This window comes from Anabrus simplex, chromosome 2, assembly GCF_040414725.1.
Source record: "Anabrus simplex isolate iqAnaSimp1 chromosome 2, ASM4041472v1, whole genome shotgun sequence".
Classification (NCBI taxonomy): Eukaryota; Metazoa; Arthropoda; class Insecta; order Orthoptera; family Tettigoniidae; genus Anabrus; species Anabrus simplex.
The window spans coordinates 263,665,377-263,953,734 of NC_090266.1; positions in this window are offsets into that span (position 1 = coordinate 263,665,377).

Here is a 288,358-nt window from a genome sequence, read left to right on the forward strand (position 1 = left end):
CGGGCTGGGCCGATGATCGATTTCATCATTTTCTCGAATTTGTCTTGCCTTGGAGGCCGCTTTCATTATATACTTTAAATACCATGAGGCATCTCCGAAGAAAAATGAATCAGTTACGCAATACCTACCAGTAGGTCTCTAAAAATATATCTGCGATTTTATTCTCATCGAACCGACTCCCAGCACATCTTCGATATATTGAGCTTCTCATCATCATCATCTGTTTACCCTCCAGGTTCGGTTTTTCCCTCGGACACAGCGAGGGATCCCACCTCTACCACCTCAAGCGCAGTGTCCTGGAGCTTCAGATTCTTGGTCGGAGGATACAACTGGGGAGTATGACCAGTACCTCGCCCAGGCGGCCTCACCTGCTATGCTGAACAGGGGCCTTGTGGAGGGATGGGAAGATTGGAAGGGATAGGCAAGGAAGAGGGAAGGAAGCGGCCGTGGCCTTAAGTTAGGTACCATCCCGGCATTCGCCTGGAGGAGAAGTGGGAAACCACGGAAAACCACTTCCAGGATGGCTGAGGTGGGAATAGAACCCACCTCTACTCAGTTGACCTCCCGAGGCTGAGTGGACCCCGTTCCAGCCCTCGTACCACTTTTCAAATTTCGTGGCAGAGCCGGAAATCGAACCCGGGCCTCCGGGGTGGCAGCTAATCACGCTAACCACTACACCACAGAGGCGGACTATTGAGCTTCTGAGTGGTTTATTTGATGGAAATGTTGCAAATTCAATATGTATAAGCCTACTGGAGTTTCCGAAATCCATAAAAGTTGTAAGTGGGACGTAAAACAAATGACATTGTTATTATTCTTTTTTTTTTATTAAAAAAGCTATTTCGACCCATGTGGATCTTTTGCCACACTGCTGCCAACCATATAGTATGAACTTGCGTGTAGTTGGAATGGCGGTAGTGTGGAATGTTGTGTGTGTGAGGAAAGGCAGATTAAGGACGTCACGATCACCCAGCCCCCAGGCCAGGGATATTAATCATTACAATTAACAACCCCTGACCCGGCCGGGAATCGAACCCGGGGCCGCTGGGTGAAAGGCGGACGCGTTGCCCCGTACACCGCGGGGCTGTACTGCCATTAGTATTAGTCTACTATCAATATGTTTTCAAACAAACAATATTACCAAATTACCTCCTGCTCTCCATAATTTAAGTCGATGTTTCTGTCAGTTTTAAAATTCCATTCGCATGAAATCAGCCCATCCAAATGATTTATGATATTATTATTATTATTATTATTATTATTATTATTATTATTATTATTATTATTATTATTATTATTATTATTATTATTATTATTATACATCTTCATTGTAGATTGGTATGACTTTCAGCATTCAGTCTGCAGACTCCTGTGAATTTACTAACCGCCACCACAATCCTCTATTTGTAACTAGTCCTGTGACCTCGTTTACTTCTATACCTCTTTTCCTAAATCGTTAGAAACTGAGTCTAGCCATCGTCATCTGAGTCTCCCTCTCCTTCTCTTACCCTCTATAACAGAGTCCATTATTCTCCTAGTTAACCTGTCCTCCTCCATTCGACTCCCATGACCCCACCACCGAAGCCGGTTTGTGTGTGCAGCTTCATTCATTGAGTTCATTCGTAACTTATTCCTCATTTCCTCATGGCGAGTACCCTCCTGCCATTGTTCCCACCTGTTTGTACACGCAATCACTATTGCTACTGGCATGTTTGTTACTTCTAACTTATGATTAAGATAAACTGAGTCCACCCAGCTTTCATTCCCGTAAAGCAAATTTGGTCTGAAAACAGACCTGTGTCAAGATAATTTTGTCAGGGAGCTTACTTCCTTCTTACAGAATAATGTTTATTATTATTATTATTATTATTATTATTATTATTATTATTATTATTATTATTATTAGTGTGGTCCATTTAATTTTACTCTGCTATTGGATAATTCCTCTATACACCACCTAGAATCCAGAAATGAGAAATAGTATCTCACCTTTTGGATGCTCTACTGAGAATTGAACGAAGGAAGAAAGGAGGGAAGAAAACAGATGGGCTGTGAATGAAAGGCTAGTCTACTGGAAGCTGCAGTCCAAGTTCAAGGGCAGCCGACTCTGCAGCCGGCCTGGCCACTTTCCAAAAACCGTGAAGCTGAGCCATTATCAACCATGTAATGGCGAGTCTCTCTGCGCTGATTCTTTCTTGATACATCACATTACATCACATGTCTCCGTTACCCGGACCAACCAAAGTGAAATGGCTGACTGATATATCACGAGGAAACTTACACTAGAATATTGTATGATATGTCAATTTCAAATAGATAATTAGGATGTAATTTGATTTTGAACTGTAAGATATAATTTTAAAAGAAACGTTGTATGTGTACCCTCTGTTTAGTTACGGTAGTGTTTAAGTAAACTCAACTTTTAACTTAGATTTACCGAGCAAGTGGTTGTGATGTTTGGGTCACTATCATCTTGCATTCGGGAGATAGTGGGTTCGAATCCCACTGTCGGCAGGCCTGAAGATGGTTTTTCGTGGTTTCCCATTTTCACACCAGTCAAATGCTGGGACTGTACCTTAATTAAGGCCACGGTCGCTTCCTTCCCACTCCTAGCCCTTTCCTACTCCATCGTCGACATAAGACCTATCTGTGTCGGTGCGACTTAAAACAAATTGTAAAAAAATCCTTGAAACAGGAGGTCTCGCTTATTTGTTCACAGTAGAGGATATTTATTAGATCTATTCCATTTCTTGACCTAATGAGTTAATGTTGACAAATAGGAATGGTGCAGGCACGGACGCGCGGAACAGGGAAAGGAAAGGAATGTAGCGCGGAGACTAGCCGAGTGCTCCATGTCATTTGCTCTTGGCGTGAAACCATGAACACTGTCAGTATGAACATTTTCTGTTGGTAGCGAGTTCAGTCCCGGCTGTCATCAGCACTTATGGGTATCAAACGTGACAACTCGTGTGGGAGAGAATTTCTACACCTTGGCGACTGTTAAAACGATTAGCAGTCAGAATGTACTTTAAACAGTTTTTGCTGTTATTGTTGATTTAGGTACACTTCATCTGCGCTCAAGGTGCAATGAATCAATGAATCAATGAATCAATCAATCAATCAATCAATCAATCAATCAATCAATCAATCAATCAATCAATCAATCAATCAATCAATCAATCCATCATTCAATGTCTGTCAGTCAGTCAGTCAGTGAGTCAGTAAGTGATCACTGGTCTGCATTTAGAGCTGTCATCCAGGAGACAGATTCCCCATCATTAATTCTCTAGCTTTCTCTTAAGTATTTTCGACCAACTTCGAAATTTATCCAACATTTTCCGTGATAATTTGTTCCAATCCCTTACTCCTCGTCCTATAAATGAATATTTGCCGAAATTTGTCCTCTTGAATTCCAATTTTATCTTCTTATTATGATCTTTCCTAGTCCGACTCGTTGGCTGAACGGTCAGCGTACTGGCCTTCGGTTCAGAGGGTCCCGGGTTCGATTCCCGGCCGGGTCGGGGATTTTAATCGTCTCTGATTAATTCTTCTAGCCCGGGGACTGGGTGTTTGTCCCAACACTTTCCTCTTCATATTCACACAACACACTACACTACCAACCACCACAGAAACACGCAATAGTGATTACATCCCTTCATATAGGGTTGGCGTCAGGAAGGGCATCCGGCCGTAAAACAGGGCCAAAACCACATGTGCGACACAGTTCGCACCCGCGACCCCACAGGTGTGGGATAAGCGGTAGAAAAATTATGATCTTTCCTACTTTTATAAACTCCACCCAAGCTTATTCTTCTACTTATGTCATTCCACGGATCAACAGAGAAGCTATGTGGAAGGAAGTGAAGCGGTATGGAGTGCCATCACAAATTACCAACCTTATTCAGAAAACATACCGTGATTATACATGCAGAGTCATACATGAGGGCCGTGTATCTGAGCCTATATCTGTACGTTCAGGAGTACGTCAAGGTTGTATCCTCTCGCCAACCATGTTCCTGTTGGTGATTGATGCGGTAATGCGGAATGTAACGCGAAATGTGAAACGTGGTATCCAGTGGAGATTGGCTAATAGGTTAGAAGACCTAGACTTCGCTGACGATGTGTGTCTCCTGTCTGAGGCACATGGCGAAATGCAATCAAAGATTGAAGACTCGATAAAAGAAGGAAAAAAGGTGGGACTAACGATCAACTCAAAGAAGACCAAAGCCCTAAGGATGAACACCAACAGACTAGACTCATTTGTCTTCAGTGATGAACCTATAGAGGATGTGGATAATTTCACCTACTTGGGCAGTGTAGTTACCAAAGATGGAGAAGCAGTACAGGATGTTTCTCAACGTATACAAGAAGCAAATGGTGCCTTTGTTCGGCTCTATCCGATATGGAAGAATAACAAAATATCTATCAGGACCAAACTTCGCATTTTCCGAAGTAATTTCAAGGCTATTCTACTATATGGGTCCGAGACCTGGAAAGTGACCAAAGTGATTACCTCCAAGTTGCAGACCTTTGTCAACCGATGTTTAAGGAAGATTCTAAACATCTACTCGCCGGAAGTAATCTCCAATTATGAACTATATAGAAGGACGGATGAAACCGAGATGTCCATACAGACAAAAGCGGCGGAAATGGAAATGGATAGGGCATACGTTGAGGAAAGGGAATGAAGCCATTGAGAGAGAGGCACTGGATTGGAACCCGCAGGGTAAAAGGAGGAGAGGAAGGCCCAAACAAACGTGGCGAAGATCAGTACACATGGAGGGAATGGAAGAAGGCAAGATCTGGAGGGAGGTGAAGAGGTTGGTTGGCAACAGGATCAGATGAAGATGCTTTGTTGATGCCCTATGTTCCACAAGGAACAACAGGAATTAAGTCAAGTAAGTCATGTCATTCCACGCCAATTCACCACTGACAGCTCGACATTTACTACATAGTCGAGCATCTCATCTCCTCACCTCATGCCCGACCTCGTATCAAACAACTAAACTAATGTGTAGGTATACACATACAGTAAGGGCATCCGGCCTTAGACTGTACCCTTTACTCAAACCAAAAATGAGCCAGAGAGGGCCCAATAACCCCAGATAAATTAATTATTAGATTATTATTATTATTATTATTATTATTATTATTATTATTATTATTATTATTATTATTATTATTATTATTTAGGATGCATACAGTAAAAGGAAAGTCACTATCGTATACGCCATTTATTTCACCCTTTGCCTCAACTGTGCTCAACGTTTTCGTGTATTTTCATTCGAAGGGGAGGGACACAGTAGACGCAACAGCAGCGAATCCCTTTGCAGGTAAACGTGGAGGAGAACTCGAGTGCTGCTTAAAGCAGTTTGGCACTGGTTCAAATTGTAGACCCAGTCTGCCCTCCGGCCAAGTACTTGTTGCTATCACTCTCACTGGACGATGTTGTGTCAAGAAACAATATTTTTTTAAAGCCGGTCCTGTTCTGCGGAGAACAGGTGGCTCATGCTAATCTGTGCTGCGCTGTGGATCCGGGTGGAGCCGCCATGTCCGCAAGTGAATACATCATGTCTTGACTCGTGGAATATGTTAGACGCTTGAAATTAACTCAAGATACGAAATTCATTACACCAGTGCGGCCGAGTGCCTTGACTGGCGTTTCCGGGTTTGTAGTTTTAACTCCTGCAAGAACAAACGTTTGGACTCTTGATATCGTGATGATAGCCATGGGCTCTAAATCAGAGAGCTAAACTTTTAATGCATTGGTCTCACTGTTCAAATAAACACGAGAGAAGTTTTATTTTCCGTGGTCGTCAGAGACCTGAAATGTTTGGATAACTATATAATTTCACACAGTTCCGTCTGTGGATCAGTGGTAGAGTGTCGGCCTCCGGACCCAGAGACCGTAGATTCAAACCCGCCAGAGTTATTGAATTGCAGAAAAAATCCATTCGACACTGCGTGCGGCAAGATGACGGCATGTGCATCATCTCTCGTGGCACATTTGCTCTTTACTCGACAAAATTAGGTCAAACTCAGCCATAGACTGCCCAAAAGAAATCCAATTTACTGTGCCGTCAGGTAGAGTGAAACGGAACGTCGAAATGACACGCCGGCTGCATACATGGCTTCAGTCAAGATCCCTGCACACGGTAGCTGAGGCCATACGATTATTATTATTATTATTATTATTATTATTATTATTATTATTATTATTATTATTATTATTATTATTATCTCACACGGCTTTGAAATGCCGGGAAGTTAACATCCTGATTTCATGGAGTGGAATCATGGAAATATCGATCTAAACTTTGTTATATAAAGGCATTTCAAAAGAGAACCGTGGGCCTGTTGATTAAAATTAAATTTACCAATTATGTCCGATGAATCATTACTAGTTAGAAACAGAGGACAATATGCCAAGTACTGCTTTGAGGGAATGGAATAGGACATGCCTAGCCTCAGAAAAGTGAGTTAGTATCCTGCTCTCGACTAACCTAACTCACGTTGTCCATTTCTTTCTCTGTTCTGTCCCCAGCAAATACCATATCTTCACAAGTTATCAGAGAGACGCCACACGCAGAAGTCCACACGGTCTATGATATTCCAGGCCCTCAGCTAAAGCAATATGAACAACAGCACGCGAATTCGGGCTGCTGGTTAAAACACTTCCGAGCACTTTGAAAATATCGGTTTTGATTTGAGTCATTACTAAATTTCCTTTTAAAAATAATAATGTAATAATAGTTCGTTGTATCGGTTACTGTCGTCACTTCCTAGTTCGTGAACGGCAGAGTGGCCTAGAAAGTGCTCCTGAGATTCGGGCTACAAGTTGCTATGGAATAGGTGTAGGCATCTCAGACATATTCTGACACATGGCCCTCCTTGTGTTCAGGCGGCCAAGATTATACAATACACCGGTGGTCCCTAACTCGTTAGAGGAGAGATTCTCACTCGGATTATGTGTAAATAGGGTAGCATCCTGCCACACATAATTTTTACCGAGCATTTTAAGCACGCCTTGGACCTACGGGAGAAACATAATCCCACTTCCATTTGACAGGCGAGGGACTCCTGGGAAACAACTTGGCGTACGAAATGGAATACGTTGTGGAGCTATCAATTAATGGAGCTTATGAGAGAAATAAAATAGAAAAACTGAGTCAGCAAAGGGGATGCGTCTGGATGTGTTAGGAGTTACATGTACAGGGTGAAGCGGAATTCGCGCGCTCGGGCGTCGCAGTGCGACTCCTCACATGCCAACAATAAAAAAAATGTCGCTCACAAAAGTTGGTCCTGCCAGTATATCAGGCAGAAAAAGGACGTTGAAGAGTGGCAATTTGGCAACACTGTAACCACATGTACCGTAAGTATCTCTGTCAGCATATATTATCCGTGCTGTACAGTTGGTGCAGTGGATAGTGTTTTCGGTTAGCATGCAGGAGGTCGCCGCCTCTGTGGTGTAGTGGTTAGCGTGATTAGCTGCCACCCCCGGAGGTCCGGGTTCGATTCCCGGCTCTGCCACGAAATTTGAAAAGTGGTACGAGGGCTGGAACGGGGTCCACTCAGCCTCGGGAGGTCAACTGAGTAGAGGTGGGTTCGATTCCCACCTCAGCCATCCTGGAAGTGGTTTTCCGTGGTTTCCCACTTCTCCTCCAGGCGAATGCCGGGATGGTACCTAACTTAAGGCCACGGCCGCTTCCTTCCCTCTTCCTTGCCTATCCCTTCCAATCTTCCCATCCCTCCACAAGGCCCCTGTTCAGCATAGCAGGTGAGGCCGCCTGGGCGACGTACTGGTCATACTCCCCAGTTGTATCCCCCGACCAAGAGTCTGAAGCTCCAGGCCACTGCCCTTGAGGCGGTAGAGGTGGGATCCCTCGCTAAGTCCGAGGGAAAAGCCGAACCTGGAGGGTAAACAGATGATGATGATGATGATGATGATGCAGGAGGTCAAGGGTTCGATCCTGGGTTGAGGCGCATTTTATTTGCTAATTTCCATCGGACATTACATACTGTAATACAGTAAGACACCGTACCTTAGGTCACATGTATCCTACATTTACAGCATTTTGTAACGCTGAAAACAACAAATACTTTGCTAGGCCTACTGGTAACGTAAGGCCCTAACGAAATGTAATGGACCTCAACGAAGCAAGAATAATATTTGGTACAAATCTATGAGGTCCTCCTCTGTGGTGTAGTGGTTAGCGTGATTAGCTGCCACCCCCGGAGGCCCGGGTTCGATTCCCGGCTCTGCCACGAAATTTGAAAAGTGGTACGAGGGCTGGAACGGGGTCCACTCAGCCTCGGGAGGTCAACTGAGTAGAGGTGGGTTCGAGTCCCACCTCAGCCATCCTCGAAGTGGTTTTCCGTGGTTTCCCACTTCTCCTCCAGGCGAATGCCGGGATGGTACCTAACGTAAGGCCACGGCCGCTTCCTTCCCTCTTCCTTGCCTATCCCTTCCAATCTTCCCATCCCTCCACAAGGCCCCTGTTCAGCATAGCAGGTGAGGCCGCCTGGGCCAGGTACTGGTCATACTCCCCAGTTGTATCCCCGACCAAGAGTCTGAAGCTCCAGGACACTGCCCTTGAGGCGGTAGAGGTGGGATCCCTCGCTGCGTCCGAGGGAAAAACCGAACCTGGAGGGTAAACAGATGATGATGATGATGACTAATCTATGAGTCCGCCTCTGTGGTGTAGCGGTTAGCGTGATTAGCTGCCACCCCCGGAGGCCCGGGTTCGATTCCCGGCTCTGCCACGAAATTTGAAAAGTGGTACGAGGGCTGGAACGGGGTCCACTCAGCCTCGGGAGGTCAACTGAGTAGAGGTGGGTTCGATTCCCACCTCAGCCATCCTGGAAGTGGTTTTCCGTGGTTTCCCACTTCTCCTCCAGGCGAATGCCGGGATGGTACCTAACTTAAGGCCACTGCCGCTTCCTTCCCTCTTCCTTGCCTATCCCTTCCAATCTTCCCATCCTTCCACAAGGCCCCTGTTCAGCATAGCAGGTGAGGCCGCCTGGGCGAGGTACAGCTCATACTCCCCAGTTGTATCCCCGACCAAGAGTCTGAAGCTCCAGGACACTGCCTTTGAGGTGGTAGAGGTGGGATCCCCAGCTATGTCCGAGGGAAAAACCGAACCTGGAGGGTAAACAGATGATGATGATGATGACTAATCTATGAGACCCATGGAGGAGGGCAAAGAAAACAGGTTTTGCATCTAGCATATGAAGTGGTGCGAATGAATTCACGCCCACGACGTGGAAAGGGCGTCTTTCAAAGCTAACCAATGAAAACGATTGTTCGTCAATTTCTAGGATCGTAGTATGCGAGTGCAAATGGTGTCTAGAGGACCCGCTGCAATCGCTGTTGACGATTAAGATGCCAGATACCATACCACCTGGACTACATTTACGAAATAATAAATATACGCTTCAACCCGGGATCGAACCCTCGACCTCCTGCATGCTAACCCAAAACTCTATCCACTGCACCAACTGTACAGCACAAGTAATATGTTCTGACAGAGGTAGTTACCCTACATATGGTTACAGTATTGCCAAATTGCCACTCTTCAACGTCCTTTTTCTGCCTAATATACTCGCAGTAACAACTTTTGTGAGAGACATTTTTTATTGCTGGCATGTGAGGAATCGCACTGCGACGCCCGAGTGCGCGAATTTCGCTTCATCCTGTAGTCGATCAATGGGAGATAACAGAGATTATTAAGTATCTTTAACATGTGTTAAAATGGGAAGGGCAGAGTGTGGGGTAGGAATGTTCATCAGGAATACTATTTCATCATCATTATCATCATCATCATCATCATCATCATCATTATCTGTTTACCCTCCAGGTTCGGTTTTTCCCTCGGACTTAGCGAGGGATCCTACCTCTACCGCCTCAAGGGCAGTGTCCTGGAGCTTCAGACTCTTGGTCGGGGTATACAACTGGGGAGTATGGCCAGTACCTCGCCCAGGCGGCCTCACCTGCTATGCTGAACAGGGGCCTTGTGGAGGGATGGGAAGATTGGAAGGGATAGGCAAGGAAGAGGGAAGGAAGCGGCCGTGGCCTTAAGTTAGGTACCATCCCGGCATTCGCCCGGAGGAGAAGTGGGAAACCACGGAAAACCACTTCCAGGATGGCTGAGGTGGGAATCAAACCCACCTCTACTCAGTTGACCTCCCGAGGCTGAGTGGACCCCGTTCCAGCCCTCGCACCACTTTTCAAATTTCGTGGCAGAGTCGGGAATCGAACCCGGGCCTCCGGGGGTGGCAGCAAATCACGCTAACCACTATACCACAGAGGCGGACAGGAATACTATTTCACGCAACATAATTTGTTAGGCACGTAAATGAACGAATGATATGAGTAGATTTAACAGTTGGTTGAATTAGGCTGACAACTGTCTCAGTGTATTCACCATGTGAGGGTGCAGATGGGGATGAAGTTAACAAGTTGTATGAAACACTGAGTGACATCATAGTCAGTGCCAACAGTAAGAGTAGGATAGTGCTAATGTGCGATTTCAATGCAAGAATTGGAAATATCACTGAGGGATATAGCAATGTAAATATGGGAACGATGTGGAAGCTAATAGGAATAGGAAGCGTCTACTGGCCTTCTGTTCTATGGGATTGACACTTACGAATACATTCTTAAAGCATAAGGCTATTCACCACTACACACCGTAGGGTAGGGACACCAGATCTGCAATAGACTATATTTTAAACGACTTTGAATTCAGAAACTCTGTTAGGGAATTGCGGGGAATCAGGGGATTTGTCGATGATACAGACCGCTATCTGATCTGTATTCAGCTGTATATCCATAGGCCTAGGATAGAGAAAGTGAAATCTGTCTGCAGACGAATGTGTAGGAAATCTGCAGGACGAGTTAAATAGACAGAAGTACGTGGATGGATATGATGAGTGAAAAGTTCCAAATAATAGACATAAAGCAGGTAAACAGGAAAGCTGTAGTAGAAACAGCAAGGGAATACGTAGGAGAAACTGTGTGTAAAGATGGGAAAAAGCGAATATTTTGGTGGAATGATGAAGTGAGTGCAACTTGTAAAAGTAAAAGGAAGGCGTATCAGAAATGGCTCTAAATAAGGACTGATAAAGACATGGAATTGTACGTAGATAAAAGAAACAGAGCGGAACCAATTTGTTGAATCCAAGAACTCATGGAAAGAATTCGGTTAGAACTGGAAAGGCCTGGTTATGCGGCAAGAAAACCTTTCTTGACAGTAGTAAAGAAATCTTAGAAAGGAAGGGGAAAAAGAAAATATATAGTGTTTTGGGTAAATAAGGTAAACTCATAGTAGATAGATCTCAGGGAACATCTGGACAGGTGGAAGAAACATTTTGAAAATCTTCTCAATGTAAACAAACTCTTTCTGCTGACGTCGCGACCAACCGAGCTCATGGGGAGGGGGACAATGATATCGGTGATATTATGATCGAGGAAGGTGGAAGGGTGGTAAGTAAACTCTTTTGTCATAAAACGGCAAGATTAGATGAAATTAGACCTGAAATTGTGAAATTTAGTGGTAAGACAGGGATGAAATAGCTTCACAGAGTAATATTAACATGGAATATTACTAAGGTACCTCATGATTGCACGGAAGCAGTAATTGCACCTACCTGTAAGCAAGGGAAGAGGAAGGATTGCAACAACTATCGATGCATTTCACTGATCAGTATGCCAGACAAGCTGTTCACTGGCCTTTTGAAAGGGAGGCTGCGATCATTGGTTGGGAGTCAGTTGGTTGAAAGCCAGTGTGGGTTCAGATCACAGAGAAGCTGTCAGGATCAGATTTTCATTAAGCGCCAGGTAATTGAAAAATGCAAAATTGCTACGAGAGGAATATACATATGTATTTATGTTTTGTAGATTTAGAGATGGCATATGACAGAGTGCCGAGGAAAAAGGTGTTAGCCGGACTGAGGGATTGTGGGATTAAGGGTAAGTTATTAAAAGCAATCAAATGCATTTATCTTGACAACTAGGCTGAAGTGAGGATGGACGGTAGAATGGGTTCTTAGTTCAAGGTACTTACAGGGGTTAGACAAGGCTGTAGTATTTCATCTACACATGGGGCATCTGCTGAAATGTATAAAGTTGCAGGTAGCGATTCAGTTAGGTGGAAATATTGGCCTATGCCGTGACTTGTTCTTTATGGCAGACTGTGCTGAAAGCCTGCAGTCTAATATCTTGGGCTAGTTGCTTTACGTCGCACCGACACAGAGAAGTCTTATGGCGACGATGGGACAGGAAAGGGATAGGAGTGGGAAGGAAGCGGCCGTGGCCTTAATTAAGGTACAGCTCCAGCATTTGCCTAGTGTGAAAATGGGAAACCACGGAAAACCATTTTCAGGGCTGCCGACAGTGGGGTTAGAACCTACTATCTCCAGAATACTGGATACTGGCCGCACTTAAGCGACTGCAGCTATCGAGCTCGGTCTAATATCTTGGAACCGGAAAATATGCGCCATGAGTATTGTATGAAAATTAACCTCTTCAAGACTAAAATATTGTCGGTAGGAAAGAAATCTAAGGGAATTGAATGTCAAGTTGGGAATACAAAGCTGGAACAGGTAGATCATTTCAAGTATTTAGGACATGAATTCTCCCAGGATGGGAGTATTGTAAATAGATTGAATCAAGGTGCAGCAAGGCTAATTTAATGAGCTCGCGGTTGTGATCAGCAGTATTCGGTAAGAAATATGTCACCTTCCGGACGAAACTGTTTTTACACCGGCCTATTCTCAGACCAAATTTGCTGTACGGGAGTAGTTACTGGGTGGATTCAGAATATATTGTTCATAATTTAAAAGTAATTGACATGGAAGTAGCGAGAATGATCGCTGGTATACTCGAGAACTTTTGTATCTCGTGGCCAGAAATATTCATTTCAGGCAAAAAATCAGTACAGCCCTCAGAACCACCCAGTACCTGCTTACACACTCTCACTCATTGGTCACATTCATTAGACGCGTAACACATGCACACATCTGAAGAGTGAGGGGAGGTGGAGGAGCGATGTACGGTACATCTAACATGAACGAAACATACGCGGAGGGGAAGGTACTTGCTTCCCCGCCTGCCCGTACGTCCCCACTGACTCGACAATGCAGAGAGATGGGAACGAGGGGAGGAAAGACTCGGCTCGTTGAAGGGTCGAGGAGCTGTGTGCTATTCTATATTGCTGAAAATACATTACAGGTTCAGAAGTTATTCACAGGGGAGAACGTCCTAAGTCTTTTATTTTATTTTATCTGCACGAACTGCCATGTGGTATAAAAATATTCCTTCTTATTATGACAGTTCTTTCCACCGTAATACTGCTGTTGAATTTTAAATAACTGTTGAATTTATTTCTCACAGGGTGTATTATTATTATTATTATCAACCGAAGTAAGAATAGCCTGCCATTAAATAATTGTGATCATCAGAGACGCAAGGGTGTTTAAAAAACTGTTCTTATGAAGTTATTATCAGCGCTGATCAAACACCTAAATGATGTATTAGGGCGGAATTACATCGTGCACACTTTTTTCACAATTCAGTTACAGTTGATCAATTATTTTCCTTGATTAGGAAAAACCAGTATAGCCAGGTAGTTTAACCATAGAAACATTTTTACAAGTTCCCGAGAAAATGGCGTTAGGAGTGACGTCGGAGTGCGTAACGTCGCAAGCCACACCTCCTGGAAGACGAACACATGTGACATTGTCTTACTGACGAACACATGTGACATTGTCTTACTTGTTTCTGTTTCATCCTCAGGGTTGGCCATATTCTACGCTCAAACGTTACCTGTTTCCCTTTCCACCCGGAACTCTTGTGATCACGAGTGTACAAATAAGCGGGAACAATGGCAGGAGGGTGCTCGGAGTGAGGAGATAAAAGCTAAGTTGGGAATTAACTCGATTGATGAAGCTGTACACATAAACAGCTTCGGTGGTGGAGTCATGTGTGGCGAATGGTGGAGAATAGTCTACCTAGAAAAAATAATGGACTCGATCATGAAGGGTAAGAGAAATTGAGGGAGAACAAGATGACGATTTTATAGAACTAAACGAGACCATATAGCTAGTTACAAATAGAGGATTGTGCAAGCTTTAAGGAAATTCACAGAGGCTTGCAGACTGAACGCTGAAAATCATGACACTTTGTAATGAAAGTGTATAATAATAATAATAATAATAATAATAATAATAATAATAATAATACTGAGCTCGATAGCTGCAGTCGCTTAAGTGCGGCCAGTATCCAGTATTCGGGAGATAGTAGGTTCGAACCCCACTGTCGGCAGCCCTGAAAATGGTTTTCCGTGGTTTCCCATTTTCACACCAGAAAAATGCTGGGGCTGTACCTTAATTAAGGACACGGCCGCTTCCTTCCCTGTACCATCGTCGCCGTAAGACCTATCTGTGTCGGTGCGACGTAAAGCAACTATCAATAATAATAATAATAATAATAATAATAATAATAATAATAATAATAATAATAATAATAATAATAATAATAATACTGTGCATCAGGTGTCACAAATCTCATGTTTCTTAGGACATAGATCCTTGAAATAATTGAAGACTGTGATATGTAATCTAAACTACTTTCTACAGACTTTTCCTGACATAAGAGTATACATCTCTCTTGGAAATGGTATGAGTCTACGTATACTACTTAATAATATCATTTGATTCCCGTAGAGCGCCCATTGCTCATGTGGTAAAAACAAGAAAGCTAAATAGTGAATTAGAGTATAAAATTTACTGATTATTTTTTACTGTTTGCTTTACGTCGCACCGACACAGATAGGTCTTATGTCGACAATGGGATAAGAAAAGGCTAGGAGTGGGAAGGAAGGTGCCGCGGATTTAATAAAGATACAGCCCCAGCATTTTCCTGGTGTGAAAATGGGAAACCTCGGAAAATCATCTTCAGGCCTGTCGACAGTGGAGTTATAATATAACCCACTATCTCCCGAATGCAGGCTCAAACGCACGGCACCTCGCTCGGTACTGAAATAATGATCACGAACAATTTGCTTTACGTCCCACTAACTACTCTTTGGTGGTTTACGGAGACGCCAAGGTGCCGGAATTTACTCCAGCAGGAGTTCTTATACGTGCCCGTAAATCTACCGATACGAGGCTGACGTATTTGAGCACCTTCAAATACCACCGGACTGAGCCAGAATCGAATCTGCCAAATCGGGGTCAGAGGGCCAGCGCCTCTACTATTTGAGCCACTCAGCCGGGCCACGAATAATGGCCTACGAACATGATTGTGATAATCTAGCATTCTTACGACATAAGTTTAATTTGCAATTTTACATTTCTGTTTGTGAATATATGAAGTTAATTAGACTGGTCGTAATACAGGGTGCGTATGATATTTGAGAACGCACTAGCTCAGTCCGGACCGAGCTCGAGAGCTACAGTCGCTTAAGTGTGACCAGTATCCAGTAATCGGGAGATAGTGGGTTCGAGCCCCACTGTCGGCAGCCTGAAGATGGTTTTCCGTGGTTTCCCATTTTCACACCAGGCAAATGCCGGGGCTGTACCTTAATTAAGGCCATGGCCACTTCCTTCCACTTCCTAGGCCTTTCCTATCCCATCGTCGCCATAAGACCTATCTATGTCGGTGCGACGCAAAAAAAAAAGCTCAGTCCAGCGGTTTTTTTAGGTACTCAAACACGCCAGCGTCATGTGAGTAATTTTTCTGGCAGGTAAATGATTTTCTGCGTGACAACATTCCTGTACCTCGGCGGCTCTGAAAACTGCAAACGTCGCCAGTGGAACGTAAAACCTACAGCATTATAACATACGTAATGGCCCATGTAAATGTAGTGCCACTTGGAAATTAACCGCGAAGTCTCTGCTGAGGAACAGCGCTGTCATGGCCCACTAAAATGTCATGGGTTACAATTTCATCATCAATGACAGGTTGAGGAAAAGAGTATTGGCTTTTTGAGCCGAAGGTAGTGGACTCGATCCTGGTTCACTCCGGTGGGTTTTGAAGGTCTTCACATACTGTGCGTCAGCTTTGTGTCGGTATTTTACCAGCTTGTAAGGAAACTCCTGTGGGGAAAATTTTGCAGCGCCTTGGCTTCTCCGAAAATCGCAACGGTAATTTGTGGAATGTGAAACCAACATTATTATTATTATTATTATTATTATTATTATTATTATTATTATTATTATTATTATTATTATTATTATTATTTAATCAGTCGATCCCGCGGTGTAGGGATAGCGTTTCTCCCTCTTACCCGGAGGCCCCGGGTTCGATTCCCGGCCAGGTCAGGTTTTTTTACCTGGATCTGAGGGCTGGTTCGAGGTCCACTCAGCCTACGTGATTACAATTGAGGAGGTATCTGACGGAGAGATAGCGGCCCCGGTCAAGAAAGCCAAGAATAATGGCTGAGAGGATTCGTCGTGCTGACCACACGACACTTTGTAATCCGCAAGCCTTTGGGCTGAGCAGCGGTCGCTTGTTAGGCCAAGGCCCTTCGGTGCTCTAGCGCCATGGGGTTTGTTTTTATTTTATTATTTCATCGCAAATATTTTTCCAGAGATCACATTTATGTTATGAACCATTTGCGTGAACGTTCGGGCATATCAATTGCAACTTTCATTGCGGACATGAATTGATATCGCAATTACATTATTTCACTTCGTATCAAAACTGTTATTGATAGGCTGGAGAACGATCTATTTTAATCTCGTCGAGGCAATCGCACCTAACCTTGCTACTCATAAAGAGTTGCCGCTTATGTTACTGCAATTTTACTGCCAGGTTGAGTTTACAGCTTTCTTAACGTTCCAATGGTATTCAGACTGTTTCCCTCTGTTCCTTATATTAGAATGTTGTTAAGAAGCCGCTTCTTAAAATAGCCTGTCACCTGGTAAAGACTCGCTCCACTTGAGCATATGAAACCTAGACAATGCAGTCAAGCAGTTGTATGGTGCATGCAGAGTACCAGTCAGTCCCACCTACTCACTGACAGATGAAATGGCGTATGGCTCTTATTATTAGTGCCGGGAGTGTCCAAGGACAAGTTCGGTTCCCCAGATGCAGGTCTTTTGATTTGACTCCCGTAGGTGACCTGCGAGTCGCGATGAGGATGAAATGATGATGAAGACGACACATACACCCAGCCCCCGTGCCAGCCAAATTAACCAATTAACCAATTTCCGACCCTGCCAGGAATCGAACCCGTGACCCCTGTGACCAAAGGCCAGCACGTTAACCATTTAGCCATGGAACTGGACACCTACTCACTTATTTACATTGTACACAATTCTCTTTGTGAATATATGGAGGTACTTAGACAGGTCGTGTTACAGGGTGCGTAAGGTATTTTAGAACACGCTAGAAGCAGTATGAAACACTTCTAAACTTGCCGAATAACGAAATGTATTGATGCATAACTTGGTACGCGGATGCAGTAATGGTTGAAGTAAATGAAATGGCGTATGGCTTTTAGTGCCGGGAGTGTCTGAAGACATGTTCGGCTCGCCAGGTACAGGTCTTTTTATTTGACGCCCGTAGGCGAGCTGCGCGGCGTGATGAGGATGAAATGATGATGAGGACAACACATACACCCAGCCTCAGTGCCAGCGAAATTAACCATTGATGGTTAAAATTCCCGACCCTGTCGGGAATCGAACCCGGGACCCCTGTGACCAAAGGCCAACACGCTAACCATTTAGCCATGGAGCCGGATATGGTTGAAGTATACAGTAGGTTTACGAACTGCCTGTAGTCTCAATGACAGAAGCGTTGACATGCACGAATGTTGTGGGCCTTCTTGATGTTGCATATTACCTTGGCAATGGTGGGTTTTAGGGAATCATTTGTAGTGTGCGAATGTTGTTTATTCACCCGTTCAAGAATGCCCCACACGTAATAATCTAGAAGATTACGGTGTGCCGTTTTAGGTGGCCACGTGTTTGGTGTGATGGGGTCGTGATGATTGACCGTTGTCCAATCTTGTGTCGTCACAGTTTTATGTGCAGATACAAAGTCATGCTTTAACTCATATGGCGTAGGCGATCCATCGAGGGATTCACACCTGTCTCCAGTACCTCATTGTAGACAGCACTATTTGCCGCCTGAAGTCCCTGTCGAAAAATGTGGAATGACGTGAGTGTCCTTCGTCACTCATCACTGCTAAAACCATCATGTTGCGAGAAGTTTGGTGTACATAACACGGGGAACATCAGGATTTCTTTAATCGGAAAGGGAATCGCAGCAGGACACGTCCTTCCTGACGATTCAACTTGTAAGGTAATAGCTTTGCTCGGTGCAGCCGTTATCCTTCTCCCTGTGTAAATATGAAACTCCATTATCTTATAACACACTACTTATACCGTCCGGCTCCATGGCTAAATGATTAGCGTGCTGGCCATTTGTCCAGAGGGTCCCGGGTTCGATTCCCGGCCGGGTCGGGATTTTAACCTTGATTGGTTAATTCCAATGGCTCTGGGGCTGGGTGTGTGTGACGTATTCGGCATTAGGAATCATCCTAGGTAGGGCCTTCATCTTCACAGACATACAGGTCGCCTAATAGGCCGTCTACGAGAAAAAGACCTGCACCAGGCCTCTCCGGAGGCCATACGCCATTATTATTATTATTTTTATTATTATTATTATTATTATTATTATTATTATTATACTACTTATACCGCAGTCCGTATTATGCCCTCGGACACATCTACACGATGTATCTGTCAATATACTGTGCCCTATAATAATGTAATTCCCATCAGCGAACGCCGAAATCGAACCAAGTGCATCATAGTGACCAATACGTCCACCAGAGTGAGTATTCATGGCACATAGCTTACCTTGCGATGTGTATCCACTCTCAGCAGCTCTGGAGAAACACGAATCAGGGGTAATGGGTAAAGGCTCCACGCCGGGTGCTGTACGATCACAGCTCAGCGAGAATGTCTAAGCTTTTAGCCAGAAACCGGGAACTCTGCCTTTTGCGCATGCGTGCCGAACTTTTCCGATACAAAGAGAATGTGTTCCGATAGGCTGTGGAAACAACAGCCAAGACATCACTTCACAGCGATTATTCGTTCGACCACAGAGAGGCAGCACTAGAACTAGTCACACTTGCATTACGACCGATATGAGAACGTGGCAGCTGGCACCCTATTGACTCAGCGGTAGTATTTAAGCGGGGATCGCTCAAAGCAAACGGGAAAACAAAACACTGTAGAACTGTTCCCGCCAGGTCTTTTAATACCAAGGAGGATAGAATACTACCAACTTGCCTATTCCACAGCCACATTTGTAAATCGATGAACTATAAAAATTGTACTTTTTATGTTGTCAAAATAAGGACATGATATTGAGATTTTCTTTAATTAAAAATGTCTAGTTTATAAATGTCAGAATAAAAACATAACATGTAATTTTGCATTACGACGTTGCTTTTTTTCCAATGATGTTAGTAACATTGGGAAGTCCTGTTTTTGCGCGCTCACACCAAGTGTTTTGTGTACGTGAATATTTTGGCATTGCAGGTGTTACAGCACACAACTGATTTTTTGCCCCAGCCGCCACTGAAAGCAAGTATAGATGTAGATTTCAGTGGCAATTCGTATCACAGGAACGTGACATTTCATTTCTAAAGTCAAACTTGCATTGGTTGGTGGAGATCGACAAGGATGTTTTAAAGTATGGATTCACAGAAAAAGACATTCAACTCCGAGCACCACTCACACACAACTTACACAGGTTCATCAACAAGAAGTCCCAACTCGACCGAAGCATGTCCATTCTGATGTATGGAAGAAAGCACACTCCGAAAGGATGAAAACCTGGTAGGCCCGCAAGAAGACAAGCAGATGAGATCTTGCGGTCCTTAGTGGCCTTAACGATGAAGAAAAAGTTAAAAAATAATCGTAAAAATAATCGTTGAGTGTCTGAATGGCTCAGACGGTTGAGGCGCTGGCCTCCTGACCCCAACTTGGCAGGTTCGATCGTGGCTCAGTCCGGTGACATTTGAAGGTGTTCAAATATGTCAGCCTCGTGTCGGTAGAGTTACTGGCATTAAAATAACTCCTGTTGGACAAAATTCCGGCACCTCGGCGTCTCCGAAAACCGTCAAAAGTAGTTAGCGGGACGTAAAAACAATAACATTATCATTATTAATAGTAATAATACTGCGTTATTGCGTAACGTCCGTTGTAACAATTACTGCTCTTAACAAACGCCAGGATATCGGACTTTTATCCCGCAGATTTATTTACGGACTGAGGATGTCAGCGATACATTTAACCACCATGAAATGTCAACTAATTTAGCCGGAATCGAACTCACTAACTTGAGAACAGGAGACCAATGACTAACGGACTTGCCCACTGAATATAGAACCTTGAATTCGTTGCCCTGTTGTTGTTGTTGTTGTTTAATATAAGACAGTGTTGTGGGAGGACGTAATAGGTGCAGTGACCATGCGTAGTTCCGAAGGGGGCGCTATAATAAGAAGCTGATTTACTGGCCGGGTTCACGTGAGTCTGGAATGTGATTGTAGTGTATTTCATTAGCAGAGGTATGACGTAAGTTGTTTGTTTAACCTGCGGGGCTACCATAAACATGTTATAAGATCAATAACCCATTCGATGCGTCAGTCTCCACACATTTGAGTACGTCCTGTATTTATGGAGATTGGATCTTGCAGACATAGATCACGTCTCCTAGCCAGGTGCCGGCAATGCTCACCATGCAATTTTTCCATGACCGACAAATTGATACGATGCTATCTTTGAGAAATAACGCCCGGTCACGAAATTCGAACTAAGGACTTTTATAGGCCTTGGGTGTGAATAATCGTTGTTCACATTTGATATATGAAGAGGTGAGAAGTAGGAGGGTTTTATATTCTATTTTTAGGTTTCACAACGCGTGCTTATGTGGTGATCTGGTCGCTAACTTCGTTAGCCGGGCTATGTAGTAGTAGAGCGCTGGGTTTCTGAGCTCAAGATGGTGGATTCAGTCATGGCTCAGTCCGATAGCCTAGTACTTGACGGTATATTTATCAACATGCAAAAGAAATCCTCCGGGAGAGTATTCCGGCACCTCGCCGTATTTGTGTTCTTCTTCTTATTATTATTCACTGAGCAAGTAGCCGCGTGGTTTTGGGTCACGTAGCCATCAGCTTGAATTCGGGAGACAGTAGGTTCGAAACCCATTGTCGGCAGCCCTGTAGATGGTTTCCAGTGGTTTCCCATTTTCACACATGGCAAATGCTGGGGCTGTACTTTAATTAAGACCACGGACGATTCCTTCCCACTCCTACCCCTTTCCTATCCCATCGTCGTCCTATGACAAATCTGTGTCGGTGCGACATAAAGCAATTGTGTAATATATTATTATTATTATTATTATTATTATTATTATTATTATTATTATTATTATTATTATTATTATTATTATTATTATTATTATTATTAAACCAGTTTTGAGGGTGGATGCCCTTCTGAAGCCAGCCGTATGTGGAAGGATGTATTCACTTCTACATGTTTTTTTTTGGGGGGGGGGTGATTGGTAATGTCATATGTTCTATGTAAATGAAGATTTGTACTAAGAAGATGACAAAAACCCGGCTGCCGAGCTATAAAAAGTAACCAAACTCTATTAAAATCCTCGGCCCAGCCGGGAATCGGTCCCAGGGCCCTCTGAACCAAAGACCATTCTACTGAACATTCAGTGAAGGAACTGGAAAATAATAATAATAACTAATACATAATAATAATAATAATAATAATAATAATAATAATAATAATAATAATATATGGACGTCCTGCTCATAATCATAGTCAGCCAGCGTTCCAGTAAACAGACTAAGTTGACAGATTAGAACGCGGACAGAATTTCCGGAAGGAGGTAAATGGAATTCTTTCACACGTCGACTTTAAGGACTTAGCAAGACATGGACTCTTCTGCCTTCAAATCTCCTCAACCTTGACTGGAATCGAATGCACGATCTTTGCTACAAGTATTAAACGTGTTAACATCCCCTCGACTGATGACTGTTTTGAGAGACGTCAGAAGGTCGGAACTTTGACCTGAAAAGGGCATGCTGTGGCTGGTAAATAGACTCAAGAGCAAATCTAATGTAATATAAAAACTAAGATAAAACAACAAAACTTTCCTTCCTGATTTAAACAGACTTAAGACTGATACAATATGCAACGTGTCTCTCGGGTGTGTTTCATTCAATCTTAGCTTAAATATTTTATTTATAGAAACGAAATCATCAGTTTAAATTAAACACGTAAATTTTTTAGTCGTCCACAGATTCAAAAATTAGTCCACTTAAAAATATATTTTGGCTATATGAAACCAGTATTACGAGTTCATACTCGGTGATCTTGTTGGCTTAGCTCAGCTGCCATTTCTTACATATACATTTTATTATCCTGTCAGGTTTCATATTACTGAGTGAGTCGGATCATGTAGATATTAATCTTGCATTCAGGAGAGGACGGGTTCGATCCCCGTGGTTGGCAGCCCTGGGAATGGTAAAACCCCATTTAAATACACTAGGATCAAGATTCGCTGGCCCTGGTCCAAAAACCAAGAATAACCTCCGAGAGGATTCGTCGAGCTGACCACGCATTCCCTTGCTATCTGCAGTCTTTTGGATTGAGCAACGCTCCCTTGATAGGCCAAGTCCCATCAGAGTTGTAACACCATGGGGAGATCAAGATTGAAAGTCTGATAACTCAGAAAGTGTGCCGGTGACCTTAGATGTTAGGCCCGTTTAAACAAGCACCGGGCGAGTTGGCCGTGCGGTTAGAAGCGCGCGGCTGTGAGCTCGCATCCGGGAGATAGTAGGTTCGAACCCCACTGTCGGCAGCCCTGAAGATGGTTTTCCGTGGTTTCCCATTTTCACACCAGGCAAATGCTGGGGCTGTACCTTAAGGCCACGGTCGCTTACTTCCCATTCCTAGGCCTCTCCTGTCCCATCGTCGTCATAAGACCTATCTGTGTCGGTGCGACGTAAAAATAAATAGCAAAAAACCTTAGAAATTTAGCAGTTCCGAACTCATGCTGGTAATTATTTTTCTTTACAGGTAGGGAATTCATTCTTCAAATTTTGCTTTGTGTTTTTGTTCAGTGTACGAAGAAAACCATCTGTATGTCGTTGGCCTGTTACTGTGTGAAGTATGGTTCACGAACTGAGCCTCCACAGCTCTTACAAACGAGTTAGTCCGTTATATGTTCGAAACATAAAATTCATGTTCGTAGATTTTGTGTTCCAAGCTTTTGTTATTACTCCAAGTTAAGGCTTTTTATGACAATTTATCATTGGAGGCAGCTATCGTTAAATGCATGTGTTGATTTTATAGTGAAGGCTGCATTGTTTGACCTAATGAAGAACTACACGAGACGCGCATCCAAGATGCATGCATGAGCTTTACGAGCGTCTGTAGCCCAATTTATTACCTGCTCTGCTCGGTTGTGTCCGCACTTGTGAAAGGATCATGGAGGTTCGACTTGTCTGGGAACACCCACATCGCTATCATGTGTGTATAATAACAATGATATTGGTTTTACGTTCAGCCAACTACATTTGTGACTTCCCCTCTCGGAGAACAATCATCAAACGAGAAATGCAACCAAGCAAGCAAAGGGCGCCAATCTTTAAGTTGAGGACTTAAAGATAAAAATTTATAATCAAGCTTGGACAGACTCTTATCACAGGGGTGGGGTGATAGTGCACTAATCATTAAGCAGGAGAATTAAAAATCAAAAGGCTAATTAAGGCAGATTGATTAAAATGAACTTAAAAAAATACTATTTATTATATTTAATATAAATGACGACGGTTTAACGAGAACTGAATTTAAAATAGAAAATGAATTTAATAAAAAATTGAATGACTCTACTTCGCGAAAACTTGCAATATCTTTAACTCGCTTGCTCACCATGTAGTCTTGTTCTGCTGGTCCTGGGAAAGCTTCCATCCTTGTAGCGGGAACATCATCGGTCGTCTTTGAGATCTCTTCATCTGCAGCTAAGTACCATTCCTACCTTGCCAATTGCACCTCCCACTAATTGGAAAATGACTTCAAAACTAACACTCCCTATTATGCTTTATCCCATATATTGGAGATAAGCCCTAAGTCATAGTTAGAAGAACCACCTTGGGTTATATGGAGAGGATACTCAATTAAGAATCCTTCCAACTTTACTGAAAATGTTCTCAGAAGTTTCATTTCTATCTAGATTAAAACTATCTATTGACTTAGACTGGTTCAAACCGGTCTTGTAGCCGTGCTGTACGTAATTCCTGATGAGAGTGGCTATACACCCCTCATTCAGAATTTCTAAGTACCGAGACGAAGAATCAAGTAGATTATCACGTAGAAGATCAAGTAGCGAATGAATACGTAGAAGATCAGAAGATCATAAGAAGATGAAGCCACGAGCTCCAACACGCCCTTTTATAACCTTCTCTCGCGCTAATTACAGGTCGCTACACGTGGTCCAATCAGATGACACGTCTCTCCCCACTCCAGATATTAGAGTTGACGGGTCTTAACTATGATATCAACTGTTCTTCTATTCGTCCTTTCACTCAGTATCCATGGCAACATGACGCTCCTTTGAAAATATAGGCGTTGATCAGTTCGAATAATTCTGGTCGAAATACGGTAGCTTACGTTAGGACGCGTGAACACGTGCTCGCTTTTCTCAGAACTTGATGTCTAAATTTGTCCTTCCTTCCTCCTCGGTGATGTGGCAAGATAGAGGAAATCTACTGCAAGTTAATTTTAACCGACTGTCGCAAGAATCTAAGTGAATATTAGGATATTCAGCCCTCGTTTATAAGTCGTAGTTACAAAGTAATGAAATGATAGTGAGCAAATGAGTAAACATGAATTATAATACAATTACATACCAAGATAAATATCATGACGTTAAATTCCTGAATTAATTACACATAATAAAATTAATATAATTACACTGTAACGTCTGGATCGTTACACATTTACGGTTTTCAAAGACGCTGAGGTGCCAGAATGTTGTTCCACAGGAGTAATTTTAAGTGCTGGTAAATTTACCGAAACGCGGCTGACGTATTTGAGCACCTTCAAACACTGCGAGACTGAGCGGGGATCGAACCCTCCACCCGGGATTCAGAAAGCCAGCGCTCTACTGTCTGACCCATTCCTAATGTATGTATGTATGTATGTATGTATGTATGTATGTATGTATGTATGTATGTATGTATGTACGTATGTATGTATGTATGTATGTATGTATGTATGTATGTATGTATGTATGTATGTATGTATGTAGACGAGAAGCTCCTTACTAACTGTACCGGGCGGTACACCTCCATGCCGCTCATTCAAATATTGCGCCAATTTAAACTCCTCTACAGGAGAAGTTTGGAACCTTGAAAACTGAAGTAATTCTACACTTTCTTAAAAGATGTCACTACTGTAAATTTGGTAATCTTGTAGTGTTCTGAACTGTGTCTATTTTGATTTGTGTTTGTTTATTCCGTATCAAGAAGTGTGGACATTCTCTTCTAGATGTCTCTACAGAGAAAAACTAGGATTACGCACTCTGTTGCAAAGGAATGAACCTTCTTGAAGAAGTTTTGTGTTCATAAGTTTTTGACCTTACTAAATTTTGGTTCTGTGGTTTGTGGGTTGGCAACATTAATCATTTCTACCCGCTTGTTTTGAATTTAGCCAATCCCGAATTTCTCTAATTAATTTTTGACCAATAACGTATGTCTTCTCCGATATGGAGATGTTGCTTTAAGCTATCCAATAAAGTTGAGGGGGGTGTGTGTACTCATTCTTGAAAGGTCTCGAATGTTCCACGAGGGTATATAAACTGCTGATTTTCTTGTCTCGGGGCCACTTCATCGACATCTTGCTTAGTGTGTGATTATGTAGCAGGGGGCGGGAAGCGCCTCTTTCTTCGGGCAGCAGTTCATCCACAAGGTAATGGCCGCTTAATATCTTTATTTCTTGCTAGCTCAGCAGTTTAACCCTCGGGGCAGGTTCGAAACTTTTCTCATGTTACCTATCTTTAAAATGTAATAGACATTTGGTAAAATTTCGTCTCTTTAACTACAAATTGGGATAGAGAGTGCCTAACCCTCTCGAGCTCCCACTCATATTGTTTTGAGGTGACTACGTTTTCATAACCGATTTTCTTCTCTTCGTAATGTAATAAAGTTTTCTTATCATGTCACCTCCTTAGTATGGAATTAGCCCTTGCGTAAGCGGCCTAGTGCCAAGTAGGTTTTAAAAGTGTATTAGGAGTGCAAGCTTTGCCTCCATTCTATTTGGTATTATGGGCCAGTAACTTAACTTGATGTTTTATTTTCCTCATGTAAAGGCCCTGTAGGTTGGGTATCAAGTACCCCTGTCTCTTGGTGTGCCTTAAGGGCAGATAGAAATGAAGTTTGTTGTAGCCTTTGATAGGCTTGTCAAATTGAGAGCGGGTCTGCTCTTTTTCTTAACACGGTAATTAGGAGCAAGTGCTCCTTGTACTTAGGGGTTTTTATGCCCTTCAGCAATGGTAGTTGTGAGCTGAGAGCTCAGGAATAATACTTGGGGCTTGAAGCCCAGATTTTGGTAATAACCCCCGAAATCTTGTAATTTCTTTGTACCTGATTTTGGCTTGTTGCTGACTTGTTATTTGTTGAGTTTTGAAAGTCTATATGAAAATTGTTAAACCTTGTTGTCTGTTGAAAATATAACCTTTGTCAAAGTTTTAAATTAACTTTAATTCTGTAGTTGAGACCTATTCCAGCCAGCACCTTCTTTCGCCTCTGCAAATCCACAAAACATCGTAACACTAACATTCGATTGCTGAGTCTCTACTTAATTATCTAGTTATAAGGAATTTGGTGGTGTTCTTTTAATTTATGCTAGATTTACACGTCATAAAACTTCTTTTTTTAATTTTATACATATTTGTTGATGCCCCAAGCATGCAGCTTGGGACTTTGTAGCGACCAATCAAGAGTATTTAGCAAAAAATGTGTGCAGTATGTGTTCTAACTGTTATTTATACGCTGCCTGTACTAGAGCGTGGAATTGTAATTAAGTGAGTTTAGGATTGGAACAGAAGCGACCATGGACTATGTATTAGATTCTGTCCTGCATATGTGGTGGGAATCCACTTCTGATGCGAGTGAGAGTGAAATTTTAATTACTCCCCTATTCAAATATCTTTTCTTAAATCAATTTTCATGACAGACCCAGGCATCGAACTCGGATAAAACGTGCTTAAAACCTTCGTTCTAACTCCTTGACCACAGTCTGTACATTCTGCTTCGTGATCCGCGTTAAGGCAGTTTGTAGTGATATGTATAAAATAGCACTATTAGTTGCCGTGCTCGGGGGGCCCGGGTTCGATTACCGGTACAGCCAGAAATTGAAGAATGGCAGGAGGACTCGTATGTGGTTTAAATGGTACATGCAGCTCACCTCCATCGGGGCTCTTCCTGAAAAGAGCTGCACCACATCGCAATGAGGACACGAGTTCACTTTACTTTTTCCAGTTTCCAATCACAAAGAGAAATAGGACTCTTGACACAGACAAAGATTGCCAGGTTCTCGAACCGAATAAACTAAGTGTTTATTTTATATATATGCATTGAATAAATGGGCAGGACCATAAAGAGCAGGCTGAGGAAAGGAGTAAGATACGAGTACATACTCAATTAGAATACTGTACCTAATTATCAGAGTATCCCGGCTCCACTAGATGTAAACCAGGTAGTATTTTACCTCTCCCAGTCGCCAAAGAACTCGTTGAAAGTGTCATGATGATCTTGTTTGTTAAGGATCAAAACACAAAATATGAGTATGAATGAATGATGATTGAATATGACCTGCTTGTTAAATGAACATCGTAAAAAATCAGAGATACTAGTCCAAGTTTTAGGTTGATTTGCTACACCACGACTATATCTTGACCTCCACGAAAACCGGATGTGTAGATCAGCACTTGATCTTAAGTAGACATATGAATTTCGAGAGAAGTTATGTGACGTGCATCGTATCAAACACAATGTTATAAAAACAGTCGAATATGAACAACAATGTCAGTTGAGGAACTCGTACCTGCTGGACTATGGAATTTTCTCATCGTAGTTTTCTTTAGTGAGCCGGCCCTGTGGTGTAGGGGTAGCGTGCCTACCTTTTACCCGGAGGTCCCAGGTTCGATTCCCGTCCAGGTCAAGTTTTTTACCTGGATCTGAGGACTGGTTCGAAGTCCACTCAGCCTACGCGATTAGAATTGAGGAGCTATCTGACGGTGAGATAGCGGCCCCGGTCAAGTAAGCCAAGAATAACGGCCGAGAGGATTCGTCGTGCTGACCACACGACACCTCGTAATCTGCAGCCCTTAGAGCGGAGCAGCGGTCGATTGGTAGGCCAAGGCCCTTCAAGGGCTGTAGTGCCATGGGGTTTGTTTGTTTGTTTGTTTAGTTTTCTTTAGTTTGAAATTAAACATCATTGAGTTGTAACAGGAAAGAATTCACTATTAAGAAAATCTCCATTTATACTGAATATTTTCGGAGCGAGTGGATGCGCGGCTTGGGTCACATACCTGTCAGCTTGCATCGGGAGGTAGTGGGGTCGAACCCCTTTGTCGGCAGCCCCGAAGATGCTCTTCGCTCGGTTTCCATTCTCACTTCTTCTTCTTCTTCTTCTACTTATTATTATTATTATTATTATTATTATTATTATTATTTTATTATTCTTAATCTGCTTACCCTCCAGGGTTGGCTTTTCCCTCGGACTCAGCGAGGAATCCCACCTCTACCGCCTCAAGGGCAGTGTCCTGAAGCGTGAGACATTGGGTCGGGGGTTACAACTGGAGAGAATGACCAGTACCTCGCCCAGGGGGCCTCATGTGCTATGCTGAACAGGGGCCTTGCAGGGGATAGGAAGATTGGAAAGGATAGACAAGGAAGAGGGAAGGAAGCGGTCGTGGCCATAAGTTAGGTACCATCCCGGCATTTGCCTGGAGGAGAATTGGGAAACCACGGAAAACCACTTCCAGGATCGCTGAGGTGGGAATTGAACCCATCTCTACTCAGTTGACCTCCCGAGGCTGAGTGGACCTCGTTTCAGCCCTCGTACAACTTTTCAAATTTCGTGGCAGAGCAGGGAATCGAACCCGAGCCTCCGGGGTTGGCAGCTAATCGCACTAACCATTACACCACAGAGGCGGACTTCCATTATCACACCAGGAAAATGCTAGGGTTGTACCTTAATCAAGGCCACGGTCAATTCCTTCTCATTTCTAAAAAATAAAATACTGAATATTTACAGAAGGAACGGTATTTGTCACTTATTGAACTTTGCTGGTATTTGAGGAACACTGTCATTATACTCCCTTCCAAACTTAGCACCAAATAATTACAAATACTGTTTACAAATACCGGTGGTTCACCAGCCCCTTGCGATTTAGTTTTATACATCCTGCCGCTTTTATTACAATTCTGAAATACATCAGTCCCTCTCCCTACACCGGGGTAGTATTACGAGATGTGTGTTTACGGGCTAGAAGAGACCGGGAATCGTGAGCGCCACTATTAATTCATTATGGGTACCTCGAATGAACCCGTATAACGACCACAGATACGAAGAACACGTACTTCATAACAGGAGGTGCACACTAAGACCAGGACCAGGTATTGTATAGGCTGTAAACTGCGCTGCATGTCAAGCCTCGCAGTAGCTCACATGGCAAGTGTGTGGTGCGATATGTGATAGTGGACAGTTTTCTTCGATGCACTTGTATTATCATGGGTGAAGTCACACTCCCTCCTTTCCAGTGACCCATTCGCAGAAAGATTCGCCGAACTGTTGCAGTAGAAACGTGTCCAGGTGTCCCCTGGTTCATTTCGACGGTGAACTGTTCCACTTTAGCCCATTTGGCATTCCAGGTAGGTTGATTACTATCATCCGAGCTCAGTCGCTCAGACGATAGAAGACTGGTGGTCTTTGGAGGCTTTTCCCGGTTGATTTACAGGCATGCCTCACATCGTTTCCTGCAGTGATAATGGGACGTAAAACGAATAACATTATTGTTAGATTATTACGCGCCCCATGTCTGGCCCGGAGGCCTCGAATTTCATTCCTCGCTCTTTCAAGGACCATTTTTCCCGGGCTGAGGACTGGGGTTCACTCAGTCTCGGGAGACGAACTGAGAAGCTGGCTCATGCGAGAGGCAGTCGACAGTTTCAAAAAAGCCAAACAATACGGCTGAGGATGTCATCAAAATGACCACAGTACATCTTGCCATCTGGCTGGACAGCAGTCGCTTTGATAGATGAAAGTTCTTACGGGCTGCATGTATTACAAGTTGAGGAGAATATCTCGATTGCACGATCTGACAATGTGTGTAAGCACTTGGTTTGGAGACACAGTCTGAGTGAATCACATGGTAGAGTGCTGAGCTAGTTGGTAAGCAAGACCACGGATCAGATACTCAAATACGGAGCAAGTTGGCCGTGCGTTTAGAGTCGCTCAGCTGTGAGCTTGCATTCGGAAGATAGTGCGTTTGAGTCCCACTGTCAGCATTCCTGAAGATGGTTTCCCATTGTTTCCCATTTTCACAACAGGCAAATGCTGGGGATGTACATTAATTAAACCCACGGCTGCTTCCTTCCCACTCCTAGCCGTTTCCTATCCCATCGTCGCCATAAGACCTATCTTCTGTGTCGGTGCGACGTAAAACAAATTATTTTTTAAAAAGATGCTAAAAAACGACAATTTTGTGTGGGTAGTTTTACCAGCAATCAAAAGAACTACAGAGCGGAAAAAATATCCGACACCCCTCGAAAAAGTAGCTATTGGGGCCTGAAACCAATAACATTGTTACCGTCGTGGATTATAGAAGTACAAATTACCGGGCGAGTTGGCCGTGCGCGTAGAGACACGCGGCTGTGAGCTTGCATCTGGGAGATAGTAGGTTCGAATCCCACTATCGGCAGCCCTGAAAATGGTTTTCCGTGGTTTCCCATTTTCACACCAGGCAAATGCTGGGGCTGTTCATTAATTAAGGCCACGGCCGCTTCCTTCCAACGCCTAGGCCTTTCCTATCCCATCGTCGCCAAAAGACCTATCTGTGTCGGTGCAACGTAAATCCCCTAGCAAAAAAGAAAAGAAAAAAAGAAGTACAAATTTATTTCTTCTCTTACAGATTGTAAGAGCCGAAAATTATTCTCCGACGTCACGAAGCCAAATAGACGTCGAAATATCGCTCACTCAATGACATATGAAGCAGTTGTCACACAGCAGCATTCACCTAGCGGATGGTTGGAAGAAATAGAGGAAATGACCCTGTTGTTTTACCTGGGCTTCAGATACGTATTTCGCAGTAGAATGTGTGCTGTAGGAGATTTCGTTATAATACGCAACCACGTAAAGTCACAGACGCTGCCGGTTGTTGCAGGGGATGCAGGTGCAAACAAGAATGGCAATGATGTTGCAACGGTCTTCTTCTTGCATAGGTCATAAATTTCCATTTCTTATGTGATATATTCTTGGTGTACATTACATTACCTTTCTAGTACATTCATTTGTTTATTTATTTTATTATCTTGTTTACTTATTTATTTATTAACCAAAAATGCGGTATACCCGTGATTTATGATTGGAATATGAAAAACGGGCGAGCCGCACTTACACATTTATGACTCCATCGCCCTGGATAAACTAGGTATTATGTACAGTACATTATTTGCATGTATGTCAATACTTATATGTGCACAATAAATTTATCACAGTCACGCATTTTCGCCCTCTCTCTTTTCTCTCTCTCTCTCTCTCTCTCTCTCTCTCTCTCTCTCTCTCTCTCACACACACACACACACACACGCGCGCGCGCGCGCGCGCGCTCACTCATAAACACCAGACTCCTCTTCCTCCCCCTCTTTCTGTCACTTTTACGCGCTCCATTTCCAAGACATCGTCAATATCGTTCATGAATTCCTACAGAATATTTGGTTGTTCAGAAAAATGATATTGTCTTTGATAAATTCCTCCCTTTATTAATCATAATAATAATTTCGTGTGGCTATTTCTAGCCGGGTGCAGCCCTTGTAAGGCAGACCCTCCGATGAGGGTGGGCGGCATCTGCCATGTGTAGGTAACTGCGTGTTATTGTGGTGGAGGATAGTGTTATGTGTGGTGTGTGAGTTACAGGGATGTTGGGGACAGCACATACACCCAGAAATGACGGGCCAACTGACGATACTGAAATATTTCCAAAATTCAACGGTATTACTGCAATTCAATGTTACTTTGCATAACTATACAGACGTAATCTATAGAAAAGTTTGGGCTATTATTTGACCATCAGAATACTTTCTTCCTCCCCTGTGAACCATGTGACCTTGCTGCGATGGGGAGGCTTGTGTACCCCCAATGAAGCAGATAGCCGAGCCGCAGGTGCAACCATATCGGATGGGTATCTGTCGAGATACTAGACTAACGAATGGTTCATCGAAACAGGGGCAGCAGCCTTTCGGAAGTTACAACGGCGGCAGTCTAGGTGATTGACTGATATGGCCTTTTACCGGGCGAGTTGGCCGTGCGCGTAGAGGCGCGCGGCTGTGAGCTTGCATCCGGGAGATAGTAGGTTCGAATCCCACTATCGGCAGCCCTGAAGATGGTTTTCCGTGGTTTCCCATTTTTACACCAGGCAAATGCTGGGGCTGTACCTTAATTAAGGCCACGGCCGCTTCCTTCCAACTCCTAGGCCTTTCCTATCCCATCGTCGCCATAAGACCTATCTGTGTCGGTGCGACGTAAAGCCCCTAGCAAAAAAAAAAGATATGGCCTTGCAATAATACTCAACATGGCTTGGCTGTGTTGATACTGCTACACGGCTGAATGTAGTGAGAAACTACAGCCGTAACTAACTCTCGAGGACATACAGCTCTCTCTGTATGACTGGCTTCCTTTCGGTTAAAATATTCCGGAGGTAAAATAGTCCACCATTCGGATCTCCGGGTGGGGACTACACGAGAGGGAGCAATCATCATGAAGGTGGATACTGACATTCTACGAGTCGGAGCGTGGAACGTTAGAAGTTTGAATCGTTGTGGTAGGATAGAGAATCTGAAATGGGAGATGGATAGACTAAAGTTAGATGTAGTTGGTATAAGTGAAGTACGTTGGCAGGAAGAACAGGATTTTTGGTCAGGCGACTAAAAAAGCAAACAGGAGAAATGCAGGAGTTGGTTTAATAATGAATAAGAAAATAGGGCAGCGGGTAAGCTACTACGACCAGCATATTGAAAGGATTATTGTTGTCAAGACAGACACCACTCCAATGCCCACCACAATAGTGCAGGATATATGCTTACTACTTCAGCAGATAATGAAATCAGAAGAATAAATGAAGAGATAGAAGATTTAGCACAATATGTAAACGGTAACGAGAATGTAATTGTGATGGGAGACTGGAATGCAGTGGTAGGCCAAGGAAGAGAAGATAATACAGTAGGAGAATTTGGATTGAGGCAAAGAAATAAAAGAGGAAGTCGGCTGGTTGAATTCTGCACCGATCATAATTTATTCCTTGCTGATACTTGGTTCAAACATCACAAAATACGGTTGTAACGTGGACGAGACCTGGAGACACTGGAAGTTATCAAATAGACTCCATTATGATTAGGCAGACATTCAAAAACTAGGTGTTGGATTGCAAAACTTTCCCAGAGCAGACGTGGACTCTGACCACAACTTGTTGGTCATGAAATGACTCATGAAGCTGAAGAAATTGAAGAAAGGAAGGAATGCAAGGAGATGGGATCTAGACAAGTTGATGGAAAAGAGTGTGAGGGATTGTTTCAAGGAACATGTCGCACAAGGACTAAATTAAAAGCCTGAAGGAAACGCAGTAGAGAAGGAATGGACAGTAGTGAAGAATGAGGTATCTAAGGCTGCTGAGGAAATGATACTAAGAAATGAAAGATCACCTAAGAAACAATGGATAACTCAGGAGATAATCGACCTGATTGAGAAACGACGAAAGTACAAGAATGCAAACTATGAAGAGGGCAAGAATGAATAAAGCGATTGAAGAATGAAGTGGATAGAAAGTGTAGGACAGTTAAGGAAGAATGGCTGAAGGAGAAGTGTATAAATGTTGACGGTTGTGTGGTCCTAGGTAAGGTAGAGGCTGCATACAGTAAAATCAACGAAACCTTTGGAGAAAGGAAAACTAGGTGTATGAATATTAAGAGCTCTGATGGAAAACCACTTCTAGGGAAAGAAGATGAGGCAGGAAGATGGCAGGAACATATCCAACAGTTGTATCAGGGTAAAGACGTAGATGATATGGTTCTGGAGCAAGAAGAGGCTGTTGATGCTGATGAAATGGGGGGCCCAATTTTGAGGTCAGAATTTGACAGAGCTTTGAGAGACTAAATAGGAACAAGGCACCTGGAATTGATGACTTTCCCTCTGAATTACCGACTGCCTTAGGAGAAACCAGCATGGCGAGGTTATCCTATTTATTGTGTAAGATGTATTAGACAGGAGAAGTGCCATGCGATTTTCGGCAGAATGTTGTTATACCTATTGCCAAAAAAGCTGGTACTGACACGCCTTCAAAATTTTAACACGTATTATTTACAGAAAAATGATAAGACAAGTTGCAACTGAGTTGGGAGAAGATCAATTTGGCTTCAGAAGAAATGTAGGAACACGTGAATCAATCCTGACTTTACGTCTGTTCTTAAAGGATCGAATTATGAAGGACAAGCCCACATACATGGCGTTCGTGATCTTGAAAAGACATTCGATACTGTTGACTGGACCAAACTATTTCAGATTCTGAAGGTGATTGGGATCAGATACCAAGAACGAAGAATTATCCACAATCTGTATATAAATCAATGTGCAGTGATAAGAGTCGAAGGCTTTGAAAAAGAAGCAGCAATCCAGAAAGTAGTGAGGCAAGTCTGCAGTTTTCCCCCCTAATTTTGAATATTTATGTAGATCAGGCGGTAATGGAAATCAAAGAGGAATTTGGGAAGGGAATCACAATCCAAGGAGAGGAAATCAAAACCCCGAGATTTGCTGATGATATTGCTATTTTATCTCTGGCTGCAGAAGATCTGGAGAAATTGTTGAAAGGTATGGACAGAGTCTTGGGTAAGGAGTACAAGATGAAAATGAATAAGTCCAAAACAAAAGTAACGGAGTACAGTCGAACAAAGGCAGGTGATGCAGGGATATTAAATTAGGAAATGAAGTCTTAAAGAAAGTAGATGAATATTGTTACTTCGGTAGTAAAATAACTAACGATGGCGGGAGAAAGGAGGACATAAAATGTAGACTAGCACAAGCAAAGAAGGCCTTTCGTAAGAAAATAAATTTGCTCACTTCGAACATTGATACAGGAATTAGAAAGACGTTTTTTAAGACTTTCGTCTGGAGTGTGGCATTGAATGGAAGTGAAACATGGACGATAACTAGCTTAGAAAGAAAGAGAATAGAAGGTTTCGAAATGTGGTGCAACAGAAGAATGCTGAAGGTGAAATGAATAGATCGAATCGCGAATGAAGAGATACTGAATCGAATTGTTGAGGGGAGATCGATTTGGCTAAATGTCACGAGAAGAAGGAATAGAATGATATGACGCATCTTGAGACACCCAGGGCTTGTTCATTTGGTTTTTGAAGGAAGTGTAGGCGGTTATAACAGTAGGAATAGACCAAGGTAAACAGATTAGAGCAGATGTAGGATGCAGCAGTTATGCAGAAATGAAAAGGTTAGCACAGGATACGGTGGTTTTGGAGAGCTGCATCAAACCATTCTATGAACTGATGACTTAAACAACAACACAACAATACTTTCTCTGAGGAAACATATTCTTAGATGAACTAAATGTGGTTGGAATTTCTAAACATATGTCAAGATAGTTCAGCAGTGACTAAAAGTGTATTTGTGCGTACATTGAAAATAGGTGGGTACGACCCTTCATAGATGGGCGTTTCATGATTTCTGATTTCATCTGCAGAGTCGTGACGCGACGCTGCATTTCTTAGGGTGATGCATGTTCTAGATCCAGATACGTAAATCAGTACGCTATAAACAGTGCTGTGAAAGAAATCTATTTTATGCACTCAATAATAGTACGAGGCTGGTGATCACAGTGATTCAAGCCTTAGAACACAAAACCAGTAGAAAATGACTTTCAATATTGCAGATTAGCACACTTTTACACTACTATAGCTCAAGTGTGTTATATGTCCACACTTCCTACCAGAGACTGGTATTAAAAAGCCACATTTTTCTTGCATCGTTAACAGTTCTGAACATAAGGATATTTATGAGATTTCATGCGATGTCTACGTTCCTCTGCTATCCAGTAAATTTGACTTCTAGACACTTTCCCTGAATCTTAATATACTGTATATCATTATGCACATTAATCTTGATCCTGCGGAAGATGAATGTTGTCTTTTAGTCATTTACTATTCACTGTTCCTTCTCCTTACTATTTAATGATACATATATGATTTCTGGAACAGATTGGGCTATTCTTTGGCCATCATAATGCTTTCTTTGAGGTGACATCTTCAGTGACAATTCGCATGTGTTAAGAAAATAAATATTGAACATAAGCACTTCATTACCACATTTACTCTGTTACAACTTATATTTGAACTATCCTGTGGGCATATGATGTGTCAGAAAACTCCAGTTACCTTTATTTGCTCGCCGTGTTGACACTATATATAACCACACAGTCCTTTAATACATACTAACACAGTTCATTTGTATTCTATGTGTGTGACGATCGAGGATGGAGTACATATTGACATTCAGCGATATTTTTGATCGTGTTTACCGTGTTGTGAATTATCATCTGAATCGAGATTACATAAGAATCAAATACTAATCATGAGATGCAGTGGAATCATACATTATAATCGTGATTTGTATAAGTTTCATCACTTTCTGGTCCTTTATACGTCACACGTCAGACATTGAGCTTTATGAACACGTTACAAATCTCATCGATAGGATCTCGCATTGTTTCAGACGTCCTAATAATTTTCATTAGACGCCGGATTGTTATGCAGAAATACTCTTAGGTCAGAATTCAAACTAATTTGGTTGTTACGAAGTGTCGCCTAGCCCGTTCTTAGGTTACGTAGCGAGAGTAACATAAATGTTAGGGGTTCTGATGGGCCGAACCCCTAATGGTTATGCAAAACTCATAACATAACCCTTATGCAGATAGTATAAACTTGTTGATCGTTTCAATTAGTTTGCATTCTAACTTATTGCTGCATAAGAATCTGGGCTCTACTTATCATTCATTGTCAACCACTGAAGCATAAAAATTGAGTCTCTGATATAGCGGACATAGATTTTTTTGAGCTTTCGCGAGATTAATTCACAAGAGCACAATATCACTACCTACTTGGAAAATTTCTTCAATGGGCTGCTCACTGTTTTTGAGATTTTACTTGCAACGATGGTTATGACAGCGAGTGTCAACACATAGCATTGAATACCCCCCCCCCCCCCCTTCCACAATCTCCCTTAATTCTGTACATTGTCAATAATTTAGTGACTGTGTGGGCACTGATAAGTCAGAAACATGTGGCTACATTCCCTGAGCAACATTCAGTATCACACAAATCGTCGATGGAAGCTTCCTTAAACGGCGAGAGACCATATTAACTTGCTTTGACCCCTACGTTTTCGGAGTATAGTGCGGTTTAGGTAGAAAGTTGTGTAAGACCCATATGTTATCAATCACGCGAGACTTGCCTCGCAAGCAATCTTATTAGACTAAATAAACCAAAGGCAAAGCAAGTCCATCTCCCTGCAGGCTGTGAAGGCCCTGGGAGGGGTGAAAGGTAAATGCTTCCACTATCCGTAATCTCGGTACTTGGTGGGGTACAGAGGTTAGCTCAACCGCCGGCCGCCTTTGCCCCGAGAAATTAACTGATACTCATTTTTTATGTAGGCTGAGTGAACCTCAGGGCCATATGCACCTCCGGAAGTGGAAATCTCGTTTATTAAAATTTTCGACTTCATGACGAGGAATCGAACCCACGTCCTTTCGGGTGAACCGAGCACATCTTACCGCCTCGACCAGACACCCCCTAAGTAAACCAAGCGAAACATATTTTCTTAGTATTGAATTTTCAAATCGAACACTGCATCGCCTCTCCCTACTATCAATTGAAAGTTGTGCGAGGCTCATATGTTACCACTCACGTGACACTTGTTTAGCAAGCAAACGTATTATACTAAAAAAAAAACGAAACATATTCTCATAGTATTTGAATTTTCAGTTTTCATTTGAATTTGAATTTTGAATACTGCATTTCCTCTTCCATCCTATGAGTGGCTAACAATCCATTAATAATCGTTGGTGCCAAGAAAACAAAACAAACTTGTGTCTCATACAGCGATTGCTGACCAGACAGATGACCTGCAGTCTCGTCATCCTCAGCCGTATGGTTTAGCCTTCTTCACTAATTCCTCCAAACTTCATATCAGATAGCTCGTCGATTAATCTCGAGAGGCTGACTTTGCCCCGCTCCAGCCTTCAGCCATGGATTAAAACCCTTGGACAATCCAGAAGTTGAACCAGGAACCTTCGGGTAGAAGGTAGGCGCGCTATTCGTACGAAATAGAGCTGGCTGGAAGTTGATAGCTCAGGTATTTTTGACAGTATTGTATTTGAATTTTGGAATCACGTTGTAACAAAGCTGCAGACCAGCTTGAGAACCTCACATGTTGTTCGTGTTACATGCGTTGTTGTTAGCAGAATCTCAAACATTAAAAGGTTCAATGGTTCCCTGTTACAGTTCACTGCAACATAACATAGACTGATCCACGCTACAGGGGGATGTTTACCCCTAATTTGAACATTTCTATGCACTTTGTTACATGTGACATGCATATTTTCTTATCCACTTTGTTATATGTGACATGTATATTTTCTTATCCACTTTGTTAATTGTGACATGCATATTTTTTCTTATCCACTTTGTTATATGTGACATGCATATTTTCTTATCCACTTTGTTATATGTGACATGTATATTTTCTTATCCACTTTGTTACATGTGACATGCATATTTTCTTATCCACTTTGTTATATGTGACATGTATATTTTCTTATCCACTTTGTTACATGTGACATGCATATTTTCTTATCCACTTTGTTGTATGTGACATGTATATTTTCTTAGTATTTAAATTTTCAAATCGAACACTGCATCGCCCCTTCCCTATTAGACTAAATAAACCAAACGAAACATATTCTCATAGTATTCTCGTAGTATTCTACCACATACCAACGTGAAACTAAATCATAAATAGTCAGTATGATTCTTTAAATGATGTAGGCAATTACAATAGCCGACAATGTTAACTTTTTTCAGTAACATGCATAAACTCTATACAAGGTTGTCCAACAAATTTTGGTTCCAACGTTATTGCAGATTACAGTACGTACCTATGTGAAAAATTCAAGACCTTGTGTATCAACATATCAACAATTTTAAGACTTCCACGTGATTAGCTTGCCACGCAATATGTGTGATGTTTTACGAGTTGATAGATGAACTTTCTATTCATATATTTTAATTTGATGTTTCGTTCCACATGGGCCATGCATTAGTTTCCCTATGGATTTTAAGTCCATTGTTCTATTTTAATAATTTAAATGTAATAATGGTTTAATATTTATGGCATGTAGCTGAAGATATCCACTAAGTGGACGGAACATGTACTGATATTTGCCATCAGGTGATATCGTTTATCTGATTAAATAGTGTATTGAACTGCTGGACCTTTTACATTTGTATAAGTTTACTAATGTATTCAGTAAGTCAGTGATTAACTTTACTAGATATTTATTTTTAATTCCTTTCTAAGTGTCCTGCATGAGAGAGAGGGAGAAATTGCACGATTTGCTCACCGCGTTTAACGTTGCTCGTAGACGATTCTTATGGACACTACCAAGAACGTATTACTTCATCTCTTTACCTTGCTGTTGTGCTCTGTTGATGAGGCGCCAGCGGAGAGTTTGAGAAAAAATAAATGCTCTTCTCTTTCGCTACAACACTCTGCAACGAATGTGAAATTAGACTTAATGTTCACCATGTGTAAACAACATTGGCGAACCCATTCTACCACATACCAACGTGAAACTAAATCATAAATAGTCGGTATGATTCTTTAAATGATGTCGGCATTTACACTAGCCGACAATGTTAACTTTTTTCAATAACATGCATAAACTCTATACAGGTTGTCCAACAAATGTTGGTTCCAACGTTACTGCAGATTACAGTACGTTCTCATGTAAGAATGTCTTATGAAATTACCGTGGAAAATGTAAAACGTATTGACGTTTAATTTTGTTGACCTCAGGCGCAGAAGAACAGAGAACTCGCTCTGCGGTACCTACTCGGCACTAGACTGAGCGAACCTGAATTTACACAAGTGAAATGAAACTGCGAGAACTGATGAGAAATGTTTTAGAATCCAGATTTTATTTCATGTATTGTGCAACGTTTTTGGAAAAGAGTTTTAGGATACACTTAATACGTCGTAATGTATTAGTTGACTTCTAAATCCAAAATATTGCTTTTAGTTTTATCGCAGCATTAGGACCAAAGTAATGTTTTAGACCTAATAATAGCGTTAATTAAAATATTAGTGATATGTAATGAACATTTTGACAAAAATTAGTAACGCAAAGCAGGATACGTCGATTTAAGCTGACCTTTTCTAGAATTCGTCCATTATTTTCCTTCACGGAATCTTAATGTGCCAAATTTCATGTTACATATACTGGGAATCTGCAAATACTTTTTGTATTCGATGCAGTTTTCCTTACAGTAAATTGTACACCATCTAAAGCTATCAGCAAGGGATAAATATCAATGGCGATATTTTATTCTAGAAAATGATAATGTTTTTTAATGCTGAGAAAAATTATGGTGGTAATCATTTTGAAATTGTAATAGCTTCGTTATACGTACATTCCAATATTGAAACTGTTTACATGTCATGTAGCTTTACGTCGCAATAACTACTTTTACGGTTTTCGGAGTATACGTCGTCAATTTCACCTTGTTTTCTGACACGGCAAAAGCCCAAAAGCTTATTATCATGTTTCCCATTCTTATTAGCTTCTGTGTCTTCTCCACATTCACCCATCACCCTCTCATTCCTTCAGTTCTGTTTCTAACTCTCGCATTGAAATCGTCCATTAGCATTATCCTGTCTTTGCCATTGATCCACGCAACGATGACACTTGGTGCTTCATAAAGGTTATCAAGTTCATCCTCATCTGCACCCTCACATGGTAATTACACTGAGATAATTCTCGTCCTAATTCCTCCAACTGTTAAATATACCCACATCATTCGCTCATTTACGTGTGCTGCAGAAACTGTGTTGCGTGTAAAATAGTATTCCTGATGAGCAGTCCTTCCTCTCACTCTGCCCTTCCCTTTTTAGCACCTGTTGAGAACACTTCGAAAACTTCCATGCCCTCCTCGTTATCACCCCTTACCCGAAAGTCGACACATTTAGAAAGAAAAAACTTGTGGAGAGGCACGAGGCTCTAAGGTTCAATTAGCCTACACCAAAAATGAGTTACAGATCAATTCCTGGGACAAAGGAGGCCAGATATGGGGCAAATCTCTCGTTCTCTCTATCTCGCTCCTTCTCTCACTTCGAGTCTAGGTACGAATTGTTGAAGCCTTTACTTTCCACCTTTCCACGTGTCTTAAAGGCCTGTACAGAGATGGCTTTGGCTGTCTTACCTAAAAATAGTATTAATTAATCACGAAATATTTAATCAGCTATACGTTGCAAATTAGGCAAATGGCAAGTACAAATTTCTACAGCTCCTAACTATAGCTTACTGGTAGTGCTGGGAACAGAGAAAACGATACGATTATATCTCAACATGCATCGTGAAGTTCATATGACGTAGAAGGCTATGCGTTTCAGTATCTTGCTTGTACGTAAATTTATCTGCTTCTATCCACTTCATTATACTACAGGGAACTTTATGTTATCCCAAGGCTACGAAGACAACTCTGCACACTTTTCTTGTTGTAGGTGGATCAGATTAACAACAGCTGATGCACAGACGTAAAGGACGTTAGATGAACAAGTATCAACAGAGGACTGTAATTCTTTTGATTTCTCTATAGTGTTGAATCTTCCCATCTGTCTAAGTAGATCACATTGTGTCCTTCAGACATAAGAAATGTTCAAAGAGACCCTCAAAATATATTTTTTTTTTTTTGCTAGGGGCTTTACGTCGCACCGACACAGATAGGTCTTATGGCGACGATGGGATAGGAAAGGCCTAGGAGTTGGAAGGAAGCGGCCGTGGCCTTAATTAAGGTACAGCCTCAGCATTTGCCTGGTGTGAAAATGGGAAACCACGGAAAACCATCTTCAGGGCTGCCGATAGTGGGATTCGAACCTACTATCTCCCGGATGTCAAAATATTTTGAATAACAGTTTCTCTCTCCTTTTTATCTCCTCAATCTTATTGTTGAACCAGAAAGTCTCAATCTTAAACAAGATTGCCATGAACGGATGTATTTATTTCTCCAAAGTCGTGGAGTTGTATCTTGCTCCGAAAAGGGAAAAATAATATATTTTAGCATATATGGACACGAGAATACTTAACAATTACGATTAACTGTCACAGTCAAAATGAAAACCAGCCAGTCTCCATTCATGATAATGATAACGAAACGATAGTTACAAGAGTACCAGAAGGAAAAATAATTCTGTCCTAGGTAGTTGTTGATCTGAAATTTTATAATTTAATAATAATTGTACATAAAGTATATATCGCATTGGAAGTTATAGGGAAGAAACAGATCCGGATGAGCGAGCCCAACAGGGATAAACGTTCGTTTTTTATTTCTAGAAATTTTACAACTATGTTTCGACTAGACAGGGAAAAAGTTAAATCTAATGTATTTTGAATATGTGTTTCTAACGTCATGTTTCTAAACATCGTCGTGTATGAGTTGTTAAAACCTCCGTGTACCAATAACTATGCTGTAAAGCTGTTTTTTTTTTGTTTTTTTTTTGCTAGTTGCTTTACGTCGCAGCGACTCAGATAGGTCTTATGGCGACGATGCGACAGGAAAATGGTTAGGCGTGGGAAGGAATCGGCCGTGGCCTTAATTAAAGTACAGCCCCAGCATTTTCCTGGTGTGAAAATGGGAAACCACGGAAAAACATTTTCAGGGCTGCCGATAGTGGGGTTCGAACCTATTATCTCCCGAATACTGGACACTGGCCGCAATTAAGCGACTGCAGCTATCGAGCTCGGTGTAAAGCTGTTTAAGAAAGTGTGTAGTAGTTTAATTGTTTTAGGAAGTCTTAGGTAATGTATTCCTTTTACCGCTTAGACGGGTCCACTGTAAGTGTATCATAAGCGAAGTCATCACACTGTCAAAATGCCCCTGTAGAGGTTACACGTCCTACATATTGTCTTCATAATACGTAGATGGGAGATAAATTATTCTTCTGCACTGGTGGTTGAAATCTTTATTTACTGGTTAGCCAGGCACAGGTTAAGTCATAGAGAACCATGGATAAAGAAGCTTTGTTCTAAAGTAATATATAATAATTTCGTGTGGCTATTTCTAGCCTGGTGCAGCCCTTGTACGGCAGACCCTCCAATGAGGGTGGGCGGCATCTGCCATTTCTAGGTAACTGCGTGTTATTGTGGTGGAGGATAGTGTTATGTGTGGTGTGTGAGTTGCAGGGATGTTGAGGACAGCACATACACCCAGCCCCCGAGCCATTGGAATTAACCAATGAAGGTTAAATTCCCCGACCCGGCCGGGAATCGAACCCGGGACCCTCTGAACCGAAGGCCAGTACGCTGACCATTCAGCCAACGAGTCGGACTGTTCTAAAGTGAAGAATAATAATTACCAGTATGGCAAGTGTGTGGTGGAAACAGTTAAAGGCGCCTTTCTAGAAATAAACATTGATTTTAAAAAAATATGATTTTGGGAGCATGAAGCGTGATTATTTACGTATATTTTAAACGTGTTGTACATACTGCAAAAGTCATACGGAGGATAATTTTTATTAGGTTTATGTAAATTTTTCGTAAGGTATTTTTCACCAGGATTTATGATAGTCATAGCTCCTTTTGCCGGCCCCGTGGTGTAGGGGTAGCGTGCCTGCCTCTTACCCGGAGGCCCCGGGTTCGATTCCCGGCCAGGCCAGGGATTTTTACCTGGACCTGAGGGCTGGTTCGAGGTCCACTCAGCCTACGTGATTAGAATTGAGGAGCTATGTGACGGTGAGATAGCGGCCCCGGTCTAGAAAGCCAAGAATAACGACCAAGAGGGTTCGTCGTACTGACCACACGACATCTCGTAATCTGCAGGCCTTCGGGCTGAGCAGCGGTCGCTTGGTAGGCCAAGGCCCTACAAGGGCTGTAGTGCCATAGGATTTGGTTTGGTTATAGCTCCTTTTACTGTTTTGAGGATGAAGTCATGACACTTCCCGTTTGATGGATGTACTTTTATCGTCCCCGTATAATTTTCATTCCTCACGTCTTAATTAGATGTTTTCTTGTTACTGAGAAATCTTTATCCTCTTGATACATGTCTCCGAGTGTGCTACTGCAGCCCCACTCCATCTGAACATAATTAGGAAGAAGCTCGTCACTGTAGTTTACGTTGCCCAAGTCATTCGAATCCAGTTATCCTTCAAGGTTTCGATGTACACGCTATTGATTAGTTCAGCTCTTTGCTAGTCAGGAATAAAACTTTTAAAAATACGATTATATTATACAGAAAGGGGTATTTCTGTTCGGCGAGAAACCGTTGTTATTAGCGTTGAACTGCTGGGGAAAATATTGCCTGCATTAAGTAGACATATATCATTTCCATTGCCAACAGTATTCGGTGGATTTACTCGTATCTAACAGTGATTTAAAGTTGTGTTTGTTTTGCTGTCAAGTATGTAAATAGGATTTGTTGATGAGAAAGAGGGATGGCTCATGAAATTCAATCGTTCTTTCCAAATAAACGCCGACTGGTTGTCTGGCAGCAACAGTCTCTCTCGTGTGTATGATGTTACAGCAGGTGCGTCTGTCATCCTAAGCAATAATAATAATAATGTTATTTGTTTTACGTCCCACTAACTACTCTTTTACGGTTTTCGGAGACGCCGAGGTGCCGGAATTTAGTCCCGCAGGAGTTCTTTTACGTGCCAGTAAATCTACCGACACGAGGCTGACGTATTTGAGCACCTTCAAATACCACCGGACTGAGCCAGGATCGAACCTGCCAAGTTGGGGCCAGAAGGCCAGCGCCTTAACCGTCTGAGCCACTCAGCCCGGCTCATCCTAAGCAATAGTGCACCCAACACTGTTTCACGGTATCATTAAACTTGCTGATTGCAATGAAGAATCCATTTAGCTGGCATCTGCAGTACATTATTAGTGAGCTTGCATCCGGGAGATAGTAGGTTCGAATCCCACTATCGGCAGCCCTGAAGATGGTTTTCCGTGGTTTCCCATTTTCACACCAGGCAAATGCTGGGGCTGTACCTTAATTAAGGCCACGGCCGCTTCCTTCCAACTCCTAGGCCTTTCCTATCCCATCGTCGCCATAAGACCTATCTGTGTCGGTGCGACGTAAAGCCCCTAGCAAAAAAAAAAAAAAAAAAAAACATTATTAGTATAGTTTTCTCATAAGTTGGAAGGGCTGGATCCTTATTGAATGAAAATTACATCCACGTTTGTATACTAGCCATTAGAATCGGAAACGTCCTTAATACGCATCTATACTTACTCACTTTTTACCTGTAGTACTTACGTATTGGATGCACGATGGAAATTGACAATTTGTCACATTAAGGAGAGTTTGAATGGTGGTGGAATGATAATGTATATTATAATATGTTTAACTTAGTATCGAGTTCGTTCGTGATATCTAGCAGTTTAAAGGCAAAGTAACTCTTGAGGGGACATGTTCTCCACATGCAGCTGGTTTTTATTAAGTTTAAATATGGTAATTGAGGTAACCAGCAATGTTTAAAAAAAATATTTGTGATACATGCATGTATTAGTCTCTTTTAACTGATATTTCATTAATTTGATGCTCACCGATCAACCCTGCTTGATTTTCCGAAGACCTTTCCCGCCTAGTAATGCCTCGATCTTGTGTTACGGTTTAAATGGCTCCTCGTTCTTTCCTCACTGGGCTTATCCACATTGTGCTGAGTCTGTTCTACCGTATAATTCATATTACATTATTTACAAATTACAAAATGTTAAATTTGGTTGGCTAAACATGTTCCTCCCTTTCTCTTTTGATCACGCTCACATTTTAAAAATCTAAAATAATGTAACATTTCCAGCATCGTCTCCAAAAACCGTAAAATTTGTTAGTGGGATGTGAAACCAATAACACAAATACATTATGAATATATTGTTCAACTTTCTAACAAACTGTGTACCGTACAATAAAGCGAAGACTTGTGTGGATATGTAAGCTTATTATTTTCAATTACCTCAGTACAGATAATTCTAAGTATTACAGCACCGTCATACAAAAGTCTGACCAATAACTATGCTGTAATATTAATTCGGCTTCTCCCAAACACACAAACAAAAGCAGGTTCTGTTTACGGACTGTCGAAATTTTCAAATGACAATATAATTTCGATTCCAATCTTCCATAACTATTGAACACTGGCTAACCGCTGAGTGGTCAAAAATCGTGCTTAGAGACGTACAATGTCCGACCTATTTGGATTAATTGACGTTAATCCCGTATTTTACATGAATCTCCCAGAATGTTATTATTGCACAGCGAAAATAATTTCAATCAAACCCTTCGTGATGACAGTACTCTAAGTGATAAATTCACCTCGACCGAGAGAGTGCCACTTAGCTGTCAGCTTGCATTCGGGAGGCAATGGGTTTGAAACCCCAGTGTCGGCAGTCATGAAGATGATTTTCCGTGTTTCCCCCTTTCCCATGTGCATACCATTCAAATGACATAAATCTCTTCATCTACTCGTTGTGGATTTTCTTGCGATCTTCTAACTAGGTTTTGTTGGTGGTAGTGCTTGGATGGTATAGTTATCGATATAATATAGTCTTGCCCTGTATTTATCATGAATTTCATTCTGTTACGACCCATTCTTGAAGCGTAAGACAGAATTTGTTCATTCTTTAATTAATTCTAGTGATCCAACATGTGACACGTGCATCATATTCACAGGACAATGACCACAATTTAAATTAAGCAACAGCAAGTTGAATGTGGTAATGTACTGCATACTGATAGCAGGTCAGAGTTGACTGTCTCCCTGTGTTTCACCTGCAATGGCTGTACAAGAGGAACGTGATCGGATCAGTACCTTACATCACGCGCACTCTTCGCCATGTGTCATAAATAACAGAAGCCCTTTGTGCCGATGGTTACCTCTGGCAGGTCGTTAACTCTTCTTACGTATAACCTTCCAATCGCCATATTGTTACTCTGCTATACATGACTTCTACCAGTTAAATAATGCAAACCCCATTCGATGCACCGCAGTTATCATGATACCATTAGACTGCCACCTTCCCACTCTCATAATGTTTTAGCTTCTTTCTCCTTAATCATTTTACCCTCCAATGTTGGTTTTTCCTCGGAATCAGCGAGGGATCCCACATCTACCACCTCAAGGGCAATGTCCTGGAGCATGAGACTTGGGTCGGGGGATACAACTGGGTAGGAGGCGGCCTCACCTTCTATGCTGAACATAGGCCTTGTGGGGGGAAGGCATGATCGGAAAGGGTAGACAAGGAAGAGGGAAGGAAGCGGCCGTGACCTTAAGTTAGATACCATCCCGGTATTTGTCTGGAGGAGAAGTGGGAAATCACGGAAAACAACTTCGAGGATGGCTGAGGTGGGAATCGAAACCCCCTCTACACATTTGACCTCCCGAGGCCGAGTGGACCCCGTTCCAGCCCTCGTAACACTTTTGAAATTTCGTGGCAAAGCCGGGAATCGAACCGGGGCCTCCAGGGGGAGGGGCATATAGTCACACTAACCACTACACCACAGATGCGGACTATTTTAGCATCTACGCTGTCAAATTTTCGGTATGTATAATAGGTGACTGATTATTATTTCGGTTTCTTTAAACCAGTTAAATAACGTTAGTACACCTATGGCTTCATAAAACTGAGCAGCACCCCAGCCAAACACGAAAAATCCTACTATACCTTCTATTTCTTTTTCTTCTTTTTCTTCTTCATCTTCTTCTATTGTCATTAAAGCTATTGCTCGTTTGGAATTTGATTGGGGTTTCAGACCTGGATTTTTCTGGTAAAAATTCCACTTGACAGTATCTAGAATTCTAACATCGGCCGTCGGAATGGAGAGCCAACAATTTAACATCTGGGCTGTTATTCCTTTCTTAGGAGCAATCTCTTCTGTGTCTTTCTGTAGTCACCTGGGGTTGAAATCAGATGCTCTTCTCGACACTGTGATTTTCAGGTGAAAATTCTACTCTTCAGTCAATGGGATTTGAAATTCTCTCGTCACGACGGAACGGCACCTTAGCCACTGAGGTTTTTTTACAATTTGTTTTACGTCGCACCGACACAGATAGGTCTTACGGCGACGATGGGATAGGAAAGGGCTAGGAGTGGGAAGGAAGCGGCCGTGGCCTTAATTAAGGTACAGCCCCAGCATTTGCTTGGTGTGAAAATGGGAAACTACGGAAAATCATCTTCAGGACTGCCGACAGTGGGGTTCGAACCCACTGTCTCCCGGATGCAAGCTCACAGCTGCGCGGCCCTAATAGCACGGCCAACTTGCCCGGTGGCCACTGAGTTAGCACGTGCTCTATGTACAGTATTTTCTCATTACATACAATAATATATTGATTTTTTCTAACGTGGAACGTTGTCGGAGTGAGGTATATAAGTTATAAGAATATCAACCCCATAATGTAGGGGTAGGGTGCCTTCCCCGGAGCTGTGTGATATTAGAGTAGAACGCAGCCCGGAAAGCGGTTTCGTTGCGCAGAGAGAGACAGAAGTATGAGGTGCGGTGATGCCAATTTGGCTACCCATAACAGTATGTATGTGTAAACATTTTTTCATCCAGTTATATCTTGAATTCCAAAGCGATGACCTATATTTTTGTGGGCTTAAAAGTTTCCTGAAAGTCCAAATTAATTTTTAACATCAAACCCCGAGAAAGTATTGAGGGAAATTTTCGAGATATTAAAGAAGTTAAATGGAAGTTGAGAGAAATGAAGGCGAAGTGCAGAGAGCAAAACAGCATGAATGTGTAAACATTTTTTCATTGAGTTATATCTTGAATTCCAAAGCGATGACCTATATATTTCCTAAAAGTCCAAATTAATTTTTATCATCAAACCCCGCGAAAGTGTTGAGGAAAATTTTCGAGATATTAAGGAAGGTAAATGTAAGGTGAGAGAAATGAAAGGCGAAGGGCAGAGAGCATAACAGCATGAATGTGTAAACATTTTTTCATCCAGTTATATCTTGAATTCCAAAGCGATGACCTATATTTTTGTGGGCTTAAAAGTTTCCTGAAAGTCCAAATTAATTTTTAACATCAAACCCCGAGAAAGTGTTGAGGGAAATTTTCGAGATATTAAGGAAGGTAAATGGACGGTCCAGTTTCAATGCCATAGAATATTCGCCGTTTTTATACATATCAAATATTGTTGTACGCAGAACATTTTTATTGAAATCATCGAGGTCACTGGCTTCTTCTTCTAAGGGTTCTTCTCTGGCGACCTAAATACCGCATTATTTTTATTTCCGAAGCTTCTTTTATCCTCTGTACTGTTCGCAGGCCGATACCACACGCGAGTGTTGTCTTCTTTTGAAGCGTGGCAACATGGCGTTTCTCACCTTCTCCACCTATGAACGCCTGCTGCTGCATGCTTACAAAATACAAATACACTTTAAATACTATTGCCCTCGCCTGTCGACGGAATACTTGTCTCTTTGCTCTTCCTGGATCTACCGTACACATGCAAATAGTTCCCTAAATTCGTTGATTATGATATTTACAAATAAAACTCAAAACATTCACTCGTGACCCGCACAAACAGGCACCTCTTACTGAAATGATTCTATTGTCTCAGCAGAAAATACGTCATACTACAAAGCGCGCGAATGTTACTGCGCAACCCTCTTCAAACCGCCTTCCGGGCTGCGTTCTACTCTAGTAGCAGTGAACCGGAAAGTGGAGATAAGCAATACGGCTTAGGTAGTCTTCTCGCAGATCATTTTCCGCTCCAATATCTGTGAAAAATATAGATGGGCAGCAGCAATCTTGGCAGGCCTAAAGGTTGTTCAGGTGATACGTTGAAAAGAGTTTAGTTTGCAGTCGTATGTACCAAGGTTGATATGAAAAGTAGCTACTCTATAATGACTCTGCAATCTGCATTCACTCCTAGATAGGTACATTCAGCTCACCTCAACCGTGGGTGTGCCTTAAAAGAGCTCCACTACCTCGGGACGAGAACATGAATTTATGTAAGCAAAGCAAAGTCATCTCCGGACAGGGCATGAAGGCCCTTGGATGAGTGAAAGGTAAAGGCTTCCACTATCCGTAACCTCAGCATTAAGTGGGATAGAGTGGTCAACTCAACGCCCGGCCGCCTTTGCTCCCAGGTATTAACCTGGTACTTTGGTGTAGAATGAGTGAACCAGTGTAGGCTAAGTGAACCGGGCCAGTGCATCTCTGGAGGTGGAAACCTCATTCTTATATTTTTCGACTTCCTGGCGGGGAATCGAACCTATGTCCTTCCGGGCGAACCGAGCATGCCTTTACCGCCTCGGCCAGGCAGCCCCTATGAATTTACATTAAGGAAAATATATAATAAAATCCCAAAGTTATCGATATTTGCCGTTTCTATGAAATTGTGCTGTATTATCACTCGCTGCCCTTCACACTGATACAATATAATGTACCGAGCTCGATAGCTGCAGTCGCTTATGTGCGGCCAGTATCCAGTATTCGGGAGATAGAGGGTTCGAACCACACTGTCGGCAGCCCTGAAGATGGTTTTCCGTGGTTTCCCATTTTCACACCAAGCAAATGCTGAGGCTGTACCTTAATTAACGCCACGGCTGCTTCCTTCCCACTCAGTGCCCATTCCTGTCCCATCGTCACCATAAGACCTATCTGTGTCGGTGCGACTTAAAGCAACTTGTAAAAAAACAATATAGGCTAATCAAATTATTGTAAGATTATACTTCAAAATACACGACAGTTAAATGAAATGCGTTGTCCACGGGATGTCGTACCACATATTGTGACGTTAATATTTGTGCATTAAGTAAAATCACTGCTAAGATTTTTAGACTGTCTACGTTGTTCATAGGTTATTTGACTTTTTCTCTGTCGTTATAAAAAATCCTAAATTAATTTAATAAATCGTTTATAATTGTTGTTAACTCACTTCAAAAATGAATAGTTCTTGTAACTTACTTTGTGTCTCTGCGCCTCAGAAACATTGCAGCTTCTTATTGAAGGGCAAGAGTTATGATCTTTCGTAGCATCAAGCTTTTTGCACGTGCCCTTCTGTCATTCGAGTGGCTTCAAGTCCATCACAGTAACGGAAACTGGTGGTACTTTCCTTAAACGTAAACGTTCCGTGTGGTAATAAGGGATTTCTGGGAAATGATGCTATATAGGAATCTAAAGAAAGTGTGGAGCCTTAACCTTTACACACTCTTTCTCTCATCCTTGTGGAATCTCGACACGTCAGCTATGTTGTTACTGTTACCCTTGCTTAGTAAGTGCAACACCTTCCCAGTGCTAAATACAAGGAAGCAGTTCATGTTTTGAAGGGAGAACACCACTTAGAAAGTACTTTTAAACTTGTTACGCTAGCTGGAATTGTGAACAACTAAAGTACGTAAATCGCATTATTTTCCAACGTCCCCTATTCTCCCTCACGATACGTATCTTTTTCTCTCTTCGTATATTGACATACCAGTAATATGTGTTATGTTTCTAAGAGTCTTCATTCTAGCTCAGGGGCCGATGACCTTCGATGTTAGGCCCCTGAAAACAAAACCATCATCATCATCATCATCATCATCATTCTAGCTCATTGTTTTCTAACATCTTTCTATTCTCTTTCCTTTCAGGTAAGACAGAACTACAGAAACACTGAGCCTTGTGTGAACAGCTATCATCGTCATGGTAAGATAAGTTTATGTGAGTTGTGTCCTTAATTCCAATGTCCTCCAGCGTTTTACTTAATTCAACCTACTGCCTAGGCAGAACATACGAGTGTTGTTCTGAGATCGCAAACTCTTTATGTAAATTTCTCAAAGGAGATTGTTTGTTAAGGAACATTACCCCTTAATTGATCATATCTGCGTGATCGATCTCTAAGTTTGTTTGTAATTGTACCTACCCGGCTCTATCTAGGGAACTCTCGGACTTTAAAGAATGTCATGGTAGTTCCCTGGAGTGAGTGTGGAAGTCACCCTTACGGTAGCTTTCGACGGTAGTTGCTGGAATTCAGAATTCATATCTCAAAAGGGTGCAGGTTCCCAGTTCTATCATAAAGTGAACTGAACTGTTAAGCTACGAAGAGGGGTTTGTTTTGTAGAGAGAACAGGTCTTTTATGAATAACCGTGATTCAGGCACATGCTATTTCCTTTCTAAAAGCTTACTTTTATCGCGTTATGCCTGCGTAAGGTCGTATGGAATTTGGCAGTTTGAATTCTTGCCCCGATAAATGTTATCCAAACTATACATCTTTGTCGTATCGTAGATATAAGCATTGTTAATTCTTTGGTTGTTCCTACTTCAGACACACGTCTACACATGAACCTCTGAAAGCAAACCCACAAAGCGAATGAGAGATACAAAAAAAGGCAATGAATTCAATTTTGGTCTGCTGTCTGCTTTCCAATCTACATATTTCGCATTGGAGAGCATTTTAATGGTTGTACAGTGCACACTGAATTGTATTTAAATTTGTTAAATCAAACACGAATTATTTAGAATGTATCACACTACTCCAACACTTGACATTCATATCGCCACTGTATTTAATAATATTGGCTTAACTTTAATTCATTTTGTATATTTTGGCCTTTGAGGTGTGAATTTTATTTTTGCTGTCCTTGAAGTAGGCCTAAATATGTAGAAGTTACGAACAAATTCAGAATAAAACTCAGAATTTGTTCAGGAAACAGACACTGTCCAGCAATAAGGACTATAGGATTCTCGGGAGTACTGGAATCGTTATTCTTTTTTGTGGAAGTGTTAAATAATGTTGAGCAAATCAAAATTATTGAATAACGACTATATTCGTCATCTACTTCTTCTTCTTCTGCTTTATTATTATTATTATTATTATTATTATTATTATTATTATTATTTAACCACTTTCACCAAACCGTGGTGGCGCAACGGGTACCAAATGTGCCACACATGTGAATTTGGCCCTGTTTTACGGCAGGATGCGCCAATAAGGAGTATGTTCTATAATATTTGAGCTTTACCCCTATGCATTCTACTCACAACAACATCCGGTCTGTATTTAAATTTGTTCAAGATGACAGTCGGCGCTCGTAGTACAAAACTCGAGAACTTTCTGCAGGCAGAACATAATGCAAAGAGAATTTTATGAAATGACCACTTAATGATTGTTTATACACGACACGAGTGCTACTGATTTCCCGTCTTAGAAAAGGCAACAACTCGGTGAAATTTGAACTTACGATCTTACTTAAATGATTGTTTTTGCTAGTGAATTGATATATGTCTTTTGGGGACGATTGGATAGGAAAGGGCTAGGACCGCGAAGGAATCGTCCGTGGCATGAATCGAGGTGGAAATGGGAAACCACGAAGAAACAACTTCAGGGCTTCGACAATGGAGTTTGAACCCATCATCTCCTGAGTGCAATCTCACAGCTACGTGACTCGAACCGCGTAGCTAACCCGCTCGGTTTTGGAGAAATGAAATTATTCTGCTACCCACTTCATCACTGTCTATTCCTCCAGTAAAGGTGATTAAACCTTACTATTAACTGTCAGTTACAAACTCACCACCTTCTATTCCCTGTATGGTAATGCTGGGCCTCAGTAACAGGGAATTAGTGCTGTGAGATACCATCATGAAGTTTTTATGACTTGTTACCAATTGTTGCTATCGCCCTCCGTGACGTATAATTTAGATAAAATTGTCGCCCTGAACGTATCGTTAACGATCTTACAGCGTCAATAAATTGGCCTATCACGTCGCTGGTCGTGTGCCTTATCCTCGGTAACGTGTTCCTTATTGACCGGATCCATACGGTTTATGATTCCTGCAGAAAACCTATTTATGTCCTCGAAAACATCATTGCCATCACTCCATCTCCTAATAAAGCTGTGTCTATATTTTAAAAGGTGTTGCTGGCTGCGGCAAATGATTCTGTGACTGATCTCTTCTATTTTAAGTTGAACTTCACAACATGTAACTCATCTTCATTAAATGCAAGTTCAGATCATTGCCACGAAAGTTTAGTTTTGGTATTTCTTAGGACTGGAAAGATGATCAATATGACGTTGTTCCCGTGGTTTATTGTAAACGACACTTAAGGTTTCTCTGATAAACCGTATGGCTAGTGTTACCTAGTTTGAGCTCTGGGCTTTTCAGCTTGACAACACAAGATAAATTTTCTAATTAATTAATCCTCCTTTTCGTCCCTTTAACACTCTTCTGTACGCAGTTTCACTTCGAAGTAAAAAATGTATCTCAGTTTTGTATTAATTGATAGCTTACAAAATATATCCACATTTTTTAAAATAACATACGGGTCCATTTCCTTTCAAAAGTGCATGGGTCTCTCGTTATTGCATGCACGATAAAATAGCACACATTTCTCCTATACAAAACCCTTCTCTGTTGTACCTGTTCCATGTGATTCTATAGGATTTTGTAATTTAGAAATTCTCTCTCTGTTTGCTTCACGATTTTTTATTATTATTATTATTATTATTATTCCCGCCTCTGCGGTTTAGTGGTTAGTGTGATTAGCTGCCACCCCTGGAGGCCCGGGTTCGATTCCCGGCTCTGCCACGAAATTTGAAAAGTGTTCCGAGGGCTGGAACGGGGTTAACTCAGCTTCGGGAGGCCAGCGAGTAGAGGAGTGTTCGATTCCCAACTCAGCCATCCCCGAAGTGGTATTCCGTGCTTACCCATTTCTCATCCAGGCGAATACCAGGATTGTACCTAACTTAAGGCCACAGCCGCTTCCTTTCCCGTGCCTTGCCCATTCCTTCCAATCTTCCCGTCACCCTACAAGGCCCCTGTTCAGCATAGCAGGTGAGGCTGCCTTGGCGAGGTACTGGTCCTCCTTCCCAGTTGTATCCCAGACCCAGTCCGATGGAGAAACCAACTCTGGAGAGTAAACGGATTACTAAAAAAGAAAGAAAGAAAGAAAGAAAGAAAGAAAGAAAGAATTGTTATTATTATTATTATTATTATTATTATTAATTTGTTGAATACTAATTAAATACACTTCTAGAAAGGTCAATACTTATATATTAACACACTCCCTTCAGTTTTCGAGGCTGAGTGCGCCCTTCGGATTCTGTCTTTTCAATCTCTGAGTTGAGAATCGAATCCCTCCCAACTGGGTGGGAAGTTTCTATGTTAATCCCACCCAGTTGGCAGGGATTCTTTATTACTACTGGACTAACGAACTCTGTAATTACGTCGTTCATGGAACGGTGTTGTGAAATACACGTTATCGTCGTTTGAGCGGAGTGATATCAGAATTTTTTTTTAAGACTTACAATCAGTGAATCCGCATAGATTGTTCCCGAATCAACTGAAGCCTGGGTACGAACTGCAACATTTCTCTGTAACCTAGTCGTAGTAATCTGCAGCCGATACTTATGTGAGAATTTCGGTAAGTCTGAACCCGTCCTTCACGGAGTAATAACTCATTTTTGCATAACTTTCAGCTCTGTACTATGCTCCATTTCGTCCTACTAGGGATACTATAGTTGCGGAATCTTATGTTGGAAGAAACACTAGTGAATCTTACCGTCATATTTTAAATTTACAGCAGTTCCGATCATTCTAATTTCAGTATTATTTGAAATGTAGCACAATAATTAACATGAATGTAACACAAGTATGATGCCTATTATAGTCTACCGGCCAACAAACAACTTTCCTCATTACATCTTATATTACACTCAAACTGAAGAAGTATCGTATAAACGTCTGCATTTTAAAGACTAAGAAAATTAAAAGACATTTAATGATTAATTTGTGATCTTCGTTCACTTTGGTTGATGTGGAGTTAGTTGAAGTGGAAGTATTTATATATTCATTTCTTTAGATGTCTGCTCATTCGAGTCTATAAATGTGGGCTTATTTCACCCGGAAACACGTGGTCTCAGTTTCTCGTCAGGAATACAAGGAATTTAGAAATGAGACTTCAATTCCTGTTGAAACACAGAACACTAGGATTCGTCGAGTCTCCAAGAGAAATAAGGAGGTACCAAGTTAATTTCGATGTTACCGAGCGACCACACTCACTAACTGCTGCCTATTTGGAAGTCTCTGTCCTCTTCACACAGAAGGTAGTCCGGCTCGTTGGTATTACTTTATCTGAAACGGCTATAATCCTTATTGACAGGCTCGCCTTACTTCCACTTTTGCTTGCAAGTCCAGTCATCCCGCACACTAGCTTACAGGTAGACAGATACGAACCCCACAACACACAATGACAGTACGCATTGTTTCCGACCACCATGTAAAATTAATATGATGAGGGGAGGCCTGGCCATTTTACTTAGGATTTCTTAGGATTTCTATATTTCTATATTGCTGCGGCCAATCAAATTGTATTAAATCTGGTCATGTTCCCACGAGTCACCGGAAATTGTACTCTTTATTCACCTCACTAATCTGGTAACCCTACTTTGTGAACCGACGGAAAGTCACACATTGTCACACATTTGCTTATGCAGAGTATCTGGGCAAAACTGCGCTGAGAAAAACCGACGCTTCCAGATATCTGAAGAAAGATGCTAATCTCGGTTGGCCCATTGAACTCGACACTTCTCAGACACCCGCGGAGTTACATGACCGCTTAGTGCTCAGCTTTATCTCTGGAGATGACTTCTCACGAAGCCTCTCCGCGATGCAGAAACAAAAGTAAAGAAACAAGGTTAACAGTTCCTTTGACTTGTTTGGAGCCGGAAGTAAGCGACTGGAAAGAGGAAGGTAAAGGTACTTTTAAATAACGAACTCATTAAGAGCTCACTTCAGATTATCTGAATCATGATCACTGAGTACTTAGTCTTCCCTTCTCGACTGACAAGGCTAGTGAGTAAAAAGGATGATTCCTCTTCTATAGCAACCAATGAATATTTTGAAGTAATTTACAGTTCATATTAATAGAAATCGTAGGTACACATGGCTCTGAAGTTCACTCAGCCCACACTAAAAGTGAGTACCAGGTTAATTCCTGAGGGCAAAGGCGGCCGGTTGTAGCGCTAACCACTCTATGGATGCTGGCAGCCTTTATCTCCCACCCCCCACCCCCACCACCACCAAAGAACCCCATGGCCGGTACTGAGATGACTGCTTTGCTTTCGTTGTTAATGTAAATCTTCACATTATAGTGACTAAATTGGACAGTTTAGTGTGACAGAAGATGAAATAGTACCTCACGTGAAATATGACTCTCTTCGCTGGTAGCTATTGAACTAAGTACCCTTCGTGTAAAAGAAACAATATGTAATTTGTTGAAAATCAGTTCAATTGCTGTATATTTTAGGAAACATCAGGATGTCGGAATTTTGTGCTGCAGGATTACTCTGTCGTGTTGGTTGTTAACAACACGGACATGTCGCATTTAAACACGCTCAACTGCCATCAACCTCAGCCGGGAATGAACCCATTATAATGGGAACAGAACGACGACTAACCGATTGCGCCATTGGGGTCGGTTACCGTTAATATATGTATGTATGTATGTATGTATGTATGTATGTATGTATGTATGTATGTATGTATGTATGTATGTATTATGTATGTAAAACAAGCAAGTTAACTTGTGTTGTACATTACTGTTAATATTCTGATTATGACCACGGGACCTCCAGTTTTACATGGAATACGAACCACAGAAACGCCATGTTTCATTTCAAGATTCCTTCATACATTGGCAGGGATTCGATCCACTGTCGCCATAGCCGGTGGTTAAGCCACTCGGCTATCGCTCCCTCTGTATGTATGTCCATATGTATCTTCTTCTTTTTCAATTTAGACTTTCGTACTTACTTGGGATCAGCACTTTGGATCGATTAAGCCCAGTTTTACGTCCAATGCCCATCCTGACGTCCACCCTATGTGGAGGGATGTATTCACTGTTGCGTGTGTTGTTTTTAAATGAAGAGGCGTGATTTAAGACTAATTAAACCTCCCAGTCCACGAGCCAGAGGAATTAACCAGGTGAGGTTGAATTCCCCAGCTCGCCAGGAATCGAAACTGTGGCCCTTTGAACTGAAACCCGCTTCGCTGCCTTGGCAGCCAAGGAATCTCACTATGTATATACATAACATATATATGCAATACACACTCCACGATAGAGATGAAAAGAATATCGGACCACATTCGTTATTTAGTAAATATATTGATTAGTGATGGGATAATCGAATATTTTTAATCATAATCGAATAACCTCCATACATAATCGAATAAATAATCGAATAAAATAATCGAATGAGTTTCAACTATCATTCAGTTGTGGTCATGGCATAATGGAGTATTTTTAATATTCGAATAACCTCAATTCAATTATTTAGATAATCGAATAAAATCATCAAATGAGTTTCGAATATCGTCATGAATCAATTTTTCGATTTAAGTGTGTCGGATGGATAATCGATTGAAATAAGCGAATAGTTGAACTCTTATGAAAAATAGAAATACGGTACGCTTCTTTTTTCAAACGTATCTCCAAATATTGAAATTAGTGAGTGAATTAACTGTCTTAATAACATCACTTTTCATTCGATTATTTCGCAAGCATTCACTATTCAGTTGTCTCATTCATTCGAATGGAGTTCCGAATGAATAATCGAAAAAATAATCGGATGGAAAAATACTCACTGTTCGATTGCCTCATTCATTCGAGTGAATAATCGAAAAATAATCGAATGAAAAATATATTCGAATAATCGAGTAAAATGAAATAATCGAATAAGCGATAATTTTGTATTCGACTATCCCATCACTAATATTGATCACCCACCTTGTGAATGTATCTCTACAGAATGCATAAAACTCAACGTCTGTGTGTCTGTATGCGTATATTTGTATTCGGTTATTGCTCGTTAAGCACTGGACAGGTTTTCATTGTTTTCACTGTTGCCCAGATGATCTCCCGAGAAAGGCTTCTTTGTGTTCAATATTGAACTGTGATGAAATAAAGCCGAGCAGAACGGTTTTTGCGGAACAACTCGAAGAAAATGAAGCCACGCGAGCACTTTCTCGGCTCATTCTGCCTAAACAATTGAAGATATCCACAAATTATTTGCGTAAAAATTGTAGAGCATAAAAAGTTCTACAGGGAATTGCTCAGGATCACATAGTTAACTTTAAGAGGTCACCCACAATAAAATAACAGTCTTGCTATATTCACTCAGAAGGACGAAAGTTCGATTCCTTGTCAGGAAGACGAAAAATTTACGTCCTTCTGGGAAGGGAGGTGGCCCTGAGATCCACTCAACCTACTCCAAAAATAAGTATCTGGTTAATTCCTGGTGGGGAAAAGTCACCCGGGCATATTAACCACAACATACCACTTAGCGCCGAGATTTTGAATAGTGGAAGGCTTTCAACATCCACTCCCCAAGGGCCTTCTTGGCATGTACAGAGGTGTTGTCTCTCTCCCTCTTCTTTTTGTTGCTATGGAAATGTCACACTCAACGCTCGACAATAGAGGTAGAGACATAATATGTTGATACAAATGTGTTTGCAATCTGTATATCGCATTTGTTTCTTTTCTTCCCCCGCCGCAAAATAGTCTTTGATTAAATGCAATGCTGTATACACAAACAGCCATGTATCGTTATTTTAACTATAGTAACTGGATTTATTTATTTATTTATTTATTTATTTATTTATTTATTTATTTATTTATTTATTTATTTATTTATTTATTTATTTATTTATTTATTGTTTAGTTCGGTTTTACAAGTTTCTTTACGTCGCACCGAAACAGACAGATCTTATGGCGACGATGCAGTAGGAAAGGGCTAGGAGTGGGAAGGAAACAGCCGTGGCCTCATATTAATTACTAGCAAGATACCCGTGCTTCGCTACGGTATTATACTGAAATTTAGAATTGAATGCTTATTGTTTTATATATAATCCGCCGAAATTCGCGAGCTGACTCGTTTTCTGAGAGAATCCGCCAAAATTCGTGATCTGACCCGTTTTCTAATAGATTATGGAGAGTTTCCTCCCATTTTTCAATCTTTCTTTCCAGCAATCGATTTCTTACTTCCTGAGCTAAGTCCAGGCATTCCGCTCGGTCATTTCGGTCCCTAAATCGTTGCCATCTTTTCCTATAAGCATTTTAATATGGATCAAATCCTTCAGGAAATCCAGCGTGGTGTCGTCTTGGGTGCCTTGGCGATACTGAACCCGCGGCCGGACTGCATTCTTAGTCATTACCCGTCCAGGACCCGTTTCCAGCGCGGTCCACACATTTGACGACGGTCCAGAACATTATTATTATTATTATTATTATTATTATTATTATTATTATTATTATTATTATTATTATTATTATTATTATAGATGTTCTGGACCCCACAGCAAGATGCAAGACCGCTACATGGCGGTAAATTACATCCTCTGCCATTGTCATTGTTGAGAATGTGACCAGCACCATTGTCGCGCGTAGGCAAGTGTGCGGGATTTCTGGCCATACGAATGACATACTTCCGTGCATTATTGACCTTATTATGGAGGTGAAAAATTGGACGGTCAATCTCATTCCTATCGTTTATTTCAAATGTGTTTAAATTGTTATTTATATGCCAGGAGAATCTACTGTAATCTAAGAACGTTCTCCGAAGTAAAAGCTGGCTGTTGAAAACGAACCCAGGAAAGATTAAAAATGATCGGTTTGTGATCAGAATAAGTACATCGAAAATCTACAGCCTGTTTCCAGTCATTCGACAGGGTCAGGAATGGAATGAATAAAGCCCCCATATAGCGGCGACAATAGGAATTGTGCCGGCAGCCGAAACCGTTCGCACTCCTCTGGGGCAATGATTAATGGAAGACAAATGAAATGAAATTATATTGGACAGTGTTGCTGGAATGAATGATGACAAGGAAAACCGGAGTATCTGGAGAAAAACCTGTCCCGCCTCCGTTTTGTCCAGCACGAATGTCACATTGAGAGACCAGGAATTGAACCACGGAACCCAGCTGTGAGAGGCCGGCGCGCTGACGCCTGAGCAACGGAGGCTCCTCATAAATACATTATGAACAGTAAAATCAATTGGTCTCACCTCCTTTTACGACCCACCGCCGTTAAGTTTATTTACCTAACCCCCCACCCCCCCAAAAAGAAAACCTAAAAGAAGGCGTGTTTCCTTATGTTAAAGGAGATTCCAGACATTAATGTTCACGTCTATTACCTTCAGTTTTGAGATTAAATAATTCACGTTTTTTCACTTTCACCCTCCCCCCCCCCCCCCCGAGTGAATTTTCTGGCAAAAAATACTTCTTTCTTTAATAGTAAGGGATCTTCTAAATACCAATTATCACGACTGTAACTCTGTAACTTCTTCAGTTTTTGATTTATGTGTCCTCATGAAAGGAATTCAACTCCTTTTCACTCCCGCCCCCGCCCAAGATGATTTGCCCCCCAAAACGCGTTTTTCATTGTTTTTAAAGGAGATCCAAATACCAATTCTCACGTCTGTAGGCCCTAACAACTTTAGATTTTAATAGATGTAAGTATTCTCATACAATTAAATCAATTCATTTTTCAATTCTTTCACCCCCCCCCCCCTTTTCATTGGATTTTCCGAGAATACGTGTTTCTTTACTTTTAGAGCAGATCCCAAATATCAAATTTCACGTCTGTAACATCTTCATTTTTGAGATAACAGTAGCCTAATTAAAAGAATTCAACACCATTTTCAGTCACTTCTCCCCTCCCCCCAATCCACCCAAGTGGTATTTCCAAAAACTAAAAATACACGTTTCTTTATTTTTAATACAGATAAAAAATACCATTTTTCACTTCTGTAACATGTTCAGTTTTTTGAGATATACTGTATAAATTCTCATTTTAAAATTTCACCCCCTTTTTAGTTCCCCTTAAGAGGAGTTTCCAAAAACAAATCACTTATGTTTCTTTACATTTACAGGAGATTCCAAATACCACTTTTGACGTCTGTATCATTCTACTTTTCTCAGATATTCTGTAGATATAGTCTTTCAAAAAATTCACCCCAATATGTCACTCCTGTTTAACCGTCATTAATTGGAATTTCCAAAAACAAAAAAATACGTGTTTCTTTATTATTATAGGAGATCCCACATAAAAATTTTCAGTTCTGTAATATCATCAATTTCTGAGATATATGTATCCTCATTAAAGGCATTCAACCCATTATTCACCCTTTTACACCCCTCCTATTCGGATTTACAGAAAACAAAAAAATACGTGTTCCTTTATTTTTAAAGGAGATTCTAAATATCAATTTTTACATGTGCAAACTTTTAAAGTTTTGAGATAAATATACACTCATTTTAAAATTTCACCCCCCTTTTCCCCATCCCCTTAATTGGATTTTCCAAAAAAAATACGTATTTCTTTATTTTTAAAAGAGATCAAAAGTACCAATTTTCAGGTCTGTAATATCTACAGTTTCTGAGATATAAGTACCGGTATCCTGATTAAAGGCAATCAACCCCTTTTTCACCCGTCCTATTGGGATTTTCTGAAAACAAAAAAATACGTATTTTTTTATTTTTAAAGGATATTCTAAATACCAATTTTTACATCTGTAAACTTTCAAAGTTTTGAGATATAGATACTCTCATTTGAATAATTCACCCCCCTTTCACCCGCCGATTAATTGGATTTTCCAAAAACAAAAAAGTACTTGTTTCTTTATTTTTAAAGGAGATCCAAAACACAAATTTTCAGGTCTGTAATATCTTCAGTTTCTGATATATAAGTATCCTCATTAAATGCATTCAAACGATTTTTCACCCCTTTCCACCCCTCCTATTGGGATTTTCCGAAAACAAAAAATACGTGTTTCTTTATTTTTAATGAAGATTCTAAATACCAATTTTTACATCTGTAAACTTTCGAAGTTTTGAGATATAGATACACTCATTTTAAAAATTCAGCCCCCTTTTCACCCTCCCATTAACTGAATTTTCCAAAAACAAAAAAAGTACGTGTTTCTTTATTTTTATATGAGATCAAAAGTGCCAATTTTCAGGTCTGTAATATCTTCAGTTTCTGAGATATAAGTACCGGTATCCTGATTAAAGGCATTCAACCCCTTTTTCACCGTTTTTCACCCGTCCTATTGGGATTTTCTGAAAACAAAGAAAATACGTGTTTCCTTATTTTCAAAGAAGATTCTAAATACCAATTTTTACATTTGTAAACTTTTAAAGTTTTCTGATATAGATACACTCATTTTAAATTTTCACCCCCCTTTTCACCCCCTTAGCGACGGAATATTCAAGAATCCTGTCTTAGCGAGCACCTACATCTTAATATGAATGTATCCCCAAAATTTCATTTCATTATGTCCAGTAGTTTTGGCTCGGCGATGATGAGTCAGTCAGTCAGTCAGTCAGGACAATTTATTTTATATATATAGATAACTAGCAAGATACCCGTGCTTCGCTACGGTATTATACTGAAATTTATAATTGAATGCTTATTGTTTTAGATATATAATCCGCCGAAATTCGCGATCTGATTCCTTTTCTGCGAGAATCCGCCAAAATTCGCGATCTGACTCGTTTTCTAATAGATTACGGCAAGTTTCCTCCCATTTTTCAATCTTTCTTTCCAGCAAACGATTTCGTACTTCCCGGGCCAGGTCCAGGTATTCCACCCAGTTAGTTGGGTCCCTAAATCTTTGCCATCTTTTCCTATAAGCATTTTTAATATGGATCAAATCCTTCAGGGGATCTGTCGTGGTGTCGTCTTGGGTGCCTTGGCGGTAGCCTACTGAACCCGCGGCCGGACTGCATTCTTAGTCATTAGCCGTCCAGGACCCGTTTCCAGCGTGGTCCGCACATGTGACGACGGTCCAGAACATTATTATTATTATTATTATTATTATTATTATTATTATTATTATTATTATTATTATTATTATTATTATTATTATTATTATTATTATTATTATTATTATTATTATCATTATTATTATCATTATTATTATATGTTCGGGACCCCACAGCAATATGCAAGACCGCTACTTGGCGGTAAATTACATCTGCTGCCATTGTCATTGTTGACAATGTGGCCAGCACCATTGTCGCGCGTAGGCAAGTGTGCGGGATTTCTGGCGATACGAATGACATACCTCCGTGTATTAGTGACCTTATTATAGAGGTGAACATTTTGACGGTCAATATCATTCCTATCGTTTATTTCAAATGTGTTTAAATTTTTATTTATATGCCAGGAGAATCTACTCTAATCTAAGAACGTTCTCCGAAGGAAAAGATGGCTGTTGAAAAAGAACCCAGGAAAGATTAAAAATGATCGGTTTATGATCAGAATAAGTACATCGAAAGTCAACAGCCTGTTTCCTATCATTCGACAGGATCAGGGATGGAATGAATAAAGCCCCATCTAGCGGCGACAATATGAATTGTGCCGGCTGCCGAAGCTCCCCTCTGGGGCAATGATCGATGAGTGACAAATGAAATGAAATATTGGACAGTGTTGCTGGAATGAATGATGACAGAGAAAGCCGGAGTATCCGGAGAAAAACCTGTCCCGCCGCCATTTTGTCCAGCACGAATGTCACATGGAGTGACCGGGATTTGAAACACGGAACCCAGCTGTGAGAGGCCGGCGCTCTGCCGCCTGAGCAACGGAGGCTCCTTATAAGTACATTATGAACAGTAAAATCAATTGGTCTCACCGCCTTTTACACCCCACCGCCGTTAAGTTTATTTACCCCCACCCCCCCAAAAATAAAAAGAAGGTGTGTTTCTTTATGTTTAAAGGAGATTCCAAATACCAATGTTCACGTTTATTACCTTCAGTTTTGAGATATAAGTATCCCCTTAAAAATAATTCACTTTTTTTAACTTCCTTCCACACTCCCCCTCCCCCTCCCTCACAAAGTGATATTAAAGCAAAAAATACTTGTTCCTTTAATAGTAAAGGATCTTCTAAATACCAATTATCACCATTCTAACCTCTTTAATTTTTGATTTATGTGTCCTCATGAAAGGAATTCAGCTCCTTTTCACTCCCGCCCCCCCCCCCCCAAGATTGCTTCCCCCCAAAAAACGCGCTTTTCTTTGTTTTTAAAAGAGATCAAAATACCAATTTTCACGTCTGTAACAACTTTAGTTTTTATTAGATGTATGTATTCTCATACAATTAAGTCAATTAATTTTTTCAATCCTTTAACCCCCCAAACCCCCTTCATTGGATTTTCCGAGAATACGTGTTTGTTTACGTTTAAAGCAGATTCCAAAAATCAAATTTAACGTTGTAACATCTTCATTTTTGAGATATCAGTAGCCTAATTAAAAGAATTCAACACCATTTTCAGTCACCTTTACCCCCTCCTCCACGTGGTATTTCCGAAAACTAAAAATACACGTTTCTTTATTTTTAATAGAGATAAAAATGCCTTTTTTCACTTCTATAACATGTTAAGTTTTGAGATATACTGTAGAAATTCTCATTTTAAAATTTCACCCCTTTTTAGTTCCCCTTAAGTGGAGTTTCCAAAGACAAATCACCTAGGTTTCTTTACACTTAGAGGAGATTCCAAATACCCACTTTTTACGTCTGTAACATTTTACGCTTCTCAGATATTCTGTAGATATAGTCTTTCAAAAAATTCACCCCAATTTGCCACTCCTGTTTAACCGCCATGAATTGAATTTTCCAAAAGCAAAAGTATACGTGTTTCTTTATTTTTAAAGGAGATCCCATTTACAAATTTTCAGTTCTGTAATATCTTCAGTTTCTGAGATATACGTATCCTCATTAAAGGCATTCAACCCATTATTCACCCTTTTACACCCCTCCTATTGGGATTTGGAGAAAACAAAGAAATACGTGTTTCTTTATTTTTAAAGGAGATTCTAAATACCAAATTTTACATCTATAAACTTTAAAAATTTTGAGATATAGATACACTCATTTTAAAAATTTCATCCCCCTTTTCACCCCCCATTATTTGGATTTTCCCAAAACGAAAAAATACCTGTTTCTTTATTTTTAAAGTAGATCCCAAATACCAATTTTCAGGTCTGTAATATCTTCTGGTTCTGAAATATAAGTAGCCTCATTAAAGGCATTCAACCTCTTTTTCACCCTTTTCCACCCTTCCTATTAGGATTTTCCGAAAACAAAAAATACGTGTTTCTTTATTTTTAAAGGAGATTCTATATACCAAATTTGACATCTATAAACTTTAAAAGTTTTGAGATATAGATACACTCATTTTAAAAATTTCATCCCCTTTTTCACCCCCCATTATTTGGATTTTCCCAAAACGAAAAAATACCTGTTTCTTTATTTTTAAAGTAGATCCCAAATACCAATTTTCAGGTCTGTAATATATTAAGTTTCTAAGATATAAGTATTCTCTTTAAAGGCATTCAACCCAATTTTCACCCCCTTTTCACCCCTCCTATTGGGATTTTCTGAAAACAAAAAAATAAGTGTTTCCTTATTTTCAAAGAAGACTCTAAATACCAATTTTCACATTTGTAAACTTTTAAAGTTTTGAGATATAGATGCACTCATTCTAAAAATTCACCCCCCTTTTCACACTCGCATTAATTGGATTTTCCAAAAACGAAAAAATATGTGTTACTTTATTTTTGACAGCGATCAAAAGTACCAATTTTGAGATCTGTAATATATTCAGTTTCTGAGATATAAGTATTCTCTTTAAAGGCATTCAACCCATTTTCACCCCTTTTTACCCCTTCTATTGGGATTTTCCGAAAACAAAAAAATACGTGTTCCTTTAATTTTAATGAAGATTCCAAATACCAATTTTTACATCTCTAAACTTTAATACTTTTCAGATATAGATGCACTCATTTTAAAAATTCACCCCCCCCCTTTTACCCTCGCATTAATTGGATTTTCCAAAAACAAAAAAATATGTGTTTCTTTATTTTTGATAGCGATCGAAAGTACCAATTTTGAGGTCTGTAATATCTTCAGTTTCTGAGATATAAGTAGCGGTATCCTGATTAAAGGCATTCAACCCATTTTCCACCCTTTTTCACCCCTCCTATTGGGATTGTCTGAAAACAAAAAAAATACGTGTTTCCTTATTTTTAAAGAAGATTCTAAATACCAATTTTCACATCTGTAAACTTTTAAAGTTTTGAGATATAGACACACTCATTTTAAAATTTCACCCCCCTTTTCACCCCCTTAGCGACGGAATATCCAAAAATCCTCTCTTAGCGAGCACCTACATTATAATATGAATATATCCTCAAAATTTCATTTCTTTATGTCCAGTAGTTTTGGCTCGGCGATGATGAATCAGTCAGTCAGTCAGTCAGGACAAGCTACTTTATATATATAGATTAATTTGCCTGGTGTGAAAATGGGAAACCACGGAAAAGCACCTTCAGAGCTGCGGATAGTATGGTTCGAACCCACTATCTCCCGAATGCAATCTCACAGCTGCGCGCAGTTAGTTAGTTAGTTAGTTAGTTAGTTAGTTAGTTAGTTAGTTAGTTAGTTAGTTAGTTAGTTAGTTAGTTAGCTAGCTAGCTAGTTAGTTACTTAGTTAGTTATGTAGGTAGATAATAACAGTAAGTACGTGTTCTCTCATTCTCCGAGATGGTACAAATACGTTGATACAAATGTGTCTACATATTGTACTACTCCAATGTAGAGCTGTATGTACGTTTCCAACCACCTAGATTCGATTCTCACTTCTGTCAGAGATTTAAAATTGACAGGGTCTACGAAGTACATGCTGAGGTTTCCGTACATAATATGTGCTTATACAGTATATTGCAGTTAGATGTGAGGAAAACTGTGAAGATCCGAGGGCTATGTGTTCACGCCAACTTTGTGTCACGGCATGACGTTGTACATGCCGTAACGGTGAAGGTGTCATGTACCTTAAGACTTCCTTACTGCGACATTTTAGAAGCAGGGTTTTCCTCGACTGCTCTACGCTCTCTGTGCTTCAAGTTATAGAGCCAGAAATTACATGATCTTTAACGTTATCGTAATATTGAACGAATGCTTGTTCTTAAAATGGTTGCAAATTGCATTTTCTATTCTTAAGTATGATGGAGAGAACTCTGACATGTGAGTCACAGACACTTCTGAAAGGACAGCTATCACGAGGTGAGGAAATGAGTCTAACATAACTTCTTCCAGTCTTCTAACTGTACTTTGGCTGCTCTGCTGAAGGTCGTTGCATTATCCCTTCATTAAAGTAAACGAAGTCACCAGCATTGAATACCGTGTTGGTTTTATTACCGGTACTTAGAAAGTAACACAGATATTATAACAGTGTTCTGTTTGGCTGCTGAGATGCTCGACAGTGACACAATGTAGTTGCTCAGGAGAAAAGTAAGCTCAGCCTTTGTGTGTTTTTAGAACCTGGCAATTATTACATAGTAGTGAATAGAGAAGGTTAATATTTGTAACTCTCCCCCACTGTAATAAATCTAAATATGAACACTTGAGATGTTTCCGGCTGAGTGAATATGAGCCTTCTCCCATCAAATGTGAATCCTGTTTCTCACAACCCATTTGTTCTTACCGCACGAGTGCTTTATGGTTATCCTATATTTCGATGGCGTCACGAAACGTCAGTCACAAGGTGACTTAGAGGTGAAGCAGACCACAGCTCGCGTTATGTCTGCCGTCATTGAAAACATCACGCCTCCGCCCTGGTCTAGGGGTTATCATCATACCTTCCCGACTGGACTGATCTGAATTTGAAGGCTGATTTGAGGCCCCGAACAGGGTTTACTCAGACTCAAGAACTGATCTAATATGAGTTCAAAACACTTTCTTGGCCATCCCAGATGTCCCACTTTAATTCCGGATGTATGCGGAGATGGTAATTAATACAAAGGCCACGGCTACATTTTACCCAATGCCTCAGAAAAGAAAAGGAAATAAAAGAAAGAAAGAAAGAAAGAAAGAAAGAAAGAAAGAAAGAAAGAAAGAAAGAAAGAAAGAAAGAAAGAAATCAACAAACCCGTGGTTCATACATCCTCCTGAGGACCAGTATGACTGTTGCTCAGCCAAGTGGCCAACTGATATTGGAGTGTCATGTGGTTAGCATGATGACATCCTCAGCCGTATTGCTTGGCTATTATGGCGGGATTTACCTCGGGATTACCTATGCTAATTACACATACATATCCACACTCTTCACACGAACTTAACGCACATGGTAGGCCGACTCCCCTTACTACAGTAATAACAATAGACTAAACAAGTCATAACGGAGATCTCATCAATTTCATATTCCGATACATTTCTTTCTTTCTTTCTTTCTTCCTTAATCCGTTTACCCTCCAGGGTTGGCTTCTCCCTCGGACTCAGCGAGGGATCCGACCTCTACCGCCTCAAGTGCAGTCTCCTGGAGCGTGAGACTTTGAGTCGGAGGATAAACTGGGCAGGAGGACCAGTACCTCGCCTAGACGGCCTCACCTGCTATGCTGAACAGGGGCCTTGTGGGATGTTAGGAAAATTGGAAGGGTTAGACAACGAAGACGGAAGAAAGCGGCCGTGGCCTTAAGTTAGGCACCAACCCGGCATTTGCCTGGAGAAGTAGGAAACCACGGAAAACCACTTCGAGGACGACAACCAGTTCATCAATCGTTCACGATTTAAATCCAATGACTCGGTCGGGAATAGAACATGGCGGGAAATGATTTCATGTTTCCGGCAGAGAAATGTAGAGCAGCTGCCTGTTTTTTTAGATTTATATAATTTCGTGCGGCTATCATCTCGAAGTGTGATGAGTAATCCGGTCTCTCTGCGAGCCTTTTCTATACCATATTGACATTTGAAAGGACATGCTCTCATGAATTAGTCATAATCCTGTAAGTCGAGTGGAGTGACATACACTTCATCGACCTACGCGCAGATCTTTTAACTTTATGATATGGGCAGCAACTTCTAAACGATAAAACGGCGACAATTATAATTCCTGCTGTGGGTTGTTTTGCTTTAATTTTCGCCTAAGGAGGATTGTTGTACTAACCTCTCTCCCCTTTTCTCACGAAAGACTACTGCATTACCTGATCTTGCTAGGGGATTAGGACGTGATCGTAGACTGTGTGCTAGATACCGTCTCGAATTTTATCTGGAGTTGAAGTAGGATACTAAGAAAAAGCACTTCTAGCGTGGCCGAAATTGGAATTAAATTCACTTATTTTCCCGATTGAGTTCTTGATTGCCCGGCAGAGTAGGTCCTCCACCTTGTCTTAAACTCGTAACAGAGGCGAAAATCGAGTCCGGATCAACCAAACGGTAGTAACTTACTATTAGGGCCTACTTGGAAGTAGTTGGTTTAACTACTGTGCTTGCTATACGCACAAGTTTTTTTTTTGCTTTACGTCGCACCGACACAGATAGGTCTTATGGCGACGATGGGACAGGGAAGGGCTAGGAGTGGGAAGGAAGCGGCCGTGGCCTTAATTAAGGTACAGCCCCAGTATTTGCCTGGTGTGAAAATGGGAAACCACGGAAAACCATCTTCAGGGCTGCTGACAGTGGGGTTCGAACCTACTATCTCCCGAATACTGGACACTGGCCGCACTTAAGCGACTGCAGCTATCGAGCTCGGTACAAGTTATTTTGGGTGTTCGGCTCCTAGTCCTGCTAGTGCGTTGTGTCCTGGTGATAACAACTTATTTTCAGAAGTGCATTTGAAGTGATTAAGACTGAGCAATAATATCGTGTTTTTATTACTTTCCATTACTGATGATGAAATTTGTTTCAACATATTAGACATTTAGTAAGAGGTATAACCAGCATGCTTGTTTCATTCATAACTGCGGCCAGTATTCAGGAGATAGTAGGTTCGAACCCAACTGGCAACAGCCCTGAAAATGGTTTTCCGTGGTTTCCCATTTTCACACCAGGCTTTACCTTAATTAAGGCCACGGCCGCTTCCTTCCCACTCCTAGCCTTTTCCTGTCCCATCGTCGCCATAAGACCTATCTGTGTCGGTGCGACGTAAAGCAACTAGCAAAAAAAGAAAATGTTTCATTCAAAGAGGTTTATAGTTGAATGAAGTATGGGATTGCCGTGTTGGTACAAACGCTTCATTTTCGTAAACATGTGATCCGATATAGCATCATATAGCAGAAATTTCGCCTGGTATATGTCTAATATCTCGATTTGTGTTTTAAAGTTTCATACTTTATATGAGAAATAAAATAATATAGTGCAAAATTATGATTTTCTCCATACTTTATTTTACAATTTGCTTAACGTCGCACCGACACAGATAGGTCTTATGGCAACGATGGAATAGGAAAGGCCTAGGAATGAGAACGAAGCGGCCGTGGACTTAATTAAGGTACAGCCCCAGCATTTGCCTTGTGTGAAAATGGGAAACAACGGAAAACCATCTTCAGGGCTGCCGACAGTAGGATTCGAACCCACTATCTCCCGAATGCAAGCTGTTAGCTACGTGACCCAAACCGCGCGGCTACTTTCTTCGTACATCTGCATTATTATTATTATTATTATTATTATTATTATTATTATTATTATTATTATTATTTTGTGTGAAATTGAAACCTGAACGATAACTGGTCCAGGTAAAGAGAGAATAGAAGTCTTTGAGATGTTGAAAGTTTAGAGTGGCTCACTAACGAGTAGGGATGGGACAAACGGTTACTTTCCTGTATCATGTTCCACTGTATCCGTTACAGTGTAGTATTAGGTTGCAGTATTAGGATATAAATGTAACCTAATACAAGGTACAGGGCAGCTTTTGGGATGAATAGTCGTTAACCCCCTGCTGCCTCTTGCAGCTCCTAACCAGTACGTAAATAGCGGTACTCTATCTCCCTCTCGCTTTCTCCACTACCTCCATCCCTTTCACTTGGTCGTCACTTACTATTCCAAGAAATGTTTGCAGTGACCCATTTACATTCCTAGAAATACTACTACGTAGTCAAAACAGGGACCAGTTAAATGACTTTTTAACATCATACACATTATTACATTTATACAGCATAGTGATAGACAAGCAAAGAATACCCGAGCAATTGATATTAATTCATGATTATTATTTCATTTATAAAACTATACAAAATAAAACCCAACATGAGCTGCAATACTTTAGGAGAAGATTAGTCTATACTCTACGCAATAGGTACGAATTCATGTTTAAAAACAAAATCCTGCCCAAGTTCTTTGAGCTTAAGCGTGTTCGGCGATCGTTTATCACTTGCCCTGCTTTAGAGAATAATCTTTCGCAGGGCACAGAGGTAGCAAGAATGTTGAAGTTCAGCCTGACCAAGTTCGATAAAGTTGGATAGATGTAACAGTTCTCCTTCCACCATTGTAGTGGGTCCCGACTTCGGTGCAGCAATTCGTCATCCAAGTAACGGTTAATTTCAATGGCAGCAGCTGACAATGGTGTACCTAATAAAGAAAAGAACAATTATAATACTATGTCTCATAGGTGTTCATTATTATTATTATTATTATTATTATTATTATTATTATTATTATTATTATTATTATTTATCACCATCATATCAACCTACCTGTGGGTTTTCTCGAAGATGTCACCTTATCAAAATCAGTCCAAATAGAGAATTCACTCCTGTTGTCATCTCTTTCCAGAACTTGTTTACCATCATCTGCGTTAGCTATAACCTGCTCTTGTTTGTTTAATTTTGATAGCAGTTCGATTGTACGCTTCTTTGCTAGTTCTCCTGCAGTCTTGTCTGTGAATGCCAGTAACTTGAATCTTGGATCCAGAAACGTACATAAGGCAATCGCTTCGTTGTACTCTAGATTTTTGAATCTTGTAGTGAGTCCCTCATATAATTTGTTTACAACGCCGATTACTGTTTCACTGAAGGGCTCAATTAACAGTTTTCGGCAAACATTTGTGAGGCCATTTGTCAAAATAAGTACTTGGCTGCCTGTTACATACTTATGGCCACTCATTATGAGTGTAACCTCTTCAAATGGCTTGAGAACAGTACAAAGTTCCTTACAAAATGTCCATTCCTCTTGCGAAAGGACCGGGATACCTCTATTTATGAGAGCTATTGAAGTTTTTATTGCGTCCTCTAGTTCACAAAACCTTTGTAACATATGGTAGGTGGAATTCCACCTCGTGGGGACTTCCTGAATGAGTTTCTTGGGATGAAAAGAACCCATGTTCTTTTGCGCTGTCAGTAGCTTCTCCATGCCCGTCGTGCTTCTTTTAAAATACGCCACTACATGTTTTACTTTCTCCAGTAATAACTGTATCTGTTTCAATGCATCCTGGACGATTAAATTTAAAGTGTGCGCATAACAGGGAAAGTGCTTCCATTGAAGTTCATTTACAACAGCATTTTTCATATTAGATGCGTTGTCCGTTACAACGGCTACAATTTTTTCGGACAAATGAAATTTGTCTGAAATACACCTAATTTCAGCAGCTAAATTAACACTTGTGTGGCTATGAGGCAAAATTGAACATTCCAGCAAAACTGACTCTAGTTCGAAATTTTCATTTATGAAGTGTGCAGTGACAGCTAGGTAGCTCTCTGAATTCCTAGACGTCCAGGAGTCTGTAGTTAAACAGACGCTGGAAGCCGACATTAAATGTTCACGAACAACTGTCATACACTGTTCATATGCTGCTGGAACAAGTGATGATGAAATAGTCTTCCTATCAGGCAAAACGTAGGCAGGGTTTAATCCAGTACAAAAAGCTGCAAAACCTTCATCTTCCACTATAGAAAAAGGCTGAAAATCCACGGTAAACAACCGTAATAGTAGCCTGTCCAGCTTCTTTTTCTGCACATCACTCATTTTCCTTTGCACTGGCAAAAATGATGACAGCGACTGTTGCTTCACTGCCCCACGGGCTGCAGGTGATGATGAAGATTCAGGAGGAGGGATAGGTACACGAGGTGGCACTTGCGATGGCTGTCCAGGACCTGATATTTGAGTACTATGAACATTATCAGACCCACATGCACTGGTAGAGTTTTGAGAGTTTAACACGGAAATATTTATTGTTGGGTGCCTTCTTTCAATATGTTTCTTCAAGTTAGAAACCGTTCCCCTGTAACTAAATTTTTGCCCACATAAATCACATCGGGCAGATTTATTTACATCGTCTGTGACAGTGAAATAAGACCACAGAGGACTCGTCTTCTGTCGTTTACTCATCTCGTACAGCACAATGTAAAACACGAAATATTAACTGGAAAGACCACGCGGAACTGTTTCGAGAAACTACACAACTGTATGTATTCCCTCTTGTAAACCTAATACAACGCTCTTGAGACAACTAATGAATATCTGTAATTCTGTAACCGGCTGACAAGTAACAGTGTAGGAATGTCAGTACTGCCTCTAAGCGGTTACAAATGTATCGCTCACGCATGCGCAGGAGTGCGCGCTTAAGTCTAGCTGCCATGCTTGCTTGCAGTCTAACATCCGTTAACCAATCAGGAGCTCCCTTGGTTTCGCTGAGACAGTTACTTTTGTATTAGGGTCTCGGATGGAACATAATATTTATGGAACAGCTTACTGCGATGGAACAGAATACAGTATCATAATACGATATGTAACTCCCATCTCTACTAACGAGTAGGTTCATAGTGAAGGTATAAGTGAGACAGTTTGGTGGAATTTAACCAGATAAAGAAATGTGTCGGTAGGACACATCCTGAGAACATCTGAGACTTCTTCTCGCAGTTTCAGAGGATTAGAGAGATTAGAGTAAATACAGGCTGCAGTAGCTCCGTAGAGAAACAAAGGCTTGCACGAGATAGTGTGTCGTAGAAGTTTGTACCAAAAAGTCAATTCATTAATGACCCCGACAGCACTGTATAAAATTGTGTACCAGTTCGTACCAGTCATTATCGTTACTGTATAGCACCACACTGTGTACAAGTAGCTCACAGTGTGTACCAGTGCGTACCAGTCATCATCGTTGTTACTGTATAGCACCACACTGTGTACAAGTAGCTCACAGTGTGTACCAGTGCGTACCAGTCATCATCGTTGTTACTGTATAGCACCACACTGTGTACAAGTAGCTCACAGTGTGTACAAGTAGCTCACAGTGTGTACCAGTTCGTACCAGTCATCATCGTTGCTACTGTATATCACCCACCCACCATCATGTACAAGTGTGTACCAATTCGCACCAGTCATCATCTTAGCCACTGTACACCTCCAGCGAGGCTGAGCCCGCCGTCTTTTCTCACTCTATTCCTTTCTTCATTTTGTACGTGTGGATATTCTTTCCTTTCCGTTTTTTGTGGTACCCATTGCGTCAACCGCCCCCTCCCCCTCCCTCTTCCACTCTCCAGCCTATTATCCTCGCAAGGTCGTTCCTTCTAGAAGGCAAGGTCGTGTGCTTGCCGCAGCTAGCAGGAGGGTGGGCAGGTGATGCCGCTGCAGTAACACATATGTCAGCCAGCGGTGCACATAGGCAACACATTCTCCAAAGCTGGTTAAAAGACGATAAGTTAATAAATATATATTTTAACATTTGGGGATTTAAGAAAAGAATAAATTCTGTGTCGAATTCATATACGAAATCATCCTTTCAGAAGTCAGGCTCCTTGGATGAATGGTCAGAGTTGTTTTTTATAGGGTGACGAACTGTTCGGAAGGCCAACCCAGGACAAAAATCTGTCATCACTTTTCAGATAAGCAATCCAGGGTATTATTATTATTATTATTATTATTATTATTATTATTATTATTATTATTATTATTATTATTATTATTATTATTATTATTATTATTATTATTTCCGACTCCATGGCTAAATGGTTAGCGTGCTGGCTGTTGGTTCATGGGGTACTGGGTTCGATTCCCGGCCGGTACAGGGATTTAACCTTCATTCTTTAATTACGATGGCTCGGGGGCTGGGTATGTGTGCTGTCTTCGTAATTAGAATTCGGCATTGGTAGGACCTCATCCTCGTAGACGCGCAGGTCGCCTCTACGGTGTCAACTCGAATGACCTGCAGCAGGAACCTTCGGAGGCCACAGGCCATTACATTTATTATTATTATTATTATTATTTTTATTAAAGCAAAGACATTGCATTGTAAGCTATTCTTAAATGGCATTGCGTTATATACGTTTAGCTGGTGTTTTTCTTAGAACATATTTATTTATTTATTTATTTATTTATTTATTTATTTATTTATTTATTTATTTATTTATTTATTTATTTATTTATTTATAAACTGATGAAGTTAGGGCCTTTGGCCTTCCCTTACACTTAACCACACCGAGGTCGATAGCTGCAGTCGCTTAAGTGAGGCCAGTGTCCAGTTATCGGGAGATAGTGGGTTCGAACCCCACTGTCGGCAGCCCTGAAGATGGTTTTCCGTGGTTTCCCATTTTCATACCAGCCAAATGCTAGGGATGTACCTTAATTAAGGCCACGGCTGCTACCTCCCCATTCCTAGGCGTTTCCTATCCCATCGTCGCTATAAGACATATCTGTGTCGGTGCGACGTACTGTAAAGCAAAATAGCAAAAAAATAGCACTTAACCACATACAATTTTTAGACTTTTACAACAGCATTAATAAATATCATGGTAATCAATTGCAGTTTATAAGACAAGACGAGTAAGTTAGATAAGGAGTAACAATCATCATCATCATCATCATCATCTGTTTACCCTCCAGGTTCGGCTTTTCCCTCGGACTCAGCGAGGGATCCCACCTCTACCGCCTCAAGGGCAGTGTCCTGGAGTTTCAGACTTTTGGTCTCGCCCAGGCGGCCTCACCTGCTATGGTGAACAGGGGCCTTGTGGAGGGATGGGAAGGTTGGAAGGGATAGACAAGGAAGAGGGAAGGAAGCGGCCGTGGCCTTAAGTTAGGTACCATCCCGGCATTCGCCTGGAGGTGAAGTGGGAAACCACGGAAAACCACTTCGAGGATGGCTGAGGTGGGAATCGAACCCACCTCTACTCAGTTGACCTCCCGAGGCTGAGTGGACCCCGGTCCAGCCCTCGTACCACTTTTCAAATTTCGTGGCAGAGCCGGGAATCGAACCCGGACCTCCGGGGGTGGCAGCTAATCACGCTAACCACTACACCACAGAGGCGGCCAGGAGTAACAATAATATAATTAATTTAGTACTGTTAATGTAAAAATCATGGGATAAGTAGAGAGCGGACAATAACAGAAATATATCAAATGAATAACTAAAGAATATATCATCTAACTAGCTTAAAGGAAAAATTATACGATGCAAAAATAAATTAACTGAATATTACTATTATGTTACAATCTGAGTTCACTCAAAACCGTGTTGCATAGTTAGCATATAAGGACACATAAGGTAGTATTCCTCATGGCACACACACAAGACTAATTCAAACAAATAACAGCGGTAACAGTAACTAAAAGGTCGTCATGTTTGTTAACCTCATCATCTCATAGTAACCTGACTATGAGAGGGTGATAACTATGGTGTTAATAATTTATTCCATCTGAAAGCCAATTTCCGGGCTTTTGGTGTGCTGGGGAGGGTTATCCAGGAACGGAATTTTACTAACCAAATCTGGACTATCTTGGGTAAGTTGCGGTGGTTGTTCAGCCCAGTCAGCGTATTGGCCTTCGGTTCGATTCCAAGCCGCTCCAGGAATTTTAACTGCGAACGGTTAATTCCTCTGCCTCGGAGACTGGGTGTTTGTGTTCCTAATTCACAATCCTTCACCTACACACAGCACATCACACTACCAACCACCACGGAAACACGCAGTACTGAACAGAGCCCTCCACGTAGCGTTGGTGGCAGAAATAACACCCGACCATAAAACTGGACCAATTCCGCATGAAGAGCCGTTCCCAATAAATTGGGACCGAGCTTGGTAGCTGCAGTCGCTTAAGTGCGGCCAGTGTCCAGTATTCGGTAGATAGTGGGTTCACACCTCACTGTCGGCAGCCCTGAAGATGGTTTTCCGTTGTTTCCCATTTTCACACCAGGCAAATGCTGGGGCTGTGCCTCATTTAAGGCCACGGCCACTTCCTTCCCAGTCCTAGCCCTTTCCTGTCCCAACGTCGCCATAAGACCTATCTGTGTCGGTGCGACGTAAAGCCAATAGCAAAAATAAATTGGGGGAAGATGCCAGGAAGATGAAGAAGAGGAGGAGGATCGCTCTCTTTCCAGATCGACTTTTGTGTACCGGAATGAAAGCCAGGTCGGTTCAAGATATCATACGCTGGATGTACAGTAACAAACATGAAAGTAGTGAGAATGATTGTTGGTATGAGCAGGTACGAACAATGGCAGGGGAGCACTCGCAGTTGGCGTACACTTCTTAAGTTCGTACGTTCAGATACAATACGTAGCTGTGAACTTGCAATCGGGAGCTCGTACGTCCGTTCCCCACTGTCTGCCAGTGGCGTAGACTGGGATCAAGACGTGGGCTACCACTAGACTTAGGTTACCCCTTTTCGATGGTCGGTTTAGTGAACGTCAAGCCTTCAGCGTTTTGAGCTACAGCCAATAGCCAACGGAGTAGCCTGCTATGTTGTCAAGGCTGCTTCACAAGCTACTGCCCTGGCCTCTGCTACTGTCAATGCTCAACCCCTGATCAGCGGAGATGATAGCCTAAGGTTTAGCAAATCATAGTCCGGCTTTGTGGCTAAATGGATAGAATGCTTGCCTTTGGTCCGATGGCCCCGGCTCAATTCTCACAATCAATCCCCTCATACTGTTAATTCCCCTGCCTTGGGGACTGGGTGTTTATAACGTTTTTGCCATTCATTTTATCCTTAATAGGGCACCACCAAGCCTACAGAGATGCCATGCACCATTAGTATTATTACTATTATTATTATTATTATTAGTATTGTTAAATTAAAATGTTGAATTTACAGCGATCGTACCCATCGTTCACTGGTTAATTTGCTTCCTCCGGAGATCAATGGTGGTGTCCAGCCCATGATCACGGGTTCGATCCCAAACAACAGAAGGGAACACTAAACCTGAAAGATTCCATTCCATTTTAGCAGATCTACCTATAAAAAGAAAACTATATTACTCCTATGACAGCAGCCTTGTAGTGTCTTCGTACAAGGCTGTAGAAGTAAACGGAAGTGAAATACCGCACTCTGTGGTCTATAATTAAGTCAGAAGTATGATGTGATGAAGTATATACGATGAGTAACGCATGGTTGATGGTCAGCAGTGGCGATGGAATTGAATTGAATTGAATATATTGATCATGATTTACATGCCACTGAGGCTGAAAAGCCCCTTTATGTAGCGTCTTCTTATAATACAATATACCGGGCGAGTTGGCCGTGCGCGTAGAGGCGCGCGGCTGTGAGCTTGCATCCGGGAGATAGTAGGTTCGAATCCCACTATCGGCAGCCCTGAAAATGGTTTTCCGTGGTTTCCCATTTTCACACCAGGCAAATGCTGGGGCTGTACCTTAATTAAGGCCACGGCCGCTTCCTTCCAACTCCTAGGCCTTTCCTATCCCATCGTCGCCATAAGACCTATCTGTGTCGGTGCGACGTAAAGCCCATAGCAAAAAAAAAAAATACAATACAGATTTATGAACTGACAGAACGAAACCTAGCCAAATACTTTAATATGACAATACCGGACAGCTTGCTGTTTTCAGCGAGAAAGTCGATAGTGCTGCTACCTACATGGCTTGGTGTGACCAACTCTTCAATAACATATTGCCGTCTGTATGATTCTTGGCAAACTACCGTGTTGTTTAGTATGCATCACTGTTTGTCACTGGTGGCCATGATCGTTAAAGCGCTGCAGTCTAAACGGTCTGACGCCGAGCTTAGCCGGTTCGAGACCCGGTGGCCGAAAAAATTTTCATCATCAGAATGTTGGCCGGCAGGATAGTGGAGGTAGTGGTATACAATTTCTAATCACTAGATTGCGTGCCAAAAGACTGGATTAAATTCCAAACCTCTCCGCAGTTCTCATATGGAGTGAGGGTATATGACGCTGTTGATGGTGAATCGTCCGTCGGATGGATGGGGACGTTAAAGCCTTGAGCAGACCCCTTGGTGCTATTCGACAGGAGTAGGCTATGTGCCGGCACCGGTTTTTCACCCTCTCCCTACTATCATATATCACGTCATTCATTTCATCTCATTAACTCATCTGATGAGGTTGACGTCAGGAAGGGCATCCGGTCACAAAACCCGCAACGACAGATTCATCTCACCTCATACCCGACCCCATAGGGGTTTGTCACGAAATAATCTTACATTGCAGTTATATTCCAAGAAAAGTGTCATGCGCTGAACAAATTACCCAGCAAGATAATGGGCATGGGGACTGATAAGGGCCGCAAGTATTAAAAAAAGGTAATGACCTCGCATCTGTGTCGAGGTTACATTCTATGTCCCTTATACATATTAAGAAAATCAATCAAATATTCTACTGAAATATTAGTGGGGCGTTAAACCAATAATATTAACAAATATGGAACCCTAGTATACTCAAACTTGAGTGTATAAATTGGTGCAACAGTACCATAAATTTCACAATCGAAAACTTGTGGGCCTGTAGTGTAATGGTTATCGCGGTAGTCTTGGAATTGAAAATTGAAGGCCATGAGTTTCGAATCCAGTCACTTTTTCTTTACTGTAAGAAAATAATCATATTTTTTTCTATTTGTTTTACGTCGCTACGACACAGATGGCTCTTACGGCGACGATAAGATAGGAAAGGCCTAGGAATGGGAAGGAAGCGGCCGTGGCCTTAATTAAGTTACAGCCTCAGCATTTGCCTGGTGTGACGGAAAACCATCTTCAGGGCTGCCGGCAGTGCCGTTCGAACCCACTATCTCCCGGATGCAAGCTCACAGCTGCGCGCCCCTAACCGCATGGCCAACTCGCCCGGTAATAATAATAATAATAATAATAATAATAATAATAATAATAATAATAATAATTTGTTTTTTGCTAGGGGCTTTACGTCGCACCGACACAGATAGGTCTTATGGCGACGAGGGGATAGGAAAGGCCTAGGAGTTGGAAGGAAGCGGCCGCGGCCTTAATTAAGGTACAGCCCCAGCATTTGCCTGGTGTGAAAATGGGAAAACACGGAAAACCATCTTCAGGGCTGCCGATAGAGGGATTCGAACCTACTATCTCCCGGATGCAAGCTCACAGCCGCGCGCCTCTACGCGCACGGCCAACTCGCCTGGTAATAATAATAATAATAATAATAATAATAATAATAATAATAATAATAATAATAATTTTCTTTACGTCCCACTATGTACTTTACGATTTTCGGAGACGCCGAGGTGCCGGAATACAGTCCCGCAGGAATTCTTTTACGTACCAGTAAATCTACCTAAACGAGGCTGACTTATTTGAGCACCGTCAAATACCACCGGACTGAGCCAGGATCGAACCTGCCAAACTTGGATCAGAAGGGCATCGCATCAACCGTCTGAACCACTCAGCCTGGCGTAAGAAAATTATTTCAGTTTATTATTGGCATAGGTCCGCCTCTGTGGTGTAGTGGTTAGCGTGATTAGCTGCCACCCCCGGAGGCCCGGGTTCGATTCCCGGCTCTGCCACGAAATTTGAAAAGTGGTACGAGGGCTGGAACGGGGTCCACTCAGCCTCGGGAGGTCAACTGAGTAGAGGTGGGTTCGATTCCCACCTCAGCCATCCTGGAAGAGGTTTTCCGTGGTTTCCCACTTCTCCTCCAGGCGAATGCCGGGATGGTACCTAACTTAAGACCACGGCCGCTTCCTTCCCTCTTCATTGCCTATCCCTTCCAATCTTCCCATCCCTCCACAAGGCCCCTGTTCAGCATAGCAGGTGAGGCCGCCTGGGCGAGGTACTGGTCATACTCCCCAGTTGTATCCCCCGACCAAGAGTCTGAAGCTCCAGGACACTGCCCTTGAGGCGGTAGAGGTGGGATCCCACGCTAAGCCCGAGGGAAAAACCTAACCTGGAGGGTAAACAGATGATGATGATGATGATGATGATGATTGGCATAGGCTTGAGCACCAGTCCAACTAATTTAATACGTGTGTATGGTAAATCTTCATGCATAAATTTGTGAAAGAGATTTTAAATAATTCTAAACACTTCCTCCTTGTCAGGAACATCGTAGCTCACTCACGTAACCCCAATATGTGTTATATATATATATTATGTATTTCTTTCTGTCTTCAGAGGTAAAACAGAAAATTCAGAGTACAGCAAAAGCGAGATAGCAGCGTAGGGTGAGTCCCCCTGTAGAGTTCAGCTTAATCGGCCATACCGAAGAAGAAGAAGAAGAAGAAGAAGAAGAAGAAGAATTCAAAATAATGGACCAAAACTCTTATTCCTTAATTACAGCTTATCTTTCCCAAAATCTTAATAAATCATTGATGTTGTTAGGTTATTTGCCTCCTCTGGCGCTTTGGTTGAATGGTTAGCGCTTCGTGCCCCGCCCCCATTCCTAACCTTAATTCTTCGGAGTGTTGCACCTCTTCCATTTCCCTTCTGATTAGTGTTAATAGAGGATGGCTGGTCACTTGTACTTCCTCTTAAAATAATCACCACCACGGTATGGCCAACGTACTGGCCTTCGGTTCATAGGGCCCTGTACGATTCCCGGCTGAGTCGGAGACTGTTAATTCCTGTAGATCGAGGGCTACGGATTTGTGTTCGTATTCATACGCGTCTTCAAAGTATATGCAACACATCATACCGGTACGAAAAACATCAGCAGAAGCACGCAATAGTGAGTACGGTATATATTCCTCCACATATAATTGCTGTTAGGGAAGCCATCCGGCCGGAAAACTAGGCTAAGTCAATACAAAATCCTGCGCCAGGTAATTGAGAAAAGGGTAGAAAGAAGAGGAGAGAATAGTTGTTAAATATTTCCCCCAGAGGCTGGGTGGCTCCTCAAATTCTGCTTTATCATTTTTAAGACATAGCGAAAGACATGGCTAACATAATGTTTGGAGGTTTATGAAGTAGGCATTTCATATTTTAAATTTTCATTCTTAATTATTATGATTATTCAATTATTTTAACAAAACTATTTCCAGTGAGTGCAGTGCATTCCTCTCAACTGTAGCATAGATAAGTATGCAGTTCACACCAACACGCTAGATGTCACCATAGTCACTGTTCGCACTCCATTCAATGCTGTTGATATAGAGCTGTCCGGTATTGGTGTATTAAAGTATTTGGCCTAGCACACCTCTCCCTCTGGTACCCGCTCCTATCCGATATACAACAGCAAACCGCGTGGGGTGAGTAGGGGGAGAGGGACGAGAATCTGGGCTGCAATATCAGTCTACGATGCCTTGCTCTCAGAAATACGTGCGACGGTTTTTCTCACTGCTTTCAAGTTTTGTAAATGGAAAATGTGTCAGATGCTTACATTATAATGTGCTTTAGACTTCCATCATTTTCAGCTGAGGTTAGACCGGGCGAGTTGGCTGTGCGCTTAGAGGCGTGCGGCTGTGAGTTTGCATCCGGGAGATCGTGGGTTCGAATCCCACTATCGGCAGCCCTGAAGATGGTTTGCGTGGTTTCCTAATTTCACACCAGGCAAATGCTGGGGCTGTACCTTAATTAAGGCCACGGCCGCTTCCTTCCAACTCCTAGGCCCTTCCTATCCCATCGTCGCCGTAAGACCTATCTGTGACGGTGCGACGTAAAGCCCGTAGCAAAAAAAAAAGTTGAGGTTAGGGATTCACCGATAGCCTTGGTAGTCCTCAGTATACGCCACTGCTGTCTGCAGTCCTGAAGATCTTATTCCGTGTTTTCCCATTTTCACACAAGGTATATGGTCGCTTCCTCCCCTGTCCAATCCCACCGTCGTCATAAGAACCGTGTTTGTTGATGCGACGTAAAACAAAAGTTGAATACATCTGACGCAGCCATGTTCGAAGACAGAAGACAGCTATTGAAGCTAAACATGAGGAACAGAATTATTGTAAAATACGGTACACCGCTATATCTCATCGACTGTCGGCCTCATATAGCATTGTCAGAGTGATATCTCCTGTTAAACAACGGATTTGCAGTCTCTGACTAAATAGATAAATAGATAGATAGATAGATAGATAGATAGATAGATAGATTTATCACCAACAGGTTATTTACCCAAATATAGATGATTCAATAAAACATTGTATACGACAAATACACCTTAAATAAATAAAACTGAAATTGAAAATCGACAGCCGGTTTCCAGTCATTCGACCGGGTCAGGAATGGAATGAATAAAGCCCACATCTAGCGGCGAAGATAGGAACTGTGCCGGCTGCCGAAGCCTGTCGCACTCCTCTGGGGCAATGATTAATGAATGGCAGATGAAACGAAATTATATTGGAGAGTGTTGCTGGAATGAATTATGACAGGGAAAATCGGAGTACCCGGAGAAAAACCTGTCCCGCCACCGCTTTGTCCAGCACAAATCTCACATGGAGTGACCGGGATTTGAACCACGGAACCCAGCGGCGAGAGGTCGGCGCGCTGCCGTCTGAGCTACGGAGGCTCTAAATAAATAAACTAATTTCCTAAAATAATTACCAAGTTTAAAATATATTTAGAGACGCTTATATACACATATTTATATGTACTGCATATGCAGAGAGCACCTACATTCCTGAGGTCGTTGCGGCACGTCTAATTTTAGAGGGGGTGAGTGAAAATGTTCCACTGATTTACCCACCTCATTCAGTGAACAAGAATAGAGCACGGCATTTGAAATCTAATAATGATGTTATTGTCTATACGTCTCACTAACTACTTTTTTCGGTTTTCAGAGACGCCAAGGTGTCAGAATTTAGTCACGCAGGAGTTCTTTTACGTGCCAGTAAATCTACCGACACGAGGTTGACGTATTTGAGCACCTTCAAGTAAGACCGGACTGAGCCTGGATCGAACCTGCGAAGTTAGGGTCAGAAGGCCAATGCCTTAACCGTCTGAGCCACTCAGCCCGGCTATTTCACATCTGAATTAACTCCGGAGTCGGATGAAAAATGTTAATAAAACTATATATTTTATGTACACCAGCAGCTTGATACCGTAAAGGCAATGTTCCAGCCATTAGAAAACCTGATTTTTAAAATGTATTGTCATGTTCCTGTGGTTCAGATTCTTTGATTATGGAAACAATATCAAGATCCAAGTAAAACTCAAAAATTACTTCCTTTCTTTAACTGCGAAATATAAAGTATCTATAATTTTGTTCACACCGGCATAAAACCGAATTTACTATCGTAGGACAGAATGTGGAAATGGTAAATTTTCACGAACAAGTTCCTTTGAAAATCTGCAGTAACAGGTGCCATAAAGTCACTTAAACGTCAAAGCATAAAAACGAATTCTTGACTACTGAAGTGTACAACTTTGCTCGGGTCTTAACCCTTTCCCGCTCCGTTCCACGCGCCTGGGAGTCACTCACGGGAACAGAGCAGCACACCAAAGACCACTGGAGATCACGCAGTGCATTATTTCCGGTCACACCGTGCTGTCCTAATGGACACACTTAACACTAACGACGGCCACAGTGTCACACAAGTAAAATAAGAAAGGTAATTCGCGCACTCGTAGCAGAGCGCGTTCGTTAACTGGACTTGGAACTAGAACAGTTCGGTAAACAAGGTTGTAGTTTTTGTGACTCGTGATATTATGATCATAGTCTCTGAACCTCACGTTTTACGTGAAATCCAGATCACAGGGAGATAATTGTTATTTTCAGGAATCCCACATGCATTGGCCAAGGTTCAAACTGTGGCCGTCATGGTGTGAATTCACTCGGCTATCTTGCCCCTTAGAACATTTCGGATTGTTGACTGCCATAGTCTAGGTCATAAAGTAGCACTGACCTCTATCAGCGCGTATTAGATTCCCGTGTTTTATAAAACTTTAAAAGAAACAGCCATGTATGTTTATGTTTACGTGGGAGATTAATATGATGTAAAATTTTGCCTTCTCGTTCACATTTGGTGATTCACTTGTCCACCTAATAAGATTAATAATAATACTGTAATAGCAAGGTTGGTGGCTCAGATGGTAGAGCGCTGGCCTTCTGATCCCAAGATGGCGGGTTCGATCCCAGCTCGGTTCGATGGTATTTCAATGTGTTCAAATGCACTTCACTTGTCGACAGGTTTACCGGCCCGTAAAGAGAATTCTTTCGGGACTAAATTCCGGGACGTCGACATTTGTGAAAAGCTTTAAAGTAGTTAATGGGACTTAAAAACAAATAATAATATAAAATATAAAATATATTATTATTATTATTATTATTATTATTATTATGATTATTATTATTTAGTGCTGGGCTGAGTGGCTCAGACGATTGAGGTGCTGGCCTTCTGACCCCAACTTGGCAGGTTCGATCCTGGCTGAGCCCGGTGGTATTTGAAGGTTCTCAAATAAGTCAGCCTAGTGTCGGTAGATTTACTGGCACGTAAAAGAACTCTGCGGGACTAAATTCGTGCACCTCCGCGTCTCTGCAAACCGCAAAAGTAGTCAGTGGGACGTAAAGCCAATAACATTAATATTATATTGTTTCTCGCACTTCTAAAATTGGACTATTGCTGCTTAAATACATTCCGCGATCTTGGTGATATGATTCTGGCTTGATACTACTGATCCATCGAGGTGATCTTTAACTAATAACATGAAGAGCAACAGTCAAGTCATTTCAAGTTAAAGCCGTCGCTATTAGTGATGAAATGAAATGGAAATGGCGTATGGCTTTTAGTGCCGGGAGTGTCCGAGGACATGTTCGGCTCACCAGGTGCAGGTCTTTCGATTTGACAGCCGTAGGCGACCTGCGCGCCGTGGCTATTAGTGATGATCGGATGAGTTCTTCTTCTGAGGACACGGTGCAAATTCTTCGCGAAACGTAAAATATTTCCCCAGGCACTTCTTTCACAGGGCAAAAACGTAAATGATTTACACGTCTATTAACATGAACTCTCCCCTTTGTTTATCTAAGCCATATACTGTACACTGCCTGAAATTGGAAGACATCACTTCGTACAATCGATCAGCCTGCCTCTTACTCGGAGGGCCCGAGTTCGATCTCGGCCTGTTTCGAGATTTATAATCCTGGACTTGAGTGAATCCACGCAGCCTCGCCAGGTGAACTGAGGAACTCTGATATAAGAAGCAGTGGACTCAGTCACGAAAGTCCAGCATTATGTCTGAGGATGACGCAACGCTGACCTTATGGTACTCTAATACAGGGCGCCTCAAACACCCAAAATATCATGCGTGCAAACCGAGGCGCAGAGGTTCTGTGTACCGTGCATCGGTCCCACTCGGCTCTGTTCGGACCAGCGTTTTTTTCTCGGGCGACTCGGCTAAGCTCGGCTCAACTCTGCTGGGGTGATGGAGCGCTGCAGAGCAAGTGAGGAAGGGGGAGACATGTGGAGCGAGCGAGACAGGCATAGGTAAATGGAGAGAGAATGCTATTGCTCAAAATCGAGGAGTGGGGGTTCTGCACTCTGGTCAACCTAGCGAAGTCGTCTTTTGCACCTTGCGCCGTGCAATGCACCGGTGCATGCACTCTGAGAGGCGCTGGTGTGTCAGAATTTTGGGTCGCAGGCAGCAATTCTCAACCTTCGAAAGACTGCGGCCAGGTAAATTCTCTCAATAAGACGTGGGCCCGGTCCCATTGAACATACTCGTAAGTAATTTTCCATTTTCTTTAAGTTCATACGTTTAACTAACGTAAATAAGTAAGTATGGCGCAATTTTTTGTATGTTGGTAGTTTTCTCCTCCTTTGCTTATCCTGGAGATCGCATTGTGGACTCGGGGCGGAAGCATAACTAGTTGTTGAGTCACAAACGCCTTCAATAAGATATTTCTTAATGTCAAAATCAATCAAATTTCCCTTGTCTTTTAGTCATGTTAATATGTAAAGCTGTGCGCCAATTACTTTTAAAAATCACGACACTCCAGTTTTGAAATAAGAACACTGCTGTGAGAACTTGACACAAGAGACAGTATTCATTATGACTATTCAATATCGAGAACCGGGTACAGACTGCCTTTATCTTCATTAAAAGCGAAAAAGTCTGTATACTTCTCACTTAACAGCTTATTTACATCTACACCACAGATGTTATTTCGTTCAGCTTTGACAACAGATGATTCGCCTTCTATTGTTGTAATCGACTTGGAAGCAATTTTTATGACCGGTCAAAAACTTTATTACTTCTTTTTCCGAATATTGAAAAAAAATTACTGAAATTTCCCGATCGTTGGAAAATTAGTGGGTTTGTCACTGGCATTTGCTATATAGACAATGTTTAGATATATTTTAGAATTGAGAGTTTAGAGACTGTGGCTGTGCGTTTCTCGACAAATTCCCGAAAATAGTACTCCTATGAATATTTCAACTATAAAATATGTATTTGTGAAAAATGATTACGTCGGCCTCTGTGGTGTGGTGGTTAGTGTGATTAGCTGCCACCCCAAGAGGCCCGGGTTCGATTCCCGGCTCTGCCACGAAATTTGAAAAGTGATACGAGGGCTGGAACTGGGTCCACTATACCTCGGGAGGTCAACTGAGTAGAGGTGGGTTCTATTCCCATCTCAGCCATCCTGTAAGTGGTTTTCCGTGGTTTCCCACTTCTCCTCCAGGTAAATGGGATGGTACCTAACTTAAGGTCACGGCCGCTTCCATCCCTCTTTCTTGTCTATTCCTTCCAATCTTCCAACCAGCCCGCAAGGCCCCTGTTCAGCATAGCAGGTGAGGCCGCCTGGGCGAGGCACTGGTCATCCTCCTCAGTTGTATCCCCCGACCCAGAGTCTGAACGTCCAGGACACTGCCCTTTAGGCGGTAGAGGTGGGATCCCTCGCTGAGTCCGAGGGAAAAACCGACCCTGGAGGGTAAACAGATAAAGTAGAAGAAGAAAAGTGATACAAAAGCAGTATGACAAATTCCTTTGAATAACTCGCTGCCCGATATGGTACTGATGCCAGGACCTGACGTTTAATAAACACCGTCAGCGGAATTCCCTCTAATCCCGCAGTTTGCCATCCACGCAGTTAGTGTCGTGTAGCTGTGAGCTTCCATGAGGAAGATATTGTGTTCGAATCCCACCGACTTCAGTTAGAATCTGAGAAATCTCAAATATTCTCAACACATTTCTTTTGGAGAAAGCGAAGTATCATTTAAAAGCGGAAACACCTTAATAATCTAATTTCATTACAACGTGAATATTATCTATAAATGGTGCCGTAGATGACGTATTTAATCGCCTTTCATAAGACGGTACAAGTAGATGCAAACTCGTTTCGGAAATGACTTATCATTAGGCCTTAACTGAATACTCTCTACGAACTAGATTTACTTTACCGGCCTTTGCGTCATGAATATTTACATCGTGACATCTTAACCATACGCGTGAAGTGCAAGATCGTTAGTTTATTCTTATCGTATTAACGGAAGCCGTAGAGTTGATGAGTATGATGTCAGGATATGAATACAAGTAGCGAAAGCAATGCAGCTACAGAAGACAGATGGGTGGAGGATGTCCACCAATATTAAGTTCTTCTCTGGTGTTCCAGCTGTTCTCCCACTCCAAGCACTTGAATGACTGGATTGCGTGATTACTTGGGTGAATTGTGTTGTGGTGGTATGTTTATCTACTTCTAGCGACCCACCCCTCAATTTACCCGGGGGAACAGCGGTTTTGAATATATGGTGATAAAATATTTCCTGGTAGATGACATTCATGTTCTCCTCCTGATGTATGTATAGAACGTAGCTCAGTGAGGCCCTTCCGGCCATCTGACCCCCCAACTTGGCAGGTTCGATCCTGGCTCAGTCCGGTGGTATTTGAAGTTGCTCAAATACGTCAGCCTCGTGTCGGTAGATTTACTGGCACGTAAAAGTATTCCCGCGGGATTACATTCCGACACCTCGGTGCCTCCGAAAACCGTTAAAGTAATTAGTGGGACTTAAAGCCAATAACATTATTATTATTATTAGTAGTAGTAGTAGTAGTAGTAGTAGTAGTAGTAGTAGTAGTAATTATATAACTGTAGTTTTATTTTGTTGGGTGATTTCCGACAAGAGAGTAGCGTTAGAAAAATGTTGCAGAGTTTGGACTGGGAAGACTTGGGCGAAAGGAGACGAGCTGCTCGACTAAGTGGTATGTTCCGAGCTGTCAGTGGAGATATGGCGTGGAATGACATTAGTAGACGAATATGTTTGTGTGGTGACCTTAAAAGTAGGAAAGATCGCAATATGAAGATAAAGTTTGAATTCAAGAGAAAAAATGCTGTCAAATATTTATTTGTAGGAGGGGTAAGTTAGGGATTGGAATAACTTAACAAGTGAGATGTTAAATAAATTTCCTATTTCTTGGCAATCATTTAAGAAACGGCTAGGAAAGCAACAGATAGAGAATCTGCCACCTGGGTGACTGTCCTAAATGCAGATCAGTAGTGATTGATTGATTTGAAAACTTCATATACGAGGAAAGAAGGCATAATTTAAAACAAGTACTGTAATCACATAGAAAGGAAATCTTGAATTAATATTGTCGTTTCCGTTGCTTAGAAACCTAGATTGGAAATAACGATGTTCTAGTGATTTGCGATGGTAATAATCTTTCTCAGATCCTCATGAAGGTATTACATGGTCTAACACCGAAATCATGTATGTATAAATATTTTATATATAATGTTTATAATATTTTAAAATTGTATAATGGTGGAATACGATATGGCATAATGGAGGCTTCGGAGCGTGGTGATTGTTCTTCTTATTGTAATAGCACGTTGCACATTAGACCAATTAGCACATATAATGTACGATATTTGTATAATTTTAGTATCACTCATTTTAAACCATAGTTCCATTTTCTTCTTTAACACAGAAGAAAGGCGAAATGATTTTTGCCGAGGCGAGATATCCAAGTGTTCCGGCTGTAAACAACAAAGATTTCCTTATTCCTAACCACCTCTGATCGTCACTCCAGTACTCAGTGCCTCCCTAAAATTACAAGATCGAACAGGACTGCTGATCTGCAGTATAAATTAAATAAATCACCCGAAAGACAGGTGTTTTATGGAACTTGTTTCAACGAGCTGAAGTTGGACTTGGTTGATCTAAACAGGTTACACACATTTTTGTTCCCTAATGCTCAGGAAGGTGAACGAATTAATTCCCGGAACAAACTTACTAAAACCAAGACACAGTCGAGAAGAATAAAATTCATTTTAAATGTAGCGTGCAGATGGCCTTATTTTCACAGATAACGCTTCTCGGAATACGACTATTTTGTGCTTTTTTGTTTGCTTTTTTTCGTTCTTTATTACCCACTGAATATCACAGCATTCGAAGAAATATGGACTTCGAAATGAAACTAAACCACTGTTTGTTACATTCGATGCACAGGTATGTTCTTCATTGCAATTCCTAACGGCTTTTATTTCCTTTCCTCATTAACGTGAGGCATCTTGTTAATTACTCCTGTATTATTACTGAACAATGTCGTCTAACCGCATTTTTATTCCGTCACAAAATACCAATTCTCTGAAATCGTAACGAAAACCTGAGACTGTGAAGCCTGTTCTGGTATGTGCAATTAATCGTTCCAGAATCGGGGAGGAAGTGACGGTTAACTGTATCCTGTAGTTATCTCGCCATGGGACTTTACTTCTAAAGCGGCCTAAAATGGGATTCAGTTCCACACTTTTCACACTAGTTTTCGCGAACTTGAGACCCCATGTATGAAACCTCAACAACGGGATTTTAATTGTTCGTCCATAATCTTTATGGACGCCTCCTATGACTTCCCCTGTGTACCAAAAAGGTTACGAAGTAAGAAAACTTGTAGTTTCACGTGACTGTGCGTCATGAACAAAGCTACGGGGTTTCTAGTTTTACGTGGAATCCGAAACAAAGGAAAGGTACTACATTTCAAAATCTCATGTTCATTGACCACTATTTGGATCTCAGCCGCCTTAGGAGAAACCAGTGATGGCGTCTCTCAGCTCTCCACGTAAGGGGTTTGGGACATGGTGGTCAGGAGACTCGTGTCCTTAATGTATGTGAAATTGTGTCGATACTGAGTGTACACTTCTCTTCATCTACATACAACACACCACACTACTAACCAACACAGATACATGCAATAGTGAGTACAACCCTCCGTACAGGGGTGGTATCAGGAAGTACATCCGGCCGAAAAAGTAAGCTAAACAGTATCAAGTGCCGATCCCAATGAATTCGGAAAAAGCCCAAGAAGAAGAAGAAGAAGAAGAAGAAGAAGAAGAAGAAGAAGAAGAAGAAGGTGTTGATATTGAATTGTTCTTGCAAGTAACTGGGGCTAGGATTGGGAAGGATGGGAGCATGACCCCAATTTCACGTACCATCCTGGAATTCGTTTGGGAGTTGAAGTGAGAAACTACGAAGAGTTACTTACTGGTTCATCGAGACTGGGATTTGAACTCAATTTTGAATTGAATTGATCTCACTCCAGTCACTTAAATCAATCTTAAATTTAGGGATAGAGTTAAGAGTCGAGTTCAAGCGACCGCGAAGAACGCTACTATGCTATCCCATAGACCACGGTGAACTTGCTGCATGCCTTCTCCTGTCTAATATATTCCATAATTTTTGCTTTTCCTTCGACCGACCCGTAAATCTGTCTAAAACTCTACCTTGGTATCACTGGAAAATATAGGTAGTGCTCATAATATATTATCTAGCCACATATTTCCGCTCGATATTTCCTTCGCTTGGGACTCCTGATTTAACGATTTATTTACTTTTTCACGTCGCATTACCTCATTTCTTCCTTGGAATGTCCCATAAACGACTAATGGTTTAAACTGATGGAAGTGATCTAATACTGTAAGCTGTCATGAACTTTATATTGATGAATGGTAGAGCTGACCTTACTTGATATACCTTAATTATTAGAAAAACAAAACAAATCAGCTTTATTTCGCGTGCGCACACAATGGCATCTTAAAAATTAATTTAACATGATTCTTTTTTTTTTAATCCCAAACATTTGCTTAGTTAGCGGGTTTCTTTGATTTCACTCTGCAGTGGATGTGCAACTGGTTTCCATTTCCATCCTCGAGGAAGATTATTGCGCACTATTAACATGTTTTGTCTCTACCTTTTGGTAGTGAAATGGCTCCTCTTCAGATATACTCATAAAAACTCAACGTCTTTGGCACACTGTTTGCACTATCCAGAATGCCGGTCAGAACGAATGAAAGCATTTTCCAATTGTCGTGAAGTTATTGGTAATTTTTCACACATAAAATAACACTAGTCAACAGCCATTTTGCATCTGGAATGTGATACATCAACTAGTATGTATTTTGGTGTGTAGAATCCGAATATACCTTTCAAAATGTTCTAGCACGTACCGTTTTTGAGTTTTTAAAGGTTTTTTATTTATTTTTGTATTCAGTATTTCCCTTTTTGCTGTTCTGTTTTGATGTCTAATTGTTTCTTATTGATTTGCAGAGGAGATCTAGAAGATCTACAAATCGTCAGTAAATGGTTGGTGTGGTAATCCAGTGGTGTGAAAGAGATCCTCAGTGAGTGTTTCCTGTAAAAGATAGTGCAAACTTTTTGTGTTTAAAACTTACACTAAGAAAAATGGCAACTAGTAAATCTCGTTGCTGTCTAAACCACCCCGACAACTTTTGTTATGTGTGTGGGAAATTCACTCCAAAAGCCCAAAGAAAACCAATCACTGATTTGGTTAAGAAGGCATATAAATTGTATTTTGATTGTCCTGTTGGTGATCAAGATAAAAATTTTGCACCTCATATTGCCTGCATAACCTGTACTACAACCTTAACCGAGTGGTTGAAAGGAAAACGCCGAGCCATGCCATTCGCTGTTCCGATGGTGTGGTGTGAGCCTAAAGACCATTATTCAGACTGTTACTTCTGTCTTACAAATATTTCGGGACATTCAAGCAAAACTAGACATAAAATAAAGTATCCAAATGTATCTTCAGTGCATTTGCCTGTGCCCCATGATGAGGGGTTGCCTGTTCCTGTCTGTAACTTGAAAGCCACGGAACCAGACACCATGTCAAGTGAATCAGAAAGTACTGAACATATAGAAGAGTACTGCCCTAAATATCATGACACTTCACCTCAGCTCTTTAATCAAGAGGAATTGAACGATTTAGTTCGCGATCTAAAACTTTCGAAACAGCAAGCTGAACTCTTGGGGTCGAGACTGCAGCAACGGAACCTTCTAGCTTCAGGGACAAAAATTTCCTGTTTCAGATCAAGAGGTGCTTCCTTCGCTCAATATTTCGATATGCAGAATTCAATGTGTGTATGTAGAGATGTCAATGGTCTGATGATGCAGCTAGGTGTACAACATAATCCACAGGAGTGGCGACTATTTATTGACTCCAGTAAAACCAGCTTGAAAGCAGTACTACTGCATAATGGCAATGCATTTCCATCGGTACCTTTGGCTTATGCAGTAGACATGAAAGAAACTTATGAAGCCATGGCTTTGCTGCTAGAGGCAATCAAATATAAGGATCATGAATGGCAGCTTTGCTGTGATTTAAAAGTTGTTGCACTTCTTACAGGTTTACAGGCTGGATTCACGAAATACTGCTGCTTTTTGTGCCTTTGGGACAGCCGTGACACCAAGAACCACTATACAGTCAAGGAGTGGCCTATAAGGAAGTCATATGTTCCTGGAAACGTAAATGTGAACAATACCCCATTGGTTGAGCCCGATAAAATCATTTTGCCTCCCCTTCATATCAAGTTGGGCCTTATTAAGAACTTTGTAAAAGCTCTGGATAAAGAAGGTGAGGCCTTCAAACACTTAAAAGAAAAGTTTCCCAAATTAAGTGAGGCAAAGCTGAAAGAGGGTATATTTGTTGGACCACAAATAAGAAAATTGCTGAAAGACCCAACCTTTGATACCAAACTCACAGATATCCAATTAGCTGCTTGGTCTTCTTTTAAAGCAATTGTGAAGGGCTTTTTGGGTAACAGGAAAGACAAAAACTATGTAATCATTGTGAATGATCTGTTGGACAACTATAAGAACATGGGGTGTAGAATGTCGCTTAAAATTCACTTTTTACATTCTCACCTTGATTTCTTCCCGGAAAATTTGGGAGCCGTAAGCGATGAGCATGGTGAACGCTTTCACCAAGACATTCTTACCATGGAACACCGTTACCAAGGCCATTGGAACCCTTCGATGATGGGTGACTACTGCTGGGGTCTTGTTAGGGAGAGTGATGAAACGGCAAACAAAAGAAGAGCTCCGTCGTCGCATTTTTCAAAAACCAAAGACGATTAAAGGTGAAAATATCTTCTGAACTAATTTGGACCTTTTATTGGCATCATGCCCATATATACATACAAAACAGTATTGATTTCAAACGTTCTGAATGTGTATTTTTGTTTGACTTAATTGTGTCAATTTTCGCTATTGCCGTTTTTTATTCTGCTGCATATCTAGGAAATGTGACGTCATAGAGAAAAACTGATTTTACCAGTGTATTCAGCACCCCAAAATTAGGTAAATCCACCCATTTACAAACCAGATGCAGAAAAAAAGTTTAAATTTGTTAACTAGTGTAATTATACCGGGTGGTTCACCAGCCCCTTGCGATTTGGTTTTATGCAACCCGCCGCAGTTACTACAATTCTGAAACACTTTCCTAAACCATGGTACTGTAATATAACGAGGTGTGTGGTTACAGGCTAAAAATAAACAAATCAGTCTGTAGAAGCTAATGAGTATGCAACCTTACCACATCCCAGGCAACTGGCGGCAATATTTGAATATATATATATATATTTGCGAGGAATTCGAACCTTCGAGCACTGTCCACTGTCACAGCTCCCAACGCGCCCCTGCCAAGCGAGCTGTTGTGAGGTTCGGCATGCAACGCGCAGTTTCCAGCCTATACAATACCTGCTCCCGGTCTTTGGGTGCAGCTCCTGTTGTAAGGTACGTTTTCTTCGCGTCTTTGCTCGTTTTACAGGTTCTGCCATGTTTCTGCTGTCTTCTAGCCCGTAAAAACACATCCCGTTATACTATCCTAGTTGGTACAGGGACCGGTGTATTTTAGAACTAAATCGCAAGGGACTAACGAGTCACCCGGTATGCTAAGAATTCAACCGAACAAAGAGAATTGTACTGAGATTTTAGTCCATTGCTAAAAATGTAAAAAAATATTGAATTGCTAGCGACGGCGCTAAACATTTACAACATGAGTGGGATTCCTCATATGCCTCCCAAAGTTTGATAGTCTGTCCAGTCTCCCAAACACTTCTTGTTCACAGTTAGTACTTGGGCAGTACAGACAGCTGATCTCAGCTCCACAGTATTTTAGTAACTTTCCCTCAGTTCCCAGGATAGCGAATTCTGCCCTAGCTGAGGTCTGTGCCACTTTAGAGTATTTAAAACAGACAACTCCGTGCTGTTAGCCTCCCACGCATTCTTCCGGGAGGTACAATTTCTGACATCCCGGCGTCTCTTAAAATGTATAGTACTTGAAAGGACATTAAACAAATAACTTCATTCAATAACAGTGAGAATACAGGAAGTCAGCGAAAGCTGAGTAATGCACTCCCGTCCCTTATGTTTCATTAAAATACGAAACACATGAACACGATTCCAGCAGATGTCTGTGCCATTTTAGTGTGTTTAAATGAGAAACACGTGTGTAGTTCGCTTCGGACGCAAAATTTCAGTAGAACCGTTATGAAAAGTGGCATTGAAAGGTTGGCTTCTTTATTTTAAGACAGTCATGAAAGATGTGAGTTTCGGCGCCTTGGCTGAATGGTCAGCGTATTGGGCTTCGGTTCAGAGGGCCCTGGGTTCGATTCCCCGGGGCCTATGACTTTGTTACTTAATTCCTCTTCCTCGGGTGAGACTGTTGGTGTTGTTCTTAAACCACATCTTCATTTACATACACCGAGCTCTATAGCTGCAGTTGCTTAAGTGCGGCCAGTATCCAGTATTCGGGAGATAGTAGGTTCGAACCCCACTGTCGGCAGCCCTGAAAATGGTTTTCCGTGGTTTCCCATTTTCATACCAGGCAAATGCTGGGGCTGTATCTTAATTAAGGCCACAGCCGCTTCCTTCCCACTCCTAGCCCTTTCCTGTCCCATCGTCGCCGTAAGACCTATCTGTGTCGGTGCGACGTAAAGCAACTTGTAATAAAAACATGCAATAGTGAATACATCCCTCCACATAGGGTTGGCGTCAGGAAAGGCATCCGGCCATAAAAGTGGGCTAAATCCGTACAAAGTGCCGACCTCAAGTAATAGGGAAAAGCCATTCAAGTAGAAGAGTTGTGAAGGTCGTATTACTCGTGACCTTTAACACGGTGCTCCAGAATATATTATTTAACTTCTTAACATTATAATAGTAGGACCATTAAGATTAAATTCAAATATGTATAATTACTAGCGGTTGTGTGGCGCGGTTAGATTTCTTAATTGCAGTAGTAATAATGTCAAGCGGAAATGCATGATAGCAGAAGAGACACACCACAGCACAACTAACAGCAATAATCAGGCAGTGTAATGTTATTGTTGATAAGTTCTAGGAACTTCGGACATTGTAGGCCGTCGTGTTTAGTTTTCTTCGCGGTGAGAGTAGGCCATTCGAGGTCTAGGTTTTCAACCTCTTTCCCCTCCTTTATGGTTCCTTTGTCCTTGTTCTTCGAGCGATCGTTCTTTCACGTCTTTCTTTTTATTACGAGTCATCTTCATTATCTCCCGGATCAATAGAGACTAATGACCAAGAGGTTTTGAACCTGCTGAGATTTGCTCAGTAGCTGGGACAGTAGACGCTAGCCTTAGGTTCGATCCTGGCGCAGTCCGGTGGTATTTGAAGGTGCTCGGAAACGTCAGCCTCGTGTCGGTAGATTTACTGGCACGTAAAAGAACTCCTACGGGACAAACTTCCTGTGCATCGGGATCTTCGAAAACCGTAAAAGTAGTCTGTAGGACGTTCTTTTTCTGCCGGATATACTCGCAGGACGAACTTTTGTGAGATACTTTTTTTATTGCTGGCAAGTGAGAAGTCGCGCTGCGACGCCCGAGTGCGCGAATTTCGCTTCATCCTGTATAGTAGAGAAGTTAAAATATGTAGAGTGTTTTGGTAGGTAAGTGCTAATAACCTTACGTAAGGCAGGGATGAATGTCGACAGTTCGTAAAGGATGATTTCTTTAAAACTTTTTATTTAGGGAATGATTTGCCCGAGTGAGGAGCTTGAGGTAGAGTGCGATGTATGCGAGGTAGGTAGTCACTTTCGTTCGCCCCTCGGCTTATACCACCCGCCGTACCTTGCAGTATTTGTAAGAAGCAATTCTAAGTACTGTACTGTACATCACTGCACTGCAGCTGCACACATAATTTCACTGCGGCTTCAGGACGTCTGCATGCCTAATGTGCAATAAACAATTCTAAGTGCATCACTGCGCTGCAGCTTCAGGCAATGGGCAAGCGGAAGTTGTATGAAAACGTTCTGCGTTCAAGAAGCGAACGTGTTGCTACTGGAACATAGTGCAAAATACGTCAGCAAAGCCCTAAGCTGTTCTTCAATAAATATTTAACTGAGCCACAAACATCACATTATAAACTTCATTTTTTAAATTTTTGATATACACTATTCTGTATTTATTCTTGGCTCTGCCAACAACCAGCAGAAGAAAATAGTTGTACGTATCCCCCAAACATCGTGCTTATGTAGCCTGTATATTTGTCTAGAATAACTCATGGTCGGTACTTTGAAAAACTTGGTGGTAGGCTGTCACTATTGTAACGGCCGTAAGATTCTCAGGGTTTCGTAGTCTTACTGGAAATAAAATCCAAATATTATGTGGATGATAAATGTTATTCAATTGAACGTGGTACACGCATGCACAGAAATGGTGTCCCGACATAAACAATCAACACTGTCCCACTCCAGTGCTGAAAAGGAGGGGAGGGAATGAAGGGGTAATGTTGAAGACCACTCCAGTACCGAAGAGGGGGTGGGGAAGGGAGTGAACGGGTAGTGCTGAAGGCACAGTGTGTTTACTGTTATACATCCACCACTGTGCCCATTTCAATCACAGCAGTCATGTAGCGGGCTGTCTACCTGCAGCAATGCCTTAAGCGAGGAGGTGGGGGTTCGTCATGCTTTGTTTATATCGGGCCAATATTTATGTGCATGCGTGTACACTTGGAATGTGGGTACTTGCCGTAAATTGTTTTCGCTGTTTCTCGTAGTAACGCCTGTTACGCTATTTTAATTTCATTTGTTTTATTCCTTCACCTTTCACTGTTCTCGTTTCAACTCTTTCTTTTGCACGTGTTTACCGAATCCCAAAGGAATCCTTTTTTTTTTCAATTATTAACTTTGTTATTCTATTCAGCTGACTACGACGAATTCACAACGACAGCTAACCTCCTTCTGAGCGCGCGAGTCAATACAGCGCCATCTTATAACAGAGTATGCGTGTTACGTCACATAATTAGAACAAATTTTGCCTTATTTTGAAGAAGTGTTTCACAAAACTACGTTTCAGATTTTCAATTTTTCTTTTGCAACAAGTAGCCTCCTCTTGTATCTGTCAGTTGATACATTAAACATAATCGTAAGTTAAATACTCTCTAGCCAACCACTAAAAGCGTCTTAAAAGTAGTCACGTCCTAGTTCGTGAAACATGCGCAACGGCTGAGTGGCCTAGTAAGTGGTCCTGAGAGTCGGAATACCAGTTGCTACGGAATGGAAATGGGCATTTCGGACATTATCAGAGTCACGGCCTTCCTTGTGCTCAGGTGGCTAGAGTTATACAATACACGTCTGGTCCCTAACCCGTTAGAGGAGTGATCCTCACTTGGACTATGTGTAAGTAGGGTAGCAACCTGCTTCATGAATTTACCGAGCTCAGAACATTTTAAGCAAGCCTAGGACGTATGGGAGTAACGGAGTCCCACTCCCATTTGACAGGGGAGGGACTCCTTGGAAACAACTTGGCGAACGAAATGGAATTCGATGGGGAGCTATGAATATTAATGGGGCTTACGGAAGGAAGAAAGTAGAAGTGGCTGAGTCAGCAAAGAGGATGCATCTGGATGTGCTGGGAGTAAGTGATATTCAGGTAAGGGGAGGTAAAGAGGAAGAACTAGGAGATTATAAAGTGAACTTGACGGGTGTTAAAAAGGGAAGGGCAGAGTATGGGGTAGGGCTGTTCATCAGGAATACTGTTGCGCGCAACATAGTTTCTGTTAGGCACGTAAACGAGCGAATGATGTGGGTAGATTTTGCAGTTGGAGGAATTAGGACGAGAGTTGTCTCAGTGTATTCACCATGTGAGGGTGCAGATGAGAATGAAATTGGCAAGTTTTATGAAGCATTGAGTGACATCGTAGTCAGGGTGAACAGCAAGGATAGGATAGTGCTAATGGGCGATTTCAATGCGAGAGATGGAAATAGAACTGAAAGATACGAAAGGGTGATTGGTAAATGTGGAGATGATATGGAAGCGAATGGGAAGCGCTTGTTGGAATTTCGTGCTAGTATGGATTTAGCAGTTACGAATACATTCTTCAAGCATAAGGCTATTCACCGCTACACATGGGAGGCTAGGGGTACCAGATCCATAATAGACTATATCTTAACCGACTTGGAATTCAGGAAATCTGTAGGAATGTACGGGTTGTTCGAGGATTTTTCGATGATACAGACCACTGTCTGATCTGTAGTGAACTAAGTATCTCTAGGCCTTAGAAAGAGAAAGTGAAATCTATCTGTAAACGAATAAGGATAGAAAATCTGCAGGACGAGAAAATTAGGCAGAAGTACATGGATATAATTAGTAGGAAGTTCCGAACAGTGGATAGTCAGCAGGTTCAGGATATAGAAAGAGAATGGGTAGCATACAGGGATTCTGTAGTAGCAACAGCAAGGGAATGCCTAGAAAAAACTGTGTGTATAGATGGGAAAAAAGCGAACATCTTCGTAAAATGATGAAGTAAGAGCATCTTGTAAACGTAAAAAGAAGGCGTATCAGAAATGGCTCCAAACAAGGCCTGATGCAGACAGGAAATTTTACATAGATGAAATAAACAGAGCGAAACAAATAGTTGTTGAATCCAAAAAGAAGTCGTGGGAGGATTTTGGTAATAACCTGGAAAGGCTAGGTCAAGCAGCAGGGAAACCTTTCTGGACAGTAATAAAGAATCTTAGGAAGGGAGGGAAAAAGGAAATGAACAGTGTTTTGAGTAATTCAGGTGAACTCATAATAGATCCCAGGTAATCACTGGAGAGGTGGAGGGAATATTTTGAACATCTTCTCAATGCAAAAGGAAATCATCCTGGAGGAAAATGATGTTGGTTAAATTATGCTTGAGGAAGTGGAAAGGATGGTAAATAAACTCCATTGTCATAAAGCAGCAGGAATAGATGAAATTAGACCTGAAATGGTGAAGAATAGTGGGAAGGCAGGAATGAAATGGCTTTGTAGAATAATAAGATTAGCATGGAGTGTTGGTAAGGTACCCTTAGATTGGACAAAGCAGTAATTGCACCTATCTGTAAGCAAGGGAACAGGAAGGATTGCAACAACGATCGAGGTATCTCATTGATTAGTGTACCAGGTAAATTATTCACTGGCATCTTGGAAGGGAGGGTGCTATCAGTGGTTGAGAGGAAGTTGGATGACAACCAGTGTGTTCTCAGACCACAGAGAGGCTGTCAGGATCAGATTTTCAGTATGCGTCGGGTAATTGAAAAATACTACGAGAGGAATAGACAGTTGTGTTTATGTTTCGTAGATCTAGAGAAAGCATATGACAGGGTACCGAGAGAAAAGATGTTCACCATACTGGGGGACTACGGGATTAAGGGTAGATTATTAAAATTAATCAAAGGAATTTATTTTGACAATTGGGCTGCAGTGAGAATTGATGGTAGAATGAGTTCTTGGTTCAGGGTACTTAAAGGGGTTAGACAAGGCTGTAATCTTTCACCTTTGTTGTTCGTAGTTTACATGGATCATCTGCTGAAAGTTATAAAGTAGCAGGGAGGGATTGAGTTAGGTGGAAATGTAGTAAGCAGTCTGGCCTATGCTGACGACTTGGTCTTAATGGCAGATTATGCCGAAATCCTGCAGTCTAATATCTTGCAAGTTGAAAATAGGTGCAATGAGTATGGTCTGAAAATTAGCCTTTCGAAGACTAAATTGATGTCAGTAGGTAAGAAATTCAACAGAAATGAATGTCATATTGGTGATACAATACTGGAACAGGTAGATCATTTCAAGTATATAGGATACTAGCTGATGTACCGTGCTTCGGTACGGGGTTCTACATTGTATACAGAATTCTAGGTTAGGTAGTGTACACGTTGTGAGCAAGATTGTATGAAATTGCTTAGCTCTTAACGCTACTCTACAAACGCGACGGAGAAGTCACCAAACGTCTTTTCTCATTTGAAGACTGAGTTAGGGAATTTTCACTGTAATGGTAGACCCGCTTGCAAACCATCAGTCACAATAAGGTTGGGGAGCTTTCATTGTAATGGTAGACGCTCACTCTCCACCTGCCTTTTTATATCCTCAGAAAGATTGTCTTAGTGGTTTTCCCAACTGGAATGAACATACATTACAATGACGTCAGTAGGAATGGCACGATTGAAAGCAATGCTTTCATATGAAATACTCGATCAGATAAAAAACTACACATTTTTTCACTTTTAACGAACAGGACTAAGCTACCGATCTAACAGTCCAAAGTTCCAGAGCTGGAATGATCAAGCACTCTCCGTCCATTTTCGGCGGGGAGGGGTTCGAATAGTGGCGACTCCCAGGGCAAAAACTATGCGTTTTTACTAATCTGTTTCCTAGGAGTACCCGATGAGTCGGAAAGTATCAATTCACTATACTGGTGTCGAAAAAATCTATCTGACTTGGATGCAAATTTTTCCTCCAAGCCAGAGGAGAAACCCCCTCTTCACTGCTAATTTGGAATAAAATGAATGTAGAATTTAATAAAAATGAAGAGGAAGAAGCTTTTCTTAAGAAACGGCTCTTTTTTCAGGGTTGAATGTTGAGCTATTTAGAGAATTGTGGTGCTGTTATTTGGAATAGCCCTAATTGTTATTCTAGACCAGGCCATACTACTACTACTACTACTACTACTACTACTACTACTCTACTAAGCGAGCCTCTGCCTTAAGTATGCCCACTGTTCATTCAATACGGCGCGTCAGTGTAGGGATCGAATAGCTGGAATACTATAATGAACCACTGTGTTACGTACCAGCTGTATCAGAAAATGTATGAACCAGAGGAATGGCATGCCAAAGAAGAAAAATTCCTAACTCCCCGGCTATTTCCCGCCAATATTCAGTCAGGCTGTTATAGTCGGTACGCAGCACTAATCCCATCTATCGGAGTTGAGAGGCAGCATGACAGACAAAGAACATCACAACAAACAATGGTCGATGTAATGTTATTCTTGATCAATGTTATGAGCTTTCGATATTGTAGGCCTTCACATTTAGTTTTCTTCCGACTCCGACATACCACTCTTATCATAGTCGGTACGTTACAACTGAATAAAACATAAATGACCGGAAACTGTATTCTCTATAACTTTTGTTATGTAGTACTTTTCGATAGGACCAATAACATAGGTATCTAAAAATTACATTTTAGGCGCCTTCCCTTAAACTACAATTTTATCCAGGGTGAATAAAATTGTTTATAGCTTACACTGTAATTTCTTATTCCCCGACTCTGTATACCGATTTTCATCAAATTCTGTTAACCCATTTTCTCGTGGCTGGGCGTTGATATGGACTTAGGAACAAAAATACAAATTCATGAATATCTGTGTTATCATAGCCGGTACGGTAAAGTGTATAAGACATAAATGGACGGAAATTTAATTCTAAATTACTTTGGTTATGTAGTATTTATCGATACGACCACTAATAATATACAAATTTGAGAATTACATTTTAGGCCTTCCACTAAACTACCATTTAACTCAGAGTGAATTAAATTGTTTATAACCTAGATTATAGTGACTCATTCTCCGGCTTCGCATACCAATTTTTAAATGATAGGACCGCTAATAATGTAAATATTTAAGAATTAAATTTTAGGCCTTCCCCTAAACTACAATTTCACTCAGCGTGAATAAAATTCTTTATAGCCTAAAGTGTAGCAACTTATTTTTCGACTTTGCATACCAAATTTTATTAAGATAGGACCACTAATAACATAAATATTTTGAAAATTAAATTTTAGGCCTTCCCCTAAACTACCATTTTAATCAGCGTGAATAAAATTATTTATGACCTAGATTGTAGCGACTTATTCCCCGACTTTGCATACCGATTTTAATTAAATTATCTTTAGCCGTTTTCTAGTGATGCGTGTACATAGGCCTACATACATACATACAGGCAGACAGAAATTACGGAAAAGTAAAAAGTGCATTTCTTTGTTACAGTGGATATGACCGATACGGATATACCATTCTTTTCAAATTCTAAGCAATGTACAGACAAAACTCTTATTTTATACATATAGATGTGTTCTTCCAGGATGGTTATATAGTAGTGTTATTGAATCAAGGTGTAGTAAAGCTAATGCAGTGAGCTCGCAGTTCGATTAACAGTATTCTGTAAGAAGGAAGTCAGCTCCCGGACCAAATTATCTTTACAGCGGTCTGTTTTCAGACCAACTTTGCTTTACGGAAGCGAAAACTGGGTGGTCTCACGATATCTTATTCATAAGTTAGAAGTAAGACATAAAAGTAGCGAGAATGATTGCTGGTACAAACTGGTGGGAACAATGGCAGGAGGGTACTCGGAATGAGGAGATGAAGGCTAAGTTAGTAACGAACTCGATGGATGAAGCTGTACGCATGAACCGGTTTCGATGGTGGGGTCATGTGAGGTGAATGGAGGAATATGGGTCATCTGGAATAATAACGGACTCAGTTATGGAGGGTAAGGGAAGTAGAGGGAGACCAAGACGACGATGGTTAGACTCTATCTAACGGTTTAAAGACAGAAGTAAATGAGGCCACAGCACTAGTTGCAAATCGAGGATTGTGGCGACTTTTAGTGAATTCACAGAGGCTTGCAGACTGAACGCTGAAAGGCATAACGGTCTATAATGGTGTATATTTGTACCCGTTGTCGAGGAACTTACGTCTACTCTTTCGTACGGTTGGTCTTCCTACCCTGTGCACTGTTATTAATGAGAGGCACCAAAAGCAGCACTTTTCTGTCAGAAGCGCACGTAGCCTGCTGTCTTGTTGCTCATTATGCTATTAGTTTTCAGGTAACTGCTAATCGCTGACAGGACCTGCCGCTCACGTTCAAATGGCGTGCTTGTTAAAGCTCTGCTGTGTAGTGCATTATGATGTCCCTTACCTACAGTAGGAGGTGCGACATGGAATACACATCTCTGCTGGTTCTTTTTTTTTTAATGTGAATGGCAAGAGGAAGAGTTGTAGCAGTAGTCAGTGGTTTGAGTTTGCCTTTTGGTCCCTATGATGGTAAGTTTGACACTTCAAATGAGTAGCTCAGACGGTAGAGCACTGGTCTTCTTAGCTCAACTTTGGTGGTGCCGAACCCAGCTCTTACAGCTGGTATTTGCAGGTGCTCAAATAGGTCAGCCTCGTGTCGGCAGTTTTACTAATATGTAAAAGAACTCCTGCTGGAGAGACTTCTGGCACCTCGGCGTCTACGAAATCCATAGAAGTGATTAGTTGGACGTAAAACCAATAACATTCTTCTTCGACAGCTTTTCCCACACATGCGGGGTCGCGGGTGAAAACTGTGTAGCACATGTGGATTTGGACCTGTTTTACGGCCGAATGCCCTTCCTGGCGCCAACCCTATATGGAGGGATGTAATCACTATTGCGTGTTTCTGTGGTGGTTGGTAGTGTAGTGTGTTGTCTGAATATGAAAAGGTAAGTGTTGGGACGAACACAGACGTCCAGTCTTCAAATCAGAAGAATTAATCAGATGTAATTAAAATCCCCAACCTGACCGGGAATCGAATCTGGGACCATCTGAACCGAAGGCCTGAATGCTGACCATTCAGCCAATGAATCGGACCAAAACTAGTAACATTATTATTATTATTATTAGTAGTAGTAGTAGTAGTAGTAGTAGTAGTAGTAGTAGTAGTAGTTGCTGTTTAGGGCTGAATATCCAGTTACCCTCACGAGATCCTACACCTCTCCACCTCCCTCGCGATATTGCAAATGTTTGGTGTAGCCTTCCCAGTGTCCAAAACTGCTGAGGAAATTTTATAGCAGAAACCTTCCTTCAAATTATATTCTCGAACTGTGAAGTTGAAAAATACTTTACATGAGATTTTAAGGGTATTTCTCCCGTATTTGATCTTATATATTAGTGCAACTTACTTCGTATTTAGATTTCAGGTATTACGACTGTGTTTTCTTAAGAATCAAACATCAAATCAATAACCCAATGAATAGAGCGATGTGGACTGGCCGTGACATTGGCTAGTGGAGCGCGGACAAAGTGACCTTCTCAGGGCTGTTGTTGGCGAGCACCAGGTGGCATCCAAACAAAAGAAACAGGAGCAGGAGGAGAGAAAAAACGACGTTGTGCGATGACGAATTCAAAACCGCAATTTGACTTGCAGTGGCTCCATTTGTGCTGACGTCACCGGCCTCCAATACGAAGTATTCTAGTGGACTTGTGAAAGGTATGTGGGAGCACTCTGGTCTTGCCTTGAACCATGACAGTGCTCCTCCAGGCCGTGGAGGAATGCCTCAAAGTTCAACTGGCACGTAGACTCTACCGATCTTTGTCTTCCTCCAAAGGGACAGCAGTGCTGGGAGGGTGTACTTTCTTTCAAGGAAAATATTCTATAGTGGACTAACTCCTTTCCTGTTCTTTTAATATTTCTGAGTAATAACGTTCGTTTGACAAACCTGATATAAGTTGTCATTCATTCTTCCTAATTAGTGAGAAAGGGGGAAGTTTCTAGTCGATCGAACTCAAGTACACATCAAAAATGTTTTGCATAATGGTTGTTCGCCATGATGCAGAGCATTTATAAGGATTTTGGAAAGGGTATTACAAAACAGACTACATTCTCAAGAATAATTTATTCATGTCTGAAAAGAAAATTACAAAAGACACAGAAATAAATTTGACCCGTTACATTGGGACAGGGGGTGTTTGCATTTTGCCATATTGTGACATTTCAATAAGAAACGTGGCCGCCATGAACATTCGTCTGGTGTAATATTTTCCGTGACTTACCACAGATTAAGTTGTCCAGATCGTCTTAAGGGAGGCGTTCGGACTCTTCGACGGCGGCCTCGCTGACCTCTTGGTGGACTATGGAAGGATGGGGACGCTGGACAATAGCATATTTCAACATATCCCATGCATGTTCGATATAATTCATGTCCGGCGACGTCGCAGGCCATTGCATTCGGGCATTGTCGGACTCCTGGAGAAAAGTTTGTACCACCCCCACTCGATGTGATCTTGCGTTGTCGTCTAAAAGAATGAAATCATCGCCGATTTCTTCACGGAACGGACTCACAATTGGTCGCAGCACCTCACGGATTAAACGCTCGCCCGTCATTGTGCCGTCAAAAGGCACGATTAGCGTTCGCTATTCCAATATTATCCCAGCCCAAAACATGACTGAACCCCCTTGGAATGTGTGCAATTGTTGGACATGCTGTAGCGTAGCACGATATCCCGTACGCCACCAGACCATTGGACGACGACGGTCGGGATGGAAAGTCATTCTGGTTTCGTCCGCGAGCAAAACATCTTGGGCCCAACTCTGATGAGCAGCCATGTGGCGGTGAAGGAGGGGACCACGAATGAGAGGCCTCCTTGAGTGGAAGACCATCGCATGCAAACGATTCTTGGCGGTTTGGGTGGACACTTCCACACCTGAAGCCCGTCGTACGTCAGTCCGGAGCTGATAACTCCTCCATAGTCGGGACACGCCACTTACAGTGACTCCAAGACGTTTTCCCCCTGATGTCTGCGTTAGACCTTCCAGGATCAGTGCGACGATACTTGCCCGGTTAAACAGTGTGGTTAATCGCCTAGGCATGTTAACGTGACTGACAACATGCATCCTATGAGAGCAGGCCGGAACATGAGTGGTCTGCTTTTTCTCCGCAGACAGTCGAAAATGGGGAAGGCGACTAGTCGCTGGAAAGTGCACGAGAACGCCGAAGTTTTAAAACGATACACTGTGTTAGGTCATGACTGGTACCGTTGGAAGCTCAAAACAAGGCCGTATGTTTATTGTTCATACTATTCGTCATTATGCAAACCTCTTTGATTTGTATATAAAGGGATGGTTAAGTCATAAGAACTGAAATGACAATGTCATTAAACACGGCATGGCATGTTTCGTCCAACGAAGCGTTCATCTTCAGAATCTTCGGGCTTCTCAAATAATGTTAAAATATAAATCATATTGTAAAATAAGAATGTTTTATTATTATTATTATTATTATTATTATTATTATTATTATGATTATTATTATTATTATTATTATTATTATTATTATTATTATTATTATTATTATTATTATTATTATTATTATTATTATTATTATTATTACGGGTTTGGAGTCCTTGTAAGGCAGACCGTCCGACGAGGGTAGGTACTATGTGCCTTGTATGGAAAACTGCGTGTTGTTGTGGTGGAGGATAGTGTTGTGTGTGGTGTGTGAGCTGGAGGAATTTGGGAACAGCACATACCAGTCTCTGAGCCAAGGGAACCACCATTTAAGATTAAAATCCCATCCTGGCTGGGAATCGATCCCGGGTCCATCTGAACCGAAGGCCACTACCCTGACCCTTTATCCTAGGAGCCGGACACTATAGACTATTTAACATTAAAGGTTACTTCCAGGAAGGTAGATTTCTGCAAATCCCATAGAGTTTAAATTCTGCCATATGGCGTTGGTTGGAATTATGCTGAAAACTGTTGAAAAAAGATATTAATAATGTCCCACTAGCTACTTTTACTACTTTTAGAGGCGCCGAGGTGCCGAAATTTTGTCGCACAGGAATTCTTTTATGTGTCAATAAATCTACTGACACAAGAATGGCGTATTTGAGCATCTCTAAGTACCACCGGACTAAGCTAGGATTGAACTTGACAACTCGAGCTTACAAGGCCAGCGCCCCAACCGTCTGAGCCAATCAGTACGGTGTTGGATCGCACGTAGCACGGGGACAGGCGGCCATACCATCAAGCATAGAGGCAAGCAGACGTTGGATGCTCTCCTCAGGCAGATTCTGCCACAGCTGGCGCAACTAACCCTCCAAATATATCGTACTTGCTGCTGGCTGAAGTTGCAGTCCAGCCTGGACCCAAACGTTCTCGATGGGTGAGAGGTCTAGAAACATTGCTGGCGGAGGAAGCACTTTGATATCACGAAAGCAGGTGAGAGATACCCCTGCTGGAAAATGGGTTGTCGGATTGCACCAGGAAGGGAAGCACACACGGTCGCAGAATTATCTCGACGTACCGCAGCATCGTCAGGTTTCCTCGGGACACAATGATGCGTGGATTACTGCGCTGTCTAGGACGTATCCAGACTCGATTTCGGCGGTCATCTGTATTCAGAAAAAGAAAATCGTAATTCGTCACCGAACATCACTCTCCGCCAAACCGCAAATTGTCATGCTACTCGCTTGTGATAGAATTCCTACGTGTTCGATCATGGTTTGGTCGTAATGGCAGACGTCGAAGACAGATCCTGCTAGCCACCTGGAAGTGGTATTCATGAACATAGACGTATGCCATGGCGAATTGAAACTGAAGATCACATAGAAAGTGAATGACAATCCACAGCCTGTTTCCAGTCATTCGACCGGGTCAGGAATGGATGAATGAAGCCCCCAGGTAGCGGCGAGGATAGGAATTGTGCCGGCTGCCGAAGCCTGTCGCACTCCTCTGGGGCAATGATTAACGAATGACAGCTGAAATGAAATGATATTTGAGAGTGTTGCTGGAATGAATTATGACAGGGAAAACCGGAGTACCCAGAGAAAAACCTGTCCCGCCTCCGCTTTGTCAAGCACAAATCTCACATGGAGTGACCGGGATTTGAACCACGGAACCCAGCGGTGAGAGGCCGGTGCGCTGCCGCCTGAGCCACGGAGGCTAAGATCACACACACTGAGCATAATAATGTTATTTGCTTTACGTCCCACTTACTACATTTACGGTTCTCGGAGAAGACTAGGTGCCGGAATTTTGTCCCGCAGGAGTTTTTTACGTGCCAGTAAATCTACCGACACGAGGCTGACGTATTTGAGCACCTTCAAATACCACCGGACTGAACCAGGATCAAACCTGCCAAGTTGGAGTCAGAAGTCTAGCGCCTCAACCGTCTGAGCCACTCAGCCCGGCATACAGACTGATTAACGACAGAAATTTGAGCTTGAATTCACTTTTCACGGGCACGCTAGACCGATAGCAATGGACTCGGTACTCTATTGAGAGGCGACTTCGGGTTTATTGATGTCACAAAACTACAAAAGCTGCATTTCTTAACAGCTCAACGTAGAGAAAGAAGAAAAAACCGAATAACTTATCCAAACCTCGACGTTGGCAACCTTATTAGTAACCCCCGCTAGGCCACGGGCCTATCCTGAGCTAGTGTTTCCTGCGGTAGAGTGTCCAGTTCCTTTCCGCTCCTCCTCTAGTTAACAGCACATGGCTACACACCCAAGTGCTGACCACGCCTAATGTTGTTTAACTACGGAGATTACGCGGGATCCAGTGTTTCAACATGGTTACGCCGTTGGCTACTTCCAGAAAGTCTAGTTCAATAGTGGGAAAATTTGTTTACATCACAATTTTTTTATTTATTTATTTATTTATTTATTTATTTATTTATTTATTTATTTATTTATTTATTTATTTGTTTTAAATTTAGGATGCACGAATACCCCAATATAACCAATTGTAATATAAACAAATTCACAATAAATTATTTTAAAAAATACCCCACGAACTGGATAACCGGTATACGAGTTTACTGTAAATCGAAATTTCAAAAAAGCAGAGGACGTTTCGATTGAGAGGGGGGCTGCGGAACTCCTGGACTGCCCCCTCTAAATAAATCCTGGAATATAGACACGAAATATGCAGGAGTAATTTTCTTATATTTAAAAGTTAGAAGAAACTTTATCAGAAAACATAAGGAATAGCGCACGCCCTGGCAGAACGGCGTTAGCTGTTTAAATAAGCTGGTGAGGACATCGTACTGTAATGTCTACAGAAGAAGAGCAATACAGAGATGAGAGAGTGTGGTGAATATGTCATTCTACCTTCCTTGGGCCAGCGATAGATATGTTAAGAACGGTAAATGATAAGTGTTCATGGTTAATAATAATAATTTTCATCATTATAACGTTGATTGCGGAATTGAGGGGAGAGTGCTTGCTATTGTATCTGGAACCACTCCCACTAACCTGTCTAGTGGAATGCTTCATTACTGAAGCAACTTACAGCATGCCGTGTATGGAGCATACTCAAACAATGGGCAGTGCCCATCATCATTTTACGTTTCAAGAGACTCCTTGCCACCGAAAGTCGCCCCCACCCAATTCTCGTTCCTGATATTTAAGTTTACAACAACAGATCTCATCTCTACTGCTACCTACGTTCGAAATTACAGTGTTTACGCTATTTAAAACCAGCGCTGGAATTTGCTACGGGCACTCACTGCAGCCCATCCGCGAAGATGTTATCAGAAGACAAGCGCTTAAGGAAAAAGGACAAACTAACGAAATTAATGACTTTCCACCACATTCTGCTTGTACTAGATTTAGCCTATTAACTGGGATGTGCATGCTGTCATAGAGTATCTTTGTTTGATTTATAATGAATTATCTGACTTCACTCCTGTCTTTGACGGTAAATAAATTATCTCTTTGGAACACTTTAAACCGCTTTTTGAGTGGCCGTATTCAGCAAATAATTCTTGGAACGGGAACACATTATGTTTTTGTGTCCATTACCAACATTACGGATAGAAAGGCAGTTTTGTGTGGCGTCGTCGTCTAGCGCACGTGACTTGAATTGCGTCTGTTTGCATGGATACAAAATACCAACTGTTCTTCTCCCTGGCCAGGCATGAAAGTAAAGAAATACATCTGAAGATGTCGTCACACTGACCCCGACGCACTCCATTCTCTGGACGCCATCTGGCTGGGCGACAGTCATCCTGGCATAATAAGGTGGTACCGATATGTTATTAAATACTTCATAAAAATCACGAATTATTCAGTAAGAGCTAAAATAATCGTGTATCGCAAATCTAGAAAGCGCGACGTGATAGCTGATGAGCATTTTCACCAATCATTACAGTATTATGAATTATCCGATTTCACTCCTATGTTGGACTGTAAATAAATTATCTCGCTGGAGTGCTCTTCGAGTGATTATTATTCGAATCCCAAACAATATGGGAATTTGAAAATGAAAAATCACATTCATATGGCTTAGAGTCCTTGTAAACCTGGAGTTCCATTGACTACAATTACGGTGTCAACAGTCACACGGTATCAGAAGCCCGTTTGTAATTCTGCTCAAAGAATCTCAGTCCAGTGTCTTCTATATTCGTTTCAATTTCAGGTGGTTCAAGAGATACATTGAGATGTCTTTAAGCAAAGCAATGCAAGCTTGTAGTACTCGGTTATCACGCCATAAAGGAATAAGTATTGAAGTTAAAATATAAGTTATAACGAATTTTCATCTACAATAACGTTTCTGAATACATGTTAGTTTGTTCATTTCAATTTCATTTTAAGTAATTAGACCTGTTGATTTGAAATACCATACTTTTTACAAATGAAATCATTATTTTCACGACTTTTTATTTTCTGAAATTCTGATCACAAACTGTGATTTATACAAATAATTATACGCTTTGTTGAAATAATTGTAACTCCTGAACGAAGGTAAGTACTGTTACCAAGCACAATGGAGTTTACTCCATGGATTGTAATGTCATTTTTGACCCATTTTTCTGGAACGATGATCAACAAATTGTTTCTGTATATATTAAACAAATGTGAAAATGAAAATCCACAATGTGTTTCCAGTTTCAATCGGGCCAGGAATGACCCCATGTAGCGGCGAGGATAGGAACTGTGTGGCTGCCGAAGCCTGTCGCACTGCTCTCGGGTAATGATTATTAACTGAAAGATGAAATAAAATGATTTTGGACAGCGTTACTAGAATGAAAGATGACAGGGGAAAACCGGAGTACCCGGAGATAAACCTATCCTTCCTCCGCTTTATCCAGCACAAAACTCACATGGAGTGACCGGGATTTGAACCACTGAACCCAGCGGTAGAGGCCGGCGCGCTGCCGCCTGAGCCTCGGAGGATCTATTAAACAAATGTATGGTTCAATTATACATCATCAATGAAGGTTGGACAACGAAGTCAGAGAAGACAGTAAAAACGATACAAGGAGTCCGAAGACGATTCAGTAAACAAGAGAGCAAGCCCTGCCATTGCGTAATCTACACAGTTCCTACATAAAATACGTAGTATAAACTTAGTATATATTATATATACACACAGTTGCCTTAACAGTACGACTATGCCAACATCTACCTCGACAGAATAATCTTGAGAGTCAAGAGCCTGACATCAGTATGAACTGATTTTCACCGTCAGTTCCCAATCCTCTTCCATCTAAATTATTCTTCAATGACCCAAAAATATGGGTAATAATCGATGTCAAATCATAATCTTCCAATGGTATCACCTCAGCAAATCACGCTTGCGGTTGGCTTAGTGCGGCCTGTTGTTGTCGTACAGTAATACGGCGCTTGTTTCAAATCCCTCAGATTGTTTACTACTGCTCGTCAGGTGTTGATGTGACCTTAAAACGCAGAAATTGAATCACGGTACACTTTGCATGGCCCGCGATCGCACAAGTGATGTGACGTATATTAGGCGAGATCTAATGGCTACGAGAGGTTGTGTACCTTTTCTGGTATGGCGAAAAATTAAATTTAAATGAAGTACGGAAACAATAAACTTATGAAGGGTTTTGTTCACTCGCTCATTGAACCACTTATATATTATTACTGTATAACATTATTAGATATTTCCTATTATTATTAGGGATTATCGGTCGTACAGTGCATTTCATTATCAGGACAAGAAGACTTGCAACACATTTATTTAAATATTTCCTTAAATTGGTGATCAGAGAGATCCATCAAGAAAGTATTCATATTATTACTGTATAACATTATTAGATATTTCCTATTATTATTAGGGATTATTGGTCGTACAGTGCATTTCATTATCAGGACAAGAAGACTTGCAACACATTTATTTAAATATTTCCTTAAATTGGTGATCAGAGAGATCCATCAAGAAAGTATTCATCGAACTGGATATTTAAACACAAGTGGAGCTCGAAGTAAAGCGAATTATATCCAGATATCAAGAAACTAGTCAAGAATGGAACATTTTCAAGTTCGCAGGTGTAAGTTCGAAAAAGTAGTCAAAATGTTCGTTCTTGGGCTCACTTATCACCTCAGATACCAGCATAAATACAGAAATACTTCTCAAATTATTAAATGTAAGTAGACGCTACTAAAGACTACAGAGGAAATTGAAACCACGATAGAGTTGCACCAGTACTAAATGCAAAATACGAAGACTATAAGTAAACTAGTGGCTACGTAGTCCAGGCATTCGCAGGAGATCGGACATGCGCTGTTGTCGATATGTAGAGTTTATTTGACGGGCATCCAGTTGAGAATGTTTTTGCTGTGTGGCGTTGAAGTGAAGAGTGTCGATTTCACCACTGTAAAGCATGTTTTTAAAAGGTGATCTGTGTTCGTGTATTAAAATCGAGGTTGCCCGTGGCAAAAATGCATCAAAATGTTATCGAGGATTACGTGAAGCCTGTGGTAAGAATGCATTACCGTACAGGACGATTGCCTTTCATGTGGATCGGAATGAGACTGCGGATTTGCACCGCACAGGTTGAAGTCAAGCGGTGTAGCACATACGCTTACTGATGAAAATCCACAGCCTGTTTCCAGTCATTCGACCGGGTCAGAAATGGAATGAATGGAGCCCCAAATCTAGCGACGAGGGTGGGAATTGTGCCGGCTGCCGAAGCCTGTCGCACTCCTCTGGGGCAATGATTAATGCGTGACAGATGAAATGAAGTGATAATGGAGAGTGTTGCAGGAATGAAATATGACAGGGAAAACCGGAGTACCCGGAGAAAACCCTATCTCGCCTCCGCTTTGTCTAGCCCAAATCTCACATGGAGTGACCGGGATTTGAACCACGGAACCCAGCGGTGAGAGGCCGGCGCGCTGCCGCCTGAGCCACGGAGGATCCCACGCTTACTAATGAAATGTCTTAACATGAGAAAAATTGCGTTCAGTTGGGTTCCACATCAACTCACGGACGTACAGAAATGGCACCGGTATGCAAGGCTGGAATCCAGCTGGACAGATACCGGAACGAAGGAGACGCATTTCCGTGTCGTATTGTCGACATTGATCAGACGTGGGCACGGGCCTATGAGCCTGAATTTGAGCGTCACCCAGGTTCGCCACGTCCACAGAAATTTCGACAGGAACCAGTCGTGTGAAGCTTATGCTGATTGTGGCGTGCGACTACGAGGGTGTTATTGTTACGCATGCTGTGCCTGAGGGACAGACCGCCAACAGTGACTACTATTGTCGATTTCTGGAGCGACATCTGCGTCCGGCTATGCGGCGCACACATCCACGTTTATTGCGAGACGATCGCCCAGTCATGTTGCACGTTCTCATGTCACAAACAATGTCAAGCATTTATTGCAACGGTGGCATTGGGAGGTCTTGGAACACCCTCCATACTCACCAGACGCGAGCCCTTGTGACTTCGACCTGTTTCCGAAGTTGAAGGAACCTCTCCGAGGCCGCCGATTTCCTGACGTGGCATCTGTACTTCGCGTAGTAAGGCGCTCCGGCGCTGTCATCAACAGATAACGCCTTGCCAACGGTCTTCAACGGCTTCCCGACATTTGGCAAAGGTGACTATATTGTGACTGACAAAAATGAGGACAAGTGGACTAGACAAAAGAGTGGTTGAATGGGTGGCTACAGTTCTAGAAAATAGAAAATTAGAGTAGGGGAAGCGTTATCTGATCCTGTAATGATTAAGAGGGGGAGTAAGGATCTGGAATCATTGATGAGGATATTTACAGATGATAGTATACTGAATTGAGTAGTAAATGAGTTGCAGGATTGTGAGCGACTGCAGCGGCACTTTAACAATGTAGTGAGATGGACAGCAGAAAATGATTGTAAATGGGACGACCAAGAGAAAACGTCCTCTCAGTTTTAAATAGTGTGTTGATGGGGTGATAATATCTCATGGGGAACAAAGTAAGTAATATAAGGAATGATCTTCATTGGGGTAATCATATTAACGAAGTAGTTAAGAAAGGTTATAGATATCTTCACATGGTTATGAAAGTATTTAGGGGTTGTAGTAAGAATGTAAAGGACCGAGCTCGATAGCTGCAGTCGCTTAAGTGCGGCCAGTATCCAGTAATCGGAAGATAGTGGGTTCGAGCCCCACTGTCGGCAGCCCTGAAGTTGGTTTTCCGTGGTTTCCCATTTTCACACCAGGCAAATGCCGTGGCTGTACCTTAATTAAGGCCACGGCCGCTTCCTTCCACTTCCTAGGCTTTTCCTATCCCATCGTCGCCGTAAGACCTATCTGTGTCGGTGCGACGTAAAGCAAATAGCAAAACAAAAAAAAGAATGTAAAGGAGAGGGTGTATAAGTCTCTGGTAAGACCACAGTTAGAATATGGATCCAATGTATGGGACCCTCACTAGGACTTCTTGATACGAGATATGGAAGAAATTCAAAGGCAAGCAGCACGATTTGTTCTGGGAGATTTCCAACAAACGAGTAGTGTTACTAAAATGTTGCGAACTTTGAGGTGGGAAGTCTTGGGAATAAGGAGACGAGATGCTCGACTATGCGGTATACTTCGAGCTGTCAGTGGTGAGTTGGCGTGGAATGACATAAGTAGCAGAATACGTTTGAGTGGAGCTTCTAGAAGTAGGAAAGATCATAGTATGAAGATAAAGTTGGAATTCAAGAAGACAGATTGCTGCAAACGAGGAGTAAGGGATTGTAATAAATTATCAAGAGAAATGTTCGATAAATTTCCAAGTTCGTTGAAAATATTTAAGCTAGGTAAACAATTGATAGGGAATCTGCCACCTGGGCCACCGCCCTAAATGGAGATTGATTGATTGATTGATTGATTGATTGATTGATTGATTGATTGATTGATTGATTGATTGATTGATTGATTGATTGATTGATTGATTGATTGATTGATTGATTGATTGATTGATTGATTGATTGATTGATTGATTGATTGATTGATTGATTGACAGTCCAAAGCAATTCTACTTGTTAGTTCAATAAATATTGCGTTCTATCAAAATTGTTATTACTTTATTTGCAGCCCTCGTATACATTGCATTAATAAGACCTGCCCAACACCCAGACCTGGACTGTCGTAAATTATTAGTATTATTATTATTATTAATATTATTATTATTATTAGCTAAGTTGTTGTATGTCCGGCGCTCCCTTCTCGCTCCCAGCCAGCTACACGCGCGCCAGTGTGTCATTCTTCTAGCCTCGACGCGCAGCTCTCAGTGCGCGTGCCTGAACTGTCGTGTGTGTACTATAAAGAGGAACTCCCAGCCTGTCCAGATGCCCACTTGCCCCGGTGTCCAGCTCCAGAATACACCCTACGTCGAGCACGGAGGCTACTCCTCTTGAAAATGTGCTTCGGCCAGGTGGACTGAATTTCTGGCAGTACGAGGTCTCACCTCTGGTCACCGCTCCTCTTCCGCTGCCCATATCCAGTCATATTATTACATACCGTTATATTTCCCTAATTAATGCAAGCTCCCTTGGTTTCGCCAAGTAAGAATTCTTCCAACATTGAACTTGCTTTTATGAACTCAGCAAGGAAGGACTTTCCAAAACATTTATGTCAGTACTTCTGATAGTTTTCGACTATCGACTTTTCATATATCAAGGACTATCTTTTCAAGATAGAAGTGGATGTAAATACTGCAAACTTGTATATAGTGTACAACAGCTAGACTCTTTCTCAAGATTCCTAATTCATTTTGCTTCAAGTTAAATTTCAGTTTTATTTGTGTAAATAGTGTATTTTGCATTTGAAGCGAATAATAAAGTTGTGTTTTGTAAATCTCAACCTTGGTTACAACATAAGTATTGAAATATTACAATAAAATGTTATCAAAACAAGAAATTACATGATAAAAGAATAATTAAAAAGGAAGTGTAATCAATTACAAAATGTCTTATACTGTAAGTAGTGTAACACAATACTAATTCAATAAGTCGCATAGAAACTCGTATGAAATTTATAGAAAATTACTTTAGATATTTCTAGAGTAACTTAATTACTTTGCAGTCACTCCAAACTTCGTATAATACTGTTTAAAATATTCTACTACAAGTAGTGTAACATAATGTAGTTAATCACAGTCACGAATAAATTCACATAAGATATTCAATTACAGTAATATCCTGTCGTGTATTTTACTAATTTCAACTCAACGACATACGAATTCTTAAATTAACTTGAATATTTCCACCGGGCGAATTTGCCGTGCGGTTAGGGCCTCACAGCTGTGAGCTTGCATCCGGGAGATATTGCGTTCGAACCCCACTGTCGGCAGCCCTGAAGATGGTTTTCCGTTGTTTCCCATTTTCACACCAGGAAAATGCTGGGGCTGTACCTTAATTAAGGCCACGGCCACTTCCTTCCCACTCCTAGGCCTTTCCTATCCCACAGTCGCCATAAGACCTATCTGTGTCGGTGCGACGTAAAGTCAATTTGTAATGCAAAAAATGAACATTTCCAGTGCATTAATAGTATGATTTACAGTAGATTGGCCGGTAGAGTGATTTGTTACTAGCTTTGCATTGTATTTACATCATCATGTAGACATTTACACAACATTTACAGGATATGGAAGTCTGGTAAGAACAACCAGCCATATTCCAGATGTAGATCTTGAGAAAATGATATGGACCAGTTAATGATAAGGCTGCTGTAGAGGAAGATATGCCATTGAATTTGACATTCGTAAGGAAATTCAAGCGAGGAGAGTCTCTTAGTTGGGCCAATTAATCAGCAAGGATGCAAGCAGGAAGCTCACCCTGTCCTAACCGTATGACTTTCACGAAGGTGGCTGGGCGAGATGAGACACTGGACAGACAGAGAGATCTGGAGGAGTACCGTTGAAAAGGGGATTGGGGGCTGGGAGGCAAAGTGTAATCAGATTTAGAAAGAAAGGAAGAGCCTCCGTGGCTCAGACGGCAGCGCGTCGGTCCCTCACCGCTGGATACCGTGGTTCAAATCCCGGTCACTCCGTGTGAGAATTGTGCTGGACAAAGCGGAGGCGGGACAGTGTTTTCTCCGGGTACTCCGGTTTTCCCTGTCATCTTCCATTCCAGCAACACTCTACATTATCATTTCATAGCATCTATCAGTCATGAATATATCACTTTGGGAGTGGCGACCCCATCGTACTAACAGCCTATATATGGTTCATTCATTACATCCCTGACCCTGTCAAAGACTGGAAAACAGGTTGTAGGTTTTCAGTTTTCAGAAAGAAAGGAAGAATTATTTCCTAATATTACTGCCAGTAAAAATGTTGAAATAAAATAGAATGTGCTGAGACAAATATTAGGCATAAAAATTAGGAAGAAATGGAAGCAGGCCCAGAAGAAAAGCAAATGCAGTATCCTGTGTAATCTGTTTCTGATGATATCAAATAATACATATCCTGTATTTAGTGAAGCCCAAAATGTTTGAAAATATAATGTGATTTAAAGCCTAGAGATAAGCGAAATCAAACTACAAGGGAAATCACGAGGTTGAAAGAGCAATTACATCTCCCCCATCTCTATGTCTGCCTGTCTGTCTATCAAGTCATCAGCTCGGAAGCTGGATTGATCCTCGCATAACACCACCGAAGGTGATGCAGTTATTTTGAAACCGCAAAAACCAATGGTAGTACTATAACGAGGCGTAATTGGCATGCTGCGGAGTGAGGTAGCTCTCCATTGCTTTCTTCACTGGGGCAGAGTGTGCTGTTGTAGCACGACTGGCCCTATGAGTAGCCAGACGCCCTAGTCGCACTCTGTAGGCCATTAATAAGCACCACTCATACCTCAGTAGTTTCCATACTGTCACAGCCGTAATAAGTCTGGTACTTCAGTTGAAGCTACATTTGCTGTACTCTGGCCTGTGCCAGGAAACAGATGCAAAAATACTGCATCCACTAAGCAGGTGTTTCATTTCGTTTAAGTCACTAAATATGCAAACATGACGTTGAGGCATTTACTGAGCTGATCCATAAGAATATGAAATTCATTGAAAACAAAAAGAAAGCTGTAATACATCGTATCCCCGGACTGGAAGGGATTAAGGCTGCATTTCTCAGCGTGAAACTATAACCCACTTTGTAAGTTTAAAAAACGAGCAAACGCTGCCTGTTTTAAAGTGAAAACTGAATCCTAGCCTTTCGTTTCCCAAAGCGTTCACAAAGCTTTTTGTTATGGAAACGCAGTGGCTGTTTCGCTGCCAGAACAATGCGAACACTAGTTACGTTACACGTGATATCAATTGCCGGAACTTACATTCATACAGAACTAATAAAAATGCTAAACGTGTCTCAGCTTACCTATAAAAACTTTTCCGCTTTACTTCTTATGTAAATGATTTCTTCTCGGTCTACGACGAGTAGACGATTCTTCTTCTTGTTCTTTGGCCCTTGCGATAAGCGTGTCGAGGTACTTAATGGCATGTGACGTACGAGGTACCTGACCTCCATTTTTTCAGTTTGATGAACCAATTCATTTGGAGCACTTTCTTGAAACTTGTTTTCAATAAGTCATCCTAATGGAAACGCAAATAGCGCCGAACATGGAAAATTTCAAATTACTATGAAACACGTAAAAGGTTATCTTGAGCATGTTTTGGCTTGATTAGTATGTCTGCTTCTTCACAACTTGTGTAAGTATATACAAGCACGAAGCTAAGCATATACCAAAAATAACTTCCTGCTCACTAAAATTCCTGGAGAAATTTGTAAACATCTTAAGCCTGTGTTTTTAAACATTTCTCAGAAATTAAAGGCCCTACCTAAAATTTCAACTTTTTTTTGGTATTATTAGTAGTCTATGCATTTTTACTTTTAAATATTTTTAGCGGGATAATGAAACTGTCGGGAAACGAAGATCAGACCTCGATAAGTTACACTAGAACCGTGTACCCTTACCAGCAGATTAGTTCTCAAAAAATAATGCCTCCTTCTAACAACGTAGAAACTTAAAATCGACCGGGAGTGCTTCTAAACACTTTCTCGGTGACCGACAAATCATACTTGCAACTTACTCAGTGTCTAATTTCCATCTTCGTTATCATTAGTGTGTTCTAAAGACATTTCAAATGTTATAAAAGATTTAAAATTGAACAATTTCTTTGGAGTATTCCAATCACTGCCACCCCCCTCCTCCCCCCCCCCCCCCAGCATGGGCAATTTTGAGCTTTTGCCAGCACCTTAAAGGAACCTGGAAGTGTGGAAAGATTATAAACTGTGTTTTTTCTTCATTAAATTATTCTATGTTTTCTGAACAAAATGGTATATTGTTTTATTGCGTTGCGCGCGTAAAACATATTTCAATGGACTACGTATCTCCTTAAGTTTACTGAAGTTTTAATAATACTGAGTTTTATCTTTCAATCACTTTTTCTTAAGAAGTTATCAGGCTCACTAAAATTCATGGAGAAATTTGTAAACATCTTAAGCCTGTGTTTTTATACATTTCTCGGAAATTGTAGGCCCTACATAAATTTCAACATTTTTTGGTATGTTTAGTATGTATTTTTACTTAGAAATATTTTTAGCGGGGATAATGAAACTGTCGGGAAACGAAGATCAATTACTGATAAGTTACTGGAAACAAACTGAACAAAATCCATTAATGGTTTAATGATGACAGCACCAACATGTACATTTCTTTTTCTTAACATACCGAGAGAGTTGGCCGTACGGTTAGGAACGCACGGCTGTGAGTTCGCATCCGGGAGATAGTGGGTTCGAACCCCCTCTGTCGACAGCCCTGAAGATGGTTTTCCGTGGTTTCCCATTTTCACACCAGGAAAATGCTGGGGTTGTACCTTAATTAAGGCCACGGCCGCTTCCTTCCCATTCCTAGACCTTTCCTGTCCCATCGTCGCCATCAGACCTCTCTGTGTCGGTGCGACGTAAAGCAACTAGCAAAAAAAATTTTTTAACATTTCCCTTTTCTGATGCCAGACATTTTTTCAAGTGAAAATTCCAAGCCGGGTTTCGCCGGGATTTGAGTTTACGCCACCACCAAGCCACTATGAATATTATTAGGTCCTGGGAACACAATGTTTCATCGGTAGAATTAAATAACATTGTTCCCTCGCCGTATGAAAGGAAAATAGTTGAAAATGCTGACATATCTACTTAAGCCCATGGATGAGGAACTTACTGCTGAGCTATGATATGCTGTCAACATATAAGAAGAAAGCCATCTATCTCTTCAGTGCAGCATGGGAAGGCAAGACAAGATAAATAAAAAGAAGAGCGTAACATAATGTAAGTAGAGTTAATGCTAGACTCATCGACAGGTCCTGGATTGCAAGCTGTAGGAGCCTGATGACATTTCAGTTTGAATATGACATGATCGTATACCAGGTCGGTTTGGTGTAAAAGGAATATTACGCGCGGTGGCAATCTTGCGCATTAGAACTTACGCCAGCCCTCTCGTTTCCTTTTCTCTTATTTTGAATAATTATTCAGCAATATGTTACAAAATATGCTTGCCATACTTCGTACTATGTTCCCGTTTTCTGAATTGAAAAAACAGACATCATGTAACAAAGTTTTCCAGGAAACATTACTACCTATAGCCTCTAAAGTTAGATCAAGAAGGATCTTCCTAAGTAAACGAACATTAAAAAAAAAATGAAGTTCATAATTCTCTGAAATTAACATCTGCTTAATAGGAATCATGTACATGCCTGTCTCAAGCACACAATCGTAGGGTAATGTGAGTCCTCCCCTATTTAAAACGTTGAAATATTAATTTGTGTTTTCAACCTGTCCACTAATAAGTTAAATACAAGAGGCAAATTTTAACGATAATGGTCGTATGTGCTAAATAATCGCAAACATACAAAAACCTTGGTTCATTTAAGGGTACAATTTAACGATGATGACGACATATTATGTGCTACATAACCACAGACTTACAAAAATCCTGATTCATGTCAAGTGCAAATCTTTAAGAAGTCACCATAGTCAAAAGACTTACGAAATTACCTATTAAGTTACTATGTACACAAGAACTATCCTTCTGATTTGTTTCGCTACTATTAGTACCGTATTTAGTAAGCTGCCTACATCCATATTTACAGATAGGAAACATTAACATTAATTTACTAAACATGACACCACATTTATATTTGAGTTAATCTGCGAAGTGGTCTGCTTCCGGGAAACTTCTTGGTAACACCATCTTTATTTATGTATATTTCCTGTCTTTCTATGTCTGATTCACTAAAATGTTTAAAATAAACATAGCCGTTTGAAGTTACTGTTCCGTCTTTTCTTGGACCACTATTAATCCATTTTTTTTGTCTCAACAGAGGATCTTTTGGAAAGCTGAGCATTGTTATGTAACCATCTGCTTCGCTTGAATTGAAATTGTTCCCACAGTCTGGTAAAAAGAAAACTCTTTATGCAACTGTGAATATAAATATTCACGGATTATTTCACTGTCACGAATACACACAGGATTTGAGACGTAACGAAGCCTATTCATAAAAAAAGATTTCGTCACAAGATATATGAATTTTATCATGGGTGGTATTACATCATACTCAACAAAACCTAAAACCAAGAGGCCGTTTTAGGAGAACAGGACTTTCATCCTTCAATAAATAAGCAGACACTATAAGTAGGCCTAAATCATATTAACAGAAAGTTAATAATGAAATCATTTGTGGTATTAAACCGAGAAGGAAGTCATTAAATAATTTGGCATATACGTTAGCTGATATTAATTCGCGCAGATGGTGATACATTAAGCACCGATACTTATATTGCAATGCAGATAATTATATTAATATCATTGTATCGTTGCACATATCACTTCCAGAGTCAAGTATCAAGACTCTGCAAATGTAAGTATTCCTCAAATAACGCAAATGCAAGGTACAGACTAACACAGTCTCTTCGTAAACAACGAATTCCACAATCTATACTCGGTCCCCAGCGCGGTGTTGCAAAATTACTGGCTTGTATAAAGACGGCCATGATCTGGTGCTCTTGTTTGGTGTAGGCTGAGTAAACTCTAGGGCTATATGCCTCTCTAGAAGTAGAAATATGGTTTCTAAATTTCTCGAAGTCCAGGCGGGGTATCGAACCTTCCTGATGAACCGACTGCACCTCTACTAACTGGACTAGGCAGCCCATCCCTCTATATAGGGTTAGCAACAGGAACTAGCTCAAATCCACGTATGGTGCCGTTAACAAGTAATTAGGAATACGGCGAAGAAAGGCAAAACATACAGGGTGGTCAGAAACAACGTGAACCGGGAATATGAGCGTTACAGCGTTGTTCATACTGATAAGTAACTTGTAAAAATTACGTCGATATCTCGCGCCGTTGTCATTTTATCAGCTGCTGAAGGTAGCCAATCAGATCGCTTCGCGACGAATTGAAATGGGCTGTACGAGGCGGTGTTGCTAAATCTGCATGTGGATTGGTCGGGCTTGAGATCCATGCCGAGAAATGAGCATCAAACACTAACACACCGTGGGTGTCAGTCATTGCCGCCGTAGCGTGCTTGCTATGGGCCGAGTCTATCACCAGGGAAGTTCTTGTTCAAACCCCTCCCCTGGAGAAGTTTATTTATTCTCTTGGCTCTCTCAAGTCGGTCATAAGCCACGTGGAGACTTAGCAACACCGCCTCGCAAAGCACATGTGATGACGCCAGCGAAGCTATCTGATTGGCTAACTTCAGCAGCTGATAAAATTAACACGAAGCGAGATATCTAATTACCTTTCCAACTATTTATCAGTTTAACGAACCCTCTGACGCTCCTATACCCGGTTCACGTTGTTTCCGATCATCCTGTATATATATTCCTCATCTAAGTTGCATGTCATTGGGTATTCATTCCGAAGGCTGGTTTGATCCTCAACATATCCGCCGTCAGCTGTTATAGTTGGCCTAGGCGTAAATGGAGAGGCATTGTAGGGAAATGAGGTATGAGGTTTCCTCCCCGTTGCTTTTCTCACCGAGCCAGAAGTTGCTGTTACATATCAGTCTGCCAAGTCCACTGAAATTCACGCACCAGCTGACCTTGTGAGTGACATTTTCACACCATTCATAACATGGGCTGGCTGAATAAGAAATTGCATTAATAGCATCGCTCATACCTCAGTCACTTTTATATGGTCAAAGCCAACGATGAGACTGGGACAGTCAATGACAGTAACAAATTTGATTTAGCCTAAAGCAGAAGACAAATTGCACTGTGAAAAGTAGGTCTCGCCGGCAGGGCATTGTATTGCTTGAAAGGCACATTCAAATCATAAGAAGAAGAAGGAGAAGAAGAAGAATGTGAATACATTTACGACGGGCGTGGGATGCTGCAAAATTTGTATACTCGACTTTGGAATTGTGTCATTGATAACGGTTATCCAGAGAGGGATTTTTTTCCCCATGGTTATCCAAATTCTCCCTTCAAAAGAAAGAAATTGTTGTATAGGATCGAATTTCATTTCTAGGACAACTACCCTTAAAACGTGGCTCGTCCAGCCCTCAAAGGGAACTTAAGATCGTTGGAGCATCCGTTGCCGTTTTGTTTGGCGTTCACGATTGGGCCCGTTGCCTCTTTTAACAACAGCACCTCAATTACATTTACGCAGCAAAAGTTACTAGTAATCCAAAAGAATATAAACGTAGTTCTCTCAGAATCTGCTACAAGCATAGCCGCAGTGTTTCCATTAATATGCTCAGATGTAGGTTGGATTCTTCAATTGCGGCTACCGGACTGAGTGTCTCAAATGTGAGCTCAAGTGTGCGGTTTAGATCTTGCGTCATTCTGGTGTTATTTGAATGTGCCCAAATACACAGTCTCGTGTGCTGGATAGCAGCAGTCGCTTAAGTGCAGCCAGTATCCAGAATTCGGGAGATAGTGGGTTCGAATCTCACTGTCGGCAGCCCCAAGGATGGATTTCGTGGATTTCCATTTTCACATCAGGCAAATGCTGGGGCTGTACCTTAAGGCCACGGCCGCGTCCTTCCCTCTCCAAGGCGTTTTCTGTCCCATTGTCACCATAAGACCTATCTGTGTCGGTGCGACGTCAAGCAACTTGTAAAAATGTATATACCAGCACGTAAAAGTATAGCTGCGGAGAAGATTCCAGTGCGAAGTCTCTGAAAACTGCAACCGTAGTTAGTGGAACGTGAAACCATTATTATTATTATTATTATTATTATTATTATTATTATTATTATTATTATTATTATTATTATTATTATTATTGGACCCTCCGTGGCTCATGTGGCAGTGCGCTGGCCTCTCATCACCGCTGGGTTCCGCGGTTCAAATCCCCGTCATTCCATGTGGTATTTGTGCTGGACAAAGCGGAGGCGGGACAGGTTTTTCTCCGGATACTCCGGTTTCCCCTGTCATCATTAATTCCAGCAACACTCTCCAGTATCATTTCATTTAATCTGTCAGTTATTAATCATTGACCCAGAGGAGTGCGACAGGCTATGGCAGCCGGCACAATTCCCCTCCTCGCCGCTAGAAGGGGGCTTAATTCATTCCATTCCTGACACGGTCGAATGCCTGGAAACAGGCTGTGGATTATTATTATTATTATTATTATTATTATTATTATTATTATTCCATAATGGGTTAATTTCGCTGGCACTGGGGCTGGGTGTTTGTGACATCTTCATCATCATTTCATCCTCATCACGACGCGCAGGTCGCCTACGGGAGTCAAATCAAAAAAGACCTGCATTTAGCGGGCCGAACTTGTCCCCGGACACTCCCGGCACTAAAAGCCTTACGCTATTTCATTATTATTATTATTATTATTATTATTATTATTATTATTATTATTATTATTATTATTATTATTATTATTATTATTATTATTATACACTTGGAGTTCGCCTCTGTGGTGTAGTGGTTAGTGTGATTAGCTGCCACCCCCGGAGGCCCGGGTTCGATTCCCGGCTCTGCCACGAAATTTGAAAAGTAGTACGAGGGCTGGAACGGGGTTCACTCAGCCTCGGGAGATCAACTGAGTAGAGGTGAGTTCGATTCCTACCTCAGCCGTCCTGGAAGTGGTTTTTCGTAGTTTCCCACTTCTCCTCCAGGCAAATGCCGCGATGGTACCTAACTTCAGGCCACGGCCTCTTCCTTCCCTCTTCCTTGTCTATCCCTTCCAATCTTCCCATCCCCCAGTAAGGCTCCTCTTCAGCATAGCAGGTGTGGCCGCCTGGGCGAGGTACTTGTCATCCTCCTCAGTTGTATCCTGACCGAGAGTCTGAAGCTCCTGGACACTGCCCTTGAGGTGGTAGAAGTAGGATCCCTTGCTGAGTCCAAGGGGAAAACCGACCCTGGAGGGTAAACAGATAAGGAAGAAGAAGATTATACTCTTGGTAAGTTCTAATACTGACGTCCAATGAAAGTGGTAGTATAGCAGTGGGTATTGCTTGCCTGCAGATATGCAGGTAGCTTGGTATTTTGGCACATATGTGATACCTAGGTTAAGAGGGAATGTAGGTGTGGTAAGCAAATTCACTTATGAGGACCGTCTCTCGGAAAGAGCAGGCGGGTGAAAGTGCGCGCGACCTTGACATCGGCTCGCCGCGCGATCGTTCACTGAACATGCGCGGTGGAGCGTCACGAGCCGTCCCAGGGCTAACCGTGCGCGACCAATGGCAGCCTAGGCTAGTGTGCCATGTGCTTCATTATGTATTTAACGTCTCTGTTATGCATTGCAACAAATTGTTCACTTAACCTCTCAAATTCATGTAAAATCGACCACTTACATGTCCAGAGAAGCAGTGTTACACGTTCCAAGTGGAAATAAAAAACTTTACTTACTGAGAATTTCTTGAAGTTGTGCCTCGTGATTCTTGTTCATAAACATATCGATGGATCAGTTTAATATTAACTCTTCTTTTTTAATCCGTTTACCGTCCAGCGTTGGTTTCTCCCTCGGACTCAGAGAGGGATCCCACCTCTACCGCCTCAAGGGCAGTGTCCTGGAGCATGAGACTTTGGGTCGGGGGATACAACTGGGTAGAAGGACCAATACCTCTCCCAGGCTGCCTCACCTAGTTGAACAGGGGCTTTGCGGGGAGATGGGAAGATTGGAAGGGGTAGACACGGTTGAGGGAAAGAAACGGCCGTGGCCTTAAGTTAGGTACCGGTACCATCCCGGCATATTCTTTGTGGAGAAGTGGGAAACCACTTCGAGGATAGATGAGGTGGGACTCGACCCCCCCCCCCTCGTCCACGCTCTACTCATTTGACCTCCCGAGGCTGACTGGACCTCGTTCCAGCCCTCGTACCAATTTTCAAATTTCGTGGCAAAGCCGGGAATCGAACCCGGGCCTCCGGGGGTGGCAGCTATTCACACTAACCATTACACCACAGAGGGGGAGTAAATATTAATACTACTCTAAAATTGTAGTTTTTAGGTCCTTATATACGTAGAACCCAACCCCATATATATTTGTTTTTAATGCCTCAGTTCCAGTAGGCCGACAGTAGCCATATAACAGAATTAAAAGTTCATATCGAAGAATCCGAAACCTGCGTATTTTTACGCATAAGGTAGACCTGGTAAAAAATAATTGAAAATGAATGCTTACATTTATTTTCATTGGAACTTCTGACATCTTAATACACATGTACTGGACAATCCACTTCCTTATGTTGTAATACAATATTGAAGTGAAGCGTCGACGTGTGGCTCAGAGTGCAAAGAGTAAATTATTTTGGCATTACTTTTGAGTTCGAATTTCTGCCATAACAGGGATTTCAGTGTGAATCACACTCAGTCACTCGTAAACAAATATTGCCATGTGATTAACAACCCTTCGACAACAATGGATTTAAAACTTTGGTTGCTACCACACAGAAGTGTGATGTCCAACGTCTATGTTTCTTTCAATTTTCGTCAGATTGATATTGATTTTCAAACCTGAGTTGGTCTACAAGGTTGACGGACGATACCTCCCAGTAAGCAGTATGGTTGATATTGAGGTATAAGTTTCATCTGTTGTTTTTTCATATACCCAAACAGGGAGAGGTCATTCACGTATGACATGAAGTAAGTCGTTGAGTGAAATGTCGATGTTTTACTGCTGATTAATCATGTTATTGGTTTTACGTCACGCTAACTACGTTTACGGTTTCTAAGACACTGAAGCGTTGGAAATTTTTCCTACAGGATTTCTTTTACTTGCCGGTAAAAGTACCCACTCGTAGCTCAGGTATTTCAGCACCTTCAAATACCAGCGGACTGAACCGGGATTGAACTCGTAACTTGGGCTCAGAAAGCCACTCAGCCCACCAATGTTACCAGTACTTCAGGCAGTTACTTGCATCCCTTTGTTATGGACTTATCTCCTGAAAAGTTACAGCAAAATATAACGTGTCCTTTCTACATTAAATATCAAGCAAACACATTCCCAAGGTAAAATATATGGATATTCGTTTGAATTTCACTTCTAGTCACGAGGACTTGAAATCAGAACGAAAATATACATGGCGGAGGCCTAACTGTCATGGAATAGACGAGGGTTGGTGCATGTCATGGTAACTTTTTTTCCAGCACGAATGTGGGACCTACCAGACAAATGGATTCATATACATGGAAGTGGAAAATGGCGGCGGGGTGTAAAGTGCTGTGGAAGGGATGAATAATGCCGACTAGGTTTACCAGGTGTCGGATATAAAGCGAGGTAGTGCTCTAGATTGTCCAGAACACGTTGCCAACGATGTGGGAGTCGTCGGATACCATTCGCTTCACCACGCGTAAATTATGCGATCTCATGTTTCATAGCATTGGCAACATCCACCACAATAAAAAAGTTATACTTTATCTCTCTGTAATCCACAGCCTAAAAACCAAAACAAACCAATGTCAAACCCACAAAAATAGCAATCATCACCACTGCTACGGAAGCACTGGAAACGAACAGGACGCCGAGGCGGGGCGCACACACATGCTGCAACTCCACATGCCGAAGTTTTTCAAAATTTACAGTGTCAATAACAACTGCCACACGAGAATTCATAATATTCTCATTAAAATCAGCAACAGGGCCCACTGATGCTAAACATTTCAGCAACAATGGGCATGGTCATTACCCGAATGGGTGACCATTCAGGTCTACCACCTGTCACTGGAAAACAATTAAAAGTACTGATACATTTTGGAATGTTTACTCTCTCCTAATAAATAGGTCACAAATTACTGCTGTGTCACCATTTCTCTAATCTCGAGTCAGACGGTCACTATCTTCTAAAAATTAATCACTTCCTATAGTGCGGACTAAACTGAAGTCGGCCTATAGTACTAAATTTACTTCATACTTTGTTAGAGGAGCGCTTAGACGCACCGGAAACGAAACAAACCCTTCCCTTGCCTTTTCCCTCCTTACAGGGGAACGTCAAAGCTTGGGGGTAACTTGGTCACGGAAGGTAGTAAGAGCACGGGATGGATTACAGATTTCCCTACCCTTCGGATTCGTGACACAACATTCCGCCCATCAGTAAATTTCTTTTATAGACGGAGTCCGCTCATGGCTTCCAACAAAGTAGAGTGCACAATAATTAGAGGGGCATTTAACCGTAAGGCTGCAGTGCAGGGCAGTTTCTGCTTCAATTGACGCTGAAGATTATAGTCAACTGTTGTCAAATATAGTTCATTATTTCGTCAAATTAGGAATGTACTGCCTCGAGTTTGGTATTATTTTTACGAATGGGATGTGTTCTCGAATGTTCGTGTAACTTATTTCTATGAAAATAGTACAAATTAGTAGCATTAAAGGAAATAACATCAATGATAAATTTTCCGAAATGGAGTGAACTGATTTGTTCATCCCCAGATTGCTGTACATACAACCATTAATATTTCCTTGTTAGTTGTAATATTAAATCTTCAGCACCTTTGAGTAATACAAATACTGGAGTATTTTGCATAAAACTGTTGACATTTAGCGTACTTTAAGGATATTGGTTAGTTTTAGGATATTATTTAATTTTAGTGGAAGTGGAAGTTTAGAATGTGCTGTTTCCTTTGTCGAGTGAATCATTTTGTTTTATGATCGTGCCTAAATATACATTCGTTAAATTATTGTTATTAGTAATTAAATAATTAAATAGATAGGCCCAAATAGAAGATATCGTGAGCCGATTTATTGTGCAAAGTACGAGTAGTGAGAGGGAAGGAAGGAAGGAAGGAAGGAAGGAAGGAAGGAAGAAAAAATGGGGCGCAAGAATTTTTTTCCAAAAGAGGGGCGTTAATGAAAAGTTTATGGACCACTCCTCTAAAGCGTGTTAGGTATACATGATCATCTTATCTGCATATCGGAATAAATCAAATTAATGCACAAATGGTTAGCCCTATGGCGTGGAGGCAGCGTAGTTTCCTCTTACGCGGAGGACCATGGTTCCATCCCCGGCCAGTCCAGCCATTTTAATTTTGTACTTAGGGCGGATGAGAGTTACTATGATGTCAGTGCAGAGGAATACAACTGCGGAGATAATGACGTCTTAATTCCATGCGCCGATGTCTCCAGCCACTCAACCAAGAAGCGAGATCAACTGAGGAGCTACTTGATGCGAGAGGCAACAGACTCGGTCAATAAATCGAATCAGTACAACTAAAAAATAGAGCCTCCGTGGCTCAGACGGCAGCGCGTCGGCCTCTCACCGCTGGATACCGTGGTTCAAATCCCGGTCACTCCATGTGAGATTCGTGCTGAACAAAGCGGAGATAGGACAGGTTTTTCTCCGGGTACTCCGGTTTTCCCTGTCACCTTTCATTCCAGCGACACTCCCCATTCTCATTTCATAGCATCTATTAGTCATTAATAAAACACTTTGGGAGTGGCGACCCCATCGTACTAATAGCCTATATCTGCTTCATTCATTCCATCCCTGACCCGGTCAATTACTGGAAAACAGGTTGTAGGTTTTCATTTTCACAACTGAAAATGTCGTTACGCTGACCGCGTTGCGCTCCAATACGTACAAGCCATCTGGCTGTGTAGCATTCGTCTTGGCAGAACAAGGCCCTAATATGCTATTGCGTCTCGGGTTTGTTTATTTTTTGTTTGTTTTGTTTGTGAAACACAAACGCTGATTGAAGTGAAGCGGAATGTTCACCGTATAATTCCCATGAATTAATTTGAAACTGACATGATATTGCTTAGATTATGCAACACTGTGAAATTTACTGTTACCGATGTGAGGTTAATATCCAGGATATACTGTATTTCGAAGCAGTCGCGGAAGAGAGTTATGATGTGGTCAGTGCAGAGGAGGCATTCATTTAGGAAGCTGTGGAGATAATGACGTCTTAAATTCGTGTGCCAATGTCGCCAGAGTGCTATGCCGTTAATTACACGGACACAGGAGTGATAATGTATTAATAAAGCCACCTGATCACTCTTTCTCCACGTAAATGGCGCCTCACAGACATATAAACAACATCTACTTTACGGATGACGACCGCTAAGTAATTCACAATGAGGTGTTAAGTGGGCAACTTGGACAAACTTCTTGTTTAATTATTATTAAACAAGTTCAAGATGCTGACAGTCTCCTGACATTGCGTTGCATAATCTTTAAACATCTCAATGTAGATTATATCTGTTCGCGACATAATGGCTGTCTGCTTAGTGCAACATAATTATATGTTGTCATGTGGTGCTTGACTGCCTCATAGGTAATGTCTCAACTTTTATACTGTACACCGTGAGAGGGGTACCGTGGGTGCACATTCGTGGACACACCAACGTGGTTTACGATACTTCATAATATTTGGATGAATACACATCCACACACAGACTTTCATTTAGGGACAGATGTGTCGGAATCAGACTCTGTTCCATTTCTGGGTCTTTCTTGGCTCAGATGGGAATTTCGTGCGCTGTATTCGAATGAAGGTGAAGATTTTGAAAAATGTTTTGTACATGAAGTGCGCATGCATAATCTGGCAATAAGAAAAGTAAGATGTGGAGGAGAGGTACCCAAAGATCGTTTTAACAATGTTCATTGCTACATATGACTTTTGACAAAGGTCTTAAATATAAAATGTAAATGTTAAGTACCTAGAAATAAGGACGCGACTGCTGTGTCATTTTGTACTGAGGTACGACGGCATTGTTACGGACATAGATGACAAACATTCACCAACTAGCATGTCAAGCTTGCATCCGGGAGATAGTAGGTTCGAATCCCACTATCGGCAGCCCTGAAAATGGTTTTCCGTGGTTTCCCATTTTCACATCAGGAAAATGCTGGGGCTGTACCTTAATTAAGGCCACGGCCGCTTCCTTCCAACTCCTAGGCCTTTCCTATCCCATCGTCGCCATAAGACCTATCTGTGTCGGTGCGACGTAAAGCCCCTAGCAAAAAAAAAAAAAAAAAAAAAAAGCATGTCAAGTAAGGTCTTGTTTCTTAATTTTTACTGTCTACTATGTCATCGGTTAATTTCCTTTGAAGTCATCATGAAACTCCTCATTTAACCTCATTCAGGCATTAGATTGCATTACATAAAAATCTATTCGAGTGAATGTTTCATGATTTTATTTTTCAAACATCACTGAACATCACATATTAAAAAAGGTATATTTTTGCACTGACATAATAAAATCGTAAACATATGGCCATAAAATTAATTGGGACATACTTCTTTATTAAAGTGTAATTTTAAAACATGCTGTGTTGCTAGAATTTCGACCTATTTATTACATGTTGAAACATTAAAATATGTAGGTATGTTGTCTGACGTGCCATGTAAGTCGTGTTCGCGTGTCACCCAGTGGCACGCGTGTCATAGGTTTGCCATCCTTGGTTACGGAAATATAGTCTGTAATATTAATGAAGCACCATCGTCCGACTCGTTGGTTGAATAGTCGGGGATTTTAATCGTTTCTTATTAACTCTTCTGGCTCGGGGATGGGGTGTTTGTGTCCGTTCCAACACTCTCCTCTTCATATTCAGACAACATACCACAATACCAATCACCACAGAAACACGCAAAAGCGATTACATCCCTCCATATAGGGTTGGCGTCAGGAAGGGCACCCGGCCGTAAAACAGGGTCAAATCCACGTGTGCGACGCATTTCGCTTCCACGACCTCACATGTATTGGAAAAAGCTGTAGGAAAAGAAGAAGAAGAAGGTTAATGAAGCACAATTACAAAGCCAATTAAATTATTTATATAAGTAAATACGTTTGCCCATACAACCTCCAAGATATTCAGAACTGAGCAACTCGTAAGCAAAGAACCACACAGAGCATAAACAAAACAGCGTAATTCAAACGGGAAACTGTATCATGCGTCACACTGTCCCACCTTGTATTACGAGTTGTTCGGCTCTGAGTATCTTAGAGATTGATTGATGGTAATAATAACAACAATAATAGTAATAATCATAATAATTATAATGTTATTTGTTTTTATGTCCCACTAACTACTTTTACGATTTTCAGTGACGCCGAGGTGCCCGAATTTTGTCCCGCAGGAGTTTTTTTACGTGCCAGTATATCTACTGACACGAAGCTTTCGTTACCACCCGACTGAACAAGGATCGAACCTGCCAAGTTGGCGTCAGAAGGCCAGCGCCTCAACCGTCTGAGCCACTCATTCTGGCGAGATTGAATGAATAAACGTCTTTTCTTACATAAATAAGTTAATTGCCTTTATAATTGTGCTTCATTAATATTGCGGGCTGTATTTCCATAACAGGCATGATGTGTTTGCGTGATGTGAGAGCTACTGATACAGCACGGCCATAACCAATATTTAAAATGCGTCTGCCATGTAATGAAGTAAATGTACTCAGTGATGGAGACCACTGTGTAGAGATAATTTCTAAAAGACGTCAGTATCTCCTACTTAAACGGTTCACACATCATGGGACTTGTGCCATTGTGCGGTATGTGAGGAAGCAGATGTGACGGTCATAACCTGTTGAAACGTATGGGCAGCTCACATCGTCCATACAAGTAGGAAGAGCTCTAATCGGTTCGGTCAGAAACGGCTAAAGGAAGAAGAGAAGCAAGTGAAGCCTATTTTTGCTAGATATTCCAAGGTATGTCGAAAACTCTATCCAGTATTCCACGTCATCTATCACCAGTGGCAGGTGATCTACAGAACTAGAACAACCAATATTAACGCCATATCGGCGGGCTAGATTGTAGTGACACTGTAAATTGAACTGGTGATATACCGCTCTCATGCTGAATCTTTCTACTTTCTGGCTACGTAGTCTATGACTATTGCGAACGATTACGAAAATAATAATAATATTAATAATAATAATAATAATAATAATAATAATAATAATAATAATAATAATAATAATAATAATAATAATAATAATGTTATTTGCTTCACGTCCCACTAACTACTCTTTTATGTTTTTCGGAGACGCCGAGGTGCTGGAATTTTGTCCCGCGGGAGTTCTTTTACGTGCCAGTAAATCTACCGACACGAGGCTGACGTATTTGAGCACCTTCAGATATCACCGGACTGAGCCAGGATCGAACTTGCCAAGTTGAGGTCAGAAGCCCAGCGCCTTAACCGTCTGAGCCACTCAGCCCGGCCGATTAAGAAAAGACCCCGAAAATGAGAGCATCCTGTCTTCCTTGCTGAATATAACGACATTACCCTTAGTCTCAGGAATGTGGCTTCTTGGCTGAATGATCCGCATAGTGGATTTCGGTCCATAGGGCCCCAGGTTCGAATCCCTGCAGGGCCGGGAATATTAACCACGTTTGATTAATTCCTCTAGCTTGGGGACTGGGTGTTGGTGATCGTCATACTACACATCTTCGTTTTCTACACAACATATCACACTACAAACCCAGCAGAGCACACAATAGTGAACCCATCCCTCTACATAGGGTTGGCGTCAGGAAAGGCATTCTGCCGTAAAACTAGGCTTAATCCACATTAGTGCTTGGGACAAAGACCAGTGAGATAAGAGCTGGTATAAGTAACAGCTCAGCGGTATGTTAACGGCATCTTACACCCTGATAAGTTATTTTTGTTTATCTTATGGCTTTTAGTGCCGGAAGTGTCCGAGGACATGTTCGGCTCGCTTAGTGCAGACAGTGTGGGCGGAATCTGTCGTGTATGGGAACTGCGTGTGTTGGTGTGTGATTTGTTAGTTGCAGGAATGTTGGGTACAGCACAGGCACCCTTTTCCCGAGCCAGGGAAATAACCATTTAACGTTACAATCTCCGATCCGGCGGGAATAGAACCCGGGGCTCCCAGAACCGAAGGCGACTACGCTGACCATTCAGCCAAGGAGCCGGACACCCTGGTGCGTTACCCCTGATGTCTAGGCATTCAGGAGCCACATTTCTTCTGAATATCCGCCCATATAGTCAAAAAGTCCAGTGTCTGTGTGATAACATCACATTACTGAGCTGCTTCTTTGGCCTAGAAAGACCTGAATTGAGGACTGTGACTAGCTCCGACGTCAGGACCGACCATCCAATAATCTTCGGCAATTAGAGCGGAATAATATTTATTACACTTATGCGTTTCACTTTCAGAAAGAATCACAGCTTGACAAAAGAGACTGCTACGCTTTACTAAGACTAGCATGGAAAATTGACGTCACTGATATTCTTCAACAAATGGTAGTGGAATTTTTTTTATATTTTACTTATCATTCGATACGGGAAGTTCCGTTTCTCTCAATATACTGTATTTGTAAAATCACGATGCGAGTGCGTCTATCCAGTTAGTTAATAACATACTCGTTATTATCTATCCAGACATAACTCTCTCATGTTAGAAAGAGTGACTATTCGTGAGCCTCTTAGATCTCTTACGTCACGTTTAACAATCATATAAACAATATCGCTCCGTATTTAACTATCATAAAGTAATTCACGCACGTTTTGAGGTTGATGGTAAATTTTTTCAACATTGTTGGATTACATTTGCTGTTGGTCGAATATTATTTAGGGAAGGAAATTTTTACTTAGAGCATCCGTTCATCAAACCTTGCATGCCACTATAGCATAAAACAAATGAATAATCTTTAAAAAATATCAAGTTGAAGGACCAACGTAGGTTCCGTCCCGGCGTGTGTGCTACACGTTCGTCTCCTGCCACGCTCATGCCGTAACTACGTCGCCCTCAGTTAGGCTTGAGCGCCTTCATTCTTAAATGTGCGTTTCATGTGAAGCCCTTTTATTACACCGTCACAATAAAAGCCTGCCAACCCCGGAGATCCGGGTTCGATTCCCGGCTCTGCCAGAAAATTTAAGTGTTTCGAGGACTGGAACGGGATCCACTCAGGCTCGGGAGGTCAACGGAGTAGAGGAGGGGTTCGATTCCCACCTCAGCCATCCTCGAAGTGGTTTCCCATGGTTTCTCACTCCTTCTCCATGCAAATGCCGGGATGGTATCTAACTTAAGGCCACGGCCGCTTCCTTCCTTCTTCCTTGTCTATCCCTTCCGATCTTCCCATCCCCCACAAGGCCCCTGTTCAGAATAGCAGGTGAAGCCACCTGGGCGAGGTACTGATCCTCTTCCCCAGTTGTATCCTCCTGACCCAAAGTCTCCCGCAGGACACTGCCCTTGAGGCGGTAGAGGCGGGATCCCTCGCAGAGTCCGAAGGAAAACCCAATCCTGTGAGGTAAAGGGATTAAGAAAGAAAGAAAGAAAGAAAGAAAGCAGGAAGAAATAAGTTCTCAACACTTGGAAAAACTTCCAATATTACCTATAACAAATTAACTCAGTTACTTACTTTCTGTCTGACCTATATTTCAATCTACAGGGTGCAGAAAAACTTAGTTTCGTAAATTAAGGGAGTGTTAGATGGTGCAAATACATGTATTATGAACATAGGAACCATAGGTCTGCGATGATTAGTTTCGGCTGCCTACCTCCCAGACGGTCGAGCGTTAACTAGCTTTACGGTTTTTGCTAAAGCAATGTCCGCGAAACCTTCTTTCTGTCTTCCTTGTGTCATTCCGTCTGCCCCTATCTACTCCAGCACGTCGTGTCCGAAAAGCGACGGGAATTTTCCAAAGAACATGCGAATCAATGTTGCGTCGATGTGAATTGTGCCGCCAAGCTGAAGGAAGACATTTCGAACATCTGCTCTGAGGTATTGTACATTTCTCCATTGTCATATGTGCAGCTAAAATGTAAATCAAAAGCAAACAGAAGTCATGTTTACGCTCGAGCACCTGGGAGGTTGACAGCCAAACAGAGATTTTTAAGCGTGCGTAGCACCAAATCTAACCACCGCAGACCTATGGTTCCTATGTTTCATCTAACACTCCTTTAATTTACGAAGCTAAGATTTTCTGCAACTTGTAGATCCCGTTAATTACAAAAGTATTTGACTGTTTCGAAATTTGTGTTGTCATAGTAGTGGTTATCCAAGGTTTGTTGGACGACTTGTAAACCACAGGCTTGCTGTATGGCTGGGTAGCAGTCGTCTTGACAGACCAGGGCCATTAATGGGTTGTATGCGCCACGAATATGTTTTAATTTGTTTTTTGTACTTAAACGAAACACTATAATGATATCAAAATCGCACAAAAACCATATCAGAAGGTACATAGCAACTCTTATGGAAGTCTGCCATGTTTTATTTACCGTGGCACTGCTACTTGAAGTCAATAAAAAAGCAAAAGGGTAAATTAAGAGTATATTATTCACTTTACCGGTATTTATTAGCGTATTTATCTATAAGTCTATCTGTACATCTCCTTTATCATATTCCTTATCTCACTGATTAACCACTCTAGTGAGTAATGAGCTAAAGTTCGTTGTGTGTAACCATGGAGTTCCTGAAAGTACCCTTCTTTTGTATTTACGCAGGATCATTGGGATTTCTCCTTCGACGTTCCAGAGAGAACTGGCGTACACAACAGAACTGCATGACGCTCTGAGGACATTGTGATAGGTGAAAGGATAGACTGCCGTCAATTATTCTGCTGCTGAGCGGCTTTAGATATGTGTGTGTGTGTTGGCATACCAGTTGCGCAACTGCCGATACTTCTAATTCTATTTTTTACACAGACAAGAATGTAGTTTATTCACCTGGTTAATGTGCTCCGTAATGAATAATGACCCTTGAAGGTCGCTAGGTAGCAGGTGATCTGAGAGACAGCCACGTGAGTTAGTCCAGGAGATAACATTCCTTTCTGATTCCTGACCAGAGTCCGTGAATCACGGACGTGCGTGGTATAGCACAGCAGCTGGCATATGGCAGCATGAGCCTACCTCCGCTAATTATTCTATTCCGTGGGTGGTAACTACTGATCCGCAATGACAAAAGTGTATTTGAATGAACTCAGAGTCCACTCCCGACCTTAGACGTGTTACAATAAACGTTCCAACGTACAAGTATTTTACAAAGTTTCCTCCCCTGGAAAAATACAGTGGTGAAGTGTGGCATTTTCAAACTTAAAGCGGTCGTCCGAACCTTCGTGTTCTGTTCTCATTTCAGGACACCCTGTGTTTAACAGTAGTGGACACTTCGTGTTCTGTTCTCCTTTCGGGACACCCTGTTTTTGACAGTAGTATTCTGTTCTGCTTTCAGGACATCCCGTGTTTAACAGTAGTGGACACTTCACATTCTGTTCTCCTTTCAGGACATCCCGGGTATTAACAGCAGTGGACACTTCGTGTTCTATTCTCTTTTCAGGACACCTCGTGGTTAACAGTAGTGGACACTTCATATTCTGTTCTCCTTTCGGGACACCTCGTGTTTGGCAGCAGTAGACGCTTCGTGTTTTGTTCTCCTTTCAGGACACACCGTGTTTAACAGCAGTGGACACTTCGTGTTTTGTTCTCCTTTCAGGACACACCGTGTTTAACAGCAGTTGACACTTCCTGTTCCGTTCTCCTTTCAGGACACACCGTGTTTAACAGCAGTGGACACTTCGTGTTTTGTTCTCCTTTCAGGACACACCGTGTTTAACAGCAGTTGACACTTCCTGTTCCGTTCTCCTTTCAGGACACACCGTGTTTAACAGCAGTGGACACTTCGTGTTTTGTTCTCCTTTCAGGACACACCGTGTTTAACAGCAGTAGACGCTTCGTGTTTTGTTCTCCTTTCAGGACACACCGTGTTTAACAGCAGTGGACACTTCGTGTTTTGTTCTCCTTTCAGGACACACCGTGTTTAACAGCAGTTGACACTTCCTGTTCCGTTCTCCTTTCAGGACACACCGTGTTTAACAGCAGTTGACACTTCCTGTTCCGTTCTCCTTTCAGGACACACCGTGTTTAACAGCAGTTGACACTTCCTGTTCCGTTCTCCTTTCAGGACACACCGTGTTTAACAGCAGTGGACACTTCGTGTTTTGTTCTCCTTTCAGGACACACCGTGTTTAACAGCAGTTGACACTTCGTGTTTTGTTCTCCTTTCAGGACACACCGTGTTTAACAGCAGTGGACACTTCGTGTTTTGTTCTCCTTTCAGGACACACCGTGTTTAACAGCAGTAGACGCTTCGTGTTTTGTTCTCCTTTCAGGACACACCGTGTTTAACAGCAGTTGACACTTCGTGTTTTGTTCTCCTTTCAGGACACACCGTGTTTAACAGCAGTAGACGCTTCGTGTTTTGTTCTCCTTTCAGGACACACCGTGTTTAACAGCAGTTGACACTTCCTGTTCCGTTCTCCTTTCAGGACACACCGTGTTTAACAGCAGTGGACACTTCGTGTTTTGTTCTCCTTTCAGGACACACCGTGTTTAACAGCAGTTGACACTTCCTGTTCCGTTCTCCTTTCAGGACACACCGTGTTTAACAGCAGTTGACACTTCCTGTTCCGTTCTCCTTTCAGGACACACCGTGTTTAACAGCAGTTGACACTTCCTGTTCCGTTCTCCTTTCAGGACACACCGTGTTTAACAGCAGTGGACACTTCGTGTTTTGTTCTCCTTTCAGGACACACCGTGTTTAACAGCAGTTGACACTTCGTGTTTTGTTCTCCTTTCAGGACACACCGTGTTTAACAGCAGTGGACACTTCGTGTTTTGTTCTCCTTTCAGGACACACCGTGTTTAACAGCAGTTGACACTTCGTGTTTTGTTCTCCTTTCAGGACACACCGTGTTTAACAGCAGTGGACACTTCGTGTTTTGTTCTCCTTTCAGGACACACCGTGTTTAACAGCAGTAGACGCTTCGTGTTTTGTTCTCCTTTCAGGACACACCGTGTTTAACAGCAGTTGACACTTCGTGTTTTGTTCTCCTTTCAGGACACACCGTGTTTAACAGCAGTAGACGCTTCGTGTTTTGTTCTCCTTTCAGGACACACCGTGTTTAACAGCAGTTGACACTTCCTGTTCCGTTCTCCTTTCAGGACACACCGTGTTTAACAGCAGTGGACACTTCGTGTTTTGTTCTCCTTTCAGGACACACCGTGTTTAACAGCAGTTGACACTTCCTGTTCCGTTCTCCTTTCAGGACACACCGTGTTTAACAGCAGTGGACACTTCGTGTTTTGTTCTCCTTTCAGGACACACCGTGTTTAACAGCAGTTGACACTTCCTGTTCCGTTCTCCTTTCAGGACACACCGTGTTTAACAGCAGTGGACACTTCGTGTTTTGTTCTCCTTTCAGGACACACCGTGTTTAACAGCAGTTGACACTTCCTGTTCCGTTCTCCTTTCAGGACACACCGTGTTTAACAGCAGTGGACACTTCGTGTTTTGTTCTCCTTTCAGGACACACCGTGTTTAACAGCAGTAGACGCTTCGTGTTTTGTTCTCCTTTCAGGACACACCGTGTTTAACAGCAGTGGACACTTCGTGTTTTGTTCTCCTTTCAGGACACACCGTGTTTAACAGCAGTGGACACTTCGTGTTTTGTTCTCCTTTCAGGACACACCGTGTTTAACAGCAGTGGACACTTCGTGTTTTGTTCTCCTTTCTGGACACCTCGTGTTTGGCAGCAGTGGACACCTCGTGTTTTGTTCTCCTTTCAGGACACCCCGTGTTTAACAGTAGTAGACACTTCGTATTCTGTTCTCCTTTCGAGACACTCTGTTTTTGACAGTAGTAGACACTTCGTGTTTTGTTCTCCTTTAAGAACACCCTGATTTTGACAGTATTAGACACTTAGTGATCTGTTCTCCTTGCAGGACACCCCGTGTTTAACAGTAGTAAACACTTCGTGCTCTGTTCTCTTCTCAGGGCACCCCGTGTTTAACAGTAGTGGACACTTCGTGTTCTGTTCCTCTTTAAGAACACCCTGTTTTTAACAGTACTGGACACTTCGTGCTCTGTTCTCCTTTCAGGACACCCTGTCCTAAACAGTAGTAGACACTTCGTGTTCTGTTCCTCTTTAAGAACACCCTGTTTTTATCAGTAGTAAGTACGCTAATGAAATGTTTTCAATGTATGTTAACCACATCGCTAAAGCTAATATATATCTATTTGGATCTATTATAATATCAAGGTAAACAATGCAGAAGTAGAAGACACGTGGAAGATTACATCGAGTGATATCAATAAAAACCTAGGACCTTTTTCATCATATGGCCTACCAGTTATTTCTGAAATCACTGAAGCTATACTGATTCATTTTGTATTTTGGTCGGGCGTTCAACGTCGGATACCCCAAAAAACCAATATTACACATAATAACGTACTTCCTTATACATTGGTTTATTAGGACTGTTACGTCGTTATGATTATGTGAACTTTCGGTCGAGTTAAGTCAACAGGGAGAGGGGAAGGTGTAAATGAGTTTTCTTTCTTTTTTGAAATGAAACGAGTTTAAAAACTCAAACAGCGTTTACACTTCGTAGCAAGGCTAACGAAGAGGGTTAGTAACATAAGCTTAACATTACTTATCCAATTGTTTGTAAATACTGAAAAATATCAGCTCTATATTCAAGTACGTACCAAACATGCGTTTTTTCGCCGTATTTTGTTTAGAATTACTACTCGATGAGTTCAGCTCCATATGTAGGCCTACACTGAAACGTACACCTGTTAATAACGTTCCTCCCGAAAATCTATTATTACTGAAGTATTTTAGAATGCATTCGTGTAATAACGAAGGCAATGTATCAGTATTTGTACACTGACTGACAGAGCAAATGCAACACCAAGAAGGAGTGGTCAGAACTTTATGCCAATTGCAGGGTAGACTGACGTCACTGAGGTATGCTCATGATGTGAAATGCGCCGCTGTGCTGCGCACGTAGCGAACGATAAATGGGACACGGCGTTGGCGAATGGCCCACTTCGTACCGTGATTTCTCAGCCGACAGTCATTGTAGAACGTGTTGTCGTGTGCCATAGGACACGTGTATAGCTAAGAATGCCAGGCCGCCGTCAACGGAGGCATTTCCAGCAGACAGACGACTTTACGAGGGGTATGGTGATCGGGCTGAGAAGGGCAGGTTGGTCGCTTCGTCAAATCGCAGCCGATACCCATAGGGATGTGTCCACGGTGCAGCGCCTGTGGCGAAGATGGTTGGCGCACGGACATGTGGCACGTGCGAGGGGTCCAGGCGCAGCCCGAGTGACGTCAGCACGCGAGGATCGGCGCATCCGCCGCCAAGCGGTGGCAGCCCCGCACGCCACGTCAACCGCCATTCTTCAGCATGTGCAAGACACCCTGGCTGTTCCAATATCGACCAGAACAATTTCCCGTCGATTGGTTGAAGGAGGCCTGCACTCCCGACGTCCGCTCAGAAGACTACCATTGACTCCACAGCATAGACGTGCACGCCTGGCATGGTGCCAGGCTAGAGCGACTTGGATGAGGGAATGGCGGAACGTCGTGTTCTCCGATGAGTCACGCTTCTGTTCTGTCAGTGATAGTCACCGCAGACGAGTGTGGCGTCGGCGTGGAGAAAGGTCAAATCAGGCAGTAAATGTGGAGCACCCTACCGCTAGACAACGCGGCATCATGGTTTGGGGCGCTATTGCGTATGATTCCACGTCACCTCTAGTGCGTATTCAAGGCACGTTAAATGCCCACCGCTACGTGCAGCATGTGCTGCGGCCGGTGGCACTCCCGTACTTCAGGGGCTGCCCAATGCTCTGTTTCAGCAGGATAATGCCCGCCCACACACTGCTCGCATCTCCCAGCAGGCTCTACGAGTTGTACAGATGCTTCCGTGGCCAGCGTACTCTCCGGATCTGTCACCAATCGAACACGTGTGGGATCTCATTGGACGCCGTTTGCAAACTCTGCCCCAGCCTCGTACGGACGACCAACTGTGGCAAATGGTTGACAGAGAATGGAGAACCATCCCTCAGGACACCATCCGCACTCTTATTGACTCTGTACCTCGACGTGTTTCTGCGTGCATCGCCGCTCGCGGTGGTCCTACATCCTACTGAGTCGATGCCGTGCGCATTGTGTAACCTGCATATCGGTTTGAAATAAACATCAATTATTCATCCGTGCCGTCTCTGTTTTTTCCCCAACTTTCATCCCTTTCGAACCACTCCTCCTTGGTGTTGCATTGTCACTGTCAGTCAGTGTATTTCCTAGTCTCAGTTCACCACCTAAGTTTGACCGAGTCCTAGGCCTGTGCTAGAGATATTCTATTGCACGCTGAAGCTTCATACAGCACAGGAAGCTGCTCAGGCCATTAACTAAGTGGACCTAGTTCGGTATGATAGAGGGGTGTGACGACTGAGCGGCATAATACCTGGCTTCTCACCAAGGCAGCTGCGGTTCGACTCCCGACCAATGAACGTGGAATTTTTTAAATGAATAGTCATAGTCATAAATAGACATATCTTACGCAAAATCTGGAGGTCCCAAGTCTGCGATAACGATATCAAGTGTCGCAAGAAGCTGTAAGCTTGCTTGCATCTTGTCCTTATGTTAGAACTGGAAATGTGATGAACTGCAGAGGGCATTAGTAAGGAAGCGGCCGAAGATGATAAGAAGCGGACTTCTGCTTCTTCTTTTCTTCTTCTTTTCTCATATCCTAGTGTGGTTGTGGGTGTAAACTTCGCCGCACATGTGGATTTGTTTCTGATTTATTTTCTGGATTGGAATTCTGAAACCGTGGGAAACAAACAGTTTGTAAAATGACTATCATTGGAACCGCCTTCCTTTTAGTCCTGGTAGCCATAGTGTCCATTGTGGTCAAAACTGATCTGTTTTCACGTCAAGTTTCTAAGCCGAGTTCTTCGCAAGAACCGATCACGTTAATCCACTTCCCCAGTTGTGCGACTTTAAACTTAGTACCACTGTCATGTTTACAAACTTACCTATTTATCCGAGTTTGTTTCCGAGGTTGTCATGGCTTCTTTATGTCCGGATGTATTTTTTTCAAAATGAAAGTACACTCATCTTCGTGAGGACAACCGGGATGTGAACTGGAGTCGAATCAGTCTCTCCGTCATCACAGTGTTGTGGTTTCTCACTTCAACTTTGTAACTATCACCGGTTACTACTTAATCTTCGTCTCAGGAATATAAACGTGAACAGTCACCACAGGCTGTCGGACAGATATCACACGATGTACACTAAACTGTTGTCCACGATGTCTCAAGACATGAATATCAAACAACGAGAACTGCAAGAATATAAATCTGTTCCCGTAAATGAGAATACCATCGACATTTGTTGGTCCCTGAGGTGCACTTGATATGGCTCGATGCCAGAACATCCAGCTTGTTTCTCGGTTGAATGGCCGACCTTCGGTTTGGCATATGTCTAAAGTTATTGATTGGAGCCAGTTCTGACATAAGCAAAGCACAGAAGCTCCTTGGAACTGTGATTGATGCACAATTAGTAAAACAGGATATTAGGATTGGAATGTAACTAAAGAAATGACATTGAAACACATTCGATTGGCCTTGCTTCCTATGCTGAAGACTGTAGGACCTAAACCAAGCTCATCGGTAGGCTTACTTACACTTGAAAATCTCCTGTGGGGCAAAATTTCGGCACATCGTGTCTCTCAAAACTGTAAAAAGCAGTTAGTGGGACGTAAAACCATTATTATTATTATTATTATTATTATTATTATTATTATTATTATTATTATTATTATTATTATTATTATTCTTTCTTTCTTTCTTTCTTTCTTTCTTTCTTTCTTTCTTTCTTTCTTGATTTGTTTACCCTCCAGGGTTGGCTTTTCCCTCGGACTCAGCGAGGGATCCCACCTCCACCGCCTCAAGGGCAGTGTCCTGGAGCTTCAGACTCTGGGTCGGGGGGATACAACTGGGGAGGATGACCAGTGCCTCGCCCAGGCGGCCTCACCTGCTGTGCTGAACAGTTGCCTTGCGGGGGGCTGGGAAGACTGGAAGGGATAGACAAGGAAGTGGGAAGGAAGCGGCCGTGGCCTTAAGTTAGGTACCATCCCGGCATTTGCCTGGAGGAGAAGTGGGGAACCACGGAAAACCTCTTCCAGGATGGCTGAGGAGGGAATCGAACCCACCTCTACTCATTTGACCTCCCGATACTGAGTGGACCCCGTTCCAACCCTCATACCACTTTTCAAATTTCGTGGCAGAGCCGAGAATCGAACGCGGGCCTCCGGGGGTGGCAGCTAATCACACTAACCATTACACCAAAGAGGCGGACATTATTATTATTATTCCTCTTTATTTCCTTTCGTCGGTATGAACAAGACTGTTAAAACACCCGTTAGAAATAACACAAGAGCTGTATTATTATAAAGTAGGTCCAACTCCTTGGCTGAATGGTCAGTATTGAGGTTTTCGGGTCAGAGAATCCCGGGTTCGATTCCCGGCAAGGTCGGGGATTTTAATTGTGTTTGGTTCATTCTTCTGGCTCGGGAACTGGGTATTTGTTTTTGTCCTAACACTCTCCTCTGCATATTCATACAACACTCCAGACTACCAACCACTACAGAAACACGCAAAAAATGATTACATCCCTCCATATAGGGTTAGCGTCAGGAAGAGCATTCGGCCGTAAAACAGGGAGAAATCCACAGTTCGTACCCGCGACCCCTCAGGTGTCGGAAGAGCTGTAGTAGGAGGAGAAGAAGAATAAGAAGAAGTGTTAAAACATTGATTAGAAGTAATACTAGAATTGTGTCGTTGAAACACTGGGTAGAAGTAATGCAAGAACTGTGCTGTTAATACATTGGTTAGAAGTAATACTAGAGTTGTACTGTTAATTCAATGGTTAACTAATAGAAGATTATTCTAAAGTCTGGCGTGGTCTAACAGCGTTCATCTTGAGGGCAAATTGTTTCATCAAAGTACATTACTTTGCGGACTTGAGTAAATAATATTCAGCCCCAAACTCATGTTTATCTTTTTTATTTTTTTATTTCTCCAGAGTTGGTTTTTCCCTGGGACTCAGCGAGGGATCCCACCTCTACCGCCTCAATGACAGTATCCTGGAGCGTGTGACTTTATGTCGGTGGATACAACTGGGAAAGAGGATCAGTACCTCACACAGGCGGTTTCACCTGCTATACTGAACAAAGGCCTTGTGGGGGGATGGGATGTTTGGAAGGGATAGACAAGGAAGAGGGAAGGCCTTAAGTTAGGTACCAACCCGGCATTTGCTTGGAGGAGAAGTGGGAAACCACGAAAAAACACTTCGAGGATGGCTGAGGAGGGAATCGAACCCACCTCTACTCAGTTAACCTCCCGAGGCTGACTGGACCCCGTTCCAGTCCTCGTACCAGTTTTCAAATTTCGTGGCAGAGCTGGGAATCGAACCCGGGCCTCCGAGGTTGGCAGCCTATCAAACTAACCACTATACCACAAAAGCGGACACTCATATTTATCTGTACCTTAATTAAGTCCATGGCCGCTTCCTTCCCACACCTAGTCCTTTTCTAGCCCATCGTCGCCAGAAGGATTGTCTTTTTCGGTACGACGTAAATCTAATTGAATAACCTCTAATCCATTAAAGATATCGATATTCTATTTTCATACCCTTCAATGGAATTAGCCAACGGATCCCGTGAGATCTCCGAAGTTAAGCAACATTGGGCGTGGTCAGGAGTTGGATGGGTTGCCACGCGCTGTTGTTGGGGGGGGGGGGGGGGTAAGGGAATGGAGGAGCGGAAAGGAACTGGACACCCTACCGCACGTAAACACCGGCTCAGGAACACCTCTGCGGAGGTTCGGACCTGCCTTCGGGCAGAATAACCCTTACCTTACCAATGGAATTAAAGGGTTCATGAAACGTGGTATGTTTTCCTCCGCGGAATTATAACAAAGATATCGATAACAGTTTGTTTTTAAATACAACTATAGTAATTTGACACTAACAGAGAAGTCCGTTTTTATCACGACTTCAGACATACCGGGCGAGTTGGCCGTGCGGTTAAGTGCGCGCAGCAGTGAGCTCACATCCAGGAGATAGTGGGTTCGAACCCCACTGTCGGCAGCCCTGAAGGTGGTTTTCAGTGGTTCCCCATTTTCACACCAGACAAATGCTGGGGTTGTACCTTAATTAAGGCCACGGCCGCTTCCTTCCTACTCCTAGCCCTTTCCTACCCCATCGTCGCAATAAGACCTATCTGTGTCGGTGCGACGTAAAGTAAATTATGTGGACTTCAGACATGTAATACATATATAGACCCCTACATCGGACAGTTAGTTTTCGAAATATCACTATGCTTTAACCCTCAAACTGCGCCATTGGGGTCATTTATGATACCGCTGAACTAACTTTCTCTTATAACAGGTATTAGTTTCGTATGCTATTATTGGTAGTCGCTGTACCTTCCCGCCTTTATGTCGTTTAACTATTGCCAGGCTAGCAAGGTTCTGCTCAGTTTAGTTCGTTTTGTAACAGTTTGATAATCGTTAGTGGTGCCACATTCGACCCCACGACGCAGTTTATGTCGTAAATGTTGTCATGCGTGTTCGTTCATTGTAATAACTTTTGTGAGTGAATGAAGAAAGCTGTGGGTAGGTAATTTGATGTCTGTCACAGAAACTCATGTTTCAGTTCTGGACCCTTATGGTTCGGAAACAATTGAAATTAATTAAATATTGTCCTTGACGAGGATGCTGATAATAGTGAGCAAGGTGATCGCGATAATGACGATACTGATTTTAATTCTATACATGACTAGCAAGATACCCGTGATTGCTACGGTATTATACTGAAATTTATAATTGAATGCTTATTGTTTTATATATAATATCCGCCGAAATTCGCGATCCGACTCGTTTTCTGCGAGAATCCGCCAAAATTCGCGATCTGACTCGTTTTCTAATAGATTACGGCAAGTTTCCTCCCATTTTTCAATCTTTCTTTCCAGCAATCGATTTCGTACTTCCCGGGGTAGGTCCAGGTATTCCACCCGGTCAATTGAGTCCCTAAATCTTTGCCATCTTTTCCTATAAGCATTTTTAATATGGATCAAATCCTTCAGGAGATCCGGCGTGGTATCTTCTTGCGTGCCTTGGCAGTACTGAACCCGCCGCCGGACTGCATTCTTAGTCATTACCCGTCCAGGACCCGTTTCCAGCGCGGTCCGCACATTTGACGCGGTCCAGAACATTATTGTTATTATTATTATTATTATTATTATTATTATTATTATTATTATTATTATTATTATTATTATTATTATTATTATTAGATGTTCTGGACCCCACAGCAAGATGCAAGGCCGCTACTTGGCGGTAAATTACATCTGCTGCCATTGTCATTGTTGACAATGTGACCAGCACCATTGTCGCGCGTAGGCAAGTGTGCGGGATTTCTGGTGATACGAATGACATACTTCCGTGCATTATTGACCTTATTATAGAGGTGAACAATTTGACGGTCAATCTCATTCCTATCGTTTATTTCAAATGTGTTTAAATTTTTATTTCTATGCCAGGAGAATCTACTGTAATCTAAGAACAGGAAAAGCTGGCTGTTGAAAACGAACCCAGGAAAGATTAAAAATGATTGGTTTATGATCAGAATAAGTACATCGAAAACCTACAGCCTGTTTCCAGTCATTCGACAGGGTCAGGAATGGAATGAATAAAGCCCCATCTAGCGGCGACAATAGGAATTGTGCCGGCTGCCGAAGTTCTCCTCTGGGGCAATGATCGATGAATGACAAATGAAATGAAATATTGGACAGTGTTGCTGGAATGAATGATGACCGGGAAAACCGGAGTAAACGGAGAAAAAGCTGTCCCGCCTGCGTTTTGTCCAGCACGAATGTCACATGGAGTGACCGGGATTTGAACCACGGAACCCAGCGGTGAGAGGCCGGCGCGCTGCCGCCTGAGCAACGGAGGCTCCTTATAAGTACATTATGAACAGTAAAATCAATTGGTCTCACCTCTTTTTACACCCCACCGCCATTAAGTTTATTTACTCCCCCCCCCCCCCCAACAAATAATTAAAAGAAGGCGTGTTTATTTATGTTTAAAGGAGATTCAAAACACCAAGTTCACGCCTATTACCTTCCGTTTTGAGATATACGTATCCTCATAAAAATAATTCACTTCCTTTCACACTCCTCCCCCACCTTAATTTTCCGGCAAAAAATACTTGTTTATTTAATAGTAAAGGATCTTCTAAATACCAATTATCACGACTCTAACTTCTTCAGTTTTTGTTTTATGTGCACTCATGAAAGGAATTCAACTCCTTTTCTCTCACACCGCCCAAGATAATCCGCCCCCCCCCCCCCCCACCCAACGCGTTTTTCTTTGTTTTTAAAGGAGATCCAAATACCAATTTTCACGCCTGTATCAGCTTTAGTTTTTATTAGATGTAAATATTCTCATACAATTAAGTCAATTAATTTTTCAATTCTTTCACCTCCCCCCCCCCCACACTTCATTGGATTTTCCGAGAATACGTGTTTCTTTACTTTTAAAGCAGATTCCAAATATCAAATTTCACCTCTGTAACATCTTCATTTTTGAGATATCAGTAGCCTAATTAAAAGAATTCAATACCATTTTCAGTCACTTTTACCCCACCCCCCCTGCACCCAAGTGGTATTTCGGAAAACTAAAAATACACGTTTCTTGATTTTTAATACAGATAAAAATACCATTTTTTTACTTCTGTAACTTGTTGAGATTTTGAGATATACTGTAGAAATTCTCATTTTAAAATTTCACCCCTTTTTAGTTCCCCTTAAGTGGAGTTTCGAAAAACAAATCACCTGTGTTCCTTTACATTTACAGGAGATTCCAAATACCCACTTTTTACGTCTGTAACATTTTACGTTTCTCAGATATTCTGTAGATATAGTCTTTCAAAAAATTCACCCCAATTTGTCACTCCTGTTTAACAGCTATTAATTGGATTTTCCAAAAACAAAAAATACGTGTTTCTTTATTTTTAAAGGAGATCCCAAACACCAATTTTCAGGTCTGTAATTTCTGAAATATAAGTATCCTCATTAAAGGCATTCAACCCGTTTTTCACCCCTTTTCACCCCTCCTATTTGGATTTTCCGAAAACAAAAAAATACGTGTTTCTTTCTTTTTAATGAAGATTCTAAATACCAACTTTTACATCTGTAAACTTTCAAAGTTTTGAGATATAGATGCACTTATTTTTAAAATTCACCCCCTTTTTCACCCTCCCATTAATTGGATTTTCCAAAAACGAAAAAATACGTATTTATTTTTAAAAGTGATCAGAAGTACCAACTTTAAGGTCTGTAATATCTTCAGTTTCTGAGATATGAGTACCGGAATCCTGATTAAAGGCATTCAACCCATTTTTCACCCTTTTTGACCCCTCTTATTGGGATTTTCTGAAAACAAAAGATACGTGTTTCCTTATTTTTAAAGAAGATTCTAAATACCAATTTTTACATCTGTAAACTTTTAAAGTTTTGAGATATAGATACACTCATTTTAAATTTTCACTCCCTCCCCCACTTTTCACCCCCTTAGCGACGGAATATCTAAAAACCCTCTCTTAGCGAGCACCTACATCTTAATATGAATATATCCCCAATATTTCATTTCTTTATGTCCAGTAGTTTTGGCTCGGCGATGATGAATCAGTCAGTCCGTCAGTCAGTCAGTCGGCCAGTAAGTCAGGACAAGTTATTTTATATACACTGACTGACAGAGCAAATGCAACACCAAGAAGGAGTGGTCAGAACTTTATGCCAATTGCAGGGTAGACTGACGTCACTGAGGTATGCTCATGATGTGAAATGCGCCGCTGTGCTGCGCACGTAGCGAACGATAAATGGGACACGGCGTTGGCGAATGGCCCACTTCGTACCGCGATTTCTCAGCCGACAGTCATTGTAGAACGTGTTGTCGTGTGCCACACGACACGTGTATAGCTAAGAATGCAGGCCGCCGTCAACGGAGGCATTTCCAGCAGACAGACGACTTTACGAGGGGTATGGTGATCGGGCTGAGAAGGGCAGGTTGGTCGCTTCGTCAAATCGCAGCCGATACCCATAGGGATGTGTCCACGGTGCAGCGCCTGTGGTGAAGATGGTTTGCGCAGGGACATGTGGCACGTGCGAGGGGTCCAGGCGCAGCCCGAGTGACGTCAGCACGCGAGGATCGGCACATCCGCCGCCAAGCGGTGGCAGCCCCGCACGCCACGTCAACCGCCATTCTTCAGCATGTGCAAGACACCCTGGCTGTTCCAATATCGACCAGAACAGTTTCCCGTCGATTGGTTGAAGGAGGCCTGCACTCCCGGCGTCCGCTCAGAAGACTACCATTGACTCCACAGCATAGACGTGCACGCCTGGCATGGTGCCGGGCTAGAGCGACTTGGATGAGGGAATGGCGGAACGTCGTGTTCTCCGATGAGTCACGCTTCCGTTCTGTCAGTGATAGTCACCGCAGATGAGTGTGGCGTCGGCGTGGAGAAAGGTCAAATCCGGCAGTAACTGTGGAGCGCCCGACCGCTAGACAACGCGGCATCATGGTTTGGGGCGCTATTGCGTATGATTCCACGTCACCTCTAGTGCGTATTCAAGGCACGTTAAATGCCCACCGCTACGTGCAGCATGTGCTGCGGCCGGTGGCACTCCCGTACCTTCAGGGGCTGCCCAATGCTCTGTTTCAGCAGGATAATGCCCGCCCACACACTGCTCGCATCTCCCAACAGGCTCTACGAGGTGTACAGATGCTTCCGTGGCCAGCGTACTCTCCGGATCTCTCACCAATCGAACACGTGTGGGATCTCATTGGACGCCGTTTGCAAACTCTGCCCCAGCCTCGTACGGACGACCAACTGTGGCAAATGGTTGACAGAGAATGGAGAACCATCCCTCAGGACACCATCCGCACTCTTATTGACTCTGTACCTCGACGTGTTTCTGCGTGCATCGCCGCTCGCGGTGGTCCTACATCCTACTGAGTCGATGCCGTGCGCATTGTGTAACCTGCATATCGGTTTGAAATAAACATCAATTATTCTTCCGTGCCGACTCTGTTTTTCCCCAACTTTCATCCCTTTCGAACCACTCCTCCTTGGTGTTGCATTTGCTCTGTCAGTCAGTGTATATAGATTCTGCATCTGAGGAAGAGGTTGACTCGAGTGAGGAGAATAAACCAAATTCACAAGAAATTGTTGCTGTCATTTTGCGGTGAGTCTTCAGCTGTATATGACAGAAACAGATATAAATGGTGATTTGCCAAGAATGTAGAGATGGAAATTTGTAATGCTAATTGAAGTGTCGTGAAATACGACTGTATGGGAAACATGAACGAAATTCTTAATTTTTCTAGTTGCTATGAGCTTTGCCATTCCGTGAAATAGACCTCATTTAATTTATGCTGATCTTATTTTTACATAAAACTCTTAAATTTCTTATTATGTTTGAATTTGACTTAGTGATATCATGGTTGTAAACAATCGTTTATAAATAATGGTGTAATGAAGGAAGAACCGAGCTCGATAGCTGCGGTCGCTTAAGTGCGGCCAGTATCCAGTATTCGGGAGATAGTAGGTTCGAAACCCACTGTCGGCAGCCCTGAAAATGGTTTTCCGTGGTTTCGCATTTTTACACCAGGCAAATGCTGGGGCTGTACCTTAATTAAGGCCACGGCCGCTTCCTTCCCACTCCTAGCCCTTCCCTGTCCCATCGTCGCCATAAGACCTATCTGTGTCGGTGCGACGTAAAGCAACTGGTACTCAAGAAATTTCAAATAACGGAGTTATTCGCCTGTGTATACCCGGTGCCATTAATGACTTCACGACGCAGTTGATACACCGGAAGTGTCACGACGCAGTTTGAGAGGGTTAAGTTGTGGTCCTAGTAGCTCAGAGCGGGCATTGTCTTGCTGTATCAGGCGACATTCGCTGGCGCATGCCAAACAACTTGTACGCCATATTATATACAGAACAAGCGTCTCGTAAATACAGTGACGTGTATCCCTTGGGTTTTCAACGTGAAAGGCGAATTAAAGATACGTTAGGAAGGTTTACAGTTCTCAAATAAATAAAAATGTGGTTTAGGTTGGTTGGTATAATCGCAGCATGTGCTTCAATATCGAGGGAAACTCTTCGGTCTGTGGCATCATCTTTCAGGAAAAGACTGCAAACGTGCATTGCCGTTGATGGTCAACATTTTGAACACTGATATAATAGAATTGGTGTGGGGGTCGAACATAATCTAATTCATACGTATCCATTGCTGTTGTGGTAATTCCACCTTACGGCAACCAACGATTGAGCGCGAGCCGGAAAAAGAAAAAATATCACTGCCCACAACATCTCTAAATGCATAACTACCGTTAGTGTCATAATAATTAAACAGACAATGATGCAATATATAATGTTCCCGTGCCCAGTCCACTTCCGTCATTCATTCACTGTTCTAAAATAGAATGATCAATTTTTCTGTATTGATTTCATTTTTCAGTTCACATGTACTGTATTTTCAAAACGGAGGCAGTAAAGTTGTAGTTACTTCTTTTTTACAGTTTGCTTTACATCGCACCGACACAGACACGTCTTATGGCGATGATGGGATAGGAAAGGGCTACGAATGGGAAGGAAACGACCGTGGCCTGAATTAAAATACAGTCCCGGCATTGCCTGGTGTGAATATAGGTAATCACGGAGAACCATCTTCAAGCCTGCCGTCAGTTGGGTTCACACCCACTACCACCCGAATGCTAGCTGTTAGCTACGTGATCCAAACCGCGCAGCTACTTGCTTTCCTTCGTAACTAGCGTTATTATTCTATTTGCTTTAAACACATGAACAATCAATCGTTATTAATCTGCATTTACGGCTGTCACTCAGTGACAAATTTACTATCAACTGTTTAACTAGTCTTTTCTTCAATGATTTAGCCCCAATTTGTCCTCTTGAATTCCAACTTTATATTCATAATATGATTATTTCCTACCTTCAAAAGCTCCTCTCAAGCTTATTCGTCTTTTTATGTCATTCCACGCCATCTCTTCACTAATATTAATTTCGTGTGGCTATGTCTAGCCGAGTGCAGCCCTTGTAAGGCAGACCCTCCGATGAGGGTGGGCGGCATCTGCCATTTGTAGGTAACTGCGTGTTATTGTGGTGGAGGATAGTGTTATGTGTGGTGTGTGAGTTGCAGGGATGTTGGGGACAGCACAAACACCCAGCCCCCGGGCCATTGGAATTAACCAATGAAGGTGAAAATCCCCGACCCGGCCAGGAATCGAACCCGGGACCCTCTGAACCGAAGGCCAGTACGCTGACCATTCAGCCAACGAGTCGGCCATCTCTTCACTGATAGATTGGAACATATCGCTTAGTCCCACAACAAATCGTGCTGCTTTCCTTCGGAACTTTTCCACTTCTCGTATCAAGTAATCCTGCTGTGGGTCCCATATACTGCCCTGGGGATCTTACCAGAGACTTATAGGCTCTCTCTTTTACATCCTTACTACAACCCCTAAATGCCCTCACATGTGAATGTCGTTAATGTGACTACCCCAATGAAAGTCGTTCCTTACAAGAATTCCTAGGTACCCACAGTGATCCCCGTGAGATACTTTCACCCCTTCAGTATAGTAATTAAAACCTAGAGGGCTTTTCCATTGTCTGCTGTCCATCTCACAACATTGCCGAGGTCTTTTTGCAGTCGCTCACAATCCTGTAACTTATTTAGTATTCTGCACAGTATAACATCATCTGCAAAAAAGCGTTATATGTATTTCCAGTTCTTTACTCCTATCATTTATATACATAAGGCAATATAAAGGTTCAGTAATACTGCCTTGCAGGACCCCCTCTTAATCGTTATAGGATCAGATAATCGTCGCTGCCGGGACAAAACCTCCTATGTGAATTATTTTAGCTTAGAACTTTGGCCTGTAAGGTTCTGTCATCTAAGGCTCAATGAAAATGAAAATCCGCAGCCTGTTTCCAGTCATTCGACCGGATCAGGAATAGAATGAATGAAGCCCCATCTAGCGGCGAGGATAGGAAATGTGCCGCTGCCGAAGCCTGTCGCATTCCTCTGGGGCAATGATTTTTTTTTTTTTTTTTTTTTTTTGCTAGTTGCTTTACGTCGCACTGACACAGATAGGTCTTATGGCGACGATGGGACAAGGAAGGGCTAAAACTGGGAAACCACGGAAACTCATTTTCAGGGCTGCCGACAGTGGGGTTCGAACCTATTATCTCCCGAATACTGGATACTGGCCGGGGGGGGGAATCATTAATGAATGGAATGTTTAATGAAATGAATGAGCCTCCGTGGTTCAGGCGGCAGCGCGCCAGCCTCTCACCGCTGGGTTCCGTGGTTTAAATCCCAGTCACTCCATGTGAGAATTGTGCTGGACAAAGCACAGGCGGGACAGGTTTTTCTCCGGGTACTCCGGTTTTCCCTGTCATATTTCATTCCAGCAACGCTCTCCAATATCACTTCGTTTCATATGTCATTCATTAATCATTGCCTCAGAGGAGTGTGACAGGCTTCGCCAGCCGGCACAATTCCTATCCTCACCGCTAGATGGGGACTTCATTCATTTCAATCCTGACCCGGTCGAATGACTGGAAACAGGCTGTGGATTTTCATTTCAATGAAATGAAATGTCAAGGCATTCTCGCTCTGTATGTGCTGCGGGTCAGTATATCTCCAAAAATATTATCACATATGAGGTTTCGTCCCGGCAACGACGTAATGCTTCACCTACTCTAATTCTCTGAGTTGTATTGACGTCCTTATAGCCTGCCTGTCACGTTGCATACCACGGGATACATCACATTGTAATTATGAGACATGCTTGTACGTACTGTAGAGTACCAGTTGTTTGGCTTGTGCAAGACAATGGCCGCTCAGATTCAAGTGTAAATATTGCTAATGTTTCAAGAAGTACCTGTCCGATGTATGGTTCGAAGTCGCAATAAAAGGAACTTCTCTGCTAGTGTCAGAAATTACTATAGTTCCCTTTAAAAAGCAAATTTGGTCTCTATATCTCCTTTATTAATAATCCTGCGGAACGACATACCACAATATTTCACAAACCTCTGAATACCATTTAAGAATATGAAAACATAATAGTGATACCTTCAGTGTATTCGAAGTTACTTCGGCGCTGCATCCTAGGTGAATAACCATATATATGAAAAGATTAGAACAGATCTGGTTATAACTAGTGTAGCTCCTGTAAAGCCGAATGGTTTGAAATTAGCTCTGGCGATCCTTATCTTATGGCCCGGCCAAAATCACCCCTTCTGTCGTGTATAGATATAGACTATTTTAATTTAAAAATGGATCCACCTAAAAAATTGGTACGTATATTTTACAACGTCCGCCTCTGTGGTTTAGTGGTTAGAATGATTACCTGCCACCCTCAGAGTTCCCGGGTTCGATTCCCGGCTCAGCCACGAAATTTGAAAAGTTTTACGAGGGCTGGAACAGGATCAACTCATCTTCGGGTGGTCAACTGAGTAGAAGGGGTTCGATTCCCACCTTAGCCATCCTCGAAGTGGTTTTCAGTGGTTCCCACGTTCCCTCCAGGCAAATGCCGGGATTGTACGGTGCCTAACTTAAGGCCACGGCCGCTTCCTTCCCTATTCCTTGTCTATCCCTTCCAAACATCCCATCCTCCCACAAGGCCACTGTTAAGCATAGCAGGTGAGACCACCTGGGCGAGGTAATGGTCCTCCTTCCAATGTGTATCCCCGACCCAAAATCTCATGCTCCAAGATAATGCCCTTTAGGCGGTAGAGGTGGGATCCCTCACGGAGTCCGATGGAAAAACCAGCCCTGGAGGGTAAAAGGATTATGAAAGAAAGAGAATATTTTACAACTGTTTTAAATATAATTTTAAATATATCTCAATATTCCCCACGAAGAGTTGGCAAATCATTTAAAACTGAAAGTCGGGAACAGGGTTTACATATCTGATGTTCAATGAAATATGATGGTGAATCTCAACGATCTTCGGCTTAAGGTTGATAAGGTGCCTCCGCGGATCGCTTGCGGACTCGCCAGCTGAACAGCAATGCTTTGTTAGATCATCAATCTAGGTGCAGATATCATTGATGACCGCATTGTTTCACCTGCCTTGTTGTTTGTAGTTGTTTTGGTATAGTGGGTGTTAGTTACAAGTAGCCAGGAAACTGATAACAGCACATAACTAGTCCAGAAGTTGATCTCCTATGGCAGTGCGTGGTGCCATTTAGAGAAGACATATATCCAAGCTCAAATATTGAAAGACAATGTTCACACAGATTGACGTCAGCTTGTCGGTGACGGAGGAACTTATCCTTGGTTAGTGTAGCTTCATTTATGTAAATATACATTCTTACTTTCCTTTTGAATTGCATGCCAGTTTCCATTGTCAGAAAGAATATTCATCCTGTATTGCAATTTTTATTTTTACAACTGCCTTTACGTCGCATTGACACAGACAGGTCTTATGGCGACGATGCGATAGAAAAGGCCTAGGAGTGGGAAGGAAGTAGCCGTTGCCTTAATTAAGGTTCAGTCCCAGCATTTGCCTGGTGTGAAAATGGGAAACCATGGGAAACCATCTTCAGGGCTGCCGATATTGGGGTTCGAACCCACTATCTCCCGGATGAAAGCTCACAGATGCGCGCCCCTAACCACACGACCAACTCGCCCGGTATTGCTGTTTTAAGGTATCTTGAACACCCATATGTTTTAGGAGGCACGATAGTACTAGAATTCCCTGTTCTGAAAAGAGGTTATTTTGAATGCCAGTGGAGCTACTAACACAGATCTTCATCATTTTAACAGTTCGAATACCAAGGAACTGTACCGTAATTCGATCCCGCGACCTCGAGCGCAGGAAACGAGTGCGTTATGATCTATGATGCACAGCCTGTTTCTTAAAATACAGGAATATCAGAAGCACGTTTGCCGTGGCCTTCTGAGATACTGTGCATTTTCCATATTCCTGTCACTTGCAAGGGAAGATTCCGAGCTCGAACTGCTACAACCGGATAAAAAAGAGTTTAAAGTACAGAGTTAGTGAACCGTTGAAGTTAGTTGTCTGTAAATCTCCACATTTCTCTACTAACGATGCTTGAATGATAACGAATGTAAAGACCAGAGAATCACAACGTTGCTGAAGATACAATACCCTGTGTCGGTGCGACGTAAACCAAAAAATAAAGTGAAGAAAGTTTACAGCTAGATCGATCCGCGGCCGATTCCCGGCTCTGTCATAAAATTAAGAGCAGTTTCAGAAGCTACAATGGGGTACTATTGGCCAAGTTATTTTAATAACTCTAACTAAGCAATACCGGCTTCAATATAAACAATATATATAGGAAGTACAAAATTCTTCCTCTCTGTCTGTCTGTCTGTCTGTCTGTCTGTCTGTCTGTCTGTCTGTCTGTCTGTCTGTCTGTCTCCTCCCTCCCTCCCTCCCTCTTCCACATACAGTAGTACACTGGAATATCGAGTCTAAATTTCCGGGTCCCTTGCACAAAACAACAAGAATCATCAAACTCTAATGTTACTTTCAAGTTCGTCTTCTGCCCTCGGGGTTCATGATATTTGGATAGCCGGGCTGAGTGGCTCAGACGGTTAAGGCGCTGGCCTTCTGACCCCAACTTGGCAGGTTCGATCCTGGCTCAGTCCGGTGGTATTTGAAGGTGCTCAAATACGTCAGCCTCGTGTCGGTAGATTTACTGGCACGTAAAATAACTCCTGCGGGACTAAATTCCGGCACCTCGGCGTCTCCGAAAACCGTAAAAGAGTAGTTAGTGGGACGTAAAACAAATAGCATTATTATTATTATTATTATTATTATTATTATTATTATTATTATTATTATTATTATTATTATTATTATTATATTTGGATACGAATATAACTTGCTTTCCACGTACAATAACCATTTTTCTGGTGTATACATACACTGAAAGGGTATTGTTCTCGTGTGTAGCTGCTCATTTACACGATTAATTAACTGTAACGCTGACGATGCGAAAAGAGTTACGGCTGCGGGAGCTTCTTGGTTTAAGTTCTCTCGTATGTCTGATTCTCTTCAGGTTAGACGCTTTTTTGAGTTGACTTTTAATGAGCGATCGTGACTGTCGCGACTCATAGGAGTGAACGAAATAATTGGAAGTTCAAATTACACGCTCAGTATTTAATGACAAAATTAATGCATTAGATCGTGGATATTTTTCTTTTCTTATGCTACAGGTGTAGCTACAGCTGCTGCGTCACTGAGACGGCTATGTTAGGGTAACAATAATTTGAACAATAATTCATCAGCGGGAAAGGCCACAATCCGAGAACAAAAAAAAAATATGTCGTTAAGAATGGCTGTCTCGAAGAATTGTTAAAATGGTGCCCATCAAACTTCCCAATTAGTCTCTGTTTCCTATTTTCTTTTTTAATTGCCTGACATATTTTACGTAAATAAAATGAGTTTTTCTCGGCCTATTATTTTAATTTAGTTTCACTCCCTTCCTTTTTTTTCTCTGTCTTTGTTAATATCATCTCTTAAATGATTTGAACTAATTATTTAAGAATCTCGTAAATAGTTATTTTTTAAATCAAGGCTAAAATTGATTAATAATAATAGGAGCAGCGTGCAGCTGTGATCCCTGCGAATTATGTTGAATGGACTGTGTGAATGGATAATTCTCACCACAAAGTCTACGGCTGCCTTGAGCAATAGTACTTTATAGCTCTAGTTCAGAATACTTTGTGCTTTTCAGTTGGTGAAAACTTTTAATTTAAGAAACATATCAGCTGACCGAATAAATAAATACATAAAGAAAAATGAAATAAAGAAGGAAAGAAAGAAGAGTATGTGCATTTACGGACATTGCAAACACACGATACACAAATGAAGTTAATGAGGAGAAGGTGTCACATTTTTCATTGGATTGCTGAACACATTCAGACATAGAAAACATATCCACGAGTCCAATACGTTACAGAAATAAGGTAACTATTTAAATAATTAATATTTACAAAATGTTTAGTTGTGCGCTGCACGGCTTGTGAAAGTTTTCCTTTGTTAGTTAATATAGGCTTCAACCTTGTGAAATACTTACAATCCTAAATGGTTCAAACATCGTATAGTAAATTAGCTGAAAATGAAAAACGCAAGGATTTCATATTTGCGGGCAGCGATGTTTTGTAGAAAAAACGGAGTTTCTTTTCATATATCAGTGTTTTCAGGTCACCTTTGGTGTACCACCACGAGGGCTAGGTTGATTTCGGTATTTTATGTGCAATCTACAGATAACGGGCATATTAACAGCCAAAATGATTGCTAGTACGAACAGGTGGGATCTATCGAATAACTGTATTATTAATGAACCCAGGCTATGTATAAGCATGAACGTGTTACGTGAAGCTTTGCGTATGAATTGGTGGCGAGATGAGACCATATGAGGATAAATGACGAGATACTTGGCTGTTAAGGATAGGGAAACTGTCGGGCTGAGTGACTCAGAGGGTAGAGCCCATGTTGGCGGTGTTGATCCCGACTCAGTCCATTGGTATCTCGAGGTGCTCAAATACCCCAGTGGCATGGTGGTAGTTCCTGACTTGCAGGACAAAATTGCGGCACATTAGCGTCTCCAAAAACCACAAAAATAATTAGTAGGACGTAAAACTAATACATTAACATGAAGTAAAGGATAAGAAATCGAGGTCCACTCAGCCTACGTGATTAGAATTCAGCAGCTATCTGACGGTGAGATGGCGGCCCCGGTCTCGAAAGCCCAGAATAACGGCTGAGAGGATGTGTCGTGCTGACCACACGACCCCTCGTAATCTCAGGCCTTCGGGCTGAGCAGCGGTCGCTGGGCAGGCCAAGGCCCTTGTAAGGGCGTTAAGTGCCGTGGGGTTTGGTTTGGTTTGGTTTGGTTTGGTTTGGTTTGGTTTGGTTTGGTTTGGTTTGGTTCGGTTTGGTTTGGTTTGGTTTGGTTTGGAAGGATAAGAAACTCAGAACATTTGACTCTATATTGAACAATTTAAGGGCAACCCTACATAGAGGCACAATCTATAATGAAAATAGGGCCTATATATGTTATAAATATATTTGTATTACAATTTACTTTACGTCGCACCGACACATATAGGTCTTATGGCTACGATTATAAATGTATTATTATTATTATTATTATTATTATTATTATTATTATTATTATTATTATTATTATTATTAGTCCAGGTCTAGAAAGCCAAGAATAACGGCCGAGATGATTCGTCGTGCTGACCACACGACACCTCGTAATATGCAAGCCCTCGGGCTGAGCAGCGGTCGCTTGGTAGGCCAAGGCCCTTCAAGGGCTGTAGTGCCGTGGTTTTTTTTTATTAGTATTAGTATTATTATCTCCTCTGTCTCCACACACCTTCCATATTCCAAATTCAACCACATATAACACTATTCATTCTTCCTTGAAATCGCAAGGTCTTTCACATTAAGGTTTGTCTAATGAAATATGTTCGTTACTTCCTGTTGCTTGCCATAGCATAGTGAATAATGCATTCTTCTGTGCTGCACATAAGAACATTCAAAAACCACACCGAGAGTTTCTGGAGTGCGTAGCACTGTGCCATGGTGGTATTACGCATGTATTTCTGGAGTACAGGTCTCCATGTATTTGATAACTTGAAGCCGTCTTCCCTTTTGAGCCAGTAACTTCGCTCCTGACCACCACAGCGCAGCGGGACGATCCCTGAGTCAAGTTAGTACGGGGGCCGTAGGTGATGGGGTTGTGACTTCCATGTTCCTTGAAGAATTTCTATGATTACTGTCAGCAGCAGACTTTCACATCCTTTGCCCTGATGAAAGCCAATGAAACTTGGCAGAAAGCTCGGCTTCTTTTTTTGTTAGACTCGTTAATATCAAGTGGCTTAAATCCAGATATAATATTTATGCATTTTAATAAATGACAATGAGCCACGAAACCCTACGTTCAATAACATATGAATAGACTTATTTATCACTCCTTGAAGTTACTCTTAACAAAGTTTTATGGTTATTATGACCACTGTAGAATACATGCAAACTCCATGCGGCGGTTGATAACGCTGGCCGAATATTGCTTTTCACCAAAGTAGGTCCCCCGGAACGACGTATAATACGTAAATATATTTTATAAAATATATGCCAATGAATCGGGAAATCTTTAATACAATTTCTTAAATAAAATTAGTCATCGCGTGCTGTAACAAAATTAAAAATACAAGTTGGAATAAAAAAAGACCTCAAATTCATCTGGAATCTTGTTACAATCCAACTGGTTTTTTTCAAAGTAATGTAGTTGTGACTTCAGTCTATTTAAGAAAATTAAGATTTGCAATAAATATTCTTGTCTTTATAAATTCATCTTTCATTGCCTGGTAAATACCATCAGTCTTTAATAGAGTCTGTAAAGGAAATCGGGGACTGTACAACTGTACTGCAGACACGAGGAATTTTCTCCTAGTCCTGGAAAGTGTAGTACAACCATTACCATATTTTTTCAGTTCAGTATTTTCTTTGGTATCTTCACCAATTCTCAAATAATTCGTAAAACTTTCCTGTCCTCATTCTACTGTTCTCTCAGTCAGTTCAGACGTACGCCTTTGTCGTCACGTTTTGCAACCCTTCGTTTAACCTATAAACATGTCCTTTACTATTCTTGTTTTTTTCCTATTAGTACACATACTGCAATTAGTGAACTAATAGTAACTTGACAAACACATTCCATCCATTTCTGCCGAAGTATGATGGAATATTTTATCTAGTGTAGTGGTGCAATGACTGCATGTTATAGTCTCTCATAGAAGTTAACTTTACAAAATATTTTGCAGAAGATCTTCGACGAATTTCTTTGGTAGTGTAATACCGGCCTTGGCGAGTGAATAGTTCAAATCTTGAGGGAAGTCGGAAGGCGACGTCTTGGGAGATGACGTGTGCATCACAGCAGGGGAACTTGCCGGGAAACTGGTTACGATATATCTTAATGACCCTGTAGTTGTCAAATAGCAATGCTTAACTCTAACAACTGTGCGGCTTTTGAACACTACTAACTGCACGACCTCGGTCAATGACTCATCTCGTTGACTTTCCTACAACTTTCACTCACTTCCTTATCTTTCGCATGATTTACTTTACCAAATATGAATAGAATTAAAAGATGTTGTTTCAGATTTAGATTAAACTTAGCTATATACATTTTCGAGTAAAATTAATACCAACCCTGAGAAATCAATACATATTATTTCGATTTCTCAAAAATTCTCCCTTCAACTCCTGCTTGGTATTCTGAAAATATATATGAATTGAAAGCTTAAGTACGATGTTTAATACGGTTATATTCAACTCATCTTACTCAATAAGAATACAGATAAACAGACGAAATACACTTTAGGTTATTTAACGAAGTTACATTTTGGTTGGGTGATTCCTCATCTATATTTTATGTCTCGAATTGGGTGATATTACCGTCATTTATGACTTTCAAGTATCATCCGACTGCGTCATTCATAAAGAAAAAAATATAAAATAACCTCTAATGCCAATATAGGGCGTGAGAGTCGAGTGATTTAGTTGCTGGCCTCTCACAAAGGAAGTCCTAGTTCGAATCTCAGCCAAAAAATATGTGACATTTCCCTGTGTTTTCACGTAAAACTAGGTGTTCCGGGGCCGTGATCAAGATATCAAAGATCACGTTTGTTTGATTTTTACAATATGTATGTTAGGCATTATCTTCGCAAGGAGAATATTAAGCACTTTCCACTTGATCTCACTTTGCCATGTATAAGGAACTAAGTATAGGGGTGCGTGGTAGCTGAATAGCATTTTACTGGCCTCTTACCAACACAGCTGCGTGTCTAATCCCTGCCAATGCATATGGAATTTTTTTAAATGGAAAGTCATGCTCCTGTGGTTCTGTTTTCACATAAATTGGAGGTCTTGTGGTTATGATCACGATGTAAACAGTTATGTGAAAATAGGGGTACCGTGGCTGTGATCAAGATGATCAAGCTTAGTTTAATTCGAACTAAGTTCATATATCTTCTCGATTCTACGTTAATCTCTTTTAAAATCTTCATATGGGTTACATTTTTATGTAGGTATTATTAGTAGTAAGCAAGCTTGCAGTTTTACGTAACTATTGATATTGTGATTATTGTCTTTTACGTAAAATCCATACTACAGGGACGTGACTTTACATTTCCAAAAGGGCCGATGACCTAGATGTTAGGCCCCTTTAAACAACAAGCATCATCATCATCATTTCCAAAATTCCACGTGCATTGGCCGGAATTGGAAATAGAGCCACCTTCGTGAGAAGCGTGTGACAATGTCAGTCGGCCATTACGTGCTTCGTCTTCTTCTCCTTATTTTATTATTAATGTCCGGCTCCATGGCTAAATGGTTAGCGTGCTGGCCTTTGGTCACAGGGGTCCCGGGTTTGCTTCCCGGCAGGGTCGGGAATTTTAACCATCATTGGTTAACTTCACTGGCACAGGGGCTGGGTGTATGTGTCGTCTTCATCATCATTTCATCCTCATCACGACGCGCAGGTCGCCTACGGGAGTCAAATTAAAAGACTTGCACCTGGCGAGCCGAATATGTCCTCGGACACTCCCGGCACTAAAAGCCATACGCCATTTCATTATTATTATTATTATTATTATTATTATTATTATTATTATTATTATTATTATTATTATTATTATTATTATTATTATTATTATATAACAATTATATAATAATAATATTTACGATGAGGCCTGCTAGGGAGCACGTGCCAATTTCAACCCATCCTTCCTTGTTTCCTCTTTCGTTCTTTCATTTTTTCATCCTTACACTATGCTTTATTCTTCTCTCCTCAGATCAGTTTTCATTTTAGCCCCTTAAAACAACAAGCAAGCGAGTTTTCATTTTTTAGGCCCCTTAAAACAACAAGCAAGCGAGTTTTCAATTTTCGTTAGAATCCTTCCATTCTTATAACTTTCTTTTTAAAAATCCCTCTTTCTATAGTTTCCTCTTATCTTATTTATTTCTAAATCTTTCTCGACCTCTTGTAACCAGCTCATTGCTGGCATTTTCTCCCAAAGGTGCTTGAAAATCTGTTTCGCCAGTCTGTTATCATCCATTTCTATAAATATGTCCAAAAGTAGCAATCTCGTTTTTCTTATTGTTTCTCTTACATTTTCTGTGTTCTGGTATATTTCCTCATTATTTCTTATTTTCCCTTGTTCTGTTGCTTTCATTCTCCCTAAGATTTTTCTCGTGATTCTTCTTTCTAGTACTTCCATTTTATCTAAACCAGGACCTCTCAGGGTGCATGCGCCTGGTGCATGCACTGTGCACGGTGTAAAAGACGACCTCGCTTGGTTGACCAGAGTGCAGACGCCCACTCCTCGGTTTGGAACAACAGCGCTGTCTCTCTCTTTCCCCACGCCTGTCTCGCTCGCTCCCCCTGTCTACCACTTCCTCAATTGCTCCGTAGCCCACCAAATCCGAGCCGAGTTGAGCAGAGTTGAGCCGAGTTGAGCCGAGCTTATCCGAGTAGAACAGAGACGAAGCGTTGGTCCGAGCTGAGCCGAGTGGAACCGATGCAGTGTGCACAAGAACTCTGCGCCGCTGTTTGCACGCGTGAGATTTTGGGCGTTTGAGAGGCCCTGATCTAAACTATATTTCAAAATTAGACATTCACTTGCGTAAAGACATTCTTGTTTCACCACTGAATTGTGCCTGATTTTAAGATTTTTAGATAAGCTTTTCTTGTCGTAAAAATTCTTAGCGATGCCATATGCTCTTACCATCTTGTGTAATCTTTCCTCTGTAGCGGATTTTTCTAAACAATTTTCTTGAATTATTTCTCCCAGGTATTTAATTTCTTTGCTTTCTCTATTCGACCAATATGCATTGCCAAGAATTTTGGATCGCTAATATGTTGTTATTATTATTACTATTATTATTCAAATAATTGCTTCTTTCCTAATTGTCTGGAATTGGCACTAACATGGACTGAGCACTGTTTTGCGGCCAGGTGCCATTTCCGACTACTACCGGGCGAGTTGCCCGTATGGTTAGGGCCGCGCAGCTGTGAGCTTGCATCCGGGAGATAGTGGGTTCGAACCCCACTGTCGGCAGCCCGGAAGATGGTTTTCCGTTGTTTCCATTTTCACACCAGGCAAATACTGGGGCTGTACCTTAATTAAGGGCACAGCCGCTTCCTTCCCACTTCTAGCCCTTTCCTATCCCATCGTCGCCATAAGGCCTATCTGGGTCGGTGCGACGTAAAGCCGAATGTAAATTTTAAATAGAATTGCTGACTCCAATCCCATGTGGAGGGATGTTTTCACAATTGTGTGTTTCTGTGGAGGTTGATAATTTGATAATGTTGTACATAAATGAAGATGCGTATTATGGCGAATGACAAGTCCCCGAGCTGGAGGTGTTAACCAAAAGCGGCTACAATCTCCAGACAGCAGTCTTACTCGGGGTCCCTTGATCTGAAGGCCACTATGCTGAATATTCAGCCTAGGAGTCGGACTTTCAAGTATTGACAGCTACTTTCAAATTGTTAGCCTGGAGGAAGGGAGATTTTTTAAAAAAGGAACGTTGCGTTCCTATGGTTTGGACACCACATGCAACTGTAAGACTTATATAAACTAAATCTTACTTGAGAGCCGGCCCCGTGGTGTAGGGGTAGCGTGCTTGCCTCTTACCCGGAGACCCGAGTTCGATTCCCGGCCAGGTCAGGGATTTTCACCTGGACCTGAGGGCTAGTTCGAGGTCCACTCAGCCTACGTGATTAGAATTGAGGAGCTATCTGACGGTGAGATAGCGGCCCTGGTCTAGAAAGCCATGAATAACGGCCGAGAGGATTCGTCGTGCTGACCACACGACACCTCCTAATCTGCAGGCCCTCGGGCTGAGCAGCGGTCGCTTAGAAGGCCAAGGCCCTTCAAGGGCTGTAGTGCCATGGGGTTTGGTTTGGTTTTTAAAATCTTACTTGAAGTTCTTTTATAACCCATTTCCCACAAATTGTGAATTCACACCAGTAGCGGCGATTGAGGAATAGAAATGGGGGGGGGGGGGGAGTAGAGAGTAGAAATCAAAATTGAAAAAGCGCAACAGCATGATGTTCCCTGAGTGAATTTCCGTAGAGAAGTAAAGTTTGACAGTCTATCAACTTAAAGTGCGGTAATAATAGTATTATACCGGTACAATAAAACTTTCACCAAAGGAACAATAATTACGCATGTATTACAATTAAATAGAAGTATGGCGTGAATATACAATTAAAAAGAAATTTAGTATTTTACTACACAGTAATAAAGTATCAGGCGCTAGATAAAACTGAACAGACATAATGACTGAGTGAGACTGCCAGACTGACGAATGCTACCCTACGTCGCAGAACATTCTACACATTGTTCCGCGGGTCTCCACTACTTGCTGTGGCGCTGTGCAATTTCGTTAGCCGCGACGAACGACATTTTGTGCGTATTTCCGCTAAGTATTTTTCTTAATGAAAATCCACAGCCTGTTTCCAGTCATTCGACCGGGTCTAGCGGCGAGGACAGGAAATGTGCCTGTCGCACTCCTCTGGGACAATGATTAATGACTGACAGATGAAATGAAATGTTAATGGAGAGTGTTGCTGGAATGAAATATGACAGGGAAAACCGCAATACCTGGAGAAAAACCTGTCCCGCCTCCGCTTTGTCCAGCATAAATCCCACATGGAGTGACAGGGATTTGAATCACGGTATCCAGCGGTGAGAGGCCGGCGTGCTGCCGCCTGAGCCACGGAGGATTCTAAGCATTTTTCTTAATAGTTAAAGAAATTAAAGACCGAGCTCGATAGCTGCAGTCGCTTAAGTGTGGCTAGTATCCAGTATTCGGGAGATAATGGGTTCGAATCCCACTGTCGGCAGCCCTGAAGATGGTTTTCCATGGTTTCCCATTTTCACACCAGGCGAATGCTGGGGCTGTACCTTAGTTAAGGCCACGGCCGCTTCCTTCCCACTCCTAGCCCTTTCCTGTCCATCGTTGCCATAAGACCTATCTGTGTCGGTGCGACGTAAAGCACCTTGCAAAAAAGGAAAGAAATTAAAGAAATTAATTAGCTGAAAAGACAACCGAGTTTTAAATTTTTTATATTTCCCAGTTTCAGGCGTCTGAAATGGAATAACATTTTATTTTTTCACCACAAAGTAGGAGGAGGTCGCAACTGTCCCCCCTCGCACCTCCTCTAATCGACGCTACTCATTCGCACATCAATGCAGATCTGCATAACAGAAAGTTTCACATAGGCTTAACCCGTATAGTAATATGATCCTACACAGGCTTATGTCCTCGATATTGGGATAATAAGCGTCAACTATAATTATGTAGTGTTTTATACAGATGCTGAGTATGTCTCAAGCATTACGAATGGTCATTGGCGGTGGGTGTTAGGTTTCTTGACAAAGATTTTCTCTGTTCGTGTGGTAGTGTGCGGATAGGCCATATGCAGTGCAGCTTTGGATAACGGGTTATATGCCCACCCGGCGCTAGGGATACTAAAGAGGGTCGTAAACTACTATGACCTTGTCTGAAGACTAATAAATCTGTAACATGATGATTTGTTCAGGCGATGGCGCTGAATATTCAAATGTGAATGTGATGCATACACCAATCTTATTTCATGATAGCTGACATGAAGACGACGTTGAGGAGTTACTAGCGAAGCGTTCAGTTCGTTGCTTGGCAAGGCACGACGGCTGGTGTTGAGGGATATTCTCATCCTACGGCTTCCCTCTCAATGTTGATGTCTCTGGTTAAAAATACTAACCATACCCTACCCATTCCTCTACTATGGTATAAGTAAACTGCTTTACCATATTACATAGTTTCTCTGTCTGCTACATAGGCTGCCTTAATTTTTACAGAGTGTACGGAAAATAGCATCCAAAAATCACAGGGCGTGATAAAGGAAATCAAGACAATTAAAATGAGAATAATATCCAACCGTCTAGCTAAGGGGTTTTCAATTTGTAAGGGCTAGAGGGCCACATGTTCACGGGCCGCACTTGATGGGCCAATTTTCATAAAATTCTGCAAATAGTATGCACAGTTGAGTTGAAATTAAGGTTTCGAAATTTGAATTGCTTAAAACACTATTTTAGAACTGCATAAAAGAGTGAAATTAAAAATAAAGTATCATACCCAGGACAATTAAATTTTGAAGAAGAACACCCAACAACGTCAGTTTATTTGAATTAATATTTGACAAATGACAATAAGGAAAATAGTACCTAAAGAAAGGCTCAAATTAATAATGTAGTCGAAACAAAACTTTAAAAAGGTCAATTTAGTGGGGTAGTGTGAACGGATGTATACCTCCAGCTCTGCTGTTGCTAATCTCAAAAGATACAGCAAGGAAGAATCTGAAAGTCGATTTCTGTATTGATTTTTAATGAATTTCATAGAAGAGAAAACACTTTCACACATGTACGTGCTCCCAAACAATGAGGTTGTTCTTAGTCCAAATTGCGTTAACTTTGGGTATTTTTCGCTGCATAGCAGTATAAAAATACTATAAGTGATCCCTTTCCTTGTCTGGTCTGTAGCGTATCGGCTTGCAGATCGCACAGGTCGAGTTGTAGATGTGGTTCTTGTTCCTCGATCGTAGCACCGAGAGATCTCACGTAAAGTAGTATACTGCTTCTTCAGAAATTCTATTTCCTTGAATCTTGTGTGGAATTCTTCAATGATCTCTTGAAGGTGTGAACTGAAATCTGAAATTCACTGACACTGGCATTTGAGAGGGCTCATTTCCCCCCGGAGTCAAAAAATAATCTATTCAGATCAAGTGAATATCTAAAAACGGGAAATAATATTAAAAATGGATTAGTTCTGAATTAGGTCTATAAACGGTATAAAACTTAATACATTTTTGAACGAGCTATGAAATATTTTTGTAGATTTTCTTCACAGTTCTTAAAATATATATCTTTTAAAAAGCTCTCGCGGGCCGCAAAATGGCTTCGAGGGCCACGTGCGGCCCGCGGGCCGCCATTTGGAAACCCTTGGTCTAGCTCACAATTTTTATCTAGAGTCTACTGAGGGAAATTAGCTATCGTAGTTTCAAAATCATAATTAATCTGATGGAAGCCTCCGCAGTCGTTCTGCTTGGTCTCGGTTCTAGATTCTTTTTTACCTATCAATGAAAAGTGAGGGAAGATGTTGTAATAAAGTTATTGGCTTTACATCCCACTAAATACGTTTTCGATTTCTGGAGACGTCTAGGTGCCGGAATTTTGTCCTTCAGGATTTTTTTACGTGCCAGTAAATTTACTGACACGGAGCTGGTATAATACCATCGGAGTGAGCCGCAATCGAGCCCGACAGCTTGAGCTCAAGAACGCCAGCGCTCTACCGTCGGAGCTACTCAGCCCGATAGAAAGTATTGCATTCGTTCAAAACTTTGCCCTTCAATCTTTGACAGATCTTAACGTTTCAAGATACGTAGTGTAACGGTTCAAATTCCGTTACAAGGTAATATGTATATTATTATTATTATTATTATTATTATTATTATTATTATTATTATTATTATTATTATTATTATTATGTCCGTATTATTATTATTTTATCTATGAGATTACTATTATTTTGTTATAATTATTATTTATAATTGAGTGTATGCATATATACGTATATGTAGATTAACATTAAATACCTGTACAGTGAGAGTTTCGATGTATCAGATGTTGGATGTGACGTTGTTATATTGCACTACTGGCGATTCTGCCAAGTCATTGCTACGTCATGGCTACGTCATCGTGAGCTTTTAGAAATTCTCTCAGAGAGTCGGCCGCCCCAGGGGATTTCACCACTACATGCAACGGTTTGAGGCGTTGTGGGAGTATGTCATTGTTATTTCTGGAGATTACATAGCTGTGTCAACCAACGTCTATAAAAGCTGGGTGCATATTGTAGCGTCAGTCATTAGTTAAACGGAAGCTGAACAGTGAAGTAGTCTACTAGATGAAGAGGCCTCAGTCGGTCAGTCAACGAGTGTGAACGAGAGATGGAGAAGACTCAGTGAGCCATTAATCATTGGTCATTGAGAGAGTGAGGCCAAAGTTAGTTGGTCACTTAGTTGAAGACACGGGCGCAAGGGCTTACCATGGAGTCAGAGAGGGCAACCCTGGACCTGCCATGAGGTGATACCATATTGACTTACAAAGAAGTCAGATGATATGGAGAAGAAGCAGTCACAAGGATGTATCACCAAGTTAGGCGTGACACATCTGCAGTAAACACCAGATCAAAGGATTACGTCGTAATTACACTCAAAGTGTTGAAGGTACAGTCAAGTGAATCAGTGAGGGAAATATTTCGTATAAATTGTTAAATGTCCGGTCAAGAAGAATTCAAATTCATGCCTAGTTTCTTTCAGTTGCAATGTCATAATTTCATATTCTCATCTGTTTTATCGCAACAAGACTCACTATTTTTTGATATATTATTTAAAGAATATATATTGTTCTATCAAACGAATTCATAGTTTTATTTCATTGACAGTGAAATATCTTAACCTCAAAATTAATGGGGAAACCGAACGCCAATCTCCTTTTCCCAGAACTTATATGGTATGTTGTCAAAAGTAAGCTTATTACCCCACATCCTAGAGATAGTCAAGAGTCTCATTCTATTATTGCTGCACTGAGTGGCAGCTGGCGCCCTTCAAATAACGTATGTGTAAGTAAGGAGGTAACAAGTAAGTGTGAGTACAAGGTCCGACGAGTGTGTATTTTATTTAATGAATGTTAATTTTCATAATTTCCATTTTAAAGGCAGTTATTCAGATTTTTCAAGTTAAAAGCAGTTTTATAATATTTGTAAAATTAGTCAGCGAGTCACAAAAGAATCAGTAGACACAAAAAAATGTGGGCTTCCAAACGTAAGTGTGATTTGAGGAGTGTCCGTTCAAAATGTTCTATTTCCACCTTAAGGCAGTTGTCAGAAAAGCGCAAGAAATGTAAAAGAAAAGGCACATGGAACGTACCCATGATCGGGGTGGTTCTATTTTAATTACATCTTCCCGGTCTGGATTGCTCATGGCAAGATAATATTCAACAACTGATTTTTTTGTAAGTCGAAATAGTACCATTTGAACACACTTTATTTATGACTTGATGGGGGCTCCTTTGGGGGCATTTCAATTGATATTTAGGCCGCAGATCTCGTCTATAACGTCATTACGTTGCTAGTCCAGTACAGTCTTTAAGAAACTTACGAGTTAAATAGTTAATTCTTATGCTCAACTGTCCTGATCCCCTTTATCACAGCCGGACGGCTGTATGTCCTGTATGTCAAACGTACTGAGGCTCATGCAGTCTGATAAGCTCATGAAAGTTAAAAAACCACCGACGCTACCACCCGTATATTTTCGAATATTCAATCCACAGACTTCCACTGAACGTGCCGGGCTGAGTGGCTCAGACGGTTGAGGCACTGGCCTTCTGACCCCAACTTTGCGGGTTCGATCCTGGCTCAGTCCGGTGGTATTTGATTGTGCTCAAATGCGTCAGCCTCGTATCGATAGATTTACTGGCACGTAAAAGAGCTCATACGGGACTAAATTCCGCCACCTCGGCGTCTCCGAAAACCGTAAAAGTAGTTAGTGGGACGTAAAGCCAATAACAAGAAAGGAACTTTCCAGGCTATACTGAAATCGGAATTATACAACATGTTATCCTGTGAGGATTTATAGAGATGTGCTATCCTTGGGCAAAGTTCCTAATGGTCGGAGAATAGAGGTGTTGGTTTAAATGATCGGTGGGTTAAATTCGGAGGTGCTGGGATACTTTCAGGCATTTATTTATTTCCCATGTGAGCTCCAGTAATGAAGAGAAATATTAATAAAGTACTCTCTTAAGTGTGCTTGGTCACACGTTTCCCATATGAGGCCCAGTAACAAAGATAAATAGTAAAAAAGTTATTCCCCTATTTTTAAGAGCAGGCTACGTGTTGGCTGTGCCACGGGCTGCTTTTAACGGAGTATGAGGTTTTGTGCAGAGACATCAGATTCCTTGAACCACACCGAGTTTACGAAGCAGGTACTAAATGTGACCACTACCTTTTTTCATATTATAAATGTACGCACGTTTCCGGTAAAATGGTTCTGCACGTTGCGACATGTGTGGCATAATGTGCCTTCTGGTTTCAATGATGAACAGCCGTAGATGATTCGGCTCACCGGCTTCTGAGTATAGGCCATTACTTTTAACTGACACGACAGAAAGAAATCCAGATGGTAAGGTCCTGTATTCTTGTTGGACATGTGACTAGGCCACCGCATCCATTGCACATTCTTTGATGGTGGTTGCATGTGGTCAAGGACCATTGTGGGGGTGTCACATTCTCAACACCGTAGTATTGTAGGCATATCCTCCATCGATGCCTTTGCTGGCATGACCTAGTGTTTACAGTGCCCTGTGTCTTCAGGTATGGGCTAGAGCAATTTTGTTACTTTCGTTGCTCTGTCTCTGTCTTATCCTTGGCTTTGACAATATGAACGTAACTGAGGTATGAGCGATGCTAGTAATGTCATTCCTTCTGCAGCCAGTCCCTGCTATGAATGGTGTGAAAATGATGCTCATGGGGTCGGTTGGTGCATGCATTTCAGTGTGGTTGGCAGACTGATATGTAATAGCAACTTCTGGCTCGGTGAGGAAAGCAACGGGAAAACACCTCACTCCTCATTTCCCTAGTAGTACGCCTCTTCAGTGATGCCTAGGCCATGTATGGTAGCTGATGGCAGAGCTGTTGAGGATCCAACCAGCCTTAGGGCCCTGTGCATACATACATCCTCCACAGAGAGGTTCAGATTTTCTCCGAGAAGCTGAACATACATTGATGCTATAAGGTTGCCTTCAAAGAAATACGGTCCAATTAGATGCTCAATTAAAATAACGCACTGCACGTTGACACTTGTAATACAATTTCCCGTAACCAGTAATACATTCTGTGCCATTTCACAGTTCATTTGTTATGGAATCTGGATTCATCACTAAACAGGATGTAGTATGAAGATCTTACATTTGTTTCGACACGTAGCAGTAGTCATCGTGAAAATTCCACTCAAGCTTGGGAGCGGTGACCATGGAGTTTCTGATGTAGCCTAGTAGCTGTGGGTAGGGGTGGAAGTAACTGGGATGCAATGCACGCGTTACAGATATCTAGCTGATGTTGAGATCATACTGAGTTGGTAAGCAGGTTGTTCTCAACCACATGACGCCCACGTTATTCATTATCACTTGACATCACAGGGGCATTTCAAGGAGGTGGTACCCATTCGATCGACGCCGTTTCACGCAGTGTCTCTATACCCACCTTGATGCATGCACAGTCGGCTCTGTTTCTGCAGGATATCGTCCCTGATAATAGCATCTTGCTCGTTATTAGCTAAGTCTTCCTTCACCGTAAAATAACTGCATATCCACGTACATTTCAGCAGAATATATACCCTATATCTGTGCTATAATCGTGATTCATATGTGTACGAAGGCGAACCTTACTGCAAAACTCAGTGTGTTAACTCATGCTCGTCCGAAGCCCACGACACTACTAACCCGGCGGGTGCGTTGAATGGGACAAAGGTAGTCCTGAACATATTGATGGCTTACTTCTAAAACCTCGTATGTCCCAACGCTCTTCCTACCCATTATGTTTCTTACGACTGGTCACACCTCCCAGCCACATATTTGTATGCAGTCCGTCAGAATAATTTTCCTTTCATTCTTCTTCCTGTGCTAATGTGTAAAGAAAAAAATACCTTACCATACCGTATTGTAAGGATGTTGTCTGCAAGCGAATTTACGCACTCCTACAGTACAATGTATCATTTTCCTTTACACATAACCATACGTAAATGAACACAGTAGAAATTGTTCTGATGGGCGACGTCGGTGCGACGTAAAAACAAATTGCAAAAAACGTTCGCCTCCGTAGCGTACCACTTAGCATTATTAGCTGCCAACCTCGGGGGGTCCGAATTCGATTACCGGTATTGCTAGAAATTAAAGAATGGCGGGAGGGCTGGTATGTGATTGAAATAGTAAATGTAGTTCACCTTAGCTCACCGTCATTTGGGGGGTGTGCCTGAAAAGATCTGCACCACCTCAGGACGAGGATACGAGTTCGCTTTCATCCCTTAAAATAAACAACCCCACTGTCGGCAGCCCTGAAGATGGTTTTCCGTGGTTTCCCATTTTCGCACCAAGCAAATGCTGGGGCTGTACCTTAAGTAAGGCCACGGACGCTTCCTTCCCACTCTCAGCCGTTTCCTGTCCCATCGTCGCCGTAAGACCTATCTGTGTCGGTGCGACGTAAAGCAACTTGCAAGTAAGTAAAATAAACAACAAAAATAACAGCAACAAATTCTTTCAGAAATCTCCATTATTTTATCAAGATTTCATGAACACACACAGCCGTGTCCCAAGAACCGTCAGTACACCAGAAATAAAAGGCAAAATTACATTCCTTAAACTTGCCTTTCAGGAATTACGAACGTGAAATACAATGATAATAATAATAATAATAATAATAATAATAATAATAATAATAATAATGTTAAATGAAAATCCACGGCCTGTTTCCAGTCATTCGACCGGGTAAGGAATGGAATGAATGAAGCCCCATCTAGCGTCGAGGATAGGAATTGTGCCGGCTGCCGAAGCCTGTCGCAATCCTCTGGGGCAATGATTAATGAATGACAGATGACATGAAATGATATTGCAGAGAGTTTCTGGGATGAATTATGACAGGGAAAACCGGAGTACCCGGAGAGAAACCTGTCCCGCCTCGCCTTTATCCAGCACAAATCTCACATGGAGTGACCGGGATTTGAACTACGGAACCCAGCGGTGAGAGGCCAGCGCGCTGCCACCTGAGCCACGGAGGTTCTTAATATTATTAATAATAATAATAATAATAATAATAATAATAATAATAATAATAATAATAATAATAATAATAATTGTATCGTACTTTCAACTAATATTGAGAAGTAATTGGCCGAGGCGGTAAATGTAGGCTATATTCACCAGGAAGATCGTGGGGTCGATTTGCCGATAGCAAGCCTAGAAATTTAAAACCCGAACATTTAGAAACTCCCCTTCAGGGGTTGAATGTGACCCTGAGGTTCGTAATTTACTGCGGTTAGAATTAGGAAGTCCGCCTCTGTAGTGTAGTGGTTAGTGCGATTAGCGGCCACCCCCGGAGGCCCGGGTTCAAATCCCGGCTCTGCCACGAAATTTAAAAAGTGGTACGAGTACTGGAACGGGGTCCACTCAGCCTCGGGAGGTCAACTGAGTACATGGGGTTCGATTTCCGCCTTTTTTCGTCGTTTCCCACTACTTCTTCAGGCAAATGCCGGACTGGTACCTAACTTCCTCTTTCCTCTTCCTTACCTATCACTTCCAATCTTTCCCATCCCCCCACAAGGCCCCTGTTCAGCACAGCAGATGAGACCGCCTGGCCAAGATACTGGCCCTTCTCCCCAGTTGTATTCTTGACCAAAAGTATCATGCTCTAGGACACAGCCCTTGAGGTGGTAGAGTCCGAAGGAAAAACCAATTCTGGACGGTAAACAGAATAAATAATTGATTTAGGAAGGAAGAGAACGTAGGTCGTCATTCATCTGGACATGAAATACTGAAACCACGTAAATTCATTTCTTATAGAGGCCGAGAGCTGGAATTCAACGTATTTCTCTTCTTAAATGTTCATCACTCCTCCAAGCTCCCAGGCTATTTTTCCTATTGACTTTACGTCGCACCATCTCAGACAGGTCTCATGGTGAAGATAGGACAGGACAGGGCTACGATTTGGAAGTAGGTAGCGACCGTGGTCTTAACTACGGTATCGCCCCAGCTTTTGCCTAGTTAGAAAATAAGAAAGGACGGAAAACCATCTGCAGGGCCGTTGACAGTGACTTCGAACCCACCTTCTCCTGAATGCAAGCTAACAGCTTCAAGGTCCAAACAGCGCAACCACAAAATAATTAAAGATTTCCCTTATTAAAATGCTATATCAGTTGTTATCAGGACGAAGATTTATATATGATAAAACCAAATATTTGCATTTATATAGGCTAAAAAGTATCAAAATATGGACTAATTTTTATTATAAATGGTGAAAAATAATGTAGTCCGCCTCTGTGGTGTAGTGGTTAGTGTGATTAGCTGCCATCCCCGGAGTCCCAGGTTCGATTCCCGGCTCTGCCACGAAATTTGAAAAGTGGTACGAGGGCTGGAACGGGGTCCACTCAGCCTCGGGAGGTCAAATGAGTAGAGGTGGGTTCGATTCCCTCCTCAGCCATCCTGGAAGAGGTTTTCCGTGGTTTCCCACTTCTCCTCCAGGCAAATGGCGGGATGGTACCTAACTTAAGGCCACGGCCGCTTCCTTCCCTCTTCCTTGTCTATCCCTTCCGATCTTCCCATCCCCCCGCAAGGCCCCTGTTCACCATAGCAGTTGAGGCCGCCTGGGTGAGGTACTGGTCATTCTCCCCAGTTGTATCCTCCGACCCAAAGTCTCACGCTCCAGGACATTGTCCTTGAGGTGGTAGAGGTGGGATCCCTTGCAGAGTCCGAGGGAAAAATCAACCCTGGAGGGTAAACAGATTATGATAGATAGAAGAAGAAAAATACTGTAAAGGCTATCTGTATTGTGTTTCATGTTCTTACTTATAAAAAGTGTACAGTAAAAAATTAGAACTTAAACATGAAAGCCACAAAATAAGAACTTAAATGAAAGCCGCAGAGCAGGAGTTTAACCATATTGATATGGGTCACAACGGACTGAGTGATAATACCAAAGCCAGCAGAATGTGCGTAAAGCAGAACTTGCTTCCCACAGCTCACAGAAATACCAGGATCCAACTTTGAAATATTCATGCAGGTAAAATTAATGTTATATCATTTTCTCAAAGCAGTAACTTAAAGTAACTATAAAATATGGAACAAACTTAAAATAAGATTTAAATATATGTCAGTTTTTCTCAGTTGTGTAGAAACATGTACTAATGTCGGATATATGGACAAATATGAAAAATGAAATGCGTTCTTAATCACTCCAGTTATCCTAACTTATAAATATATGACAAATGTTTACTATAACTAATGAAAGAAAGAAATATTTATTTACGTGGAAACCCCAACCCTGATTGTTTTGAAACTCGTTCATGGATCAGGATTTCCTCTTTTTACGTTTATTAAGTTGAGATTCCATTTTGACGTATTTATAATGAAACTTATACATTACCAAAACTATTTGCCACAAAAGGATTTGGTTTACTTTGATTTGTGCAATCAACTTATTTCTTACGTTGGTAGTATTCCCGTAATTATTATGGCTGTTATTTGTAATTCAGGTTTGGTTGCATGAGTTGTCGTATTAAATTACCATGATCTCAATTTCTAGCATTTGCCATTTTTAATGCATTATGTCCCTGTATATCCTAAACTACTAAGATGATGATATTCAAATATTTTTGGAAGTTTTGAAACAATTAAGAGGAGGAACTGAAAGAGAATAATGGAAAATAACTCCCTTACTTCTTGAATTAGACAGTCTGTAGCTATACAACATTTTTTAGTCTTAAACACTACTTAAAGTAAATATCCGGATTTTAATCTTAATTAATACACTGACTGACAGAGCAAATGCAACACCAAGAAGGAGTGGTTCGAAAGGGATGAAAGTTGGGGAAAAAACAGAGACGGCACGGACGAATAATTGATGTTTATTTCAAACCGATATGCAGGTTACACAATGCGCACGGCATCAACTCAGTAGGATGTAGGACCACCGCGAGCGGCGATGCACGCAGAAACACGTCGAGGTACAGAGTCAATAAGAGTGCGGATGGTGTCCTGAGGGATGGTTCTCCATTCTCTGTCAACCATTTGCCACAGTTGGTCGTCCGTACGAGGCTGGGGCAGAGTTTGCAAACGGCGTCCAATGAGATCCCACACGTGTTCGATTGGTGAGAGATACGGAGAGTACGCTGGCCACGGAAGCATCTGTACACCTCGTAGAGCCTGTTGGGAGATGCGAGCAGTGTGTGGGCGGGCTTTATCCTGCTGAAACAAAGCATTGGGCAGCCCCTGAAGGTACGGGAGTGCCACCGGCCGCAGCACATGCTGCACGTAGCGGTGGGCATTTAACGTGCCTTGAATACGCACTAGAGGTGACGTGGAATCATACGCAATAGCGCCCCAAACCATGATGCTGCGTTGTCTAGCGGTAGGGCGCTCCACAGTTACTGCCGGATTTGACCTTTCTCCACGCCGACGCCACACTCGTCTGCGGTGACTATCACTGACAGAACAGAAGCGTGACTCATCGGAGAACACGACGTTCCACCATTCCCTCATCCAAGTCGCTCTAGCCCGGCACCATGCCAGGCGTGCACGTCTATGCTGTGGAGTCAATGGTAGTCTTCTGAGCGGACGCCGGGAGTGCAGGCCTCCTTCAACCAATCGACGGGAAATTGTTCTGGTCGATATTGGAACAGCCAGGGTGTCTTCTACATGCTGAAGAATGGCGGTTGACGTGGCGTGCGGGACTGCCACCGCTTGGCGGCGGATGCGCCGATCCTCGCGTGCTGACGTCACTCGGGCTGCGCCTGGACCCCTCGCACGTGCCACATGTCCCTGCGCCAACCATCTTCGCCACAGGCGCTGCACCGTGGACACATCCCTATGGGTATCGGCTGCGATTTGACGAAGCGACCAACCTGCCCTTCTCAGCCCGATCACCATACCCCTCGTAAAGTCATCTGTCTGCTGAAAATGCCTCCGTTGACGGCGGCCTGGCATTCCTAGCTATACACGTGTACTGTGGCACACGACAACACGTTCTACAATGACTGTCGGCTGAGAAATCACGGTACGAAGTGGGCCATTCGCCAACGCCGTGTCCCATTTATCGTTCGCTACGTGCGCAGCACAGCGGCGCATTTCACATCATGAGCATACCTCAGTGACGTCAGTCTACCCTGCAATTGGCATAAAGTTCTGACCACTCCTTCTTGGTGTTGCATTTGCTCTGTCAGTCAGTGTATATAAAATTTGCATAATTTCAGTTCAATAAACTTAAAATTAACGCCGAAAGTAGCGCGAAGTATGTCATAGTCTTATCTGCAGGAAAGTAAGATATACCGGGACATAAACCTGACCGTTTTAACCTTGGTGAGATAGTCCATTGCAGCTCATTTCACAAAGTACTGGAATGAGTTCAGATGTGTTCTTCCAGAAATCATGTCCTGGGCACGGTCCCTATGTACTGTTCTAGTGTAATACGCCGATTTATTATAATTTGATTAAGAAACACGTTATATTTTGAAACACTCATGGTTTATTCTGATTATTACCATGCCGAAGATGGTTCTGATGATTATGAGTCATGCGACTCCCCACGCCTCGTCAAGGAATGAGAATTTAGCCTTTTTTTTGCTACGGGCTTTACGTCCCACCGACACAGATAGTTCTTACGGCGACGATGGGATAGGAAAGGCCTGGTGTGAAAATGGGAAACCACGGAAAACCATTTTCAAGGCTGCCGATAGTGGGATTCGAACCTACTATCTCCCGGATGCAAGCTCACAGTCGCGGGCCTCTACGCGCACGTCCAACTCGCCCGGTAATTTAGCCTTTCTGCTCTATCCTAGTTCTGTTACCATTTCTACTACGAATTTAAGACTGGTTCGAGAAAGTGTCCAGTAATCGCTGCTGGATGTGCTGTGGTGCAATGAGGGGATCAATCGACGATTGTAATACATGTACGGGCTTGGTGCATAACCGTGCTGGAATTTGTGCGTCATTTTGAGGTAATCTTAGCTATGATGCTATGGCTCTTCAAGACCACACGAGAACGTGGTATAGTAAGGCGTGGAGTGGAGTTATAAGTTACTTGAACATCAGTTGTTGTTTCATAATCTTTGGCGAAGTCTCTATTGGAACATGAAATGAAATGGCGTATGGCTTTTAGTGCCGGGAGTGTCCGTGGACATGTTCGGCTCGCCAGGTGCAGATCTCTTGATTTGACGCCCATAGGCGAGCTGCGCGTCGTGATGAGGATGAAATGATTATGAAGATGACACATACACCCAGCCCCCGTACCAGCGAAATTAACCAATGATGGTTAAAATTCCCGACCCTGCCGGGAACCGAATCCGGGACCCTGTGGCCAAACGCCAGGACGCTAACCATTTAGCCATGGAGCCGGACTATTGGAACTTAATAGCCATAGACAGTGTCTTATAACCTGTGTGGTTGTGATGTATGTGTAATTATTTACTTCGGATTATGATTGGAATAGAAGCGAATGTGGCCTGTTGTACCATCACTTCGTTTGCTGGGATTTCAATGGAAAATCATTCATTTTGGTCCACACGAATCAGAATAATGAAATCTTTGGGTGTTCAGCAAGAGGTGGAAATATCAATGACCGATATAACAAGAAAATCGTGTAGGAATGATCAGGCGAAGAAAAATGGAAAAAGGAATCATAATAGGCGGGAGATGGTGGGTACGAACCCTACTGTCGGCAGCCTTGAAAAGGTGTTCCGTGGTTTCACACCAAGCAAATTTTGGGGCTGTACCTTAATTAAAGTCATGGCCACTTCCTTCCCACTCCTAGCCCTTTCCTGTCCCACCATCGTCATAAGATCTATCTGTATCGGTGCGACGTAAAACCAACTGTAAAAAAATAACAATGTATGTATGTCTCTACTCATCTTCTCAGCGGGCTGCTGAGCCGAGGTTGTAAAGGCGTTCTCGGTTTACCCGAAAATATGTTGTCTCGATTCCTTGCCAGGAAGACAAAAAATTATTGCACTTCTGGATAGGCACATGGCCTTGGCGGCAAGGACGGCCTATCGTAACAAATAGCGAGGTTACGGATAATGGAAGCCTTTACTTTCCACCCCTTCAGCGGATTTCATGGCGTGCTCGGAGATGCCCTCAGCTACATTCATGTTCTTGATCTTAATCAGAATTGGTAACATTCTTGCTTTAATATAATACAAACCAGTTCTGCAAAATAAACAATAATACATTTTTCTTCGAAGATAACTCTTATGATAACAGAACTATAAATGTAAATGCTATGAATGTAAGTTCATGACCAATTCGAAACGTAGAGTTGTATAATTAAACCTAAGTACTGTTTATTAAGATGGCATCCTGTGTATATAATTAAAAGAAAACTCAATAAAATTGGCACGCATCCTCTTAGGAGTTTTAATTCTTACCTATGGACCATGACTCCTGCTTACAGTCACATCAAGCGTCTGAAAAAAGAAGGCTTAATAGGCCATCATCTACAAGGCAGGAGGAAATAATAGATCATAACTTTAATAACGAAATGATTACAGAACCGGCAGCAAGTGGGTTGTCTTTGTGGTAGTCCATCTCTGCAACAGTCGGCAAAGCATTTCCATAACCTGTTGGAACTGACGACATCTAGTCACTTGCTTTATGTGGCGGCAATTGAAGCATGTCCATACAAACCGACGACCTTGTCTGCGCCAGTGTGCTTCTCCCTGCATGTATTATCTATAACAGCGTAATGAAAGTAAGGACCAAGTCACTGATCGCAATTCATGACAGAGATAGAGGTGAATCGAAAGAAGTTCGACAGACGCCCAGCGAAAGAAGCAATATAGAAATTTCCCTAATTTAAGCGTTTAAGAATATTCATCATACAGAAAATAGTATAAAATTGTTCGATGAAAGAGTTGTCAATTATTTCTATATTAACTTCTACTATTTTTAGGCCTACCCAGTTTGATTACTGTATCTACCAAAACGCACCATAATTCTCAGTTCCGTTTCACACACTTATAGTAGTAGTTTTCTCTCGTCTTTCTTCGGAGTGACGAAAACTCCAAAAGTGAATAGAGAAAGATTATGTATACCTGACGATAATACTGAGAGAAGGTGAAGGTTTTCCTAAAACACAGAAATACTGTAGCTTGACTAGAAAATATTGCTAATCATGCCCCTATAGACGTTTAAATGATGTATATTATATCACATTGCGAGGCGTATTGCATAACAAAACACTTGGCTTGGACCGGTCCTTGATGTCCGCCCTAACTGATGTTCTTGTCTTTTCTTCGTAAACCAGTTCGACTCAGGTTCTCACTGCGCCGCATAGATCACATTTCTACTAATGTATGTTATTCGAAGAGAAGTGCTATTTTGTGAAGATGGTTACTTTCATAACTTAGTGATATTCTCTTCCGGCAGACAATAGACAATGGCTCAAAGAAAATTGTACGGTACTTGAAATCTTGCTAGAAAAGCAGTTCAAGTCTTATCGAAACCTGCGCATTGGTAGCCTAGATAGTGCATACCAGTTAGGCCAGAGACCTCTGATCACATGTCCTGAGCCGGAATTCACCTGTGCTAGGGTGGCCAGCCCCTTTTTTCTCATCCTCCAGCCAAGAGCACTTGGACAAGTCATCCAAGTGGTAACTACTCGCAGTCTTGCCTGATTTTGGACATCTCATGTGATCCAGTCTTTCATCATGGCTAAGTCGTTGACCTAACTTGCAAAGCACAAGAATGGCAGAATGGCAAACCATTGTTGCAAGAAATAAAAAATGACCATGTTATGAGTATTTTGAAAGTCTTGACTTGAGATAATAACGGAAGATAAACGTAAGAAGATTAGTTCTAGTTTAATTTGTAACATATTTTTCTGATCTAATATTATAGCTACCTTTTTTATCTGAAGGATATATTCAACAGGCATAAAGTTAGTTAGAATGATGATAAGAACATCGAAGTTCAGACTACGTAGTTCCCCAGAGTACACTTCATGACACACAAGAAAAGTGAGCTAACTCTTGTGCGGAAGGATCTGCGTCAAACTTTGTGTACCCGTCCCTTGCTGTGGGATTTCGTAATGACAGTTTTTTTTCTTACTCCTGAACATACATTTGTCCAATACACATTTTGTCAATAAACTTGCGTCGTTCAGTTACGGTATATTAATAAAGTGACTTGCAGGGTTTTGGGGCAAAATGTAACGAATGTTATCATTCAAACTCGCTCCAAAAGCACAAAAGTAATCCTTTCATTGGCAAAGTATAGATAAACCTAGTCACGGAAACTGCTCTTTCCTCTCAGTTGTGCTTGTACCTGGGGACATAGCAGATTTCAGCAGAATATGTACGCTCGCTTCTGTGTACTTTCAGTGCGCTTGGTTTTGACATTATTGTATCTGGCTTCGAGGTGATTCACCTGTGTTAAGAATTCCTATGAGGTTCGATTCCCTTGGTCAGTGAACGAACATCCCTGAAGTCCGCCATCTTGGCGCTTGTACTGCTGACCAATGCAGATTAACTACATCCAACTGTGTGCAACGAATGTTGGCCCAGCTCACGTGCTGCCTTGGCATAATAATCCGGAAACGCATAGTAAACTAACCGTCACCGTGGGAATGACTTGGCGACCAGTCGGGTGTGAACGTCACCCTGTTCACTCTTCATGTTCGTTTGTCCACAAGGGAGGGGAGTCCCCACCGCTATCGTCTTCAACAAAACGGGCAAGCTTATGTGAATCCATCAAAGAATGGAATTATTTCTTGCTTACTTATCTGTTGCATGTTACTGATGTGGGAAAGCGTCTCTGCATAACTAACACTCAATAGGCCACGCGGTTAGGGCCGCGCAGCTGTGAGCTTGCATCCGGGAGATAGTGGGTTCGAACCCCACTGTCGGTAGCCCTGAAGATGGTTTTCCGTGATTTCCCATTTTCACACCAGGCAAATGCTGGGGCTGTACCCTAATTAAGGCCACGGCCGCTTCCTTCACACTCCTAGGCCTTTCCTGTCCCATCGTCGCCATAAGACCTATCTGTGTCGGTGCGACGTAAGGCAAATTGTAAAAAAAAAAAACCTATTGTAATTCAAAGTAACATTAACTTAACAATTAAAATAAAATAATCAGTACACTTAAATTAGCACTGTTATTGCTCCAGAATAAATAAAATATGGATTTAGGACAATAATAATGTTGTGTTTAAGCACTCATCAATGCCAATCGACTGCAGTTGTGAGATTTTCTGGTGGCAATACCTGCTTACATTAGCAAAACGAAGACATTAAATGAAAACATGAATTATGTAACAAAACATTCCATGAAAACAATCTATTACAAGGAATTACATCTTAACAAGAAGAATAAAAAAAGTAAATAAAATAAAATAAAATATTACTACATTTGGTGTAATAATATAATTATAGAACAATCAAATCGCATAACAATACCCGCACAATTTATAAAATATTGCTCGAAATATTTAAGTAGCGTTGAATAATAATAATAATAATAATAATAATAATAATAATAATAATAATAATAATAATAATAATAATAATGTAATTTGTTTAACGCCTCATCAATTTCTATAGATTCTAAGAGATGACGGAATGTCGGAATTTTTCCCACAAGGGTTTAGCGCATTCAACACCCCCCCCCGTCGAAATGCTATCAACCTTAGCCGGGATCGAACCTGCTATCTTGCGTAGGCCTAACTGATATCAGCACCGAAGCACTTGATCCCATAAATCTAAACACACTCGGCTTGTGCCTAACGAACGGAGTTACGCAGATGGTCATGAGTAGTTACGTTATGCTATATGTTTAACGTCCCTTAATTTGCTATTAATGCTGGGGTCGTACCTTAATTAAGGCCACGGGCGCTTCCTTCCAATTCCTAGGCCTTTCCTATCCCATCGTCGCCATAAGACCTATCTGTGTCGGTGCGACGTAAAACCACTAGCAAAAAATTTGCTATTGATCTTGGTAGACGCCAGTGTGCCAGATTTTGCTATGAAATAAGGCTCCTTAGTGTATCAGGAGGTCAATTCACACGGGTCTCATACATATAAACACTCTTAAATATCAACCATTAATACTGGGGTTTCATTGCCGCAACCATCGGCATAGAAGGTCAGTGCCTAAATCACTACACTGTACAGCAGGCATTGAAACACAGAACACAAGGATAGGTTAATTAAGTGATACTCAGCCAGCTGCTGTAGGTTTACTTCAAAAATTCTAACGTAGAATGTTAATGAGTATAATGAGGATATCGTTGCAAACCATACGTCCGACTCGTTGGCTGAATGGTCAGCGTACTGGCCTTCGGTTCAGAGGGTCCCGGGTTCAATTCCCGGCCGGGTCGGCGATTTTAATCGGTTCTGATTAATTCTTCTGGCTCGGGGTCTGGGTGTACTTACAACACTACCAACCACCACAGTAACAAGCAATAGTGATTACATCCCTCCATATAGGGTTGGTGTCAGGAAGGACATCCGGTCGTAAAACAGGGCCAAATCCACATGTTCGACGCAGTTCGCAACCGCGTCCCCACAGGTGTGGGAAAAGGCGGCAGCAAAAGAAGAAGAAGAAGATCGTTGCAAACCATATGATGTCCACCCATGGGCAACATTGGGTTTGATGCGGTTTTGTGTAGTTTTTCATTTGCCCTTTCATGCTGTAAAATCAAATTGTGGAAACTGTGTTTCCTTGAAAATTGACTACAGTTTCAAATCGTATTTTGTCCTCCAAAATGATGGGAGTAAACCGTGTTATGTTCACGGACATATTTATTACGCTGGGGACAATGGAAGTTCATTGCATTCTTATGGTGAATATTCTGGAAATTAAGCGCCATTCGCTTAGACAACACTGAACAGACTGAGACTTAGTTGCACTGTGATTATTGAGCAAGTGAGATTCGGGTAAGAGGAAGGCTGGGAAAATGGATTTCCATATGAAATTAGGCAGCCCTGAAGATAGTTTTCCATGATTTCCCATTTTCACACCAGGCAAATGCTGGGCTGTATATTTATTAAGGCAACGGAAGCTACCCTCGCAGTCGTAGACCTTTCCCATCCTTCTGTCGCCGAAAACCTCCGATGTGTTAGTGCGACGTTAAAATGCTACGAAAAAAATGCGATCTCCGAAGCGTCGTTGCACAAGGTTAAGTGATTCCCTGCTGCGGTGTTGGCTGTAGTTCAATCCTGCTGCATCCAGGAGGGCTAAGAATTTGGCGCGAATACAATGGCACAAATCATCCAAAAATGGGGTAATAATGAGTTCTAAATAGTCTACCTGGTCACTGGTTTTGGATTTTGTGAGGTTTCCTCGACGAAATTGGGGCGCAGTATTCCAAGACCGGACGCGGCGCACCAAATCGTAACCCGTGCACTGTGTAGTGATTTCTGTATAACGACCAGAGTTGTGAAGTAATTAACTGAGTAAAAGTAATCTAATTATTTGTAACAATTACATCCTCAGTCATTTTTACTTATGTTCGTTACATTTTCAGTTTTCTTTCTTTTTTCCCTCTTCATCTGTTTACTCTTCAGGGTTGGTTTTCCTTCGGACTCAACGAGAGATCCCACCTCTGCCGCTTCAAGGGCAGTGTCCTGGAGCGTGAGACTTTGGGTCAGAGGATACAACTGGGGAAGAGGACCAGTACCTCGCCCAGGTGGCCTCACCTGCTATGCTGAGCAGGGACCTTGCGGGGGATGGGAAGATTGGAAGGGGTAGACAAGGAAGAGGGAAGCGGCCGTGGCCTTAAGTTAGGTACCATCCCGGCATTTGCCTGGAAGAGAAGTGGGAAACCGCGGAAAACCACTTCTAGTATTGCTGAGGAAGGAATTGAAACCCCTCTACTCAGTTGATCTCTTGACGCTGAATGGACCCCGTTACAGCCCTCGTACCACTTTTCAAATTTCGTGGCAGAGCCGGGAAACGAACCCGGGCCTCCGGAGGTGGCAGCTAATGTCGGGATAGTACCTAACTTAAGGCCACGGCCGCTTCCTTCCCACTTCCTTGTCTATCCCTTCCAATCTACCCATCCCTCCACAAGCCCCCTGTTCAGCTTAGCAGGTAAGGCGAGGTACTGGTCATCCTTCCCAGTTGTATCCCCAACCCAGAGTCTGAAGCTCCAGGACACTGCCCTTGAGGCGGTAGGTTTGGGATCCCGCGCTGAGTCCGAGGAAAAAACCGACTCTGGAGGGTGAACAGATAAAGAAGAAGAAGAAGAAGATTCCTTACGACTAACATTCTGTTAAGTAATTGTTATGTTACGGATTACTTTCTGAAAGAGTAATTTGTAATCGTAATTGAGTAATGAGCCCAATTACTTTTTCCTTGTACTCTTCCTATCACTGATAACGATATCAGGCTATTCAAACCTTAAAAATAGTGTTTTTGACGGTTTATGTAGCCATCAGCGTAAATATGGTTTTCATATGAAAAGTATGTGTTGCAGAAGAAGCCTCATACTGTATATCATGGATAACACTTGGCTGCAGTACTGTAATCGGGCTCACTCATACCTTTCTGTTAGACGCTGAGCAACTAATAATAATAATAATAATAATAATAATAATAATAATAATAATAATAATAATAATAATAATAATAATAATGGCGTTTGGCCTCCGGAGAGGCCAGGTGCACGTCTTTTGATTTGACACCCGTAGGCGACCTGCGCGTCGTGATGACGATGAAATGATGATGAAGACGACACATACACGCAGTCCCCGTGCCAGGGGAATTAACCAATTATGGTTAAAATTCCCGTCCCTGACGGGAATAGAGCCTGGGACCCCTGTGACCAAAGGCCAACACGCTAACCATTTAGCCATGGAACCGGACGCTGAGCAACTTGAATGCGGAATGCAAATCCACCCAGATATTTAAATAACCACTGAACAGACCTATCGCTCAAACCGAGTTTCAGCAATGTTCGCCGTAGACTACGCTCTGGGGATTGTAACACCTGTTGGAAAAGTCTTTCATGATTCTCGTTTATGGTGACCGTTCTTGGGCGCCCCGCATTCCCCTTTCGTTCACATAAGACTGATCCCATATGACGTAACTTGTCAAGGAAAGCTAACATTGTTGTCTTATTTGGTGCCTCCTTATGAAATCTCTCCTCATACAGTTCTTTAACGTGAAGCACTCTCGGCCCATTCTGACACCCCACTCAGTTGTGAGAACCATAATAACAGAAATTAACACATTACTGAATTCACAATATGTCTACTTATTATACACAATAAATAAATACTTCGTTGCTAGGGAAATAATTTCAATGTCATTTGTTTAGGCGCTTCCTGCACAGAATGTAATATTTTTGTAACAGTTTTACTGTCGTTGAAGAAGGTATAGACACCCGAATTAATACGTTAATAAAATGGCTATCCATTGCCCAAGATGAGAAACGAGCTACACCAAAATTTATCTTATTTTCTTCTACGTTTAATTATGTGGAGTAGAGATTTTTATCGTACCCAGCTAAAATTTTAACGCAGGTTGAATAAAGAAAAAGTGCCGATATTTATTTCCGTTTCCAACGGAGCGCTCACTTAGAAAATTCATAACTTTAAAAGTATTGATCTAGTCGGTGGAAAACTTTAATACGACAGAGAGAAACTTATTGTTAATCTGTATACCAATTTTCAATTTCATCTGACATTTGTGAAAAATGTTCTTGTAAATTTAGTGAAATAACTTTTTCTCATTACTGGTTGATCATAGCCGTAAAAAATTCGGCTTGTTATGAAACTCATGAGAATGTCAGGCTAAAATTAAAAGTGCTTTTTGCCTCCATGCAATTTTTATTTTATATTTATTTATATTTAATTGGGTGGTTGTGTGAGAAGAAAGCAGCGTAGTAGTTTTATTCAGTTACATTAAAGTTCCATAATTTCATTAATTCAATATAATTGTAAAAATGTCTATTGCCTTAGTATGCGGATCAAATCGTATTATGTCCAAAGTATTGTTCGGATTTTCGTAAATTCAATTCTGAAAAGATTTTTAATTTTTCATGGTTCCTACGTCCAGGCATTACGTAAAACAAGTACACTTTTACTGCTTCGTGATTACTTGCGTGGTTTGGCTATAATCAGTACGATATTATTTTAACTCAGTCTGCAGAACATCTGGAGAAATTTGTGTGGGCATAATCTTGAAGGAGTACAAGATGAAAAGAAATATATATATATTTACTATTTGCTTTACGTCGCACTGACACAGATAGGCCTTAAGGCGACGACGGGACAGGAAAGGCCTAGGAATTGGAAGGAAGCGGCCGTGGCCTTAATTACGGTACAGCCCCGCATTTGCCTGGTGTGAAAATGGGAAACCACGGAAAACCATCTTCAGGGCTGCCGACAGTGTGGCTCGAACCCACCATCTCGCGATTACTGGATACTGGCCTCACTGAAGCGACTGCAGCTATCGAGCTCGGTAGAAATAAATCTAAACAAATGTAATGGAGTTTAATCGAAGGGAGTCAGCTGTTACAGGAAATATTAAATTAGGAAATGAAGTCTTAAAGGAAGTGGATCAATATTGTTACTCGGCTAGTAGAAAAACTATCGATGACAGAAGCAAGGAGGACATAAAATGCAGACTAGCATAAACATTACATTATTATAGGAATTAGAAAGATGTTTTTCGAAGAATATCGTCCAGAGCATGACATTGTATGGAAGGGAAACATGGATAATAAGTAACTGAGAAGGAAGAAAAATAGAAGCTTTTGAAATGTTGTGTGGGGCCGATGACCTTAGATGTTAGGCCCCTTTAAACAACAAGCATTATCATCATTGAAATGTTGCGTCACAGAAAAATGCTGAAGGTTAGGTGGGTAAATAAAATCAAGAATAAGAGATACTGGACCGATTTGATGAGAGGCGAAATTTGACCAGAAGAAGAGATAAAATGCCTCTTAAGACAGCCAGGACTTGTTCAGTCAGTTTTCGAGGGCCGTGGGTATGATAGGTGGTGAATATGACAAACAGAATAGAATAGGTGTAGAATGTAGAAGTTACGTGGAAATGAATAAAATAGCACGGGAACAAGGAGGGCTGCAAACCAGTCTATGGATTGATGATCCAAACAACAACGTAATGTTTACGTCACAGACGTTAAGCTGTCATTGCCTCAGTCACGCCGACAATGCTGAGATGATATTCTATTTAAGCAAAACCCCATGGCATTCACGTCTTCAAAATACCATGTCAGATACTTTCTTGGCTTCCTAAGCAAAGCGACACAAAAGTTTGAGCGATGTAATTGGTATTTCATAAAGCAATGACTCTGTAGCAGGTGCAGGTATGTGCTCAAAAATTTAGAACAATTATTTTGACTACGATTCCCGTTACAGCGTCACAACTTGATTGTTTGGGCATTACAACTTCGTACAGCTGTTGGTTGTTTTTTCTTCACACCAATCCAGTAATTACTAGGATTATCTACCCTTTATCAGGCTATCGTATAGAATATTAGGCAGTCAGTGCTGTAGAATGCGTGTGGTATTCACTGTTTTTACTGCCATAATGCAATATCTAGTTACAAGGAATATTTTCAGTGCTACCGCGACTCTTCTGGCTCATAAGGACGTTTGATTCTATGCATTAAGAAGGTGGTGAGTGTTAGTAACGTACTTGATTGCAATTCAGAGATTGTTCTAGACTTGTCTCCGAAATGGGAAGAAGGCATTACCAACTTATCCATCGTTTGAACTTTAATATTTTTAATGAAGCAATTTTCGAAATTCTCAGATTATTTCCAGTCCACTTCGCCAAGTCTTAGATGAGCTATTTCTATATGCAGACTCAGTGACAAAGTGCGTTAATCACTCATTATCTGTTCCTGAGAGACCAGGTTCGATCGTGGCCGAGGCAGGTAGCATTAGAGGGTGTTTAATTGACACCTCCGTGTTGTTGGTTTCCAGCACCTTACGGAACTCATGTGGGGCAAAACTTCGACAGCAACTCTTAATTGTTATTATTATTATTATTATTATTATTATTATTATTATTATTATTATTATTATTATTATTATTATTATTATTATTCGTTTTGTCTAGTTCCTTCGCTGAATGGTGAACATAGTACCTTTAGTTTCAGAGAATCCTACCTTCGATTCGTGGCTGGTTCGGAGATTTTAGCCTTGTCTGGTAGATACTGCTACTCGGGGACTGGATCATCTTAATATACTCCTCTTCATCTACACACAACACACGACATTGGTTAGGGGTATGCAGCTGTAAGCTTGCATCTGGGAGATAGTGGTTTCGATCCCCATTTTCGGCAGCCCTGGAGATGGTTTTCTGTGGTTCCCCATTTTCACACCAGGCAAATGTTGGGGCTGTAACTTTATTAAGACCACGGCCGCTTCCTTCCCACTCCTAGCCTTTTCCTATCCCATCGTCGCCGTAAGACCTTCGGTGTGACGTGAAGCAAATTGTAAGAAAGTCTTCATGTGGTCGCACACAGGACACCACTGAGATGTGGAGAAAGCAGTATATTTTTTGGCATACCCGGGTCAGTTACCTACCTACTTTGCCTCGAGAAACATGATTACGCTGACCAGAAAATTTTGATCTAAAAGTTTTTTTCCGAGATATAGAAACGGCGTGTGGCCTCCGAAGAGGCCTGGTACAGGCCTTTCGAGTCGGCTCCGTATAGGCCTGAGAGCCATCGGAATTAGCTAATGAAGTTTAAAATCTCTGACCTGACCGGCAATCAAACCTGGAATCCGTTGAACCAAAGGACAGCACGCTAACTACTTAGCCATGGAGCATTCGTATTTCAACGAAATAACGATTACTTTTATTAACATTTATTTAATAAGTCCACTATATTGTAGAAGTTCTTTCGTTACAGCCACAATTCTGTCCTACAATCGTAAAACAAGCAATCTAATCAACACAATCAAGCAGCTGTTTGCTAAATACCAGCAAATTAGTTGTTGTTGCTTCTGTCGACTTTCGTATGTGAAAGGTATATATATCATTGTGACAATGTGAAAGTCCTTTATTGCAATTTCCTTTTTTTCCAAACCCACATTTTAGATCAAACAAACCAAACAAATTTCATGGCACTACAGCCCTAACGGGCCTTGGCCTACCAAGCGACCGCTGCTTGGCCCGAAGGCCTGCAGATTAGGAAGTGACGCCTGGTCAGTGCGACGAATCCTCTCGGCCGTTATTCTTGGTTTTAGGTCTCTCACGGAAAATTTGGTCACCAAGTATTACCGTACCATTTAGGGATAAGGGGCTACCTGCCTGCAAACACACCCAGCACTCGAGCCATCGGAATCAGGCGTTCTAGTTACACATACGTCCACCTCTGTGGTGTAGTGGTTGGTGTGATTAGTTCCCAGCTCCCGAGGTTCGGATTCGATTCCCGGCTCTGCCACGAAATTTGGAAAGTGGTACGAGGGCTGTAACGGGGTCCACTCAGCCTCGGGATTTCAGCTGATTAGAGGGGGGGTTTGATTCCCACATCAGCCACCCTCGAAGTGGTTTTCCATGGTTTCCCACTTCTCCAGGCAAATGCCGGGATGGTTCCTAACTAAAGGCCACGGCCGCTTCCTTCCCTCCTCCTTGAATATCCCTTCCAATTTTCCCATCCCCCCCACCACACAAGGCCCTTGTTCAGCATAGCAGGTGAGGCCGCCTGGGCGAGGTACTGGACCTCTTCCCCAGTTGTATCCCCGACCCAAAGTTTCACGCTCCAGGACACTGCCCTTGAGGCGGTAGAGATGGGATCCCTCGCTGCGTCCGAGGGAAAAACCAAACCTGGAGAGTAAAAGGACTAAGAAAGAAAGGTAAGGCAACGGTTAGTCTGTCCGAAGGCAGGTCCGAACCTCCGCAGAGGTGTTCCTGAGCCGGAGTTTACGTGCGGTAGGGTGGCCAGTTCCTTTCCGCTCCTCCATTCCCTTACCCCCCACCAACAGCGCGTGGCAACCCATCCAACTCCTGACCACGCCCAATGTTGCTTAACTTCGGAGATCTCACGGGATCCGGTGTTTCAACACGGCTACGGCCGTTGGCTAGATAAGCAGCGTGACATGTATAAAATGATACATTCTTGCTCATTATATTCTCGCTTAAGCGCCTCTACTTTATGCCTGGCCGCAATCTCGACACATTAATGTATGTCAAAACCAAATCAGAGGGGCCAGAACAGAACAGACAGGACAGCCTATCTGTTAAGAAATTGTTGTCGCAGGGTCCTATAATGCCCTTAAAACACCATGTTAAGAAATACATCATTCGTAAGGATTGATGAATGGTAGAGAGCTGTTGAAACATAAATTCCTAACACGTACGCTTCATAGAGCTAAGTCAATCACTGAGACGGCAGGTGTGTTTTTCGGGCGTCAGTGAAGTGTGGAAAAGAAAGAAGGAGCACCACCTAAGCATAGAGCACAGTTTCACGAGCAGGCGAAGAATGCAACTTCCAGTGTGACATTTATTTCGGTGTAATATATTGCAGTCATAAAACAAACCAGTGCTGGGTGTGGCAGTGTTTGCGATAGCTCACTCAGGTTATCCGTATCCTGTTGGTTCACTGATAATAGTAACCTCGCGTGTACTGAGGGCAGGAGAAAACAGCTTATCTTATCAGCTAACAGGGCCACGTTGTGTTAGGCACGTAACAGATCAAATGCGGAAAAAATGCAAGACTTGCACAATATTCCGAAGAAGATTCTACCTTGATGAAGATATCATTATGACAATATTGGATACAGTGAGTTTAATAAATATGCATGAGGTATTTTAGAGATACTCTGTAATTTAAACAAAACGAAACATAATTTGCTTTTCAAACACACAATTGTTTCGTATGCTGTGTAGAATGGAAAAAGTTTTAGAATATAATATGCTGTCTGAGTGGTTTAGAAGCCAGAGGAGTGGTTTTATAATAATAATCATAATAATAATAATAATAATAATAATAATAATAATAATAATAATGTTATTGGCTTTACGTCCCACTAACTATATTTTTACGGTTTTCCGACATGCCGAAGGGCCGAAATTTAGTCCCACAGTAGTTCATTCACGTGCCAGTAAATCTATCGACACGAGGTTGACGTATTTGAGGACATTCAAATAAATATATACTATACTCGTATATATAATATAAAATATATTATAAATATTTGAGGACCTTCAAATACCACCGGACTGAACCAGAATTGAACTTGCAGTGTCAGGGTCAGATGGCCAGCCCTCAAACGTCTGAGCCATTCAGGCCGTCAGGGGTGGTTTTCTGAGCCCAGGTTGGCGGATTCGATCCCGACTCAACTGATGATGATGATGCGCGTTGTTTAAAGGGGGCCTAACATCTAGTCATCGGCCCCAACTCAACTGAATAGTGTATGAAGGTGCTCAAATATGCCAGTCTCGTATGGGTAGATTTAACTTCTTCTTCTTCTTCTTCTTCTTCTTCTTCTTCTTCTTCTTTTACTACCATTTTTCACACTCTCTGGGAGGGACACGGATTCGAGCTGTTTCGCACATCTGGACTTGGACCTGTTTCAGCGCCGATGCTCTTCCTGTCACCAATCCACCATTGCGTGTTTTTGTGGTGGTGGTGGTTGTTGTGGTGGTTAATCGAACACCGGTCCAACTGGGAATCGAACAAAGGCCCTCTGAATTCGTGGCCACTACGCTGACCATTCAAGCAAGGAGCCGAACTGTCGGTAGATTTCATATTCTTATTATAATACGATTTCTTCAACATAAGTAAAACCTTTTGAAATTAATTTTAGAAAATATAGGCTATATATAATTTTTGGAATTTGCTTTACGTCGTACCGACACAGATAGGTCTTATGGCGACGATGGGACCGGAAAGGGCTAGGAGTAGGAAGGAAGCGACCGTGGCCTTAATTAAGGTACAGCCGCAGTATTTGCCTGGTGTGAAAATAGGAAACCACGAAAAACTCTCAAGCGGTAGATGGGTGAACTAGGTAAAAGCATCTTAGGCCGTGACTCCAGTACCTAAACATGCAAGAGGATGTGTATTTCACGTAACACTACTTGTGTGAGTGTCGACACCAGCTTCTGACCTTTACTGTCTCCGCAATAATTCATGATCTCACTGAACAATGTCTCACATTCTCTATTCTTAGGCTGTAAAGTGAGCATGAAATTGCTGAGTAGATATATTTATTTCACTGTGTAACAGAAACTCAGTAAGAGAATAGCATGGCTCTTTTGTGAGAGAAGAGTAGTATAGAACATTCTGACCACGAAAAGATTACGTCTCATATCACTAGCCCTGATTAGGTAGAGAAGTGGGTCGGGCTGAGTAGCTCAGGCGGTAGAGCACTGGCCTTCTCAGCGCAACTTACCAGGTTTGATTTTGGCTCAGTCCGATGGTATTTGAATGTGCTCGAATACGTCAGCCTCGCGTCGGTAGACTTATTGGCACGTATAAGAATTCCTACGCGACAAAATTTCGGCACCTCAGTGTTTCTGAAAACCATAAGGGTTACTTAATATGACGTAAAAATATTATTATTATTAGTAGTAGTAGTAGTAGTAGTAGTAGTAGTAGTAGTAGTAGTAGTAGTAAGGGGCTGCCTGGCCGAGGCGGTAAAGGCGTGCTCGGTTCGCCCGGAAGGACGTGGGTTCAAATCCCCGCCAGGAAGTCGTAAAATTTAAGAAACGAGATTTCCACTTCCGGAGGTGCATATGGCCCTGAGGTTCACTCAGCCTCCACCAAAAATGAGTACCAGGTTAATTCCTGGGGGCAAAGGCGACCGGGCGTAAAGCTAACCACTCTACCCCATCACGTGCCGAGGTTAACATTGGTGGAAGCCTTTACCTTCCACTCCTCCAAGGGCCTTCATGGCATGTACGGAGGTGACTTTGCTTTGCTAGTAGTAGTAGTAGTACTAGTATAGAAGTGGCTTTAAATCCCACTCTGAGTCATTCTAAGAAGTGTTTTTCATCTATTTTAACTCCAGGAAAATACCGGGGTGGTATTTCATCATGTAGATCACAGTCGATTCCTTCCCAGCCGAAGCCCCCGTTAATTTCAAATTCACACACAAGTTGAGTCATCGTTCTTCAATTATGGCCTTGATGTCTAACCTATTCTGTCAGCACTGCAAGATCACGATGACAACGTCATATCCATGGTTTGTTATGACTAGTCCACTTGCAGCGCAGTGGTGTGTGGTCGCGAAAATGCTCTGATATTAATTATTAGCGATCTGGAACTTCCTGATAAAAGCGGAGTGGATACCTGTACGGAAGATTCAACGTCAGACTTTCATGAAAGTTTCACATTGTAATATGAAGTTTGATGTGTAGAATTAATCTATGTTTGGACTTATGAAAGCCCCAGCCAAGACTGAAGCTGAGCCTGGTTGCTTTGGCCGTCCCTATAAAAAAACAAAAAAAAACAAAAGAGAGCTCTTATTTAAAACAAGCTTCAGTTCGTTTGCATTAAAATTTGTAAACAAGGGATATTTTAAACGACTATTTGATAAAAATTTGCAGTAACTTTGTATCTGATACAAATATACAGATCTATATGACATCCAGCATGATGAACTGCTGAAGATATTATGACAAATTAAAAGTGTTGAACGGAGTGAGTTGGCCGTGCGTTTATCGTCGCGCGGCTGTGAGCTTGCATTCGGTAGATCGTGGGTTCGAACCCCATTGTCGGTAGCCCTTTAGGCGGTTTTCCGTGGTTTATCATTTTCGCACGAGGCAAATGCTAGAGCGGTACATTAATTAAGGCCACGGCCACTTCCTTCCCAGTCCTAGTCCTTTCCTATCCCATCGTCGCGATAAGATCTATCTGTGTCAGTGCGACGTAAAGCAAATTGTAAAAAAACGTAAAAAATAAAAATGTGTTGAAATTCAGTTTATATCTCCTTATATGAAGTTCTGATACCAAACGAGGGATAGTATTTGAAATGATGCTCCCGTCGACTTTTCCATCCAGTCTTTTTGAATATGAACATGTATAGCAGTTTGTTGGAGGTGAGGGTGCGAATTTATTTTTCATTTGGTCGAATACAATATGAAATGAAATAAAATGAAATACAAGTTAAGACATAAGTACTGAAACAGGAAACTTTAATAGACTTACATGTTCCGTTCAATCAAATGGATATCTTCAGATTTCCTCACATCACATCACATCACATCACATAGTCTGAGTGGGTCACAAGGTAAGAGCGCTGGCTTTCTAGCCCAAGTTGGCGAGTTGAATCCTGGCCCAGTCTGGTGGTATTTGAAGGTGATAAAATACGCCAGCCTTGTGCCAGTAGATTGACCAGTACATCAAAGAACTCATGTGGAACAAAATTTAGCACCTCAGTATCCCTAAAAACCGCAAAAGTACTGTAGTTAATAGGACTAAAACCATTATTTTACATTTTTATAATTATACTTTACGTCGCACCGACACAGATAGGTCTTATGGCGGCGAGACGAAATCCATTATTATTATTATTATTATTATTATTATTATTATTATTATTATTATTATATATAATTAGCTGGGGCCATCAAGGACCACGTTAAGTCTCGTTGCATTTGACACTGAACTTGGCCTTCTTTAGAGCCCAAATTTCCCTCATTCTTTGTGAGTGGGCCTGCTTACGCTCCTCTGTCCAAGTGGCACCGTGTCTTCTCTTCGGTTGCTCGTCTCGGTTTAGCCCGTTCGTCAATATTTTCTTGCGGAAGAGATCTCTGTTAGAGGCGTCTTCAGCTGAGATATGTAGCATTTGCAGGTCTTCTTTGGTATTTCTAAACCAGGGAATTGTGGTTTTGGGGTTTGAATCAAAAAAGTGAAATATTTCTTCAGTTAACTTTCTTTCGTCCATTCTTTTCAGATGACCGTAAAATCGTGCCCGTCTTTTTCTGATTGTGTCGGTAATTTTCTCTATTTTGCTGTAGACTTCCTTGTTTCCTGTAGGGCCACTATGGATATCTGATTTTCGTGAAGAGCTTTGGTGAGGGTTTTCAGCTTGCCAGTTTGTGTAAGTGAATTTATGTTGAAAGTTGCTAGGAAGGTTTTTAGATTTTGGCCTGAGTTTTTGACTCTTCGGGGTACACCGAGACGCTCCGACTCGTCTCTTGCATGATGTCGAGTCTCCCCCAGAATCCGAACGAGACTCGTGCGCCGTGGCGTTCACGACGAGGGATTTATCCGAAGATTTACCCCCTGGGGTATGTTTCTTGAAATGTTGTGCCATCATGCTTTTTGACTTGACTTTGCTTTGGACGGGTACCCATCCTTTTACAACTAGGGTTGTTAGCCCTAGAGGTTGCCTCAAGATGTTTTCTGGCTTCTGGTCATTTACCAGTCTTCGCCGTAACCCTGGCAAGGGACCAGTTTTTTTTCACGGTGGTATTTTATTTCCCTACTACCCTCTGACTCTGCTGGCGGCAGAGCCAGCGAGCTTCCCCAATTCCAATGGGACGCGCCCGATGGAGGTAACCGGTAAATCCCCACACGGGTTATTATTATTATTATTATTATTATTATTATTATTATTATTATTATTATTATTATTATTCACACATACATACAGTATTCAGAATTCACTCCGCAATTCTACGTGAAGTAACGATCACGCCCATATTCCGTATTATTTTTAAGTAGCGTTGTGGCCTTTTCTCCTTGCACATCTCTTACCTTGACATCATTGAAATCTTATCCTGGTCTCCCTTTGCTGGCTGAGTCCATTGTTCTCCTAGGTAAACTATCGTTTATCGCCTCGCAAGAACCCACCACGGAAGCCAGTTCATGCGCATAATCTCATCTACCGAGTTATTTTCTAACTCGTCATTGCGAGTGTTCACTTGCCTTCGTTCCCGCCTGTTTTCAAAAGATGAATCTGCTTTCATGTCTGTTATCTCTAGCTTGTGAATAAAATATTCCAACTTTATTTCCTATACAACGAAGTTAGTCGGAGAACGGGTGATATAGGGACAGTTTCCAATGCGAACTTATTTGTTCCTTAAAAAATGCCATTGATCGCTTTGTGAACTCAGTACATTAGCTTTGGTATACCTTAATTCGTTTTCACTTAATGTGTTACCATCGTAAGTACATACTTGAAACCACCCACCAGTTCCATATTTTACTCTCAAATGGCGTGAGAAGCCTCTTAGGTTTTCTATCGTCAAATCAGACGAAATGGGAGTAAACTCACCTTGCGAATACTGTGTATACGAGTACTATGAACAGATGTGGGCTTCCTTGGTAATTGTAAATTTGCCACAGTGCAGTATGATAAAAGTGCTTAAAGGATGTGTAAGCCGAAAGTCATCATACTGCCTATTCATAAATACAGAATGCACTGTGGAATCTAGGTTGTTCGAGTATGTAGGTTATAATGCAGTTTCTGTTAAGTTACAGGTCCTCTCATTGCGCCCCACCTAATACTGTACTTCAAAATGACCTACGAATTCAAAAAACTTTGACTTCACAACTTTACAATACGTAAACAGATCTGTATGTAATGCATATACAGTAAAACCTCTGATATCCGGATTAATGTGACGCCGGATGGTCTGGATAACACAAAATCCGGATGCCAGAGAGTATAATTAAAATACAGCCGAATTCATACAACATTCATTAAACATTATTTTGTAAGTAATAGTTTCTTAATCCGTTTACCCTCCAGAGTTGGTTTTTCCCACGGGCTCAGTGAGAGATCCCACCTCGACCGCCTCAAATGCAGTCTCCTGGAGCATAAGACTTCGGGTCGCGGAAGATACAACAGGAGAGGAGGACCAGTAACTCGCTCACTTGACCTCACCTGCTATGCTGAACAGGGGCCTTGTGGGGGATGGGAAGATTGGAAGGGACAGACAAGGAAGAGGGAAGGAAGCGGATGTGGCCATAAGTCAGGTACCATCCCCGCATTTGCCTGGAGGAGAAGTGGGCAACTACGGGGAAACCACTTCGAGGACGGCTGAGGTGTGAAACTAACCCCTCTCTACTCAGTTGACCTCTCGAGGCTGAGTGGATTCCGTTCCTGCCCTCGTACCACATTTCAAATTTAGTGGCAGAGCCGGGAATCGAACTCGGGCCTCCGATGATGGCAGCTAATCACACTAACTACTACACCACTGAGACGGCCTTGTAAATATTTAAGCCTTTAATAACTTTCCACACTATGTATTAAAATCATAGTACTGTATGTAAATACAGTAGAAAGCACAAGTAAAATATAAACAGTAGACATAAAAATCACAACAAATAGAAACTTATGTTCATGTTTCTTTTACTCAGACCGAGGGAGTTGGCCATGCGGATAGGGGCGCGCAGCTGTAAACTTGCATCCGGGAGATAGTGGGTTCGAACCCCACTGTCGGCAGGCCTGGAGATGGTTTTCCATAGTTTCCTATTTTCACACAAGGCAAATGCTGGGGCTGTACCTTAATTAAGGCCAGGGCCGATTGCTTTCCACTCCTAGCTATTTCCTATCCTATCGTCGCCATAAGGCCTGTCTGCGTCGGTGCGACGTAAAACAAATTCTTCTTTTATCCAGTTTTCCTTCTTTATGAAGGTTGTTATCGCAGCCTGTTTAACTCGCTGCAGTCTTCTTTCATTTTGCGGCCCTGCTTCGATTGTAATACTAATTAAAATGAAACAAACTATGTACCTTAACTTAAGCAGAAAATCACTACCATAATGAAAAACATAATGAAAATAAATATTGTACTGTAACGCTCACGACTAACACAGATGAAGAGTGCTGAGTGCTATGCCATTGCGCACTTCCTCCTTGCATTCCTTCTTATGCTAGAGTCCAACTCAGTAATGTAGTACACTACATCCTGGCCCAAAAACGTTAACCTGTTATATGCATTTAAATCCGCCTACTGTCATTTCTTGACGGATACAGCACTCCTAGCACAGGCCAGAGCATAGTGTAGCCTCCACCTAAGTCGCAGCCTCATCCATGTGCTGTGCGATGACATTCAGAGCACGAACCGTGTGTCTGATTGTTATGAAGGGTGTTGCTCATAGGGTCAGTCGTGCTGCAGTAACACTTTCTGGCCCAGTGAGGAAAGCAACGGCAAAGGACCTCACTACTCATCTTGCCTAGTACGCCTCATTTTGGCGCCGCCGTCGGTTAGCTTCTGGGCTGATGACCTAAGAGAGAGATGCATTTTTTTTAAATCTCCGGAAACCAGGCCGGATATCGGAGGGTTTGGATATCAGAGGATCGGATATGAGACGTTGTAGAGTATCTATCTATAGACAAATACAAAGACAAAGTCACCTCCGTACAGGCCATGAAGGCCCTTGGAGGAGTGGAAGGTAAAGGCTTCCACCATTGTTAACCTCGGCACGTGATGGGGCAGAGTGGTTAGCTCTACGCCCGACCGCCTTTGCCCGCAGGAATTAACCTGGTACTCATTTTTGGTGAGTGAACCTCAGGGCCATATGCACCTCCGGAAGTGGAAATCTCGTTTCTTAAATTTTACGACTTCCTGACGGGGAGTCGAACCCGCGTCCGTCCGAGCAAACCGAGCACGCCTTTACCGCCTTCGCCAGGCAGCCCCTGCCTATCTATAGAGGGGATGAAAATTAACATATCCAAGACTAAAGTGACTTCAGTAGGGAAGAGGAAGATGGAATGTCACGTTTGGAATACAAAACTTGAACAGGTGAATCATTTCAATTATTTGGGATGTGTATTCTCCAAGGATGGCAGTGTAGTATAGAAAGTGAAACAGAATCAAGGTGCGGCAAAGCTAATACAGTGAGCTCACAGTTGCGATCAACAGTATTATGGAAAAGCTGAAACAGGTAAGTTTAAACACCGAATGATATGTCTTGTTCTATGAGGTGGATATCTTCAATTTCCTCAGATCATTTATAAAAGGGATGGTCAACCCAAGGCATGCGTGCCACTAGTGACACGCAAGAACGTTTTAAGTGGCATGAACCAGAATGTTATTTCAAGTGAAAAACTTCCGTTGTCACTGCATAATCCATCAGGAAACCCTCTACGCCTACAACTTGTGTTCTGACGACTGAAAAAGAATTTCTCATTCTCAGTCCTTGTAGTTGCTGACATGATTACAATCCGCCAGACTGTCGCCATCACTTCCACTTCAACCAGGGATCAATCACTGTACTCTCTACAAGCTAGTTTATTGTCCCATATTGAGAGGCCGTACGTTAAGTAATGAATACGAAGTCAGTGATTGGCAGGGGAGTTAAATTAACGGTTCTTCTCACGGAAGACATGATCGCCGTCGTGTCACGAGCTGTGATGAAGATTAGCAGGCGTCAGACGTGGCGTAAAGGGAATGTGATAAGTAGAATACGTTAACGAGTGACATACAAGGGAGAAAGAAGCCGGGAGAGAGGACTGTCGGGCCTTGGCAAGGCCGTTATCTGCCTGTCGACAGGAGCGTTCTACTGTACACCCCACTTTTATCGTACGCTACTCAAGGTTCATTGCGAAATACTCTTCACTAATGTGATGTGATAGGCTATATGATTTACTTTCGATTAGAAGCTCCTGACCTTTCTATCCTGTAAACAAACATTGAGGCCTGAAGAGATTTATCGGACAAATAACTATTGACCTCTACTTTGATAGATGAAGTACGTCATCATGTAGCAGACTACAGCACAGCTAAATTAACGTCTCTACTTCAGCTAATAATATCGGGCTGAGGTACTTGATCGAGATTGGTTCCTAGTTACGCCATATGTCAGAAAACTAAGCTTATTATTTTTTTTTTTTTTTTTTTTGCTAGTTGCTTTACGTCGCGCCGACACAGATAGGTCTTATGGCGACGATGGGACAGGGAAGGGCTGGGAGTGGGAAGGAAGCGGCCGTGGCCCTAATTAAGGTACAGCCCCAGCATTTGCCTGGTGTGAAAATGGGAAACCACGGAAAACCATTTTCAGGGCTGCCGACAGTGGGGTTCGAACCTACTATCTCCCGAATACTGGATACTGGCCGCACTTAAGCGACTGCTGCTATCGAGCTCGGTATTATTATTATTATTATTATTATTATTATTATTATTATTATTATTATTATTATTATTATTATTATTATTATTATTCCAGTAAATCTAAGGATACGGGGGTGGAGTATTCGAGCACGTCCAAATACCTCTGTACTGTTCCAACCCGCAAAATTGGGCACGGAATGTCAGTTCTTCTACCGCCTGACCTTCTCAGCCCGATAAAATATTACTAATATCAACAATGATAATAGTAACAATAATAACAATCACCACTGATCTGAATTTAAGGCAGTCGCTCAGGTGGCAGATTCCCTATCTCTTGTTTGCCTAGACTTTTCTAAAGTTGCAATTCACGAGTACACCGGGCGAGTTGGCCGTTGCGGTTAGGGGCGCGCAGTGTGAGCTTGCATCCGGGAAATAGCGGGTTCGAACCCCACTGACGGCAGCCCTGAAGATTACTTTTCTTAAAGAATTTGGAAATGTATTGAACATCTCCTTCGGTGAATTATTCCAGTCCCCATCTCCTCTTCCTATAAACGAATATTTGTCCCAATTTGTCCTTTCGATTTTTTTCTACAACTTGCTTTACGTCGTACCGACACAGATAGGTCTTATGGCGACGATGGGATGGGAAAGGCCTAGGAGTAGCAAGGAAGCTGCCGTAGCCTTAATTAATGTACAGCCCTAGCATTTGCCTGGCGTGAGAATGGGAAACGACGGAAAGTCATCTTCAGGGCTGCCGTCAGTGGGGTTCGAACCCGTTATTTCCCGGATGCAAGCTCACACTGCGCGCCCCTAACCGCAACGGCCAACTCGCCCGGTGTCTTCGTGAAGTGCAAATTTATCTTCGGATTGTGACCTTTCTTACGTTTAAAAACGCCACTCAAACTTATTCGTCTGCTAATGCCATTCCACGCTGTCTCTCTACTGACAGCTCGGAACATACCACTTAGTCAAGCAGCTCGTCTCCCGTGTCCTATGTTTTCCCAGCCCAAACTTTGCAACATTTTTGTAACCCTACACTTGTGTCGGAAATCACCCAGAACAAATCATGCTGCTTTTCTTTGGATTTTTTCCAGTGTTCTCGAATCAAGTAATCCTGGTGAGGGTCCCATACACTGGAACCATACTCTAGTTGGGGTATAATAATAATAATAATAATAATAATAATAATAATAATAATAATAATAATAATAATAATAATAATAATATACCGAACCCTAGAAGTAAAGCAGATTAGATCCAGATTTCATTCAACTTTTTCATGCTCTACCGGACAATGGTCGTATAAATGACTTGAATTATTATGGTGTCTGTGAAGTGAGTGTCCGCCTACTACAATCCCTTGAAGGATGCAGTACTTCTGCATCTGTCTCTTGGCACAAGCCAGAGAAAAATGTAGCTTCCACCGAACTCCCTGTCTCACCTATGGTTGTGACAACACGGAAGCTGCTGGAGTTTAGATGGTGCTGAGTAATGATATTCGGAGCACGATTCGTGCGTCTGATTGTTACGAAAGCTATCGCTCATAGGGTCATTCGTGCTGCAATAGCACTTTCTGGCCCAGTGAGGAAAACAATGGTCTGCCTCTGTGGGGTAGTTGTTAGTGTAATTAGCTGCTATCCCTGGAAGCCCGGGTTCGATTCCCGGCCCTGTCACGAAATTTAAAATGTGGTACGAGGACTGGAACGGGGTTCCCTCAGTCTCGAGGTCAAATGGGTATAGAGGGGTTCGATTTCCACCTCAGCCATCCTCGAAGTGGTTTTCCGTGGTTTGCCACTTCTCAAGGCTAATGCCGGTATGATACCTAACTCAAGGCCATAGCCACTTCCTTCCCTCATCCGTCTATGTCTTCCAATTTCCCCCCCCCCCCCTCCGACAAGCCTCCTGTTCATCATAGCAGGTGAGGGCGGAGTACTGGTCCTTCACCCCAGTTATATCCACCGATCCAAAGTCTCACACTCCAGGACACTGTCCTTGAGGCGGTAGAGGTGGGATCCCTCGCTGAGTCCGAGGGAGAAACCAACGCTGGACGGTATTGAAATGGCATATGGCTTTTAGTGCCAGGAGTGTCCGAGGACATGTTCGGCTCGCCAGGTGCAGGTCTTTCGATTTGACGCCCATAAGCGATGAGGATGAAATGATAATGAAGACGACACATACACCCAGCCCCCGTGCCAGAGAAATTAACCAATGATGGTTAAAATTCCAAACCCTGCCGGGTATCGAACCTGGGAACCCTGTGACCAAAGGTCAGCACGCTAACCATTTAGCCATGGAACCGGACAAGAAAGAAAGAAAGAAAGAAAGAAAGAAAGAAAGAAAGAAATAGAAAACCAATGATAAACTACCTCACTCATCATCTTGTCTAGTACGCCAAATTTTGGCGCCGCCATCTGTTTTTCCTCTTTCCCTATAACAGCATAAACTTTCGTGGAGCTATTTGAGCATCCAGCCAGCCTTTGGGCTGATGACCTAGCAGACAGACAGACAGACAGACAGACAGACAGACAGACAGACAGAGAGGAGTGTGTATAATCATAATTAATTGACATTAGGAATTTCCCCGGAGTGGGTGTATAATGCATGCGGATCAACTGCATTCTCGACAATCATTGAACGATTCAGCTGTCCAGGAAAAAACCTCCCAACTCGGAATCTTCACTCCAATCTTAAATAGTGCAATAGCGCGCTCGGCAACGGAAGCGGATTTGGAAAAGGATCGTAGGGACTCGAAATTGGTATCAACCAAATATTAACTTGCATAAGTACGGTAACGCCCGCTATAAACCGCATTGAGTTACTTTAGGATTCAAGTCCCGAACAACTGCAGTCTCCTCGGTCTGTGCTGTTTCAAATCTATGGTCGTCGTGAGCTGAGAACACTCCGCTTTATGTCGATTATAGTATGTACTTTTACCGAGCGATTTGGCCGTGCGATTAGGGTCGTGTAGATGTGAGCTTGCATTTGGGAGATGATGGGTTCGAATATTACCGTCAGCACCCTGAAGATGGTTTTCCATGGTTTCCCATTTTCACACCAGGCAAATGCTGGGGTTGTTCCTTAATTAAAGCCACGGCCGCTTCCTTCCCAGTCCTAGCCCTTCGCAATCCTAGCTCTTTCCCATCCTTCCGACACCGAAATCCTTTGATGCGTTAGGGCGATGTTATACCACTAGCAAAAAAAAGTATGTATTTAAGAAACGTCGTGGCATAGCCATGACCTGAAAGGGGGCTGAATGGACAGAGTACGAAGGTTGAAACTTAAATAGTGGCAACTATTTATTTACAACAGATACAAAAGAGTTACATGTTAGCAAACATTACTGTCCTTCAATGTAGTCACCAGCGTTGTGTATAACCCATTGCCAGCGATGTGGAAGTCGTAGTATACCATTAGCAGAGCCTGTTCTGTTGATAGTGCGAATGGAGCGGTCTACTGCCTGTCGAATCTCTGCAACAGTTCTGAAGCGAATGCTCACGAATCGTCTGCCCGATGAATGTCCGCCACCGTTTGCCGACCATGGTTGGAGGCTTTTACCCAACGTGCCATTGTTCTGTAAGGCAATGCAGATTCCCCGCAAGCCTCTTGAAGACCTTGATGACACTGTCGTGCTGTACGATCTCTGGCACATTCAATCTTGATCCAACTCCGTTGTTCCTGTTTGGAAAACACAGTGACAACGGTACGTTAGACTGCTAGCTCACACGTGACTGTGTTTCTCTCGCTTGTGCGCAAGCAGGTGATGTGGGAATGGCGAGACCATTTGCTCTGAGGTAAGGTAGGTATGTAACCAATGCATGCTGTCAGCGACAGTATTAGATTCCGTTGCATAGCGTCTCCGCAGCAGTGTTGCAACTATTTAAGTTCCAACCCTCGTATATTCTTTAGTTCAGAGGACCCTAGGTTCGATTACCGAAAGGTTTGGGGATTTAAGATCGTTGAATCTTCATTGTAGGCAACTGCGCAGCAGACATTGTTCGTTTTTTTTTTTTTTTTTTTTTTTTTTGTGCAAGTTGCTTTACGTCGCACCGACACAGATAGGTTTTATGGCGACGATGAGACAGGAAGGACTAGGAGTGGGAAGGAAGCGGCCGTGGCCTTAATTAAGGTACAGCCCCAGCATTTGCCTGGTGTGAAAATGGGAAACCACGGAAAACCATTTTCAGAGCTGCCGACAGTGGGGTTCGAACCTACTATCTCCCGAATACTGGATACTGGCCGCACTTAAGCGACTGCAGCTATCGAGCTCGGTGACATCGTTCGTAGCCGCGTCACATTAATTTCTCTGGTTCGGAGAATGAATGTTTGGCATAAAACACAACACACCACACAGCCAACCACCACCTAAACATCGCTCCACATTAGCGTCAGGAAGGTCATTAGACCGTTATAGACCGAGCTCGATAGCTGCAGTTGCTTAAGTGCGGCCAGTATCCAGTATTCGGGAGATAGTGGGTTCGAACCCCACTGTCGACAGCTCTGAAGATTGTTTTCCGTGGTTTCCCATTTGCACACCAGGCAAATGCTGGCGCTGTACCTTAATTAAGGCCATGGCCGCTTTCTTCCCATTCCTAGGCCTTTCCTGTCCCATCGCCGCCATAAGACCTATCTGTGTCGGTGCGACGTAAAGCAACTAGCAAAAAAAAAAAATAGTTAAACAAGGCATACATTATTTTATTACCAAAGACCATAGCACTAGACCAAGTGTTTGACGCAGATTCTTCCATAAAGGGATTCGCACGGTTTTGGCATCAGAAAGTGTACCTCGGTACTTGCTGGGGCTTCATCTCCAGACACGCTGCTTGTAACGTAGATTTAACAGAGCCGGGACGTTCACTTTCAGTCAGTTCTAAATTTCACTTACCTAAAGCGTAACTGTTGATTGTAGGGACTAGGAACATGATGCGGGGCTTATGTCACTATACAATGGGTAAGAGAAAGATGGACATTCAACTGGACGTGATTTGTAAACCAATGCGACCTGTGTGAGTAGCACGTTCGTTAACTTCCCGTCGATTAATAACAGCTATTTGTCAACATCGACCTTGGCGAACTTTGCAGATGCGATCGGATCGGACGAGATACTCAAGTCAGTTATCGGCAATAGTAATTTTAACAAACCTTGAAGTGTATTATACTTACATAATGCTAATAGTACGTTGTTTGTTTCTGTGTTCCAGGTAAGCCAGGGTGGTCCAATAGGGCGTGGGTGCATAAATGGCGGGTCCTACATCCCCAGGTAAGACTTATTCTTCCTTCTATGCCCTGCCCTGTCTTAACATTTCCCGGAAAAAAAAATCTCCTGTAGAATACATCGTGCACCATCTGAAGGAGGGACGGATAATGTCCACAAGAAAATATCCAAAGTATAATAATAATAATAATAATTTCGTGTGGCTATTTCTAGCCGAGTGCAGTCCTTGTAAGGCAGACCCTCCGACGAGGGTGGGTGGCATCTGCCATGTATAGGTGACTGCGAGTTATTGTGGTGGAGGATAGTGTTGTGTGTCGTGTGTGAGTTGGAGGGATGTTGGGGACAGAACAAACACACAGCCCCCGAGCCATTGGAATTAACCAATTAAGGTTAAAATCCCCTACCCGGCCGGGAATCGAACCCGGGACCCACCGAACCGAAGGCCAGTACGCTGACCATTTAGCCAACGAGTCGGACATATCCAAAGTAAAAATGTTCAAAATTAATCCATCGGTGTTTACCCAAAATTCTGGCACTTTCGCGTAAAGTAGTTAGTGGAACATTAAAACGAATAACATTACTACTGTATTGTGACTTCAGTAAGTTTTAAACTAGGTGTTCTTACGTTCCTGTCTTCTCTAGCTTTTCCAAGGCGGTTGATGTCGGAAGGATTCGGATTCGGGTCGCTAGAGTGCCCTTCACTTTTAGCTCGTTCCTATTCAGAGATATTTGATATCTTGCTGTGCAGTCGTGTGCCATAAACAAATGTTTTGAAAGCGGAGCGCTAAAAAGGAAAGGTTAACAGGCTGTGGACAAAGTAATTTCTGGGAGATGCATTGAAATGGGGTTGGGAAACACAAAGTGCCTCCTTTGCTATTTAGGAACCTACATTCCAACACCCCCAGCCCATTTTTAAAAAGAATAATACCGAGCGAGTTGGCTACACGATGTTTTTACAGGCTAAGCTAGTATTCGGAAAATGGTGGGTTCGAACCGTACTGTTGATAGGCCTGAACGTAGTTTTCCGTGGTTTCTCTTTTTCATACCAGACAAATGCTGGGGTTGTTCCTGAGCCCACGGCCGCTTCCTTCCCAAACCTAACCCACCGTCGCTGAAAACCTGTGTGTGCGTGCGCGTTTGTGTGTATGTGTGTGTGTGGGTTAGTGCGATGTAACACCGCTTGCAATAATAATAATAATAATAATAATAATAATAATAATAATAATAATAATAATAATAATAATAATAATAATACCAGGTATCTAACTACCATTCCCGTAGCATAGTGGTAGCGTAATTTTCTCGTACCTGGTTGTTCTGGATGGATTACCGGCCGCTCCAAGAGTTATAATCATGATATAAGGATTGAAACGGGGTCAACACAGCTTCTTGTGCTCACTTAAGAATGGTAAAATGATAAACAAAATATGGGAGTGGGCCTATTTGTCTGATATGTTAGTTCGGCAAACGCAACCACGAAATCTAAACAATATATAGCAGCTGAGGAAGTCATCACGCTAACCGTGTCATGTGACTGGATAGCAGCGGTCCTGGTGGGCCACAGATCCTTCTTGACCTGTTTGCGCCCAAGGCTTCACATCCCTTCAGTTATTATTGTTGGTATCAAGAAGCGTTGGACGCTGGATAACGGTTCTTTAACGTGCCAATAAATCTGGTAGGCGAAGTTATGTTTTATTAAAATACATTTAAACTGTATAAAATTTTCTTAAATTCAGTCGCCTAACTCTGTGGTTGTTTCAAATGAATACAATTAAAAATATAGGATTGGAAGTAAATTCGAACCCTTGACCATTAGGCACAATACCCATAGCACCCGATAAAGCATAACAACGCTAACAGTACTAACACAGATCCATTATTGATGACGCTAGGCCATGCATGGGCTACGTTTGAGAAAGCAGCGACCTAGATCTTAATTTAGCTAGAGGCAAGAAATTCATCTGGTGTGGAAATGGGAAACCACGGAATACCATCATGGGGGCTGCTAACGGTGGGGCTCAAACTCATCCTCTCCCCGTACTGTGTAGTCAGCTCGCTCGGCGAAATGAAAATATACGTGAAACGTAATAGTCATTACCGTTGTTAGCAGGATTTCATAAAGGTGACCGAGGTTCGAACGTCATTCCTTAAAAAATGAAGATTTGAAAATCGAGTGTCATTTCATTGTCATAATAGGCCGGCATCACGAGAGTTTCCGAACTTATAGGTCGTGGTCTATTAGGTTTATTGCTGCCAGCGTTTTATTGGGTACTGTGCTCCCTCCGAAGGTCAGTCTATTACTAACTCTCGAAGAAACGGAGTGCAGTATCTAGAGCACGCAACGTTAAATGGCCTCGAGTTTTGTTTGGAACACCGCATCGACTGTTGAGCGGTGGTCTTTGTGCAAGCCCGCGGAGACAGCTCATTCACTGCAGTACACTCTGTCGGGTTGGTTGACCAAATGTTACAATAACAGTGTCGCTGGGACAAATATATTATGGGTTAAGACTAATCTCAATGTATTCATTTGTATTATTTTTTGTAATTTCTGTCTGCATTTTAAGAACATAATTTGCTTTGCCGCTATTGAATGAATAGTCTACTTTTATCTGTTATACCGTACGTAGAGAGAACTAACTTTATTTTGTTTAGTGTGAGGTAAAAAATGTAATTTATTACAGTATTGGATTTATCATTAAACACGTATTAAACACAAGAAAAATGCGATTCAGTCAGATTTTTATCCTCGATTTAAAAACAAAAATTATATTACAGTAGTCTTTTCTTGTTTACAAATGAAATGGCGTATGGCTTTTAGTGCCGGGAGTATCCGAGGACAATTTCGGCTTGCCAGGTGCAGGTTTTTTAATTGACGTCCGTAACGAGCTGTGCTTTGTGATGAGAATGAAATGATGATGAAGATGACACATAGGCTACACCAAAAATGGTTAAAATTCCCGACCCTACCGGGAATCGAACCCGGGACCCCTGTGACCAAAGGCCAGCACGCTTACAATCTAGCCAATGACAATGAGTTTTCTGCCAGATGATCGATGATGTAAAATTAATAATCAGTACATTTCAAATGTTCGGCTTTTTCTTGTGACCTGTGACTTTTGTTCACAATTACTTTAGAACAAATAACAGGTATTTTGTTCTAAAGTATTTTAATAAGAACAGTGTATAATGATTCCTGTCCCAAAATGAAACAAGAAAATGTTATGTCTTTCCCTCTAAAATAAAATACGCCCTGTTTGAGTTAATTGTATCTATTAAAATTACGACTACGATTCAGTGGTTGACTGCTCTGTTTATCACCTGATTCATTCTCCCCAAAACACCGCTGTATGTTGCTTGAAGGACAGGCAAGTAACTCCATCCTGCACGATAGTGCCGTGAGTTGATAGCTCGTCATCTAGAGAAACGCTAGAAACTGTAAAACAAATTGCAACATGAACTACTAAACTGAAAATAACTTTCTATTGTCATAATTTCGCTATTCGTTTGTTTTGTTAAACTGAATATCATGTAGGTTGTGTGATAAGTAGATTCAGACTGACGTAAATACATAACATTGTATGTCTTGTTTGAAAAATATCTTCTCGGAGTGAAATATTTTACGATACACGGTTAAAGTTGATCTGGTAAGAAGACGACGATACAATGAGGCCGTGAATTATAATTAATCTCCTATGCAATCAGGATATCGACGTGTTAGTGTCATTAGTTTCTTTATCTAGTTCTGATTAATGGTCAATTTAATAATTTCTTTATATAATCTTCAGTGGGACTGGTGCTATCTGGACATCCTTAAGACTGTCATCTGGAAGATGAATGGGAACTCGCGTATGATAAGTTAATATTGTTTTTGACTCAAAAATAGAGTCATGTATGACAATGAGTTTTCAGCCAGATGATCGATGATGTATAATTAATAATTAGTAAATTTCAGATGTTCAGCTCGTTAGCCATAAGTGATAATAATGATGCGGTGCTCCGCCCCAGTCCGAATGTTTGCTTTTCTTGTGACCTTGGAGAGCTTCACACTTCTTCTCAATTACAGCGATATTAATCCGTGTTTACGTCTTGTTAAATTATTAGATTCATGCTGGCGAGATGAAAAATGTTAATCTCTCGTCTGGATTTTATGCCAGTAGAACTGTAGTCACTTTGAAAAGTGGTGCGCTGGAACGGGTTCACTCAGCCTCGGGAGGTCAACTGAGAAGATGGGGTTCGATTCCCACCTCAACCATCCTCGAAGTGGTTTTCCGTGGTTTCCCACTCTTCCTCTAGGCAAATGCCGGGATGGTACCAAACTTAAGGCCACGGCCGTTTCCTTCCCTCCTCCTTGTCTATCCCTTTCAACCTTTCCATCCCCCACAAGGTCCCTGTTCAGCATAACAGGTGAGGCAGCTTGGGCCAGGTACTGATCCTCCTCCCCATTTTATCCCCGACCAAATGTCTCACGCTCCAGGACACTGCCCTTGAGGCGGTAGAGGTGGGATCCCTCGCTGATTCCGAGGGAAACCAAACCTGGAGTGTAATCGCACAAAGAAAGAAGAACTGTAGGCACTGTTTCTTCAAAAGACCTATTAATGGTGGCCACGTAGATCAGATCAAAAATTAGATGTATGGCTTTTCCGGCGTTTCGTCTTAGGTCTGACACTGGACTCTTCAGAGTGGGATGTGTCAGACCTTACCCACTGACGCTGGGGTGTATGCAGGTGTCCATTGAAATTTAAAAAAAGCCCCCCCCCCCTCCCGCCGGGAAGAGGGGTTTGGTTCGGTTTGCTAGTACCGGTGCGTTATTACTCTCCTCACCTAGCAGTTTAGTGGATGTATTTTACACAGAGAATTTATTTATGGTTTGAATTTTAGTTCTTTGAGAGATAGCTATTTATACGATAGAATAATGAGAGTAATAAGAGCTTTTATAAGAGTAATAAGGAGTTTTATAGGAGTAATAAAAAGTTTTGTAGCCGTGTGGTCACCCATCCATTAGGTGACCACGCTTAATGTTGCTGAAGTTTAAGTGATCACAGTTAATTAGTGCGATTAAATGGAGCAAAGAAAAACGATTATCCACTAAATGTGCGGCTGACACAGTAGTAAGTGTTTCAGATACGCAGCCAGTGTTGGATGGTTACCCAACCAGCACCAGCCACGCCCAGAATTTACCTTTTAGTGAGGTAATGGGCATTTATCTGATAAAAATGCAGTGACTACACATTTTCAAGCTGTGGTGCTTGCATTTATGTGAGTATGCGGGTGTAATTTAGGAAAACAGCATTATTATTGGGCAGCATGTCGTTATGTGCACCGCCTCGTCTCCGAGAAACCAGTGCTTCACCTTATTAAGTGTTTTCAAGGCTTGTAAAGGCTGATGTAGTAAGGAAGTGAGGACGTGGTTGGTTGGTTCTTGCTGACTTGGTGGGGATTGGGGTGGGGGGGGGGGTGGTTACTGGTTTGGCTTTCCAGGGTCTCGGCTACTCAATCCATCGAGGGGGCCCTGAGTTCCTTGGAGGTGGTTTTCAGAAGCTTATTTATGAAGCACAATCTGATAACTGCATACGGGAGATAAAACTCCACAATGGAACCAATGCCCGCCTAGCAATTCCAAATGGAAATTCTAAGTTCCCATGAAGGGAATTAGATTCTTTTCCACCAATAGAGCATATCAAGAATCAGATCAAAAATTAGATGTATGGCTTTTCCGGCGTTTGCTCTATTAACCAGCGTTTCGTCTTAGGTCTGACACTAGACTCTTCAGAGTGGGATGTGTCAGACCTTACCCACTGACGCTGGGGTGTATAGATTACTTAGCTTCTGATAAGTTCACCTGCATACACCCCAGCGTCAGTGGGTAAGGTCTGACACATCCCACTCTGTGTGCTTCATAAATAAGCTTCTGATAAGTTCACCTGCATACACCCCAGCGTCAGTGGGTAAGGTCTGACACATCCCACTCTGAAGAGTCTAGTGTCAGACCTAAGACGAAACGCTGGTTAATAGAGCAAACGCCGGAAAAGCCATACATCTAATTTTTGATCTGATTCTTGATATGCTCTATTGGTGGAAAAGAATCTAATTCCCTTCATGGGAACTTAGAATTTCCATTTGGCCACGTAGATATCATAAAAATGTGTGTAATTCCTTAAAACATAGCATAAATGTTTTCAAACATTTTAATTAGGCTTAATGAAACGCCATATCTTATTCCAACCCTTCAAAACGACCGTGTGGAAGGTTAGGTGTGGAAGGAGGACGCCGAAGAGCTACTTTGGCAGGAACACCTCATCACAATATCTACTCCCAGAATTTTTTCGGCCGGGCAGCCTTCACCTTTAATCGCAGCTCAGCCGACCGCAACAAAGCATAAACAGGCAGACGCCTCGTTGGCTGTCGCCTCCCCCATCCACCATGCCCTACGTATTCATCCCAGGAATAGACCTTACAATCTCAGAAAGTGACATTTACCAAGAGCTCAATGCAGCAGACCCTCAGGTGGTTAATGTATTCAGACCAGACGATTACCGCACCAGGATGCCTACAGCGCACATCATAATACAAACCAGCGGAGAAGAAGCAGAGCGCCGCCTGTTCACCTCCGGAGCAACATTCCGAGGCAAGAACTATTCTGTGATACCACCTCCCCAATCAATACTGAACCAGCTACAGAACGATCCTGGCCTCGTACCCCTTCTCCATGAGCCCCCACCCCCGATAACAACAACCACTACCACCACCACAATTACTACCTCTCCCTGCAATCTGGCATCAACCGTGATCACTACCAGCGTAACCTGCCACCCCTCCCCAGTCATGTCATCATCTCTCCCGAATCCCACGTCACGCTCACCCCTGCAACCCCCCATCACTACGCAGGAACTACCTCCGCCATCGCCGTCAGTCAACACTTCGAACATTCCAACATCGATCCAACAGTCACCATCGCCCCAGCCCAGGCCCAGCTGCGTGCTACGTGGAATCTCTCCGAATATCGCCGAGCCGGAAATACTCCACGAACTCCGAACTGCAGGCATCCCCGCACAACGGGCCATAAGGATACGCAACAACCACGGACCCACTTACATGGTCCGACTACAGCTGCCATCCGAACTACACGTCCAGCAACTCATCAGCTCAGGAGCTCAAGTATTTGGCCAACATCATAGAGTGGAACCTTCCTATTCCCCGCCCAACCACCGTACCCGACCACCTCCCACTCCAATCCCAGCATATCCAACAGTCTACCTCACCCCTCCCAACATAGCATACATCACCCCGCGACCTCCCACACCTGACCTTCGCATCCTCATCACCTCTCTCCAACAATGCACAACTACTCTCCACCTCCTAACCTCATACCTAATTCCAGGCATATCAACCCATCTATGCTAGAGTCACTGCACCTACCCTTCCCCGCTCCATTTCAGCAACATATAACCCTCCTAATCCATATGAATGTACAATAGCTTTAAGATAACATCAATGTAAACACTCAAACTATGATATAATAAAGCACCTCGCAATCTCTCCTACACATTCACATCCTTTACCCACCTCCTTCTTCCGTCACATCTCCCCAACCTGCCCGCATCTCTTGGCCAGAGAGAGGGCGACACCCTCTAGGTGGCCCGCCCCACCCCTTCAGGGTGGGGAATGAAAGCATTTGAACAACAACATATCTTATTCATAAACTAGAAGTAACAGAGGTGAAAGTATCTAGAATGTTTGCTGATATAAACAGGTGTGAACAATGGCAGGAGGGCTCTTATAAATAAGAGATAAAGGCTAAATTAGGAGTAAACTCGTCAGACGAGGTTGTGCACATGAGCGATTACGGTGGTGGGGTCATATGAGAAGAATGGAAGAGGATAGATTACTTAGGAGAATAATAGATTAGGCCATGGAGAATAAGAGAAGTAAGGGGAGACCATGGCGACTCAGTCTTTTGATAACTTTATGATAAGAGATGTTCCAGTAAGCGAAACCACATAGTTAGCTGTATATGGGGGTTGTGGAAGCCCTTAGTTAATCCACTGAGCCTTGCAAACTGAACGCTGAAATGTTAACACTATATAATGAAGACGTATGTAATAAAAATGCTACTTGTGTTACGTCCCACTACAAAGTACTTTTATGGTTTTCGGAGAAGCCGAGGTGCCGGAATTTTGTCCCGCAAGAGTTATGTTATGTGCCAGTAAATCTTCCTGGATGGGGCAGGCGTATTTGAGCACCTTGAAGTAGGCTACCACCGGAATAAGCCGAAATCGAACCCCTGCCCGAACGTGATCTCAGAAGTCCAGCGCTTCCACAGTCTGAGCTCCTCCGCCAGGCGAAGATGTATGTATGTATGTATGTATGTATGTATGTATGTATGTATGTATGTATGTATGTATGTATGTATGTATGTATGTATCTATGTATGTATGTATCTATGTATGTATGCTGAATGGGAGAAAATGGTTGTTCTTATAGTTTGTTTTTTCCTATATTCGAAACAACTTACTGAGAAAAAGGAGCGCTTAAAAAATGTGTATGTTGCATTCTCATTTCAAAAATTAATACGATATAATTTGTTTCTCGTATTTCTGTTCCTTTTCTTTCTATTTCTTGAACATTCATGTTTGCTCCAGGTCCCCGTGCGTGGGAGAAAGTGGCTGTTCTTATCGTTTGTACCTTTTCTGTATTCAAAACAACTTACTGAAAAATAAGAAGTGCTTAAAGTGATCGACTATCAAATAATATTAATTGGAGTAAACGGTTATCTAATTCATCGATTTATTAGACTATGTTATATAATGTAACTCTTAAGAATCATAATATTTCAGAAGTGTGTTCTGAATATTAGAAGAACCCGAGCAATGTGGTCCCTCTGGGCGGCGTCTTTTGTATACCTAAGCAACGTTACATCCACCGGCCGCGATTTTACGCTGATAAGAATAATGTATTTAAGTAACAAGGTAGTCATTCGATTTTCAACAATTTTGTAGCTGTATTTGGTGAAGAACGTGACATTCCTGCTTCTTGATCAGGTCCCCTAAGGGAGCCAATGACGATGATCGTGTCTTTCATCAAAACTGTACAATTAAGTAGCTTGAAATGTCTGTATTAATTTGTGGAATATTTCGCGACCTGAAACATTAATCTTCTTGCAAATCACCATCGAACTCAACGGGCTGGCTTTGAACACATGATGATTCTTACAAAACGTTAACTCAGCCATTATACGCTATATGGACCAGAGTTGTCAAATTTGTCAGATCAAGAAAAGGGACTAAAGTTCTGCTATATACAGATAGCCACATTTATATAGGCGAATGCAAGAAATCAGAAATGGCATAAATTCCAATTAGCACATCGTATTCTACTTTCTACATACTAATACAAGAAGAGACTAATCTTTCCCGATGAAAAATATTATAGGGTAGCATTACTTTCGTCACGATTATTACTAGGATTAGTCTGGGTGAGTGGCTCGGACGGTAGAGGGCAGGAATTCTGAGCCAAGTTGGTAGATTCGAACCCAGCTTATTCCAGTGGTATTTGAAGTTGCTCATATACGTCAGCCTCATGTCAGTATATTTACCATCTCGTGAAATAGCTCTTGCGGGATAACATTTTCGGTATCTCGGCGCCTCCGAAAGTCGTAGAAAAGTTTTAGGCGAGACTTAAAACCATTAACATAATCATAAAAATTGATAGTAGATGACATAGTAGTATGTGAAATTTGCGTAAATTTATTGCAAGACTAAATGATAAGAAAAAGTACTGTTCAGTAAATAAAATACTTGCCACCTTTTAGATTTTTTGGTATCACGATCATTTGCTTTCTGTTTTACTTTCATTCATATGTAGAAATAGTACTAAATATTAACTACGCTGTAATGAATCTCACCAAAACAGAACACCGCAATAATATAAACTGAACAACAGGCAAATGTGCTTCTATTAATAATGGTAATTGTTTTACGTCCAGCTAACTAGTCTTTTATAGTTTTCGGAGACGCCGAGGTGCCGGAATTTAGTCCCGCAGGAGTTCTTTTACGTGCCATTAAATCTACCGACACGAGGCTGACGTATTTGAGCACCTTCAAATACCACCGGACTGAGCCAGGATCGAACCTACCAAGTCGGGGTCAGAAGGCCAGCGCCTCAACCGTCTGAGCCACTCAGCCCGCCGTGCTTCTATTAAGCTGTCAATGTGGCGAACTCATAATTATCTATTATTGCGTTTTCTTTTACTTAACAACAGCCGGCACTGTAACAGTACAATGTATCATGTAGGCCTACAGTAAAACCTGTATATTATGGACACTGTATGAGAAGAAAATCTGTAAACACGGAAAAAGTATATAATTAATTTTCAACAATTGGCTTTAGGTCGCACCGACACAGATAGATATTATGGCGACGATGCGATAGGGAAGGCTTAGGACTGGCAAGGAAGCGGTCGTGGCCTTAATTAAGTACAGCCCCAGCATTTGCCTGGTGTAAAAATGGGAAACCACAGAAAACCATCTTCTGGGCTGCCGACTGTGGGATTCGAACCCACTATCTCCCGCAGCAAGCTCACAGCTACGCGCTACTAACCGCACGGCCAACTCGCCCGATAAAGAAAGCAAATCAGAACGGAGGGATTTTATATGTAAAAATACCTTGTATAAAACGGATACCTCCGCAATGCGGAAACGGAAAGGATTTTAAAGTACCGTGACTTATTTTTAGTAAGACGTCAATTTAATTTTAAACTCGTGGCATGTACCGCATTTGATTGCAGTTTATAATAAACTAAAAGCGCGAAAACGAAATACTGTAAATCACACGTTCTGTATTCTGATATTCATTATTGACAGGCCTACCATTAAGTGATATACTGCTCAATTCATTGCTCTGCTCTTTGATAAGCCGCCCTCTGACCATTGACAGTGTCAAAATGAAAATAAAGCGCCAGACGGTTTGTCGTTTATTTTTAAATCAAAACAATACATTTCAATTATTTTTATCAACAAGAGGGAACTTCCGTTGATTTTTTAAAAAATTAGAAGTTATCGCGTCACTCAGATTACACTAATTGAGCTAGGAGTTGTATTTCTGGTGTGATTTCATTCTGTTTTTTCATTTGTACCGTTTTGCAGAAATTACTTTGAAAGTAGAAAATCAAAGAGAGGAACATGAGAGAAGAAAAGTCAACCATCTGTCAGAAAGAAAACAGTCAAATCGGAAAGAAACCATCGTATTCTGGTATAGACAGTTTTACTGTAGTTTCGTTTCTAAATGTATTCACACTCTAATATTGTGTTTCTTCTTCTTTTGCAATTTTTCTTTACGTCTCACCGACACAACTAGGTATTACAGCGACGATGGAACAGGAAAGGGCTAGGAGAAGAAAGGAATCTAATAATAATGCTATTGTTTTTACGTCCCGCTAACTGCTTTTGAAGGGAAGGAAGTGACCGCCACATTAATTAAGGGACAGTCCCGACATTTTCCTGGAGTGAAAATGCGAAACCTTTAGTCGCCATAAGACATGTGTGAGTTGGTGCAACGTGAAACCAATAAAAGTGTCCAATGTGTACACGAATTTATAATTTCCTCCTTAAGATTTACATTTTCTTAGGAGGGTAGCATGTCCCCCTTTAAAACTCCAACATCAACCAGAGTAGTTCCACTGTTCCCCGAAATTATGAGAATGAGCTGAAGAAATTTTTTATGTTATTATTATTAATCGGCTCATACAGTTAGTGAAATATTCGTAAAATGTGGATCACCTGAATTATAAGTACCTAACGTCCTTCATGAGGTCAGATCTAGCAAATTTCTATACAAACTCATGAATTGAGGAAAACGCAACCGATGAGTCCATCTGATCGTATAATGTTTAATTAGCCTCTTGAAGGTTGTCATTTCGCCAGTACGATGAATGAACATCCTTTAGTTTATTTATTTCTTGAAAGACCTCGGTACTCATTCAGTACTATATTGAAAATGAAAATCCACAACCTGTTTCCAGTCATTCGGCCTGGTCAGGAATGAGGTGTCGTCCTGATTGCGAACAGCCTAAATTGCGAACGAGTGGGTACCGGAAGGGGATGATTTGGGTTTGACACACATTAATGAGTCCAGATTGCGAACAAGTGGGTACCTGAAGGGGATGATTTGGTTTTGACATACATTAATGTGTCGAGATTGCGGCCAGGCATAAAGTAGAGGCGCTTAAGCGAGAATATAATGAGCAAGAATGTATCATTTTATACATGTCACGCTGCTTATCTAGCCAACGGCCGTAGCCGTGTTGAAACACCGGATCCCGTGAGATCTCCGAAGTTAAGCAACATTGGGCGTGGCCAGGAGTTGGATGGGTTGCCACGCGCTGTTGGTGGGGGGTAAGGGAATGGAGGAGCGGAAAGGAACTGGCCACCCTACCGCACGTAAACTCCGGCTCAGGAACACCTCTGCGGAGGTTCGGACCTGCCTTCGGGCAGAATACACCCTTACCTTACCTGCTTATCTAGGTGGATTGTGGCAGCAATATTCATCACTAGAGGCACCTACAGTCTTCTGAAGTTCTATAGAAAGCCGCTTTAATTATTACCATGGAGATTTGAAAAATTAACCCTCAGTTGGTACACCAAGTTCTGGTACACACAATTGGAATACTGGGTAATGCACACAAAAGTTAAAAGCATGTAAGAAAAACCCCACTTGTTTCCAAATAAACTGACTATTTCACTTGTTATGTATTATTTTGAATAATAATAATAATAATAATAATAATAATAATAATAATAATCAATATTCTAAAGGCTAATGCCTTATCGATGCAACCACTCACTTCTTTCATTGGCATAATAGTAATACCGGGCGAGTTGGCCGTGCGGTTAGGGGCGCGTGGCTGTGAGCTTGCATCCGGAAGATAGTGGGTTCGAATCCCACTGTTGGCAGCCCAGAAGATGGTTTTCCGTTGTTTCCCATTTTCACACCAGACAAATGCTGGGGCTGTACCTTAATTAAGGCCACGGCCGCTTCCTTCCAACTCCTAGGCCTTTCATATCCCATCGTCGCCATAAGACCTATCTGTTTTATGTATCTTACGTCAACACTAATCTTTTGTTCGTAATATGGACAGGGTATATTTAGTTGTTCGGAATCTGGACGGTTTTCGCCTTGTTCGCAATCTGGACTGTTCGCAATCAAGGCACAACCCAGGAATGAAATGAATGACGCCCCAGTCTAGAGGCGTATATTACCAGAAGTAATTTATATAGTTTAGTGTTTCAGATCATTCACTCTTCTTCCCTACGGAGGAGCAGTAAAAATGAAATGGCGTATGGCTTTTAGTGCCGGGAGTGTCCGAGTACAAGTTCGGCCCGCCAGATGCAGGTCTTTCTATTTGACGTCCGTATGTGACCTGCGTGTCGTGATGAGGATGAAATGATGATGAAGGCGACACATACACCCAGTCCCCGTGCCAGCGAAATTTACCAATTATGGTTAAAATTCCCGACCCTGCCGGGAATCGAACCCGGGACACCTGTGACCAAAGGCCAGCACACTAACCATTTAGCCATGCAGCCGGACGGAGGAGCAGTGAGGTTAGGTGTTATAAATATTATGGCACCGGGCGTATTTGTAACTACTTGACGAGTCTTGTTTTAAGTGATAAATCGCGTTAAAGTTGTTTTTCAGGGCATATTCGCAGTTAATTTTTAATTGTACAGGCTTTAGTTCCTCGATTAAAAGTCCTAATATTTAGTAAAGAATGTCTTCATTACACAGGGTGTTTAGGGAGTACTGTATCTGAAAATAGTTTTATAACTAGTTGAGTACAGTACCCACACTGTGCTAAAATTTATAGATTTTAATTTCCTTGCACGGTTGATCCAAGAAACTGGCTTAAAATATTTTTGGGCGTGGTAGCTGAGTCAAATCATCTCCAGCTTCTCACCAAGGCGGCCGCAGTTCGAATCATATCCATAGGATGTGGAGTTCTTGACATGAGAAGCTGCATCCCTATCGTGTCGGTTTCACGTAAGAATGGGGGTTTCATCACTATGATCACTATATCAACAGTCACATAAAACTACAAGTTTTATTTTCTTAGTTGGATGTGTGTGAAGTAGGTAGTAGCTCTGAAAGGTATATTTTAGTTTTACTGACAGTCGAACAGTTCACCCTTTTATAATGCTCGACGTGCATTTATTGCTCCGTGGAGAGCAGATGTAAGTGTAAGCGATGACCCGATTTTCGTCCGTAGTTGCTGATGAGATAAGGCCTCAGTGAATCAGTATCATAATATCCCTTTCCCGTGAAAATGTACTTATAAATGTATCACAATGTTCTTTCGAGTACAAATCAAAAAGAAGTATTTTGTAAGTGTTGCTCAATCTAAAATTAACTTACTGGAGTGAGACAGTGATTCATTACTTGTGTTACACGTATTGTCATAAGACCATCAGTCACTGAATAATAAACTATATTAGCCCTGTTCAAGGGAGTGGTGATTCTTCAGTTTAAGTAATCAAAGCAATATCTCAATTCACATCAGTGTTAAGCTGAATTCTTGCGCGCATTGCACGAAAATATTCTTATTTGTCACAAGTACTACAATGTTCGCTTATCACACACGTCTTATACTTCTATACTCATCACCGAGCAATTCCTTGCGTGGTTTAGGTCACGTATTTATCAGCTTGCGTTCGAGAGATTGTGGGTTCGAACCCCACTGTCGGCAGCCCTGAAGATGGTTGTCCGTGATTTCTTCTTTTGCACACCAGGCAAATGTACCTTTATTAGTCTAAGGCCACGGTCGCTTCCTTCCCACTCCTAGCCCTTTCCTATCCCATCGTCGCCATAACATCTGTCTGTGTCGACGTAAAGCAAAACGTAAAAGAAAAGAGATAAGAAGGTATATTTATTCAAATACATTTCTTCTTCACGTACACACGATATAGAACTTTATTCTCTAATAGATATAACCGACATTAGCCTCACTGGTAAATATCGGTGTTACCAACCCACAAACACAAAGATATAATACTGTAATCTCTATAAAAAATGATCGCAAATTATTATTATTGTTATTATTATTATTATTATTATTATTATTATTATTATTATTATTATTTCATGTTTTTAAAACTCACGCCTTAATCGTCTTTAAAAAAAATTGTACATCGGCCTTTCTGTCTGCTTTTACACTAGACTACTTTGTTCCTTCCTGAATAAGGAGTCAGTGTACTTGTACTTGGCTCCTACTGTGTGCAGTTTTGTAAACTCCGCTAAGCTCTGTGGCGCCAACAGTACTTAGATGCAGCTTCTACGAGTATCTCGTCATGTGTAAAAAAAGCCCAGACCATCTCTGGTGAGACATAGTGCTTACAGTCCACTATGTAGTCTGGTATGGGCTGGAACAAATTTGTTACTTTCATTCATCCAACCCAATCTTATCCTTCGCTTAGATAAAATTAAAGTAGCAGAGGTATGAGCAATGCTAGTAATACCATTCCCTATGCAGCCAGTCCCTGTTGATGAATGGTGTGGAGTTGACTTTTGTAGGCTCGGTGGGTGTACATTTTAGTGGTCTCGGAAGACTAACGTGTAATAACACCTTTTTCCTCGGCAAGGAAAGCAACGGGAAACTTCCTCATTCCTATTGTGACTGGTACTCCTTTTCAGTGATGTGTAGGCTACGTATGGCAGCTGATGGTATAGCTGTTGGGGATCCAACATCCGTCGATCTGAGGACCCGACATACACAGATGTGTAGAAGAAAAGCAAACGGAAGTGATGAACAGACTGACGACATTACGGAACTGGATGAGAAGGGAAGGGAATGAACGGGAGGTAAACAACCTTCGCTGACTAGACATTTGCACGTTTATTCTGATCAAATAAGCTGAAGGAAAATAAACTCATAGGAATGACTTGATTAAAATTATCGCATGTGATATCGTACGCTGTATCAGAAACGTTATCACATAGTTGACAACATTAATAAATTTAATATGGTTATGTACGCAAGTGAGCATGCGCCATTTGTCGCTCAATACGAGCTAAAAACATCTGATTCTTTAGGTTCAAAATTGCATTTCGAATTACTTTTGTCTTCTTACTTAATCCGTTTATCCACCAGGGTTGGTTTTTCCCTCGGACTCAGCGTTGAATATTACCTCTATCGCCTTCAAGGGCAGTGTCCTGGAGCGTGAGACATTGGGTCGGCGAATACTACTGGGGCGGAGGAACAATACCTCGCCCAGGCGGTCTCACCTGCTATTCTAAACAAGGGCTTTTGGCGGGGGGCGGGGGAAGATAGAGAAAGAAGAGGGAAGGAAGTGGCCTTAAGTTAGGCACCATCCCCCGGCATTTATCAGGAGGAGAAATGGGAAACCACGAAAAACACTGCGAGGATGTCTGAGGTGGGAATCGAACTCCCCTCTACTCAGTTGACCTCCCGAGGATGAGTGAATCCCGTTCCAGCCCTCGTACCACTTTTGAAATTTCGTGGCAGGGCCGGGAATCGAACCCCGGCCTCCGGATGTGTAGCTAATACACCATCCACTACACCACAGAGGCGGACATCACTTTAGTTTTTTTGCACAGTGTTCTTAAGTCACTGGAACATAGTCCACACCGGAGATTTAAAATAGTGGCCTACACGCGTGTTAAATCGCAACGTAACTCTAAATTTCGCTGCTTAGGCAGCGGTGAATGTGACAGCGGATGAACAGTGTGATGCGATTAGCAAAGGGATTATAAGAAATTAGGTTTTAAAAAACCTGAATTTCAGAAAAGTATTTTGTAAAACATGATTTCTAACTTTTAAGTTTTAGAAATTAAGGATTTCCTTAGTTGTACGTTATAGGCCTATGCATTCAAAGCTTTATTTTTTTAATACATCGAGTTGAGCCTCTATGGGATGCGTGGTAACAACCAACTTCATTTTAGTGTCTAGGTCTTGTTCTTGTTCCGGCTTTGACTTCCTGCCAGTATCTTCTGAACCCAGCGACGAGTGCACGTTTATGCTCTTCAAACAAAGCTCCTCTCCGTCTTCTGGAAGTTGATGCCATTTTGAAACCTTGATAGTTGTTCACCAACCTTCTGAATGCGTTCCTGTCAGGAATTTCTTGGTCTGAAATACCAATTTGCCTCAGATCTTTTTCGCATTCCTGGAACCATTTCGGCCTTGTTGCCTTAGACTGAATAAAATTCCATATTCTTTTTGTTAGTCGATCATCAGTCATCCTCAAGAGATGACCGTAAAATAGAAGCCGTCTCTTCTTAATTGACGCTGTGAGAGGTTCTGTCTTGCTGTACAAATCCTCATTTGGTCTCATTCGCCATTGTCCATCAACCCATCTATTACCTAGGATTTTCCTTAGTAGCCTGCGCTCGCTTTTTTCCAGCCGGTCTGCTTGACCTTTACTACTTAAGGTCAAAGTTTCACACGCATATAATCCCTCAGGTTTTACAGCTGTGTTATAGTTTCGGAACTTGGCCCCTGTACTCATAGACTTTTTATTATATATATTCTTTGTCATTTGGTATGCCTGGTCTAACTTCCTAATCCTGACATTGATTGCTTCCTCTTCTGATCCATTCTGCTGGATGACTTCACCAAGATATCTGAAATTCTTGACTCGACCGATTTTTCCAAGATTAGTGATCATCCATTCAGCCAAGCCTTATTATTTACGGGGCAGTAAATATTTTCCAAAAACCGTGTACATTTTGTAGGGAGAACTGGAAATTGAATCTGTCTCGTGAAGTAGCCTGTCTTTACCACTAGACTTGACTCTTCTCACTTAGACATTTCACCACATGCTACTGTCTCCATAACAAATGCTGGGAGGATTTGATACGTAACGGTTTCCTTCGCGTGACACGAGAAGGATTAGCTACAGAAATCGGCTTACCGTTTATTCATGACGAATTGTTTACGGGTTCTAACGAACCTAACATATATTATCAAAGGCTCAGAGATCCTGACGTGCCTTCTCATACCTCACCGCGCGACATAGGAGGATGGGAAACACGTCGGCGTCCCACTGATCTAGGGAGAGCGGACCACTAGACCCGGAATGTAATCCCTACAGCTAAAAACATACGAAGATATTTTGCTTATTCTCCTTTTAGGATATTTGAGAACAATTTTTCCTGAAGTGATGTCTCTTCCAAGCTATGTTCAGTAAGTTTGCACTTACGAGAATAATGTGCAAGCAATTTTACAACTCCTCATCGAGCGAGTACGCCGTGCGGTTAGGGGCACGCAGCTGTGAGATAGTGGGTTCGAATCCCACTGTCGGCAGCCCTGAATATGGTTTTCCGTGGTTTCCCATTTTCACACCAGGTAAATGCTGGGGCTGCATCTTAATTAAGGCCACGGCCCCTTCCTTCTCTCTCCTAAGCCTTTCCTATCCCATCGTCGCTATACGACATATCTGTATCGGTGCGACAGTGGCCTTAATTGAGGTACAGCCACAGTATTTACCTGGTTTGAAAGTGGGAAACCACTGAAAACCATCTTCAGGGCTGCCGACAGCGGGATTCGAACCCACTATCTCCCGAATGCAAGCTGATAGCTATTTAACCCCAACCGCATGGCCACTTGCACGGTCATCAAAGTTATGAACTATACGAAGGAGCCATTAGTCTTCAATCAAATGGCTCCAGTTATCCGAATACTGAGGAACACACTGCATTTGTAGAAGAGAAAGAATCCAAAGAAACTTATACAGGTACAGTCGCTCAAAAAATGAATGAGCGCGTGGTAAGTTCCTCGCAAGGTACACTTTTCTCATAAGCAATTGAACCTATAGATAAAATATTTGTTGCGGGTATCCCCAGGGTTTGTGTCTACATGGGAGTTGAATTATATGTTGATAATAATTAAAATTAAGTCGATCGTCGCCATGAGACCTATCTGTGAGCTTGCATCCGGGAGATAGTAGGTTCGAATCCCACTATCGGCAGCCCTGAAAATGGTTTTCCGTGGTTTCCCATTTTCACACCAGGCAAATGCTGGGGCTGTACCTTAATTAAGGCCACGGCCGCTTCCTTCCAACTCCTAGGCCTTTCCCATCCCATCGTCGCCATAAGACCTATCTGTGTCGGTGCGACGTAAAGCCCCTAGCAAAAAAAAACCTATCTGTGTCGGTGCGACGTAAATCCCATAGCAAAAAAAAAAATTAAGTCGTTTAAAATATTAAATGCAATACCATGCGCTCTTTATTTTTTGAGCGAATTTACATATCACTATCAGTGACTTTTCTGAATGGTTAGTACATGAAAGTTTCTGCATATTAGAGTTTGTAATAAACTGAAATGGGCTGTATGTTATACCTTGCTCCATCGCAGGAATAAATTACCAGAATATGACCTTAATGTGGGGCGATGACTTGGATGTTTGGCCCCTTGAAACAACAATCATCATTGTCAATCATCATCAGATCCTTACTGTGATAATCAGACTCCAGATTTTTGGGCAGAAATATGTTAGAATGCAAACTATCTTGGTTGGAAACGTACGGTATGTACTTGCGCATGATGCCACTAGATGGTGTATGTAAACAACAGTGTGGGTCTAAGCATGCCCTCAAGTTCAGTGTGTGAGTGAGAGGGTCACAAAATGGAAGTCAACAAGTAGGAGCAACGAGTAGACTATACTTGTTTCTCGCTTCAATAAGTTAGCATTCTGACCTATTACTGCACAAAATCCCGGACTCTAGCTGATAACACATGGTAGAACGAAGAAGTAATCCCTTAAACATAAATTTAAAGTGATATTTACTTTTACTGGCAGAAAAGATATTACAGTTAATTTCCAATTTCGAAATAGTTTAAAAGTTACTTCGAAAAGGTACTGTATTTTCAAGCTACTGTTGTTTGCCAGAATCCGCCTGAATACAATGTAGGCACGTCTCTCACATGTCCACTGCTTGAACACAAAATGATAAATATATGAAGTGAACAAAGAGATGGAAATCGCCACGCTCACACACTTCCACTTGGCTCATCTTCGAGACGGTGTTCTTATATCACGTCAGATGTGTATATCGCTGAGAGGAAAACTGTGAATTAGATTTCATTTAATATGTCCTCTCCAGTGGTCTAAAATGGAAGCTTTTACTGAGGTCGAGTCATAAGTCATGCCAACAATTTTTTTCTCGCGAACAGGAAATAACACGGAAAATCTAAGATATGCATTTGGAAACGTACGGTATGTACTTGCGCATGATGCCACTAGATGGTGTATGTAAACAACAGTGTGGGTCTAAGCATGCCCCCAAGTTCAGTGTGTGAGTGAGAGGGTCACAAAATGGAAGTCAACAAGTAGGAGCAACGATCGTATATTAAAATAGCACCGGGCGAGTTGGCCGTGCGTGTAGAGGCGCGCGGCTGTGAGCTTGCATCCGGGAGATAGTAGGTTCGAATCCCACTATCGGCAGCCCTGAAGATGGTTTTCCGTGGTTTCCCATTTTCACACCAGGCAAATGCTGGGGCTGTACCTTAATTAAGGCCACGGCCGCTTCCTTCCAACTCCTAGGCCATTCCTATCCCATCGTCGCCATAAGACCTATCTGTGTCGGTGCGACGTAAAGCCCTTAGCAAAAAAAAAAAAATTAAAATAGCAGTTCTCCGCGGCTGAAATGCACGTCAATGCCATGCAGAGCTGCGAGAAGCATTAGGTGTGTGACTATGATCTAACCCCCAAAGTCAAGAAGCCAGTACGTGGACAACGGTTTGCTAACAAAGAGGACATCGTAACAGCATTTCGGAGAGAGAAGTCACACGTTAGCGATACACATGCAGTGAATGGTATTCAGCGCCTGCCCCACCACTGGCAATACACAGTGGAAACCTTGGATGATTATTTTGAAGGTCTGTAACCAGTGGAGACCTGTCCTTTGTACGTAGTCTTGTGTATTTGCTGTCTATACCATAATAAAACAATGTTTACCAATGACCTGTGTTCTGTCACTTTCCTACGAGAATCTCCTGAAGTCAGAATGTGTTTTCTGGCACTATGCATAAGTACATGCCCTATATTTCCAAATGCATATCTTAGATTTTCCGTGTTGTCTCCTGTTCGCGGAAAAGAAAATAGTTGCCATGACTTATGACTCGACCATCGTAGTTTTACGTGACTGTTGATATCGTGACCACGACAACGGCTCCTCCAGTGTTTGCGTTAAATCCGAATCACAGCGACATTACACTACCTTTGGTTTTATGTCGCACTGACTACTTTTACGGTTTTCAGATATGCCGAGGTGGCGGAATTTTATCCCGCAAGAGTTCCTTTACGTGCTGGTATATCTACTGACACGGCGCTCGTGTACTTGAGCACCTTCGAATGTCATCGGACTGAGCGGGGATCGAACTCGCCAACTTGGTCTTCTACCTTCTGAGCCACTCAGACCCGACACAGGGTCTGTGTTCCCTAAAAAAATTCCAGATACGTTTGCCATTATTCGAATCATGGTCACCTTCGTGAGAATACTTCAACCATACCACTCGATTATCACGACCTCTTCGATCTAGGGATTAACATAGATGCTTCCTTCTTGGTTGAATTGAGTTGGATTCTCGGGTCGGGCATGAAATGGTGGATTAGACCGGGATGCACTTAACCTCATGTAATATAATCTGGAGGAGAAGAGACTTAAAATCCTATTTTCCACCATCCTTTCCGCGCTTTTCTTTCCCAACATCGGAGAAACTGGGCTGGTACCCAGTATGTATAACATGATCGCCCCTTTCAATCAATCAATCAATCAATCAATCAATCAATCAATCAATCAATACTGATCTGCATTTAGGGCAGTCGCCCAGGTGGCAGATTCCCTATCTGTTGCTTTCCTAGCCTTTTCCTAAATGATTTCAAAGAAATTGGAAATTTATTGAACATCTCCCTTGGTAAGTTATTCCAATCCCTAACTCCCCTTCCTATAAATGAATATTTGCCCCAGTTTGTCCTCTTGAATTCCAACTTTATCTTCATATTGTGATCTTTCCTACTTTTATAAACGCCATTCAAACTTATTCGTCTACTAATGTCATTCCACGCCATCTCTCCGCTGACAGCTCGGAACATACCACTTAGTCGAGCAGCTCTTCTTCTTTCTCTCAGTTCTTCCCGACCCAAACATTGCAACATTTTTGTAACGCTACTCTTTTGTCGGAAATCACCCAGAACAAATCAAGCTGCTTTTCTTTTGATTTTTTCCAGTTCTTGAATCAGGTAATCCTGGTGAGGGTCCCATACACTGGAACCATACTCTAGTTGGGGTCTTACCAGAGACTTATATGCACTCTCCTTTACATCCTTACTACAACCCCTAAACACCCTCATAACCATGTGCAGAGATCTGTATCCTAACTTCTAACTTCTAGCCCCAATTAATAACAAATAAATGTACACACCACAGTCACACAGATTATTAGAAGCATATTTCTTCCACATTGATCAAGATGGAACTGTCTAACCGAACATCGATTAATATAATCTTCTGTCCCCACAACACTTCATGAAACTCGACAGCACTCTTGAACGTTTTCTCGTTCTCTTGCCTGGAAATACAGTCCCAGAATTTATCCATCCTTTTAATCGAGACAAGTTGTTTTTCGCTTGAAAGCACGGAAATGTTCTCGTGGTTAGTCCGCCACTTTGAGCTCTGATGTACATTAATAACCCACACTTGGTTGTAAATATCAGCACACAGGAGCATCTTTGTCCTAGCAAGCTGCTCTGTCAGTCAGTTTAACAAATGATGTTCCAAGCAGTCAAGGCTACACCCGTCTCGGCACACATGTCCTTGGCATGGACACTCACTGCGCAGTAATTAAACTATATTTGATTGATTTTTGAGATCACATCTGTTCAGTGAAGCGTCTGTCATCTAGCATATTGTATATTAAAGGCACTAAGGACAATTTGGTTACCTATCACATTTGTGTACTAGGATGGAGAAGCTGACCTTATCAAGGTAGCCGTTATTCAAATCCCAATCAATGCATACGAAATTTATGAAACGGAAATCAATGCTTTAGTCGTTTGGACTCAACGTAAAACCGTGAATGGCGTGATTACTTATGGCTTTCCAATACATTGAATATTACCAACAAACAAAAAAAAAAACTATAAAATTATACACTACAACTTTTAATTCAGGTTTTCGATAAAATCAGTTATCTGGCATGCCAGCCCCGCTGTGTAGGGTTAGCGTGCCTGCCTCTTACCCGGAGGCCCCAGGTTCGATTCCCGGCTAGATCAAGAAATTTTGCCTGGATCTGAGGTCTTATTCGAGGTCCACTCTGCCTACGTGATTACAGTTACGGAGCTATCTGACGGTGAGATACCGGCCCTAGTCTAGAAAGCCAAGAATGACGCCCGAGTGAATTCGTCGTACCGACCACACGACACCTCGTAATCTGCAGGCCTGCGGGCTGAGCTTGCGGTCGATTGGTCGGGGATGTTGCGCCATGGAGTTTGGTTTGATTTCATACGCATGTTTGAAGCAATCTTGAGTGATGTATTGAATAGTCCGTCTGTCGGCCCCACGTTCGCACTGTGAAGGAGGGATTGTCTTCCACTTGGAGAGAAGATGCCTACAAACCAGATGTGGTTTATAGTTGACCAGAGCCTTCGAGGCAGATCAAATCCAAGGACTCCTTATGTCATTCGTGCGTGATATACCATGAAGCTCCGCAGTCAGCGAATTTTTCACTTCCAAAATTAATGGCTGTAAGATCCGCAGCCATCTGAAGAGTAGAATGATGACACTCCCGAAATCGTGCGTTGAATCTGCTGATTTCCGGTGGAGGAATTTGGCCTGAAATGGGAACTCATTGAACAAGGCACTGTTTAACCACACTTATGCAAAATGGACAACTGTATAATTTATTTCAGCTTATGCCAGTTACTTATGCGATCTCTGAACCAACCCTGTCTCATTTTGAGTATTGGTCGGCGGTTTAATGCCGGATGTTTTACCTAAACTCTCCTTTTTTAGATAACAACTAAGTCATTGAGCTAATTTCACGAATAAGTAATGCAAACATCGAACGGAGTGGCCGCGCATATTAAGGCGCTACGGTTCTGGAGATGAGCGGGTTCGAGCACAACCGACGGCTGTCCTCAGAATGGTTTTCTACCATTTCCCATTTTGACTTCGAGCAAAGGTCGGGAAAATTCCTCTTCATAGTCCACAACCGATACCTTCCACCTCCTTACCCAATTTCATTCACTTCATTATCTCTTTAACTGAGTTTGACGTCAGGAAGGGCATCCGGTCATAAAACATGCCATATAATTCCATGTCACCTCGCCTCCGACCCTGTATTAGATTAGACATACATACACTAATAAGTAATACAAACGTAACCAATTTTGTAGAGTAACTTGTGAAACTTGTGAAACCTCTAAAGCAGGGCCTCTCAGTGTGCATGCACCTGGTGCATGCACTGTGCACGGTGCAAAAGACGACTTCGCTTGGTTGACCAGAATGCAGACACCCACTCCTCCATTTGGAACAATAGCGCTGTTTCTCTCTTTCCCCGCGCCTGTCTTGCTCGCTCCGCCTGTCTCCCTCTTCCTCACTTGCTCCGTAGCGCTTCAAATCCGAGCCGAGTTGAGCCGAACTTAGCCGAGTAGCCCAGAGGCGAAGCGTTGGTCCGAGCCTAGCCGAGTGGAACCGATGCACTGTGCACAGGAACTCTGCACCTCACTTTGCACGCGTGAGAGTTTGGGCGTTTGAGAGGCCCTGCTCTAAAGATACGTTGACTTGCCGAATGTATGTAAATTAGCCTGCCAACCTTTCGGGTAATTTTTTGACAAGGGACACATTTGTTGTGAGGCCTTGTATTTTCACCACGAAATTTTCTGTTATTAAATATGTTAATGTACTGGAAGGAATTAGTCAAGAAATGCAGACTGATACGCGGTGTGCCAGGAGTGTGCCAAATCACTCGCCCCATCTAAAACATTCCATGATACCCGTGGTAAAAGACAAACTGTAATGGAAGAGTGGTATATGTCCAGAAAGTCAATAAAATGGTAAGAAGCATGAAAATGATCGTAGGAAATCATCAAAATTATTGGAAATATGATACTGAGATCAAAGCGTCCGCTCATGATGCCTAATGTTTGAAATGTACCTCATACCAACGCAGTAAGCAGCCAGCGCCGATATGGTCCTTACCAGATATTGATCCCAAAGTTTGTTGGTCTAATTAGGTACAATCTGAATATATCAATAATAGAATAGAAACAAAAATAAAAGACAAGTAAAAGGCTATAACAAGGCAATACACAACTGACATGCCGAGTGGGAATAATATTATGGTCTTTATACCCTAGAACAAGCTAGAAGCCAGTCTGAGTGGCTGAGATCGTAGAGTTGATTCGATCCCGGCTCATTCTGGTGGTATTTGAAAGTGCTCATATATGCCGACTTGGAGTCGGTAGATTTACTAACACGTAAATGAATTCCTGAGGGATAAAATTCCGGCACTTCTGCATCTCCGAAAACCATAAAATTGCACGTGGTCGGCACTAAGTATTAAGGACAGTTTTACAGCTGGATGCTTTTCCAGACGCCAACCGTATGCAGTGAGGTGCATTCGCTATTGCGTATTTCTGTGGTGGTTCGTAGTATGACATGTTGTGTGTAAATGGAGGTGTGTATTAAGACGAACACACATATCCAGTCCCCGAGCAGTAGGAGTTAATCGTAAGTGGTTAAAGTCCCCAGCCCGGCCAGGAATCGAGCTCGGGGTCCTCTGAAACGAAGGTCAGTACGCTGAGAGTTCAGCCAAGGAGCTGGAATACATAAAATCAGTAACATTAATTATTATTAAATGTATTAACAATCGTCATAAAATGGCTACAGCAAATTTATGTGAAGTTATTTTCAGTTACTAACACGACATCTGATCCCACATTGTCATTTCATTTTTATAAGCATCTTGTTGATATAAGAAGTGCCAGGGCAATTATTGATATAATTAATTTATGAAGTATTATTACGATTCTTATTTAAAATAATGCCCGGTCACGAAGACTTCATGCTTATTGGAAGTTAAAAGTGTCATGACGAGTTAAGCCTCACCTATCCCCACCAACAAGAAAAGCAGCAGCAAAACAAACAAACAAACAAACAAACAACACGTGGCACATACAGCCCATTAAGATCCTTGTCTTTCCAAGACGACTGCTGCCCAACCAGATGGCCTGCATATATTGAAGTACCACGTGATCAATCTGACAACATCATCTGCCTTATTTCTTGGCTTTCATGACCAGACATTTCATACCAGGAAGCTCGTCAGTTGACCTCAAGAGGCTCAATTAACCGCGTTCCGATCCTCGTTCCAGAACCGAAATCCCTGGGCTGGTCGTAATCACACCCAGGGGTTCCAATACTTCTACAATACCTCCTACGTCTTATAGAAAATTGTGAAACGAATGCTAGGATGGTACGTAACATCGAAACCACAGCCACTTGCTCTCAGATTATAGCCCAGTCAATTTCCAGAACACAACTAGAGACACCACAGTCCCACGATTGCAGATACTCTTTACAAACATTAAGTTTACAGCACTGGTGGTCAAGAAGCCCCAACCCCGTACAGAAGAGAAACAAGAACATCAACAACAACAATTCTTCATCTCATGTCAAGTAAAATAATTTCGGTATGCTTGCATCCGCTATATACCATAGCATCAGATTTCCAAATGTCGCAGTTTAACTTCTGATCGAGGTATGCGGTTCGAATCCCGTATAATACAGTGCATGTGGGATATTTGGAATGGAAAGTCCCGACCTCGTGATTTTGTGTATGTTATGGGGTATGTGCCTTAAGATCGCGAGAACAACAGTCAGGAACACCTGAAACTTCATTATTTTCCATGTAACATTGTTCCAATGTCTTGGCAGGATTTAATCTGTAGAGCCAGGAAACGAAACTGAGGTCAGCACGATATTCCGTTATAATAAAGGAGGAGATCCATCCCGAAGGAGAATTTCAGTTAAACCTCCCGTCCTCCTGTATTCAGCCGAGTGGCTCAGAGCAATTGAATAGTGTCCGTTCAAAAGACTCTATTTCCACTCTAAGAAAGTTGTGGAAGAACGCAAGGAAGCGTATAATACGAGTAAAAGGCACATGGACCGGCTCCATGGCTAAATGGTTAGCGTGCTGGCCTTTGGTCACAGGGGTCCCGGTTTCGATTCCCGGCAGGGTCGGGAATTTTAACCATAATTTCGCTGACCCGAGGGTTGGGCGTGTGTGTCATATTCATCATCCGAATCACGACGCGCAGGTCGCCTACGGGTGTCAAATCAAAAGACCTGCATCTGGCGAGCCGAACTTTTCCTCGGACACTCCCGGCACTAAAAGCCATACGCCATTTCATTTCAAGGCACATGGAACGTATCCATGATTGGGTATGGTACTAGTTTTAAGGAAATACATATTCCTGGTGTGGATTGCTCATGGCGTTCGATAGCATTCAACTACTGCAATGCGTGTGGATGAAATACTAAAAAAAAATAATGTTGAAGTGGAAATAGCACCCTTTCAACAGACACTCCTCAATTGTAGTGTACAGCCTCGATATGGAACTGGCCTTAGTCCTCATGGAAACGATACTTGTTGGGCCACATCTTTTTACAACAACAGGTGTGTGGATAGCTTACGCACCTAGCATGCCTGCAAGCTTCTTAATAAGTGCATTTCTGCGGCGACCACTCCGCAAGAATTCAAGTAAAAACGTTTTATGATCCCGGTCTGCAGCGCACTGCACAAAGTACACTTTGGCATGTCATCAAGGATGCTTCCTGCGGACAATTTTATTCCCCCCTCTTAACTTTTGGGCACTGGGCAATTATAGTCAGTTATTCACTTCGGCCATTGTTCAGTTCTCTCTAAACCTGTATTGGATTAATATCCCTGCCACTCATATTCATAGCACGGTCATCTGACTTGGACCATTGCCAAAGTATTTGCTGTTGCCAAAGATCAAGCCGTAGACCATCGGCATAATAAAATAAGGCCTGCATTGCAGTGCAAATATTCTACTGCATGTATGTGTACCTCTTAATCCCATTTCTGATACGGGGTCGGGATTGAAGTTAGATGAATTTTATGGAATGCTTTACGGCCGGATGCCCTTCCTGGCGCCAGCTTCAGTTGAGGAGCTTGGGAAGATGAAATGAATGATGTTGAATGAAATTGTTCAAGGAAGTCGTAGGAATCAGCTGTGGGTATGAATAGGAACTATCCCGACATTTGCCAGGAAGTGAAAATGGGAAACCGTAGAAAACCATTCTCAGGACAGTCAACGGTGGGTTTCAAACCCACTCGTCTCGCGAATGCAAAGCTTTGCTCCGTAACCGCAGGGCGTTAACACGCAGGGCCACTCCGCTCAGTAGTGCAAATCGGCCTTCCATTCAGAGGGTCCCGGGTTCGATTCCCCGCTGGGTCAGGGATTTTAATCGAGTCTCGCGAATTCCTGTGACTTCGGAACTGGGAGTTTGTATTTGTCGTACGACACTTATATTAATATTCACACTGTACGTCACACTACCAACCACCAATAGTGAAAACATCCCTCCACATACGGTTGGCGTCAGGAAGGGCATCCGGTCGTAGAACAGGGCCAAGTCCATACGTGCGACACAGTTCACACTCGTGACCCCACTAGAGTATGGAAGAAATGGAAGATTATTATTATTATTATTATTATTATTATTATTATTATTATTATTATTATTATTATTATTATTATTATGTCGAATAATACTACCATCAGCCACTCGTGAAAGAGTTCTTCCAAATCTTTGTTATTTAAACTCCAGGTCAATGCCGTTATGGTACAATTTCCAAGGCCATGGCATCTTTCATTGGCAATTCTACATAAACACATAAACCTACAAACGTCACAACAGCCATTTCAGTAATACAGGTTATCAGCCACAATTTGCAAACGCTAGAAGGAGATGGTAAAGACCTGCTCTATTCTCTCGGAAGGACGTGGATTCGATTTCCCTTCAAATGTCGAAACACTAACAAACGAGATTTCAATTTTTGGAGAGGCACATGGCCGTGAGGTCACTCAGCCTACATAAGAAATGAGTTAAGTACCACGTTAATTCGTGGGAGCAAAGGCGGGCGGGTGTGGAACTTACCAATGTATCCCACTTAGTGCTGAGGTTACGAATAGAGGAAGCCTTTACCTCCCGCTTATCCATGGGCCTTCATAGCCGATATGAAGATGGATTTGTCTTGAATTTGCTTACAAGTAGATTGGCTGCAGATTACGAGTTTCCGATGACCGAGACTAAAGAATTAAGAGTAATAAACTCGGTTATTATTATTATTATTATTATTATTATTATTATTATTATTATTATTATTATTATTATTATTATTATTATTATTATTAATATTATTATTATTTCCGCCCCCGTAGCGTAACGGTTAGTGTTATTATCTGCCTCCTCGGGGGCCCGTGTTCGATTCCCGGTACTGACAGTAACTTAAGAATGGCAGGAGGGCTGGTATGTGGTTGAAATGGTACATGCAGCTCACCTCCAATGGGGGTGTGCCTGAAAAGAGCTGCACCACCTCGGGATGAGGACACGAGTTATTATTATTATTATTATTATTATTATTATTATTATTATTATTATTATTATTATTATTATTATTATTATTATTATTATTTATTTGCGATAATTTTTACGGAATAACGTTATTAATAACAATAATTCAAAAATGAATTATATGATGTTAATAATGTTCCTGGCACTTTGTATAACGGCAAGATGCTTATAAAAATGAAAACTTGTTTCACCATTTCGAGCTTGAACTTATAACCTGGAGTAAGTGTACGAATATTACATCCAGGATGGTCACTACCAATGTTGAGCACACGTCTGGAAAGAACATCTTCGCTATTTGACACTATTATCATACGAACTGTTTAAACTGTCGTGTAAACAACCAAATCTCGGCAGTAGTTGACTACATATTTGATCACTGATATGATATTGTTCATAAGAACGGACTGGAGGAGTTAGTTCCTCGTATTCGAACCGGTTGGCTTTGAGGTTCCAAATACACACTATAAGAGAAAAATTTTAAATGTCAGATGTACGAAATGAAAGAAGAAATTATTCATTTCGTTTTGCTTCTTTAAACTTGTTCTCTACTTCCTGCTTTAAGCTCTCTTGCAACTCGCCGGCTATTTGCAGGCTTTCTTTGCGAGGAACTTTTACGGAATAACGTTATTAGCTACAGTCAGAGAGATCTCGCCAGGAGAAAACTTAACGAAGACAGGTTGAAGGTACAGCACGTCAAGATAAAGTATGGTATTCTTAGGTCAGTAAAGGACAGCGTCAATTATTTCACCGAGACGATACAAGTACCTTCATCTATAAGGGCAAAAAATGTACTGTTTAACTCCGTATATTGTTGTAGTTTCGAATTAGGGGATGAGTACCAGTCAATTATCAAACTATTGCAGAATACCGGCCGCTCACTGTCAAACACGTTTTATCCCGGTATCGGCACTAACATGTAATTTTACAACATTTACCCACCATTCCAGCATTCGGCATTCACTTGTGAGAGTCACTTAAATTCAACGTAAACTGAATACCAGGCATCAAATTTGCCTTGTCATAACCATGCGCCGACGAACCTACTACGCTGGCGTAGCAGGGGGAGAGGTGATGCTCCCACGTGGCGCGTCCCAGGTGGCGCATAGGGGGCTCCTAACCGGCTTGCCGGCGGATTGAGCGAAATAAAATACCTCTCGCGGACCAAACACACAACCCCCTTTGGGTGGGGCACGCAGACGAAGAATACACTCACGGTATCCCCTGCTTGTCGTAAGAGACGACTAAAAGGGGCGACCAAGGGATGATTGTATTAGAACCATGACACTCATTGTGATTAGTACCACCACGCAGGGAGCACCATGGGTATCTTTTACTTGCGCGTAGTACCACTTTGCTAGGTACCAAATAGATTTGTGATTATTAGCAAAAGAGTGCGTTGCCGTCTTTTACAGTACATGTGATTAGTAGCACTATATGAACGACACCATGGTTCTGGCTTGCCTATGATTAGTACCCACTATATGAGGAACACCACGGGATAGTGCAAGTCCCTGTGGTTAGTACACTTATGTGATGAACACCATAGGTTTGCGTTGCCTGTAAATGGCACCGCAATGTCCGAAACACCATAGGTCTGTATTCCATGTGCGAATTTCATTACCTGTGAGTAGTACCATAATGTGTGGAATACCGCGAGTCTACGCTACTTTTGATGAGTACCGCAACATGACAAATATCATGGTTCTACTTTTCTAGCGATAAGTACCATTATAAGGGGCCGATGACTCGGATTTTGGACACCTTTCGACTACAGGCATCAACGATTCAGTATCGTGCTATAGAAGCAGTCCCTTGGTGAGTAATACTTTTGTTTTACGCCAGCTTCTGTGCATGTGAGGCACTGTGGGTCGGTCTCACTGATTGTTGTAAATTCATATCCCTCCATTCATTCTTCGTCCTCACGTTTTAAATTCTGTTCGGTGCTGGATTTTGTACTTTTTATTTGTCATTTCATTTCGTCTCATTTTGTACCATTAGGGGCCGATGACGTAGATGTTAGGCCCCTTTAAACAACAAGCATCATCATCATCATCATCATCATCATCATCATCATCATCATCATCATCATCATAACCAGTCGCGTGAGTCATAACCGGAGTTAATTAGACAGTCCCTGGAAGGACTCTGACAGAATCAGCTGGGATTTAAAACTGATTAAATAATATGAGAAACCATGTCATTAGGTTATATTGGCACGTCAAGGAATCTCTTCTCAGGATGAAATTCCTTCAATCTGGCGTCTCCTAAGATCAGTGGTAGTTAAAATGCTGTTGAAACAAGTAGTAATAACAATAATGCTATTATTTTACGTTCCACTAACTACTTTTGACTATTTTCGGAGACGCCAAGGTGCCGGAATTTTTTCCCCCAGGAGTTATTTTGCGTGCCAGTAAATCTACCGACACGAGGCTACCGACACTACCGGACTGAGCCGGGATCGAACCTGCCAAGTTGGGGTCAGAAGACAAACGACTCAACAGTCTGAGACATTCAGAGCGGCTGTAGTGGTAAAGACGTGGAGAGGTTCACTCACCCAGCATCAAAAATGAGATATAGACCTTTCTTTCTTTCTTTCTTTCTTTCTTTCTTTCTTTCTTTCTTTCTTTCTTTCTTAATCCGTTTACCCTCTAGGGTTGGCTGTTCCCTCAGACTCAGCGAGGGATCCCAACCTCTACCGCATCAAGGGCATTATCCTGGAGCGTGACACTTTGGTCCAGGGGATACAGCTGGGGAGGAGGAATGGTACCTCGCACAGGCGGCCTCACCTGCTATACTGAAGAGGGGCCTTGTGGGAGGATGGAAAGATCGGAAGGGATAAACAAGGAAGAGAGAAGGAGGCGGCCGTGATCTTAAGTTAAGTACCATCCCGGCATTTGCCTGCAGGAGTAGTGGGAAACCACGAAAAACCACTTCGAGGATGGCTGAGGTGGGAATCGAATACCCCTCTACTCAGATGACCTTTTCGAGGCTGAGTGTACCCCGTTCCAGCCCTCGTACCACTTTACACATGTCGTGGCAGAGCCGGGAATCGAACCCGCGACTCCGGGGGTGGCAGCTAACCACACCAACCAGTACACCTCAGAGGCGGACCGGACTCTGTCCTACGGTGTCGGGATTCCTCTAAAGGCCTTCATAGTCTGTACGGGCATGGCTGTACTTTGTTTTTTTGTTTTTTTAATCTTCTATTATTAGGATGAATTAGGCAATGTATTTATTTTCGTTGACGAAATTTCTGCTTAAAGGTGAGAATGCCGTGGCATTTATTACCCGTTATAAGAACCTCCTTCCGCTATTGTGATATATCTTCAATGGCCTTTAGACCGAGCTCGATAGCTGCAGTCGCTTAAGCGCGGCCAGTATCCAGTATTCGGGAGATAGTACGTTAGAACCCCACTATTGGCAGCCCTGAAGATTGTTTTCCGTGGTTTCCCATTTTCACACCAGGCAAATGCTGGGGCTGTACCTTAATTAAGGCCACAGCCCCTTCCTTCCCATTCCTAGCCCTTCCCTGTCCCATCGTCGCCATAAGACCTATCTGTGTCGGTGCGACGTAAAACAAATAGCAAAAAAAAAGTAGTTTTTTCCTTTCTTTCCTGTGAAAGAGGTTTGCAATCATTTAACTGTGAGGGGAAAAATATTCTGTAAATGAAGGCGGTAATTATACACTTGCACAGAAATCAGAAGCCAGGGTAACATAAAGAAATCGTGATATTTGACGTTATGACCTTCGTCTTCCAGAGAATGTAGTCTTATGGAGGGAATCACTACGGCATTCATTCGATTTTGTTGACCTTAAAATGATAAATGGGACAGCTTTATGACGCACACAAATCTCTGTATCACAGAACTAGAAACCACTAATGTCAATATATGCTTGTTTGCGTCTGGGTCCATAAACACATGACTAAATTTAAATATTCGTTTTTCTAGACATTATAATAAGCTTTGGGCTTTTCCTGTGTCAAGAAAACAAGGTCAAATTCTTTACGTTTCGCAGAGCACTTAGCTCCGCACCTTCAGAAGAAAATCTCGACTGCTCACGAGGCAAAAGCCGAAAGCTTATTATCATGTCTACAATTGAAGACCTCCCCGCTTGCATCCGGGAGATGGTGGGTTCGAACCCCATTGTCGGCAGCCCTAAAGATGGTTTTCCTTGTTTTCCCCATTTTCACACCAGGCAAATGCTAGGGTGTACCTGAATAAAGGCCACGACCGCTTCCTTCCTACTCCTAGGCCTTTCCTATCCCATGACGCCATAAGACCTATCTGTGTCCGTGCAACGTAAAGCAGATTGTTAAGAAAACTCCCCGGAATAAGGATATAACCAGAATTTTTCTGAAAAGCGAAATTTCAGTGGAAATAATATGTATCATCACGCCTCTATGCTGTGATGTCATCTTATGTCTAGAGCCCTGCGCGGATATACAAAATAACATCCGCGTCCGCATTTCCTTCATCCGCACCCGCATCCGCAAATGGTTATCCGCGGATATTATAAATATTTACCTACAGTATATTACACCCAAGATATTGAAACGGGTAGGTCTGTTTACATTAATACATAGGCCTGACACCTGGCCTCACAACCTCTACAGTCACAGGTTTATGAGATATTTTCTCTTGCGGCAACTACCGACGTATTGATATTTGTTCCGTCCTTCCACTAAATGCGACCCCCTGTGGGTGGGGGATTCAGACGAAGAATACACCCATGATATCCCCTGTCTGTCGTAAGAGGCGACTAAAAGGGGCGACCAAGGGATGATTGGATTAGAACCGTGAAACAACTTGTGATTAGTACCACCACGCGGGGAACACCATGGGTCGCTATTACTTGCGCGTAGTACCACCATGTTAGGTACCAAATAGGTTTTTGATTAGTAGCAATCAGGAGCACCATGCGCTCAGGCTTTTACGGTACCTGTGATTAGTAGCACAATATGAGCGACACCAGGGTTCTGGCTTGCCTATGATTAGTACCCACTATATAAGGAACACCACGGGTTAGTACGAGTCCCTGTGGTAAGTACACTTATGTGATGAAAACCATAGGTTTGCGTTGCCTGCCAATGGCGCCGCTATGTGTGAAACACCATAGGTCTGTATTATATGTGCGAATTTCATTACCTGGGAGTAGTACCATAATGTGTGGAATACCGCGAGTCTACGATACTTTTGATTGGTACCGCACCATGTCAAATACCATGGTTCTACTTTCCAAGCGATAACTACCATTATGAGAGGCCGATGACCTATATTTTGGACCCCTTTAGCTTGCAAGCATCATCCATTCAGTATTGAGCTACAGAAGCAGTCCCTTGGTCAGTATTACTATTGTTTTCCGTCAGTTTCTGAGACTGAGGCATTGCGGGTCGGCTCCACTGATTGTTTTAACTTTATATCCATCCGTTCATTTTTCGTCCTCACGCTTTGAATTCTGGTCAGTGGAGGATTTTGGATTTTTATTTTGTCATTTCATTCGTCTCATTTCGTACCATCAGGGGCCGATGACCTAGGTGTTCGGCCCCTTAAAACAACAAGCATCATCATCATCAACCACTAAATGCGGGCAGAAACTAATTAGGCTTAGGACAGATTTACGACTTTATGACCTCAAGGCTCTATATATATCACTATTCTCCCATACCAATGTCAAGAGACGCATAACTACAAGCAAAAGTAATAGTATACCTGAGTGAAAATCAATAAACATCATTATTTAGAAATTATCAGCAAAATTATCCGCACTGACATACAGTTTGTATATCCGCCAAGACACTAACTTCGCGGATATCCGCAGGGCTCTACGTATGTCTTACATTTGAACTTCAAGCTGATTTACAACCACCAGAACTTTGTCCTCCGTAGTGTAAGGATAGAACATAGTCAGGGTGGTGGACACTGTTTGTGTTGGTTCATTACCATGTGTAACAGACTATTCAAATAAATGTCATAAACACGAAATCACATCTATATTTTGAACTATTTTCTTCACATTTTTATTGCTATTTTTGTTATTTTTATTATTACACTAATATTATTTGCTATCATTCGTGTTCCAAGTGCATGTACAGGATTTCTCCTCTGTTATATGTAAACGTAAGACGTACTTGCAGATTATTTTCCATTGCATCACTTCTAGTCTAAGTTATAACAATAAAATATTGTTTTTAATAAATGAACTCGTTTGTACAATTCCACTTGAAATTGGTTCAAGTAGTGTATACCACGAAATAAATCCCAAAAATAATTTTCCTCTCTGCTGAAAGTTACTGATTTGTTGGTTACATCCATATTCCTAGGAAGTCTTCAATTACGGGCCGTGAAAGCGTCAACCTAAATATCCGTTTTTCGTTTCTCATAAACATTATTTCTTAGTGTGACCGTTTCCTTTGGTGATCAGTGGCAAGGTGAACTTAATACAGCTTATAGATGACTGATAATCTGTGTTATAAGGAAAAATATCTAGCCTTAAATCATATCTGAATGCCGTGATGATTCAGTATGCGTTCTTCAGGAATGGTTACACACCTGATTGTCCTGGATGGTTTAGCCACATCGAAGGAGTTCGCTTTTGTGATCGGCTCAGTGGCTCGTTCTTCATTCGCTGCTCACGTTACAAGTTAAGAAGTTGCTTACCGAGCAAGTGCCTATGTGGTTTGGGTCACGTAGTTGTCAGTTTGCTTTCGGGAGATAGTGTGTTTAAACCCCACTGAAGATGGTCGGCAACTCTGAAGATGATTTTCCGTAATTTCCCAGTTTCACACCAGGCAAATGCTGCGGCTGCACTTTAATTAAAGCGACGGTCGCTTACTTCCCATTCCTAACCCTTGTATGTCCCATCGTCGCTGTAACATCTGTCTGTGTCGGTGCGACGTGAAGCAAATTGAAAAAATGTCTGCTTTGATCACTTTGCGAAATCTGACATTACCGCTATGTGAGATGGAATTCCCATCTCCTATAGATCATCATCTCACTCAGAGGCAGATACTTTTCGAAACCATTGAAAAGTAAATTCTCCTCCGTTCCCTTGTAATCAACGCTCTCCATTAGCAGCTAATACTGAGCATGTGAGTTGGACGTTGTGTGATACTTTCAACGGTACCAGCTATATTGTGCTTTTCTATCTCCAAGTAGGATAGGTTTTTCGTCAGTAGAAGCGACCTTAGAAATTATCACAATAGTAATTTAATATCTAATTTCAATGAAGTTTCTTAACACTCCAGATACAGTGCGTAGCACTCTGTGATGTCAGAAGCACGGCCAATGACTGCATGCGTGGGTTTAGAAGCAAAGCACATTAAGTTAATCATCTTACTTCTGAGAAAAACAAGTTTGAAAGTTTTCAGTCTTTCATTTCCAACTTCTTTGCTATCAAAATAACAATATGAATATTTATCTTCAAAATTATCCAATGTGGTTGTTAGAGTACCTAGAATAGCGCTGTGTAGTTAAAATCTTATTCATTTATTTTACCTGAATTATATATTTATTTTCGTGTGGCAAAAGCATACACTGTTATGATAGTGCAAATATGTGCAAATTAGTAGTAAGTTCAAATAATTACTAATTAGGACTGATCAATGGTTAACTGCAGTACAATAAAAGCTGAATATCCAATTTTCTTAAGCAATTCGTAACTTCATCGGTGGCTTCGTGGATATCCTTCATGGTCACATTAAATTCACGGAGAGGGCACTCTGTACCGGCGTGATGGATGGTCTGATTCACATCTGAACAGTTACAGTAAGGTTCCTCGACAAACTTCCGTTTGTGTTTCCAGAACTTACATCTGCCACGTTAGGTTCGTATTTTGTTAAGTGACGTCCAGACTTTCCTTTACCTGAATGAAATTCCTGTATTAAGACTTAGCAGGAAAACACAAATTTTATTTTTTGCTAGTGGCTTTACGTCGCACCGACACAGACAGGTCTTCTGCCGACGATGGGATAGGAAAGACCTAGGAGATGGAAGGAAGCGGCCGTGGCCTTAATTAAGATACAGCCTCAGCATTTGCCTGGTGTGAAAATGGGAAACCACGGAAAACGATCTTCAGGGCTGCCGACAGTGGGATTCGAACCTACTATCTCCCGGATGCAAGCTCACAGCCGCGCGCCTCTAACCTCACGGCCAACTCGCCCGGTAAATTTAAATTAGAAAATTAAGTTATCAAAATGGATATCACTAGTGAATAGAGCGGAAAGCATCACGTAGAGAAGTGAGACAAAAGCTCAAAATTGACCTAGGATTAATGAGGTTTGCTTGTAAAACCATGATATTTTATAAAAGGCAACTGACAAGCAAACGCAACGTAATTAGGAAGCTTGTAATGGCACTGAGTAGTGTTAGTGATTGTACGTCCCGCTAACTATCCTAACGGTCTAAAAGATTTAAAAAGGGAGACGCTGATGTGCCGGATATTTTGTCCCACAAGAGTTCTCTTTCGTGCCTGTAAATTTAATGACGTCAGGATAGCGTATTTCATCTTCTTCAAATACCACCGAACAGATCATGAGTTGGGATGGAACTTCCCAACTTGAGCTCATAAAACCATCCCTAAGCCACTCATAGCTACAATCCTGAACCAACGATTGTATTTTTAAACAAATATGCCAGATTTTAATGAGAAGTCAAGCATTATACGAGTCGTTAATACTGGCAACACGGGCGTTCTTCGTATGGTAGCAAGCTCCCCGCATTATGATTTTCACTTGTTTTAGCGATCATGTGGGCGTAAACGTCAGAATCCCTCTTTAATAGTTCAAGCTATACATGATTAAAATTGAGTCTCTATTCTAAAACGAATAATTAATAGTAATAATAATCTTTCTTTCTTTCTTTCTTTCTTAATCCGTTTACCCTCCAGGGTTGGTTGTTCCCTCAGACTCAGCGAAGGATCCCACCTCTACCGCCTCAAAGGCAGTGTCCTGAAGCGTGAGACTTTGGGTCGGGGATACAACTGGGGAGGAGGACCAGTACCTCGCCCAGGCTGCCTCACCTGCTATGCTGAACAGGGGCCTTGTTGGGGGATGGGAAGATTGGAAGGGATAGACAAGGAAGAGGGAAGGAAGCGGCCGTGGGCTTAAGTTAGGTACCGGTAGGCCTACCATCCCGCATCTGCCTGGGGGAGAACTGGGAAACCACGGAAAACCACTTCGAGGATCGCTGAGGTGCGAATCAAACCCCATTCTACTCAGTTGACCTCCCGAGGCTGAGTGGACCCCGTTCCAACCCTCGTACCACTTTTTAAATTTCCATGGCAGAGCCGGGAATCGAACCCGTGCCTCCGAGGGTGGCAGCTAATCACACTGACCACTACACCACAGAGGCGGGAGGTAATAATAATCATAATAATAATAATAATAATAATAATAATAATAATACCGAGCTGAATAGCTCAGACGTAGACCTCTGGCCTTCTGAGCTCAAGTTGGCGGGTTGGATCCCGGCTCAATACGATGGTATTTGAAGGTACTCAGATATATCAGCCTTGTGTCGGTAAGTTTACCAGCACGTTAAAGAACTCCTGCCTGGCAAATTCTGGCACCTCGGTGTCTCCAATAACTGTAAATACATTAGTAAATAGTAAATACATGACACGTAAAGCCAATAACATGAATAATAGGAAGATTAAGAATAATATTCTGCAGCTTATACCTGTTATTTCTGGGATCGCTGGAGCCTCCTTGGCTCATTTGTGATTTGAATGGAGGCCATTCCTAACGCCACGTAATATTTCTGTGAAAATTCCGAGATAGGATCCACTAGGATTCGAATCTCGACCGTGTAACATGTATTCTGTTTTTAAAATCCTGCAAACTGAACACGTGAAATATTCCATCTTTGACTTGCCGGGATGCCTGTGTAAACTGTCGTTATATTGCAGCTTATCCCAATTGCGTCTTTAATTACGTGTTTTATATTGTGAACGGTTCACAGAATGCGTACTAAATGTTCATGTTGAATGGTCAATGTTGTTGTAAATGGATTTATGTGGTGTTAAGAAAGCGGCCTCCAATAAAGTTTCTTATCATGGAATTCCCAAACATGCATTTGTGGGTAACAACAGGAGAATACAACAGAACTCAGCATTCTTTTCTTCAGCGCCGGTGAGTGTTACTGTACATTATAATGAAATCAGTCCTTTACATAATTCTTAGTTCTCACAAAATGTGCCTTTTTTATGCATATGAAAGTATGTGTAAATGTATGAGGCGACTTTAGAGAAACTGCATCAGATCTACATTTGGTCTCATACTGATAATGAGCTAAGCTTTCTTCTGCATGCTAAAAAGTACATTAGGCCAAATATTGTCATCATTGGCAACACTGTCTTGAAGCTGCTATGCTGACCGGTAGAACGCAGAGGCGGAATTCAAATTATTCTTTATAAGTAAAACTGAGTAAGTAGTTTAGCGGCAAGCTATATGTGCTTTTAAAGGAAGTACAAAAGTACAATTTCCTTGCTATATTCCTAAAAATCTATTTTACTTACATTTTAAATGAGAAAGTTATGGAATAGCTATCTAATAACGTGTAGGCCCGTTTCTAGGCAACAGATGTTCCACAATGAAACGGAAGATCTCTGGGGAGAAGTTAAGCCACAGTCCCAAGTATTTACATGTGCAGGATCTTGGGTGTAAATTGAGCTTTTCACAATGCCATAAATGTTTTATTAGGGTGAATGGGATATCTACACTATTTCTTGAAACCCTCCAGTCCTGGACAAACTCGGCCCAGTGAGCTGATGCAATATCCATTAAGGAATATCCTTCAGTCCTCAGAAACGTAGGTCGACCTAGTGCTCAACTATTTATTTTTCATTACGTTAATTACCTTCTTCTTCTTTTTCTTATTCTGCTTCTTTTTTGTTGTTCTTCTTTATCCTTCTCTTGATGGCTACAAATGGTAACCATGGAGGAATTTATAGTGGTCATCGTTCAGTGACGTATTGACGAATCAGTTGATGCAGCAATCAGTCCATGTACAGTTTATGCCGGACAATGTGGAGGCAGGATATAATTCTTCGGCATCTGGTTCACCTGATCACATTTATCTCGGGACCGATCCATAACCGTCCTCACCCACAATCTGTAATTGATTGCAAAAGCATCGGCAGATTCTTCTTAAATGCAAAGTATTCAGCACTTATTAGAACGATACTTCATGATTATCAATGAATTCCTCATGTTAGTCTGTTATTGATCCACTTTTGGAGCAAGGACCATCCTTATTCCCGCCTTGACTCATATTATCCATACTGTCCTTTAACATAGATCAGAATCTTCCTATAGAAAAGTATTGGATGAGTTACTTGAGTACTGTATTGAGCTGTCGTTGTTGCTACTTAATTTAGAGGCTAGTAAGTCATTAATGTATGTAGTGTACATTTATTAATACTAGACCCTACGTAATGATAGATGTTATTTCAGTGTCTGTCTGAAATTGTGTATAGACATTTGGGGTTTGTAATTAGAAAGTTTTGTAGTGGATAAATTATGGTGTCAAGTCCACATTTTATTGGAGTAAGTCTTAGGAAAACCATAAGAAAATCACATTGAATATGGAGGATGTGTGAGGTAGTGCCGTGTGGTACTTCAGCCTCCGAGTTCTTTCATAGTACTTGAGCTAACACGGGCTACTGTGTGGTGTTGGTATAGTATTAACTGACTCATTAGCACTAAGAGTTATCTTCTGCTCACCTTTAACAGACATGTTGTAATAACGCACCCATTGTTAATCGCCACTGCTTATTTTGTCATCAGTGCTGAGACCTATGTTGAGCGTATTGCATTGGCGAGTCCCAATTACAGTCGGTGAGGAAATTGTATCTGAAGAGTGTTTATTAGGTCAGTACATTCAGTGATTCTCCGTAAATGGACGTTACGCACAATTAGACGTGTTCAGAACCATGACCGGTATTGTCGTTACTAAACACATTATGTAACACAGGGACACTGTACTTTGGAGTATACATTACGATGTATATCTTCGGGGGATTGTTCAATTGCTTAATGTCCAGTTTGTATATTTGTGGATAACAATGGGTTGTCTGGAAAGTTATGAGCAGCTTTGACAAGTGTATGTTTATAAGAGTTCCTTACGCAGCACAATTGGAAAACACAGGATATTCTTTACCCACTTACAAGGTGATACTTGACTCTGACAAACGGAGCGAGTTGGCCATGCTGTTAAGGCTGTGTCACAGTAGGCTAGTTTACTAGCAGCTAGTATTGGCGGCTAGTACACCAGTTGTTGAAGAAACTGTTTGAGTGTGAAAGGTTGTGTCTTTTACATTCTTCTTCATGTACAAATCACAAGAGAGATTACACAAACATGCATACTTTCTTAACATGTTGGAAAATTCTATAATTTGTTTTTAATTCCATTTTAATGCATCATTAACCATTTTGTTTCCAAGAGAACTGAGCTATCCTACCTGGTGTGCGCATGTCTATCCCTTAACTGGGGTGTTGAACCCCGACAAAAGTACAAGCCGCCACTGTTCGATGAGTAATGTGGTGGGAAAATGATAGCCAAAGTAGCTTTCAGTCAGTCTATTAGGAATCGTCTAACCGAGTGGATGAGAAAAGCCACAATTTGCCTTCAGAATTATAGTCATTTCTTGAGCAACAGGAATGCTCCAAACCCCAGATCACCGGGAATGTAACACTTTATATCTGAGTAGTTTGATGTATTTTTGTATGTTGTGTGGGGATGGTATTTTTTTATAATCTTTTTTACCGTTCAACGTTCCTTTGTATCTTATTCATGACGTCCTCGAAAACAGCTTTGAATATGAATAAAAAATGAAATGGCGTATGGCTTTTAGTGCCGGGAGTGTCCGAGGACATGTTCGGCTCGCCAGATGCAGGTCTTTTGAGCCGACTCCCATAGGCGACCTGCGCGTCGGGATGAGGATGAAATGATGATGAAGAGGAAACTTACACCCAGCCCCCGGACCAGCGGAATTAATCAGTTATGGTTAAAATTCCCGACCCTGCCGGGAATCGAACCCGGGACCCCTGTGACAAAACGCCAGTACGCTAACCATTTAGCCATGGACCAGGACTGAATATGAATGATCCTATCATAATGGCGGGCGATGCACTAGATTGGATCTAGTTTTCACAGCGACCATGGCATCGAAACCGAACAAGATATTTCCGATAGGGAGGATGAATCATAGGAGGAATCATAAGATGTTCTGACTGCAAAACACCGGTCTGTGGTACATGTTCAGGTAAATTCTGCGCCTATCGTGCACTATAATATGTTCTTCATATAAAGCAGTGATGTTTATCTCCCACTACAGTAGTGAATAGATGTTAATTAGTTCGTTCGTTCGTAATCTGTTTACCCTCCAGGGTCGGTTTTTCCCTCGGACTCAGCGAGGAATCCCATCTCTACCGCCTCAAGGGCAGTGTCCTGGAGTTTCAGACTCTACGCCGGGGATACAACTGAGGAGGATGACCAGTGCCTTGCCCAGGCGGCCTCACCTGCTGTGCTGAACAGGGGCCTTACAGGGGGATGGGAAGATTGGAAGGGATAGACAAGGAAGTGGGAAGGAAGCAGCCGTGGGGTTAAGTTAGGTACCATCCCGGTATTTGCCTGGAGAAGTGGGAAACCACAGAAAACCACTTCCAGTATGGCTGAGGTGGGAATCGAACCCACCTCTACTCAGTTGACCTCCCGAGGCTGAGTGGACCCCGTTCCAGCCATCGTACCACTTTTCAAATTTCGTGGCATAGCCCGGAATCGAACCCGGTCCTCCGGGGGTGGCAGCTAATCACACTACACCACAGAGGCGGACGCAGATGTTAATTAGCTCTTGATATAAATACAACAGCAGTGAATTTCTCTTAAGTCATTTGAAATATTACGAAAAAACTGATTTTGCTGACATTTCTCCAATATCTACATTTGAAATTATGATTTAGATTCCTGTAATTTTTCTCGTTGTTTTTTGTTTTTGTGTGAGTGTGTATGTTAATTACGAGTAATTACACAATAAATTAACTATAAATATCAGCTCCTAAGATTGTATTACTTTCAGTTTCCTCTAGGTTGTAACAAACCCCACCTCACAAGATGTGTAACGACAACAAAATTCACCTCACCAGACAAGGGCTATTCAACTAGCCGCTAATAAGTAGTGGGGGCTGTCACACGGGCGAATAAATATTACACATGTATTACAGGTAAATGGAAGTATGGCGTGATTGTACACTTAAAAATTATTTAGTATTTGACTACATCCGCCTCTCTAGTGTAGTGGTTAGTGTGATTAGCTGCCACCCGCGGAGGTCCGGGTTCGATTCCCGGCTCTGCCACGAAATTTGAAAAGTGGTACGAGAGCTGGAACGGGGTCCACTCAGCCTCGGGAGGTCAACTGAGTAGAGGTGGGTTCGATTCCTACCTCAGCCATCCTGGAAGTGGTTTTCTGCGGTTTCCCACTTCTCCTCCAGGCAAATGCCGGGATAGTACCTAACTTACGGTCAAGGCCGCTTCCTTCCCTCTTCCTTGTCTATGCCTTCCAAGCTTTCCATCCCCCACCAAAGCCCCTGTTCAGCATAGCAGGTGAGGTCGCCTGGGCGAGGCACTGGGCATCCTCCCCAGTTGTATACCCCGACCCGATGTCTCACGCTCCAGGACACTGCCCTTGAGGCGATAGAGTTGGGATCCCTCGCTGAGTCGAGGGAAAAACCAAACCTGGAGGATAAACAGATTAAGAAAGGAAGAAAGTATTTGACTACACACTAGGAAACTAACAAACTGCCAGACTGACGAATGTGCGCGGCAAGCGGGTGAATCATACGTTTTGCAAAAATATGCCCTTGCTACCCTTCCTCACAGCGCATGTAAAGTGTCCACTTACATGCTGTGGCGCTATACACATCGGTTAGCCGCGACGAACGGCATTTTGTGCTTATTTCGGCTAATATTCTTTTTGTGCTTTTATGATGTTTGTTGGTGGCGTCGACCTCTGCAGATCTTTTGCCACTACTTGCACCATATGATAGGAACCTGCGTGTAAGGGTAATTGCGGAAGTGTCGAGTGTTGAATGTCAGGAAAGGAACGTTAAGGACGACACAAACACCCAGTCCCCAGGCCAGGGATATTAATCATTTACAATTAAAAGCCCCTGACCCGGCAGGGAATCGAACCCGAGCCCGCCGGGTAACAGGCGGACGCGTTGCCCCATACACCGCGGGGCCCGACAATAATTTGGTTAATTATGAAAGAAAATAATGGAAATAATTAGCTGATACAACAGGGCTTGTACAAATTGCTTGTTTCAATAATGCCTATAATTCCTAGTTTCAGCCGACCAAAATGGAATAAAAATGTAATCTTTTCTCCACAGAACGGGGTGCAGCACTCCCCCCCCCCCCCCCGGGCCTCGACCCCCTAAACGCTGCTACTGCTAGCCGTGAGTAAAACGGAGATTTTGGGTGCCACACTTAGTGATGGGATAATCGAATACCAAATAATCGCTTAATCGATTATTTCATTTTATTCGTCTATTCGATTATTTTTCCATTCGATTACTTTTCGATTACTCATTCAGAACTCCTTTAGAATGACATAGGCAATCGAATAATGAGTGAATTCTTTCGAAATAATCGAACGAACAATGATCCAAGTGATCCGAAAACTTTATTCATGACGTATCCGATTATTCTATGCGATACAACTGAATGATGTTTGAAACTCATTCGATTATTGCATTCGATTATTTAAATAATCGGATGGAGGTTATTCGATTATTAAAATTATTCAATTATCCCATCACTAGTCACACTAGGCTAGTGACCAGCGAGTGCTTGCTGCTAAACACTAACTGCTACAGTCCAAATACTTAGTAAACGTCCCGCGCGGGTATCGGCCGCGCATGTGATGAGGTGCAAGCGATAGGGCTGCCGCGTCTCCCACTCTTCCCGCTGCCCAGTCTTCGACTGCACGTCGTGCTTTCTTCCTCGCACAGTTTCAGTAAACATTTTAGTGCTAATCTGTATACCTACCAAATTAGTGTGGACAATATTGTTGTATATGCAATAATTTCCTTGTGTACCGGTAAAACGTATTATCCGTTTGATATTGTTTTAGCACAAATACGCCTCATGTTTATTTTTAGTTACTTTAGTTATAACGAAACTGTAATGTGTACGGTGTATGGTGCCTTTCATAATCGAAAAATCTTATATCTTTGTGGTAAACGTATGTGCCTTGTTCGCCTCCTTCCCTATCCTCTCCCCGATATATATATATATATATATATATATATATATATATATATATATATATATATATACTGTACACACATATATATACACACACACACATTAGCACAGGTTATCAGACAAATCTTCACACTTGCTGAGTACACGGGGTTGTTGACCTTGATGTCCCAGGCCCCGGTCATGAAACAACAACAACAACAACAACATATGTGCCTTAATTTCTTTCTGTGTTTTTCGTCTTAAATCAAAAAGCATACCATTATTAACCGGTCAGGACGCGGTATTTTTTACTGACGGCAAAATGAATAATTGTGAATAATTCTTAGTCTAACGGATAATCTGCCTTCCAACCGTCGCTACTTTCCCAATGGACTCTCCCACGTATTCTTGATGACTTGATATTTTCCCTTACCGAGCTCGATAGCTGCAGTCGCTGAAGTGCGGCCAGTATCCAGTATTCGAGAGACAGTGGGTTCGAACCACACTGTCGGCAGCCCTGAAGATGGTTTTCCGTGGTTTCCCATTTTTTTGCTAGGGGCTTTACGTCGCACCGACACAGATAGGTCTTATGGCAACGATGGGATAGGAACGGCTTAGGAGTTGGAAAGAAGCGACCGTGGCCTAATTAAGGTACAGCCCCAGCATTTGCCTGGTGTGAAAATGGGAAACCACGGAAAACCATTTTCAGGGCTGCCGATAGTGGGATTCGAACCTACTATCTCCAGGATGTTCCCCATTTTCACACCAGGCAAATGCTGGGGTAGTACCTTAATTAAAGCCACGGCCGCTTCCTTCCCACTCCTAGCCCTTTCCTTCCCCATCGTCGCCATAAGAACTATCTGTGTCGGTGTGACGTAAAACCACTAGCAAAAAAAGGACCCTCAGGTCTCAGAGGTGTCTTAATGGATCACATCACCATTTCCGTTGACTACCTTTTCCCTACTCTTTTGAAGATTTTGGTGCATTTTTGCAGTAGTGATTTATAGAATGCTCGTGAAACCCCACACATATTAGTTCATAATTCTTTGTATGAATATTTCGTAAACCTCTTCCGAGCTGAAATGTATCAGCAACACTCTTAACATATATTTCAATACTACAATTACATATCTTTGGAGCATTTTCATTCTTTTATAGAAAATGAACATTGCGTCACTTTTGTTCGTCCGTATCTGAATCTCAGAGTAAGCCGGCATCTCCTCGCGGTGAATTTTACTGAGCGATCGACATGTTTTGTTATGCTTGTGTTTTTAAAAGAGGCGGTAAAGGCGTGCTCGGTTCGCCCGGATGGCGAATCCCCGTCAGGAAGTCGTAAAATTTAAGAAATGAGATTTCCACTTCCGGATGTGCATATGGCCCTGAGGGTTGCCTTAGAAATATGCAACGTTTTAATTGTTTGACTAATTAGTGGTTAATGCTGATAGTTTTACCTTGATGGCATGGAATATTTCGGGTAAATAAATTGGAAACCATAATCCTACATAATAGGGGCCTATATCTCTTACAGTGAATCATACTTAATTTAAATTACAAGTCTGTTAATTCATATCTCATAATATTCACGCGAAGTGTTCGTAGTGAGCATACACTGCACACTTTTACACACACTTATTTCTCTTGTAGCTGCATTCAGTTTTACCGTTACCTCAGCCTGAGCTTAAAGTACTGTGAACAAAGGCAATGTTGACTGACAAGTCAAGACACGAGTTTTTTGTCTGGTTACTTCGTTTTATAAGAACTGTAATTTCATCTGTTGATAGCAGAATTTTCCATGGAATTCAGATATTTCTCCAGACCTTGCCATTGCATGAGAACCATACCTAACTGTTCGGCTTGTTGTCAAGCCCAGTCCACTGAGCGACAGTGTGCTTGCACTTGCACAATGCATCGGAATCTGCGACCTTGGCCTCATGTAATGGGTTAACGCTCTCTTTATCGCCAATTAAAATTTGCACCAAGATTTGTTGATCCATAAATCTTGAAGGGAAACAGAACTGAGAAGGCATTGATCAGGCTCTGGAAGAATACTCCTTTTTCCTCTCTGTCTTCTTGTAGCTATGTTATTTTTCGCATTGCCGCTACTCCGCGCACCAGATGCTTGATTGCGAGGTATACACAGGCTGTTCAGTAAGCGTTTCTACCTTACCTAGAGACGTGAATTTGCAAAATGAAGAAAGTGTGCTTGAAATAACAGAATCCGGTATAATATGCCATATGATGTAGATTTCTTGTAATTATCTCGAACTAACATGAACATACTTGACTTACCTTAGATGATGAGAATATTGACTTGGGGAGCTAAATGTGCCAATCATCATTTGTTTGAATCCTCTCACTTCAAGCGGCCATAAAATGTGTAAATTTTCACTGTTTGCTTTACACCAACGCGTGTGAGTTGACAGTTATGGATGCCAAATCCATATTTGATTATGTTACAAGTCCCCTGTTATGTGTTGTACTTTTGGAAAAATACACTATCATCAGCTTATCCCAGGTATATCTCGGGTCGTTGGAGCCACCTGGCTCAGTTAGAGTTTTGCCCGGTGGTTTAAGATTGGATGTCGTTCCTGACACCAAGTGATTTTTCAGGTGAAAATTCTAACCTGGGTTCGACTGCGAATCGAACATCGGCCGTCCAGGTTGAAAGCCAACGGTTAAGCCACTGCGCTAATCACGCCTCTGTCTCGTATTAATAATAATAATAATAATAATAATAATAATAATAATAATAATAATAATAATAATAATAATAATAATAATAGATCGTAGGCTTTTAGAGCCAAAGTTGGCGGATGCAATCCCGGCTCACTCCGGCGTTATTTGAAGGTCTCAGATACGTGAACCTCGTGTGTCGTTAGATTTACCGGCAAGCAAATGAACCCTGTGACACAAAATTCAGGCACCTCGGCGTCTCTGAAAACCTAAACAGTAATTACAGGGTCGTTAAATCATTATTATTATTCATTTTTATTTTATTTTTTCGCCGGGCTGAGTGGCTCAGACTGTTGAGGCACTGGCCTTCTGACCCCAACTCTGCCGGTTCGATCCTAGCTCAGTTCGGTGGTATTTGAAAGTGTTCAAATACGTCAGCCTCGTGTCGGTAGATTTACTGGCACGTAAAATAACCCCCACAGGACTAAATTCCGGCACCTCGGCGCCTCCGAAAATCGTCAAAAGTAGTTAGTGGGACGTAAATCACATAACGTTATTATTATCATCATTTGTTTTTGTTGTTTGTATGTATGTATATATGTTGGGTATTCAGCCCGAAGTCTAGTTTGATCCTCCACAGCTCCACCAAACGCTAGGATAGATAGCCCAGGAGTCACTGAAGAGGCATACTAGGGAAATGAGGAGTGAGGTAGTTTGCCCGTTGCTTTCCTCGCCGAGCCAGAAGTTGCTATTGCAAATCAGTCTGTCAAGCCCAGTGAAATGCATGCACCAATCGACTCTATGAGCTCATACATCAGTCATTTTCATATTGTCAAAGCCAAGAACGAGAGTGAGACAGGTCAATGAAAGTAATAAATTGCTGTAGCCCATACCAGTAGACATAGTGCACTGTAAACACTACATCTCGCCAGAAAGGGCATTTGTTTTTGTTATATTGTCATATTGTGTGTTTCCGCTGTGATTAGTAGTGTGGTGTGTTGCGTAGAAATGAAAAGATGTGTCTTAAGACAAATAGAAACATTCTATTCTCCTCTCAGAAGAATTAAACAGACGCAGCTCAAATACCCGGCGCAACCGGGAATCGAACTCGGGGCTCTCTAAAGTGAACGCCACTGCGCTAAATATTTAACCAAGGAGCTGGATATTATTATTATTATTATTATTATTATTATTATTATTATTATTATTATTATCATTGAAGTGTTTGGAAGTGAAACATGGGCAATGACTAGCCCAGAAACAAAGCGAGTAGATCTTTTTTTTACATTTGGCTTTACGTCGCACCGATACAGATAGGTCTTATGGTGAATATGGGATAGGAAAGGGCTAGGAGTGTGAAGGAAGCGGCCGTGGCGTTAATTAAGATACAGCCCCAGCACTTGCCTGGTGTGAAAATGGGAAACCACTGAAAACCATCTTCAGGGCTGCCGACAGTAGGGTTCAAACCCAGTATCTCCCGAATTGAAGCTCACTGCCCCGCACTCGTAACCGCACGGACAACTCGTTCGATGAGTGGAATCTTTTGAGATGTGGTGTTACAGAAGAATGCTGGAGGTGAGGTGGGTAGATCGAATCACGAATGAACAGATAGTGGTGAGAGGAGGACGATTTGGCTAAATTTGATCAGACCGGGCGTCTGTGTCGGTGCGACGTAAAGCCACTAGAAAAAAATTGATCAGAAGAAGCTATAGAATGATAGAACACATCTTGAGACATCCGAGACTTGTTCAGTTAGTTTTTTTTTCTGCTATTTGCTTTACTTCGTACCGACACAGATATGTCTTATGGCGACGATGGGATAGGAAAGGCCTAGGGATTGGAAGGAAGCGGCCGTGGCCGTAATTAAGGTACAGCCCCGGCATTTGCCTGGTGTGAAAATGGGAAACCACGGAAAACCATCTTCAGGGCTGCCGACAGTGGGGCTCGAACCCACTATCTCCCGATTACTGGATACTGGCCGCACTTAAGCGACTGCAGCTATCGAGCTCGGTTCAGTTAGTTTTTGAGGGAAGTGTATATGGTAAGAACGGTAGGGGTAGACCAAGGCATGAAGGCGACAAACAGATTTCGTCGTTCATTTGGAATCGTAAAATCCCACCTTACAGTTAGAAATACCCAGCACGATACAATGTATTTACACAGACTATAAACTTGGAGCGATATAAGCCTATTTTCTATATTGTATTAGTTCACTTTGTTCACAGTGGCAACCTTTAAATTCAGGAAGTTGATTATTCCTCAATACATCATATTTCTCTCCTGGTGGTTACGCGGTAAATGAAAAATTCTTAGCAACGTAAAGTATCAAGCTTGTCGCATTGATATGTTTTTAGTATTCTTTGTTCTTTAGAAAAGTCTTCAGCTTCAGATTATATAATAATAAAAGGAAGAAGAGCGTTGTTATTGCTTTTTCAATGCAACAACTCAGACAGGTTTTATGGCGACGATGGGAGAGGACAGGGCTAGTCTAGTGCTGGGAAAGGAGCGACTGTAGCCTTAATTAAGGTACACCCCTAGTATTTGCCAGGTGTGGAAATGCGAAACCTCAAAATATCATGTTCAGGGCTGCTGACTGCTGGGTTCAAACCCGCCATCTCCCTAATGCAAACTTACAGCTATATGGTCTGAACCGCAGAGTAAGCTCGAGTCAACGTGCCAGAGGCCGCGTAGCTGTAAGGTGGTAGATTGGAACTCCACCTTCGACAGCCCTGAAGATGATTTTCTGTGGTGTTTCATTTTAAAACCAGTTAAATACTGGGGCTATACCTCAATAATGCTATGGCTGCTAACTTATCAGTCCTCATCCTATCGAATCCCATCGTCATCAAAATCTGAATTGATAATGTTCAACTTCTAGCAAAGAAAGAAGTAGAAGACTATTTGTATTTAATATCCCATTAATTACTTACGACCTTCAAGGGGAACGGATCCGAGAATTTTCTTCCGTAGACATTTCTGAATGCCATTGATCTGAACCAGTATAGATTCCGCTATCTTGCGCCAAGAAGGCCAGATTTAAACTGGCCATGCAACTCAGATCGACTGAATTCTTAACTCATTAATACATTTACATAAGATAATTCATTAATCCCATTTGCATATCAGTATTAACAGCCTTATACGAACAAAATAGCTCTAACATCCCCATACAAAATCTAATCCTAGACTACAGTTGACCCAGTTGCCCACGACTCGGTATATATTACTGTAAGAAGTCTTCAGCTTTTAGTAGGGTGTGAGTGTTAATTGATACTCGACAGAATAGACACTTCAACTGAGCTGAGTGGTTCAGAGAGTAGATCGCTGGCCTTCTGAACCCCAGTTGGAAGATTTTGTCTGAAGGTGCACAAATAAAGAAAGAACTGCGGGTTAACATTCAGACGCCGGGCTGAGTGGCTCAGATGGTTGAGGCGCTGGCCTTCTGACCCCAACTTGGCATGCTCGATCCTGGCTTAGTTCGGTGGTAATTGAAGCTGCTGAAATACGTCAGCCTCGTGTCGGTAGATTTACTAGCAAGTAAGAGAACTCCTGTGGGACTAAATTCCGGCACTTCGGCGTCTCCGAAAACCGTAAAAGTAGTTAGTGGGATGTAAAGCCAATAACATTAAATTATTATTATTTACTGAGCGAGTTGGCCATGAGGTTAGGGGCTCGCAGAAGTGAACTTGCATTCGAGGCATAGAAGGTTCGAACCCCACTGTCGTTAGCCCTGAAGATGATTTTCGTGGCTTCCCATTTTCACACCAGGCAACTGCTGGGTCTGTACCTTAATAAAGGCCACGGCCGCTTCCTCCCCATTCCTAACCTTTTCCTATCCCATGGTCGCCATAAGATCTGTGTGTGTCGATGTGACGTAAAGAAAATTTTAAAATAAATACATAATTAATTAAATAAATAAATAAATAAATAAATAAATAAAATTCAGGCACTTCTGTGTTTCTGAAAACCTTAAAATTAGTCAGTGCGGCGTAAAACCAGTAACAGTAGAAGTAATAGTAGTAGTAAGCCTGTGGGTATTTCTTGATAATACAGTATTTTTCATCTTTCTCTTGGTACAGGCCATAGTAAAAATGTGGCTTCCAGTGAAGTCTGTCTCATTTTTGGCTGTGACATTATGGAACTGCTGAGTAATGGCATTCAGAGCACGACTAACGCATCTCGATGCTGTGAAAGGTGCCACTCATGGGGTCTGTTGTGTTGCAATAGCAACAATTTTTGGCTCTGTGAGGCTTCATCTCGCCTTAGTGCCGCCATGGATTTTTGCGGTTTTTAAAATTCTTTTTTTATTACAGTAATAACTGATTAACCTTTGATGGGGCTATTTGAGGATCCACCCAGGCTTTGGGCATATAACTTAGTGCGAGTAGTAAGAGAGGACAGTTCTAGGCTGGGCTGGCGGTAAAGGATGAAGAAAGCATTTTACAAATTTGTCCGCTCTTCTTTATGGTCCAACTGGACAAAGAGCTTTTGTGTTCAGACACCATCAACTATCGGCTATCATAGACATGACATGGATAGTATTTCATATCCCAGAATATTGAACTAATCCTTATTTCCTGCATTAGTTTCCAAAGCCACGTGGACGAAAATCTCTTGAACGGATGAATTGATATCGAGTCAGAGCTGCAGGAAGAGCTTTGTTTCGGGTCGTATGGTCATTGTACCATGCATCCTCGTGTAACTGGAAATGTGTCTTGTAACATCCACAAGCTTGGGTGGGGGTGATGAATGTCTGTGGGATATGTAGTCCCCAACAAGTTTCTTTACATACCGGCAGCGCACTGCCGGAATGTTGAGTCCAGTCCTGTATCATAACATACCTTCAGAGTCACGTACCTTGAGTGGACCTGTAGTCTGGGACGAATGATTTAGTTCCGGACGATCCACTTAAATGTTATTCACGTGTCACTTTTTTCACAATAGTTACAACTGCACAGACATTACTGTAATTATTATTATTATTATTATTATTATTATTATTATTATTATTATTATTATTATTATTATTATTATTAATATTAATATTATTATTATTATCCTTTCAACTGATGTAAATTTTGAGAGGTGACAAATTTCCAGAAATTTGATCAGAAGTGGTTTTTAACGTGGGAGTAAATCCACAAACACGGTCTGTCTCATTTAAGCACTCTTAAATGCTAGTCATTGCGCTGGGATTTGATCGCAAACTTCAGCTTAGAAAGTGTCTACTTTATACAGACAAGCACACGGGGATCATAAACATGATATTCCCAGCTCCGAAAGGATTACTTCGATGCCACGAAGAGTGCAGGGAAACAGAACTTCTTCGGCATAGCAAAATGTCTGTTTTTCAGAATAACAAGTGCTGTTCCTTCTTCTTTCCTTTAGAATATCAATTTTGAATGTAATCTTATTCTCGAGATGGTTGCTCATTGACCGACCGAGTTTTCCTCATGGTACTGGCCGTGTAAGCTTGTGTTCGAGAGAGGGTGGTGGAAATGATAGCCAAGTGGTTGGGATTGGAAAGGGTGTGGCCGTGGATTTAATTAAGGTAAAGTTCCGGTATTGCCTGGTGTGAAAATGAGAAAACAACAGGGGGTTAGAACTCATCATTTACCGGGCGAGTTGGCCGTGCGGTTAGGAGCGCGCAGCTGTGAGCTCGCATCCGGGAGATAGTGGGTTCGAACAACACTGTCGGCAGCCCTGAAGATGGTTTTCCATGGTTTCACATTTTCACACCAGGCAAATGCTGGGGCTGTACCTTAATTAAGGCCACGGCCGCTTCCTTCCCATTCCTAGGCCTTTCCTGTCCCATCGTCATCATAAGACCTATCTGTGTCGGTGCGACGTAAAGCAAAATAGCAAAAAAATAAATAAATAAAAGAACATCATTTCCCGAATGCAAGCTTTGACCCAAACTATTCTCGAGTTTATAAACAAGGAAACCTTATTATCGTGCATTCTCACCTTATAAGAAATGATTATATTCATTACCGAATGAAGCTGAAGAGTGGAAGTTACGATTTTCATGTTGTTTGGAATTTCTATTGTCACTTTCTGATAACTGTGGTATTCTCAGATACTTAGTTGCTGACTTTCCATACTGACGACTAAAATCCGAATCCCTGTGACCGCAGTGCCAAAAATCCACCTTAATAAGCTGAGGTTTATTTTTTCCTTTTAATAACCCCCATTAAACCCTTTGGAGCTGGCATAAAATTTGGTTCTGCTGTTTCACGATACGTTCTGCAACACGAGATAGTCAGACTGTCTCTTCCTGTGTATCATGATCTCATACAAATTGCTGCGGACTGCCAACCGTTATCCTATCCTCTGGATTTTGCACGTAAATTTTCCTTTAAAAAGGAATGATACAGGACGACCAGGGAACCAAAGGCGGGTAGCGGTCTCAGCGAATACACCCAATTCGTAATCGGCTGCCTTCTGGTCTTGAGAGTACCAGTACCTGTTCCCATTTTCTACTGCATAATCTCTAATCAGACTTCTCAAACAAGTTTTTTAATATTCTGGTTTAATTGTCTTTTTATTTTGCGATGTATATGCACGTGCATTATACAATACGAAGGGCATATGAAAAGAAAACCAGCATGCAGTTAGCTATGCATAAACAACAAAAACGCGACAGAAGCACAAAATTGGTAATGAGAGATTTTGAACAGAACGTTATCGTTCATTGTGTGTCAGATCAGTACCTTGGGTCCTTAGGCATGCTTGTTTTGAGGTCGATTAACCCACGCCTGGACAGTCCGTCAGTCAGCTGCTGAATGTTAGCAGGAGGTTTAGGACGGTGGGCAATTGTCCCCTTCAGTTCCCTCCATGCTTGTTCAACACAGTTCAGGTCCGCAGAATACACCGCACACATTATTCGCTAAATGCCATACGTTTCAAGGAACTGATTCACCACTCTAGCTCTGAATCACAAACTTGACCGAGCGAATTGGTCTCGTGGTACGTTTCGTGTGTCTGTAGCCTTATGTTCACTAGTATAAAGCCCTCGCCCACACAGGCAGCAAATCTTGTAACTTCAGATTGAAGAATGTTGTCTCTGTGTACCAGACCAGTCATACTACCCTGGAGAGGAATTAGAGGTGTATGTCGACCTGACACGATCACACCCCAAAACCTGACGGGGTACGCTTGTGTTGATGGCGCTCCAAGATGAAGGGCTCGTCTCGTCTTTCACCGGATCATCTCCAGACTACAATACTCCTGTTGTATGGGTGCAAGCTTACCATTATGGTAAATGCAAACCCGTGTCCTCATACCGAGGCGGTGCAGCTCTTTTCAGGCACACCCCCAATGGAGGCGAGCTGCATGTATCATTTCAACTACATACCAGCCCTCCTGCCATTCTTAAATGTCTGGCAGTACCGGGAATCGAACCCGGGCTCCCGAGGACGGCAGCTGATAACACTAACCGTTACGCTACGGAGTCGGACTACCATATGGCGACCTCATTAGAAAAGAGCGGACGCTTCCACTGTTCCTGATGCCATGAACTACTGCCCACCTCACACGAACTGACCTACGGTAAGGTATTTACAGGAGCTTTAGGCTCAGGGCTCCTTAATATCAATCCTCCGTTGTGCAGCCGACGTCGCAATGATCTAAGACATTCACTTCGGTGGATCTCCGAAAATACTGGTGGAACGAGGTGGCGGTAACAGTGGGCCTACGACGTTCTGAAAGCAACATATACCGATCCTCGCTCCAAGCTGTTTTGTGTGGGCTTCCCGACTGTTGTCGATCAGCAACCGTTTGTGTCTGCCTGATTTTTTTCAGACTCTGGAGATATCACTTTGACTCGCTACAAAACGAGCGGCGACATTCACTTGTTGCCGTTCATATTGCAGCAATTTTACAATTCGAAGGTGGTCATTAGCAGAAATAGGTACTCTAGTCATGTTTACATAAGTCATATACGTGCTGACTATACACCATCGACCTCACAAGTGATGATGTTAAAATCACCGACACAACAAATGCCTCCTTTCAGACAAATATGCCGAGCTCGATAGCTGCAGTCGCTTAAGCGCGGCCAGTATCCAGTATTCGGGAGATATTGGGTTCGAACCCCACTGTCGGCAGCCCTGAAGATGGTTTTCCGTGGTTTTCCATTTTCACACCAGATAAATGTTTGGGCTGTGCCTTAATAAAGGCCACGGCTGCTTCCTTCCCAGTCCTAGCCCCTTCCTCTCGATCGTCGCCATAAGACCTACCTGTGTCGGTGCGACGTAAAGCCAATAGCAAAGAAATCAGACAAATATCGAACCTGATCTGGGTATACGTTTCTGTATGTATCAGACATTGGCCTACCGTGCACACTGTAAATGTGTTTGAGGTAACGTGACATATTCCAAGTGAAATCGCAATGTTAAATAGGATTTTTGAGCACTGTAATAAAGAAATTATAAATTAGTGAATGTTTTAGGACATCTATCCGAAACTTACACTACGCCGCACTGCAACGAAGGTTATAAACACACACTAACATAAAAGTGATTGCTATGCTGTGTAACAATATTGACGATATCTAGACCAAATCATTCAGATATGCTCAAGAAACATAGAGTGAAAAGGTTGTGCCACAGACGAAATTACAAAGATATGAATTTATTTTATAAAATAACAAAATTGATTATCCGGCCAATCTCTTTCTGTTCACCACACAAACTGAGTAGACCTAGACATATATTCTCTATTTCCGAGAATAAATCCGGAATTGACAAGAACTACCCAATTAATAGAGCAATGAAATGAAATGTCGTGCCGGGATATCCCAGGAAGGGTTCGGCTCGCCAGGTGCAGGTCTTTCTATGTGACTCCCGTAGGCGACCTGCGCGTCGTGATGAGGATAAAATGATGATGAAGACAACACATACACCCAGCCCCCGTGCCATTGGAATTAACCAATTAAGGTTAAAATCCCCGACCCGGCCGGAAATCGAACCCGGGACCGTCTGAACCGAAGGTCAGTACGCTGACCGTTCAGCCAACGAGTCGGACAATAGAGCAATGAGACTATACAACCATTATTCATTTACATTTTTATTACGACAAAAGTTACGCTCCTCATTACAATTTGCAACCATAGTTAGCTGACATCTTCTTAAGTTTCAAATACTAATATACCCAAGCGAATGTTACCCTTCATTTGAACAGGATAATCGAGAACTTAGAAAGAACTCTGTAAAGGTTAGTGAATATGCGTTCGCGCTCATTGCCACCCAGATTGAAAACTGATACTGAAGTTCCCTTGAAACATAAACCTCATAAAGCTATTCATATAAATAAGTAGAAGGAAGTCGATTACAGATTGGGTACATTGAGAAGGGGAATAAGGACCAGTCTCACTGGAAGAGAATAAGAGAGAAGGATAATGGCCTCATCGCAAAAACAAGACAGCCCTGGTCGTACGCCGTTGTAGACTGGATTCCTAAATGCAGATACAAGCCTGACTACGATCTCTCAGAATGAACTCCACAGTCGAGATAGATATCAGCTCTCTCGCAGGAGATATTTGTCCACATCGTTAATATTTATTTGGATTCTTATTCCCTTTGAGTGTTCATTAATACAGCCTCAAGTTACATATATACATCCACTGCAGCATTTTTTCAACGTGGCTTCGGCCGGAAAATAAAGGGTTTATTTACATTTTCAGGGACAGTAACAGCATTTCCGCAGTAAAACTAATCCGTGTGAAAAGAAAAAGGAGTAGGCATGTTGAGATACTCCGAGGTAGAGACCAATAAGGGAGTACATGATTCTCTCTTCCGAAGATCTCCGCTATGCTTAAGAAATTGGACTTTTCAATATGAAGAGAATAATTCAGGAAATAGAACATCTGATTTCGTTATTCAGTTATGAATGGCCATTGTTCTTCTAGTTAAATTCTAGTTAAACTCCTTAGGGCGAGTGAGTTGGTGGTTCGGTTCGCGTAGCCATGAGCTTGCATTTGAGGGGGTGAGGGGTGGATGGTTTTCCGTGATTTCCATTTTTCACATCATTAAAGCCATAACTGCTTCCTTCCAAGCTTTTACTCTTTTCCTATCCTAACGTCGCCAAAAATTGTATGTTTTATGCTATTAAAACGTTAACTCTCTAGGAGAAAGAAAGGAATCCTTAGTACTAATTTGAAGAGAAATCAGTTAATTGACGTGCTGTGTATTGTACTGTGTTATCATGCTCGATTTCGGTGCTCAAACATGCAAGATCGAATACCATCACAACTGCTTGACAATTAAGAGAATTTAAGTACGGAGAAGCCCTGTCAGTAGATTAACTAGCGCGTTAAATAACCTTCTGCCTGTCAGGTCATCAGCCCAGAGGCTGGTTGGATCCTCAAATGGCACCGCCAAAGTTTATGCGATTATAGACAAACCGCAAAAGCCTGTGGCGGCGCCAAAATGAGGCTTGCTAGGCAAGATAAGGAGGAAGGAGGTTAGTTTGCCACGAACCTACTACGCTGGCGTTGCAGGGGGAGAGGTGATACTCCCACGTGGCGCGTCCCAGGTGGTGGATAGGGGTGTCCTACCCGGCTTGCCGGCGGACTTGAGGGAAATATAATACCTCTCGCGGTCCAAACACACAACCCCCTGTGGGTGGGGGACGCAGACGAAGAATTCACCCACGGTATCCCCTGCCTGTCGTAAGAGGCGACTAAAAGGGGCGACCAGGGGATGATTATTTTAAAATCATGGCGTTGTGATTAGTACCACCACGCGGGGAACACCATGGGTCGCTTTTACTTGCGCGTAGTATCACTATGTTAGGCACCAAATAGGTTTGTGATTAGTAGCAAACGAGGGCTCGACGGCATTTACAGTACCTGTGATTAGTAGCACTACTTGAGCGACGCCATGGGTTGAGGGAATCCATGGTTCTCGCTTGCCTGTGATTAGTACCCACTGTATGAGGAACACCACGGAATAGTACGAATCCCTGTGGGTAGTACCCTTATGTGATGAACACCATAGGTTTGCGTTGCCTATAAATGGCGCCCCAATGTGCGAAACAGCGTATGTCTGTAATACATGTGCGAATTTTATTACCTGTGAGTAGTACCATAATGTGTGGAATACCGCGAGTCTACGCTATTCTTGGTTAGTACCTCAACATGACATGTACCATTGTTCTACTTTCCTAGCGATAAGTACCAGTGTGAGGGGCCGCTGACTTGGATTTTGGACCCCATTTGACTATAAGTATCATCCATTGAGTATTGTGCTATAGAAGCAGGCCCTTGGTCAGTACTACTATTGTTCTACGCCAGCTTCTGTGCATGTGATGCACTGTGGGTCGGTTCCACTGATCGTTTTAAATTCTTATCCATCCATCCATCCATTCATTCTTCGTCCTCACGTTTTTGAATTGTGGTCAGTGGATGTTGTTATTGGACTTTTAATTTGTCATTTCATTTCGTCTCATTTCGTACCATTAGGGGCCTATGACCTAGATGTTAGTCCTCTTTAAACAACAAGCATCATCATCATCATCATCATCATCATCGAGGGTAGTTTTGCACTTGCTTTCCACACTGGGCCAGAAATTGGTATTGCAGCACGAATGACTCTATGAGCAGCACCTTTCATAACAAAAGGATGCACTGGTCATGCCCAACTCTGCACCACCCATACTCCAGCAGTTTCCATTAAGAGCAAATTCCGACACTTCGGCGTATCTTAGAAATGCAAAGCAATTAATTGCCTGTTTTATTACTGATCACTTGATTGAACTCCTCTGTCGCCATACTTCCCAGCGCATGTGACATTTCTCAAAATAGCGCGGAATTTCGATCAACTTTTTCCCCTTGAGTGAACAAACTTATTTTGTATTTCCAACTAAGCCAATAGAATTGTGCTATAGTTTCTTCTATTTAATGACCTCTCGGAACTTGGGCATTTACATTACAACTCCGTGTCCGACTCGTTGGCTGAACGGTCAGCGTACTGGCCTTCGGTTCAGAGGGTCCCGGGTTCGATTCCCGGCCGGGTCGGGGATTTTAACCTTAATTGGTTGATTCCAATGGCACGGGGGCTGGGGTATGTGTTGTCTTCATCATCATTTCATCATCATCATCATCACGACGCGCAGGTCGCCTACGGGAGTCACATAGAAAGACCTGCACCTGGCGAGCTGAACCCGTTCTGGGATATCCCGGCACTAAAAGCCATACGACATTTCACTATTACAACTCCGTTATATACAAATTCATTCGTACCTCATGTATTTCAAAATGATCACACTGTTATATTACCATTGTGAATACAACACGTTCATATACAAATTCGCGCATATCTTAAGTAATTCAGATGCCTTAATACTACGATTTACAGTGAATTGAGTGTTACATTATAATATGACACCATCATATAGAAATGTACACACAATTTACAGAAAATGTTCAGACGGTTAAGGCGCTGGCCTTCTGAGCCCAACTTGGCAGGTTCGATCCTGGCTCAGTCCGGTGGTATTTGAAGGTGCTCAAATACGACAGCCCCGTGTCGGTAGATTTACTGGTACGTAAAAGAACTCATGCGGGACTAAATTCCGGCACCTCGGCGTCTCCGAAGACCTTAAAATAGTAGTTAGTGGGACGTAAAACAAATAACATTATTACAGAAAATGCACATGATATTGGAGTCTATTCTTGAATCATCTTACATTTCTGGGACCGGGCGAGTTGGCCGTGCGCGTAGAGGCTTGCATCCGGGAGATAGTGGGTTCGAATCCCACTATCGGCAGCCCTGAAGATGGTTTTCCGTGGTTTCCCATTTTCACACCAGGCAAATGCTGGGGCTGTACCTTAATTAAGGCCACGGCCGCTTCCTTCCAACTCCTAGGCCTTTCCTATCCCATCGTCGCCATAAGACCTATCTGTGTCGGTGCGACGTAAAGCCCCTAGCAAAAAAAAATTCTGGGAAAAGGCTCCAAGACAGCTGTAGGTAATGAGTTCCAATCATCAGTTCCCTGATTTACTGACGAATGAAAATGAATTTCCAGTCATTGACCGGGTCAGGGATGTAATGAATGAATCATATATATAGGCTGTTATTACAATGGGGTCGCCACTCCCAAGGTGATTTATTAATGAGTGATAAATGCTATGAAATGATAATGGAGAGTGTTGCTGGAATGAAAGATGACAGGGAAAACCGGAGTACCCGGAGAAAAACCTGTCCCGCCTCCGCTTTGTCCAGCACAAATCTCACATGGAGTGACCGGGATTTGAACCACGGTATCCAGCGGTGAGAGGCCGACGCGCTGCCGTCTGAGCCACGGAGGCTCTTTACTGACGAATATTTACCATAATTAGTTTTCTGCGATCTACCTCTTACTTTGTGCTGATGATCTGTCCTACTTATGTAATTCCATGGCTAATGAATGGTTTATCGTTATTTTATTCTTATACATCAAATAAAGAATAGCATCATAACATACTTGACGTAGAGTATACTGTACTGCACCATACAGCGAAATATAACTGTCAGCCTGTTACAGTTTCTTAATTGATACAGTAGCTTAACATCTGTCTGTTGACACAGGCCACAGTAAAATGCAGCTTGCAATGAAGCCCTAGTTTCAATTATGGTTGTAAGAGAATGGAAGATCCTGAGGTTGATTATTATTGATGATATTTAGAGCATGACGTCTGCGTCTGGATGCTATGAAAGGTAGGCCTACTACTCGAGGGGATCAGTCTTGGTGCAATAGCACTTTCTGGTTCAGCAAAGGAAAACGACCTCACTCCTCATCTTGACTAAAATACCACTTTATAGCGTCACCGTCGGTCATAGCCGTTTCCCTATAAACTCATAAACTTTGGTGGTGCTATTAGACCGAGAGAGTTGGCCGTGCAGTTAGGGTCGCGCAGCTGTGAGCTTGCATTCGGGATATAGTGGGTTCGAACTCCACTGTCGGCAGCCCTGAAGAGGGTATCCGTGGTTTTCCATTTTCACACCAGGTGAATGCTGGGGCTGTACCTTATTAAGGCCACGGCCGCTACCTTCCCACTCCTAGCCCTTGCCTATCCCATCGTCGCAATAAGACCTATCTGTGTCGGCGCGGCGTAAAGCAAATCGTAAAGGAGGTGCTAATTGAGGATCCAACTAGCCTTCAGGTTAATGACTTGACAGACGATATAATTATATCTACTGTATATACTTTATGAGGGACTGCCTTCCCGAGGCAGTAGAGGCGTGCTCGGTTCACCTGGGAGGACAAGGTTTCGATTTTCCACCAGGAAGTCGAAAAATTTAGAAACAAGATAAATATTTCTGGAAATGCACATGGCTCTGACGTTCACTAAGCCTACGCTAGGAATGGGTACCAGGTTAATACCTTGGCGCAAAAGCGGCCGGGCATGGGGTTAACTACTCTGTCCCATTTACGTAGTGTCGAGATTAGGAAAAATCGTAACGGTTGTTAGTAGGACGTTAGAAGTATATTATTATTATTATTATTATTATTATTATTATTATTATTATTATTATTATTATTAGCAGTAGTATTAGCAGTAGTATTAGTGGCAGTCGTCATCGTCGTCGTCTTAACCTTCCACTCCTCCAGAAAATTATATGGCCAGTGAACATGGCTTTGATTTTACCAGCGTAGTGCTCAAAGATGTAGATTTTGATGAGAATGATTACTCTGAACTTGCACAGATGATCACTTGGGTTTTCATTAGTGGTTAAGTAAAGAAGAACGGGGGGGGGGGAATTACTATTCGAGATGACCCAGCGAGAATCGCAATGGCTTTGAATCAAATGACGTAATTTGTTCTCCTGTGTAATCTCACGGTACTTCACAACACCATCTCTTCTTCATCCTCATAAATTACGAAATCCATCGAGTCATTTAGTAATTTTGAGAATCAAGCTCTACTCTGCTTACATGTCTCAGTTGTTCAAGCTTGTCCGTTGTCATCTTAGCTTTGATTTACTTTGCTTGTGATGAAGAAACTTTGGGGGGGGGGGGGATCTTGCACTCCAAACTCAAGAATCGGGCCGATGACCTTAGATGTTAGGCCCCTTTAAACAACAAGCATCAAACTGAAGAATCCGCCTAGTTGTATTGACATTAAAAGTGACCGGTTTGAAATTTAAGTCCCCGAGTACAACGAAAGGAAGTAGAACATTATTATAGAAATCTCTTGCCTTAATAATACACGGAGGTTTATCTAAACTTTTCTGACGAAACAGTGCATTCTATGCATGTAAAATGAGTTTGAATAATAACATTCACTGCAATTGTCCTAAATGCTGCCTGTCACTTTTATGACAAAATATAATAGAACGACACAAGCTTGCTGTGTGTAGTATACAAATGTATATTAAACAGTAAGACAAGAAATGTTTTATTCATCATCATCATCATCATCTGTTTACCCTCCAGGTTCGGTTTTTCCCTCGGACTCAGCGAGGGATCCCACCTCTACCGCCTCAAGGGCAGTGTCCTGGAGCTTCAGACATTTGGTCGGGGATACAACTGGGGAGAATGACCAGTACCTCGCCCAGGCGGCCTCACCTGCTATGCTGAACAGGGGCCTTGTGGAGGGATAGGATGTCTGGAAGGGATAGGCAAGGAAGAGGGAAGGAAGCGGCCGTGGCCTTAAGTTAGGTACCATCCCGGCATTTGCCTGGAGGAGAAGTGGGAAACCACGGAAAACCACTTCCAGGATGGCTGAGGTGGGAATCGAACCCACCTCTACTCAGTTGACCTCCCGAGGCTGAGTGGACCCCGTTCCAGCCCTCGTACCACTTTTCAAATTTCGTGGCAGAGCCGGGAATCGAACCCGGACCTCCGGGGGTGGCAGCTAATCACGCTAACCACTACACCACAGAGGCGGACGAAATGTTTTATTACGAGGAGAAATACAAACTCTGACACTGATTCTTCCGTACGAGAATCCCTCCAGTTTTTATGTGAACAGTTCAGCAAAATCTTACATGCAGTTCTGCGATCTACACATTGTTTTAAAGCTTGAAATATGTTCACCCGCCTCTTTCTCCTTCTACATACCGTGTAAGTTGGCCGTGCGGTTAGGGTCGCGCTGCTGTGAGCTTGTATTCGGGAGATAGTGAGTTCGAATCCCACTGTCGGCAAACCTGAAGATGGTTTTCCGTGCTTCCACATTTTTACAGCAGGCAAATGCTGGGGTTTGACCCTAATTAAGGCCACGGTCGCTTCCTTCCCACTCCCAGCGCTTTCCTATTCCATCGTTGCCGTGAGACCTATCTGTGTCGGTGCGACGTAAAGCAAATTGTCTCTTTCTTCATTACTTGGAGTTACGGGCCAGTCGGCTCCTGCCAACCCATACAAGATAGAGGTTTTTCCGTACAAAACCTGACCGCTCGCGCGTGGCTGAGCCAAGGCCGGGTGGCTTCCCCCACACCCGCATCCTCCTGACTGTCTGGCTCGCTTCCTGTCCACTTCCACCGCTGCAGAGAGATACAAAAATGCCTTTCTCACCCCATTTTCTAATCAATTAACGGAAGAAGAACTGTTTAATTCTTGGTTTCAACAAGATTCCGCAACTGCTCGTACAGCAGAAGGAGTCCATGGATACAATTACGGAAGTGTTTCAAGATAGAGTAAGTAGTGCTAGTTTGTGGCCCTCCCTCTCTCCAGATCAACAGTCTGTGATTTTTATTTGTGGGATACCCTGAAGAACAAAGTGTTCCACAAAAATCCACGCACATTGGAGGATGTCAGGGAAAACATACGAATTGCAATAAGAAACACTACAGTTGCTGAGCTAAATTGTGTCAATCGAAATGTGTTTACCCGGTACAATGCCTGTTTAGCTACGGAAAGACGACGTTTCCACCATTTGGTATGAGGTAAGACTTTAATTTCTTATAGACTACTGTGTTGCACCCAGAAGTGACAAATTAATCTAATTTTTTTCGAAAAGAATCATTTTCTCCGCCAATTCGATTGCGCCATCGTTCTTTATATAACACGAAGGGCGTCCCTAATTTTTTGTCGGTATAATTTAGATACCGGTCTAGAAAGCCAAGAATAACGGCCGAGAGGATTCGTCGTGCTGACCACACAACACCTCGTAATCTGCAGGCCTTCGGGCTGAGCAGCGGTCGCTTGGTAGGCCAAGGCCCTTGAAGGGCTTTAGTGCCATGGGGTTTGGTTTGGTTTTGTAATTTAGATGCACCCTGCAGAAGTAGGCCTAGATCGAATCACGAATGAAGAGATACTGAATCGAACTGGTGAGAGCTGAGAGAAGAACTATTTGGCAAAATGTGACCGGGAGAAGAGATAGAATGACCGGGCGAGTTGGCCGGGCGATTAGGGGCGCGCAGCTGTCAGCTTGCATCCGGGAGATAGGGGGTTCGACCCCGCACTGTCGACAGCCCTGAAGATGGTTTTACGTGGTTTCACATTTTCACACACGGCAAATGCTCAGGCTGTACCTTAGTGAAGGCAATGGCCGCTTCCTTCCCATTCCTAGACCTTTCTTATCCCATCGTCGCCATAAGACCTATCTGTGTCGGTGCGACGTAAAGCAAATAGCAAAAAAAAAAAAAGGAAAAAAGAGAGAGAGAAAGAATGATAGCACGCATCTTAAAACTCTCAGGACTTGTTCAGATAGTTTTTAAAGGGAAGTGCAGGTAAGAACGTTAGGGGTGGACCTAGGTATGAATATGGCAAACATATTACAGTAGAAGGATATAGTAGTTTCATAGAAATGAAAGGATTAGCAGGATAGCGTAGCATGGGTGGCTGCATCAAACCAATCTATGGAATAATGAGCCAAACAACAACACATATACGTAATTAATTTGGATTTAGGATTGGGAGGGCGGTGGCAGCGATGCAGCAGAGTAACCTCTTCAGTGGCTCCATACTAGGCGGCCGCTGTCTGAATATCGGCCAATGCATTTGGTGGAATTCTGAAGTGAAAAGTAATTTCTCTCTGATTCGAATCGCAACAACGTAATTAGTTGTCCTTTTTAACAAGAAGAGAAAACAATACTGAGATCTGGCTGGACTCATAAGTTAGGAGGTTAGATAAAATACTGTGAGAAAACCAACGACGTCAAGGGATGTCTTTAAACTTTAGAATATTTCTGAAATCTAATACATCGCACCTTCACACCAGGCAAATGCTGGGGCTGTACCTTGATTAAAGCCATGACCGCTTCCTTCCCACCCCTAGGCGTTCACAGTTCCATCGTCGCCATAAGACCTATCTGTGTCGGTGCGACGTAAAGCCAACTGAAAAAAAGCACCGCATCTTACGTGAAGCCAATTGAAAAAAACACCGCACCTTACGAGTTGAGGGGTAACAGACGACGGAGCGAAACAATCCTGTCCTAGAAAGAGTCTGTTTATTGTGATAGTAAATTTATTAGCACGGATTTCTAGCATTATTTAGGCAGTCTTGAATGTGCTGGGATCAGCGTGTGAATTGACGGAGTAGAAGATGGGTGTGTGTGTGTGGAGGTATTTCCCGGCTTCCCTGGCTGATGTTAGCAATTTATTTTTCCTGCCTGGCAGTGATTATACCCCTCTCTGATTGGATTCACTATTGGTTATCACCAGAGTCTGTAGATGTTCTAACGTAATAAATTAAAGTAGTTTTTTTTTTGCTAGTTGCTTTACGTCGCACCGACACAGATAGGGCTTATGGCGACGATGGTACAGGAAAGGGCTAGGAGTGGGAAGGAAGCGGCCGTAGCCTTAATTAAGGTACAGACCCGGCATTTGCCTGGTGTGAAAATGGGAAACCACGGAAAACCATTTTCAGGGCTGCCGACAGTGGGATTCGAACCTACTATCTCCCGAATACTGGATACTGGCCGCACTTAAGCGACTGCAGCTATCGAGCTCGGTGAATTAAAGTAGTACCCTTATCTGCGACAGAGGTAAAAGAGGGCATATTATAACGAAAAATACACTGACCAAGCTAAGGAGAAGAATGCATGTTCAGACAGCATCATCTCCGACGTTTGCATCAATAAACGGACCGACTTCGGATGATTTTTGAGCAAAACTGCTTATTTTTGTTTGGATAATGAATGGTCATCACTCTGCTACAGACTCACCTCATACCGAGCTCGGTAGCTGCAGTCGAGAGAGTGCGGCCCGTATCCAATATTCGGGAGATAGTGGGTTCGAACCCCACTATCGGCAGCCCTGAATATGGTTTTCTGTGGTTTCTCATTTTCACACCAGAAAGATGCTGGGGCTGTACCTTGATTAAGACCACGCCCACTTCATATCCACTCCTAGACCTTTCCTGTCCCATTGTCGCCCTAAGACCTACTGTGTCGGTGCGACGCAAAGCAACTTCATAGACATCACCTCATGTAAACAAATTGTTTATAATTTCAGAATTGTGTTCCTTAAAAAGGTGAATTAAGTATTTGCTGATAAAAGTGTCTGAGTTTACTGTAGTGTACAGTTGTATTTTTTTATTTAACCGCGAAAATGTTTAATTCTGGAATTCCAGTACCTGAAGCATCTTGATAAAGGAGATGTTGGCTAGATGTTTCGCACCTTAGGGAGCTCCCTATCCAAGGTTTTGCTAGTTTCACTCGGAAGGACGTGGTTTCAATTCCTCGTCTGGAGTCGAACAATTTAAAATCGAGATATATAGTCTATTCTCGGAGGTGCACATGGCTGTGATGTTCACTGAGTACCAGGTTAATTCCTAGGCAGCCGGGCATAGAGCTAACCCCTCTATCCCACCCAGTGCCGAGGTAACCGACTTTGGAAGACTTTACCTTCCACTCCCCCAGGGGCCTGCATGTGGATGCCTTTTTGCTTCCCTCCTTAAAGAAGAAGCCTGATTCACACTCTGCCTCGGATACGGCTCTGCAGCGTTGTGTACTGGAGGTGTGCCCCTCCCAGCTGTGTTTATGAACCGGGTACACTGTTAAAGAAATGGCATTTCCTACAAATATGGTAAATGCAGTTCACACACTTCCAAGCCAACCTGATTGTCAAATATGGTAGGCGTTTTCTCCCATGACGAACAGCGACGAGACAATGTTTACGATGATGATGTTAATGATGATGGCAGTCAATGAGACAAGACTGGGGAAGTAGTGATAGGCGTGGTTCCCTGAGTAATGGCCGTGCACACACTGCTTCCTATCCAAACACGTTCCTGTGCTGGCCCACCCAGAGTCAACTCTGTAATAGGAATTATAAATAGTGAGAAGGAGGGAGGTCAGGATGCACTTGTCACGTCACGGCATGAATGGCTTTATTGTAGTGAGGGGTAACTCCTTAAGAAGGAGCGAGCTTGCAACCATTCGTTTGTTAAAGTAAATATTGAAATCCGGGGCCTGGTTATTCGTCACTGCCAGTCGCACTGACGTGACCGACTCGCAGCTGGAAGTAAAATATTACACATGGAGTTCTGAGACTACCTTCCTCGCTGTTTCTGAATAGTTCGTTTGGGGTGACTGAGTTACTCATTTGGTTACACTCTCTCCTCGTGTACACCAGGCTACAAGATAAAACACTGTTTACCGGGCCCGATAGCTGCAGTCGCTTGAGTGCGGCCAGTATCCAGTATTCGGGAGATGGTGAGTTCGAACACCACTGTCGGCAGTCCTGGAAAGGGTTTTCCGTGGTTTCCCATTTCCACATCAGACAAATGCAATCCACTGTCAGAGTTAATTTCCATTGAAGAGTGCTTAAATACGGGAGACACTGTTAGCAGGTTTACTGGCACGTTGAAAAACTATAATTTGGGGAAAATATAAGCTCTTCGGCGTCTCATAAAACAGGTAGTGTTTGAGGAGACGTTAACCATTCCTTATTTTATGTACGCACTGCATTTAGGGTGTAGTTAACAGCGAAATACAATAACGTAATGAATGCCCTTGGAAGAGAAGAATGTGAAGGAAGCAAGCAAGTTTGTGGTTTTACGTATCTGTTGATATCGTGATGGCCCCGTGATGTAGGGGTAGCGTGCCTGCCTCTTACCCGGAGGCCCCGGGTTCGACTCCTGGTCAGGTCAGGGATATTTACCTGGACCTGAGGGCTGGTTCGAGGTCCACTCAGCCTGCGTGATTAGAATTGAGGGGCTATCTGGCGGTGAGATACCGGCCCAGATTTAGAAGGCCAAGAATAACGACCGAGAGGATTCGTCATGCTGACCACACGACACCTCGGAATCTGCAGGCCTTCGGGCTGAGCAGCGGTCGATTGCCAGTCCTTCAAGGGCTGCAGTGCCATGGGGTTTGGTTTGGTTTGGTTTGATATCGTGATACACCGAACGAGTTGGCCGTGTCGTTTGGGGCGCACAGCTGTGTGCTTGCATTCGGAAGATAGTGGATTCAAACTCCAGTCTCACCACCTCTGAAGATGGCTATCCGTGGTTTCGCATGTTGAAACCAGGCAAATGCTGGGGCTCTACCTCAATTAAGGCCACGGCCGCTTTCTTTCCACTCCTAGCTATTTCCTATCCCACCGTCTTATGGCGTGGCCTTAATTAAGGTACAGCCCCAGCATTTGCCTGGTGTGAAAATGGGAAACCACGGAAAACCACGGAAAACCATTTTCAGGGCTGCCGACAGTGGGGTTCGAACCTACTATCTCCCGAATACTGGATACTGGCCGCGCTTAAGCGACTGCAGCTATCGAGCTCGGTTTTTTTCACTGTTACGCCGGAATGACGTGCTAATGGAACATGTCTGATATGCATATCCTTTATTATTATTATTATTATTATTATTATTATTATTATTATTATTATTATTATTATTATTAATGGGTCATGTCCTACTAACTACATTTATGATGTTCAAACATTAAGATTCCTGAAGGAAACAATAATTTGATTTCGTCGATTGCGAGTATTAAATACTTAATCGTAAAATTACCAACGTTTCACCCCAGTGTGGCAGTGAGCTCGTCAATCGGATTGCCATACCTCTCAAAGATGCTAGCGTCCAGTGCACTCTTGAGACAATACTGCAAACCTCTTTTTGTAGAACAATGCAGATGTAAGTGGAGGTACATACCTACCCTAGTGCACTCTCATTGCATTGTTCTACAAAAGGAGGCTTGCAGCTAACGGCGCACTGGCCAGCAGCGTCTTGGCAAAGTGTGGCAATCGAACTGACGAGCCCGGTGCCACCCTGGGTTGAAACGCTGGTAATTTCACGAACGATGAGGCCCAAAGAGCTGGAGTGCTTTAATATACGCAGTCGATTAAATTAAATTATAGTCCTCTTCTCTGAACTTATCTTTTATATAAAAGCCAAGGGCAGGCATTGATGCAAGTGGAGGTGCATATCTCCCCATAGCGCACCGTTACCGCATTGTCCTACAAAGGAGGTTTTCTGTGGTGTCTCGACGGAGCAATAGCCGCCAGCGTCTTGAAAATGCGTTGCAATCCAACTGACGAGCCCGCTACCACACTAGAGAGGAACGCTGATAGTTTTATGACTAAAAAGGCCTGAAGAGGTTAAATACTTTACTCTCGTGGTTTTCGAAGATAATTTTTCCAGATTTCAGCCAATTACTTTAGAGAAGAAAAAATATCCTATAATGAAGATCGAAGAAGAAAAGGAAGTTTTCAGACGATATTTCTTGTTGTGCACAACATCACGAGTGTAATATCTGTGCTGTAAATGTCACTTCAAAATCGGGAAAATGCAGTGTAGAACGTCTTTTTCACATGTGCAGCATTAGATGCTAATGGATGACCTTTTCCACGGGAGTACAATGAGAAATTCACCTTTGGGTGGTGCGAAAAATATCTGCCTCTGTAGATGACAAGATTTACATTTCACAAAGTATTCATCGTCAGAGTTCCTGAAATGTTCAGAGGAGGCTATTAACTTGGGCCATGAGTAGCAAATGTAGATCATAAGAGTTCACTCCATTTAAATCCAAGTGAACTTCATCGGTCTGGTAAACCAGTTAAGACGATCAGAGTGTTGCAACTTTTGAAAATGCACCAAATAAGATTGTTCTGAAAGGTTTAGCACACCGAAAGAATTCACTATTGATTTTTATGGAGTGAATTTTTGTAATCAGTGCGATGGCTCGTTTTCATTCGCTGCTCATAGTGCAAGTTCAAAGTCTGTCTTAATCATTTTGGAACTCTCACCATGACTAGTTTGGGAAATGTAACTCCTTTCTCCCATGGACCATCTTCCTACCCAGAGTAAATGTTTCTCACACCACCTAAAGGTAAGCTTTCCATCGTACTTATGTAGACAAGGTTTTTACTCCAAATGCTAATAATAATAATAATAATAATAATAATAATAATAATAATAATAATAATAATAATAATAATAATAATATTTTTGTATAGCTATTGTCAGCCTGTTTCACGCTTTGTAAGGAAGAAGCTCCGTCGAAGGTGGGTGGTATCTGCGTGTATGAGAAACAGCGTGCTATTGTAGTGGAGGATAGTATTGTGTGTGGTGAATGCGTTCGACGGATGTTGGGGAGAGCACAAATACCCACTCCTCGAACCAAGGGAATTAATCATTTGAGACTAAAATCTCCGAACCGACCGGGAATTGAATCTGAGACCTTCTGAACCGAAGGCTACAACGCTCACCATTCACCGAAGGAGGTTGAAAATGCTATACATGCGAAATGGGCATTATGTGGCGCTTTCAAATATGTTAGTAACATAGCACTTTCCAGACTTCGAAGTGGGATAGGTACCTCCTACATCCCAATAAAATGACCGATATTACCAAAAGCAGAAGAGAAGATGTCTCTGAATGTGTACAGCTATTTCAAAAGTAGGGAGCCTCCGGAGAGGTCTGGTGCGGTTCTTTTTCTCGTAGATGGCTTATTAGGCAACCGGCATGTCTGTGAAGATGAGGGCCCTACCTAGGATGATTTCTAATGCTGAATACGCCACAGACACCCAGCCCCCGAGCCATTGGAATTAAGGTTACAATCCCCGACCCGGCCGGGAATCGAACCCGGGACCCTCTGAACCGAAGGCCAGTGCGCTGACCATTCAGCCAACGAGTCGGACTGGGAACTGAGGTGAAGCATTAGAAGAAAGTACAAAATGATATGCACATTACAATGGGCACTGGGTCTGAATGGGTGTATTACTAGTGACATAATTGACTTACTTGACTTACTTCCTGTCACTCCTGGGTGGATCATAAGGAACATAACCTACAAGAGCTCTCCATTTGACTTGTTTTACTTCTACTGCCTTGATGTTTTTCCAGTTTCCATCGTCCGTCGTCACATTATTCTTAGGCTCCTTCTTCTTCTAGCACCTTGGGGATTCCTTTCAAGGGCCTGTTTTCGTACGCTGTCAGGATCTCGCGCAGAGTGCGACCTACACTACCGCTCATTAATTTCAATACACCCAATAATTGACAAATACTTCTCTATAGATAAGGTCTAATACCGTGGGTACGGTTGAGGAAGCAAAGGAATAGTGCAACAGTTGTACACAGGTCATGATTTTTGTTTGTGGTCATCAAGACACAATAGTATCCAACAAACAACGTTGTGTACATAAACGTTATGTACCTATCGGATATGTTTGTTTACCTATTTGCCGACGGACACCGCATTTGGTGCACCTGTGTTGTTCCCTCTAGTGATGTGATATCTGCAGCGAACGGCAAGAATTGCCACGATACATAACATGTGGTTCCTGCATGGCAGTTCCTTCGTGACAGTTGAAGTGTGCACATCGCTAGTATGGCTCCACGAGTGGAGATATCCATAGAAAAACGTGCTGCAATTGTAGCATTTAGCCAAGCAGGTTTATCTGTTCGCCAAATTGCGAAACAGTGTAGTGTGTCTTTAGGGGGAGTGCAATGCACCCTTTACCGCCAGAAGACAACAGGCAGAAATAAGGATATTCCACGACCAGGACGACCTCGTAAAACAACTCAAAACGATGATAAATATATCAGAATTACCAGTAAGAGAAATAGATTCAAAACAGCGCCCCAAATGCGTGCAGAATTGGTAGAAATGAACACGACAACAATATCTGTTGCAACAGTAAAAAGGAGACTGATAGAAGCCGGCTTGAAATGATGTGTCACAGCAAGGAAACCCCTTATAAGGCCCATGAATAAACAGAAGAGACTTGAATGGGCTAGAAAACATCGTAATTGGACATCGGAAGAGTGGACGAAAGTGTTATTCACCGATGAATCGAAGTTCGTGATTTTTGGAACCAAAAGGAGAATATTTGTTCGCCGATTTGTAGGGGAAAGGGTAGCCTAGCAGTGTGTTCTACCTACAGTTAAACACGGTGGAGGTTCTATTGTGGTTTGTGGATGTTTTGGCGGAGATAGAGTTGGCGACATTGTGAGAATAGAAGGATGTATGGATCAGAAGCAGTACCACCGCATACTCCAGTATCATGCAATACCAAGTGGATTGCGCTTAATATGGAAAGGGTTCACCTTACAACAGGGTAATAACCAAAAACTTCGGTCGGCATACAGTACGAACTACATTGCATCAAAGGAAAAACAGGAAGTACTGAAATATATGGTATGGCCGTCCCAACGCCCCGATTGTAATCCCACTGAAATTGTCTGGGATGAAATGGACAGACGTATCAGGGAAGTTAACATATCCAGCAAGGAACATCTCTGGTATATTGTTAAGGATGTGCGGAATCATATATATTCATGATACCTACAAAAACTGATTGACAGCATGCCTCGAGTTTCTGAGGCAGTCATTAAATCCAAAGGAGGATACTTGATGAAAGTAAAATATAATGTTTGTGATTGTATTATATATGTGTAAGTTAATATAATTATCTTTTGTGAAAAATAACGTTTGATTTGTGTTGTAAATCTTAAATACCAGGGTGTATTGAAATTAATGAGCGGTAGTGTATCAATTTCCATTTCTTTCTTTCTTAATCTGCTTACCCTCCAGGGTCGGCTTTTCCCTCGGACTCAGCGAGGGATCCCACCTCTCCCGCCTAATGGGCAGTGTCCTGGAACGTAAGACTTTGTGTCGGGGGATACAACTTGGGAGGATGACCAGTACCTCGCCCAGGCGGCCTCACCTGCTATGCTGAACAGTGGCCTTGGTGGGGGGATGGGAAGATAGGAAGGGATAGACAAGGAAGAGGCAAGGAAGCGGCCGTGGCCTTAACTTTGGTACCATCCCGGCATTTGCCTGGAGGAGAAGTGGAAAACCACTTCGAGGATGGATGAGGAGGAAATCGAATCCCCCATCTACTCAGTTGACCTCTCGAGGCTGAGTGAACCCCGTTCCAGCCCTCGTACAACTTTTCAAATTTCGTGGCAGAGCCGGGAATTGAACCCGGGCCTGCGGGGGTGGCAGCTAATCACACTAACCACTACACCACAGAGGCGGACCATTAATTTCCATTTACATTCTTTTATTTGGACCTCAGGCATGTGTTGCTGAGTGCGCTCCTACACTAGTCTTGATTCGAAATAATATCAGGCCATCCTGCTCCTAGGGTGGTACTCAAACATTTGTTAATGATGAAAGTCTGGACTTTATGATGTAGGCTATGTCTTCAGTAACCCTTCACGTTTCACACCCGTAGAAGAGTAATATAATAATAATAATATACGCAGTCGATGAAATTATAGTCCTCTTCTCTGAACTGGAGGTGCATATCTCCCCTAGCGCACGGTCACTGCATTGTCCTACAAAGGAGGTTTTCTGTGATGTCTCGACGGAGCAATAGCCGTTCTATTCAAATATGCTCACTTTCGTCTTCTACCTCCATTCTAGAGACTTACCCACTGGTTAGAACTGGGCGAAGGCCCCTTTGGCCTGTTGACCCTATTTTGTACATCTTCATTTGCCCTTCAGTTCTTAGATATAATGTTTAGAAGGAGTCAACTCGCTCTATCTCATTTTCTAATACGAGCAAGTTCGTGTTTCTGTTTTCACTCTTGCTCCTTGGTCTTGGCAACGTTTATCTTGAGTCCCACCCTTAGTGCTTTCTCTTCAAAGAGTGACACGATGAACTATGTTAATTATGTAGTACTCAACTATAAAACACTTCGTCTACCACCACAGAGGTAACCACATGGTTTAACAATTCCAAAGGAAAATTTGGGAGAATAATTTAACAATCTACCAGAAGAATAATACAACACCTGCTTGACAGATTAAGCTGTACCATTTGCGAGTATGTAGACCGAATTCCGTGATAGTTGAGATACATCCAAACCAGATCATAAAGCATAACGCTCATTTACATAGACATTTCACGCACTCCCCTATTATCATAATAATTACAGTTGGCAGTATCATATGAGTGCAAGGACCTAATCAAAGGGAGCATTAAGTACGGCTTTAGAAAGCTGTTACTCTGGTGACATGCATGCGTGGGTATAAGCACACTTTGAAATTAAAATATCTAGTTTGCACGTAGGTACACGCCTGGTTGGTAAATAAGTGCAAGTATGTCGGAAGAACGTATTGGATATAACGGCGAAATCTAACCTTCCCGTCCAAATCCTATATAAACATTGTATTTAAAAACTCCCTTAGTACGACGTCGCTTATTACGACATATTGTATAAAAGGACATATTTTGATCACATTTTCGGAGAAATGTATCGGCTATGAAGTCCAATATTAATTTTTGTTTGTTACGTATTTGGGGATTGCTGACAACAATGTAACACTTATCATTGTAGGAAAGCAACGGGAAACGACCTCACTCCTCATTTCCCTAGTACGCCTCTTTAGTGACGCCTAGGCTATTTATGACAGCTGTTGGCGGAGCTGCAGAGGATCAAACCAGCCTTCGGGCTGACTACCCAACATACATACATACATACATACATACATACATACATATGTCTGTTAAATAGTTAAGGCAAGCATCGCTGTGAAGACGTCGCAAAGTAAGAGGAAAGCGTGTAATATTATAGAAAAGTCACACATAATATTGCGATTAGAAAATTGGGAAACAAAGGGCAGCGTCGCGAAGAGTTTGTGTGTATTGCAGTGAATAATTTCTACAATTTCGAAGGTCAGAGAGAAAACCCACTCTCTTTGAATAAAATTATTTAAAAATCAAGCCTGCCACAATATCTGAGCACAAAGATATTGAAGATTCTTAACTTGGATGGTTTAAACAGAAAATAACAAATAATGTGCCGATCATTCGACCTATTCTTCAAGTGAAAGCTACTGAAATTCATCGCAGTCCGACTCCACAAATACTGTTCTATAAATATAGTACTTTTTTCAGTTACGTTTTTGAAGATTTAACTTAATTCTGCTAATTAACCATGTAAGTGAGCAGCCTATAACTTACACATTTTTAGCAACAAAATAAAAAACCAGTTTTTGCGACTATTTGGTATAACGACCGTTGATTGACGGTCCCTTCGGTATCGTCATAACCGATTTCGACTGTAGTTT